This window comes from Molothrus ater, chromosome 3 (assembly GCF_012460135.2).
Source record: "Molothrus ater isolate BHLD 08-10-18 breed brown headed cowbird chromosome 3, BPBGC_Mater_1.1, whole genome shotgun sequence".
In the NCBI taxonomy this organism is placed as follows: Eukaryota; Metazoa; Chordata; class Aves; order Passeriformes; family Icteridae; genus Molothrus; species Molothrus ater.
The window spans coordinates 24,298,905-24,587,262 of record NC_050480.2 but is presented as its reverse complement, the minus strand read 5'-3'; the positions used below and the strand labels follow the sequence as shown (position 1 = coordinate 24,587,262).

Below are 288,358 nucleotides of genomic sequence, written 5' to 3'. Positions count from 1 at the left end.
GGAGACACTGTTCATCACCTTGGACAGACAGCTGCTGCCCTTCTCACTCCCCAGGGGACCAACAGGGTTGGCAGCCTCCCAATTCTGTTCCTAAACTCCCCTATCCAGAGCAGCTCCAGCCTCCCATGGCACAAACCAACGAGCAGCAGTACCATTTCCTTGGTGTCCGAGGTGGATTTTCTGGGAAGTGCAGGTGCTGAAGAGCTGAGTGGTCAATTAGAAATGGGAACAACTAATAATGGTCCATTCCCAAGACAGAAAGTTCAGAAAAGGACTTTGCAAGGGCAATAGGAGGAGAGTGTAAAAAAAATTGAAACTATGGACTGTAAAAGCACAGAGCTACTGCTGGAAGACTGATATTTGATAGCAAGTAAAAAGCTGCCCAAGCCATGTGACTCCTTTAACAGTGTAAGAAGGAACCTTCTCAGATTGTCCCATCAAATCAGTAACTTGCATTGGTGAACACTTTTAGGATAAAATGCAGGGTTTCACTTATTTGGATCCCATGCTTTGATCCAGACCCTGTACAAACAATCTCTGCAGACAGAAAAGATCTTATGTTTTCAACTCTAAGTATATGTTCTGTACATGCTCGAAACACCCTCCAATCCAAGCTCTGTTCCTACCCTTTCTCCTGTACAAGAAGCAAAGACACAAAAAGATAGATACAGAAATATATTTAGAAAAGAATGTGGTTTTCTTTTCAACTATTTCAGTTCTTTAAAATGCTTATTACAAGACTAGCTCTGATGCCTAAGGGGTTGGTCTGCTCTATCTTCTCAGTAGATGAACAATGAAGTATTTGCAGTGTCCTTAACCCCTGCCAGAACAGCACAGACCATTCTGTATGTCTGTCCATGCTACAAGTGTCAGAGGGCTGGGGAAACTTGGTGATAAATTAGCATTTTCAACCCGCTGAACAGACCTCTCCTTTCCTCCAGTGATTCAAATTGATGATAGCTGCCAAATAAGCCACAGATCAGAAAAGCCTTAAGAAATTAGTGTGTTCATGCCACACTCACTAATAGACCCCCTTTATTTTATCTCACTCATGAATTCTGAATCAAGATGTTCTACAGTGCATGGAGATATCCACATGACTTGGTCTGAAATAATAGTTCTGTTTGAACACAAACACTTATGCCAAGCAAATCTCCATGCTGCTCATAGCAGAATAAGGGTTCCCCCTTCCAAACTTTTCTTGGCAATCACATGTGATAAAAATTAGGGAAGCTCTTGATCTGGAAAATTTCTCTAGCAGTCAAGTTATTCTTGATGTATTTAGAAATATAAAATTCTTAAATTAAAAAAAAAAGAAGAATGTTCTACTTTCTCATTTTAGTACTGTACTAGTTACAAGTTATGTTTGGAATTTTATCAAATTGTTCCTTTCTATATAAATATAGAAGTTTTAAAAACATATTTCAAAGGCTTATATATGCTCCATTATATCTCTTCATATTCTTGTGTAGGTGACTAAATTGACCACAGAACTAGTAACTTCCAAATCTTAACAAAAAAAAGTTATTCTTAACTTTATTTTTTTCCAGAAAATGAAACCAAAATTCATCTATCATCCCCAAACTTATTGCTGTTTTAATCTTCTAGGGAATCACAGCCTGCATAAAAACAGGTAACAGCTTTTCCAGACCAACTTGATCAATCTTGCCTAGATAATTTTTTATTTAATTAGTTTCAGCTGTGTTTGGAACACAGATTTCATTGCACTAAGAGGCTTTTTGTTCCTGTTTTGCACAATTTTCACAGGGGAGTTTCCCAGCAATCATTTAATTCTCTCACCTATTATAAAAGTTTTGTCATAAGATACCTTTCTTACCACTGAGTCAGATCTCTGCTGATTACTGCATTTTCAAACCAGCACATAACTTTTTATTCTCCAACTGTAAAACACCCTGCTTCTACACGCAGGCAAGACCTATTAACTCATTTACAATGGATGGGAATGCTTTTTTCCAAAAATGCTATGAATAGTAACACCTTTACATTATTAGCATACAGTATTAAGCTTTTCCAAGCTGTAAAACTGAGAGCCACCCTCCTCCTGTATAATCTCGTTAGTCTTCAGATTCCAAACACAACCTTTGATTCATCCTTTGTCACTGTAAGAAATGACAGCCAGAGCCACTCTGCCCTTTCCAACAAATTTCAGGAAATTCTTGACAGAGTCTGATTTCCTAACAAGAACTTTAAATCAGGCAAGAACAAATCATTGGCCACTGGGAGAAAGCCAGAAATGGTTCTGCATATTCTGCAGATTAGGAGAGAGAGGAGGGTATTTGGTATCTGCTGGAGGGTACTCCCTGGAATTCTTTCTTATCTCAGTTGTTTAGTTTGTTTTCCCTTAGTGGATAATTAACTGATTCGGGGCCATGGTGAAAGAGAAGGAGAGAGCCAAAGGGCTTTCCTCCAAATAAGACACCTGACCAGACAGAGGTCCCAAACATGGTGCCAGCAAGGGAGAACCCACCATGAAATCCTTCTGGCCAGGCTTCCCACAGATGTCCCTGTGCAAACCAAGCCTTGGTGGCACATATGGTGCATTTGACAGATCACAGTGTCTGTCCCTGTTGAACTGTTCAGCACATGTCCAGCGCTCCTTCTTCAGCATGTTTGCCTTTCCTCTAGTGTTTCTACCAATGGACTCTACTTAAGAAACAAAACTGAAAGCTTTAGAGGCTCTGCTTCCACATTGGAAAGGAACCACTAGATGAACTTGGGAATGGAGTTATATGCAAGCAAAGAACTCTGCAAAGCCCATTCATCAGGATAGAGAGGGAAACAACGAGATTTCATCGCTGTTAACCAGTTGCTACACAATGAATTAGCAAGAATACTTTTTCCAAACTTTTTTCCAAGACAGAAACTTGCATCATTCCCTACTCTACTATATCACTTCTGTACTATATCTCTCTTGTTACAAGAATTAAAGTGAGGAATAAGCACCATGGCTCATAATAGCCAAGGGCGGGGGAAAAAAAAGAAAAAAGGCAGGGGGGTTATCTCAAACATTTCCAACAGCAGAGGTATAAAGGTAGAGGGATCTGTTTCCATTTTCATTTTTCTTCTGTTTAGATTTGAAGCTTTGTGATATTAGGACCACAAAATCAAAACTGAAACACAGCTATTAAAGGAACCCTTAAAGTAGTTCTGCTCTCAAAGAACTGATACAAGACAAACTGTTGCAAGTAATTTATTACCAAAAAAGTACAACTTTTATATACTGATCTGCAATCAGTGGAAGGTTTATAACAGCTCCTGGTGCACAAGGATAGCATTGCAAGGGAGTTCAAGTCTGATGAAGAAGGTGGTGAATGTTTTTCATTTTTTTCCTTTTAAAAAGTTCTCAGCATAACCCAAATAATGTGCAAGTACTACATGACTCAGACTGCTATGATAAGTAGGCTTGTTTTTAAACTGTCATGAGTTTATAGCATAAGAATGTGTTTTTTGTAAATATTTCCAGTCGAAGAGGTAAAAAGCTAGGTTTGTTCCCATTCTAACCATACCCAGAGATTTAGATCACACACAACACAGAACTCAAACCCTGAAATTTATTCTTCTCCATCACTTCAAAATGCAGTGATTTGTCAGACATTTCACAAAAGACTTCTTTCCATTTTTCTTCCAGCATGGTAATGGATGCCTTCAGGCATTAAAAGATTTCATGCTACTGAAGATTAACTAAAGGAATTAACAACTTCATTCTAAGATCCTCATAAAACAAGTTTAAGGACCCTAAATATAAAGGCTCCTAATTTTCAAGTGTTAAGTACCTTTACAAATCCTATCAAACAGTCCTATTTGGTTTAAATACACAGCAGTAAGTTAATTTTTTTTCTTTTTACATAAAAAAGTAAATCTAACATACATTTATGTATTTCTACATCTTCCACTAAACTCAATGTTAAGCCTACTGGTAATCATGGTATTTCTACACACTTCACATCCACCTCTTTCCACTGTTAAGTGGAAGATGCAGATAATGTTGCAGGTTCCCCCTAAGTACCAGTGTTTGACCATTTGTGTACTTGGGTAGCTCTCTAGGAAAAAATTCAGGTGTGGCAAATATGCCCTTATGAACACAAAGTCCTCAAGTAAATACAGGTTTTTCTCTTGCTTACCTCTAAGGGCATGCCCAATACAATCCAGGTGCTGTTCATATTAAAAACCAAATTAATGCCCACTTAACCATACAGAGAACAGAAAACAAAATTATTAAATAATTCCATCTTGCATTTAAAGAATGCTATTTTATAATTGCCCCAAAACTATTCTTCAAAACTTCTCAGAAGGATCAAACAAACTGAGAAAGAAATGCCCATCCCAGTTCCACATAAAGATCTAAAAACTCAAAATCATCATGGTTGGCAGACACCTACAACACCATCCAGTCCAGCTGCCTGCCTGTCAATACCACAGTAACCACCAAACCACATCACCCAGATCCAGATGCCTCTTGAACACTCAAGGGGTGGCGACTCCACCACTTCCCTGGGCAACCTATTCCAATGCTTGACCACCCTAACAGTGAAATTTAATTTTTTGTATATCTAATCTGAATCTGCTATCTCAGCTTAAGGCCATTTCCTTTTTTCCTCTCACTCCAGGCATGGCAGAAGAGATGGGCCCCTGACTCATTACAGCCTACTTTCAGGTAGGGAGGTGAAGTCACCCTTGAGCCTACTCTTCTCTAAACAAACCCAGCTCCCTCAGCTGTTCCTCCTAAGACACAAGAATATTCCTTCTGTTCTCATTTGAACATTTCTTTCTACAGAATCAAAAACAGTCTAGAATTGGAAAAGGAGGGGTGGGAAGCTATTCTATAAGCACTGGTCACCTTCAGGTTTCCTGACTTCTCAGATTTGTAGTTTGTGCTACTTCCCAGTTGAAGCTGCTGAAGAATGCATGTAGGATTTCTTTATCACATCAAGTTTTTGTCTCCCAATAGAAAAATATTTTTTCAGTATTTCTCTCACCAACATTCTCTAAATACAGCACTTCTTTCAGCAATCAAGCACTTAGTTTCATTGAAAGTCTCCCCTCATAGGACGACTTTTTGGTCAAGTCATAATTTCAACATGCACAGTGGCAAAAAATGAGACTGAAAAGCACAGTTGGACTGAAAACTACAATTTCTCATTAAAGAAATTTTCAGATGCTCATTGTGTGCCTTAGAGTCTGAACTGTGTTTTGTTTTCAGCAGGTAGAGCAAGCAATGGGACTTACTAATAGGTTTATATGAAACAAAAAAAATGTATCTAACAAAATTCTAATTACTTCATCAGGAACAGCTGAACTTGAGGTTGATGTGAAGTTAGTAAATTTACATTAATAAGAGGTCATTTTTCTTCATGGTATATATTTAATTAAAATTTTAACTGATTTTAAAACTCAAAGCAGATCCTGCAATCCCAGCATTGTTCACATACACAAAACAGAAACCTCATTATTCCTTGCATGCAGGTATGATAAAGCTCATGGAAAATATCTTTTCAAGTGAAAATAATGATTTTGAGCATGTCTCTGATCTTATTCCACATTGCTACTTTAGTAGAAGCTTCATTGAATCCCACTCTAGATGACATGAGGCCTTGTGAGCAAGACCAGTAAAACTTCCTGCTGCTGATTTTCCTACTCACACCACCTTCAATAGACACAGAGTCTGTCAATAATTTGTGCAAACATGGTCTTACACTGAATATACTGCAGTAAACATTAACATTAATGGGCCAAGTGAGTGCCAACAAGCAAGCCTGCTGCAAATCTTGCACAGCCCAAACTCAGTTTTCATTTGTAGACACAAATGAGTATTGCAATATCTGAGTAACTTGGAAGGTTCATTTTATCAAGATCTCCACAGTATTTGTTGCATCTTGATATAAAACCCAGTCTAGACCCTGATACAGCATTAAAAACAAATTAATTTCACACTGAAGTTAATAATTAGAGAAGCAGACATGCTGTAAAACACTTAAAAAGTAGAATTTATGCTGATTTACAGGTATGAATCTTTTATTTGTGCCAGGACTTTAAAATACATTGGCTGCATTCTGAAGGTGTTTCATTATGATTGGTCTTACATTTTTAAACTATTTGCATGCTTTGCAGAAGCTGTTTCACAGCTCTTACCCTTCATCTGGTTCTTCTAACCCTCTTCCTCCCCCTTTAATTGAATACACTGAAATTCATGTATGTAAATCACTGAATTATATGTTAAAAATTATTACTACATTTAGACTTAACTGCTCTATCCGCCCTATTCACTAGCAGCCTCTTCCAAAATTTTCTGTCAAGCTTGGGCAACATACCAAATGCTCTCCTTTTAATTATGCTTGCTCTTGCAAACTTGATGGGCAGATTTTCCACATGCTATCTCTTACAGCCCTCAGGCACACGTTAGTTTAGTCACTGACTACTGTCTCACTGATCTTCTCTAGAATTCATGCCCTAATTCTTGTCTTCAAGGGTTTCCATTAACGCAGCACAGGAAGGAGGGGCCTGGCTTTCACAAACAGAACAAAAAGTCCCTTTTCCTAAGTACATATAGTTCTGGGGTTTTTATTCAATGACAGCACTTGGTGAGCTCTTACAGCCTTATCAGCACTGCTGGTCTGGACACAGCAAATTCACAGATGTGCTGCTGCTCTTCCTGAGACACAGAGCAGCTGAAAGCAGTGCATTTATGTTAGGTAATTGCTGAAATATATTAAACACGTGTTTCACTACAAGCCCAAATTTTCCCAAATGCAGTGCCTCTGCATCTGGGCTGTCAAGTACCACTACCATATTTCAGTAGGCCAGGCAGACATTCACCATGTCTGCCTGGACCACCTGACTCACCAGGCACAGGAGCATTGTGCCATTCCACAAGCCAGCAGCCATTCCCAAGAGGCTCGCTTCCCTGGCAGCCCATAAGGCACATGCAGTTCTAGCAGGAAAAATCTCCCTGAGGTTGTTTGCCACATCCCTTTATGCCAGAACAGAGGCACAAATTCCCACTCTGAAAGATATGGACAGGCATCCTGTGAGACTGTGGCTGTCTCCATGCCACCCCTTCTTCCTCTTTCATTTGGACAAGTTGCAAAGGATGCAGGAGACTGAGTGGAATGCTGCCATTAGAATGAATTTTGCTTGGAAAGTTGTTAGCGTTTCTGGAGCTTTGAACTTGAGGAAAATCACCTTCAAAGCTACCTCTTTGGCTGAAAACCTGCAGCACTGGCACTGAAACCAGCTGACATAGTGTGCAGTGACTACTGCTAAAATCCAACATCCAAGTAAGGAAACTGAAGGGCTCTATTCTTCCATAGCTGTGCCATGGAATTACTGATCCACACGTGACATCTGTTAACAGAAATTTAATAAAAAATTTCACATATGCCAGTGAGAGAATACATCCCTAAATTTCAAACAAACTATGCCAGAGAGGAAACACCCATTTTTACTTGTACAAAAAGACAGTTGACTGAAAATTGGTTGGATGACCATGGTGCTCTGTGGTACCTCTGAGATAATTTATGATTCTTAACTCTTTTCTAGCTTCTTCATTAACTCATTTGTGAGTCTTCACTGAAAAATTGAAATTAAGAACACAAAAAACACCATTAGATTACATATCTCACAAGCAAAAACCTTCCCTTCATTCACTGTGAATACAGAAGACTTAAATGTTTAATCAAAAAGGTATGACTTCTACACAAAGTATGCCCAAAACCTGCTGATTCTATCTTCAAAGAAATCAATGCTTAAAGGAGAGTAAGCTAAACACACATAAAACCTAAACCAAATTTATTCTGGATGAAAAGATGAGGAAACAGGAATAGTACTTGTGACACAAATCATCTTTTTTGTCTCTGCAGACTTGAACAAATTTCTAAATGTGTTTGGCCAGGAGGAATGAAAATATGTTTTAGACCCTGCCTTCATGCAGTGTATATTTAAAGACTACCAAAAAAAAAAAAATCAAAAAAACCCCATATCATAGGAAAGGGGAATGAAGTCAGAGAATGGGAATGCAGATGTCTTGTTACTGCACATAACAGTTACATCCACAGAGGAATTTTGGGCCAAGCTCTCAATATATGCAACATGGAGTTTTTCCTTCTGCAGAACATTTAAGCTAACAGGAGATTTCACACAAGTATAATCTGGATGTACTTCAGAAAGCTGGGCTGCCCAAAGTCCGTAAATTCCTGTGCTCTTGCATGGTGACTGGCCTGTTATTTCAGGGGATACACCTCCAACCTTAGGGCAGCCTAGTTTCTTGCTGCTACATGCTACTGGAGGGGTGGAGGAAGAAAACATATTTGTTCTCTTCTAGGGAGAAGTACAAATTCCTCAGAAAACCTTGTGACCTCTACCACATCAGTGTCTGAAGCACAAGAAAGGGTGATCTTCACAACTGAAGAAATCATGAAGAAGCATTCATTAACAGCATTCTGTACATTTGTTTATGCACTGGTCTGTCCTCAGCTAATGTAAAAGACACATTAAAAGACAAATTTCATTTGAAATGAATGCATGTAAGTAGGAGTTGGTACATAAGAGTGAGACAGCAGCATTATTTCTCCAAGTGAAACATGATGACCAAGGGTTTATGATTAGTCAAACCATAAAGACTTTTCAGTGTAAAACATTAATTTGAGAGGCTTAATATAGTAAAAACAAAGAATTCTGGAGAAGACAAACAATACATGGAGACAAATGCTTGTTCACCGCATACTAAAAATCACTGTTCAAGCCTCCTGCTCATCAGATTTGACTTTGTGCCTGTAAACAAGACATAACTTTGGCTGAAGAAATAGCTATGGGTGGTGTCCACCCTCTTTCCCTAGCCTGAAAGCTGAGGAATACATAAATTAACACGAAGCTTCCTTTCCCTGAAGGTTTTGTTTAATTTTAGAAGTGTCAGGAAAATGTTAACATTACATTTTGTTGCATATTTTCCAGCAGCATGTGGCATATGCCGAGAAGGGAAATAACAGCGTTTGTCATTATAACTTCACAGCCAAGGAGGAAGAAAGAAAAAATAAAAAGGAAACTAATGAAACCTATAATTCATAGATCTGCTAAATACTGTTCTCTGCTACCCAAATTACATCTAATAGCTTAAGATGAATACAAGGTTCTTTCTCTACTTCTCCAAACTGCTGATTTATTACAAACCAGGATAAAAGTTTTCATCCAGAGAGTCTGCATGTGAAAAATTTAACTTATCAAATTGGGGAAGAAAACCTTCGGCAATTGATTTGTAATCTTCAAACAAATTCTCATTTACACAACTTTTAAGATTAAAAATCTAAGTGATAAAATCAGTAACTGAACCAGGACTTGGGAATAAGAGACGTACACCAGGACATTTAAATATTTATGGATTCAAAATCTCATGAAGTGGGAAAACTGTTTCCTATCCAGCTCAAGTGCCACTCATGACTCTCCTGCATAACAGAAATAAATGTAAGGAGACCTTTGCATGTGCATTGACTGTAAATGAAGAATCCAGCAACACTTTGTGTTTTTCTCCCTTTGCCTAGGACATTAAGAAATACCTGTATTATTTAATTTCCCTTTGGTTTCATCAGAACAGACACTGGAGTTAATCTGAGCATTCATTTTTGACAAGATGCCACTTTTTGTTTCTTCCCACAGCTACCTTAAGCCAGTCTCCTCCTTGCAAAAATCCTATATGTAAGTTGCTAAAATATTTGCTTCCTCTTATGGTCTGCATCCAATATAGAGAAATATTACAGACAAAACTAACATGGTGCTTGTAACATAAATTAATGCAAAGCTTTAGTTTCAACACTTTCTAAAGTAAAACAGAGATAAAATTGTAAATTTTTCTGACTCCTAGCAAAGCTGGTCACTCCAATGAAGAGTTCTTTATGTTTAAATGGATAAGAAAAATAATATTACAGGCCAAGAAAGGGCTTATTAACTGTCCTTCTGTTTTCCATCAAGGTTAGTAGTAAGTCTGACTTAGTTAAAGAGTCTGCATTGTCTATAATTTCTCCTGGATGACTGCATTAAAGTCATTGGGGTTTTGCCAGAGACAGAGCACCAGTTTTCCACAAATACTGATGTTTCCACAAAAACACGATGCCCTGAAAGAAGATAAGTAAAACTCAAATCTAAATCAGCTTGTTCTGCTTTTGTTAAACCAAGTTATCTGTAAAAAGCATCACTTCCATATTCCCCCAGCTCTAGAAAGATACAGCACAGCAGTACAGGGAACTGAACCCAACACACAGCTGGCATGGCAAGAAACATTCCAAGTCAGAAAGATCTTTCCTGCCCATATCATTACAGGCTTATTTTTCTACAAACACACTAAGGTATTCAATAAACACAGAGGCGTTACTACCTTAGTGTATCAAAACACAGTATCAGACTATTCTCTGTACAATGGTCTCACATTTTTTCTTCATTCTTGTTTCCTTTCTCAAGCCACCTGCCTACCCATGTCCAGAACATTAGAGCAGGTAGGTATTGACAACTAGTACAGAAGTGCCAGAGATTCCAACTGGTACTAAACAAATTTCAGATGTAGATACTGTTGGCTGCTCAGGACACCCCCAACTTCTGTAAACGTTGAGATTTCAGTGCTTTTGTGTTTGAGAGGCACCTTAGTTGCAAGCACCTTGTGTGTGGATGTGACTTGCACCAGGTATGTCACTGCCCTTTGACTGGGCATAGCCCAAGGGAGCAGCATTTGCAGCCAGCTGGTGCTGAGAATGTCACCAGATACATTCAGCCCTGTGTCTCTCAAGGGGATCTGCCTGGCAGGTCTCTGACCCACCAGCACAACATCAGTGTGTTACACTTTGCTGTTGAAACAGAAAATACAAGAAAACCAGTTTTGTAGGCACAAAGCCAGTATATGGAAGTTCTTGCCAACCCTTAGGCATTCAGCACAGAACCATTAAATTGCAGCATTTATAAAATCCAAATTAATAGCTTAGGGAAATAAAGAAAACACTGTTATTAGCAAGGCCAACATCCTACTGCCTTTATTTCTTCTCAGTAAAGCAGTTGCTCAGATGCTCTGCCGAGCTTTCCACAGAATACCTCCAATGGATGCAGAAACCAGAAACATGACCTTTCTCAGGCTTTCCAGCAGAATTTTCCATGAATTTGAGTTTAGACATCACTAGGCTCATTACTGAAAAGATACTAGCCAGAAAGACAGCACAGCATTGGCATTACCATGAAACAGAAGTGCAAAAATAAGTTTTGCTTGGAGTCATATGAGGGAAGGGGAAGGGGGTGGGGGGAGGACCAAAAGACTGAAAACCAGGACATCCCGTAATTGTAACTGGAGGACTGGGGAAAGAAAACAATTCTAATCCCATCATGATCACTCTCTCATAGAAGCCAGAGAAGTTGCTTTCTGTAAAAATAAACAGAAATGAACACTTCAGTATTTACCATAAATGCCAGCATATTGAAGAAACAACTTTAATTTTGTAAAGACTGAAAGGATAAGTAATAAGTTGGCAGGGTTGCTTTGACATTTGTGAACTCTCATATAAATTACCTACTACAAGCCTAAATCACTGCCAGCTCTGGCTTATGTTAACCTATTTTAATACCTTACAAACTCCTCTGCCAGGGGATAACTGACCTTTGAAAGATTATCTTCTAGTGTGTACAAGATAGTGTCAAATAAATGGTTATCAGTTCTCAGGGAATTTCTCTTCTAATCTTTTGGATGGATCATTACCTCAAAGCATGATTTATTGGCTATTTAAGAGCTTTTTACATTGATGAAATCACAACATAAAACTAAATATTGCAGAGCAGTAAGTCTTGCAATTAAAACCGCTGCCCAAAGAATAGATGAGCAACTAATAGATTTACCAAAGCTTTATTATGGATTACTGAGAATAATTAATCCATGTAATGGCAGGTTCCACTTCTCAGTTGGATTCTGCTATTTGCTAAGATGACTCATGCACTCACACACAATCTATATGGATTTAAATATACATTGCACCCCCACTGATTTAGACTAGATTTAAACAGTATGATAGAATTTGAGAATCTTTTTGAATTTTCAAACTGTATCAGTATACCTGAACTGGATGACACAGAAAACAAAACCCAAGTAAGCACACAAAGTGCATGGCTTAAAACCAGCATGCACCTGGTAGCATAGCACATGATTTAACATATCCAGTAGCTGTACTGACAGTATAGAGAGGACTCACTGCTGTTTTATTTTCTCTACTAGAGTAAGGGAAAAACTGTAACCCACTGTAAACAAGACAATGACTGAATCTCAGGACATTGCTGTTGAGGGGAGAAAGGAGTAACAATAATGGCAGTCAAATGTGAAGATCTAATTTCATCTAAATTCATATTTGGGGCTAAGCCCCATATATGCTCCCCTGCAAATGCAGGAATTACACGGCAATCGCTGTGTCCCTTTTGATTTCTAACTGAAGGGAGAGGAGTGAAATACAGAACAGAACAAATCCACGGCTTCTCTGAAGGTCAGCTGAATCTGCCAGGTCTAATAACAGAAGACAGTCTCTCCTCTTATTTCTGAGAAACCCTTGGCTCTGTAGATGTGTGCAGCCACAAGATTTGTTGGGCCTTTGGATCTGCATATCTTTCCACAGTAGCACTTCTCCTCAGTCCTTTTCTGAATTACAGAGTTAAACACCAAGACTGGCATGGGGGTGGCATAATGCTCTTTTGTTTGTCAGGGAAAATATTCCTTCAGGTTTATGGAGGGGTTTTGTTGTTTCCAATTGAAGGGAAGGGTAAAATTGGTCCCACCCCAGAATCAGATGGCCACCGCCTAAAATTTCAATGCAAAAGGAATACAGGTTTGAATTCTAATGAGGGTTGAAAGTAGCACAGTAATAAAAAGGTTCTATATACTATTATTTACTCTGATACAACTCCAGAATGGAGGGAAAGAAGAAATAGAAAAGTCAGCCACACACTATTACCTAATATTACAAATTGACTATCCCAATTTACAATTTCACTGTTAAAACAAACTTTTGATTTCCCACATCCCACAAGGATAACAGTGCAGGCATTGCCTCATATTTCTACAGAGTCCTAATAAAATGATTTTCAGATTGCCTGAATTTAGATATGAGACATGGAGCTTTATTAAGATTTTAAAACAAATAGTCTAAAAACATCACTGAAAAGTACAGGTCTAAACAAATTCCAGAGCAATTCACTTTAAATACACACTTCCTGCTTTCATACTACACAACTGAGATAACAGAGTGCTCCATTTTCTCATTTAGAAGCTGAGTCTTTGCCATAAAGATGCTTTCCTGTTGGTAACCAGGATCTTCCAGAAGATGCAAGTAGTTGTCCAAGAACAACTTTAAAACCTATGTTTCTAGAATAATAAGTATTAATTTTGTTATTCTTATTCCCACTGCAACATTTACATACAATTGCAGGCTGCAACATAACAAAACTGAAGGATTTTTGAACTGTAATATTAAAGCAAATACTGTTTTTGATTCTTGCTCTGTTCTTACCAAGAAGAATTTAATATGCTAAATACCTGACTCCAGAGAAACAAAGATCTCTTTGCTTTTTGTCCCCTCCCCATGAGCAAGAAGGGAATATTATGTCTTTATTTTGAAGGGATGCTAAACACTAAATCTGTGAAATATTTGTGGGAGTTACAGCAGAGAGCTAGAACAGCCAACAAACAGAAAATCTCTGCAGATAAGGACCACAGAAAAAACCTCGACCGACAGCTTTAGCTGAAAGTTAACACGTGTAGGTTGATCCTCTCCATGTGGTCATCATGTGCCCTATTTGAAAAATTAAACACTCCTATACTTCATCTCTCATTGAGGGTGAAAAAGAAATCATTTCTGTACACAGAGCTAGAGTCCAATCAGATCCTTCCATCAGTGATAAATACAGTTTTCCTGATGCTGACAAAACAGGCTAAGTAATTTCTTTGATTCCATCAAACCTGAGTGGAACATAGATGTTTTTTAAAACCTTTCGATTTCTTCATTCTGTAATATATAAATAACACTGATTCATATAATATATTGCATCACAACTTCATGCTGTTCCACTAAGCATTAATCCTGGAAGATGAAAGTCTCAGCTGGACTGGATACTACACCACCCACTCAAAAAAGGTGCAGCAGTGTCTCCCCAGTTTTCCAGCCTTTCCCTCCAGCCACAAAGAGAAGCTGCACACCTTTCCATGTGTTGGAACACCTTCCCACAGCAGAAGAGCTCCCTCCTCAGCAGCACCCCAGTGTCTCAAGGGTCATTTCTGCTCCAGAGGCAGGAGACAGCCCCTCTCACAGAATGACCTTTCCCTTTAGCTCAGCAGCCCAACACTTCCCGCACACACCCAGGCACTCCGCGCTGTGCACCTCAAAGCCTGGCTGCTCTTACCAGCTCCACCAACCCAACTAGTGAGGCATAACCTCATAACCTCTGTCCACAAACCTTGTCTTTCCTCCTCATGGCATTAAACACTTTCTGCAAAAAACTGTTTAGTTTTTCCAAAACATTTTTTTTGTTAAATTAATTAAATTAGCATTTTTTTCCAAAACATGGCATAGACCTATAACTAGCCACTGTGGGGAAAATTAACTCTACCCCAGCCAAAACCAGCAACCAAATACACAACAAAACAAAATCCCAGAAGGCCATAATTTACTTCTTCTGCAAAGATAAAACACATGTAGAGTTTTGTGAAGCTATTTGTCCAATTTCAACATATTAACCATATTTACAGTTACCAGACCAGTTCTCTGTTTTAGTAGATATAAAGCTCTCTCCTTTTTCCAAACACTGCAGCAAGTTTTCCTAGTAGGCTATTAAAAGTCTTATTTTGAAGAAATGTTGGCTGTACAGGTTAGGAAATAATTTCTTTAGGCAAGTTCCAAAGTACAGCAGAACTGAGATGCTTGGCAAGCCTGTCTGCCAGTCGACTTTGTCCCACTTTGAAAACAGAAGCAACTCTTTAGAAAGCACGTTCTTAAAGATGCTAATCCTTTAAAAAAAAAATTCCTAAATTATATGTACTATAAAAGCAAGCAGATCCTGAAGAAGTCTATCTGAATTGTTTACATAGTTATTTAATAGGTTGCTTCTAAAATGTACACAACATACAAATAGTTGTCACAGAGCTGTAACACATGAAAAAACATCTTTTATACTGTTTTCTTGCACATGTAAGTGAGCAATGCTTACTTTGTATTCAGGAAACGTAGACAAGAATGACATAATCAACTAAGAAATAAAGTATTTGGCAAACAAAGATCAAACTCTTTACCTAAAAAACGGCAAGCTTATTTGCTATTAAACAGTCCACCAAACACACAAATTAATTCATTAGAAGTATTAAGGGAGGAACTGATGGCATCTCCTGTCATACTAACAGTACATAACCCCTGAACGCTGAGTGTTCCACACAGAACTCATGTTCCACATTCAGTTACACACCCAGAACTTTCACCATGGTATGGTAAGCAACCCCTAAATCACCTGGAACAGTCCCTGATTACTATATCAGCCACATTAACTTCAATATATCCACACATTTTATCCATTTACAAAGTGCTGCACAGCATCTCAAAGTTAACAAGATCATTTAATCTGTTTGTAATGTACTCTCAAAGACTAGAGTCAGAAATCCAGTTTCTGACCAGAGTCAGAAATTCCTTTAAAATAAAATATGATCATTCAGTGCTGAAAAAACAGAGATGAGAACATATTACAAATTAAGATGACTATTTTTATCTTTAAATTTTTATCTCAAATTCAGGCTGAGCTCTACAGAGTTACTGAAGTGACACCAAAAATTGATGCACCATAAAGCTAGTCTTGTTGTAGTGTGACTCTTCCTGATATAAAAGGACTGAAAGACCAGAGCAAGAGTGGAAGACATTCTCACAGTTAAAAGTGCAGGAGCAGAAGCCACCCAAAGTAGCTGCCTTCTCCAGAACTGCTCAAAGGAGGATGGTACATGTAGCTGGAAGGACAAATCTGTCAAAGTGAGACCTCACTTCCGTGGCTAGATGGGCTCCCCATTTTGTTTGGTTTTTGTTGCCTTTTGGTTTTTTTGAAAAGCCTTGTCTCATTAAAAAAAAATAAAAATTATGCAACACAATCAAGTGACCTGTGACAGCTGTCTTAGAGTGACTTCTCACAAACTTAATATCCAAAGAGACAAGGGAGATGGAAGGTCTGATTTCATTCCAAGACCAAAAAATCTCCTGACATTTATTTGGCTTAGACCTTTGGAAGGGCCGTGGAGAGCTTCTCTTCCCTCCCTCTTCTGGGGGAGGGGGATGTTACTACACCAGAGATACAATCCTGGCTGCTTTACACGAAGAACACATTGCTCCCTTGCATGAGAACACAACAAACCTATGTCTTTAACTGTAGGGATCAGAAAGTAATGCATGACTCAAAGTGTCCCAAATCTTCACACCACAGCTTTAAAATGTGACCAAGATGAAAGAGACCCAGTGATATCCTTTCACAGTATATGCACAGATGGCAGTGAGTCCCAGTCTCTCAATGTGCCCTTAAGGGTAAAATATTACATTTACTAATATTTTCAAAGGACTTCCTTCTGCAATATTAACCAACTTTTTTGTTTGTTTGTTCTGCTTTTTTCTTTAAACGGGCTTATGCAAACTCTGTTTAACCAATAATGAAGACAGGAAACTAGTTCCAAGTCTTATTACTCTGTTCAAGTTGCAATGGGAATCCAGCTAGATGAAAAAGTTCACTGCCACACATTCCTACTCCTCAACACACAAGCTGTGTCCCCTAACACCTCCATGCTGTTGAGGGGAAAAGTAAGTGTGCATTAGACTGACCCTGACCACCAGATCATCTTCTGAGGATTTGACTGAAATGAAGACCCTCTAACTCCAAAACACCAGTTCCCATGATGCTGATGTTCCTGAAATTCCCCCATAAATGTGAGATTTGCATATACTTAATTTATTCCAGAATACTAAGCTAGTCACATCCATACAGCATCAAAGCACAGAAACCATTCATCTTGGCAAACTACTCTGGTACCTGCAGTATTTCTACTTTGGCTAGGAAAAAAAAACCATAAGTCAAAATTCCCATTGTAGTTCACTTGTATGACAAAATGCAGAACAGTATTGGAGTGTAACCCAAATGAATAAATCTGAACTTTAGCTTACCTATAGTATTATTTTGTTCTACTGGGGAAAAAAGAAAGGGGAAAGTCTGAAGGTTCCTTCATTTACTCTGAAGCCAAACTCTGAAGTAGGTGCATAAAGCTTCTTCAAGAGACCACTAACTTCATTGATATCAATATACTTGTTTCCACTCAACAAACTGCAAGTTTGGATGGCAAGAGAAGAATGTTTTTTTATCACTTTCTGAAGGGCTGCAATGGCTGACCTAGCTTCTATTTATTATAGCTTTGTGTTTGCGTGATGCCATTTCCACCAGTACTAGCTGGTTGCAGTGCAGCAGTTAAACTGCATCTTGTGCCAAACCTAAGAATAGCATTATATTCTCCCTAAGAGAATACACACAAAAAATCTCTTACACATTTTTTGTATAGAGTAGTACTTCAGAGAGAGATAACTATCTGGTGTTTTCTGAAGAGGCCTCTGTGCACAGCCCTTTTTTTCATAGCAGGAACAATTTTCATTTCTTCAATAGTCTCCCTGGAACGCTGATGAATCAACAGTGAAGGTGGGAGATGTGGGAAGAGCCTCTCTAGTCAACCAGACTGAACATCCAATCAAACATGTGTTTTGTATACAGAGTAATATTATTAACTAAGTAATTACAAACAGAAATTAACTATTGCATCTGAACCTTTGAACACAGAGTTGATAACTTCTAACAAGGGTATGTTCACTTGTATGTCAGCCTAGGTATGGACTCTGGTATCAGGCTGCATGGTGTTTAAAAGGTATAGTACAAAACCATTAGGAAAATCAGCAATTTTTCCTAAAAAAGAATGGGAGTGTGATGTAGTTTTAAGAACTGTACGCAAGAAGTCATTTACAAGCTCCCCACTCATGGTTCTACTTTGAACTCTTAACATCTTTAAGGGATTTGCTAGTATTTTTACAAAGAAGAACACTTGTATCAAACAGCCTTCCTCTGTCTCAAAGCAGTTATTTAGAGAGTTAACAGAAAAGATTTAGGTGTACTTGCACAGTTTTTTAGTACATTTTCTTATGCAGCAAAGAAGTATTCTCCACACGAAACTCACGAGTCTGAAACAATACCCAATTATCATAATCTACTAAGACCTGTACTTCAAAACATTTTAGAAGTGGTTTGGATTGCTACTTAGCCAGCAGTCTCCAACCAGCCCAAGTAGTCAGGAGTTGCAAAACCACTGACAAAAAAATTAAGTTACAGAGTGCAATGCTGCCATCTGCTGGAAGTTTCCTGTCTAATTAAGCTCTAATGGAGTTTCAGGCTTCTGAGCACTCAGAGCAGTTACTCAGACATGTTAAATCCGAGAAATTTGAGGATGACTAACCAATATTTTTGGATTTGTGCCTACAGATACAAGGTCAACTGTATTCAAGTACAGAATCTGTATTTCCCTCGAATGGGATGGCCACCCAGCTCTTGCTAATAATCGCTGCTTCCATTTGTTGCCCGCAGAGCTGCACCACAGCCTTGCAGAAGGTTCTCCATCAACAGCAGACCCCAAAAGTAATGTTTCATGCCTAGTGACAAATCTGGAACAGATCTGGACATCCAACAAATATGAACATCCAAGCTTGCAGCTTCCCCTGGCTATGCACAAGGCAAAGTTACACATCAGGCTGGACACCTTCCCCTCCAGCAGATTGGGCTGGTGTTCCAGGACTGTACTCAGAGGTGGCTGACTTTTTAGGAAACTCCAAGTCCCTATTTTTTCCTTGGTTTTTTATTTCTCCTTATCTAGTCATGGAATAAAAATTTGTCCTTTCCAAGTGATGGATACAGCCTTGCTACAACTGCACAAATTCATCTCATTTGCCAAGAGACAAGACTTTTCAGCTGTGGGGCACACCAAAGTTTTTCATATAGCAAAAGTCACTAAAGAGAAAGAAAAAAAAAACATCCTCAGAAGAACTGGTGAAAAAGTACTGCAATGTCATTTTCACTGTGACCTGTATTAACCATGGTAACTAAATTTAGGTAGGTGTACAGAGCTCTCCCATGGCCCAGGCTGTCATGCACAACCATTACCCATGAAGCAGCCTGACATTCATGCCCTGTGCTCTGCTGTTTGATTAGCACTTCTCAGATAAGTGAGACAAAGTGTTGCACCAGGATAAACTCTTTTAAGTGCATGCCAGATATTTTTGTTTCCATTTCACCAGTATAAATCTGAAATAACTCTGCTTAGCTGAGTGGACATGGACCTCAATTTCTCTCAGTGTAAACAAATCAAGTGTGTGAGCCACTGCGCAGAGTTCAGTCACCCGTGGCTTTAACAGATACAGATGCTTAACAGTACAAGCCTGATTTGCCCTCACACTGAAGCAAGAGCAGAATTATAACATATCACTACTCAATGACAATAGTAGCTGATAATCACTTTGAACAGATGGTAAGCAATGTAATGGGGAACACTGTAGAGAAGAAACAGGTCTCTTCTGTGTACAGGAAGACAAACTCATAAAATGATGAACACTACACACCTTTCCTCTTTGTTACCATCTCTAATTTCTTCAAAACATCCACTGGAAAAATTCAAGCCTTGATCATACCATCTAATTTGGGGCAGCTCCACAGTAATTATAATGGATTCATACTGCATCACTTACATTGATAACAGGAGATTCCAGAAGCATTTTACTGGACTTAATTCCGAGCATCAACTTTTAAGTGCTCCACTGATGTCTGTCAGTTTGATTATGGTACAAATCACACACCAAGGAATACCTTGAACCACATACTTCAAGACGGTTTTAGTTCTAGCAGTAGCACTAAGAAGATGCAAAAAAAGCCTTTACTCAGATGTAAACATTCATCCTTAGCTTCATTTTCTTACAAGATGAAGAAAGTGAAATTTTAAGAAAAAAATGTCAGTAAAAAAGGTGAGACGTAGTAAGCTGGCATTTTACACTTTAGTTGATAACTTGTGAATGTTTACATTGTTTAACATAGACACAAGATGAGAAGAGCTTATCAGTAAAACAAGACACAAACAGCACGCGTGGGAAACAGTCACAGGGACACTGAGCTACAGCAAAGACTCATTTAGTCAGAGTAGCTCATAAATACCCACTCAGTAAAGAATGAGCAAGAAGAATTTTTGCCACATCAATGCTCATGTTTACAATTCCAAGCCAAGGAACAGTAAAGTCAGTAGATTTGATTACACAAGAGGGAGAAATAGCGCTTTTTTTTTTTTTTGTGCACAGAAAAACGGGCAACACGAGCTCAAAGCTGCAGCTACCAATACTACAGGACAAAGGTTTACAGGTCTGAAGTCACCTCGAGGTTTCCTACAAACCACCAGCACAGTCAGACTGGTAACCTGAACTGACCACCAGCTAGGACTTCAGAGACCATTGGTGTGGTCCATGAACATCAAGAAAACATCTGCAGAACCAAATGATCGCATGAGATCCAAGCACAGGATGAGCAGCACACACTGAATAAGAACATGAAAAGGGAGAGCCAAGTTCTCCTATGATTTCAATGGATGCAATTCTACTAACAGTGGTATTTTATTTTTTTAAACCTCCCACAGAAGCCAAGCCAGATGGCCAAATGCTGCTACTACTAATGCTGCTAATATCCCTGCAGGATTATTTATTGAGTGAGACAGCTAAGACCAGCATTTTCATAGTTAGTAATCACTACCAGTTTTTTCCCCACTTTGTCTGTATCAGTTATAATTTTCTTTCAGGATATGACTTGTTAGTCTCCAATGCCTATTGTTCACATCTTCTCTGAGATTATTAGTTAGCCAATGCAAGGACAATTGAATTTAGCTGTGTTATTATTTCAACTGTATCCAAGCCACAATTGTTATTGGAAACTTCTGGTCTAAGTTACTTTCTGAACTGACCCTTAAAACCCAATTTCTGATATTCTCCAGCAGTCATTTAATAGAGTAAGTTACAGGAATTTTCATCCCATTATCCCATGGATGAGCTTCCTGAGAGAACAAACAACTTAATTAGTAGAAATATTCCATATAAAAGTTAGATACAGTCCAATGTGTGTTTCAAACCTGCATTCACTGGAGACATCAAGGAACTGTAGTTTTCCAATTATAACACTACACAAGGGAGCAATCGTGAAGCAACAACAGCTCACCATGGGTCACATCTCACAAGTGCTGCTGGCTGTTTTCTCTAGCTCCTGTCTCTACAGGTCACATACCAGTAATATCCCATCCCAGTTCTGAAAAGCCTGGTATACAACAAAGCAAGGCAACCTATGCTCTAAAAGCAATTAAAAGATGTCCAAGCAAGGAATTTACTGTGCTAATGGTTCATTCTGCTATTTGCTTTCATTTTCATCTCACTCGTGACAGGAACCTGCTACTCCTCATTCCAAATGAAGCAAATAGAAGCAAATCACTCTGCCGCAGTGCCAGCCAAACACATCTGTTAAGACCACTTTGGCTACTCTTGGGGCTTTTTTACCAGAAGGTAAAAGTGTTATCAAATGGCACATAGGAATTTTGCTTGGTGGCTCTCTATGTTTAGAGTAAGAACCAAGCACTGCTTTATATCAGCAGCCAAAGCTATTTAAATAATAACTGAAATGCAAAGGGAAAGCTCAGAAAAACAATTTAACACAAAGTTTTCTTCTTCCAGAGCATGATGCCTCTACCAATGACAAAGAAAGAAAAAAGAAAAAAAGGGCAGGAAAAAGCTTTTAAAAGTCAAGTCACGGACATTTATTAGATGAAGGAGCGAAGGAGCATTGTGCCCATTACACCCTCCCACCCAGCAGGCACAGAACAGAAAGTCCTCTCCAAAACGAGGACTGCCAAACGCAGCAGCCTCACACGATTTACTGGGCAGTGTACACAAATGCATACAAAGGAGATCATTATGCCCCTCTCAATTCAGGTGCCATCCAGGAAGATCATTTCCACAGTTTCAACAGTGACCGTTCCAAACTGCTGGTGTTCTTCCCAGCAATTGTATTTTGCGGTTGTAGTTCCATTTCCTTTACCATGTATGCATAAGCAAGCCTCTTTTTGGTCTGAATTATTTACCCTATAATTTGTGCTTCTGTTTTCAACTAGTATTTACTGCTGAATCATGCCAAAAATCACACATACTGAATATTGCAGTGGGTCATACTTTAAAGCCCCATAAATTTCCTGGTTTCCGCGCAGCCAGACATAAGCTTCCCATTACTTTGGGCCAAACTTTATCCTCCTATGGAACATGAAGCAAATTCACAGAACTCAGTGAAAATGCACCCACTCGTACTAAACATTAATACATTTAAAAACCAGTCACTTTAGTCTTGATTCATTGACAGATTGGCTTCTACTTTTGGAAATATTCACATGACAAAGGTTATTCCTGCAAGAGCACTTCAAATACAATACACTTGCAATAAGAGGTCTGTTTGCTAGATATCCTTTACAACACCCAGATGCTTAGAATCAGGCAAACACCAGCATCAGGCAGGCATCCCCCTCAACAGCTTAAAAAATTGGTCCAAGTGTTACAAGAATTCTGTCAAAGGGCTACAGTTATTAGGAACCTACAGACAATTACCCTATTTTTCTATTAAAGAAATTTGCCTTCAAACACTAAGATACACAATAGCCCTCTAGGTACACACAATGAAGCAAAAGTCTCCAATCCCAGAAAAAAAAAATAAAGGATTTTCAAAGATACTATATATTAAGAAAATCGAGAAATATAGCATAACCAAGCATTTCCTTTATCGTAATAAAAAGCAGTATTTTTTTTTGTTTGGTTACACTGAAAGTGTAGGACAGCTCAGTCAGAATGACTGACACAATCAGATAAATCTATCTGTCACAGAAGTATTTTAAACATCTGGAGGCTACTTTAGGCCTTGCAAACAGTTCAATATTAGCAGTCAAACTTTCAAAACCATTAGAACATTAAATACACATGATACATATGCAAGCTCCTACAAATCTCAACAGGTCTCAATGTAAGCATTTTTTACTGGCGCTGATCTCAACAGGACACAGTCACCAACCTTAACTGATCTGCAAGTCTCAGGGAGGAACAAGCACTACTGAGGTGTCAGGGCAACAAAGGGCTTTGGGCACTTAGCTGGCTCAAGCTGCAACCACCCAGAGCCACCTGAGCTGCACCAGGAAGCACAGCACTTCCTGCCACTGACCAGGGATTGACAGGAGCACAGTCACAGCTGTGCTGAGACAAAGCAACAGGGGTGGACCTCCTGCCACAGTGGAAACCCCTTAGAGCACTTGACCAAAGTGGGAGATGAGCTGAACCCCTCAGGAGGCTGTTGGGAGTATGGTGAGATGCAGGTGGGGAGGGAAGCATCTGAAGGGATGTTCTCACCTTCCCTAAACCAGTGCCAACTTCAAGGAAACCCTTTAGCTTTGCCTTCAAGGTTGAATCCCTCCTGAGAGGAGGAAGATGGGGCAAAAGTAAGATCAAGAGAGATAGAGGGGCAGAGTGGCCTAGAGCATGAAAGAGGTTAACTTCCCACACCTAGACCCAGGCACTTAATAGAGACACACCCTCAAAAGCGCCCCAAAATCCAGCATAATTTTCCTACAAAATTCCCCTAAGCCCTGATCCTTTTCCTAAAAAATCACCCTAAAGCCCTGAAGCAGATATATTTTCACTTCAAGTGACACAACAATGTTAAAAAAAAAAAGTGAGGCAGCTCACTGACAAAGCTACATAAACTTGCACTGTTAACAGCTTTTCAATATTAAATGGCTTTTAAGTGTGCTGGCACAAGTGTGAGGTGTCTTTCCTTAAGGACAGATGTATATCCTTCTTTACACAGCATATAAATGGTGCCTAAAATTAAGATGTATAGTTAATCGATTCTCATCCCCATTTCAGTGAGTAGGATAAATGGAAAATAAATGCAAGCAGTGAAGTTAACTGACACTGAGACCTTGCAACTGGTTTTCAATGCTTGTGTTTATTGACTGACAGCTTCTCTTCACAAAGTTGGTAAACCATCTAAGTTACACCATGCAGCCACATGACTTCCAGCACAATTGCCTCTTAAGAGTTTTCCACCATATTTTCAAAAGATAGATTTTAAAATTATTACTTTATCTTCTTCCACAATCTTCCTACATATTTTGTAAATATAGTTAAATTTCCCAAAGTATTTCTTCACACTGCCATAAATCTGCTACCCCATGTATGAAGATCTCTGAACTAAAGCAGTCTGTACATACTCTTAATGCCTACTTCAAGGGAGCATCCCTTCCCCAAAATTCATAATTACAGACTCTCTGACTACCCCCTTCCATTTCAGCCACTTCCCCAGCTTGTTCTTCCTCTGGGTTTGGTTTAGTTTGTTTTGCTGTATTTTGAGACTTCTCCAAGGTTTCAAATATTTAGGCTGCACCAAAACTATTTGAAGAAACCAATAGTCTTTTTCCACCTTAAAAGCAGAGCCTAACACAGCAAACCCAGCACAAGCAAGAAAATTAAATGGGCACAAAATCCAGGACTGATTGTCCATTTCCTTCCTTTCCAAACCAGAAAGCTGAGCTCTCTAACCCTCCCAACACCAGCTTCAAACCCTAGAGAGACCACGGGGTCTCTTATATTGCCACACTAAAGTAACCACTCAAAACACACAGAGAAGAAAAACCTGCCTCTTGAGCTCTCTGTTTGCTCAAGCAAAACGGACAGGCCTGTTTGCTTTCTACAGCAACTCCATCTTAGCTTGGCTTGACTAGCTAACACTTACTCACTTGTTTTCCACTGCCCTAGGCAGCACACTCATACAGCTAGAGCCAGACAGGATGATTTTTTAAAATTCTTTTTAAGAACTTCCTTACCTATGTTCTCTATCTGACTCCTCCATTTTCTCCTTCTTTGTGCCCATACCCTTTCCCTTTTAGTTCCCTCCTTGTAGCATCCCCTTCACCAGTTCCAGAGAACAATGCATAAAGCCCTTCTCTTTGTGAGCTTGCTTTTCTACTTCTCTTACAAGTTCTTCTCATTCTCCACCTTCTATCAGCCTGCATCAGTCCCACAGTCCCCCTTATCTCTCAGCCCTTCTCTTCCTCTAGGAGGTTTCCACATGAATTTTTATGTTCCTTTTCTTACCACCCTTACCTTATCTTTTCTCCAGAAAAGCAGAGTATTTCTATTTGGTTTAAGAGTTCTTCCACACAGTTTGCAAGCACCTACACTTCATTCCTCTCCTCCCAGCTAAGCCAAATACACCGCCACAGCCTCCTCTCCACAGTGGGAAGCAGCCACCTGGACTTCAGGCAGCCCTGCATGAAAACTTCTAATGCCAGCTATTCCACAAAAAAAAAAAAATAGTTTAAGAGAATCTAAGTCAGGCCTGCCTGCTACACTGGAACTTTGACACAGGACTGGATTCATAGAGACTTAAAAAAACATGATACCATTCACCTCTGTTACTTGAAACACAACAGATCATTAGACTTTAATTTCAGAAAGCTCCTCAAGATGGTACATACAAAGGACAAAGGTGGTGGTGGAACTCAAAACAAAACCAAAATGCATTTATACCTCTAGAGGACTTTGTTTTCTAAGAAACCTTTGAAATTCTGGCCTATTGTTCTCCACAGTGCACAAGAGAGCATTCAGCAAGTGGTTTCTATTTTTAGGACGTCTGGGAATGTTTTGCGTTCGTCTTTTTCGCTCTGTGGGACCACAGTGCCATCTATTGGGAAAAGCTATAAAGAGCAGACATTGGCTGTTTATTATTTGCAAAGACTCCAAGTATTTATTACTTTGATTTCATAACAATTAGGTAGGCCAAGTCCTTACCATAGGCTTTTACAGGTATTTGCTAGGATATGCAAACCTCAATATTATGGAAAATTCCAGACTTTTATATTTAAAGTAACTTAAGCAAAGACTTCAGAACCTCACAATCACAACTGAACTAACATGCCAGAGACAAGAGTTGCCACTTTTAGAAATAAACATCAGGAAGGTCTACCCTGCATAAGCCTTTCTTTCTTAATCCTACATCTGGCATTGCAGTGAGGCTCCCTGTTTGAGCGAGATCACATAGGGATAAACACAAACCCTGCTCCCTAACCTGCTCATTATTAATCCTCCAAAATACATGTTTGAAAATTCTCTTTTTATCAATAAGCAGCACACATCAAGCTTTCCTACACCTATAAACAGCCAGTGGAAACTCAGACCAGCCAGAATAAGCCTGAAGAGCACTTATAGTCCATACTCAACATTAAACAAAGAGCAAGACAAATTTTAAGAAGAGGGACCTTTTTAAAAAGGATTCCAGAATTATTCCAGAGGAGTTTGGGAGATCCAGGCCTGCAGGCATGCCATCCACACCAGGCAATTAAATAGAGAAACACAGGCTAAAAAAGGCAGGCCCCTAGATAAGCCAGACAGCACAGAAGACTCACCATGGGGAAGTCTTTCTTCCTGAACACACTTCCAGGAGCATCCAGAGCCCACGACAGTCCCTTGCTAGGTAACAGCACGCTAAAACCAGAACTGCCCTGGCTACCACCTCAAAGGGCAATGATGAACAGTGGCTCAAGGAGAAACATAAGTCCTGGCACCTGGCTTTTAAAAGGAAAATGAGGCACAGGTGAATCTCGTTACTGTTTGGGGAAGAGGTGGGATTTTCTCTCCCTAGATCACAGTGCAGCTGGCACTTTGCATCCCTCACACACAGGTGTTTTCCAAATATATCATGTGGCTACACTTAAGATTTAGAAAATAAGCTAGTGCCAACACACAGAGACTTTGGGAACTCTCTCAAAGAGAGAAAGTGGTGAGAAAGTGTCTTCATGTCCACGTGTACTGATATACGTAACTATATACATGTTTTTATACATAAGCTGCTGCCAAGTAGTATTAGAGCATTACCCAACAAATCAGGACCAAAATGCCTAATAAAAAAACAAGTTAGTATAATAAAAAACTACCTTCTCCTCATAAGCCTGTAAGATACCTAATTTTGAGGAAAAAGCTGCAAATGCAAGCAACAGGTCTAGGCCCTCCTCATTTCACCTCACGAGAGCTGCCGTGGCCCTGCCGGAGCCCAGCTCAGCATCACACAACAAGAAGCTCCTCACACACTGTGGAGAAAACCTGCCCAGGTCTGACCTCGTCCCCTCTCAGGGACACACAGCTCACCTGCTCCCACAGCAGCCCCTGGGGAAGGGACTGAGGTGGAATCACTGAGCTCAGCCCAGCACGGCACCATTCCAGCCAGGCCAGCCCCACTGCAGCACTGCCATGGGCAGCAGCACCGGGGCCCAGCAACCTCACAGCCCTGCCTCCATGGAAGGCCTCGTGCTTTAGCAGCCATTCACTTCATGTCGTAAACAGCCATCAGATAAACAACATTCTCACTTTCCTGGGGTTTCCAGTCAATCCATATAAATTTTCCTGATTTAGCATGATTTTCAGTGCAAAATGCTCATCTTGGAACATGCTGCCCTTCAGGTGTCAGGCACAGGTGTCTAGCCATCAGGAGGGGCAGAAACTCAAGAGTCACCTCACGAAGCCATTGTTTCTTTTTTACTTTTTTTCCAGAATCAAGCTAAAAATCAGTAAAAGCCGAGGTAAAGACTATGGGGATGAAGGAGATCTTGTGGAGAAGGTCAGCACTTTATGGTCCCAGTGCATGTCCTGGCTGCTCCCTGGCACCACCATGGAGGCAGGTCGCAAAACAGCTGTGAAGGCAACAAACCTCATCTGCTTCACACACCCTGAATGTGGCAAAAATTGTATAATCACTCGCCCAGCAGGCCAGAGCAAGACCCCAAATGTCAAACTAGCAGTTCCTCCTTGGCAGGAGGGTGCAGGAGCTGCTGTCTGTTCCTGGAGACCCACCATGGAAGAGAGAAAGGAAGTAGTGCTGTCCCCACTCAGTTTCTTAAGAGGTCTCTGTCCAAGGAATGGGGTCCCTTTCACTTTCTAAAGATTTGTGGCTTGGGTTCTTTTTCCCCAGTTACACAAAAACAGCACTTTCATTTTTTAGTATTCCTAACACTTGCCCAAATACTCCTCTGTACAGACCTCAGCACTGAGACATGGATATCCTAGCATGAAGAGGAAAGCATGAAACTCACTGCAAGCAAAAGATTAATTTTATTCATCCTTTGATACATTACAGATGTCTCTTATTCACTTACACTTCCTTATACCACTATGGCACCAGCTTCAGGGATTACCACCTCAACATTGAAAGCTGTAAAGTTAATGCAAAATTCAGAGGGGACAAAGTGGTAGCTAAAAGACAGAAAGGATAATTAAGAGCCTTAAAGCAGCACTTATAGGAGTTAATGCCTGCAGTACAGATAAAGGGCTGATATGGGCAATAGACACATCTCTGGCTGCATTATCTCGAGGGCCTCTTTGAAGTTTTTGGTATAAATTGCACTGTGAAAGCAGCAGACCAGATCTTAACATAGAGGGGAGTTCACAAGATCGGAGCCTAAACATCCAGGAGGCGTCCTGCCTAAACATCCAGGAAGTGCCCTGCAGCCTTCTCCATTACAGAGCTGCCCTTTTCCCACGGCCCTGCTGCCTTTCTTGAGTGGTGAAATCAGAAATTATTTGAAATACTTTCCTTCCTGCTACAGTGCGTGCATTTGTTAAGCACTATCCAGGCAATGAGCAGTTACAAAGACTGTCACCACCAAAGGACGCAAAGCAGAGATATGTTACCACCATTGAGTTGCAGCAACGACGCCACTCGAGCATTTCTTGCACTCTGTATGAAACAACATGGTGTAAAATAAACGTTATTTCCTGCAATTTCTCACTCACAAGCAGCTCTGAGGAGGAGCACGTTTGTTTCTGTGCAGGGACAGGGGGCCATGAATCCTGTCCCCTCCAGCGGGGACAAGTTACCGTAGGCACACACACAGGTGGCACTGAGGCACCGGCGCTCCCGGTGCGCCCCGCAGAGCCACTTCACAGGGCGCGCTGTGCCCACTCCAGCGGGCCCACGCTGCCGCCAGGGCCGCATAATATTTCCCCGCACTTTTGTCCTTCTCCGTCCGGAGCGCCGCCAAGTCCCAAAAAAAACCCGTTTTCCTACCCAAAAAGCTGCGTGCTCCAGGTGAGGCTCGAACTCACAACCTCGGCATTGCTCGGCTTTGTACTGCTGTATAAGTACCGCGCGCTAACCGATTGCGCCACTGGAGCCCTGACACAGTCTCGCCCCGAACTGTTTATCAAGGGCTCGTCCAGCCCCTGCGGGGGAAGCGCGGCGCACTCCCGCCTGCACCCCGCGCTGAGCGGCGGCCCGAGGCCGCCCCGGCTCCGTGCCTGGGCCGCGCTACCCCGTTAGCGGCGCGGGGAAGGCATGACGGCGCTGGAGGACGCCTTACCGCTCGGGGAGGGCGGCGCCCGCGAGCAAGGCAAAGAGGCGAGCGGCGGCGGGGCCCGGACAAAGCCGTCCCGGCCCGGCCTGCACGCTGAGCGGGAGGGCAGCGGCCGTGGCGGTGCCGGCAGAGCCCGGCCCCCTCCGCCCCCGGGCGGGTGGCCGTGGCCGGTGACGGGCGGCACCGGCGCGGCCTGAGCGCCCTCCGGCAGCCACGGGCCGGAGCCGTCCGCAGTTCAGTGCTCTGGGGACGAGACAGACGGAGCCCGGCCCCGAGTCGTGCGGGATCGAGCCTCCTGACGGCCTTCGGTAGAGGCTTGGGCCGCTGGGGCAGCGAAGTTCAGCCTCAGGTTCACGGGCAGCCGTGGGGCTCGGATGCACCCTCGGTCGTTCTCAGGACCAGGCCGCAGGGAAAAGTGACCAGTTACTGGCAGGGAACTAAATGTTGATATCTGTAGCATCGCCGCTGTGTGTGATACGGGGGGTGCCTGGCACTCTCAAAACAAATGTTTGTTCAACACTGTGCATTGCACAGTGCATGTGCATTGTTAAAGTGTACCTCCAGCATGGATTATTCTGCAGTCAGATCTGTCCTACCTTACGTAGCAAAAAGATGGTAAACACAATCATCAGCAGCAGATATTTAAACCCAAAGTGTGACTCCACTACCTCTCTTCCTCCATGATCCCCATGGTCAACGAGCCAACACTTTTTGAATGGGGAGGAGGTGCTTCTCACTTGCCAAGAAAGTTTTTCCCCTATTGGTGTTATTACTGCGGGCATCACCTAAAATACATTTCTGTGATATACACCATTGACAGGTGAAGCAGCATGCAATTGCTGTATGTGATCCTTGATGAAGGTGTCTGGCTTAGAGAAGAGAACTAGCAGTTCATTTCTGGAGAGAAATTTTTCATCATTTAGGTATACCTACGGCATACCAGAAAACAGCAGTAGCCTTCGTTACCCTTAACACCATTATGGTAACAAAATAGTCTATGCCACACAAAGATTGCTGTGGGGAAAAAAAAGGTAGTACGGAGAATGTAGTTTAAAAAGTATATAGCCCAGTGTTAATATTTAACTTGTATTTTTTTGTTAACATATCTTGCTGCACACAAGCTTGTAAATTTCAGTCTTTAATGGGTTTGGTGATTGAGGAAGGTAGAAAAAGAGAGTAAGTGTTGTCCAAAATGCAACTTTTTCCAGTAACCCTTTTTTCCTGTACCCTCAATGCAATAAATGAATTATTTTCATGTAGCAGTTTTGTGCTTCAGTACTCTTGCACTCCTCTGGCAGGAAAAGGTTACACATGAAGTCCTTACCTTTGCATAAAAGGAAGGGAGAACAGAAACCCCAGGTGCTGGAACAGGCTTTGGTGGATGTGAAGAGCATTGTGAAGCAGACTACCAAGTAAAATCTAGGCCCCAATCAGTTTCTGAGGTGTATGAGATGGATGTATTTACTTGGATGCCACAGAGACTGTAACACTAGTTCTTTGCTGTGCCTCTCCAATACCCTCCACAGAAATAGAATTTTATAACCCTCCATGCCATGCAGTTATCTGCATTTCCTAGTCCCACTATTATATGCATGAAGTGGCAATTAATTTCATTTTTCAAAACCTACTGATTTTCAGAAGGCTGCATAAAAAGCTACCGTGTGATAATAGCCTCAGCCTTATATTAATGGTCAATTTTTAAGTTAACTTTTTTTCCTCCCTGAGTAGGTTTAACTGTCAGGTTTTCATACCTCATACCAGCCACAAAATGGATTTATGAGCCTGCAACTGAGAAAGTTTTCTCTGCAGGTAATAGTACCTTGTATTCTGCCTGGTGGGAAAAAGTGGAGACTAGGGATTAGAGCAGTGGTTGTGGACAAGAGCCCTGCAGTTAAAACTGGTACTTTAATACCATGATGAACAAGGATTGGCTCAATAAATTCCAGGATCTGTGTTTTTTCCTGCTGTGACACTGGAGATTCTCTTGGCTTTCATGCCCAACAAATGGAGTCCCGCTCTGCAATACAAGTTACTAATGATGGGGCAGAGCTTTACAAAACCACGGTCATTAACTAGTGTCTGCACTTCTCCAGTCCTTCCAGCCTGGGTCATAGTCCCTTAAGTGAAAGTGCATTTTAAATAAAAGCTCTCTTTCCTTCACAGCTAAGAACTGAACTGCCAGCAGCCTGCAGAACAGAAAGTACCAAAATGTACCTGTCTGTAAGTTCAAAACCAGGCCTTATGTGTTTGATGTGTGGTGGTGTCTCACCACAGCCAGAAATTGTTAGAAATTTCATATGCTACAAAAGTGATGTGGTGGTGGTGTTTTGCAGTAGAATGAAATAATAACTACTTTGGGTTTATTTCAGAGGAAATTACGGCTAGTCCCATTGTGATTGTATCAATACCGTGGAATTGTAATCCACGTGCGGATCTTTTTATCCCAAAATGAACGGATTTTTTCCTGTTCTATAAATTACATAATGAGTTTAAACTAAACTGCAAAGAAATGATAGAGACAAAGGTAAAACAGAGTCACTCTTACAAAGACTTGATAAAAACACAGTATTAGTTCAAAGTCACACTCTGTTGCTTTCTTCTGGTGGAAAATTACAACAGTGCAAGTTAAAGAACTCCCAGTTTTGTACTGCTCATCATGCCGAATTTTTGGGCCTATAGCTGCGCTGCTCATAGTGCAAGCCATGGAGAATGCACCACTCACTTTTAGCCAGATCATTTTATCACCTTATACCCATACACATTCACATTCACTAAGCACAGTGTAGATAAAAGTGGAAGGCTGAGATACATCAAGAGCAAAGTGCTAAGATATTGTAATGTCTTGGGATTTTTTTGTTTACCCACTCATCCCTTGTGTTTGGAGTCTGTTTATAGATTTATTTATTTAAAATATTGGGGGTGGCAGGGAACAGAGCGAGCAGTTCTATAGCAACTGTGTACATCTTGAACAGCAGCTTGTGATGGAATATAGACTAATAAAGATATGGAAAGTCTGGTTCTCCTCAGTTTGTTTTTTGCCTGATAATTTGATGCACTTTCCCAAAGGGCATCACAGAATCAGGGTCAGCTCTCCACAAGCCCTGCTATAACATTGGCAGAGTGGATCAAATTAAGATGAGCATTTATGGACAGCTACTCTTGGTCTTACAAATGCAGGAGACATCTGTATTTTGGCTACTTGGCAAAAGAAGATCCCAGTATTTTCAAATAAATACACATACCACAAACATTCAGCCTTAGAATGTTGAAGGGAGGTTTCTGTATTAGATTTGAAAGGAGTGAATGGCCCAGCCTCACCCATTTTTTCTGACTGTGTAACAAGGCCATTTTTGTAGAGGTAACGTTCACACTCCAGTTGATGCAATAAAGAGAATTAAGAAACCTCCTGTAGACAAAACCCAGTCTCCAGTAAAAATATGTATTTTAAAAGCACTAGTCAATTATTAGCCAAGCTGCTGGAGCATTAGTGCTCCCTATGAAGTAACCTTTGGCTGATGGACCTGTCCCTTTTGACACTGAAGCCTGAAGACACCTCTCCTAGCAGCCAATCCCCTGAGCACTGAGGCTGGAATCACCGGCAGACTGCTCACGGAAAAAGCACTCTGCAAGTTCTGATATCTCAGGCAAAAGTTTCATAGGTGGTGGACCATGGAGCTTCTTGTGAATGTAAGAAAATGGATAGAAGAAAACAAAACTGCCTTTTTGCCACCTGTTTGCAATAAGCTTATGTAAGTAAATGAAGATTTTTTTTTTTACCAAGTTTCTATATATACAAATATTCCTAGCTGTAAGAGGAAGCTGTAACAATGCATACATGGTAAAGATTAATAAGGAACCATAATTCCTCTCAGTCTTGCAGAGTGCTGTTCCAAAGAACAGAAAGTGAGTGAAATCTGATTTGGAATAACTCAGAAGAATCTGCAAAGATCAACTTGAATACAAGATACTTGTCTCAACTCAAAGTCACTTGTAGGCAGGGAGACTGAGTTATGAGAATTTGTGTCAGGCTCTGTTGACAACAAACTCTGAGAAATCAGAGGAGATGGCATCACATCCAAAACCAAATTACAACCTGAAGTAGCTAAAGCTGCTGAGAATCATTCCAACATCACAGAGGAGCCAAAGCTGCAGGAGCAATCAAAATCAGAAGGCTATATCGCTGAAAAACGAGGAAAAAGGAAGGGCAGCAGTACCAAAGGATCAGATTTCCAGGGCATTTCCAGATCTGTCAAGGCAGGAGGCTAGGGAGCCTGAAGGGGTGGTTTACAGCCATTTATTTACAGTATTCTGAACGAGACAGCCACTATAAGGATAAAAAGTGTGGGCATTATGCAGTTGTGTGTACACCATGCATATGCTCTGTGTCAAAGCTTGTGAACAAATTCCAATGTAAATTATCCGATGTGTCTCAAAATATTAACAAGGATTTCTTTGTCAGTGAAGCTGAGGAAAAAATATTTTGTCTAAAACTCTGTATGCAGAAAGCTTTCATTAGAAAGTATTCTCTCTAAGGAGTGACATAGACCCAGGTTTTATAAAGAAATGAAAAAGCATTTTCTTTCTATAACTTTAATTAAAAGAAAACTTTCTTTACAATTTTAGTCATTAAAAAAAAATGCCTCATGCCCTTCCCTTAAGCGCTATCTCTAATGAAAAGCTGAATGGGCAGTAATGTATCAGTGACATTAATTTCCATCCACAAGGGCAAGGGTTACTTTTCAAAGCAATGGTTACAAGACAAAGAAAAGGTAAAGAGTACATAATTACTGGCATGTCTGTATTGAAACTACAGCTGTGTGTAGAACTGAAACATTCTGAAACTTGTAGTGATTCAAGTGTTCCCATTTCTTGCATTTTCAAAATGGATTTTAGGAAGCATTTTATGAAGTATATTCATTTCTGAAGCTTACCAATGATAAGGGGAAAATTTTAGTATTTTATGTATATGGAATATTCACGTGTTTCTTTCCTTATTAGTACAATGAATCTTCTTTGTGTTTACTACACTGTTCTGTATTGCTTACTAGTAGTTCTGTAAATCAAGAATGTGGCATCTATCATAGACCTCTGCCCATAAACATTTTAAGAGATTACAGTGAAACAAGTAACATTTATTGTGATAAAAATTGCATAGTTTAAAACAAAATCCATTTTTCCAACATGGCTTTAGCCTTTGTAGAAGGAGAGTAAAACCATCTACTGCATGGATTCTGAGTCTACCACCACCTGCATCTGGTGCTACCTAAACGCTTTCAGGATTTTTCCAAAAGGCTTTAGGTGATTTTTCAAGAAGCAGCTAATAGATTTTCAACATTTTTTCAAAGGCTTGATCCTTCATGTGCTGAGTAGAGATGTATAAGGCAATCTTCTCACTGTCCTACTGCCTCATGGAAGGCAATCGCCTCAAAATTTAAGTAACTTACTTTGTTTCAAGGGAGACTTAGCAGTTAAAACTAGGTCTCACAGCAAATCAGTAGGGCTTTTGGTATCTAAAGTTATTACAGTTTTCAGGCTTTTATGACATTGTGTTCCATACATTTGAGAGGAGCACAATTTTTAAATACCTATTTGGGATTGCAACACAAAACCTCAATTCCTGAGCTGCCTATTTAGACTTTTACCAAAGTAAAGAAAATGATACATCTAATTAAATTGCAGCTCTGACATTGTATTTTAATGACACTATCTTGTAAGTTTAAATGCTTTTTAACCTCAACAACGAGCAATCAGTGCAAAATCAAACCCCTTGCCACAGCTGATTTTCACAGGTACTTCTAAAGCTCTTCTTCTGAGTTCAGAATATGATACTTACCAAAAGGACTACAAAGTATGGTCATGGACCATCTGATTCTTTGTAGTCTTATTGTGTTTTTAAAGGGTTACCTGCTGGTATAATTTTCTTTATGGGATGAGAGGAGAAATGTAAGAGTATGGAAAACTTTATACTCCATTAATTAGGTCCTCATTCTAACAATAGTACAGTCAAGTAATTTTCACATCCCTGAAACCTTTACAATACTCTTAACTGTATTTTGGCAGTCTTAACTGAAACTTTTATTTGTTATGATATTTCATAACAATAAATAATTGTTAAATATAACAATAACAATATTTAACAATATTGTTGAATATAACAATATTTAAAGCAACTATATTAACCAGATAACTTTATTTAGCAAGGTGGGCAGACTTCCCTATTGGAGTTCCTGCTCATATTTCATAGCTGGAATCTTTTGATGGTGTCAGTATTAACATTTGTTAATGATTGAATGATTAACCCATAGCCTGTGTATTACATAAAGCCTAGGTAAATCTATGGGATAATTAATCGTAAATCTACCAAATTATGAAGTCAAGCAGTAATTAGCAGTATTTTCACTTTTACTTAGTGAACTAATAACAAAACTGAGTGCTTATAAAAAAAAAACAACTAATCCATCTTAACAGCAGACTACAAGGTACTCATAGATTGCCTTTCTCTTATTTTATTCTTCAGGGTTAATTTTCATTTATTTCTTTAATTACTATCTGTATTGCTGCTGTTTGGGTCATTCTGCCCTTCTTTAGTAGAAGTGTTCATAAATGCAGAAGCATTGCAGTGTGCTGTCGAAAAGGAAATTTAAATCTGCATGGTACAAACAATTTGGATTTCAGTTTCTTATTTTATGATACAGATATGAAGCCCAGTGCTGTAAAATATACAGCTTCCTATGGAGAGAACAGCCAATTCTAATTCTTTAGTTTTCTTTGACCAACTAATTTGTCACTGTTACTTGTTAACTGCTTTACTAGTTCCCACTGTGTTGGTCATTATCATTTAAACATTCTTCACAGAAAAAGTGCTAACGGTAGCAGATTGAATATGTATGTGCCACCACTCAGAACAGCCTCTCTCAATTAAGCCTTACAAGGTGCTGACACAGGGAGGCGTTGTTGTTGTTCCCTGTGTTTCAGGGGATCATGGCCCTGCTGGTTCCATGTTACTGCCCAGAACCTCCTCATTGTGAAGCAGAGGTTAATACACCTCAGTTCACTTGTCCAACAGCAGAAAACCAAATTTTAATTCACAGCTAACAGGCCTGATTTTGAGGGGTTTGTTAAATAAAGGAAAACCTACTACCTTACCTTTATATTAGTGTGAATGGACTTATAGGTAATTGGGGTGGTAGCCATTCCTTGTGATACCTGAGAGGAACTCACTGGGGCTCTTAAGAGGGGCAGAGTTAAGAAATGGCCTGGAATCTCCTTTTCTGAAATAGCCACAACCACAATGAAGCCATTGTAATGTTATTCCCGCTTAGCAAAACCAGTATAAGCAGAACAGAAATTAGCTGGCAATTCTTACCATCAGTATCGCTGGTAATTCTAGCAGTGTGGGGGGAAAAGTATGTTTTTACCTTTTTTAACTTTTAAGAGTTTTACCTTTACATAATCAGCTCAGGTTGAAAAGCCTCTTTTCTAGTTCCTGTCTCTTAGGTAACATTCTTTATCTTTTCAATTCAAAGCTCTTTTCACAGCTGGCAGCTATTGTTGTCCCCTTTTCATAGCTGGAGGCATTGAAACACCAGGAGGGAGGTAGTTGGCCTCAGGTCACCCAACAGGACAGTGCCAGAGCAGAGAGGTGCATCCAAGGTCTATGAGTTCTTGTACTGGCTGTTGCTTTCCACTCAACATTGTTTCATTGACTCACTGTCCTAAAAAGAATTAAAAATAATAAATGAAATAAAGAACATCATGAACAGAAGAAGCTTCAAAATGTCACTTTCTCTTCTAGGCATCGCTATCAATTAAATGTGATGTTTGTTGGAGGGCCAAATGAAAGGAAGGATTATCATATTGAAGAAGGAGAAGAGGTAACCTATAGGTTGTTTATATTAGTCTGATTTATCTATAATGATTAAATGTAGCCACTTTTGAAGCTACAGATTAGCAATGTGAGGCTCAGTGACGTATTTATTAGATCTACTCATAGGCTTAAACAGAATCATTCACCAGAACCAAACATCATCTGTGCATTTTGTTTGAAACAAGCACAGGAAACTAGAGAAAGTGTTTTGACACATTTCAACATTTTGGAACAGAACTTTAGGAAGGTAATGATATTTTTTAAAACAATATTTTATTGCAGAAGATTGGTCTGGATTTCAAAAGTAACTTTGGTATTCAAAAATCAAAAATATTTTAATTCACTAGAAATTACTTTTTTTGTGGACTTTGTGAGAATCATCAGCTTTTCAGCTTTCATTTGAGTTTGGAAAGAACAGAGTCTTTAAATATTTTTCACATCATTCCCCTGTGCTCAAAGTCATTCCATGGTGGCTCAAAGTCATTCCAACTTTGAGTTGTGAGTAGCCATTGTGCCAAATGCAGCATGGAGGAAGAAAGAGTAGAAAACTAACAAAATTGTAACAATTTACACCTTCTTTGTTTACTGCCTTTTTCTTGGAATTGCTTGCTCTGTCTGGGGACTTCACCACTGGCTCTGAAAGAATCCTTAGGGCAAGTGATTACTAGAGGCCTAGAAGTAAGGGTATCAGGATAGAGACAATTTCCCTTGCTTCCCAGCAGAATAATTTAACTTCATGTCATTCCAATGACATTTGGAAACCTAATTTTAGGTATCTTTGGAAAGTCAAGCCTAAGCATCTACAGTTTAAGGCAGAAGTGGGTAAAGTTTCTATAAATCCTTTTGAAGGGAAAGAAAAATTCATTTCTTTATCATTGAATCACTTCTCCCCAAACCCACCCCAGCATTTCACAAGAGCCTTCATTGATTTCCTGTTCTAACTGTGCTGTGCAGGTGTGTGTAGTCCTTACAGACACAGAGCTCTGGAAGAGCAGCTTTCCCTGAGTGACTCCCACCTGTGCTGGATTGTCACTACCATCTCCTAGCCCACCTGTGGCTGTGGGCACAGGCACATCCATCACGAGCCAGGTTACCAACACAGTCCACTGTGTCCCTTCTCATGGGCTGTGCAGGGAGAGCTCTGGCAGCACCTGGGACCAGGCCATCATGCTGCTTGGGATTCCTTAAAACGAAAGTTAGGCTGATTCAGTGTAACTTTTTTTTTTTTCCACGTTGCAAGATGTTCCTGTATTTGTAAATAACATGACCTACCCTTTTATAAACTCTTTATATGACTTCTCAACAATATAAAAAGTTAGCCATATCTATAAAGCCATAATTTTTAATTTACTGTTGTATATTGATGTTGTTGTTAACTCAAGTGGAAACAAGGATTTTTAGGTATCAGTACATGCTCATTTACATAGTAAGCTTCCCACAGTTATTCAGAAACCAAAAATGGAAACATAACAACCCTGTAACATCGGAAACTTGGCAATACACGATCGGAAGCATCAAGAATTATCAGTTATGTACCAGTTTAACATATGGGCCAATTTTGTTCAGTTTTATAAAAGTACATTATAGTTATTCATTGCATTTTACCATAGCTTTTTATCAGACACATTTACATCTTTCCATGATCTAACTTAGAACCATGTTTCTCATTAGAGAAGAATTGTGAGGTAGAGAGTATCCTAGCAAAAGGGCATATTCCTAAATTAGACTTGAGATTAAAAAAAAAAAACATTCAAAGCCATGTTCAGCTCATTATTTTGTCAGAAAAAGGGTAATTTATAGTTCTGGGTGATAATTTGAAGGCAGACTATATAGACATACTGTCAGCAGGCCAAATCACGAATGTGAAAATCCTTCAGGCAAATTTAGGTGATGTTGTTCTGCTGTTAGTATTCCCATAGCAAAGAAGGGTTGGTTTGGAGAGAAAGTTAAATTTAGGATTGTTTATATCTGTCCACTCACTATCTCGTGCCTGTTATCACACAGTTTATAGAGTGTCCTGTGGCAGAACTTGTGCTTGAAAGCCTGCAGTTCACAGCAGCAAAGGGTTGGCACTCAGAGATAAGGGCTGAGAGCATCTCCAGCTCCTGAGCTGCTCTCTGCTGGTGCCATTAACGTGCAGGTGTATCAGGAAGATTAGGTCTGACTGGCTAATTAGGAGGAAAAAAACCCAGAGGCTTGATTTGAAGTCTCTTCAAAGCCTTTTAGAATTGTCTCCTGAACCCATTTAGGCTAAAATGACAGCTAGTCTAGCACAATTTCTTTCCTCCTCTCAACAAGCAGGCATTTCCTAAATAACCCTTATATTTTGTTCCTTCTTAGTTTTCTCTGTAGCTCTTCACTGCCTTCTTAAACTTCTGTGCACTACTTCATTGCCACCATTCTGCACAAAAAGTCTCATACCTGAGACTGTGTTACATGGGACAGGTTTTTTAAAGAAAAATATGAAGCTGTAACTTAGAAGGGTTAAACCATTCACAGTCTTCAGCTGGAATTTACCAGGAAGAAATATTCATTCTTATTTTTAAAGTTCCCTTTTGCTCCCTTCTCCATCAGAAGAGAGGTAGAGTCAGCAAATATCTACTCAGACATTCTGTGCCTCTAAATCAGACTCATTCAAAATTAAGTGCTATGGGAAATGCATCTTCTATTGGAACATGGCAAAAAAGTGCTGTGAGGATGGACCTATATATCTAATACTGACAGAACTTTCTAGGAAGTGTTTGTGCCACATAACAAGTTCTGAGGGTTTCAAAAGAATCATTATTCTGATGTGCCTCCTTTTTCAAGAGAATTTTGTGTTCCATGGACTAGTGACTACAATTCTTGTGTACTCAACTTGATGAAACTGAAAGTTTCTGTGACAGCCCCTGACGTGATCACAGAATCACTAAGGTAGGAAAACACTGCCAAGATCATTGAGTCCAACCTTTGACTGAAACCACCTTGTCATCTAGACCACGGCACTGAGTATCATGTCCAGTTGTTTCTGAACACCTCTGAACACCTCCAGGAATGATGACTCCACCACCTCCCTGGGCAGCCATTTCAATGCCTGACAACCCTATCCATTGAGAAATTCTTTCTGCTGTCCAGCTCAAGCCTCCCCTGGCACAGCTTGAGGCTATGTCCTCTTGTGCTCAACCCCTCAGAGCTATGGGGTAGCAGGTACTAGGAACACTCCTCAACATATCTTTGTCTTGGATTTTTCATCATACCATAGAATTTGTGACAAGAAGAGTTTCAGTATTAACTGAATACTGAAGCCTATGGGCTTCATGGTGTATTTACTGCATTTTTACTTACTTGTAAAGCCTGAGGGTAGAAAAAACAAAAACAAACAGACCTTCTTCGAAAGAAATAAGTGAAAACTCAAGGGGACCATATATTTTGGAGAAAGTTAATGACAGAGAAACCCCACGATCATAACAAATCCTAGCTCTAGTACAAGAATTCAGAATTTATTTACTGCATTGTGTGGGCTGCTTTGGGGAAAAGTGAGATATTCTAGCAGCTCAGTCTAGGATTGCAAAAGTAGTTAGGCTGCTATCTCTTTACCCACTTCAGTCCACCACTTACACACAGCGAATCTCAACTGACTTCGATTTTGCTGACTTTGATTTCTTAACAATTTACATTCTGATGTGAGTCTATGTAAAACAGTGCAGTTCCATGCAGAGAAATTCAAATCAGCTTTTCATCTACCACCTGCAACACATTTGCATTGACACAAACCCCACTTGGATTTACAAGTCCCACTTCTCACTGTGCTGTATTTTACCCTAAGTTTCTGCTCTCAGCATCGTAGGTTGTTTCCTATGGATAGAGCCACCTAATTATTGGCACAGCCCCACAGACCAAAGCCCTCATACTGCAGTCCTAAAGAGAACTCTCAGAGAAGGAGTTCCCCCTCCTTTATCACCTCAGGTGAATCTCTTCAGCTTCCTCTAGCACAATCTCATGATCAGATTGAGATACAACTTCATGCTTTGAAACATGATACACGTTTGAGGTCACATCTGCCACATCTCACCTGAGTTTTGATTTCTCTTTCTCTCCCTCTCCCACAGACACCACAAGTAAGATTTGGCTCCAGTTTCTGACAGATTATCTGCCTAAATGCAGCCTAACCCCTTCTAGTGTATGCTGCTCTCCAGTCAGCATGCTTTTGAGAAACTCTCCCCTCTCAGATCAATTTGCCCTTGGCATTTTATAAGGACAGTGGATGTCTGAAAACAAGGGGAAAGTGGGGCTAGGTGAGCATTCCCATAGGTTGTTTTGTGGTGCTTATATCCCAAATAAATCTGAGAACCTGAATCACAACAAAGCAAGAGAAACATTTTTGCTTCTTTACATTTAAAAAACCCCACATTTCTCTGGCAAAGACTCTTAGAATATTTTAATAAGAAACAAAGCTCCTATTAAAATGTAATAAGAATGATGATCCTTTTCCATCAGAAGGAGATTGTGTCTTCAGAAATAGTCTTGCTGTGTAAGATTGTTGGTATGAGTTTTGGCTAGTATTCAGGTCTCACAGATGACACGTAAATGAGCAGAGGGAAATCAAAAACCAAACCACACCAAAAGCCCTCAACACAGTTTTCTCTACCTTCCTCATCTGTTTGTCTTGCAGACTTCTGATGGCCGAAACCCCTTGTGATGAGAAAGGGAGAAAATTTTTTTTCTGTACTCAAATAGATCAGTCACCACTGAAGGAAGTCTGGAGAACACCCAGGCTCTACTCCCACATCAGAATTTGATTTGCTCTGCAAATTAATTTAATGCTTCGCCATATGACAAGCAATACAATCCAGGATATACCAAGCCAGAGTCTAATCCCAAAAGTGTCTGAGCAATCCTAAATTCCATTTTTAGATGTAGTCAGAACTGAAAGTATCCTGCTAATCAGATCTCTTTAGATGTCTGTAAGTAAGCTGTCAGCTATCAAAGCCCTCATGGAGCTCTGGGTTCCTGAGTCTAGACAGAGTTTGATATCAAAGGTGGATTCAAATTAAATTACATACTCTGCTGTACATGAAATAAAATAGACTTGTGGGTTTTTTTAGTTAGTCAATACAAACCAATTACAAATCCTGCATTGTTCCACTACTAGATGCTTCTTTTTTTACTCTGCTAGGATACACATACCTGGATGAAGGAGCAATTCTCACCACACTAATATAGTGAGGATGTTAGTGCTTCTTTTAAGGTAGTATCCACTTGTTCTACTACCCTGTTGAAATTTCTGTCAAGACAAGCAGCTTCAGCAATGCTTCCACTGATGGCAACAGTGAATTCCTACCTCTGTCTCCCCTTCTTGCCTCCAGAAATGCCAGCATAATTTATTCTATGAGTATTCATAATTGAATGGAATATCCCTGTACAGACTTGAGAGTGATTCAGCACAGGCCACTCTACCTTCCCCTGCTATCAGGTTTGAAGCATGATCAAAAAGGGTGAAGCAGACTAAGGAAGGAAGATGTATTTTTCCTACAGCAAAGAAAATTTAAGGGAAATTAATTTAGTTTTAAAAACCCTCTCAGTCTTTAAGGTGTTTTCATTTGAGTTTCATAGGTATATCTGCAGTTTTAATGATCATATTGAGTAATGTTATGAAATAATGTTATGCTTGAGGCAAAAAAGCACTCCTAGGTGCTTCATAACTTCTAGAGGTTACATGAGCATTAATAAAGGAGATGTTTTTAGTGTAATCATAATGAGAAGATACCACATAGCAGAAAACTAAACAAAATGCTGAAGTCTGGAAAAGAAGAAAGGAAGAAGATACAATAATAAATAAATAAGCACCAAAGGATAAAAAGAATGGTGAACAACCTTTGTTTCTTCCTTGAGCCACATTTTTCACCCAGAAAGAGACAAAATTCATGCCCAATTGTGAGCTATTATGCAGTCGCAATATACAAATCTAGGCTTTTCTACAAGAAGAGATATATTCATTTCAGGTAACAAGAGGCCTTGTCATTAATAACATGTTTATAGAGCAGAAATATTTCCTCAATTTTTAGTACTGCTGGGGAGAATGGATGCTAGATCATTCCAGTAAGAACAATACAGCTGGGAAAGCTAATATTTTCAAGTGGAATGAACTCTATTGGCTTACTATCCTATGGGAGAATAGGTGTATATATTTGTGTACATGCATACAAATACACCTGAATCTTCTAATTTTTTTATTTTTTTTTCCAAGAGAGACTTAGGAAAAAATTAGATTTTCCTAAAAGGCAAAAGTCAGTCAGTATTTAGAAAAAAGAAGTTTCCAAGAAAAAGACAGTGTTGCCAATCTGGCCTCTGAAATGGGTGTGGACTGTAACTCACTGAGATATTAAATAACTGACAGTTTCCTTGATAAAAAGTTCAGGTTATATTATAAGCAAAGCAGTATATTCACTAATTGCTGCCACTTGTCTTAATCACAGTTACATCAGATGATTTATGGATGACTGAAGCACTCAGGCAATTTAAAAGAAAAAAGTTTTGAAGAACAGACCATAATTTTCAGTGAAAGGTACTATTTAAATTCAGTCAAAAAAACACTTTCATTGACAATGTGTAGCCCACGTCATTCCTCCTCTCCCACTGCCAAACAGTTCTTTTAATTCATAACTTACTGTTTATAATCTTTCCTTATGACTGTGATGTTTCACCTCTGAACTGGATAGCTGATATCCACTCTCAAGTTTTTCATTTCCAGTAAGGTTTCTCAGCTGCATGATTCATGTCAGAACCAGGATAAACTCTACCTCTTTTGTCCTTTCCCTCATCTACATGTCCTGTGCATGTGTTCAGTAATAGCTGCCCCAGTAGCTGCAGGGGAAATAACACTCCAAAGCTCAAGATTTCCAAAATGATATTTTAGGTTTCAGCATTGTCAGTGCCATAGGACCCACAGCTGGTGGGACAATCCATCTAGATCATACAGTCTTAGATGAATCTCCTATGAAGTGAAGGAGAGCCATTTCCCCACTGAGATCACTCTCTGTTGTGCAGGGAGCAGCGGGCCCTGCCCAGTGGAAGGAGGGGTGCTGTAGCATTGGGTGCTGCCATTCAGAAATGCCTAGGAAAGCCAGAGCAAAGGAACACAGGGGAATGGACTGCAGTGAGGATCAGTAGCCTGGCACTGTGGCCTTCTAGACAAGAGTTATAATTTATCTGTAGTGATGTCCCTGGCACAAGGTGAACTTTTCACTCATGTAAAAGCTCTCAGCGTGAGCTTTTTTCCAATGTATCTTCAGTTCTCCCTATTGTTTTGTTCCCTTGACAGCATACTTATTCTTTCTCATGTTCACAGAGGTGTTTCTTCAATTCCAGGGGGCATGTATGAATATTTCAAAACTCTTTCAGAAATAATACTGGTTAAAAAATTGATTAAGCTTTTCTAATGTTGGAAAGCATTCAGTTCAGGGGGTTTTCATTCTCCAGTGGTTTCTTCTTTCCCCTATTTATTTTTCATTTTGATGAAATTGTAGTGACTTACTATAAATAAGGGATTTTTTCAATTATAGTTCTAACTTTGAATCATGTTTCAGACTCCTTCAGCTGCACTTGCACTCTGGTTTCTAGATGTGGCAAAGAGAACATGGAAAGCGTGGCAGAAGTGACTTCTGGAAATACTATTGCTCCGCACTATATAAAAACAAGGAGGAATGTGCCCATTATTTCAGGTCAAAGATACAGATCTGCTTACAGATGATAACCCAGTTCTGTCATGAAACATGAGGACATGAGCACCTCAGAGCCCCCACAAAGCAGAGCTGGTTTTGGTCTGAAAACAGCCATGGAAAGGTCACCAAAGACAGAATTTTGGGTTCAGTGGTTCTGTCCTTGTACACACTTAGAATGTAACCCTTTTACACATACACAGTGAGAAGAGCAGCAGTTGTTGCTGGATTTGAAGGTATCCACAAAACTAAAGCAGAACAGCTTCCAAATGGGCAATTCTTCCCAAATGAGAAAGCGCCATTAAAGAATTGAAAAAGTACACCAAAAAACCTGTGTGTGCATATTTGGAGCTTATTTGGAGAACTGACATATACTTTGATTGATTAAAGACCCTGCTACATCTGAAATTAAGCTTTCTATATATTGTGTAATTAATGGATGTTTGAACTGTAATGTTGAGCCCTCCAAAAAGTAATTCCAAGGGTAAAACCAGGACAGTGGAATTCCAGCAGGTCCAGAGGATAGCTCTATATGCAGTTACAGACCTCTTGGATAGATTGGTAATTCTTAGTAAGATAATAGGTATAATACATATTCTGTAACTTTTTTTAAATCAACAGATTTTAGAAGCCATTTTTTGTTAGAAAAAATCTGCAAATACTTGCAAGTGCAAATTGAATGTATTTATACATGTATTCTTTGTAGAGAGAATATAAAGTACAGAATGTTTTGGACTAGCTGCCTTAATCTATATTCTTATTTCTTCAGCTTTTTTACCAGGTTCAAGGAGATATGTGTTTGAAGATAATAGAAAATGGAAAACACAAAGATGTTGTCATCCGAGAAGGGGAGGTAAAACAGGATTGTTTTTCTGTTATAGTTGTACATAAGTATGTTAAATGAATGTTTTATATGTTATTTAGAAACCAATTTATTCCTGCTGTGCAAGAGATGGCATCAGCATTTATTAAAAAAAAAACACAAAAGCTTGAATGGAGTATAGAAAAGTTTATGTAAATAATAGGAAACAACAGTAAACTGTGTTCAACATTTGACTGTTTCAATAACAGATAAAAATCCCTCTGAACATCTGGGGTACCTGTGACTGTGGTCACAAGGGTTTTCAGGATGAAGAAGAGACGAGAATGTTGACTCCATGATCAGAAGGCTTGATTTATTATTTTATGATATATGTTACATTAAGACTATACTAAAAGAAATAGAAAGGAAAAGGCTTCTTCAGAAGCTAGCTAAGCTAAGAATAGAAAAGAATGAATAGCAAAGATCTGTGTCTCAGACAGAGCAAGAGCCAGCTCTGCCATAAGGGGTCAGGAAATCCCAACATCCACAGGAGACCAATCACGGGTCTACCTGTTGCATTCCACCGCAGCAGATAACCATTGTTTACTTTGGTTGCTGAAACTGCAGCTTCTCACAAGGAAAAATCCTAAGAAAGGATTTTTCATGAAAGATGTCAGCGACAGGTACCTATTCAGATAGTCAAGAACATACTGAGAGAAGTTCTTATTCCCCTGCATTGCATGGGATCTGCCATGTGAATTCAGCAGGATCAGTCTTTTATTTACAACTTGCCAGGTACACACTGCTCACCCACCTACAGACACCATTAAGCAAACTGCCTAAACTGAGGAATTGAAATGATTCATGCATTTTCAGCCTTCTTTAGTCCTCACAGCTCGCCTTTCCAACCATCACAGTCGGACAGCTTTAAAAGAGCAGTTTACAAATAAAATGTATCCAGTTTTTCCTTATAGTAGTACACTTGCTAAAGCTTAGATTGCAGTACTTTTACCGAGAGCATGAATAGACACTGGCTGTTACTACCACTTAGATGTACTACAACTGCCACTCATGGTTATTGACACAAGCTTGGACTGCAGTCAAATCTTGGAAAGGATTATTAGGTCTAGTGGAGACAGCCTTTAAAATGGAAGGCATGTTAAACCCAATAGCTTAATGCCATTGAAAGCATTGCAACTTTTTCAGTGACGAAACAGAGCCACGTTTTCCAACTACGAGGTTCTGGTATTACACTTCAGGTGCACACCCAGCTGAGATCTCAGCATGTAAGAGAAGTGCTAATGAAAAGGAGCACACAATACTTGGTGGAAAGACTGACACTAGTACTGCTGAGGCACCCTCATTAGCTCTGTTTTGCAGACAGAGAAATTCCAATGACTGCCCAGCCTTAGCAAAAACATCTGTACTGCTGAAGAATACAGGCTTACCAACTAGCTGCTAGGACAGGGTTTATTCTGAAGCTTCAGAAATAGACTTCTCTTATCCACATGTTGCCTATTCGCTTTGTCACTTGCATGACTAAATAGCCCCTCATATTTGTTATTTATTTTTGGAGAGAGTAGCACTCCTCATCATGCAATCAAAGGTGCTCACTGTGTTGGGAGGATACATGTGGCTGATTAGCTTAGACATTTTATTGAGCAGAGAAAAAATCTGCTTTTTTTATTTCCATTTCAATTACTCAGAAATTGCAGTAAGATTATAAATTTCAGATGAGCAATTGATTAGATTTTCATTTCAATTGTGTCTAGCAATGATGATCAAACCAGGAGGAGGGAACTTGCCTGCCATCAAGGCAGTGCTGATTGCAGTCGCTGTGTCATCATTCACAGAGAAAGCAAGAAACAGTGTTTGCAGGGCTGTGGGTACCACGGGGTGCAGCTGCAAAGGAGCAACACAGGATCAACAAAAAGTAGGAGAGAAGAAGGGAAAGGAGCAGAAGACTTTGCAGGTTGAGGGGCAGAAGAAGGACAATGCAAAAAACAAAGACTTCCCGACATTGATGCTTTCTGATTTCTTTTAACAGATGTTCCTGCTACCTGCCAGGATACCTCATTCTCCTCAGAGATACAAAAACACTGTGGGTCTTGTGATTGAGAGGGAAAGATTAAAAACAGAAATGGATGGGCTAAGGTGAAGTATAAACTATTGAATAATCTGTTAGAATTCCTAGTATAAACTAATTTCTCACATCAATACAATGATGTGTTATAATTTCCTGATAATTTATCTGATTCATCCTGGCAATTTTGTACTAATCCTATCCACACATATATTTATCTATACATGCATAAACAGAGATCTCATTTAGCATTTGCTTCAGTTAAACAAGGACCATATTGAAATTTCTGAAATACATGTTGTGGTTACAGAAATCTACTTATGTACTACTTACTGCTATTGCCTTAAGTTTTAAAAAAAGATCTTAGAGCTCTCTAACAACCCAAATAAAAAGATTTTTTATCAGTTCTGGCAAGCAGAATATGAATTCCTTCATAAGCACTGAAAGTAAAAAGATGAAGAGCAGCTTTCTTATCAAGTGTGTGGGAAGCTAAAAACAAAAGTCAATTTTCTCAGCACTAGTCCCTCTACATTGTACAAACCTCTGCCTAGGTTTTATTGCCTTTTGAGAAAAACATCTTCATGTAAGTGAGTGGTTTGCTTTGTATTCTAGAGGGAGCAGGACTAAGCTTTGTCTTGTGTCCATACAGAATTCACAAGTCTAAGAGGGAAAGTCACAACAGTATAACATTAGAAAAATCTAGAAAAGCTGTCTTGGTATGAACCAAGGAGAATTTGTAACTGTCCATATAATCATTACAGATTTAAAACTGCAGTGATATCTGTAAAGTGCTGTTCCCATCCTTTCACCTACAATTTTGATTGTTGCATAAGTAGAGTCACAGCAGGAAGATTGCAAGTATGCAGAGCTAGAAAGATATACTTTTTCATTCAAAGAAAAAAGCCTACAGAAAGAAACTAAGAAAGGGACCATTCAAGAAAAAAGCCCACAATTAAATTCCAAGCTAAAAACAAGTCCAGTTCATTTAAAGTATTGTTTACCTATGCACTTGTCTCTTTTCCTTTCATTGCAGACCTGTAGATTGTCTGGACTTACATTATTTAAAGGATACTTTGAGCTAGAAAAAAAATTACCAGTGGTTTATATAAAAAAGTTTATTATTAAAATAAAAAGAACTAAATAGTAAAAAAAGAACTTAAATAGTAAAGTAAATTTTACTTAAAGTAAAACAACCTACCATGTGAAGTCTGTGAATGGTATGAGAGAGACATGCTGAATGCCTTTTTAGGGACCCAGGCTGATCTAAAGATTTGCACTCCAATATAGGCATGCTCGTGTGGAGAAGCTGAACTAAAAGCTACTTTATGGCTTGCAGGTGGAAATTAACACATCCTCAATTCAAAGTATCTAATCAGATGCCTGAAAATAAACCAGAGGTTTTTAGTGCCCTTGTGTTCACACTGATGTGATGAATAAAGACACTTGAAGTTTTGGAAGTGAGCAATCTTGTCATGCTTTTGAACCCTATATTCCCTCTGTGTGCTCCTGGGAGAGATGGGGAATTTACAACCAGAACCCCTAATGTTCTCCTACTTTGTTCAATACCAGCCACCTGCAGCAAAGAAGAAATCATAATGCACTTTGAAGTATGCTGACTCAAAGTCTAATAGAACTGTGTTACTGTTCCATTATTTATCATGTCTACAAACCATAGTCATAAATCAGAGCCCCCAGCACACTGATTACTGCACAAGTGAAGAATAAGTAGCCTGCCCCAGTGTTCCAGCCTAAGTAATGATTATGTGTCTTGTGCTGTGAGAAAAATGATCTTGCTGATCTTAATTCCATGGCAAATAAGTACAAAACCAAATAAGTTTGATGTTATTCATATTGCCAGATACTTTATTTGTACCAAACAAGATACATTTAGCATCTCCTTTCTCTGTAGATTGTCTGTGTTCAGAATTTGTGCTGGCAGCACAGCTTTTTTTCTAAATTGGAGGTCTAGATACTGTTATTCACTTCAGTGAATCCTCTTTTTGCAAACATGAGGAGCCAGGGAGCTCTTAGAAAATTTCTGGACAGTATTAATACCTAGGACAGATATGAACATACAGATATGCACAGGATAATTACATAAGTTTTGTTTTCTTCTTCAGACACACATTGCAATAACTTCAACCTAAAAGACACATGGGATCTTTTTAAAAACATTGACAATATGAATGACAGGAATGGAGCATCATTCCTTGCCAGTCTTTGCAGTCTTAAAAATCTGAGTGTAAATTTTGTATTTGCCAGTACTTACATTGATTCCATACAGCAACCTTGACTTGTTGACCTTAGCAAAATTTATTTATTTGTTAAGACAAGAAATTTATGCAAGTGAAGCACTAAATTCCTCTTCAGAGGGGCACTCAAACACTTCCAAAATCTGTGTGGCTGAAAACCATCTATTTTTCACTAACAACTCCATAAACCACCTTGTTTTCTCATCACCCCATGCATGGGCATTAAGTAAGCTGACTCTATCAAATATAGGTATTTATGTCATAGCTGCATGAAAGCAGTTACTGGAAATGGTATTTAGTTCAGGTTTTTTTGCAGTAACTACATCCAAGGTGAAAATTATTGGTCCCAAGAGATTATGGCTGCAATCATTTCCAGGATGAAATCAGAAAGGTTGCTGAAGGAATTTGGTGAGTTGTGATTGATCAACAGAACTACAAGGCACTCCACAGGAGTTTGAGCACCCCACCACCAAGTCACCTAACCAGGGAAACAGAAAGCTTTCCCAAATAACCATTCCTCAGAATGAAGCACACCAGGCTTGACAATAAGATGCTCTTGCACAACATCGAGTAGCTATTTTCTTCAAAAGACCGAAACTGCCTGATCAGTTATTTAATAAAAGGATTTACTAATGTGTTTACTTTATCAGATACTATGTTGGAGAATCAACTGATGTCCTCTTTGAAAAATGGTTTCACTGTGAAGATCTCGGCACTCAACTTATACCAATAATTAAAGAGTAAGCTTTTTCCTTTGTGATTTTTTTTAATAATTATATTGTAGATCTTTGTCAGTCTGTGGCTTATGTCATTAATTTGCTATTTATGCTACATTTTACATAGACTTGTTAATAGTTAATTGCTGCTCTCTAAATTTTTAATCATGTCTTGTTTGCCCCAAATTCATCAAATCAGATTTAAAAAAAAAGGAGAAATCAGGTATTTCACACATCCATCTGGAGCACACTTTTTTGAACCAGTAAATATAGTACCACACTGCTTCTAAGTGCAAAAAGAACTGAGTGAAAAATTAACACTGACTAACGCTAGGTTATCAAGGTGAATCACTGAACTGCTTTAAGGCTTCTTTCACTCATGCTTTAATCTAAATACTTTAACTGATATTATTTATGCATGATCAGGACTGTGGCAAGTTTGGTAGAGAGTTACTTTCTAAGAAACATGTGAATGTCATTAACTAATCAGTTTGTTAAATGGTTACTAAAGGTGAACAAGGGAAGTGTTTAGTGACATTAATCTTACAGGAGTTTCAGACAAATCCTCTGTCAGTAAAAGAGATATAATCTTGCATAGATGTGATAGTAGCTGAGGATTTGGCATATCCATTATCAGCACAAAATTTACTGGCCAGTATTACTGTCTAGTCTTTGTTAACCTACAGAACAACTTTTTTACTTCTGTTTAAATGTTCATTATTCCAGGTTTTTCAATTCAAGGCAATATAAAACTGGAAAACCAAACCCAGGTAATACAAATTAATTTCAGAATTAGATCAGTTGCTGATTGAAGAACAATGATTCTCACCACATAAAATAAGTATCTATTTTTCTTTCTGGTTGTGTAAATTAAATTTATTTTTGGGAAGTAATTCCTTTCATTACCCTGACCAGAAGGAAATTCCATATAAATAATTACCAACAGCATCTTGCTTGGTCATGTGATGCCATCATAACCACTTATCAGGTAACTATACTAATTGGAAATGCTAGTATCTCTATCCTTAACTGCCTTTCAAGTCTTATACTAACAAAATTTCACTTCTGACAGCCCATAAACTGATTTTTGCAAGTAGAATTAATATACTTTATACCTATTTGTACCCTTTACCTACAACTGGGATCTACTCCTGGGAAACCTAGAGAAAACCAGATGATTTTAGTTCTCCTAGGATCTGGTCTGTTTAACATTTTATTTCCGTGCTGTCTTGCCACATTTTTTTATTTTGTCTCTGTTGTGGATAGTGATTGCAAATTCCATTCTGGAACAGATACTCCAGTTGTAACTCCCCTTAAATCTGTCGGAAAGAGACATAGGACAGAAAAAGTGACTTCTAGAAAGCAAAGTTGTTAGTTTTGGCTTTAGGAGTCAGATCTCTCAAACATGATGGTGCCTTTCTGCATGGCAACAAAAGCCTCAATTGCAAAGATATTACAAGACCACCTTCAGTGGGAAATTTGTTTTGCTGAAATCTCACAATCCTGCTGGCCCACAGCTTTAAATGAGCACCCAGCCATGTGCATGATCCATTGCTATTGATTAACATAAACTATGCCCAAAATACCACCTTATGTCTTAATTGTGTACAAAAGACCACGCTATACAACCATTTGTGCACCTGCAGGAACAGGCTCTATAGACTCTTTGGAAGTGCTTTAGTTAGGTGCAGCCTGGTCAGTTCTGCTGCAAGAACTGCCTGGAAAGTCTCCATGGCATTACCAGGTTCTTAATTGACACATGGAAAATCATCTTAAGAACAGCAGAAGCTGCCTGTGTAATCTTCAGGAGAGCCTGAGATTCCTTTCTGGAGAGTTCCTACACCAGTTAGCCAAATGCTAACCAGCTCAGTGATTCCCACTGCTCAGCTAGGTTTGTTCTTTGAAATCTCTCTGCTGTCTCATCTTTGCCAGCAACTGAGGGACATCCTGCACCAACCAGGAAACGTATGTATGGCTCAGGTGCACTGCACCCAGCTATGCTACTCTTGACCTCATGGCCAACTTCAATGTCATCTTCCAGTCACACTTAAAACTTGAATTCCATAGCTCTTGTCACAAGAGAAATTTTAGTTTCCCCTCTCCGAAAGGTTTTTGGAACCAGCTGTCCTTAATCTCCACATCAATTCCTAAACATCTTAAGATGATTGTTATGAATTACTCTGAGAGACAAAACTTTTAGTGAAATGTTATTTCCACATCTGTTCCATTGATAGTCACCATTAAAAAGTCAGTCTGCCATCTCAATCAACAACAGAACAGCTCATACTGAAATCCTAAAATTGGGTTAAGCTGTTTTTTGTCTTAATATCAATGTTCTTAAAAATAGTTAACTAAAACACTGTTGCCAACATGAGGTTAAGAGAAGAGTCTTCTGTATGGGATAGCAACCTTAAAGCCCTTGCAGTCAGAAGGTGGTAAAGCAGTCAGGAACCCTGCCTGAAAACTTTGCTGAACCAGCTTTAGGCATTGGTTCTTTGACTGACTGGGGAATGTGATTCTCAGGGAAAGGCTCCATGTTTCTTATAAATAAAATGGGGCTTTCTCCAAGATCTTACTTTTATTTCTACACGCTGTCAAAATCTGTTTTAGTCTGAGCATGTCACCAGTGTTTGGGTGTTGGTGGTTTTGTTTGTTTGGAGTTTTCTTTGCATGGGATGTGTGAGAGCTAGGTAGTGCAGGTACTGCCTCACTGTGTGTTCATACAGTGTTTAGCAGAGGAAGTATAATTTCAAATGAAGCCTCTAGATGCTGCTGTAATAAAAAAAATACCATATCATGCATAATATCCTTGTTCAATACAGTGATTTGCAATAAGCATCCCTCACCAGGCTAAGAGTTTAAATGTCAGTAACAAATTAAAAATATCAGAAACAAATAACATTAAAGATTTATGTTTTTGATATTTTTGCAGAAGATTAAGGTTAAAGAACAAACCTGACAATCAATCAGAAGCTAAAATATATCCTGACACCTTTTTTTTAAACAAGTAATTCTAAGAAACTGTTATTGATAAATTTAGTACAGAAGCTCTTTCCTTGTAATTTACCTGGCAAGTTTTCTCCCTGGAGAACAGCTCCCTTTTTCCAATTTTCAGGTTTTGTGGACAATAAATAACCCAACATCTCAGTGATATCTTATGCATGAGGAAAACACCCCCACATTTTTAGGTACAAAAGTTTTTGTTTATAGCACCTGTAACTCTCAGTGAGACTGACAGTGTTTAAAAAAAACCAAAAAACCAAACAGTTTGACTGAGATAGAAGTAAGCTGGTAATACTTTCACTCTGAAGGCTAACCAGCTGATAGAAAAATAATGCTTTGGATTTATTCCCTCAGCAGCTCTCTTTCTTTTTTTTTCATTTTTTTAAGAAGTAGAGTTCAGCAACCAGCATGATACTTGCTACCACCAGTTGCCATGATGTTTCACTCAATACATATCTCAACATCATTTGAGCTGGCTTATGCAGAGGATGGAGTCTTAGCCTTTTTTTTTTCAGTTTCTCTTCTGAAAATCCAGAATCACCTCAATTTAAAAGTGCCAGCTGAAGAACTCTCAGGTTCCTCTCCACATAAGCCTGAACTAGTGCCTCATCTTCTTAGAGAGAAATGGAATAAAATTGAGGAAAATATCTTCAAAGAAATCCTGGATTGCAGCTCACTCATAGAGGAAAGCTGTAAATGGAATCAATCAAGCTCCAATAGCTTTTAAAAAACCAAACCCCCCCCAAAAAAATAACCCAATCCTAAGTCCAGACCTTTTCTTGATTTATTTATGATTTCTGGCTTAGCCAAAAGCAGGGAAAGTCCCTCAGAAAGCAGGGCAATCAGAGTATATGAAGACACAGAAGAAGAGGGACTCAAATGCCATCATGAAAAATATAATCAGAAATATATATTGCATGCAATCCCTACTTGAGGCATCCTCCCTGGAACAGTTTTGTATTTTATTACTAGACTCTTTTGTTTCCATGTGCAGAAATGAAGTCTGAGAATATTCTCCCCTTTTTTTATCAAAAAGGGTGAATATTTCTAGGACATAGGCTGTACAGGGAAATCTCAAGATGGGCTGGTTTGGGTTACTTGTCATATTTTTTGACATGAGGAATCATAGTTTATCAAAACAAGTCTTGCTACATTCAGTTGAATCAGCCTGAAAAGCAAGATTATCCCAATGTAACAATTTCATCCCACTTTTCTAGTCAAGAGGACAAGAGATGGTTCAGAGAGAGAAAACTCAGTTCTAATAAAGAGTGATGGCTAAATATTCTTTGCAGCAGTAATAACCAGAAGCTCCAAAGCTTTTCCTGCCATGTCTAAAATAATCCAGACTTCTTTTAGGAGTAATTTGATGGGGAAAAAACTGTAATAAAATTTTTTTCTACTGTTAGGTGTCTTTGAAAATGAACCTCATGAACATTAATGGTAGACTGTCAGGAATTTTTTTATCCAAACTACTCTACTTCTAATTATCAATGAAATTTTACTTCCCAAACAAGCTTTATTGTGAGTGAACATTCAGATATGTAATGTAAAAACCAGTCCTGTAGTGACTTCACGAGAAAAAGTTTCATTGATTTGATCTAGGGTGATTTTCAGTCTGGATTATGAATCTACTTAGTATAGTTAGAATACAGTGCAGTTTTATGTTTGTGATTCAGAGCAAACAAAACCTAAGCAACTGAATGAGCATGGAAAAATAGGTATTTTCTTCAATCAGTGGAGCAGGGGTTACCATAGAGCCTAGGGCATGCTCTGTAAATGTTCTGTGGTCTCAGCTAAAGAAGGTATAAGGGTAAGTTCAGCACTATAAAAATCAGCTTCTGTGTGGTCATCCTCTGTAGCTAATCCAATGAACCTCCACAGACAATATTTGCTGCTCAGTCTTGTTTCACTGATATATAAAAACAAGCAGATCTTTTTTCTTCTATTTTTCTTCTTCTTTTCAGTTAACTAGCTAGTGGGCAATGTTAATTCAATTAAAACTACTACAGAAAACTAAAAACATGCAGGAAGAAATTCTGTCTGTATTTGCACTGGAGCAAATACAGGGCCATGCTTTTGAACTTCAAAGAACTGCATAAATATTTGTGCCTTTCTGTTTTAAGTACATTGAAATAATTCTAAAGATACTGTCTCTGTGGTTTTTTTCCCAAATAAGAATGCTAATTTTGAACATAAAATTTATTTGCTATGTATCTGTTTACAAAATTGCCTATTTGATTCTCTTTACTCTCATCTTGAAGGACTTCCAACACACCTAAATGGATCAGTCCTTCTCTTCTATAACATGGTACTTCTTTCTGCTCTGAGTACTTGTATTAAAAAAAAAAAAAAACAGTATATGAGCATTTATATATTAAGGAATATCCTATTAAGGACTAACCAATACAGAGACTAAATCGTTTTAAACTGTCTAGACCCATCAAAATTGTTCAGTTCCCCACAACACCATCTCTGTAACTTTTATCAACAACATGAATCTTCTCCTTTTCTCTGTCATCCTCATTGCTCTCTTCTGGCAAAGATGACCATATAAACACACTATTCATCTTTAGCCTGTCATATGCAATCCTTTAAGTTACTTCCAAGTCATGCTTATATCTCTCTTGAAGATGCACCTAAACTGCAAATGATATGTAGGTGGAAGAAGGGGATAGAGCCATATAATAAACCCCTTCAATTCTTATAAGCATGTTACCTCTCACATTGCATCTATTTCTTCTCCTCTCATATTTAAATGAGGACACCAGTCCCTAATGAGTACAGAGCTCATAATGAAAATGAGCTACTCAGACAGACCAACCTAAGTCAGCAATATTTAATGCAGAAATGAAATAGGATCACAACATCTGGAGTAGGGCTGCTATAATTTTCCATATGAAAACTTCTACTGAGTTTTTTAGTTCCAAACTACAGTGTATCATCCAAGACTCAGGACTGCAGGCTGCACATTCTCTGGAATCAAAAGGTTCATTAGGCTCTCAGAGCCCAGAACAGCTAATGACAACACAAAAAAAAACCCCTCAAGAAAGCCCTCAGGAATAAATCTGCTTCTCCCACAATATTCTCAAGTGAGCCTCCTCATAGAGGGGCAGAACATAAACTGCAGGCTCTGGGAACTCTCCTGATGCTTCACCACGTGATCCAAGCCACTACTGATCTATACATACCTACAGTGCATAATGTGCACAATAAACCTATCAGGGCAATAGGAAGAAATGCACCAAAAGAATTGTTTTCCTTTCTGTTCAGACTTTTGTGAAACAAATAAGAAATATTTAAGAGCTATAAAGCTCAGCAGTTTCACAGCAGGTATGTCCTCTCTAATAAAGTAGCTTCTTTCTTCCTTACATTCTTAAATGCTCCCCAGACAGCAACATCTGAAACAGAAGACTCACTAATGGAGTTTGTCTGACATTTTCACTAGCGTTTCTAAGGCTATTTAGTGGTAATAGCTCACACATGCTGTAAAAATCCTTGTCTCACCAAGAGAGTGAGGTCTCAACTCTTGTTATAATGAAGTATCCTATTCCCATTCTATGCAAACTGAAGTTACATACAAAGAGGATTAATGAAATGCCCCAAGTTATAAAAGGCAGATTCAGAAACAGAATTGAGATTCTTTATGTTAGGATTGGATAAGTGGACAGCATTTCTCAATACAATTTATCATTCTTAATTACAATAACCTAGCTAGATCTTGAAAAACCTTTAAAAAATTGTGGCCTAAATAGTGACTTTTTTTTTTGGTTTAATTTATTCCTTTCCTTCTGGCTGATGACATCTCCTTTTGATAAAGCTATATTTCTTTATTTCAAAAATATTTTTCAAAGCTTTCTCAAACTTCTTAGTTTCAATTAGGGAAAAAAAAGGTTGTTCAGTTTCCAGCATAGATTTAATGACACAAAGAAAAATCTGCCTAGAAATAATTACATGGACTAGTCATAAATTAGCAGTCATGACAATTCTCAGGACATGCTACAGAAAAAGAATACAGTTACACAGGGAAATGTCTGGCTGCACCAAGTGAGTGCTGTATTTTCAACTAAATGCTTCTGCATCTATATTCCACAACAGGGAAATGAACCAACAACCCTCAGAGTAATCAGTCACACTCACTGCTTTCACTCTGGATTTTTATATGGACTGGGCTAAAACCCAGATGTCCCTCATTTCACTGGTTTTATTAGCAGAGGCATTAAAATTCTACTTGTCTCATTGACATTTCTGTTACTTGGAGAATAAAACAGACTTTTTCATAGAAATTAGGTAGGCACATATGGGAAAAATATCCGAGAGAATGTATTATTACTGGCATTGGCAATTAAATGTGAAATGCTGCAAAACTCTATCACTGGAATTATTCATTATGATATAGTATTGAAGACATGGAAATGATGATTAGAAAGTGTGCAGAAATAAATTAATACATAATTTTAAAATAATTCACAAGTAGTCTGGACCATTTGACACTCAGTTAAAGGATGAAAAAACAAAGAGGATTCAATCACTCCACTTTGAATGATGTCTTGTGATGCTATAGGGGGAGACACCATTTGTAATGGACTGTGTCATATCCTTGTGTGGAGATTGGGCACAGCATGTAGGGACAGACTGAGGCAGCACAGCACCTCAGGATGGTGGGATAATTAGTAAGAATATATGGGGATTTAAAGATTTGAGCCTTGTTCCATCTAGAATGCTCTGTCTACAAGTGAAGGGTGACACATACAGTTAAGATACAGTTTTTCATAAAGCCAGCATGCAATCTGTTGACCTTATTTTGACATATTTCAAGTGCTTTATTGCTCTTTTCCTTTGAACAAATCTTGAAGAAATGAGAGCTATGGGAAGAGCTTGGCTCAAGAGAATGAGACTGTTTGATTTCTTGACAGGAAAGCTTAGGAGCATCACCAGGGAGGGAAAGGGGGGCCTTCCATGTTACATGTGAGTTAAGCAAATCAGCCACATACACCTGGTAGGTCAGTGTCAGCCTTCTTTACCTGTTCTCTTTACTGCATCAGAAACTCAGTACTCCCAGCAAGCTCAAACTCTTCTTTAGACAATCTCTGCTGAGGCTGTAACTACTTGTACGTTCAGCTTGCTCTTTTCTCACAAGCTGTTCTCTCCTTCTTTGCCCAGTTTAATAGTTTCAGTACAGTTCAATATTGTGTAACTGAAGTCAACTTCCTCTAAAACCTGTAATTTCCTTTTTAAAATATTTACAAACTCATTCCATAAACATGACATTTTTTCAGCTTTACATGATATCATCACATTGTAATTAAAATCTGAAAAAAGCTATAATCCCATAAAGAACTGATATAAATTTTTAATAGTAATGATCTGCAGAAATGGACTTTAATATTGAACCTTTAAATGGATGTCTGAAAATGTAAGAAAATATTAGATTTGATGTTCCAGATAGTGTTGTATTACTTGGAAAAACCTACACCAGACTATTAGCTGTCTAGCTTAGAAGTGCCATTTTCTTGCATTTTGCTGGCATATTTTTACTTTTCCATCATTAAACATGTTGTCTCCTTGTCTCACAGTATTGCTAGAACAGAACTCCAGGAACACAGGCTTGCACTTCCTCAGATACTGAGTTGAAAGCAAATGTACAGGCTAAACAGAAATATATGCAACAATATCTAAATATAAACCATTAGCCTGATTAGAAATACTCAGTTCCTTTAGTAGCACCAGGCTTCAACTCCAATATGTGTGGAACTGCAAGAGGTTGGATCCTCTTCATTGTAGCTTGTTAGCTCAAGTTCACAAGCATTAGGACACCTACAGCTTTTGGCATCATGCAAGGGATCAGCATCAGGGTTAAATAAGGACTCAGCCAAGCAGTCTATTGATAATGTCACACATCTGTCACGTACCTCATCACCACAGCCTTCTCTCATTTGTTCTGCAGTAACAGATAATCAAGTCAGCATACCAGGTCACACTAAAAGCTTAATTCCATGCAGGCACAGCTTTCAAAGGCCATTATGCTGTCACTGAGCAAGTGCCATTAACATCAAAGATAGTATTAAGCCAATACCCCATCACAGGCTAGGGCCTGCTGATAAGACAAGTGTCAAAAAAAAAAAGCTCTGAACTGAGGAACTTAAAGTCTAAATAAAGAAAAGCCCACCTTCACTTGAAAGCAAAATAAACTGCTAGCTGGTGGCTGTTTATCACAAGCAAGAAAGGGCAGTGCAGCATAGTAAGTGCAGGATGTATTGCACTTACACTGGCCCTGGGTAGGCACAGGCCACTCTCTGCTGTTGTCCCCTGAGTGTTGTCCCAGCTGATCAGGGCAACTGGAGTCAGAGATCAGCAGAAAAAGGAAAATAGCAAAATTATGTTTATGGAGAATAACAGACAGAAGTTAAACTACAAACCTAGACTTCTTTTTGTTAGATTTGTGCTCCTTCTTGGTCAAAATATAAACAAGTACTTTGGCTTTTTCTTACCCCAAGTTCCTTGCAACTCATGGGGAACATTCATAATTCTCCTTGCACAAAACACCACAATGCCCATCCTTGAGCAATGAAAAATAGCTTTTTTGCATTCATTCTCCAGCATATAAAATTTGAATTTACTTGTCAGCTTGATGCTGGAATTCTTAAACTGTGGAGAAGAAATATTCCCCAAGTTGAGCAGAATACTCACAACATCTCTGTATTTGTCTCTTATCCTACCAGCTTCCATATGCTTTTTGGGTTTTTTTTAAAGCAAATAAACAACCAACCAACCACCAAAACCCCACGTACCTCTCACAACTAGGACATGCATTTTAGTAGAAAGCTCTACTAATGGGTAACTTTCTGGTATTCCAAAACTACAATGAACTTTTCTGAATTCAAATGGTGAGTTTTAATCTGAAAACAAAATAAAACAAAAACAACTGGTAAAGATTTCAGTTATTAATAGAACAAAATATTTTAATGTCTTTTGGAGCACCAGGTGCATCGAGTACCTTCTCATAAAATTTCTGATAAATTTTCTTTTCTTTTCCTCCTCTGCTGTGTGTGAATGTATATCATAATATTTTAGACCTTTGTTTTACATCAGTCCCTAGTCAAAAAAGCAATTTTTCACTTCAATCTCATTTGCACATATCCATAATTTAAGGACAAAGTGTGTATTTGTTCCTAATTACCTCCAAAGGATGTTTGATGAACCTGTGAAAATTAAGGAAAAAACCCCAAGCAGTCATATTACAGTGAGAAAAATGAAGCACCAAAACTAAATCACCAAATACCTTTACACTGCATTTTAGTGTTATCAGACAATATATAGAACATTCAAGAATAGATCATGTTAATGCTTACAAGTTCAGAAAAAATAAATCTAATGTAAAGACTTTCTTTTTTCCTTTGTTGCTTCTTAGTTTCTCTGGACAAGTTTGCTTTTCAGTAAAAGTTGTTTTAAATTTTTGAGTTAAATAATGTAAGGAAGCTTTTTTCTAAAAAAAAACAACTTGAAGAAAAAAGTTTTCAAACAAAAAATGTCTTCTTTTGCTACAGATTTCTTCAGATTACTTTCAGAATTTCCTGAAAGAGGCATTGCCAAGAGAAATTTTTCCTAAAAATATAATTATTTTAATATCACAAAATCACAGCATAGGTGAAGTTAAGGCACTGCAGTGGGTTAGCAAGTGTAACCTCCCAAAATAATGGAGAAGAAATTTGAATAGCAAAGTTTTGTTTCTACAACGAAAGGATTAGTAGCCCACCCAGATTATCTGGAGATGGTTGTACCCAGTGCTTACTGGGATCCCGTGAGCAGCAAGAGCATCTTCAGTACACTGCTATCCCCTGCATACACTGACCCTCCCACATATTGTTCAAAAACTCTGTACAAAATGGTCTTTAATGAAAAACTCTAATGGTAGGTTCAAAACACTGCAGAGCAGTGAAATTCAGCATTAGAACAGAACCAAAAGAATACTGCATAATGAATACACTAATACTTAAAAAAATAGCTGTTCTATTACTAGCACCGAGACTAAGATTTGGCTGCAGGTTTATTACCACAATACATTTGGGAGCAAACCATCCAGGGAGTTTTCCCAGCATCTGGTTGGCATTACTGCTTGAAATTACTCAATGGGTGTTCTCCCATGATATCTCAGAACAAACTACACAGAATCACCAGGGCAATTGCTCTGTCTCTGCACTTCCCTGTGAGCTGGTAAATAAGTAAAGCTCATTTCATATACCAGCAACATGCATCATGAATTGTGCCAGCTATACTGCAATTAGTCCTCCAGTTATTTCAAATCAAATTATTTAGGAAGGAGAATTACTGGAAATTAAATCAAGCGACCAAAACCAAAGCCATGACATGCTCCAAGAACACCACCAAAAAATACATTGTATTAAATTTTAGGTTGTACTAATCTGTTTGATTCACTGTGGAGGGGACACATAGGGGACAGAGGAGAAGAAGAGGAAAAGGAACATGAAAAGCCAGTACTAACTATGTGAGACATGTAGAATAAGCTTATTCTATAGGCCCAAGTCCTCTTTTAGAGGGATATGATATGAGCAAAGGCTCAGGGATGACACATTATATTTTACCAGTGCAAAAGGTGGTCTGAAAGAGAATGAGGACTATGCCAGGAAGAACTAGGTAGGATATTGCATACTGTTTGAATACACAGTTCTGACAACATCTTTGAAGTCACTCCATCAAGACTCACAAATAACATACGCATCTGGCAATCTCAAAAAGTCCTGATAATGACCATAACACTGCTTACCATTAAAATTTTTGGCAGGATAGTGTCTGTAAATTGATCCCTCAATTAAAACATTTGCAAAGAGCAAGGGAAGCAAGGGCTGTCATTGATAGCCCTCTGCCTTGCTTACAGATGAACTCCTGAAAGAAACACCTTTCCCACTGAATTCCACTTCTGTTATGGAGCCATTTTCCTTCTCAAGCTGGTTAAATGATCATCGTGGGGAAATAAAACAGAAAAAATCCTTGAGTATGTTTGGAGATAACTTTGAAACAGAGGTAAGGGGGTATAATTTCTCTATAAAAAAAGAGATATTTTTAAAGGTACAGATTATTGGTGCCTACTGTTCAGAATGAATGAATCCAGGCTTGGGATCAATATACAGTCAGCAGACAAAGTTAGGCACCCCAGCAAAGTTATGCACCCCTGTCTTTGGTCCATTGATTTGACTAGCTTAGGGCAGGGGCTTTCTTTTTTCTTTTCAGTACTTCCATGTCCAGAATCAACCTGAACTTTATTTCTGTTCATTTCCTTTGGGATTAAAACAGTTCATTCATTCCCCAGTCCCTCTCCCCATATTTCCCAAATCAGAAGCACCAGTGTGATGTAAATCAAGCTTCTTTATGTGTTTGAGCAGCATTCGTGGTCCAAGTCTAGTCTGGGTGTGTAAACACACTTTTTTTTTTCCTCCCCCTCCATCTATGTAGAAAAAAGGAAAACTGGACAGCAACCAGAGAGCCTGGGCTGCCCTAAAACATTCCACTTCACAGTTTAGTCAAACACAGTCTAGTTTGGGTGTAAATGAAGCTGTCAACATTTGATATCTGTGCTGTACGCGTGATGTTTACAAAACATATTCCCCCAGAATTACTTGGAGTCACACTCCAAAGAATCCAATACAGCTGACAGCAAAGTGACAGAGTGTGGGAATGTCAGAAAGAGCACAGAGGGGACAGAAAATGAGAAAGATTAAGTCCTGTCTGAAGCATTTTTAATGTTAATGGAAGAATCTTTTCTACTTCACCAGGCTCTTGACAGGGCCCAGAGTTCATGAGGAGGAAGTGCCTGTTCCAGGAACAGAAGCAGGAAGCATATAGATGCAAAACTGAGAGTGGGAGGAGGCAGGAGGAGTAGATAAGCAAGGATGCAGAGGAGCATAAGGAGTGGCAGGTGTGACCAGCTCCCTTTTTATCAGTAGGAATCAATATGAGAAAACCAAACATAGTGTGAATTTTAATGTCTGCAAAAATAATGTCATCTTCTATGAATATTCTCCTGTAAAAATAGAATGTTTTAAATGCTGTTGGAAGATGAATATGGGCACTTTGGTCATTTGGATGAAACCATTACTTTTTTTTTTAGGCTATAGCTTATGGACCAGGAACAACTGAGAAAAGTAAAAAGAATTCAGATATCTGGATATGGCAGCTGGTATGTGGCAATTCACACTTGTTAACTGATGAGTTCATGTTTAAGTTCAGACTGAACAGTAGTAAAGCCTTCTAGCAACAGAAACTGGAATGATTCCCTTCCTTCTCACAGAAAAGGTCACCAATAGGCACCACCTCTCAGCTTTAAACTGTAATGAAAAATAACTGTAAAGTGCTGCCACAATAAAAATAGCCTCTTTTTCCTCATCATGCATGTTGATGACAGAGATACTGGCATCCATCCTTGATGGGAATTTTAATGCACCCTACCTAGGCTATATCCTGTAAATATATCAGATCAAGCAATAAGGCAACATCACCTCTTAGTTCTGCCTTGAAACATTTGCCCTCATCCTGAAGTCAAACTGGAATCAAGTAGAATAAGCTAATAAAAAAGTCTGAAAAGTTGTTTATATTTACTCAGAATTGCAGGTGATCCAGATACCCATCATTCAACTTGCTTCTAGAATGCATTTGCAACCCAAAGAAAAAGAAAAGCTAATTTTTGCTTACACAAGTCAGGCTAGCTTGGGAGGCAGATATTTCTATTAGTTCCTCTTCTGTTGAAATTCACAGGAACTATCAAATACTAATTAAAGAAATCATAATCTTGAAGGACATTTGTTTACACTGCAGCTTACATCAGGCTGTGGAATCGAGACCTTGTGGCTGGCAAGAACCTCTCTCCCCTGCTTGACAAGATAATAACCAGTGCATTCCAATATGGAGAGACTCAGCAATTTCAGTCAGCCCCCTGCTGGTTTGTGAATTGCTCCTCAACACTTAAAGAGCTATGAGGAATCAGAAAAGTAGGAGAGAAGCTTAAACTACTCCAGAAGATTCTCTCTGTAATTTCTGGAGCTGTACTGACTTGTAGACTGCTAGGTTAGATTGGTGGCACTGTACCCCAAGAATCAGGCAATGGGTTGCTGCTTTATGATAAGAAACACTGAACAAAGAAACATATTTTTATTGACGATAATAGTGTTAGACAGACAAGATCAACTGAATACTTAGCTAGACCTCATGAAACAGAACAGGTTTGAGGTGTTCTTTCAGTAGGAAAGATTTCCGTACATGCTGCATTTTCTTTCTGCTGGGGACAAAACATGGAAAATTAAAATCCTTCTTTCCTTTCAGGAGGGCACATCGACTGTTGCCATGGATGGTAAAACCCTGACTCTCTCTGCTGGTGACAGCCTGCTTGTCCGTGCCCAGTCTGTGTGAGTAGAGATGAGCAGGGGTTCAGAGCGTGATCCCCCAGCTTCCAGCCACATAAATTCTGTGTATTCAATGCACACCATGTCGGGCATCACTGGTGCAGAAACACAGCATCTGTGAATGCAGGATTTGCAACAGCCTCTGCTATTTCTCGGGGCAAAAGTGTTTTCAGGAGGAAAAGCCAGACATTCATTCTAGTTCACCTCTTATGATTAAAGCTGGAGAAAATTAAAAAAAATAAGAAAAAATAAATAAAAATAACAGAAAAGAAAAAGAAGGAGAGGAAAGAAAAGGGGAAAAAAGAAAGGGAAAAAAAAAGAAGGGGAAAAAAAAAGAAGGGGAAAAAAAAAGAAGGGGAAAAAAAAAGAAGGGAAAAAAAAAGAAGGGAAAAAAAAAGAAGGGAAAAAAAAAGAAGGGAAAAAAAAAGAAGGGAAAAAAAAGGGAAAAAAAAAGAAGGGAAAAAAAAGAAGGGAAAAAAAAAGAAGGGAAAAAAAAAGAAGGGAAAAAAAAAGAAGGGAAAAAAAAAGAAGGGAAAAAAAAAGAAGGGAAAAAAAAGAAGGGAAAAAAAAAGAAGGGAAAAAAAAAGAAGGGAAAAAAAAAGAAGGGAAAAAAAAAGAAGGGAAAAAAAAAGAAGGGAAAAAAAAAGAAGGGAAAAAAGAAGGGAAAAAAAAAGAAGGGAAAAAAAAGAAGGGAAAAAAAAAGAAGGGAAAAAAAAAGAAGGGAAAAAAAAAGAAGGGAAAAAAAAAGAAGGGAAAAAAAAAGAAGGGAAAAAAAAAGAAGGGAAAAAAAAAGAAGGGAAAAAAAAAGAAGGGAAAAAAAAAGAAGGGAAAAAAAAAGAAGGGAAAAAAAAAGAAGGGAAAAAAAAAGAAGGGAAAAAAAAAGAAGGGAAAAAAAAAGAAGGGAAAAAAAAAGAAGGGAAAAAAAAGAAGGGAAAAAAAAGAAGGGAAAAAAAAGAAGGGAAAAAAAAAGAAGGGAAAAAAAAAGAAGGGAAAAAAAAGAAGGGAAAAAAAAGAAGGGAAAAAACAAGAAGGGAAAAAAACAAGAAGGGAAAAAAACAAGAAGGGAAAAAAAAGAAGGGGAAAAAAAAGAAGGGGGAAAAAAAAGAAGGGAAAAAAAAGAAGGGGGAAAAAAAAGAAGGGAAAAAAAAGAAGGGAAAAAAAGAAGGGAAAAAAAAAAGAAGGGAAAAAAAAAGAAGGGAAAAAAAAAAAAAGAAGGGAAAAAAAAAAGAAGGGAAAAAAAAAAGAAGGGAAAAAAAAGTGAAAACAAAAAAGGAAAAAAGACCATGTATAAAGATATATGAGATATATGGCCTGAAACTACCCACTGGCACTCACAACTCACAGCAGATGCTAGAAGCATCAGACCAAGCTTAATCTTCAGTGCAGGAAGATTTGGGGTTCAGGCTAAGAACACAGCTCTCCTCCTGAAGTAGGATGCATACAGCTGTTTCAGAACCTTGACACACGTGATATGCATAAAGGAAAATAGCTTCCAGAATGGAAAGGAAGAGATAGAGCATGGCTAAAGCTCACAAAGTGCCCGCTCCTCCTTTTCAATATCATCCATGTTTCATTTGTTGGTTTGAGAGTGTGATTTCCCTCTGTACACATTGCATCATCTCTCTTTCAATTCTTCCAGGTACTGCTGGAAAAGAGCAGAAGACTGTGTTGCTCTTTGCATTGCTCAGGATCCAAAACGCAAGCAGCCTTATAAATAACTGTGTCACTTGGCTTTGAGGATAACCAAGCTTTAACCTACCTATCTTAATTATATTCTACTCAGAAGGCCTGGAAATTTGAATACTCTGACACAATGATTAAGTGGAGTCAAGTGCTGTGCCCAATTAAAACTTTTCCCCCAAGTAGTTAAAGTTTTAGCAAAATTTATAACCAGTATGTTTTTAAGATCTAGTGTTTTGTTTGATTTTATCTGAAAGGAAATGACAACATACCCTAGCAGAAGGATTACTTACCTAATAATACATGATACTATCTAGATTACTACTAGAGTCTTTTGAGATGCAAGTCTCTGCCACAAGATGTAGAAAAGGAGATGGGACAGGCACTGTTACAGGTCTTAGGTAACAGGCTGGATGCTGTGTGCATGCTACCCTGAACATAGCACTGCAGTGGGACTAAACAGAAGCGCCTGGGTCGTGGCTGTGCTCCTGTGCAGCACAAAAGATGTGGAATTCCCAAAATTAATAAATTCTCAAGTCAAATTCACCTTTAGAGGTATGTTAAGGGATAAGAGAGCAGAAAAATTATTATAATCAGTTTCTATTAACGGCTGCTTCTTTTTGAACAGTGAAGTTTTTTGCAGAAACAATAAATGTCAAATTATATTTTGCTGCTTTTATTCCAAGAACTCTGCAAAAGAGTTTTTCTCTTGGTTTTATTTAATTGTTCTTCACATTGTCATGAGAAAACAGGTTGCTTAGATACCTGCAGGTATTATCAATTAAATAATTGAGAAGGCAAAAGTTACTGATTCCTGATCTTTTATTTTACTTCTAATTATGTTCAGAAAAAGATTTGTTTCATCTATCACCTATAAACCTCATTAAACTGAGATGTCATATGTGCTTTATTGAAGTGTTCATTCTTCTCATGAGAGACACACAGATGCCTTGGCTTTAATCTATAACTTGTATCTTAACATCAGCAGCTTTTCTAGCAAAGCATACTGCAAAACTCTGTTTCATCTTCCTGATAAAAGGGGGCCTAACTTGCAAACCTGAACCCAGTCCTTAAGGGTGTAATAGGTGTGAGCTGCCGCACACAAAAAGGGAACAAGGGAGTAATTTTTTCTGGTTACCATTGGTACTGGTGTGTTTATGTGTCTGCAGAATTGACAACTTGAGTGAACATGATTGAGGGATCTAGGGTACCAAAGTGTTATATTTTTAGTCCAGCAGTTATAGGGTAATCACAGAAATATTTCCATATTTCACACTGAATAATAAGTGAGTAAAACACAGCAACATGTAGAACAAAATCTAGAATAACCAGCCGCTCTTCATCAACCCAGAGGCACTGAAAACCATGGAACTTTCAGAATAAAAGTTAAGGCATCTCCAGATTAGATACCTCCCATGATATCTACTCAAACTATACTTGTGATGCCTTTTACAACAACTTGTGCTTGAACACCTAAATTCTATCCAAGTCACAGACTAGGTGCCAGACCAGGAGCACTAAACCAGAGCTCCATCATCCTGTTTTGCCACAGCTCACAGTCAGAAATCAGGACTTAGTAATTAGTTTCTATTGAGGAGCTTCTGTCTTCTAAGAACTAGGTAAGAAGTGTTAAGGCCAATAAGTAAGTATGGAAAAGAATCAGGATCAAAACAGCAGGAGAGGATTTATGAAAACAGTGAAACACCAAGTACCAAGAGAAAAGAATTTTGTTTTCTAGATATATTCTCTTTTGAGAATTATTTCTGTTGCTTTGGTGTTGAATTTCCTTCCCCTCCCACTCTCTCTCTTTCAATTCAATAGTTACTTAGGGCCAGAGCACAAATGAGAGCACAGAGAGTACTTGCCATTTACTCCTTCCCAGGTGCTTAACCACTGTGATTCAGAAACCTGCAACTTCCCTTTTCCCAGGTTTTCAAATAGTTCTGGAGGGCTTCTGGGCAGGCAGTGAATCTTTTTCAAGTGTTTTGCTCTTCCTTCATTATGTATCTGTTCTGAACTGCCCCAACAATGGTACATTTGTATTTAGATGCACCCATTCTACTCTGCTCAGGAGGAAGTTGGCCAATGTGGTGGTTTGACAGGAAATGTGTTTTTTGGGATGCTGTGTTTTTGGCCAATGGATATTCAGACTTTAATATTGGCATTTAACCTGGCCATTGGGACATAGACACGCCTCTGAGAACACGGAGTTAAAAGCAGAGCTCTCCCCTGGGAGGGTTCTCTTGGGTTTCCGGCGGGAAAGAGTTCGGGTCTCTCCCCCGGCCCAGCTGCTGGCTGGGCAGGGGGAGGGGAAAAGCCATGTGGCTGGGAGAGGTAGGCCTGAGCCCGGGGGTGGAAGGGTGGAAGAGAGAGAGAGAGAGAGACTGGGAGCCATCGGGCAGCCCCCCTGAGAGACACAGAGAGAGAGAGAGAGAGAGCCGCTGCCTGGGACTGTAACCTTGAAGCTTGATAAACATGGGCCTGCGCCGGCAGCACGGCTGGGACGGAGAAGAGGGGGGGGTTCAGCCGGCCGCTTGTAGGAGCTTTTAACCCCTTTTTGGAGAATGAGAACTTTACAGAACATTGACCTTTCCTAGAAGATAGAGTGGAAGATGAAGAAAGAAATGGGCCAGTGTGAGAGAGGTCTGGGCGAGTGAGAGATAGTAGAAGAATAGAGAAGAATCCTAGTGAGAAGAGATGATGGAGTAGCTTTTGCTGGACTCTTTTTGTATAGCCATGGACAGAACCATGTTCCTTGTGATACAGAGACTGCATTCTAGGGGGAGGCAATGGCCTCAGAACCAAGAGGGTTCAGTGTTGATGCCCCTCGGCCCCAGGGGGTGAAAATATGGGGGGGACAGGTGTCCCAAAGGAGAGATTGTGGGGACAGGTGTCCCAAAGGAGAGATGGACAGACCCATGTTCCTTGTGATACAGAGACTGCTCAGTGTTGATGCCCCTTGGCCCCAGGGGGTGAAAAAATATGGGGGGGACAGGTGTCCCAAAGGAGAGACTGTGCCTTTTTTGGATCGGGACAGAGCATCCTTAAAAGACAACCCTAGAAGCAGTTCTGGTCCGTGTTCAGTGGTGAGAGCACTGGACATAGAAAGGAAGAAGTCACGACGGCAGATGTACTCCGGGCAGTGCCACGAGTGACACAGAAACACACGAGGCTTCAGCTGTGTTTCCAGGGGAAGCCCATGGTACAAGAAGGACTCCTCTCCTCTTGATGAACTGAGGATTCATTGTCTAAAGGTGGTGCTGGACCGAGAGTTGGTGATTTGAGGAACAAATGTATTGGGTTGGAAATTTGGTGGGGGGAGGAGGAAATGCACTTGTGAAGTTTTCATTTTCCCTGTGTGTGTGTTCCTTTTTATCTGTAGTTGTAGAGTAGTTAATAAAGTTCTGGTTCTTTTTCCCTAAGTAGGAGCCTGCTTTGCTTATTCCTGGTCACATCTCACAGCAGAAACCAGGGAGAAGGTATCTTCATGGGGGCACTGGCATTGTGCCAGTGTCAAACCATGACAGCCACATATAAATGTTCTGGTTCCTGGAGCCCTCTTAGCTGTTCTTTCTGTGTATGTGCAGTCAGCTCAGCAGATACTTCAGCACCAAAGGTGTTGGGACCAGGGCCTGGAGACTCCAGTGCTGATCTTGCCTCAGAGAAGGATTTCAGGCTAAGGTCAGTGGCAAAGGCTTAGTTAGGCATGTTGTTTGCAGAGTACCCTAATGCACTGCTCTTGACATGGTGTTTGTTCATGCTTGTCCATGAAACACACCTGGCAAAACTATGTCCTACAGAATCACTGAGATTCAAGAAGGCCTCCAAGATCATCAGATCCAACCTTTGATGGAACACCAGGTTGTCAACTGGCACTTAGTGCCACATCCAGTCATTTCTTAAACACCCCTAAGGATGGTGACTCCACCACCTTGCTCGACAGTCCATTCCAATGTTTAACAAAGCTTTCTGTGAACAAAGTGTTCCTTATGTCCAACCGGATTCTCCCCTAGAACACCTTGAGGCCATTTCCCCTCATACTGGTTGCCTGGGAGAAGAGGCCCACCCTCACTTCACCAGCCCCTCCTCTCAGGCAATGGTGGAGCACAATAAGGTCTCTCTGGTGTGGTGTTGTGAGGTCCCCAGGATGAGGTGAGAGATGAGAATTTGACTCCATGTTCCCAGAAGGCTGATTTATTATTTTATGATGGCATATTAAAAGAAATTATATACTAAAACTATACTGAAGAAAGAGAAAGGATCCATCAGAAGGCTAGAAAAGAACAAATAATAAAATCCTTGACTGACTCAGAGTCTGACATATCTGGCTGTGATTGGCCATTGTTTATCCAAACATGTGAATTGTTTTTAATTAATCTCCAGAACACATTCCAGAGGAGCAAAACATGGAGAAGCTGAGGCTTCTCATCTTCCCAGGAGAAGAAATCCTGGCGAAGGGATTTTTCAGAAAATATCATGTGACACCCTGGTCTTTTCTCCAGGCTAAACATCCTCAGGCACTCCTCATGTGCCTTAGACATGACACACTTCATATGATTTACACACACATGACAGCCTTTCTTTGCAGCTCTTTTTATACCTGGTACACCTGCACCCTAATTTGGATGCTCACTTTCTATCTGAATCAGACAGATATTGGGACACCTGATACTTAGCAAACTTGGTACATTTTGACAGGATTTTGCTAGCCTTATTAACACAGTATTGCACAGACAGACCATCTGCTGTCTGATGCTTCGGCAAGACTCAAAAGCAAAACCTTTATACAAATAAATATTCTAAGCAGTATTACAATAAAACCTACACAGATACAAAGCTATACCTGCACTATTCTTGGTAAATTATTACTTTTAAACACATGCAGCATTGTCCAGAATCACAAGCTTGAGGTGATTTGAATGCTTAGAAATACACACAAAGAAGTTTGAGTCCACCTACAAGCATCCACAGTTATTCCAAGGCAGGATCTCACCTATCCTAGAGGTCAGCAGTTTTCCCTTTCACTTCATATGGGAAAAAGATACAGCCTTATCCTGCCAGCTATTGATTAAAGCAGCAAGGCTTTCCCTGGGCTTTTTCAGTGCCGTTAGAATGTTTAATCCCAAGGAGATCACAGGTAAACCTTTAAAGAGAAAGCTAAACCACTTGTTTTTAGCTATAGATGTATTTTGATTTCTAGTTATAGCATTTAAGTCATATAAAGAGTGATATAAGCATTATTATAGTACTTCATAATGAGCAAGGAACTTACAGTCAGTCTTCCATGCAAATTAGCAATATAGATCAAAATATTTGAAGTAATTAATGTTTCCTATTACTCCTAGGCTAGGCAGGCTTGATCTCATGGGGTACTTATGTTCTTATTTTGAGCTATGCTAAATTATATGAATGATGGAAATAAATTGGTATGTCTCACTGCATTCCTTCTAACTATGGTCTCATATTCCAACACTTAAAAATAGTTGATTAGCAAGGTTTCATGATTAATGATATGTGATTACCATCATCACCCATTCATAATAAATAGCATTGCTTGAAGTAACTTAAAAATTAAATCATCCTGGTACAGCAAATAAAGCTTCAGCCTTTGCCAGCCCTCTCTATAATCTTGAAAAAAAATCTACAAAAAACAAGTTATGAAAAACATGTGTGTTTATGGTTATGAGAGAACTAGAAAAGAGTTACCCACACAGATCATGTAGTAAACATATCGAAGATCAACAGAAGAGCACAAGATTGTCCAATTAAAAGACACAAAACCAAAAAAAACCCACAGAAAAATTAAGACAAGATTTAATGCTAGCTACATTTGAGCTTGCAATACATAAACTGACACTTTGTAAAAGTCAATAGAGGAACCCTTCTACCTCCCTGCTTTCTCTACTTTTAGATGTTGCTTGTTTATTTGAAGCAGCAAACCCTACCACAGGCATAAAACTGACTAGGCGGATCAGGAAACTGATAAAATCAGGAGTGTTGTAGTAAAGTTTTTCCTCAGACCCAGTAAGTATTTACTGACACCTGTAAATCAATCTCATCTTACTACATGAAGGTAACAAATGTTTTCATTCTGTTGTTAAAAACATTAATTGTACTGATTTCAGCTCTCCAGTCACATCTAATAGAACAGATGTAGAGAAAGCAATCCTCCCACCATCATTGCATATAAGTAAAGGAAAAAAATACTTAAGCTATTTAAAAAATTCCTACATAACCAGCTTGTGTTCCTATTGGAGATGTTTTAAGGCTTTGGAGTGTTTTTATTTAGTTTCTTTTCAGTTAATAACCCAGATGCACCTGAATGAACACTTCAGACTTATGAAGGTCATCACCTCCTGGTGTGTTTCTTTTTCAATACACAAGTATTGTAGAGCTACTCTTCAGTATCAAAGGATGCAGAATAACACCTGATTGGACCCACAGTAAAGCTGTTGACTTTTGAAGTAATAATGAAGGAGAAAAATTTAATATCCACCCAATATCAGCTCAAAGTACCTGATCTACAGGTCTTATTAGCACTGTCTGGTAGAGAAAGATCTTATTCTGGCTCCAGTCAATAATATTTTCAGTCATTGTCCAAAAATTGTGGAAGCGAATAAAAACTCTTCCTTTTAATGTCACTGTAATTTTGATGGAAGCTTGACATCTAGAGTGATGCTTACACACAGTCAGATAGTTTGTATTCCAAAAATAAGCCCTTAAATTGTGATATCATTAGGGAAATCATCTCCCCTTTTTAGGTCTTCAAATGATGAAACAATTCTTTCCAAATCATTGTTGCTCTAAGTTAAATATATCTCCAAGATCTTTGGCCTGGTAATTCAGTAAGAATTGCATGAGGACCACATACTCAAAGATTTGAATGCTGCTTTGTATTTTTAGAGTTGTTAAATAGGTACATGTACATGGCTAAATATAGTGCTAAATAAAAAATTCTGTCCATGGTTTTGGAGATAAATTACACTGAAATTGAAGCAAAACTATTTGGGTTCTAAAAACACTTCATTATACAATCTCATAAGCTCCAGAGAAAGATGTCATGACTATGACAAAGTAAACTACACATAACCACTTTTGAAGATTCAGTGAGGAATTTGAGTACATCTTTGGTACATCAGAGAAATAGGACTTCTGAAGTGCTATACAACTAGAGCAAAAATATCACTTTAGCATGTTTTAATGTTTTTCTTCTTGAAGAAAAACCCCTAGCATGCTTAGAATGCAAAACCAAAGCACACAGATGATGGAGTTTGTAAAGGTTCAACTTTACAAACTGTCAGCACAAACAAACTTTTCTAGACAATGAGTTGCCCATGTTCAAACCATACACTTTACCATTGGAAAATAAATTTGACAACCCAATTGTGTAAAGCAACTAAACATATGCCAATTTGTAGAACTGAAGCTTGAAAGTTTCAGTGTGCAATTCCCAAATACCCCAGGGGTTTGACATGGAAATGCAGTCATTGCACCTCACCTAGCTTTTTGCTAACTGTCTCTTCCTCCAAGGAAACCCCAGGGCAGCATCTGGATTCCATGCAGAAAGGAAACGGGCACCTTCAAATAGGTCCACATTAACTGCTGGGCTGAGCAGAGAACTGCACTGACAAGGCAGCTGTCCACAGCTGAACCACAAGGAAATTCCTGGGGGGTTATTTTTATGTCACTCTGACACACAATCTGCTCTTAGGGTACTCAAAAAGCCACCTTCACTGAGAAGCCACAGGGCTCTTTTTCCAAGAGCCAAGCAAAGCTCATCCTCTTCATGCAGATCACTGCTGGAGATCTATAACCTTGTTGACCCAAAAGCACATTTCCACAAGCAGCAGAAGCCCCAGGAACAGCTCCCACCTCTGCACAGGAGGAGGAAAAAGTCAAACCGAAATCTTTGCTGTCCTGCAGAACACCCCAGTCACAGGGTCTGCTGTTAGAGCCATTTCCATCCCCACTTGATACAGCTCAATTGAGCCATGCAGGAAGCACCGCAGCATTGCTGGTGAGCCAGAAGATAATTCCTACTCCCCAAATGCAGTTACAGATGATATTACTCTATATAACAGAAAAACTGACAGAAAGAACATATGACAAAGCCATTGTTCCAGCAGCAGTTATTTGCCTGAACACATTTGTGACCTGAGCTGCCTACAGCATCTTGGCATACATTACAGAAAGAATGCGCACACCACGTTTTGCCTAGAGAAAAAATCATCACCAAATTGTTGAAACACAAATAGATCAGCTTTATTTATGACAACCTGAGAAAAATGTTAACAGCTCCTAATTGTTTCCTGATACTGGTGACTAACAAGCCACATGATTCAGACCTCGTGTGCTTTACTATTGAGTGGCAAATCAACATTCAGTGGGCAGATCCACTCATCAGACAAGAGCTCATTGTTCTCTCCAAAAGGAAAATGGCAAATACTGAATTAAACCAAGTAAAATCTTCACAAAAAAGGATAACACTTTGTTTAATTATTTATCTACCAAAACATACTAGTTCAGCTTATTTTTAAACTAAGACAGAAAAATGTATTTGAGCACTGGAATGAGATTGCCATATGCCATCAGAATTTGAGTTTAAAATGAAAATGAACCAACTCTGGCTTCTGTTTCCAATATGGATGACAATGTTCAGCTGTCTAAAGCCATTTCTTCCATTTTTTGGATATAAAAGAGGCAATTTACACCCAGTTCTTCACTGAAAGCAATTTGTCACGACTTCCATCTTTGCCATTATAGATGCAGCTGCCCTGATTTATGCCAGTGTGTTAACAGAATCAGGCAGCTACACTACAATAATGCAAATGTTGCCTTGCTGTGTACTGCATTGCCCTAAATGCCATTGCATAGCTGCATAATTTACATACTGCATATACGCACACATTATACACAAACACACACACACACACATATATATATATATCTGTCTTCTGAGTATTTTTATGTCCTAATTAGTTGTATCTTGCCCATACTGGTGAGGTTTGTGCCAAGCATGCTGCGTGTGCTTGGAGGTTTGTAACACGACTAGCCCATTGCTGGCAGTCAGAGAGAGCGATACTAAAGGTCATTTTTGTTTATGTCAGACACAGGATGTTTCAGGAGCTTTTATGAAGCAGCTACATCTGTGCTCTCTGTGGGTTGGATCCACTCCATACATACTGCTGGAGGACAGAAAAAGCAGATCAGACAAGAGGGAAGCGCTATCCTGGGCTTCACTGGGAGCCATTCTCACTAAATGCTCCACATAACCCAGGCTCTTCACAGCATCCCAGGCAGTGTGGCTGTGCAGCTCACAGATGTTCTTCATGGAAAGACAAAGGCTGCTCTTTATTATCAGTTTTAATCTAATAGAAAGGGTTCATGGCTTTTATTTCCTCTATAGCAAAATTAACTCTACTTGCAAAGCTTCCTCCCCCTCAGAGGGAAATAAGATGTAGGCTCAGAAGCCCAAATCCGCAATGATATTTAAGTGCCTGAGGAACTGTGCCAGAGTGTCTGGCAGGAGAAGCTAAACAGGCTCAATTTTAAAAGAGAACATAGTGAATGGAGAGACAGACTGAAAGCTCAGGAGAATGAAGTGCTCCTTTAATCTACTATGGGGGGAGCTGTTCTGTGGCAAAGCCAACTTCTTTTCAGTTCTTGCTCAGCTGTGTGCTTTAACCCACCATGAGTGCCATGTCCACCCGTGTTTGAGACTGGCTTTTGCTGCAGCTGGCATCAAACTAGTCACAGATGCTGCTTCCAGGGCATCAACACCAGTGTGGTGGGAACAGAACAGAGATAAATACAGCTTGTATTGAACATGTGAACAGTTGTCTACAAGTTCCTTGTCCTGCAGGACTGATAAAAATACTTTCTGTGAAAGATACAATATTCACCTTGCTTAAAAACAAGGCAAAAAAGCAGTAGAAACATTAGAAAACATTTTTTAAAACTTGTGTTACTAATGATACTCTACAGCCTGTGCATTTTGTCATTAAAATGTTATTTTTCCATTTTTATATCTTAACATTTTACAGTGAACCCATTTTATTAATTTCCTTATATGTCTATACTGGGACAAATTTTAGTCTCAGCAGTACTTGGGTAAATATGTAGCTGATGGAATTACCCTGATCTCACAGCACTGCAACAGAAGACACTTTGGCTCTGTGTGCACAGGAATGCTGGCTAAAGAGTGACACAATGGTGGGACTCCATCAGCACATGAAGGTTGCTTAACACACAGTACATCCCAATATGACACTGCTAGCCTGCAGGTCATAGCCCCACTCTAATCACGTGTCTTATTCGAGATCATAGAACAAAATTTTGTGGGTTTAAATGCCCTTATTACAGCCAAGTTAGTCTCTACAGAAATGTTAAAACCCCAGAAATTTTTGGCCACATTTTAATTTAAAGGTACAGTTTTCCAATGTTGATGTTCAACATAAAGATACATGGAAAAGACAGCAGTGGAAAACAATGAGAACATCCCCCCAAAAAGAGTCAGTGAACAAACTTCTTTTTTTTTTTATAAAAGTATAAAATAATGGAATGAAAAATTGGCTTGTTAATCATCAAAAAGCAAAAAAAACACAAACCACAAAAGTTACTGGTTCATATTTTCTATTATTTCACCCTGTTCTCACAAAGATCACACCTGCTTAAGGAAGACTCTACAGCAGAGAAAAGGAAAGCATTTGAATGTCAGGAATATCACCTATATTTGTAATCCTAAAAGCCTTATATACAGAAGTCTTTGTATTAAAAATAAAAAATAATCTGAAAATCTTTAGGGACTAGGAGCTGAAAAGAGATTTCTTCAATTCACTGTATTGCTTTCTCAAATAACAGAAAAACACTATTAGAAACTTACATTGATTTATCTGATTTGAAGTGAGGTTAGGAAACATATGCTAGAACAAACAAGTAGCAGTCCTTGTGCCTGTGCTTTGAAGACACACAAACCCCTTTCACTCCAGTCTCTGATGTGTTTACAGAAACAAAAGACATAATTTATCTGCCATAAGGTGTTCACTGAAGAGGTTCATGCTGTGAGGATTTCCATGGCAACTACTTAAAGAGACATAAGTGCTCATTTTTGAAACTGAAAGCCCAGGGACATGATTAGCTACAGTAATAATAACACATAAACCACCTAAACAGAGATCTTCTGTTCAGGGCCAAGTAACTTCTCTTTTCCTGTGTGAGAATCGCTTTCCTAAATTAACCAAAAACAAAAACACCAAACTAAAACAAGCCAAAAGAAACTACTTATGCTTTCTCTTAAAATTTTTACAAGAAACAATAATGCACTTACATATGCACACAAAGCTGAAATAATTACTTCCTTAAATTATGTAATGTACAATACATTAGGTAGTCCATAAAAAGCACATATGTGGATTATACAGTGCCACCCCAAAGAGACACAAAATCAGATTTTGCAGAGCTTTTCCAATTCTATTGAGATTCGTTTGCAAAGAAATTTCAGAGATGACAAGCACTCGATGGTCACTAAAAGATTTAAAAGAACTCACCAGTACAATAAAGCTACAACAACAAATTGAAGCTTTGGTGCAATAGAGCAGAAAAAAGGAGAACCTAAATTAATAAGCATTGCTCCAAAAAGAAGAAGCAAAAACAAGCAACACCTACCTTTAGCAGAGAACTGGAGCAACCTGTATACCTGCTTCCCTGCCCTCCAGGTGCAGTCTTGATTTTACCAGACACAAATCAGGGACAGGAATTAAGCACCTGCATCCAATCCCAACCTGCAGAGCCATTAGAGATCACAACCAGAAAGCACAAATGCAATCCAAGGTTAATTTATAATGGGATGGGGCTAATAGGAACAAGTCCTAAAACCACTTGGTCCCAAGTCTTTTCAGCAGTGATTTTTATGGTGATTGCTTGATCCAGCTGAATGTATACATCTCACAGAGATGATGGTAGATACTTTTATTCACAGGTCATAATTTAAAAGAAGCTCTCCTTCTTCAGTACGGTGAAGTTGACATAAAGCACTAAAGACAGCTTGAAAACTACACTTTATGTGATCATCTGAAGGAGAGGATTTTATATCAACTCAAGTAAAACTCCACAGAACACCTAGTTTTTATATTCTCTTTAATTCTCATCTATTTCAGATCTCCATTAAAACTGCATAACATTAATTTATCAGGAAAGCTTAATAGTCTCCTGTTGGAAGTTTTGTCCATTAAGTTGATATTAATGTCACTTTGTGCAAGGCCTGAACAGATGTCCTTTTTTTCCTATAAGGGCTATTATTCGAAGCTATGCTCACAGAGCCAGTTTCTTACAATAAAAATGCCTGGAAATAAATGTTCCCTGAGATACAGCATCTCATCTTTTTATCTTCTGACTGGCGAAACAATGACAAAACTGTATTGTTCATTTTGGAGGACATTTAAGGACTCATTCATGAAAGACACAATAGTGGTGGAGAGATGTATCAAGGAAGAGCAGTGAGTCAGACTCTCAGCAGCTACATCAGCTGGAAGAAGCCACTTAGAACCAGGCTCCACATGAACTCCCCTTACAATTCTACTCTGCCTATTTTTAGCGCTGAAAAATACTTTAACTCTTACTCTCTTGGGCTAAAGGCGCATTGCAAGATTTAAAGGGACTTGAATTAAACTGCCTTGGGATTACAGCAATAGGCAGCAAAGCCTTTGGTAGGGGTGCCCTCCAAATAGGATGAAGAAAAGGATGAGCTGAGCTAGAGGAGAACAAAAGCAGAATTATTGCACAAATTGCTATACCCACTGATCAGCCAGTGTCCTGCAAGCAGGGACTGGGCATGAAAACAACTCCATGGCCAGAGTTGAGTGGGGAGTGGATATTTATTCTCACTGTCCCCTTCATCTGTCACTGCTGTTATAAATAAGGAGCTTGACTAGGCCAATATTCAAGCAGCAATCAATTTATTAATTAATATGGTAAAGTATGAGCAATACAGCGCTGGGTACAGTGGGGGAAGTTTTCCCTCCAACTGCACAATGATAGTTGGGGCTTACAGGTATTGATAGGGGTGCTCATCAGCTTTCTCAGCAGTTTCTATTCCCAATTTTTACTCATCAGCAGTTTCTATTCCCAATTTTTACATCACAATTCTATACACTATTGTGATTTAGTTTTTCTCAGGGTGCACATCCCGAAAGGAGTATCCCAGGTGGTGGTGGTCTGGTTTCCGAAAGAAGGAAGGAGTATTTCATCTGGTGAAGTCCAGTTTCCAGATGTGGGTCCACCTTTTGATTGAAAGGACTATAAATCTCATAACAGTGATGTCCAGCTTCCCTTAGTCCTTGAGCTGATGTTCATCTTCCTTTCTCAAGCTGCATGTTTCCTTTTTATAGATTCTAAAGCTATAGTTTCAAAAGATCCTTACTACAAGCAACATTCTAAAATTATACTTCAAAAGGTTATTATTGCAAAACTCTTTAAGGCTTACAAGCAGAAAGTTCCTGTCAAAAAGCAACATCCTTAAAACTTTAATTCAAATGCTCCTAAATCAACTTAAGGCTTATAAAGGTTAATTGCAAACAAAGGATAGGTTCAAAGGTCTTCTTCCCTGCTTTATTTTTCTCAGTTATTGTTAGAATTTGTCTTTATAACTGTCCCATGGTCAGTTTCTACACATCTCACAATCACAAATGCACACGTTGCCTGTGTGTACCTGACATGAAACACAGCTTTGTATTTCACACTGCCTCTCAGCCTGGACAGTGCAGAATGGCACATTCTCCTTGTCTTTGCTCCAGCTGAGTTCAATGGCTGCTTTTCCTGAGCAGGGGTGAAAATACTGAGTTCCTTAAAATGCTCTGTGTAGGGATTTTTACCACATTCACTGCCACGTGGCACATGGATAAGACATAACAGGGTCCCTTGTGGCTTGGAGAGACAGTGCTACTGCTGCATCCTCAGAGGAGTTTTTCTTTAGGATTCCCTGTTCTCTGGGTAAAATCTAACCCTCACTCTTCTTAGGCTTATGCTGGTGCTGGAGACCAGGAGGGAAAAGCTGCACAGAAGGCAAATCCCACTATAGTTGAGTCATCAATGAAGCAAATTCTCTGTAATGTAAGGCTCCCATGATCAGGAAGGCACTGAAAAAACTTGGATTGTGACAATCTGTTTCCCTGAGGCCTGTAGGCTAAACAGCAAGCTAGAGAAAGGGAGCTGCACAAAAAGCAGGGAAAGGCATCTGACAAAAGCGTCGTTAGCCTTCCATTTCCTTCACCCACTGCATATGTTTGTTTCTCCTCCTAGCAGCACTTCTGCAGGTCTGTATGCTCAGTACTTTTCCTAAGTCTCCAGCAGTGAGAAACAAAGACTGCACAGTCCTTTGAGTTAAAGAGTTATTGCGTTAAAACTGGGCTTTTCTAATCACGATGATGTGAAAATTCAGGTGCCTGACTGAGAAAAAGACATCAAGAGTAGAAGAGGGATGACTAAGAAAAAGAGTCCTGCCACTTAGTTGCATTTGTACAAAAATATTACCTCTTGATGTGTAAACATCAAATTAGCAATATTCTCAGGGCAAGCAGTAATATAGCAATCAAGCAGCTCCTTCCAGCTATATGACAACAACTCTGTGCTTTACTGTCCTACTACATTTTCCTCAATATTTGTCACACTGCACATTGAGTATACTCTCCCTGTGCTGGAGACTCTATTAAATCCCAGTTATTCTATCCCTTTGTACCAACATCAGAACTTTGAAACTTATCAGGATTTCTGTTTCCATTTTGTAGAGAGAACCCTTTGCCAGAGCTGGGAGCAGCAACATGGGAAGTCAGCAAGCCAAAATGATACTTCAAGGCCCATGTTTATACACTGATGGCTCTCCCATATTCCTCTGGAATCTGCAATTGAAATTCTGCATTATCCAAACCAAGTTCAAAATAATCCTGGTATTTCATAGCATTAAAAAAAATCACTTTTAGATAAAACAAATTTGTTTTTCTACCCGTACTTCTACTTTAATCAGATCAGTTTCTGCAATATTGCTGTCCTGTCGTAACTTGGCACATTACTCTTCATAAACTGAGTACATTATCAGCAGTTTAGACATTGTCTGGGGATCTTAATTCCCACTGCAAAGAGGAAACTACTCACACTTCAGAACTGTGAGCATGGCACAAGTTCATTCAGTAAGTTGTCTTGGATTACTCTGTGATTCCAGATGTGTCTCTGCTGCTGAACAGGCAGTGCTGGAAGTGACAATGAGAGCAGTTTTCAGTCATCCCATAGCTCTGTCCTGAGGTGTTCCAGCTATTGCACTTCAAAATTAGGGCTAGGGAGTACTTCAAGGGAAGATCTTCCTAAGGACCAGTTCTTGCAGGAAACATGAAGTTTTGTCTCCCTCCAGCCTTTGCAATCCTCTGGCTTTACCCACCATGGATTACATACTCCACCACTCCTGGCATTCTCCTCACACCACATTTGAGACCATAAAACATGTGGTACAAGCTCCTCAAGTGCAGTGTCCTCTCAGGAAAACACCTTCTTTTTGGAACTTGCCATTTAGACAATCTTGTTTTCAATTCAAAACAAGCTTGCAATATTATCCACAGCTCATTTCCTACTTCCCCCAGAACCACAGATCTATACATTTATCCACTTTCTGTGGTGTATAAATTTACCTCACTGTGTAAATATGCATAGCAGTGTTTGAATGCATATTTACAAAGACAATATTGCTTCAGGGAACATGAGGGATGTGTTATTCCCTGTTCTCTGAGTTCAGTAAGTGAAATCTCCTCGACGGATGTCAACAGTCAGTCACAATTTTCATCTGTAAAAATAGGAGCAGGATCTGACAGCCATACAAATTACATCTGTTCCACTGCAACCATCTGTAATTCAATCTGCAAAATATTAATCAAGTTTATCTGACAGGATTTTTCCTCCATCATCAGCTCATGATGCTTATTGCTTCTTGGTCTGTTACCATTATACACCAGCTCTTTACTCTCCTTAATATTTATTCCTTTACTTTAGGAGAGATTGAGTTAGATTTGTTGGACAATGCTTTTAAAGATCAATACCACATTACCTCCTTTTAGTTATTCTATGCATATCATCTGTTTGCTATATGGCTCTCCATGGTCTGGCCTTTCTTTGCACTGCTAACCTAGCATGATATGTTTAGGTTTCACAGTACATTTCAGTGCTATAACTCCTTATACACTCAGAAATTAGCAGGTCAAGCACCATCTTGCATTTTATGAAAATTTCTTAGTTTCATTTTATTATCCTGAGTTCTCAGGCCTTGCTCTGAAGTCGGGATACATTTCATTGTTTCCCAACAATGACAAGGGCAAGAGTACTTTTCTGCCCTCACCTCCCTCCTTTAAGAAAAGCTAAACACACACACTCCCAAAGCAGGTCAAATTCCAGTATCCTCAAAGTCAGGCTTAGAGTTCACTACTTTCTTAGTCTGTAGAAAGCTCTAAACACTAGAGTGAAATTCAGTGGGGACAACTGGACAACAAGGAACACAGGCACAAACAAATCCACTGCATAAAAAACATGGGCAAATGTTCTGCTTGAGAACACTTGGAAGTTATCGTAGATCACAAGATGAAAATGGATCCCCAGCACATTAGAAAGGAAAGAACAGACTGTACAGAGAGGCACAAACAAAATTCTGAAGGAATTCCTCTCAGTCCATGGGAAACTCACAAGGCTGCAGGTAAATACAGCTCCCAGCTGTATGTACCACATCTGAGGAGGGAGGGAGGCAATACACAATTCCAGCTCCTCACCCCTGCCAAACAACCGCCCAGCCAGTACAGATTTTTATAATAAAATGAAACATCTGAATACTTTTTTCACAAAGATAGAAGAGATTCTGCTTCAGAATCTGTGAGTCTTCATATATAGCAAAGCACCTCTCAAAGATCCCCACTATGTCTTATGCTTCTTTTTTTTAAACTTAAAATTTCAGTTTTAGATTGTATAAATTTGTCAGTCAGTTTTTGGAGAAAAAAATTAATTAAACACGGGCTAAATGTTAAACATGAACGTTGATCTTAAATACTGTCAAAATCTGAAGGTTTGTGATAAATAAAGCAGTCTCTCTGTATCAGGTGCTTATTCTTTTTGTCATTCTTCAAGTGAGACTTCAAATTAGAAAGGTTTGACCTTCTCATCCCCTGATACAGTTACCAAGGAAGTCATAACAGACAAGAAGAGAGCTGTTTCTACTCAGCATTTCCAAGCAAAAACCAAGAATCATAAATTAAAATTACTTCAAAGTATCCAAAGCACTATCAGTGTTCATTCTGAATTCTAATAAAATCTCTGTAAATGTTTTGTACTTCTGGTACTACAGCTCAAAAGGACATAAATTACTGTTTTGTTCCCAGAGGGACATTTAGCCTTCTTTTTAAATGAATTCTAAAACCTTGTAAAATCTACAAAGCTCTCCACATTTTTACACTGCTTTGCAAATATTAAGGGTGCCTAGATTCTAAAATATTTTTAGGCATGTCAATTTAACATACAGCAAAATGTAAATTGTCTAACTTTGGCCTGACTATTTGGCCCAGCTTTTGTTAATTAAATCTAAAGTAATGTCAGGTAAAGTTAGGGAAATTTAACTAATTTCAATAGCAGTCAGTTGTATCAGAATACTACATTTACTAAATTTACTAAACAAAGGACGCATTTACAAGATTTTGTTTTATCTGATACAGTGGCTAAAATCTCAAATGGAACCCATTGCCTTCTGCAAAAATTTGAGTTTGACCTTTAACAGAAAATATTGCTACTTTCAGATACTAAAAATCCTAATGACAAAACTTATTTTAAAATTCTATTTTGAAAAAATTAAAATTGAATTCCAATTTTACTCATCTACTCTAAAGTTTAATCCATCCCAATTACAAAATTTACAGAGTTATCACAAGAGCTAGAGACATCTAGAAAGCAAGAAATATGCTGGAATTTATTCCTCCCTTCCTCCTTGTCTGGCTGCCGAGTATTACATGACTGAAGAGAAGCTGGCAATCCTAACTATCAGAAATAAGGTGACAAACTGAGTTCTAGGGTTCATTATTTAGCTAAGCTGTTGCTCCATCCCTTTCCTCATGCTTGTAACAGCATTTATTCCCTCACATTGAGCAGCAAAGATGAAGAAATGAGGCAATTTTCCCTTTTTCCACTCATCTGCATGGCCTCTTGCTGAACTGCCTGCTGCTCAGTGCACAAAGCATGTGAAGCCCATTTTGACAAGACATGAGCTGCTGCCCTGGCTTTTTTGATGGAAAGAAGAGAAGAAACTTTAAAATTGCACTGGGTAGGGATGATTGCAGAAGACACTCTTTCTGGCTGCTGCCAGCTTTGCAGGAATTGGCTCAGCAAAAGAAAGACAAGTGCCTGAAATGTTTCATCATTGAGCCCTCCTGCCTTTTCCTTATCAGCAATTAGCATGAGTAGCAGAATGTGTGCACTTCCTCAATGGAACTAATTACTGTGCAGAGCTCCAGAAGTTTTCAAACCAAAGCTTTAAAGACATTTAAATGACATACACCTTCTGCAGGGCTTCTAGAGGGACATTTTTTTTTCCTCTCTCCTTCAAAAAAAAAAGAAAATGAACTATTTTTTTCTTACCACAGAGATTAAAGACAGCTTAACAGTGACTAGGCATGCTTCAAGGCTGGACCAAAATTTTCCTGTACTGTCATCATGAACCATCAGAGAACCAAGAGATATCTAGCACTATTGTCCTGATCTTAAAGCAATTTTTCTGCCATTAATGAGCTAGGCTATCCAAGCCAGTTTTACTCCCATCTTCCACAAATTAGCTTTTGTATTCAGGCAGGAAAACACTGCAGTCACTGGAAGGAAGAAAATAAAAAATTTTTAATGAGGAAAGAAATTGAGAACACCTCTAAATTTAGGTAAAACTCTCTCATTTCTGCCATCCACACCCTGCCTCTTCCCAATTAAATACAATAACTCTGTGTTCTCTGGGCAGACCTGCTACTTCAAGACACACACCCACTCTTCAGTCTGAGGCAGAAGAGATCACTGAGGTCATGGGGAGGCACAGATTGCCTTTCAGGGGGCTGTTGGAGACAATGAAGTGCACCCAACAGTCCCGTCTACATGCTTGTCACTTATTTGTGAGAGAAAACCAGAAACAATTTCAGTGGAAACAGTTCATGATATTCAAGGTTGGGCAGAAGGAAAACAAAAGCACAGACCAAAAATAGTGTGTGAAGGAGGGAATTAAAAAAGGTAAAAGCAATGAAGAGGGAAAAATAATGCACTGCAGACAATTACATCTACATAAAAAGAGGCTTTGCTGTTGGTTCCTACAGGGCCAAAAGGCTTAACATTGAAGAGAGCAATTATTCCTGGTAAATATGGGAAAATGTCATGCTGCCACAGCTATGAATAGATGTTCCTTCTCCAGGAACTGGAAAAGTGCAGTGAGATGCTGAAGAGAGATGCAAGTTCCCAAGCCCCAGACAGCAGCGTGGGAGGCCCCAGTGCCATCCCAGCAGGTGAGTGTCAGTGCTGTTCTGGAAACCATCTTCAGCTTGTACCCAAATTAACAGCACCATGGAGAACACATTTCCTCTACAGGCTTCTAGGGAAGTTTCAGAGACAGATGACAACATGATACCAAACTGAAGCCAAATGTATCTAATTTAAAAAAAAGATAGACTGTCTTAAAATAGTAGAAGACTAAAGAATCTCCTTAAAGCCATAGAAAAAGTTGTTCAATAACATGTGCCAGAGAAACGCTAATAAATTCAGAATTTCACCTGTGACTCAGGATCACAGATTTGGTTGCTGGAGAACTTTGGTTTTGATAGTATGTTTTGTGTTCAGTGAGGAATGGCAAAGCAAGAGAGTTTGTGACTCAGCCTTGAGGGCACTGGGATGTATTTTTTCCCTAGAGTATGAAAGAGAGCCTCAGATACACGGTCTATCAATATTGTCATTGGACACAACTCATTGATTTCATCTTGCTGGTGGCCTCTATCACAATAAAAAAAATAAAACCATTTTTGAAAAAGGCCAGAAAAATCTAGGTACTTTGTCCCAGTTGAGGTCTTTGGGGAAAGTATCTAAGTATCATTGAAAATAAGATCATACTAATATGGTTGAGAATTTTCCTGTATTTGTAAGTGGGTGCAGTTTTCAGGGTAAGCCATTATTGAACTCTCATGGCAGGTTGGTGGGTCTGGGTCTTCTGGTTTCAGAGTGGAATTAATTTATAAATATAATTTGAGACACAGGCCAGTTGCAAAAATTACTCATCTGCCTCCTCATGGATGACCAGGCAAATTATTGTTTTATTTTACTCTATGAAATTAAATTGGTTGACTGAAAACTGAGTGACTCATACTTTCTACAGAAAATGTTATCATATTGTTTGCTGCTAATATTTTTCCCTCCAACTCCCCTTCAAAAGGTTTAACATGGCTGGATTTGGTGGATCCTTTGCCTTTTAGTTCAGTTCATGGAAAAAGGTACAGGGATCAGATCCCCTGTTCAATCACCCAGCACATTCTGTTGGTATTTCCCAGGGAACATCCACAACTGCACGAATTCTTAGCCTTTCTGTACCTCTGTGCAATGCCAAACTGAGCCCAAACTCTGGAAATGGCTCCTTGCCTCCATTCATTCTCTGGAAGGGGCTCATTCCATTAATCACACAGACAGATGGGCTCACATTTTGTACTATTATCCTACCTGACACTGCTTTCTTTGGCTTTCAAAGCAAGACATTCATTATTGCTAACGTTCAGGGCATGGCAGGTATGCTGGACTTGTGTAGCATCCAAGTGTCTCCTTGAAAAATAGCACGGTCCTGAGAGAATCTCTATCTGCTCTACAAGTGCCTTCCCTGAGATCTCTACAGCCTTTTTCTTCCTGCTTATGTCTGGAAAGAAATTAAATTACGGTTGTGAGTATCTGACCACATCATTTCTGAAAATGCTTCTGCCTGAAAGAGCTGTGTGTTTGCAGCACTTATTAGCATGTGCTGCATAATTGTGTGCATAGCCTCGACCCTGTGTCTCAATCAGCCCAGGTTTTGCTGCCTCAGAAGGTGACATTTAACTTCCACTGGAGAATCTGGGGGCTCCAAAGGTGGAATATGCAGGTACAATTTAGGGCAGGTCTGACAGAAGTATGATTAATATGAACTCTGGGACAGGATATTTCTCTGCTTCCAAGTGTTTGTAGAGACCCAGCCTATGTACTGTTGGTCCCAAATGGCTGTTTTAAGGTTGTTTAAAGAACTCTCAGATCATAATGTCACCTGGTGGGGAGGGGGATGCACGAGCACACTCTTTCAAAAAAAATAAAAGAGATGAAAAAAAGAAATTACTTCAGTGTTAGGAAAGCGGGGTATTCAGCCCTGGGAGGGATGAACTCTGTAATCCACTTGCTAACTCTCATGTTTCTGAGGACTCAAGCAGTAAATAACATGAGCATATGGAGGGATGGCTCTTGGTGGAGCCTCTAGGAGTGGCACACCCTGTATGAGCTTAGCTCAGAAGTGAGGAGCTGCAAACCATCACAGACTGTTAGCTTTTAGCTGAAATTAATGTTTCTTAAGTCAAAGTTGCTTCTTAGCCAGCTCTCTCACTCTTAAATATCAATACTTTTACCACCACACTCCTTCCACTCCCAGAATCATAGACTACAAATTGTCTCAGTTTAGGGAGCATGTTTGTAGGTGTTCTGGACTCCAAGCACACAGAGGCTGTTCCTTCAGCAAGACCTACTACCAAGGAGCTTTATCTTGCCATACAACATGCTGCAGGGGATTTCCTATGCTGCTCTTTAAAGACACACTGTCCTTCCTGAATGGGCAAAGAGCTCCCTCCTAAGTGAGCAAAACCAGCGGAGAGGAAATAAGATTACTCCACACATAAGATTGCCAAATTTGCAAAAGACTGGCTGCAAAAACAGAGATATCAGAAAAACCCAGGGACTGACCTTGAGAATAGGATTTTTTAAATCAACCTTCAGATTCACCTATGATACATGAGTTTTACAGTATCCCATAAAAGATGTTCTTCCTTTCAATGAGAAGTTTATAGGAAGAGAGCATATCTTTTATTAGAGCAATACAGATAAATTCTGCATACTCTTGAGAGTCTCAGCTCAAGGTAGTGCTTTCCTGTCCTCAGACAGTGTCCATCTCTCAGTTCCTTGTGTCCTCACTCTCTTTGCTCAGTGGTGCAGACAAACTCCCAGGTGTGCCAGGCACAGCTCCTGCCTGGTGTCCATGCTGTAAGCCTGTGGCCCAGAACCATTCTGTTGGGAGCCACAGTGGGGGCTGTGGTGGCATCCCATTGCTCCTGATGGCACATCAGAGCAGAGCCCACCATAACAGAGAACACAGAGGCAAGCTTTCCTGTCAGAGGAAACCCCAGCTAGCTGATCACAGGAGGGCAGCAGCCTGTGACATCCTTCACAACGCTGATACCACACAAATGACAGAGAGAGGAGGATCCTCAGCACCATCTGTTTTGACCGACTGTTCCACTCTTGTGTGCTGAATTACAAAAGCAGACAGAGCCCAAGGGAACTAATTAGTTCCCTCCAGAAGAGAGCTGGAGAGTGAATTAACATATCCACAAGCATGCACAATCAGAGAACCAGCAACCAGGTCAGGAAGCTGTTTTATAAGACCGCAGAGATAGACCCTTCATCATCTCTTTTTGCAATGATATCCACCAGTCCTGTAAGGAAACAGAAACTTACAGCTGTTAGCAACACCAAGGTAACACCATTTGCTCAAAAGAATAGATTATACACTACAGTCTTTTTCTTTCTTATCAACCCCTCCTACTTGAATAAAAAAGATATAAAAATATAGTCAGATCTCTGATTGCTATGAATGGGATACAAAGGCACAACCAACAAGCAATAGGACATGGAGATATGACCTCAAGTTGTGCCAGGGAACTTTTAGGTTGGATATTATGAGAAATTTCTTCTCTGAAAGTATTGACAACACTAGAACTGGCTGCCCAGGAAAGTTGTTGAGTCAGCATCTGTGGGAGTATTTAAAAGCTAGGGAAATGTAGAAGTTAGAGACATCCTTTAGTGGTGAAGTTGGCAGCGTTGGGTTAATTTTTGGACTCAGTCTTTTCAAACCTAAATGATTTCATGCTTCTAAGCAGTGAAGGATGAGCAAAGCATTAAAGGTGTGGGATTTCTTAGGAAAAAAATGTTACAAGTAGGAAAAACAGTTTTACATAGCTCCTTGCATGAGAAGAGCATTTAAACTCTTCTGTTGACTGATTTTGTAAATTGGAGGCAAAATACCCAGTAAAAATTGTAAGCCCAAGCATGATGGGAGATGAAGAACGAGGAATCATCAAGCAAGTTCCATGAGTCCTCATTGTGTTGTAACTGGAAATCTGGTGACCTAGCCTGTGAATAAAAAATTATTAATCCCATATGGAATTCACATTATTTCATTTAATCTGGCAAGATACCTGTGTATAATCAAAACAGTCAGGGCCCTTTAGCATTTTTGTTACCTGTCCAATGTACAGATCCAAGAAGAGAGGTCCAAGAACACCTTCCCTACAAACTTTGTCTGTCCTGGATCTTCAGATAATCATGTTTATAACAGCAATGAAACTGTCTCTGTCTTACAACTACTGTTATAAGCAAAAAAAAGAGTTGTATATTAACATTTCTATTACATAAGAGCACTGTATTGACCCAGATTAACTTTTTCTGCATTTTCCCTACTGATTAAAGAGTTTGAAAACTTTATACCCATGTTGTTGTTGTTTTAACTACTATACCAAAGTTTCATTTACAACACACAGAGAAAGCTAATTTATAGAGAGTTAGCACTACAAATTTGTTTCTTATTTGTTGATAAGAACACTCCTTCTCTAGAAAAACACTGTATGTCTCCCCCAAGTCTCATTTTGTTTGGTTTACTGTCTGATCAACATGAAAGACATTTATCACACCCATTTTTTAAATACTTTTTAAAATACTTTTTTAAATACATTTTTTTAAATACTTAGCTTTTTAGAAAGAGAAGCCTTTAATTCACAAGCTGTAAAAGCTGGTTGTATACTGAACATAAAGACTTTTGGGAGATAAATTACAATAGTGAATACCCCTCAGTATAAACACATACACCTCCCCAAATAATAAGAACTGTAAATTATATTGAAGTCTGAACTGAATTAGTCAAACATAATTCTCTCATATATGACAGCCAGAGACAGTCTTGTCATTCTTAGAAAAGAGAGAGAATTTCTACTCCTTCTTAGGCCAAAGAGGCAACTGGCTTCTGAATATGATGTGTTTCCAAGACTAAGGGATTTATTTTTATTTTTTCCCCTACCAGGCACTGAAACTCTTTTTTAGATGTAGCCCTACTTCTTGATGAAATCCAATCTCACAAACACAAAATAAGCCTACTGAGAGGGAAGTTAACTAAACAATTAGATACCTGGAAGCCTCTGTTTGATAGATATCTCAAATTATTTTATAATCCTGAACTATTTAATGAAATATGGGGAGAAACAAAGGAGTCATTTTGTCTCCACAGAATGGGAGGCATTCTTGTGAACTATTTACACCAATTTTGAGCAAAATTTGTGGGAGTTAAATTCTCCCTTCAGCTCCCAGAAAAGCTCAGGATCTTGCAGTAAACCATAAATGAGCAAGAGGATAAAATCCTTACACTGTATTTCAGTGCTTTTAGAACAGTTAAATATAGGCATATTGGCTAGATAGAATAAGAAATGCATGTTACCTCTGCCAGTGGAATCAAGACTGTCAGTTTGGCAGCTTCCAAGGGTATAATTTTGTACATGAACTTTTATCAAGAAAGTTTCCTATCCTAGATCAACAGTGGAAACAGTACACAGAAATACATGTAGTCTCCAGCATCTCTGTACTTTCTTATCTGTGTGACTCATCTCTCAAAATAGAAGATATTTTATGCCTCTGAGATCCTTGGGCTTTCTACTCTGAATTTTCAGCTTGGATGTCAAATACAATTAGTGTCAAACATATGATGGCTGTTTCTGAGACCATGAAGGTCCAGTCAACTGATCCCTAACTTTTAGCCAATTTTTTTCACTGGAATTGTTTGGCCTTTTACATCTTTCCTGAGCAGATAAAGCTATTGGCAATTTGTGTAACAGAGGGGTGGTCAGGACCCTCAATGAGGTAGCACAATTTATAGGGTACCTGTGTAGAAATAGATGTGAAGGCATGACCATAGCAAGCAACAATTTCCAGATCTAGGGCCCTAATTTTCCTCTCTATCTTTGCACCAGTCATAGCTCCTCCCTCTGGAGCTGAGAATTTATTTATTCCTGTAAGGTACTACATGTAATGCACATTAGTATATGAAAATGACAAATCTTATAGAAAAAAATGGTTGCAAGAAAATGCATTGATTTTCTACCCATTTCCTTCTTGTCATGGTTCAACACCAGTCAGCAATTAAGCACCACTCAGTTTCTTGCTCACTTTCTCCTAGTGGAATGGGGAAGAGAATTGGAAAGGTGAGGAAACTACAGGTTGAGATAATTTAATAGGTGAAAGAGATAAAGACAGTTTAATAGGTAAAGCAAAAGCCCATGTGCAAGCAAAGCAAAATGAGGAATTAATTCACCCCTTCCCCCTGGGCAGGCAGCTGTTCAGCCATCTCCAGGAAAGCAGGGCTCCATCACCACAGTAGCTACTTGGGAAGACAAAATGCCACCACTCTGAACACCCTCCTTTCCTTCTTCTTGCCCCAGCTTTATGTGCTGAGCTGATGTCTCATGGAATATCCCTTGGATCAGCTGGGATCAGCTGTCCTGGCTGTGTCCCCTCCCAGCTCCTTGTGCCCTCCCAACCTCCTTGTTGATGGGGTGAGGAGCAGAAAAGGCCTTGGCTTTGTGAGTAATGGAAACATCCCTGTGTTATCAACACTGTCTTTGGCACAAACCCAAAACACAGCTCCATACTGGCCACTGTGAACAAAACTAATTCTCTCCCAGTCAAAACCAGCAGAAATACATTTAAATTATCATAAATATCCACCCATTATTAAGTGTCTTCAGCTCCTCAGACAAATCAGAGTGGGAAGGTTGGTTTTCAAGTGGTCAAATTCTTAGGATTTTTTCACACACAGTTACTCTCAAACTAAAATTTCATTAAAAAACCCTACAAGTATTGAACTGTTTATTTTTCATTTCTGTTAATTAAAGCATGATCTCATTTTTTACTCTGCCTCTTTCATAGTCTTAATAAACTCATGCCCTGTGGTGCCAGTGACTTTAACAAATCAACTTCTCAACTATCCATCAATCTTTACACAGAGCATTAATGTTTTATTGTTCTTGTTCTGTTTGTAATGATTTTTCACTTCCTCTGCTGATTTTTTTTATCAAAAGTAATTTACAGCACTCTTCATCAAGATGAGCCTTTGCCAATTCTACATACATCATATGTGTGTTCTCTGCCACTTGGCCAATTCAGAAATTTGACTTATATGCTTTGCTGGTTTTAAATCAAGCCATATTACTTATAAATTTAAAAGGTCCTGTAGGAATTTTGTTAACCATTTATATGTAATGAAAAGTATTATTTAAGTCCCTTAAAATTCTGGAGGGTTCTCTGTAAAAGGTTTTTGTAGGTAATTTTTTTTAGGTACAACTGCATGAAAACATCTTTTAGAATATCTTATAATGCTATGATCTGAAGTATTTAAATTAAAAAATTCAAACAGGTTTCTTAGTGCATCCATATGATTTGTCACTATAAAACAGTTACTTTGGAAATTACTAAGCTGATTAGGAATAACTTAAAAGCTATTCAGAATCAATATGGATCAACGCAAACACTTACCTCTCTTTTCATTTATTACCTGTTCTACAAGAAGCAAGAAGAGGTCTCTGGAACCTCACTTAACAGGTGATCAGCTCTGCCAAACATTGACCAAATAACTGGCATAGACATCACTTTCAATTCCTTGCTGTGCAATAGAGGTGAGGCTGTTTCCTTTCTAACACATTAGTTTGTGTCTAATAAGATCCTTGGATAGTTTTTGCTATAGGTATTGTATATTAAGAATTATAGTAAAATTAAAAGAATAATACTTATTAGATCTTTCCAGCAGTAATTTATGACTATTTGCTAAATGCTCAGAGAATAATTTATGTCCTTTTTTTTTACATTACAGCAACCAAAATGTCAGCTGGTTACACCCATCTGTGAATCTGAATGTGCTTTATAACATTTTTAATGCTTAAACATGCAATCAGTATTTGTTAACTTTTCTAAACTTAATATTTAAATTTGAATATAGTTGAAACATTGTGTATCTTGGAAGTTTTTTAGAGCCTGAAAGCAAGAAATGATCTCGTCCTTTGGCAGAGACATTGTAAAAATGCTTTTTTCTGTCCATCTCCCTGCTGTTTGAGAAAGAGGCTGATGAGATCACAGTTAGTGTTTCTTCCTTCAGACCCTCTTGCCAAAAAGCTTCGGTCTACAGAAGAGGGTTTCTTCTGGCAGTGTGTAATCCTTGAATTTTGAACAAGCTTGACATTTATACTATATAATTAGGAGTAGCAGCTATGTTGCTATGCTGCTTTTCCCATATGCTCCAAAAACCCAGCATCAGAGACGGCAAGTTCGTGACACCACGATATATTCAATAATCTAACCCACCTTCACTGAAATACAATATTCCCTTCTCCTTTGTGTTAGACAGTTCCCCATTTTCATTGCAGGGAGCACTGCCAGGTGGAGCAGCAGTGGAGCTGGAGTGCAGAGGTGTGTGGCAGAGGAGTGGTGCAGGGTGAGTTATCAGCTCACAAGGTGCAGCACGAGGACACAGAGTGGGCACACCAGACCAAAAACTGTGCTTGAAAAAGAAAAAAATGAAGCAATTTATCAAAGAAGAAACAAACAAGCAAACAAAAGCTAGCCTGCACTGTAGCTGTGCACTCTTTCTCTGAACCTCAGGCCTCTTAAAGTGTTTCATTCAACAGAAATGGAAAGCAAAGCTGCAGCTTTGACCTACAGAGAGCAAAGACGTGCAGATCCATATGCTGCCTCAAGCAGCAGCTGAAACCATACCAGTATCAATCAGAAATGAGAAGTAAAGGAAATAAAGACCCCATATCATTAAAAATCACCCTAAAAACATTTGAAAGAACTTGCATGAAACCACACAACTTATCCACTATCTTATCCTGTTGTATATCAGAATGTATTTCTTTTATTTCAAAACTCTGCACAGATTTGCCACAAGGATAGTTATACATTAATACAAATATTCAAATCTCCAGTATTGCATCCAAACATGCTAAACCTTACACTGTGAAGACAATATTAGATATCTATTAAAAGTTTTGTGGGGCATAAATTCTGGGGGAAGAGATAGGAATGCAACTTAGCTTGTTCAAAAAGAGTCTCAATTATTCTTTAAAAAGGAATAAATTTAGTCCATGGTCAGTTCTGTTAAAAAACCTGCTGCTCTCAAAGTGTTACACCAAGGTTACAATTCAGATAACCTCAGCTTTCACATACTCCCTGAATGCAAAATACATCATTCAGGCATAACCTTGATGTGCAGAAAATGCATTTCTCATGAGCCCTTCTGCCTGCATACAACCCACTAAGTAAAAATATGATCCAAAGAAATAATTTTTTACCAGAAAAATAGAGAGTTTCGGGTATATTTGTAAAATTTGGATTATTTCACTCACTTTTACCATTACAATAGTATTTTTTTTTATAGCATTGAAGAAGCTCAGCTCCTTTAGAGTAGCACTAACTGGAATTTGGTTTGTAGGACCTAAAACTTTTTCACATATTCAGGACTTGAAGTGAAAAAGAAAAAATAAGTAATTTAAAAGCTGAGATAGAAGGATTTTATTAACATCAGCTGCCCTTTTTTCATGGCATACAAGGAAAGAGAGTAGGACTATGTTAAAGGCAAAATAATTAATCTAGCTTCCTTTAATATTCTCAAAGCACCAACAGGGTCTTCAATGATATTAAATGTTAGGGGAAATAAATGTTTTAGAGCCTGCCTGTGCATAGATAAATTGCTTTATTCACACCTCTGAGTATTGATGCAATCACAGCACTATTGTAGACTAATTACAAGATGAGAAGGAAATTGAATTATACCAGTGCAATTTCATTCAAATAACGTTTCACCAGGAATACGTGAGATGGAGAAGATTTAAAGATCATACCCAGGAAGACCTTTTGTGCCAGGAGAAAAACTGTGTGCAGACCAAACCTTCGGTACATGGGACTAATAAAGTCTCATTAGTGCTTATTTCCCTTTTTTTTCTTTCTTTTAGAATAATTAATGGAAATAAATGCACATAAATGAAGATTTTGGTCCTAAAAGTCACGCTGAGCTTTGAGAAAGCCATCTTCAGGTCTCACTGCTGTATGAAGATGCTATTAAAGGAAGATAATTATTTTCATTAAATCATATTATTTCATATGCTGTCAGTATCAGGACAGTTACAAGACTGTGCCTGCCTCCCATTTCCCAGTGTTTGGCAGCTCCAGTACTGAAGCACATCCTCTGAGTCTGCTGATATCCCCAGGGACAAGGTAGCACAGCTAAATACACAAATAAATAATTAAGGACACTGAAATGGTGGCACTGAGCTTTCTGAGACTGATGTAGGGGTAACTAAAAAGTGACTGGTATCTGGTAAGTGATGGGAATGCAGACTCAGGGACACCCTAGAGTTTGCTGCAATATACAGGGTCAGGAATCTCACACACAGATCCAGATCCTTCAGATCCTCCAGATCCTCAGGAAGCCTTCGTGCAGAGAAGGAAAGAAATGTAGGGCTCCATAGGATGCAAACCCCTGTGGCCAAGTGCTGGCAAAGGTCTTGAGCCCTAGGGACCACTCTGTTTTCTGAGAATTACAGATACCTGCCCATGCCTCCCTTTTGTTTCTCCCTCCCCATATTCAAGGGAATATGACACTTTGTCTAATGGCTATTGTGGGATACTCTGATAGAAAGGAGCACTTAAAAAGAAAACACTTGTCAAATGTTTTACACTGATTAGTGCTCAAAGTCTCACAGGGCAGAAGAAAAAAGGGTTTGAGAAGTCTGCATCAGTCAACATCTAATCTATAAAGGGGAGCTGGAAAAATTGATGGAATTATGGGTGGAATGAATAGCAGGACAGAGAAAGTAGACTACAACAAGCCATCAGTGAGCCAGCAGTTAGAAAAGCACATTACACTACTCTCACCGCAATGGTCTGGGGAGGGACTGACCACAGAAGTGCTGGAATGATTAGAAGGGGTACAGTCCCTTCACCAACAAGGTAATGAGAAAGAAAACACACAATTATTTCTCTCTGAGCACCTGTAGGAAACAAAGTAAACAGAGCAGCAGGGAAAAAATAAAAAAGCTGCAGGATTGCCTGTGAAAGCTGTGATGATCTCAGACTGTGCCTAGCCTCAGAGAGCACCTGCTGTGTGAATTGCTTGGGCTTTTATTAAAACTTCAATTAATGTAAACAGTTGTAATAATGGAACAAAAACTGAAAAATGGTTCTATACAGCCAATACACAGTCCAATAATCCTGTTTCCTTTCTCAAGCAAAAGCCTAATAAAAACAACAGTCTGCTTGGAAAGGGGGCGCTGAGGGTGATGCAAAATGAACCAGGACGTGCAGGTGGTCAGACTCTGCATTTGGAGCACACAGGCTCCAAACCCACGTACAGTCTTAAATCACACATGTGGCCAAAAAGCCACTTCTCACTCTGAGGCAATTTGCTGCTGAAATGCAGCTGAACACAGCTGTGTGTCCTGTGCTCTCATGGTATCTCCCTGCCACGACTACTCAGTGCATTTTGGCCCCAGGTACAGATGTCCCAAACTGCAGCAAAGGACCAACCTCTTCTGGCAGGTCCTAAGCAGAAGAGGCAAGCAATGCCTCTCCACATTCATTCACATTCCTGAATTTCTCTCCTCTGGAGATATTCAGCTGAGAAAGTTCTTCCTGCAAGAAGCTCTTCCTTTGTGGTCTCCAGCAAATAAAGCTCTGAAACAGGATGTCAGAGCAGGCATAAATGTCAGAGAGGAAACCAAGTCACAGGCTAAAGAACTTGGGATGAAAAACCCTCCAATGTCTAAAGCCCCAAGGAAAACAGAAGCTTCTCTCTGCCATCTCCACAAGATACATGCAAACAAATCATTTGAGACCTAACCTAACTTTACTGACCAGCACAGGAGGACAAAACCCAGCTAACCAACTAGAAACACCAGACATCTGCCATATTGTGTTGTCCAGCAGAAGAAGATGATCAAAAGAAAAATATGTGACAATTTCAAGCAATCCATAACATGTTGAGGGGTTTTTGTTAGGTTTTTCCCAAAAAATACAAATATTAGCTGTTGGTTGCAAAGCCTAGTTATCCAAAAAAAAAGCTTTATCTTTCCAATTCATCAACTAAACAAATTAATTCAAGGCAGGGAGGTAATTAAAATGCAAAATTAAAGCAGAGACAATATTCTTTGTGTTCATAGCCCCCAATGTGGTTTGGAGTTAAGTTCACATGGGTTTATGCTGGCATGATCAAAGGGAAAAGAATTGTAATTAAAAGTGTGTATCAAATCATAAAGCTCACACAACTGGGAAGAGCACTACTCAATTTGTATGTTGCCCCAAATAAAATATTCAATATAAAACATGATCAGAAATCAGCCATGCCATAAAAGTACAAGACATAAGTATTATTTTTACATCTCACTGTGTCTTCTGCCCCAATTCATTAGGTCCTTTAATTAAGAAAAAGAAAACAAATAAAAGCAAACAAACAAACAAAAAATCCCAATTTCAGTATCTTTCATAACCACATAAATGAAATCAGAGGTTAAATTAATTTTTTTGATTTAGCAGCCAAGCAGGCTCATGAAGCTGTCTCCCCAGTACCCCCACTGGCAATCCTGCAGGCAGTTTTTGGAGAAAATTGGGATGAATTTTGTATTGCTTGGCAGTGGCAGCCTTTCCAGAGCCCAGGAAGGCAGGACAGCTTTCTTAGGGCCGTGCTGCAGACCAGGAGTGCTGCTTCTGCCTTCAGCATAGGAAAGGAAAGATTGTCTCTCTGTCTTCCCCCACACCCAGGCACATGCTGAGATGAAGAAAACAAAGCCTAATAAAGAGCCCAAACCCACTGGATTATCATGCGCTTTCTATGATATTTATATTTTTACTATGTAATCCCTGTATGAATTACAAGTTTGCAACACATACATTAAAATTTAAACCTTAAGAGAAGCCACTTGGGTCAGTGTCACCCCATCTCTCTCTCCCTGCCAAACACATTTCAATTAAGAAGAATTTTACATTCAAGAACTTTCACTGGGATTTATGTGCACAAAATTAATCTTATTGATGGTGCCACATGGGCCATTTTGTAACTTCCTGTGTTGATTAGGGTCACTCTTTTACATAATTAGCTGGTTTTTACATGGCTTAACACTTGCTCTTCCCAACACTCCAGGGTAATATATTTCTTCACCACTCCTTCTAAGTCAGCATTATTGGAAGAAGAAAAAAAGAATATTAAGAATATCTTAGGGCAACAGTGCTACTAAATACTCTGAGTGCTATCCCATAGATGCATTTCAATATTCCATAAACACACATATGCATGCTTCTGCCATTAAGGATTTAATTTTGTGTCTAAACTTTTCTCAAGATTAACCATTCCCACAATGGTTGAGCAGTAAATATAAATATCAGCTGAGCCCAATTCTGAAGTTTCTGTTGCATTTTTACATCCAGGATCTTGGCTTGCCAATCACACATTAAGCTGGATTGTAAATGTGCCTAATCTAGCCTGATGTTATCCAAAGAGAGCTGTGAGTAAATTGGAAAAGGGTTTTTTTACATATTTAAGAAACCTTATGTAAGCTGTAACTTTCCTGCATGCATGGAATTTATAAAGTGCTATGGTAATTATTGCTGTACCTAAAATATAATGAGACAAAAGCAGTTCAAAGTCAGAACTGGTGCAGGTGAAACCATCCTCTTAAACTTCATAAACCTTTACAGGATGATCCAAAGCTGGATGATAAGCAAACAACTGCAACAGTTCTGAAATTTGCTGTGAAAGGCAAATGCTGCTCTATATTTTGGACATGGATTATGCTAAGAAACCATCCAGTCTAATCCTTCTGTTGCTGTTATGTCAAATGTACTGCTGCTAGCTCAAACTTAGTGCAATTGCCTTTTGCTGAATCTCAAAAATGCCTCAAGAATGAAATCCGTGCAGGAACACTGAGCTCCAACCAGCTTAAGGGCACAGCATGGGATTGCACCCATGGCATTGCACAACAAAGAGCACAGAGTACTCCCCATGGTGAAGAAGCCCAGGAACCTCTGACCCTTGCCTTTCACAGCTGTTAAGCAACAAAGCTAACAGGTTTGGAGGTTCCAAACCTAGAGAACCACAGAAAAGTTTTGTAAAGGTGAAATCATCATTTTCTTACTCCCTTCTTCAAAACAGAGGTCTTAATTCACATTACACTACAAAAATTAACACATTAATTTTTTTTTTCTATTTCCAAGTCACCTGTTTCTTCTGGTTTTCAACAGCTGTGATATATAATCATAAAAAACAGAGTTCTTTACATCACAGATGAAATTAAGAGAAACACAATGAGAAGTACTTTGAAAATGAAGAATGTTTTTTCTTATTTTGTCTGTAACTGAAGAAAAAAGGGATATTCCAGGAGACAACATACTTGAAATTAATGCACAAGAACATATTATTTCATACGGGACAGACATGCCTGTAAAACTCATTTCTCCTAGATAGCTTCAGCTTTTAGACACAGATAGACTTCCTCTGGAACTTAATTTCATGTCCCAGTCCATAGTTACATTGAACTACTTGGAGATAACATATCCATGCAAAAGGTGTCTGCTACCATGAGAAACAAAGAATAAAGTGAGCAGTTTAGAAAGGTTCCCAGGGAAGCAAATATTTAAATGGGGAAATAAAAATAGGTTTAATCAGCAAAAATTTAAAATATAAGTTGCAACACTAAACATTTTGTCTCAGGGAACAGCATGCTACACCTGGTGAGGGAGTGCAAGGAATCTTTCTCTCTTACCCGGCTTCTTAGCTGCAGAGTTCCTCCCTCTGATGCAACCATTGGTGCCACTTGTAGAAAGAACTGAACAGAAACCTGTGGGCTTTAGTGTATTCCAAAGCAAGCCATATGCTTAAATGCTTTGCCAAATGGCTCTCCTGGACTCTCAAAAGACTACCCTGTACTTGCTGACAGCAAATACTGAGCTACAGATGTAGTACCTCAAATAAAGGGAACCACTTGATGTTGGGCCATTTCTCACTGGATGAGGCTGAATGAAAATCAGAACAAGATTTATTGTTTTATTGCACCTGTAGTTTTGTTGGAGACCTAAAAACAGTACAGCTAGGTTTCACATTCCATGGCAATGCTTTATTGAACTAATCCATCATTACTCACTTATCTTAACAGTTTGAAGAGGTGTTTCACGCTCACTGTGACTCATAATTTGCATATAAACATATCACATCTTGAAATTTCACTGCACTTCCTCTACAGCTCACTTCACAGACTCTTGGCTAGAAAACAGCTGAATTTACCAATTGATTGGGACTGACAGCAACGACAATGATGATGAATCCAGGAAGAACTCCAGAATGGCAGCAACAATTGAATAAACAAGTGGGTGTTACGGAGTTTTGGGAATTCTTGGCCTTGTGCTTGGCAGTGGGATTGCTTTGTGCATCTCTTGTGCTTTCATAGGAACAGCTAGAGACCAAGCACCATATACCTCTTCAGCAGAATTGCTGCTGATTTCTTACTGTTGATTAGTCTGTCATTTCATGTGCAGTTCAACCAGGAAAGAGAACTTTGGATTTTCAAAGACATTCTCTGTAGTTTTGATCTGTTCCCATTGCCTCTGAACAGAACTGGGAGTTTCACTTTTCCTGCTGTCAACACATTGCATTGGTTATTTATAGTGGTTCATCTGCACCAGCAGTTGAATTAAATATCAATGCTCTGAACCTCCATGTCACTGCCATGAAAGCTTTTCATTATGATGAATCTTGTCAAAATCACATGCCTAGACAGTAAGATGATATATGGCATAAAACTTTGTTCTGGTGTTCTTTTCTGCTTTTAAAGTGTTTTCTTTGGTATTTTCTGCATCACCTTCAAACTGAAGCTGCTTGCTGAAAGGAACACAATCCAAAGAAATATAAAGTGCTAATAGGAATTGCTCTTTGTTCATTGTTACACACATTTCCTGCTTCATTCCTCTTCTTATTTCATTCTGATTGGCACCTGGGGAAGCATTACAAAAACTTGGTATTGTTGTCCTTTCTTCCATGCTTCAATTGCCTTTACATACCTAAATAATGTGTCTGAACATTATGCATTACTTCTAAAGGGTTCATAAACAGAAACACACACAAAAAAAAAAAGGAAAATAAAGCTATACCCATTTAGAGAGCCCCTTGTAAAAGATGAAAATGTGGGTCCAGCAAGAAATTATTGCAGTCTCTCAAAGTATTAATAATATGGCAGTAGAACTACTTCAGAATTGTGCTTGCATCCTAGATGCAAAAATTATTCCTGAGTTTTAATTTACTAAATTCAAAAGGTGCTTTGGGGTTTTGAATACAAAATGTGTCATTTGTGTACAATAAGGCATCATGGCCCAGCTGTCCAGAAAAAAAGGAGAATGAGGGAATCCTTGCTTAGCATTTATAGTTCTTTCCCAGCAGATAAAACTTTGGGCAAGTCAATTGATGTCAGAAGGTTGAATTGGCTCCAGTTAATTTGATATGTGTTCAGCTAATGCTTTGTTTGATTTTCTGTGACATGAAGGTCTCAGATGAAAACTGAGTTGTCCAGACTTGGAGTCTAGTCAGCACAAACAACACTGTGGTCACTAAAGAGAGCCAGCAGCACATCCAGAGGGTGGTACATAGCAGGGAGAAGTAGACCTGTCTCCTTAGACTGCTTCTCTCCACCTAATGATTGCAGAGGAGATCTAGCATGACTCAATTCCTGACACAGAGACCTCAGCTAAATTGCTGATGGTAGGTAGGGTGAACAGGAGTGGAAATGTCATTGCCTCTGAAGTCCCAATCTCAGAGGGAGTCAGGTTTCATTTAACAGGAGTGGGAAAATCTTTTTAGAAGAGTGAAGCACTAGAAAAAAATAAAAATCTGGCCAGGGCACCACTGTAAGTACAGGAAGTCCATCCAATTGTTTCTGTCCCAAACATTATTCAATCTTTCTCTGACAAATCCAGATGCAGAAAACTAAATCTGTCTCTCAGAAAGCCAACAGAAGTGTTGCAATTATCATCAATTAATTCAGAATTTAATTTAGGAATGATGATGAGATGACAACCAAGGTATAATAAATAAGTTTTGAGCAGCACTTTCAATAAAGAAGCAGTGTTGAGCAGGGCTTTAAGCAACCTGGTGTAGTGGAAGGTGTCCCTGCCCATGGCAGGGGGTTGGAACTGGATGGTCTTTGAGATCCCTTCCAACCAAACCATTCTGTGGTGCTATGCTTGACAAACAAAATGAAAGGGTGGTTGAAGCAGAGAACATGCATTAAAAGAGCCACTGAGGTATGAAGCAGAAGACAGAATGATAAAGCAAGAGCATATGTGAACAGATGAGCACTGGCAGAAAAAAGAGGAGGAGTGGTTTGAAGTCAAGGGATCACTCCAGACTGACACTCAAATTCTAAGATCAGAAACTGCCTTCTTATTTTGCCTTGGTAACCAGAAAAAAGAATTCAGGTTTCCACAACTTGATTATCACAATCTAGAATCATGTCAAGCTTCTTAATCCAAATATGTCACACTTTATATCCAGTGTAGAATGAAAAGTGCACAAACTGCTTGTTGAATAACAGATTGTGAGAAGTCAGGTCCTGATTCCATTGCTTCCATTATTACCTAATCTCTAGAAAACAGCTAAATAGCAAGACCAGTTTCTCTAAGGAAGCATTTATCACATTGTGTGTTCTCATCTTTGAATCATGCAGAAAAGATGTGGGAGTACATTTTTATTGGTATCACTAGCAGATCCAGCTCGGGTTTCACAGGATTTTCCTAGAGCAGCATTTCAGTTCCATTGGCATTGATTAACCTGGTATTAACTCAGTATTTACCTGTCACTAAATGAGAATTCTCACATGCTTCATTTAAAGATCACATCATCTCAAGTTTTTGTATGGCTGAACTCTTCTTGCCTTCTTAAACATTAGAAATCATGTGTTATCTCTTGCTTTAGTGACAGTCAACATTGCAAATTCAAATGAAGCAATGTCAAATTATATCAGTTATGAATTTGGCCAAGGTTAAGAGTAATTTAAAATTTCCAAGCTGTCATAGAGCAGGCAATAATTGTGTAGCTGAAAGCACTACCACAAAAACCACCAGTAATAGGGGAAAAATAATTAACTTCACCTGCTTATTCTGGATCTAAATAAATGCACTTAATGGCTGTGAATGGTAAGAAGAGCCTCAAATTTCAATGTGTTCTTCTTCAAACAGTCATGGAAAATAATTTAACTCTGCTTTTTTATTTCTTTTTTCTTTTTTAAATAAGGATTTCTGCCTTAAGGGGATGCCATAAAATTAGTACCTTGATAGGCTTCAAAAAGTGGTAGCAGATCACCAGTAATTGTTATCAGCCTTATGGTGGATATATTCAGAATTATCATACAGCTTCAATTTCAATTTAAGAATTCCAGACTGAAAGGTTATGCCATATTGATACAAAAGGCTAATCTGGTCTTCTTTCAACTGAATAAAATCTGTGTTAGGCTGGTATCCTGACATTAGAATCAGGCCCAATGCTTTAAAGGGAGAAGCTTTTTAAATATCATTACTAAAGCCCATTAGGGTTTTATGGTGAATTTCATTCCCTGCACTTGTTCTGAGCCACACCTGAGCTCCTTAAGCCCTTCATTTTTATGTGGAATGAGCCCCTTCCTTTCTGTATAAAGCAGTAGCACTGTAATGTGAAATTCCCTCTTGTGGTATTTTTTGTAGCCAGACACTGAACAGAGAGAATCGAGCACTGTTTTCATTTGCTGTTATTTTCTATGCTACACAGCTTCATAAAGTTAACCCAAGCAAAACTGATGACATGGAATCCTCTGACATTTCAGGTGTTTTAAACTGTTAAGAGGGACCACTATTTGCAGCAAAGGCAAACCTCCAGGGAGAAACAGTCTCAGCATCTGAGATGATAGATTTAGAGCCAACTAGCACTTTCCAGCTCCTGAGCCTGACTGCATGTGAGCCAGTGGCATCTGGACTCCTTGTCATCCTGAAATTCAGATGTATATTTGAGTTGCAGGAAGGGGAACACCAGGCAATGTGACAGTGCTAAGCTCAACTTATTGAGGGAACTGAGCAAGGGATGAGCTTGGGCAGAAAAAGCCCTTCACTCATGCACACACAAACCAAGACTAACCCCCATTACCACCTAGGCAGGCTGGCTCAGTCTTGCCTGGAGGCAGCCCAACACCCCACTGCATCCAGACCCAGGGGCAGGCTCTGCTCAGTGGCTCAGAACCAAGTTTCACTCTGTGCCCTCCTCCTTCTCATCCATTCCTCATCCAGTGGTGGATGTCTGCATAGCCATGCTTCCCTGGATCTCACCTGAGGGTTTCATAGCCACTATTGGGCACAGGCTGTGTGTTCAGTCAGTACCCAGAAATATCCCTGCCCATCTTCCCAGCAGTTTCAAATAATGCACTTGTATAACATGTTGGTCCATGACCTGTGCCAAGGCTCAATACACTCTGTTCCTGTTTGCACTTTCTTGTCACCTATTACTCACTATACCCAACTGTGAAACTGAGCTCAGTCATGAAGGCACAGTGACAACCAACTTTGCCTCCCTTTCCTCTTGATCTTCCCTTAACAGGCCCTCCTCTGCATTGCAGAATCATCCATAGAAGCAAACCAGAAAATCAGAACAAAGATGTTCCTGCAACACGCTCCAGACACCAGTCAATTTGTCTAGCCCAGATACACCTCAAACTTCCAGACTCAGAATGCCTGTGCAAACAATCAAAAAGCAGATCATCTACCTGTTCCTAAAGCAAGTTCCTGTGCGAACCCCACCAGACAACGTCCCAAGAAAGTTTTCAAATTTGTCCCTCTTGGAGTAGGGATTTGACCAGATGTCCTCCAGAGGTCCTTTCCATTTTATAAGGTTCTTTCCAACTGTTTTGCTATGATCCTCTGATATGATCTCTCTTCTACACAAGCTGTTTGCTGCTGACGTTGCTGCTTATATTCTTTCAGTAGTGAAACCCTGAAGCAGGCCTGAGGCAATTTGCATGTACCAGGACAGAGAAATCCACAGCTGGAACAGTCATCAGGAGAGTTTTCAACATCTCTTCAAAGTACAGGGTAGAAACAAGCTTTTGGAAAATATGTTTTCAGGGCACCTATTCATTGTAATAATTGAAAGTGTCACTGATAATGAATTACTGTTCTTGCTACTGGCCTAACAACCCTTTTTTTCTATGGGGTTGCATTCAGCAACTATAACATGTTGATTCAATGCTGCAACATACTGAAAATAAAAGCAGTGTTGATGCAATGCAAAAACAATCTATTCATCATCCTGACACCCAACAAATAACTTTTCTTCTTTAATCTGGAAATTGTGGCTGTTCCATGTTTTGCTAAATCATGGTATTGCTATTCTACAGAGGGTCCTTATTGTTCAGCTTTAGGTTTTGGAGTTTTTTATTTTCAACTGGTACATATTTCCAGCTTTCTCCTTCCATGTGCTATTGTAACATCTCCTTTACAGGGGAACATGAGCCACATGAGCTACTTAAAGCATGTAGCTCACACATTTGTTATTAGCTACAGTTCTCATGAACTGTACCAGACAGTAAAAAAATTGTTCTCCTCAAGGACTAGCCAGGATAAAACAGCACGACTGAAAGAGACCATCAAGTCAGGGCTGGAAATCCTGCTGGGATAAGAAACCAGTATCTAATGATTTCAACAGACTGCCTTTCATCTGCTGCTGGTACTCCTCATCAATACCAGTGAGATGTTACACTGATTGAAGCACTTAACAATTTTCCCTTCATGCAAATCATTTATGTGCAGATTCTCTCTTAACTACTAACTTGCTGCTTTTTGAGATATTAAAAAAATTACTTCTAGGATAAATCAGACCAGAGATTCCCTGCTAAGTATTTGTCATCTCATTTCACTCAGCATTCACTGTTTATGCTTATTGCAGCTGTGCATCTTCCACTGGATCTAATTCACACACCTTACTCAGCAAACCCCAAACATTCAGCTTGGTGAGCTAAACCACAGCACTTTTCCATCTCTCATTGCTAACTTTCCTTCACCTATGGAAGAAAGGACCAAGGAAAATGTCCAGCATACTCATCTGAAGCTAAAGTTTATGTTCACAACTCCAATTCAGAGTCACATCCTCTTTACCAGCATGAAATGTAATTTCCAGTCCATTGGAATTAGAATGACCATAGGCTAGTTACCACTAGAAAAATAAATATTTGCCAAGAGTTGCCAATGCAACAGTGTGAGAACATTAACATCACCAAAGATATTCAATTAGCTTCTAATTAGAAATATGATTTAATGTTTTACCACCCTTTTTTGTTTCCTTTTTAAAACATCCATATGTTTGACATTTTGTTAATAAGAATATGAACAAAAATGAACAGAAATTAATTCTGGATCCATGGCTTAGATACATAAGGAGATACAATTTTTTGTTTTAAGTGTAAGGCATTTTTAAAGCTTCATTTGTCAAGTAAAAATCAGTAATGTACGTTCATAATATAACCTGCCACACAGCTTCATTTTTAGTAACTAATGCTAAATATCTGACTAAAGAAACCAGTAGAAAAGAAAGGACTTTTGCCAGAAAAACTACATTAAAATTTTTAAAAAGTGAAAAATTACTTCAGAACAAAATATTTCACTTCAGAAACATTGCCAAACAGGAGACTAAGAGAAGTATCCTTCTAATATTTCTTATTATTAATCTTCCTCACAGATTTATCTTTTAGGTTGCACATTGTGTCACTGTTGCCGCATAATCTTTTGCATCATGGAGAAGCCAGGTATATCATGGAATTCTCTGGTCAGAACACATCAAGAGCAATTCAGTGGAGCTTGAAATCTCTGTCTTATCTTCTAAGAAAAGACAACCATGATTCCCATTATGCACTGTGGCAGAACTTTTTAATTAAATGTCTTATTATCAGTTCAAATACTGGCCTATTCAACCATTTCTATTTTTGAAGGAAAATAATAAATCCAAGTGAGATACTTGTGAAAACGATTTCTGTCAAAACCCAATATTTTTTCTACAAAATAGCAATATTGACTTCGAAAAACCCCCACACTCAGACTATTTGGAGCAAATGGAAGTAAACGCAAAGAGCTACATTGGTTAGGGAAATGATTTGCATATTTATCTTTGCCTTTGAGGTCCTCAACTATTCTATTTCTCTTGTCAAGGCTGGATTTCATGGCAGCAGCACAATGGCAGAGAAAAGCTGGGCTACAGCTTCCTCTGACACGGTGCAGGCAGAGTGAGTGACACAGTCACCTTTAAAGTAAATATTGCTGAGGAGCCTTTGAAATACAGAACCAAGATAAAGCAGGGAACTTTATTAAATGGAAGTTACCTTCTTTTAGTCTCACACTTCTGCATGCAATTTCATTGATTTCTGTGGGATTAGCTGCATACATCTGGTTTGTAAGAACCTCTGGCAGATAACCTATGAGTTGAAAAAAAACCAAATTAGCTTTCTGAACTGCAGTTTTGCATTCAAAACAAGTTATGTCTCTGCTTGCCATCTGCCATAATTATTATTGTTTCTTCTGAATGTTCATTGCATTTGAAACATCTCTAAACAACATTGTTCTTACTAGTTATAAAATGATCCTTATAATGGGTTTACCAAATCGTTGATTCAAAGCTTTTTCATAAGTTAGCCACAGAAAACACATGTTCCATAAATAATGCATTTTGCAGAGGAGTAGGGAGAAAAAGTAACTAGAAAAGAGTAGGGAGAAAAAGTAACTAGAAAAAAATAGCTTTTCTTGCTTCTTTTACGTGACTTCCTCACCTCATTTCTCTTAACTGTATTGTCCATAGTTGATTCAAAACTATGACATTCCTATGCAAGAAGAAAATATCTGCTCAGTCTCAATTCTCATATCTTGAGTACTACAGTGAGTAATTTTTGATGCCCAAGTTCCCAGAGTCCTGAGATTATATTAAAAATTAACAAACTTTTTGAGATAAATGGAGAGAGTGGAGAGGCTTGAGAATAAGCCTCACACATTTCCTCATGTTTCAGAGAGCTGAATGCTTTTTGAAAAAGAATTAATGATTTTTACTGACCCTGGAGGGCTTTTTAGAAGTGTAAGTCCATTCTGACAATTTTTTTATTACAGGAGTTTGATTAGCAGTTCTTCACAAAAGAGCAGTCAGCTATTTAGGGTGGGTCTCTAATGCAGTTCAGAGCCCAGCTCTCATGGCATTACATCCTGGAAAGGCACTTTTTCCATTCCAGACAAAGGAATGAAATCCTCTGCATTACAGAACATTCTGCTGAAGCAACAGCCTCTCCTTGACTGCTTTGTAATGGGCTTTGGAGGGTGATTTGTCTTGGGCCAGGACGCAGGGCAGGCATAAAGTGCTGCCCACTTCCATTAGCAGCCCACGGGGTCTGTGAGAGCAGCCTTGGGCAGGAACAGCCAGGACAGAACTCTCCCAGTGATGGAAAGTGCATCAGCTCTTTAAAGGCTTTAGGAAGCAGGAGGCCAGGAAGGGCTCCCTGAGTACTGAAAACCCCACTGTAAATCCTGTGTGTGTGCTGCAGCACACCAGGAGTCATCCCTCCCCAGCTCAGGGGTTGCTGCAGCGCTGGTTCCCCTGGGCTGTGTTAGAGCCAGCAGCTGCAGCACCCACAGCAGCCATCCTGGGAGACCCAGCTGAGCCATGCTCCTCCACAGCAGCTCCCCTGGGCTGCTCAGGGCTCCCTGCCCTCACAGCTACTCCCAGCTGGAAGCCAGGGCGCGCTGAGAATCCGCATTTCTGTCGCCTTCCCCTTCCATTTGGGTGACCTGGCACACCCAGCGTGTTCCAGTGGATGTGGCAGCCTGCACCCAGGTTGTCAGCTCTGAGTGCTCCCAGGCTCCTCAGTACATGAGGAGTTCAGCAAGGCTCAGCTCTTACCAAACCCTGCATTTCTTCCAGCAACAGATGCTTTCAATTTTTCCATGATCAATACCCTTAGATTGCACGTCTGAAGCTAAGGTTGATTATTTCAGGATACAGGAACTGATTTGCATAAATGTCTGCAGATACAAAAACAAGGCATGATTTGGGTTGGAAGGGTCCTTAAAGATCATCTAATTCCAGCCCTGCCTTCCCTGGGCAGGACACCTTTCACTGGCCCGGGTTGCTCAAGCCCCAAGGCTCCATCCAGGAGCAGGGCAGCATATACTTCTGAAAATCAACAGCATTTACCAATAAGGCAGCTGTAACTATAACTCACAATAAAGTAAACTTCAAGTGGAAGAGGGCTTTATTCTATTTTTTTATATATGACTTTGAATAATTTAAAATTTTAGAGATATCACAGGATAATTCAGGTTGAAAAGCACCTCAGACAAAAATATAAAGACCTGCTCAGGGATTTGAATTTTTGTTTGCAACTGCAGTGAATATTAAAAAAAAGGTTTCTTTTCCTAGTCTGTGTCTAAAAATTTTGTTTACTTGAAATAAGGTAAGAGACACATATAGAAGCTTACAAAAAGTAATGCACCATGTGGGAGAGAAGCCTGTGTGTGCAAGCCAGCACTTTGCTAGGACAAGCCATGCCTTTCTTGGCAAATTACCTCCGTTGAACAAAAGTTCTCTTTAAATAAGGCTCCTGGAATTTAGCAAAGAGATAATGCTATGCTATCCAATTACAACTGGTCTCCCTCACATTGTCTACAAACATGGCAAACACAAGGCATTAATTTTCCAAGGGGGAAATTGTCCAACTGTGGCAGAACCATTCCTTGCCTTCACTGTCACTACATGAAATAATTGATTTGGACAGATACAAACACGTGGTGTTGGGGGAGAAGATCCCCAACACCAAAGAGAGAAAGTCTTTGCCTCAGACCAGCAGCAGTTACTCAGGCATCCACCTTAGTGGTGGGAGACTGTTCCCAGTGGTTAAATTGGAAACATTTCTTGGTAATTACATTAATAATAAACATTATTAGCTTGGCTTCAAATTTTTTACCTCCAAAGTAATTAATGAATATTTGTTTTCAGGGATTTAAACTGTTTCTTAAAAGTGCTAAACAATTTTACTGTAGGAAATAATAGAGGAAACAAGGAGTTTGTTAGTCTATTCACATAATTGTTACTTAATAAAAAGTCTGCAAAAAATATGTGGATTGCTGTTATATGCATTTAATACTAGCATGGGTCTTTAAAGAAGGCTTTAAAAAGCAATTTTTGCAAAAAACTTTGCCTCAAGGACCTTGTAGTTTTAATCAACCAACTTAATTGTATTCCTTTTATATCTAAATATGGGGAGGGGATTAGATATTCAAGTATAAGAGTCTAAACATATGAAATAAGGTGCTTCCATCCACTTTGAGATGCATAGTATTTTCACAGACTGTTTATGACCAGATAAGATCACTGGATTAAAAATTTAGAAATGCAGAAAATTTAATGGGATTATTTAATTTAATACTTTTCTCTATTAGTTTTTGTCTGCTTTTATGTTTTGAGGCAAAATAGCAATCAGAGATTATAAGATTCTACATATTGTGTGTGACAAGTATGCTTCCAAGGAACTTCTTGAGATCAAGCTTGTAATCTCCTGAAAAAATAAAATTTGTGCCATAAAAATATCTAAACAGAACCATAGTGTTACTTGCATTAAAAACATTTTTTAGTTTGAATTGTAAAACAAGATTTTTGCCATTTTCCTTTCTTTTCTCCCTGTAACTGGGTTTGGTTTTGGAAGCTGATTCTTTCATATCTGTGACACAGAAGTCTTCTGAAATCAAGAAATAATTTGGATTGTTTGCACACAACAGGGAAAATGGCTGAATACCTCTAGGAGAGCTTAGCCTAATCCCTACTCTTTCCTTCCAATTTTCCCTTGCAAGATGAAGGCATTGGAGAAGGAGATGCCAAGCAGCTTGACAATCACCATGTGTTGCACCCTTGAAGTTACACAGTCCCTGTAGCTCTAAAACAAGGATAGTATCTTGCTGAAGGTGATCTCCAGAGTGCCTGCTAATTATTTAATTTCTGTACTACCTCAGGTATTGACAATGAAAGAGTTTTTTAATTTTTTTTTCTGATGTGGGCTGTACATAGCTATTAACATCTTTCTTTCTTCTCAGACTTTTGTTGTATTATTTTCTAAAAATAATTAAATAAACTCCAAATTTAATTTTAAAATAGCAATCCAAATCACTTGCAGCAAATTCAATGGCAGTGACAAATGTAGCACACACTGTTTAGCATAATTATCCAACTTTTTATACCCACCCTAATGTCTTTTTTTGTTACTGAGATGTCATTGAAAAATGTCCATTTAAACATTAAATTTAATGAATTATAAAGTAAATATACATAAACCTAAGACACAAAGGCAAACAGCCTCATGTCTGCTATGGTCTGGAAAGGAGGGATGAGAAAAATCAAAACTCAGAAAGGAGTCACCTACTTACAGGTAATAATTCTGAAGGCAGGGCATTTTATAACGGAGATTCCATTTCTTTTTTTAAAATCATTTAAAAATGTACTTTGCTTTAATTCAATAACCTACTTCAAGGTAACTTGCTAGAATAGGAGTCTAATAAAATACAGCTCTAATAAAGCAAATAAATCCAGAGCAAAAGTTAAACCCAGGAGAAAAACTGCCATCGCTACAATAAACTAGAAATACAGATCACAACTCAGATGGGAAAGTTTCTTAATGAATCCTTGGTCTGATCATCAGCTGATGAATAGGAAACAACATTGAAATAAAAAAAAAGATGTATTGATTTACAGCTACTGTAAGAGAGTCAGCTGTGGATCTGACAGGATAGACACGTCTGATGGTGGAAAATTGAGTCAGAGCTCAGTGGTGACAAATCTGCAGAGACAGCAAAGCATTAATTAGCAAAACCCAGATTGTCCTGAACTTAGGCTTGGATCATTTAAAACTGGACCAGGACATTATCTACTGAAACATGGTAGCCATTTAGTCCTGCCTCTTTTTTTAATTTTGTTTATAGATATATTCTTTTGAGGAGATGTATTCCTAGTAGAATATCACGAGTATGGCTACATTACTGTGGATTCTAGAGAAGCCCCATTCCCAAGTAATAGCCCAGAGTGAGTCAAAAAATCAGAGAATATATTGAGTTGGAAGGGCTCCACAGGATCATGAAATCCAGCTCCTGGCCCTGCACAGCACCATCCCCAAGAGTCACACCAGGGGAATCCTTTCCATCTACTTGTCATTGAAAAGTGCCTTATGGATATGAGGAAATACATGCTCCTGTTCCCGACTGAAATCTCTTGGAGTTTGGCCTTGATCAAGGGTTAGGAGCTGTGTAGGCTGAAGACAGATTTGGGGAGACTTTTATCCATGAGTAAATGACCCTTGAACTCCAAAGACAAGCTGACCAAAGCAGGTGACTGTGTGGGAGTGTTCTTGCATGTCTTTCTCTCTCAGGTGATTATCTCCAGCAACTCTCTTCTGTTTTTCACATCCAGACCAGAAACAACCCTTAATGCCTGTGGCACGCTATTTTAAGGGTTCTATTGAACTAATAGAAAAAAGATCACATGAGAAAAACTGACCAAAGCAGGTGACTGTGTGGGAGTGTTCTTGCATGTCTTTCTCTCTCAGGTGATTATCTCCAGCAACTCTCTTCTGTTTTTCACATCCAGACCAGAAACAACCCTTAATGCCTGTGGCACGCTATTTTAAGGGTTCTATTGAACTAATAGAAAAAAGATCACATGAGAAAAATGTGTCCTGGCATAAGGACAATTTCTAGTTCCCCTGCTGCCAGCTGAAGCCCTGCAAAGTTCAAGCAAAACAGTCACTGCATCACGGTGGCTTCTGCTGCGGGAACAACTCAACTGTTGATGCAGCAGATACTGAATCATGACTTTTAGTCCAAAATATTTAGGAGAATGGGCACTACAGTCAAATTACTTTCATATGCTGGCTTTTAAATTGTGGTGGTTTAGCAGAAGTATTCAGACAGTAAATATGCTCTCTGAAACAAACTACTTAGGTCATCCCAGGATACAGTTGTGTCTGATAAAGGAGAAGGATCTTAAAGCATGCACTGAAGATCTCTAGATAAGGCTGCACTAGTCTGAAATGTCCTGATAAGCTTGCTGGCAGGGAAGTTGCTATAAGGCACAATTCCACTGAGTTACAGAATAGCTGATGGCAAAGCCTCTAAACAGAAAAATGAGCAATACATATATTTAAAGATGTTTGGTTGTCTATTTCTATTTTCTGTTATCTCACTGATCCGTAAGGTCATTACCCACAAAAATAACAGATACAGACTAAAAAATGTATAAATAACGTCCAGACCCAAAGAGGGATATGATTAACAAAATCTAATCCAGTTGCTCCTGATAGCACAATATACAATAGATCTCTATGGAAAAAAAATACCAGTTAAAATTTTCCATAAAGGATGCTCTTCAACATAACCACAACCAAATATTAGTCTACTTCTCATTTGGTCCTAATTTCCCTGTTCAGAATCATTTTATAAACCCTGTCTGTTAAACTAAGTAGTTCTCCTAAAACTGGCTGTTTCATTTTTATAAGATCAACAAGATTTCCCGGGAGCCGTTTTCAGGAGTTAGTTATAGGGTGAGGAAATGGGAACATGCAGGTGTGTGGCCTTCAGACTCTGAAAAAAGGTATTCACTTATGAACAAAAAGAAACGGTTGAAGATTTGAGATCCCTGGCTTTGCAAAGAAAATAAATAAAACAAATCACCACCCAAAAATGCAGATAATCCACTTGTTCAGTCAGACATTCCATTTTCTTTCATGAGATGCCAACAAATGATGAACATCTGGTAAGATGGGAACTCACTGAGCTCATCCTACTCATAGCCTTCACAAGTGGTGTTCCACTAGCACACAGACAGGTGACTGGCTCAGGGAATGGGACCAGTTGCTGCTTTTCCCCCAGAATGAAATGACAGGAAAACAGCTACCTCTTGAGAGAATTATACTGTACCTCTCTGGATACCTGTTCCAAAGCCATCCCAGTTGTTCTGGTAGGAACTTGGCGTGCTGGTGTTCAGACTTCACTGGCATCAGACCAGCAGCTCTCCTCTTCATTTGTGTCTTAAAATGTGAACAGTTAATTCTTCAACATCGAGACTGTGACAAACACAGCCCCTTTTAGACTGTGAGCTCTGTGGTGTTAACTCCAGCTGGCCTCAGGCTGCAGCTCATGCTGGCTCCTCAGGTGCCCCTTTCTCATCCCCTGTGACATGACTGCCCAAGCTGCTTCACCCATCCATTAGATTACATTTTTTTAAAGCAACTCCTGGAGGGAATAGGGCTCAAAGCATGTTTGTAGTAAACTTATCAGCCTTCAAGTATTATAAAACTACTGTTGAAGAAGAAAGGACTTAAGCCAAATCAAAGTGCTTTTAAAACCATGTTGTTTAAGAAAAAGAGAATAGGTATCTCTGCTTGAAAATACTCCATTCAACAATCCTATCCAAAATTACAATTTTGATGAAAAGGCAGAATGGCAAGCCTCTTGAACCATGTTTAAATGATAACTCCAAATCCTCTGTGAGACACTGAAATCCTGCATGGACAGTAAAGCACTAGTGGGAAGAAGCTCTTTTCCATGTTAAAAGCTTTGACAGTTGGCTCCGCAAGGAGAATTAAAACACCTGAACTAAACTTTCCAGAAATTACACAAAGAAATGGAGAAACACTGAAGCAGAGCTTTCTGAGAGACAGCACCACCAAATTCTCTGTGTTGTGTGGTTCAGGTGAGCAAACCAATACCAGTAGTGATAGAACCACATGCTTCATTCTTAGCTTGGTGACATTTCCCATGCTGCATACCAGAGAGCAACAAGTCCACCTGAACTTTGATAAGACTGGAATGGGAACCATGCCTTAGTGATAGAGAAGACTGCAAGCCTTTTGATTTGTTGGGGGGCAGGAGGGGAGGGGAGAGGAATGTTGAATAATTTCACAGTCCTTATTAATCAATTTACTGTTGCTCTCTTCACCACAGTCCCCCTTAAGGGAAAATAAGCAGTTCCTGTCCCTTTTCAAGAGCCTGACAAAGTACACATTTGTGTGTGCTTTTGTAATCAATTTAAAAATTCAGATCAGACGCAACATCTGGTTTGTGGCAAGATTTCCCTTTCCAAAAGAAAAACTGAATTAGTCTGTTATGAATCATTCAACAATATTGATATTACAATCTGAGCAGAAATAAATGTCATAAAACTACCCAAGAGTAAACACTAATGACAGTAGAGGACCTAACTTCAAATTTTTTTTATCATTATTTTCATGAATGTTTGGCATTCTCAATTTTCTGCCATATCTCTTGAACAAATGCTGAGGCACTCCTTTCTTCCTAGCTCAGTTTATTTTCCATTTGGCATTTCACTCTTGGAATACAACAAATGGCTAGAAAGGGAAAACTCCCTCTGCCTGAAGAGTTGCCCAACACTTCAGAGTCTTAGCATAATTCAAAGAAAAATTGTTCTGGGTAGAGAAGGTAATCCCACCAGAAGATCCCCACAAAACCAGAGTTTACCTACATCATGTGTGTTCCCTACATCATAGGGCTCACAACTCTCTCACACACACAGGGTGATGAGCAGTTTTCAACCCCAGTGTGCTGTGGGCTGACTCACCACAATGCAGCTGTTATCACTTATTATAGGAACCATTTATTCTGAGAATTCATTTGATGTGTGGCTTTGGTGAAAATTTGCAGTCTGTGCTGCACTAGAGACCCTGTGTCTGGGATGCAAGTCAGCAAATGAGAGGTCAAGTTCAAAAGCTTCATCCTGTTACAGCTATTAAGCTTTAAAAATTGAAGCTATTGATCTGAATTATTTCAGTTTAGAGACAGGTCTCATAGAAATGTTATAGGAGCAAGGAGCTTTTAAATTTACCAGAGCACAGCTGGCCAGGGATATCTATTCCCAGAGACTTGTTTCAACTGAGAAAGAGAAATGCTCCAAATGAGTTTTTTTCCTTGTCTTACTCTTAACAAGAAAACTTGATTCTCTGGGTATAGGTCTACCAGCTGTGACTTTCATTTCTGGGATTAAAACAATACTAGCTTGCATGCCTAAGCCTTTTTTTTTCACAAAATAATGGCAGCAAAAAATCAGTAGATGCTCAAGTAGATGCTCAAAGTTTTAAAAAATCTTGGTAACATCCCCTGCTTTTGCCTCTCACTTCCCAAAAAAACCTTTCACTTGCTGCACAAATCATAAGGTTTTTAAAGAAAAATCTAACAGTAGGTTTTGATCTCCTCTGATTTTAAAACTACTCAGAAGCCAGAAGAATTCATGGGAGCCAGAGATCTTTCCCTTATCACAGGAACTGCTGCAGCAAGGGCAGAGCTGTGACTGGTGATGGAGCAATGACTGACGGGTGAGTAATGTTATGTTCCTCCAGCAGCAGCTCTCAATCTTGTTATATGGGGGAATGTGAGGTGATTAGAACAAGAGCAGAAGTTACTGTCAGAGGGATCTCCCACTATAGGTGCAAACCAAGTGTATTGCAAAGAGCAGAATTAATTTCCTTAGCAATGGCACTGGCAGCTGGGCTGCTCCCAAAACACACCATGGGCACAGGCTGCACCAAGCAATGCTAGCAGGAAAAGCTGAAGCACACTCAACTTTTCATAAATGCACTCACTCTGATCCAGGCATGCAGGAAAGACTCATCTCTGACTGTATTCAAAGCCTGATAGAGCTAGAGAATATCTGCCAAGATCTATTTAGCTGGAAGCCAGGGGTTTGGTGGAGCAGGCAGTATCAGCTTTCAGCAGCGTGCAGGACCCTGCATTTATATTTGCAGGACTATACAAATATGTGTTTGTATTGAGAAAAAAACAGTTGTTGTCTGGGGTTTTTTGTTTTTAACCTGCTTGCCAATAAATAAACTTATTTGTGTGCATTTCATTTCTTGAATTTATTTTAAGTGCAAGCAAGTGATTAGGTGAAGCACAAATTAAAAGGCGGAGTGGGCTCCCAAGAATGTCACTTGAAGCTTGATTTACTGAAAGTTAGCAGGATGGAAGCTCTGATGTGCTTTTCTTCCTCTTGACATTGAAAATATGCCAGCACTTCCACTCCTAAGTGCCATAATGATCTGGCCTTAAATTTACTTTTAAAATTCTTTTTATCATGCACACTAGATGGTGCTCAAGTTAAAAAATGAATGGCAACTTCGATAGACTTTTCATGAGATTAGCAAAATACATTAACATACTTATATCCAGAAATCAGGGAAAACTGACTACTCACCTGAGCCTCTTGCTGACTGCTGATCATTTTACTAAAACTGGCTTTTTGCTGACTCCGTTCACAATCACTCCTGATTTTTAGTTGCATATTTATGAAATTTTGCTGTGATTTATAGCATCCTGCATTAGTGAGAGTGGAATGAATTACCTGAATATGTGTACACAGCTCCAAACACCATGGAAATGCACTTCACCAGCCATCAGAAATTCGGTCTCTGTGTTCATGACAATACTGAGTTTGTGGAAACATTTGAAAACAGAATTATTTCTTTCTCAGTGATCATATTGGATTAACCTACTAGTCCGTGGAAAAGTTATCATACTTCTTGACATTTCAAGCAAACTGTACCAAGTATACCAAGTGTACCAAATCACTGACCTTTATCCCAACCACAGTCTGAGTTTTGAGAAAATCAGGCTCTTTTCAAGTAGTGCAGAGAGAAAGGACTCAGCAATTCAGAGTCTGACACTATTCAATAGGTGTCCAGACCTGACAGACCCTCCTGAACTGGCAATGATGGAACAAAAGTGGTCACAGACACAGGTGAGAACACAAAACTGGTGAGGAGCAGACACTGACAGCAATGCTGAACTTGCCACAGGCATGCAGACAATGAATTAATCAGCAATATACAGGTGCTTGAATCAGGCTGATGACATTGCATTGATTAATTGGAGATATTTTCTACTTTTCCCATGCCTTAATAGCTCTTCATGGAATGTTATTTATTTCTGCATGGTTGATGATTCCTTGGGCAAACCCAGAAGCTGACTTTGGCTGCAGACAGATGGCCACTTGCAGATCTGGCTGTGCAGCTGCAGCTGCTTCTGACCTAAGCTATTTTTCCTCCATGGCCATCAGAGGTTTTCCCTACTCCCCTCTCTCATTGGCAGTGGATTTATTTGAATCCTCATTCTCTCATTTCAGAACCACAGAGTTAAGCCTAATTTTCAATCTAACTTTGTAGCAAACAGCAGTCCATCTATTCTCCCTGCTGAGAGAGGGCAGAAACTTTCAGCAGTGAATTAGTAGCAAGCAGCTGTTTCATGCTGACATCTTCAGCCAGCATGGCAGCTTGCAAAGTGAACACCAAGCCCAGGAACACCAGCTGGGATAAAAGGCTTAGCCCAGACCAGATACCAGGTCCACTTTTAGAAAAATCATGACAAATTATTCCAGAATTGCAAATCAGTTGTCTAGGAGAAAAGGACATAGGAAGCAAAACTAATTGAATTTTACAGCACTTCTCAAATCCCCCTAAATATTTGATCACAAAACCCAAAAGTGATCTTGATTCCTTTTATCCAACACCTGCTGCTCTGTCACAGATCAACATTACAAAACAAATGACTCCAATCTGCTGGAAATAACAAAAGGTAAGAGAGTATCAAGTGCTGTTTGCACACAGAGGACTGTGCAATAAAGAAGTTCATAAAATCATGAGCAAAGTTCACCTTTATCCTTTACAAATAACATTTCAACTTCCCTGTGTGTATATAATGAAAAAAGCAATGTTTCATCACATACAACCACCCTGTATTTACAGTGTATTAGCCCATCTTTTTTTGCCATGAAATGAAAAGCATTTAACAAATTGTGAACAGGAATCACCATGGATTTAAATGTGGGGAGACCATTAGGAACTAGAAACCCTCACCCAGCCCTTGATTCAGAGAAAAAGAATACATATTTTTCTTCCTCACATCAGAAAACAACACACATCCTCTGTACAAAGCAGTGACATCCACTGCTGCATCTGTCCAAATACGGATCCTGTATACACTACCAGCTCCTGAATAGTCTTTTTTTTTCACCCCAGACATTGCCATGAGGCTATAAATCTAAAAAGCATTTTTAAATAATTACAGGAGGATATTAGCCCTAACCTGAAGAGCTTACAGCTTAGCCTACAATCCTTCTTCAGGATTCTTTATTGCTGTCCCGGGGATTTGCACAGATGCAGTAGTTTGACCAGAAGGCCATTTCTAGAAGTCCAGTGATTTCACAGAGATTAATTCTACAGTTCCTATGGTGAGTGTGGAGTTACACCAGAGCATCCCCAGGCATAATAAACTCATCTGCTCAGGAAACCATTTCTGTGACTATGCAACTCTGAGATACTATCACCACATCTGAAAACACAGAGAACTGAATGGATAAGGAGGAGTTGTTTTCTTATAATCACTCTGATTCTCTTTCAGACACAACAGAGAATTAATTGCAAAGTAAAGCCCCTTCTCTCATTGAGGATTTTAGCAATAAGAAAACAGAGGGTTGGAGTACACTGCTGCAGACAGTGCTTTCCTGGGTTATTTAGTCTGAGTGTCTGCCTTTGGTTATGTGCACCAGTGAGTTTAGGCACTGGATTTTGAACAGTACACGTAGGTTGGCCCAGATGGGCAGAAGGCTGAAATCAAATCAGCAAAATGAAAAGAGCTAGTGAATCAGATTTTCTCAAATTAACTGCTATTTAAAAATAATAAGCAACTGCAATTGATTCTCGTTAGTGCATCAAGGGAAGATGGAGAAAATCCAGAGCTAGGCAGTCACTTCATTTATATTCTTCTATTGAAATCTTGCACATTTAATCCATATGAGCAGTAAACAGAAGAAAGCTACTCAGCATTTAAGCAGTCAGTGTAATTACAGGCTGCCAAGGAATGTGCAATAGGTGCAGTTGAGCCAAACCCTAGAGCAAAACTCCTCTAAAAAAAAGCCAGACATCTTGAGATTGCAAGTCTAAAGCAAGCCCCCATTTTTGGAAGGGGAAAATACAAAACCACTAGATCCAAATAGCCAAGAAACTCAGCAGGTTTAAAATATTTATCCAGATTTGAGTTCTGACAATTTGGCCAGTACACTGTCTAGGCTTATGGAGCTATAAACCCACATCAGATGTTTGCTGCCCTCACCCCAGTAGGTATAAATATTTTATTTTGAAGATTATGTAATTTAAAATAAGGTCTGATTATCAGTAAATGAAAGACCAACAGAAAGAAAGGTGAAAAGGGAAGCATAATGGAAAAAAATGGCCTTAAATTGAAAAATGAAGGGATGAGGGGCCAAAAATTTCTAGATGTTTATAGCATCTTGGTTATAATCTTCCTTGGCATCATTCTGAAACATGAGTTAAAATCCATAGAGATTAGGGTTCAACAAAGCAAAGAAAACATAATATGGCAGGCTTAGGGCACCTGAGCATCGATGAAGCAACTTAGAAGGGGAGTGGATCCAAACATACCATTGGGATCCAAATATACCATTAAATAAGAGGGCTGGCAGTGTATTCCAGTTATGCAGCAGTGGAATGGGAGCATCTCCAGAGGGCTCAGCCACTCCAAACCATTTGTTATACTCCAAAGAGCAGCAGTGCCACGGAGCTTTCTTTAGCCACAGAGTAAGACACTCTCCTCCAGTGTGTGCCAGCAGCACCAGCCTGCCAGGCTGTCCCCACACTTAGAACTCCAGAGCAAGAATCAGAGTGGTCTGTAGTGTCCAGGACAGTCTGTGTGCAAAGGGACAGCCAGCAGTGATCCAACCTTTCCTTCTCCCAGGCATTCAGCAGCAACTGAGCCAAACCCACACACCTGGGAAGGGGAGCATCATCAGGCTTTCCTTTCTTCTGAACAGGTACAAGAAACAGGAAAGCAAGCAGAGACCATAAAAAAAGGAGAAAATACTTAACCATGCCTGAACTGTGCACGTACAAATGGCAGGATGGAGCCTGGGCTGCTTGGAAAAGCCAATCAATCAATACTGGACTTACTGTCACTAATACAGAAAATAAACAATGTGGCAGGATTATCCAACAGCTGGGATTGAGTCAGGCTCCTGCAAGCAGGCTGGGCAACATAACTACCTTACTATAGAACAAATGCATATCCTAAGGATCAAAGGCATTCAGTGTAACTTAGATTCACTGCCTGATAAAAAGATTAAAATTCCAATGCAAATCAAGACTGAAGGAAAGCAAAGAAATATAGAGCCCTTCATCAACATTATAGTCTTTTAATTTTCATTGTATCTGCCCAAGTAACTTATCTTATTGAAAAGTTAAAGTATGAGAAGTTCATTTTGCCAGAGTGATGACTGGGCAGAGCAGACAGCAAAATGGAGGAGTTTGATGAATACAAGAAAAGCAAGTGCAGTGTCCAGAGAACAGTAACAGAAAGGACACTTGGAAAGGATGATCCTTCTGTCATGAACAGTTGTACCCATGAACAAAAGAAAATCACATTCAGTGTCCTAGTCTGCCATATCCTGCTAGTTTAATGTTGCATACACTTACTTATTTCTTAGCTTCCCAGAAATGCCTGTGATTTTTTTTTTTTGCTTTTATTATACAAAATGGATTTTTATGTGCCTAAGCAAAATAAACTAGTAAAACAGCCACTTTTAACCCAAAGGTGATATGAACTGCCTCCCTCACACTAATAAAACTATTGATCCAGATTATTGAGGTGGAAAAACTCCAAAGTAATAATATAGCTAGCCAGCAGGGGAAAAAATCTCTAAAAATAAATCAGAGAGTTGCCATGTTCCTCCAGACTCGCTGGGACTTAGTTTTGGTGAGGAAATTCTGCAGTCATGAACTGACAACCTGGTAAGGAAGAGAAGCAGCATCAAAATCTGGCTCTAAACCTTTTCTTCCAATTATATTACCCAAAGCAGTACAGATCAAGATTTATTTCCTGAAGGTGATTCTCTTCCTTCAAAAAATTCCATTAAGCCATTTAAAAGCAAATGTTCTTTCAACATCAGTGCCAATTTTAATGCTTAAGGAGCATCCCAGCTATACAAAGTGGACTTTGATTTGAGTGTATCTTAAATATTATTGGCCACAGACAGTTCTTTGGCCTGGTTTCATCATAATATAAATGAGCAATAATGAGTTTTAATTTCCATAAAGCTCCCTCTTCTTAGCTTATAAGGAGCACACTTTAGTGTGTATACAAATAATGTATATTTGAAGAAACTTTGGTCTTGCCACAGTGGTAACAAGTGGCTGTAATACAACAGGGCCCTAAAGCTCACACAGGATTTTTATACTACTTTGGTAACACTCACACATCAACTACTTACCTTATTTTGTAAAGCAACCATGATGCATCTGAAACAATGGAAAAGTGTCACCATGTCAGACCAGCCTCACAGAAAAGCTTCCTGTATTTACAGTGGTTTACGAAAGTTTTGCATATAACACGAACCAAAACAAAACTCTTAGCAAAATGTCCTCTCCAATAATTTCTGCTTTCAAATAGACAGCAGAGCCATGGACTTCTTGGTTGTTTTTTTTTGGGTTTTGTTTGTTTGGTTGATTTTTATTGCAGGGGTGTTTATTAAGATATACTTTTTTCCTTTTTTCTGACTGCTCATGCAAAGGAAAGAAAAAAACCTTTTATGTCCTTTCATTGCTGAGGCTTTGTATGTGTGATCAATACCTTCACAGTGAACCAAAGAACTGGGAGACTAAAGTTATCCCTTAGGTACCTATTTCAACTAGACATGGGAAAGGCTGTACAGCCATACTTTGAAAGCAATGAGTCCCTTGGACCTCCTCCTATTTCACTGAGATTCCTTGTGAGCCTGTCCAAGCCTGCTTGAAGAGATTCCCAGTTCCTCAGCTCTGCCAGCAAAGGACTGCTTCCAGAGGTGACCTCCTCCATGATACCAATGCTTCACACCCAGAAGGACTAGTAAATACAACTCATCTTGCCTATTAAATCCAAACACCACAGAAGATTTGAGCTCTTCTACTTGGATCTACTCAGGTGTCCTTGGTGAAGGAGGTGGAGGGAAGGGAAGGAGAAAAAGATAATCCATTCTAAACCAAACATTTGAAACAATATTTAGCCTATGGACTAAGCATCCTGCAATCCCCAGGACAGACTGGGGAATCAGGGGATGGAAAGAGTTGGCTTGAACAAACCTGTGAAGCAGCAGTCCTTACCTCTGTCAGAAGACCTTTTTATGATTCTCCTCTGGAAAAAAAAAGTCCAATTAATTTGCAGAAATTAGCTTAGATGTCATTAAAGAAGAGGATTCAGATAATGTTCCATATTTACATAGAAGCCACCAGTTCCAGGTGCTACCAACTGAAGTACAAAGTTTTTTGACACTAATACCAACCTGAGAAGTTTAGATGGGCCAGTTCACTGGAGACTGCAATGCACTGTAGCTTCTGGTATTGCTTTTGTGGGCTATGAGTCCTCCTGCCTAGATTTCAGTTCAATCCTAAGCAGCCTTCTGGTGTTCCAGTGTAAGGACCAATACCTCATGGCTCACTTTCCCCAACTTCTGAGTCTTCTCTCCTCATCCCCTTGTTACCTATTCATCTTTTAAACTCTCATGTAGTTCACCAATTTTCAGTCTTTTGACTATTCAATAGTCTACTATGAAACAGGATGACAGTATCAATGTAGAAATTTAGTTTCCTGCAAAAAGGGTCAAGAGTCACAGAGTTTGTACACAAAGACACTTTAATGCAAATCAAATAGTACTGTTTCATTCTAAGGTGCTCCACATTCTCAAACATCCAACACTGAGCTTCCCAGTTTTACCATTCCATTGAGAAATTCACTTTTAGTCTAAAGAGCAGAAATTTTAAAAGACAATTCTTTAATTTTTACTTTTTTTATTTAATCAATACAGTATTTCAATACCAACTGTTAAATCTTTATGAGCAACAGGAGCATATTCTGCAAATTTGCTGATCACTATATAGTACAACCTCAAAACTCTTATCCAAAACCCATGTATTCCAAAATTAGGTTTCCTCCCTCAACATGCAACATTTGAATAAAAAAGTCCTGACTTACTCCAAAAAAATCCACTATGCAGTTATATAAACTCAGATCTTTTGACAACCCCTCTGGCTTATGAAGACACAGGTTTATATAAAGAAGCTTCAAAAGAAAATGAAAAATGAATATTATTCTGCTGAAATTTCCAAAGGATTCTAACAATTCCATTACCATAGCAGTACATATACATAAAGACACTGTGTCCAGTAATATAGTATTTCTGAAGGACTATAATTGTTCTCTGCAAAAGGCTGTGGCGTGTTATACTGTGACTATATCAGAAACTAGTGTGCAGCCATTCCATTTTATTTAAGCCTTCATAATTAGGAAAGTATCTCTGTTGAAATTATATTTATTAAAAAAAATAAATCTTTAGCTTACTAAAAAAAGTGCACATTATGTAAGTGCAGGCTCCATTTCACCATTTCTACTCCTGTTTGTTCTACATTTCAGTTCCAATTCCCAGTTTTTCATAATATCCTGCAAGGCTTGGACTGCAGAAACAAAGGCTATATTTGCCTTTAATCAAAACACTGGTTTTAAAGATGTTTTCGTCTGACCAACACATTTCAGGCAATCTCAAGTATTTCAAAACATTCTTTACCATCTTACAGAATCAAAAACTCCACCACTAAGCTGGGGCCTTTAAAAAATAATCTGAAAACAGTATACACAATATTTCAAGAAAGCAGAGCAGCTATGGAGTTGAAAATGGCAATATACACATTTTAAACATTAAAACAATCCTCCTACTTTCTGCATGAGGCCTCTGGACACAAAGATATTGTGCATTTCACATGTTTTTTTAGTCCCATATTTGTAAGTGGAGAGGCAAATTTTCAGAAGGATTTCTTGTTTAGCTAACAGAAAAATAAATCTCATTGTAAATGCAGCGCTGTTGCTGCCTTGATTCTCTCATATCATGGAAAGTACCAAACTTCTTGTCCTTGCTTACAAGGTTCATGTTTATACTCAGTGTCATTGTTGATGACTGATATATGTTGGCTGGTTTTAAAATAAGTAACTTGGGAAGATTGATAAAGAAGTACAGAGCTCTGATTTGTTGTGGATATACTGTTTCAGTTTACAGAGGAATGTGTCATCTTTGCTCACAGCCAGTGAAAAATATTTTAACTCAACAGAAAGCATGGAATTGCATGATATTGTGATGAGGAGTTTCACAATTCCTACAAAAATTTAAATCATTATGCCCAAACCCAGCAGGAGGAACACAACTTGAGCACATCTTCCATCCACACTCTCAGTTGAAATTCTCAGATAAATCCTGCATCCATCTCTGGAGAACATCTTGAGGGACAGATGAAGAGAGAGCAGGTAAAAGCTAAGGTGCAATGCCTGGTGTGCAGTTTCTCTGTGCCCTGTGGGCAGTGTAGGAGAGAGGATGTCTCCCTGCAGCTGCATGCAGGACAGCTGAAGGACAGAGCAGAAGCTGTTCCAGGTATCTGTCTCCTCCATGCCTTGCCCATCCCAAGGCTGAGCTGTTGCAACCTGGGAAGTGGCTCTGCTGGGCAGAGGTGGAACATTGTATCCAGTGTATCCAGAGGAAGCACCTCAGCTTGGAGCTGCAAGGGATTCTTCCTTTCCTTGGCTATTTGATGCAAAAGATAATGGTATCAGGCAGCTGGCTGCTGACAGGGAGCTGCGTTACCAGTCTCTCTCTCTTCTCAGAGGGAAAGAAGAAAAAATGACTTCACATCTGACTATTACAGATACTAATACTTTTCGTCAAAAGCAGGAACACACAGAGATTCTACAAAATACTGTCTAGACACTGGAGCACACTGGCTAAAAGAAATCATTTGAGTACAGGCTTAATAAGGCAGGGTAAAAAAATCTACCACCTTACAGCTAACAACACTTTGAAAATGAGTCTGCTGTGTGTGATTTCAGTGATGTCTGAGGGAGACAAAGCTCGTTATGTTCATGTTTTTCATACTTTTCAGTCAAACAGATTGCTGAATAATCATGTTCTCTTTATTCTAATGGGTGAGGAAGCTATTATACAGAAGGTGTTTCCATATGTTGCGGTTAATAAAGGCAATTCTTACTAATAAGAGTAGGTTGTCTTCACTCAGCTATCTGATAAAAAGCCCTCCTGTTTAGAGGAAAATGCAGATCCGGTGCCTAGAAGACTTCTAGAGCTGCACATTTCAATGGCTACTGGAAAGTACTGTAGGGTAGATGAATTCCAGGTCTTCTCCAACTGAGTCTGAATCAATGACATTCACTAAAATGTTCAGGGCACTAGGAGCAAGTACTCCATGTCTTCAACCTCTCCTTGTATCCATCCTTTTCTTGCTGGTGAAGGACAGTGGACAAGACCTGGATCCATCTTTATGTAAAATCATCAGAAAGTCCCTTCAAGAGGTCAGAGTGCTTTTTTCTTTGAAGAAGCATCTGGGTCACTGTCTTAGGAGCTCAGAAAATCCTACATGGAGAGTATGGCTAGTTTTAGGCTGAGATCACAGATGCTCTTTCAGACTGAAACAATAAAATGCATGAGGGAAAATAATTTTGGAGGGATCACCCGGAAGTATGAGATGTCACTTACATCCTTGTCTTTCTAACCACAAAGCTGGGTGCATGCCCACAACTGGATGAAAACCTCACATCTGTACTATGCTGTTGGAGCTATCTAGTAAATGAAGAGGAAAAAAAAGTCTTGAAGCTCGTTCCAGTTTGCTATGACGTGTTCAGTGTCTGACCACATCTTTAAAGCCATGTGGAATCCAATCCTATTGAAGGACAACTTGCCTCAGACGATTGATATATCCCAACTAGGTTCACACAGCAGTGCTCCACACTGGATTTCTCTGGATTTCAAAGTAGGGCAGAGATTGTTCACCTGTAAGTACCTGAGTAGAAATAAAAGACCTGCCTCTGTTGCCATTCCCACCTTCAGGGAGACGGACAGTTTCCTACAAGAAGTTACAAAAGGCACATCATCTCTCCATGGTAAGTATCCACCTGTAGCCTTACATTTATGAATTCAAAGCATTCTGCAAGACCTCTTTATGCAGACATATAAAAATGTAGAAATTATTTTGTGGAGAGACATTACTAATAGGAAATAAACTGTTTCTTCATGTCTTCTGGGAATGGTGTTCTGCTGGTTTTCACTATTCAGAATAGGCTTCAAGAAATGCAAAAAATACCCAAAGAAATAGGCAGATGTTTTCAAATACAGAGACAATGGGACCAGTTCCTACACATGCACCTAGTCTGGCTGGATATTTACTGTCACACATAATACTTTCCAGGATTTTAAACACAGCTAATATGGCCAACATTTTCAAAATTGGACACTAATGATGGACATTTCCTAATTCAGTCTAAGTTTCAGAACTGCTGAACTATAGTTCTTGTGGACATTCAGTACAGAAAATCAGATCCAAGGTGACTCAAGCCAATACTGAAAAATATGAACAATCCAAGTTTGCAGTTCTGTTTGAAAATGCAACACCTCAAGGCTAAATCCCATTTTAAAGACACTGTAATGGTTTTGAAAGCTGCATATTTTTTGTTGAGCCACAAGAAGGCATAGACAAATGTGATGGGTGGACTCTGCATCCATTTAGTGGGACCAGTGCAAACAGCCCCTCCCTGACCAGCCAACACTGTTGTCTGGGAATGGAGGGAATCTGGGATAGGCCTGTACAGTGAACCAGAAGTAGCCCTGGCAGAGATGAGGGAAAACAAGGGCTGCTGTTGGATCCTGCCCAGAACACGGAACCCAGCCACAATATGTCCACACAAGGTTTCTGTCACAGAGATGTGGGAAGTCCTGTTATGTCTGCATTCACAATTAGACATGATTTTGATATTATTATGGTGCTGATGCTGTTATATCTTCAGTGTATGATGGGTCCTGGCTCTGTTGGGGCCTGCCTATTGTTCATGAGAGACTTTGTCTTTGCAATGATCGGAGAACAAGGTGTTCTGGAAGCTCTTTTCAGCTGTGACCTGGTGAACTTCTTACGGATTTTTCTGTAAGGAGGAAACGAGGAAAGGAGGGAAGGAAGAGAGAGACAATAGAAGAGATAAATCTCAGTCTTTAACAGAAGACTGCACAAGAGCCAATAACAAACATAACAAATACTCTTACCAGAGCAGGAAGGCTAGTTCATGGAAAAGAGACTTGCAGTCAACAAGAGTCAGCCCTGTCCAGCAACTGATGATTCAGAGTTGTCTGATAATGGTTCATCGAAAAGTGAATTGGTGTTAGATAATACTTGAATAATAATATTTAATTACATGAAATCTTGGGCCAGAATGCCCAGGTAGTGAATCCTCACATGTGATACCGGTAGTGGAATGAAGGGCCACAGAAGAGAGGACCATGTTAGCACCCAATGAACGTGCTACCTCTGTAAAAGTGGGAGCAATTGTTGTTATTTACACTGCACCACTTCCACAGATAACACATGATCCAGAGCTCCAGGCATTTTTACTAGGGCCATTCAGGTGCAGTAAATTAATTTTCACTTTTGACTTTCAGCTGATAAATGAAACATATTAACTCCAGGTGGCCATGTTGTTTGTATTGTAATCCTAAATATCCAAGGATAGTTAATTTTGAAGCATAAATACTTGCTATGTTTCAACTGCTCTGTCTCTTTACTAGTATAAGTCAATAACCAGAATACTGCGGGTATCCAGGGGATGGTATCAGAAAAGGTACACACAGAGTTTGCCAAGAACCATCTTCATTGGCAGAGACCTGAACATTAGATGCTGCTGGAAAATGACCTATTTTCTGAATTTAATGAAGAATCCCAGCCTTTGTTTCAGTAGTTTTACAAATTATAGGGATTTTGAGCTTATGGAAATGAATTAAAGCAAACTGAGGCCTCTAACACTTAATGAGACCAGGCTTTCTAATTCAGACTTTTTGACTTGAAAATGTGACCTACAAACTACAGGGTGATGAGGTGCCTACCTGCATCAAGGTTCTGAGATGGTAACTCAAGGAGTGGTTTTTCCCTTTCATCTAAGTGGGCTGTTAGCTCTGAAACTGAAAAATGGTGGCACATGACATTGAAAATACATGATCAGCTGTAAATAAATGCTATTGAATTCTAAAATAGCAATTGGTATATTAAATTTCAAACATTAGTTTGTTACTAGTGAGTTACAGGTTGAGTGGTGCCCAGGGATGTAAGCTTCCATGTTAACTGGGACACAGAAGAGAACATAAGGGGGAAAAAAAAAACCAAACATGCAAAAAGCAGAAGAATATACTCTGCTATTAGAAGTTAAAGGGAGCCTGAAAAATACATCTGTTTTGGTTAATATATCTTAAAGGTTCAGAGATGTATTCCATTTTGAAAGAAGGATGTCTTCATGTCCTGGAATACCACATTAGGCTTTAGCACCATTCAGCAATACGCAAAACAGAAGAAAAGAAAAGGGATCACCATAAATTTCAGTTTCAGCTTTTCACACAATCCCACTGAGGAAAAAAAAAACTTATTGCTTGAGTATTTGTTTTATATGGTCATCTTAAATTAGGCAAAAAAAGATACTTAATCGATTGCAAAGATATTGCATACCTTCCAGAATGGTAAAAGCATAGAAATATAATCTTAGACTGGCAGAAATGTGTCTATCTAAATTAATGAGATAGCCAGGCTTAATGAATTCATGTGAATAGACAATAGCTATTACCAACACTAATCACTAAGGGGGACCATCTCCACAAAACCTTACAGAAGTATTTGTTTGCAAAACTTTATTTACGGAAGGAATGTGGTCATTAATCATTTGAGAAGTGCAAGGTTCAAATAATATCAGATTATTGCTTACCCTTCTGAATTTTTAATAAGGCAACTTTATAAACTGCCTAGAGGTTCCTGCTTATGAAAGTAATTTGCAGCTGACACTACATGTAAGGACAGTAAAGGATTTGAGATTACAATTTGTCATTATTTTGTATGGACAGTAAAGTGAAAGATACAGGTATTCCCATTAACCACTGGTTCAAAACCAACACAAAGAAAGGCAGAACAAGAAGGTCATCACATTATTATATCAAGCAAGCCACAAACAGAGGAAACAAGAAACTAGCTCCATATACTCTGTCAGAAAAAACTAATCTGCCAGGCACTCTTAAAAGGCAATCCAGCACTTCTGCTTAAACAGGATTGCGAAAATGCTTCCAGAAATTAGCTTTCTGGGATACAGCCTTTCAGAAATAAAACTGGAAGAATGGAAATTTCCACTGACTGCATTACATGTTATATTTAAACAATCATTTCTTAAAAGCCAAAACTGTTCTTTTTACTGAAAAAATTATAGAAGGTAGAATCTTTACACTGAAGAATTTAGCATCTAAATACAGTCTAGCCTTTTGAGACACATTCATCAGGTTTCACAATTCTTCAGAGTCTTTTTAACACTTAAACATGCAGGTTGCAATAATAGCTGACAAAAGACAGGATATTCAAAGATAAAATTGTTGTCCCTCTTTCACTCATAGCACTTTGCCCTCCCCCAAAGATACACTGAACTAAGGGCAGAGTCAATTTTAATGCTCAATTTCCTGTCCCTCTTTCAGTTAATACCAGCCATATGTTTTAATTACATCAAGCTTTTATCTGGCAATGGCAATAAATGGCTTTAATATCTGCATCATTGGTAACATCCTTTGCAGTTGTTAGGACAGATTAATTGCCATTTCCCCTGTTTTTTTTTCTTTGACTTTTGTACTACTTCTTGAAGCATAATGCATTACAGGCTTGAAATGCTAATTCAAAAGTATTTTAAAGCCTTTGCTTTGAATTTCTAGTCTTCTTGAGACCAAACGTGTGAGAATGAGCTAAATATTTAATAGGGAATCAGTATGTAAAGCCCACTGTGCTCATTTTGAGGTAAAATGTGATGCACAGGTGTAATGTAGGAATAATACACATTTTTTATGTCTGCATGACACTTCAATTAGTAACTGCAGATAAAAGTACAAAAGACCCTTGGCACATAGGGAAATGTACATAAGTCTATGTATGGTCTAGATGTATGTAAAGGTCTAGATGAAAACCTAATGATTCTGTTCAAGTTTCATACACAGACTAAAAGCTCATGGGTAGAAATAATAGTTAGGCTGTACAGGGCATTTATGCCATGCTTAAATTTAATCGAGTGAGTCCTTATAATTAACCAACCCTTTCTCAGGATCCAAGTGTGTTCCATGTAACTCACCATCTGCTGAAGTGAAGCACAATCCTATATAATCTATTCTGTCCAGATTTCTCAGGAATAGGATAACTGGGAGCAAAATTTCACATTTGCAAAAGCTGACTCAAAGTTCCCTTCTCTAATTCTGCCACACACTACAACAGCATCAATTTTTAAACTTGAGTCGAATAAAGAGAGGCCTCCAACTGGCATTAGTCAAGTCTGTGTTTTCAAGCCTTTTCTAGTAGGACTGGAAGGCATTGCCTGCTTTAAGTTTGTTGATACAGACTGTTACTGTGTGCTATATATAAACTGTTGTGCATCCATGTTGCCTCCTCTGCATTGGATTCAAGAGTTGTGATGACTACACTGACTTTGGTCTTATCAACTGTACCAACAGCACTTAAGAAGCAATATTAAATAAATACAAGTTATGCAAGAAGTTATACAGTGAAAGAAATTCATTGCATGCAAATGCCTGCTGATATTTCAGTAGATGACAAACCTTGTTTTGAAAGAAACCTTTTCCTAGGAAGAGGAATTGCCCTCAACATACATGCACTTGTGAGATGTCCTTAACTCTTCTTAAATACCAAGGTCCAGAATTGCTTTTGGTGCTCTGTTTCCACTAAAAATACTCTAATGATCTAATACAAACCTGGCTACAGAGTCTGAAGCTCAAGGACACAGTTTTGTTTTCCTCACTCTCCCTAAATTAGTTTGATATTTTTGACTGAGTCTTTTTTAGACTGATATGTAAGGACTGGTGCTGTGGAAATGTATTGTTATCCAATTGCTGGTAGCACAAGGAACACCCCCAGGTCAGCAGCAGGCATAAGAAAACTGATTTCCTGCACAATCATAGTTGAAATTCCATATAATCTCTCCACTGGGGTGAAGTACTCTGCTACAACTTTCCAAGTGTAAACAGCAACATAAATGTGCTAGATGCATAAATACTGCCAACACTGGCAGAATTTTGTGTTCTGGCACAAATTATGTGTGAAACTTGCAATCAGTCTAACCACAGAGCCATTCAGAAAGAAAACAAGGCTAAAAAAATAAGAAAAAAACCCCTGTATTCTAGAGAAATGTTTGTGAAGTTGCTGCTGCTCCAAGGCAATATAAATTTTGTGCAATGTAAATTTTCATTTTCAAAGTGCAAATTCATGGCCACTTAGAAAAAACAACTATTTAAAAGAGCAACCATAATTTCTTCGTGGTAATTAGATTAAATAATCATTTATTTCTCTAAGGGCTTCTTTTATCCAGAGGTATATTTTAACTATTCAGTGAATTAAATTACAGGAAGGGGTACTATCCTAGAAACCTGATAGGCTTTTTATTCATTTCAAGAGGTTTTAAACATAGTGAAATGCCAAAATGTGTGCAGTGCTGCCTGCTGAAAGAGAATTTAACTGGGATGAAGCTGTAGGCACAGATCCTTAGAAACCTGATATGTTACTGACTGAAGGACTCACAGCACTTCCTACATTTCTACCTGTGTGCAAATGAGAAGTATTTTATTTAACTCTTTGGCTTGCTGCTTTAGATTTTCTTTTCTCCCTCAACACTTTCAGGATGAAGCTTTCCCATATTGCCTTAAAATTTTAATTGAACCTCAACATGACAGAAATGAGTTAAAAATAGTTTTGGAAGGCAGAAGTGGGTTGACACTGATACACCTTTTAAAAATAAGGGCCTTAGGAAATGTTAATTTATAAAAACAAAAGGAAAGGCTTTAATAAGCATGGGACTACTGGAAAGCTGTTGCCATGAGCCACATAGCTGCATTATAAAACCCATACAGATGGCAGATAGAGTGATATAACCTTTATGAGATTAAAGAGGTGCTGCTGTAGACATGACAACATTATTTAAATCTTTTAAGAGCTTATCTTATTTTTCTCCTCCTAGCAAGGAAATGTTTTCCTTTGCTAGTGTTTATCTTCCAATATTTTATCAATATTTATGGAACAAGACTGTTCTCTATGAACAACAACTCTTAGACACATCAGTTACAAATTACAGCATCGGATCTTCCTAAGCAGCTTAAGAGAATGTATTTTTTCAAGTACTGCATAACCTTGAGGGCTTCTCTGATGTTTTGTGTTTCAAAGCAACAGCTTATACCTACTATGTATATATAGAAGGCCATTAATAATGGGGTTAAAGCATTTTCTTTATTGGGAGGAGAAATCTCAGGTTAAGGGTTTAAAGCACAGACTTCTTTGACGGTGCTGACCTACTGCATGGCACAAGCCACCTCTATCTCTTTCTATCTGCTGCTGATTTCAATCAAAATCACCTTGGAGCAGAAACCATCTCTTTATGTGCATTTCCAGAGTGCCTAGAACAACAGGTTGATCTACTATTGAAATATCTACTGTGGAAATTATTTCTATACAGTTTAATTGCAAAGAACTGTCATGGCTTTTGGAATAATCAACAAGTTCAATAGATTTTTCCATATTTTCTTTTCCCCTGAAAATATTTAATTAATATTCTAAAGTGGTTAGTAGAGAAAGAATTAAAGAAACATAAAGTCTTACTCTCAGCACCACTATTCATTTTTCAGTTGAATGCTGGAACTGAAAAACCTTCTAGCCCCTAAGAAACATTTTGAAGAGATGCAATCATACACTGGTCGTCGCATGATGAATAAATCTCCATCCCAACAATCAGCAGTGAGATTGTCCTCACAGTTCAGCAGTGAGCTTGGTATTTAGCACCAAGAGGCTAAGGTTACTTACTGCTGAGACAACAAAGGTGGCACATCAGTTTGGGCGCAAGGCTGGCTTCTCACAAAAGCCAGCAGCACAGAGGCCCTACCAGGGGTAGAAAGAGTTAGAAAACTCCATGATCTAGTTGGTAGGGATGATGGACACCACAGAGTGAACATGGACTTGCCCTGAGTTTTGAGCTTACAAAGCTCAGCAGGGACAGCACCTCACACACAGCAGTGATGATGGCAGAGCCATGCACAGAGCTGTGCTCCTCAAACAGTCCTTCTCTCAAGGAAGGGAGAAAAGCCTCTCTTTGAATTCATGGCATTTCACCAGCATCCAACTTTGTAGAGTGGAATAGAACTACTAAGTCCTAGCAAAGGAAGCTTGATGGAATGGGTAAAAAAGTAAATTATTCATACTCCTTCAAACAAAGCAATGGCTCAGGCTACAACAGAGTTGTAACCTGAGCTACAGGACAGCTGCTCTGCACTTTATCTGAAATTCATTAGCCTCCCCTTAGCTACCTTACCCTGCAGAGCCTGCAAGGCAGGAAGTCTGCTTTATCTAGTAAAGAGTTGCTTAATCTCTCCTCCCTGGGAGGGAACACACAAGTTCACTGCAGATGTGTCAATACACTCTGGGAATCCAGGGAGCCAGAAATCCTTCCACAGCTCACAGGCACAAACACCAGCAGATTTCAAGGCAAATCCTTTATTTTTCCTAACTATATCAGCAGGGTGAAGATGAATTCCTACTCTACCAAGAAGAATTTTCAAAACCATCTATTCATTCTGCAGCAGGATGGCCATTCTGTATATTGATTAAACATCATCTGCTCTGAGATGAAAAATTTACCCACCTGGCAGCATATAATTTTTCCTGAGACAAGCAAGAACCTAAATTGAAGGTGCACCAGAGCAAGCTGGCTAACAGCTTGCTCACAATGTTGTTCTCAACTACTCCCCAAACATCTTGCATATTAATTCACAATTCCAGCATTATCCCAGACTCTAAGATGACAAAAAGGTACAGTACATACAACTTCTGTTTCTGGCCTTGAGCTACAAATATTAAGTGCCATTTCCCCAGCAACATTAAATACTGCATGGAAAACTTTTAAAAATATTGTGTCAACTAAATATGCTTATTTAAGTTGAAGATAACAGAAAACTCCCTATTATATTTTTCATAGGAAAAAAAAATTGATATTATACTTGTACAATATTATTAGTATTTTTCTGTCTTTCTTTTCTTACCTTGCTTATTTAATGAAGTTTTTGGCCTGAACACTGTGATTTGCAATATTACAGCTTATAATATTACCTGAGGCTCAAAAAGATTGACAATATGCTTCCATTTTATCAATTATGCATACACTTCTCCTGGAATAACATATGTACCAATAGGGTATAGTTGGAGGAGGTTCTTGGCATCCTGGATACTTGCTATTAAGCAAGGGCTGAAAAATAAAAATTATTCAGTCTTACCAGAAACAGTTGGAGAGCCAAATTTCCCTCACAAGCCCATCCCCTGGGGCATTTCTTCACACCATCAACCTCTTGCATAATCAGCATTTCTCTACACACAGAAGCTCCAGTGCAGAATATGGATTAGAAATCTGTAATGTGACTTCGACAGAAGAAAGCTTTGCCACAGAATGATTTGATGCTGATCTCTAAGGTCATTTTCATGTCAAAGGTTGAAGATTTTTTAAATTTTTTAAAAATATTTATGTGACCAAAGGTCTATTCAAGTTCATTTTCTGCCACTCATCCTGCTCTCCATATTTGTGGCCAGCACTTTTCACATCAGTATTTCATAGTTCTTGTTGGACTGGCTAATTAAAAACTGGACATCATCCTAAAGAGTAGGTGTACACCAATATCAGTCAAGCTCACAGATAAAATGGTGGAGCTAGAGAAAGGCTGAATAAATTACTTGTCTGGTGTCTCACAAGAGGCAACCTCAGAATTTTAAAGTTTGGATCTGTATTTTCTTTACAAGAAAAACACTTGAATAGTATTTTGTCAAGTAAATGTTTTAGCCTCTACTCATAGCACAAGTTACAAAAACAGACAGTCGAATCTCCTTAGATGTTTGACAAGAGCTGTTTTTTCTCTGTGATTGACTTTCACAGTCACAGTCAATATGCTCTCCATGGTATTTTATATTTAAAATGCCTATGTAGTTACTTATGCAAGCTTTTTTCACAAAAAAGAGACCAACTAACACTTGTTTTTCCACAGCCTTACCTATATTTATGCCAGAGGGTCATGAGTTTAAAAAAAACCCAAATTGTCAGGGAAGGTACTGAGAATGAATGATTAAATACATACAATGAAATATGGACTAATTCAGAATTAAATCCTCTATCTGTAATTTGAAATGAAAACTCTGATAGAAGACAACTTAGAAATTAAATTTAGTGGGCAGTTCTGTGTGAATTTTAAGACTGTGAGGATCACTGACACTGTATTTTTGAACATACTCACCACAGTACAATTTTATAATCTTTTTTGCTATTTAACTTTAGCAACAATGTGTTCACCGCAGGACTTACATGGTTTCCCTGCCTACATGTACATTATTGCTGTGTATTTCTCTGCCTTTAGATGAAATAATTCTTAACTCTGTGTCCAGCTTCTATGAGTTATTGCTCACATAGCACAGGAATCATAAAAAGTGAAAAATATATCTGAACAGTGATATTGAACAGTATTTGAGGATTACAATCATCAATATCTAAGATCTAATGTGAGAAACTAACAGGGTTTATGCATAGGAATGGTGAGAGTGGACTAATTTTAGCCCTAAGCTGATGTTACTCTAGCCTCACTATAGGTAACAATTGTATAATTAATGTTATCTCTATCTTTACTTTGATATTAAGCATGTTGGTCTAACAAGTTTGCATTTTTATTTTGCTTTGTTTCCCAGAGCTTTGCCAGAGAAATTGGCTTCCCATACAAAGATGCTTATTTATAGAAAAATTTCTTCTTGTTCAAAACCAAATTGGTTTTAACTCCCACAATAGAAGGCAGCCAAATATTACAAGATGACACATTCCCACTGAGTATGTGGATTTAGGAAAAAGCTAAGCAGCAAGCTAACAAAAAGCTAAGCCCTAAGACTTTCAGTTAAAACGTTCGATAAGGAGGATTGGATTCAGCTACATCAAATCCTCTGTGCAAACACAAAAAACAGCTTCTGAAAAAAAAAACCTTTTGAAACCTTGCCAACCATACTGCAGGAAACTCTAAATTTGTCAAAAACCATAAGAAAACAGGTTAAAAGAACAGGTTAAAGATGCATGGCATCCCAATCTAACCTCAGACATACAGGGTGTATTGGAGGCTACGTGATGCACTCTAGCTGATGGACTGAGCTCAGGATTGGATTTAAGGGCTTTGCTGAATTAGGTCTGGAAGGTCCAGCAAAGAAAACAAGGTTTTTGGAAAAGTCAAGTGCTTATATAGGAGCTTCCTTAATGTATTTATCGTCCCTGTATTTCATATAAGTTATTGAGGTTTTCTTTCCCTCCTAAGTTTCCAAAAAGAACAAAAGTTTACAAAAAGGCTTATTTTGGAAATTGTATTTCCCTTCCCAAATATAAAATTTTCTGGCTATTTCTGCACCTACTGTATGAATGTGAGAGAACATTTGTCAACAGCAGTGGAGAAGACTGCAAGTGGCTGAGTGACCCTTCTAAACATGCCTTTGTTTTTTAGCTGAGCCATGTGAATTAGCCACATTCAAGCTCTGACCTAAGATGCAATTACAAAGCAAACTTTGGTATCTAAGCCCCCCTGGAGAGGCAGCATATTTGAATTTCTGCTCACAACAGGGCAGGATCATTTCACAAGAGCCAAAGGTGTGACTTTTCAGGCAGCAGTAACTAGGTCATTTACAGCCATCTGTTCCCAGCCTCAGCCTCCCTGTGGTCATCACCAAAGCTCTGTGCTAATTAATTTTCACCTGCTAATCAGTGCAGACAGCCCTGAAACCAACAAATCATCCAGGTTCAGTCAACAGCTTCTGGATTCCTGTGGGTGGCATTTCCATGAGACTTCATTACCAATAAAAGTAAAGAGTTTCCTCTGAAAGAAGATCCCCTCCAAGGCTTCTGACCTGCTCCATGTGGAGCAGTGCTCTGGAAGAACGAGAAGGCTTCATCTGATTCTTCAGAACAGGTGTTACCTGTACTTTGCCTCCAAATCTTCAAGCAAGCACTTAAGCACCTTCTCAATTTTGTGTCTGAGGAGTTAGGTATATAAATGCTTGGAGATACAGACTTAAAAGACCTGACTGACATGTCATGGGAGGTCTGTGAGGAAGCAGGGAACTGGATCATGGTTTTCCAAGTCCTAGGCAAGCACTCCAAACACTGCAACATCCTTCCACAGCCATGTGGCTTCAAACAGGGTAAGCAGCTTACTGCAGTGCCACTGAAACTCCATTTAAACAGTGAGAAGATTAATCCACAGCTCCAAACCAGAATTGGATTGTATTCCATGTGCTCTGAAGACTGATAAAGCAAACCCCACAACAGTCTGTGTTTTTCAAACCTCCCAGCTCTGTCCAATGGCACAACTTACACTGAGCTCTGAGGCATTTTTGTAAACATGTTTTCCTTGTATATAGCCATGATTCCCTAAGTTAAAAAAATATTCACATTCTTCAAATGAGTTGTTTTAGTTCCATGGAATGAACCTGCTTTTAAAAACAAACATTTGCATTATCACAATAGTGCTACTTTGATTTAGTAGGTACTATAAAGGGTCCAACAGGAACAAATTACTGAAAGAAAAAAATGCCTTTAGACCCGTGAAACCTGCTCAATGAGAAATGAATGGTAAGAGATTATGATCTAGTTTCTATACTGCTGCTTGTGATTCCATACCACAGTACCTCAGCTGGGACTCAGAAAAGTATGAATTTATAAGATGTGAACAGTGCACAGCATTCATGAATAGACCACGTGAAATAAGATCAAAATAACATCTCATAGAAACTATTATGCTCTCTCATGAGCATATAACAGCTTTGAATGGAAGTGAACCAAGTAGGATGGCTCCTAAACTGTAGCAAGGACAATTCTTCCCCAAATTCTTCATACACAGTATTGTCACAGAGACTGGAGAGAGCTGTCAGTTCACCTGGACTCAGACATGGTCAATCAATAAGATATTTGCAATCCTATCAGCAGGGATTAAAAAGAATTCTAAGGGATATATTCTGTAATCCCTGCTTTTCAAGATGCATGACAACTATATAATACAACAGAAGTAAAGAAGATGGAAAATTACATCCTTAGAGGCTGATTTGGCTTTTTGTTAGAGAGCTGGTCCATCACATTGTCAGGCTTGCAGCTGATGCTCCAAGAGTGCAGCCAGGCATCTTCTTGCAGCTGGTTCAGGACTGGGGTCTAAAGGCCATGGTGCCATGCAGGTAAGAAATGAAAATACACAATGCCCAGGATCCAAGTGTGGTGTAGTTCAAAACCAGGATCAAATCAAAGTGCCTCATCTTTACAAAAAGCAAAGGCCAAAAATACCTTTTTTTCTTTTGGCACACAATTTTTTTTTTTTGCACAGTTGGGGCCAACTGGAAAAGAAAGAGTAAACATACCCATGGACATTTGTGTGATAGGAATTGTACGTGTGAAGAGGAAGAAGGAGCAGAACAGTTAGCACTGGAACTCTGGCTCAGATGTAGAGCTGCAGCTCTGCAGTGTGTATCAGACCCCAGGCACCAAAGCCTTACTCCTCCAGTTTTCCCTTTTCTCCTGGCAACGTGCTGCAACTCAAGCACTGTGCATGGCCTTGCCTAAGCCTGGATTAAAACACGTGTGGGAGAGACAGGGGGCAGGGGCAGGTCACCCACAGCTCTTAACTCGGGCTTTGGTTCCAGCAGGCTTTCAGTTTGTGTTTCCAGGTACAGGCTGGGTTTTCCATGGATAAAACTGCACTGCAGAGAGGGCCAGCAGCACGTGCAGGAGCACGAAGGGTGATGAGCACCAGCATGGCTCTCCCCCACTTCTGCATGAGAAGCAGACCACTGACAGCACAGCAAGACTCAACATTCTGCAGAAGCTGGTTGTCAGCCTCACATTCTCTTCTTTCTCAACATGCAACTTTGGATTTTAAGCTTTTTTTTGTGTGTGCTATGAGACATGCATAAATAAAAAATGAGTGGTACCAGGTAATTATCACAGCAGTTGTGATATCCTTACATAGCACCTCAACAAATCAAGGGAAGATTTTGCCTTTTGGAGACAAAACATGAAGTGAGGGATAAGAAAATTGCCTATATAATGCTGCCACAGGGATGCCTCTCAAACCATTTTATCAGCAAAAAAAGGAAGCCATGTCTGCTGGTACCAGCTAAAGATCACGTTGTAATTTTAGCAGTTGCAGTTAACTCATTCCCAATGGAGTTGCACTTACCGTGAGAAGGTTTCTAACTGCTTCAGCACTGAAAGGAAACAAGCATTGAGTCATTCAACTGCAGAGCTATATGCAAATATGCTTTTTGGCCCATGAAGGGAAAGCACATAGAATCCGCTGCTATAGCGCAGGCAGCCAAACATTTCCACACATTTCTTATAATGCAAATGCTGAAAAAAAAATTAATTCATTTACCAGCCAGTGTTTTAGCTGTCCCTACACAAGTGTGATCATTGGCATGCACATGCACTCTGCTAGGGACAGAGTGTGTGTATAGGAAATAGAGGCACACTGCATACCTAGAATTGGTGAGAAAAGTTTTTGTCAACAGATATATTCCCCTTGTCATTGAATGGTTCAACAGTAATATTATTCATTTGACTCAAAGGTTATGTTTATATCATATATAACTCAATATATATTAAGCCAATATATTACATCTTACTAAGGTTCTAAAGACCATGATGATCAACTTTTTCAATTATTAATTCCCAGAACAGTAATTCTGTATAAAGAATTTAATTCCTCACAAATAGTAATTTTCTCTGTTGACCTCTGTTGGGCCTACAATAGAACCCACATCACCCAAAAATCTTCCTTATAGCAAAGATGATTTAGTACAAAGAAATGAAAAAAATGCTTTATAATTAGGAGAATACTGGCTTATCCTAAAGCATGCACGTAGTGCTAGGAGAATCCCAGCAACTAATATCTAAGGATATTAAAAAAAACTAAGGGCACTCTTCTGTGAGTAGTGATAAACACGAGGCTCTTTAAAGAGTGATTTTTTCAATGAATTGTGTAAACAGATTTGCACTTCAGAATAAAATCTTGAGCAAGTTATTTTACAGTAGAGAATGAGAATTTCTTTTTCATTTGAAAAGGATACAAATAAAGAAAAATACAAAAATATTAAATCCAGTGAAGGTCAATAAAATTACGATGTAATGTCAAAAGGTAAGTGTTCTCAAACTGCCATGTGGCTTTTTGTCTAGATTAATCCCTGCTGTGAGCCCATGCCTATGAGGGGCAGGGAAATCCAATGGGAGCTGGTCTCACACAGGCATCAGGGAGGGTTTGGAATGAAGAGTGCAGGTTGTCACCAGAGATGAAACAGCAGAACTGGGCACCTCTGCATTCAGTGGCAAAATTCACTGAGCATGCTGACAGTATTCAGAAGGACATCCACATACAGACATGACAAAACTCATGAGGGTGATCCCTTCAAGGCTCTAACATGTAAGTGTTCTCAAACTGCCATGTGGCTTTTTGTCTAGATTAATCCCTGCTGTGAGCCCATGCCTATGAGGGGCAGGGAAATCCAATGGGAGCTGGTCTCACACAGGCATCAGGGAGGGTTTGGAATGAAGAGTGCAGGTTGTCACCAGAGATGAAACAGCAGAACTGGGCACCTCTGCATTCAGTGGCAAAATTCACTGAGCATGCTGACAGTATTCAGAAGGACATCCACATACAGACATGACAAAACTCATGAGGGTGATCCCTTCAAGGCTCTAACATGCAGACAGATGGAAAACCCTGTCTGTCCCCCAGAGTGGCTGTGGGCTGCAAGGACTGGGGCTCAGCACTGTGTTAGTGTGCAGCCAGCTCTGCAGGGGCAATCGGGCTGGGAAGGAGGGAAACACAAATGGGAATTCTGCTGCCATTTTTCCCCAGATGTGCAGAAACTGATAAACAGTGGGGGAGGAAATGGCTTCCAAATAGCTACAGCTTAAAAACAAAGCTGAAATGTATGAGGATGTGCATTACAACTGATATAAAATACATTCCTGTTCTACTCAGAAGGGCAGATTAGCACCCAAAAATATGTTCAACTTCAGATGTAAACTCCAGTCCTTGTGTTTCCATGATACACAAGCTCACAGTAATTTTTAAGAATACCTGCAGGCATTGTTGAACTGTGGCCTGAGTGTAGAGAGAAAGGCACTGCCCTAAAATTCCAGGGTAACTCCAAGGGTTACCATGGAAAGCTTAGGTGATATATATAATTCCCATGGTTATTTTCACTGCTCTTAATATTTCACATCCATTGCTAGAAATATCTCGAATATGTGAGCAATCAGATACAGAAGAGTTAACTTTACAGAAATAATACTGCTGCTTAAATTCAGAAAGTAAAGGGTGATTATTAAAAAGTTAATATTACTAAAATGTCTTCTAAAATGGAGTGATAAATAAATATTTAATAAATATTTAATAAAGATAGATATTTATAGATAAATAGATATAAATAGATAATATATATTTACCTTATATAGGATATTTATAGATAATGATATAATAATAATAATATTTATAGATAACAATAGATATTTACCTTATCTATTGATAAATAATAAAATTGAGAATTCTCATGTGCATCTTGGGTTTGATTAGCATGAAATAGACTGGTACCTCCTCTTTCAGTCCAGGAGCAATATTATTTCTCTTTTTTTTTCCTCCACAAATATCAACAGTCTATTATTGGCTTTTTAAGCTAAATTTCTGTGAAAATTTACCCTCTAGACTCCTTACTTGATATTTTATAGAAATGTGCATCTTAAGCATTAATTCACTAGACAAAAAAAAATTTTTGGACAGAGAAATGAAAATTATTGTGGACTGTTGCAAACGGTACTGAAAAATAATTCCTTTCTTTCAGGCTGCAATTACACTGAAAAATATTTTTCCTTTTGCTATAATTAGCATGTGTCTCTCTCATATGTATTTTTAATGAACAAATTCACATGATAAAACAGACTGGATCCTGATGGAGCACAAAAAAGTTCCCTAAAGAACCAGTTGTGACCTTAGATAGGGTGATTATTTCTGACCTGAGTGTTCAGAACATGTTCAGAACCTAATAGCTGCTCCCTAGCAGCTCATTCTTATTTGTTGCTTTTTTGGGGTTTTTTTTTCATTCTGTGTCAGGGCTGGGTAAATTTTGTGCTGCTTTTTCAAACTTCTCCTCCCTAGTCATCTCTTCCCATTGTAATTATATTGCATCCAACTTGGCTTTTCAACTTTGTCCTGGCAGTGCTGAGCTGTGTTCTCCTATCACAGGACAGGCTGCCTGGCAGGGACTGCTGTCTGTCTCCAGCTGCCCTCAAAGAACAGAGTATTTCATTGTTCTCTTGGACATGGGGCATTCCTAGCAGCAGAACCAGGCAGGGCTTTCCACTTGGAGTTCTAAAGGCTGGAGACTTTCAGAGCCCAGAGGAGAGCAAGCTAGCCCAGCTCTAAATAATCTCAGAGTAAAGGTGAAAGGAATCAAAGGAAAAAATTAGAAAGGAGACACATGTGAGGGAAGGAGTCAATGGAGATGGTATGAGGACAGGAAAGTACCAAAAAAAAAAAAAAAAAAGAGAAAATGGAAAAAACGTCTCTGAGAGACAAGGAACAGATCTCATGATGTGAAATAGAGTTTCAAAGACAAAAAGCATTCCCTGCTGTGCTGCTCCTGCACCTGCCAGAGTGATGCAACAGCACATGTTCAGGCACCTCCTTGTTTGAGGAGCATCAGTGAGGTCCAGCTTCCCTGTGTTCCCCATACCAGGAGGTTTCAAGTGTTACTTGAAACTGTTCATTATTTGGAGAAGAGGAGCAGACACAGACCCCTGAGCACTAAACCCTTGTTTGTGCCCCACCCTGGCTGCAGAGCCAGAACCAGCTCTGCTTTCTCCCTGGTCTGGGCACGGGGTCTGCAGCCCTGGGAGTGGGGAGGGGGATTTCCTAGGATGAGAACAAGCAGAGCTATCACAAATGAGTGATTTGCAAAGCCAGGACTCATCCCACTACACTTCAACCACCTGCATTTTAAACATCTAGTCCAGGTAAGTTGTCTGGGCTGCTTTCCAGATCAGTGGAGAGATCACTGCCCATATAAGATTTCTCATCCTTTGACAGGCATTTCTCTATAAGACTGGGAAAAAATTAAATTGGAAATTCTAAAACTTCAAAAGTTAATCAATCTCAGTTTCAGGATCCAATTGCTAGGGATTAGTCTGATATTACTAAAGTCTTTGTATCAAACAACTCAAAATGCCATCAATCTGGGCTGGAATCAGAAGCCTAAGAGCTCATCAGCTCAGCAACCTCTTACCATTCTCTCTGAATTGTTGCATTCCTCATAAAAAAATCCCAAAAGTGCCATAATGAATTATGTTGAAATAACCACCAGATCATCATGTGCTAGTATCTAGTATGTTAACTTTCCTAGCTGAATCTGCCATTAATGGGATTAAATGTGCACATTTTCCATGTTTATCTCTATATTTACATATGTTCTTTCTCTTCTCTCTTTTTATTATTTACATTTTTCTTCAACTACCAGATTTTCTAGGCTTGTGAAATAATCACAGAAGTGAGGAAAGTCTGATGTTACTTGCTGTAATTAAGCAAGATATTAAAGGTTTTTAAATAACAGGCCCTTTAAAAAAAAAACAACAAACCAGACTGTAACTTCTTGTCTTAGTCTGAATTAAATCAAGGAAGGGCCAGACAGGGGAAGACAAGAACAGAATAGAGGAAGCTCCAGAAAAATAGTGACTCTTCCATGATATCAAGCACTTTTGGGGAAAGCAAAAGCTTGTTAAATTTTACCAAATAATCTGTAAATGAAAGGTTGAAGGAGATTATCATCTCAGTTGCTTTTAAAGGAAATCAACTTCTAGCCTGGAAAAGATGCTATCAGCTGTATATTCCTTCACTGTACACTATTTTTCAAGTTCTGAAAATTTCAGAAGATAACCTACATTGTAGATGCATTTATATTTTGCTGGATGGTCAGAGGTGCCCTAAACCTCATTGTATATGAACTAAAATAAGTGAAATTTAAAAGTTCTAATCTTTGCCACAGAGAAGTAGCACTAAGTGTTATTAATGAAATGCTGATAATATTAGTAGATAGAAGATGTAAAGTTTGGCATGTGCCAAGCATGGCTTTCTGCTGTAATGCAACTTCAGATAATAATGTCAAAAACTGTTATTGAAATAGTGGATCAGTAACACGTATGCAGTGAAGCCTCATTCCCTGCTAAGATTTCATTCTTTCTTACCTGGTCTCTTCTGTAGCTATGAAGAAACCATCATCTGAAGCATCAAGCCAATTTTGCCTCTGTCTCTTGATCACTGGAATGGTGCTGGTCTTAATGGCACTTGCACTGGCTTGCAAGGCCTTCCCATTAGTCATGTGGATGTGGGGAGCAGCATGCTGAAATCATAATAAAAGGGAAAGGTGTTTGTCTGAGAATAAGCATAATTCCATTAACAAATTCTGCTGCAAAGGGCAGCCTACACACGTCTGAAAACCTGGCTCATCTTCCTCAATCAGCACCTGGGGGCAAGATAACAACCAACCTGTGCTCATTGACATGTTTCATGCATAGGTTTGAAAGTTGTTTAAAAACTGAATTAACTATTGCTAATGCCATTGTATACAAAAAAGATATTGAAGCATGAGTCAATGCTATGAACTAAGCAATTCAGAAACAGAAAGCCATTGATTTCAGGAGAGAATTAACATTTTCTGAGCAAAAAAACTAAAATCCCAAGCAATGAGATACAAGACCTATTTTTTCATCCAACTATGGCATTAAACTAATTTCAAAAAATGCATATTTCTCACTTTGCAGGTCCTTACTCTGCCTGTTTTTGTTTTTAAATAGAAGTCACTGAATAAGTGGTTTGGTCCTGCTGTTAACCTGAATGGAAGCAGCAAAACAAAGGTTTATATCACCATGTTGATGCCATGGTTCTTAGGTTTACTCACTGGTGTTTATCTAGTTAGAGCTACCTGCAATATATCTGCATTCATTTCACAGCTGATAACATCAAACTGAAAATGATGCATTGATTTTCCACTCAACCTTTACCCGGAGTAATTGTGCAATGAGAGAAAGTACTCAGATCTAACAAGAGAAGCTGCCTTCTTACACATGAGGAGAGTGGAAATGTTTTCTGTAATCATCTGTGGCTAATGTTTTGGAAGAATACACCATGACAAAAAAAATTAATCTTGCAAATCCTAATCTTGTTTCCCACATAATCAATTAGCAGCAGGACTAACAACAATTGGACAGAACCAGTTACGATGGAAGACATTATACAAAGAAGAAAATTTGCTTACTTTATCTCACATGAATTCAACATCATGTTTTCTTAGGTAGAAGTACTATTTTCTTGGTAAAATAACACCAGTGTTCCACATTACTGATAGAATTTTGGTAACATTCCTCAAATGCACCCAATGCTGCACATTCGTGGGAGTAGCCCCTAATTAGGGGAGCAGCACCACAGTTATGAGTAAAGAAGGGACTGGTAGCACCCACAAAACCAGCAGAACAGAGCACAGAACTGATCTCTTAAATCATGTCATAAAAACATAAAATAGCCAGAAAATATAAACAAGGGCATCATTTTTTCTGAACAATTCTTACACTCATATTCAAAGCATTATATTCACATAATGACAAAACCCTGATCCGCGCCATTTGCTCTCTCCAGTAGGACAAATGTTGTGGTGTGAAGCAATATCCTGTTTCACCTTTCCCAGTCCCTCAGGTGTGCCAACCTCTCCCTTCCCCTCCCCCTTGCCCCCTTGCCAAGTGCTGTCCATCAATCTTAACATTCCAGCAAGGGCATCGTCTGGTTGGTGACGTTCAAAAGATGCTTCTCAGCCCTGGGGTCATTGGCCAGTCCAGGTGTCATTGTCCCCTAAGACTGCCCCCCTCCCACCTGGTTGGTGGCACGCCTGTCCCCTCCTTTCCCCCTTTCCCTGGGCTTGAAAAGACACGGGACCATGAGGTCGGGATTCTGTTGGAGCTGTTACCAAGATTCGGAGATCTGTGACCATGGAATAAAACTCTGGATTAACCCTCCAGCAGAATCCGTCTCCTTTTCCTCTTCACCTCACCTAAAGCCTTCCCATTAGAGCTAAAAACTGAATTCCTGCTTGCCTGGACTTGTTCCAAGTGCCAGCTGCAGCATCCAGCCAGCCAGGGGTGTCTCTGAGGTGAAAACACCACAGTTGCCGCCTCTGGTCAAGCAGCAAGGGCCAGAAGAGCCCAGGCACGTTCCACCCGCTAATATTGGGATCACATTCCAATAGACAAATTTTATGCATTGGACAGAAAATTTCCATCTATCCATTATGCTGCTGTGAGTAACTGAGCCATCTCCTCTGTGATTCCTCAGATCTCATGTAACAAAACCAAACAAGAAGAGGAGAAACAAGACATCATATTTGAGTGAGTCACATATAAATCTTTCTTAGACCTAAACTATTTTCCTTTGTCTTAAACCAAAGAAGATTTAGGATGAATTTAATTGTTGCACGTAGGATCATTAATCTATCTTTGTAGCCCTTTAAAAATACTTACTTTTTTCCATTTTTTCAATCAGTGTCTAGACTGCAGTTTGGCTTTCACATATTTTTTCATATTGGCTCTGATGGGGAAAAGTACCTAAAAGACATGCTACTAGAAGTAATTCAGCTGTTATTTAGAGTAAATTCAGGATAAAGTACATAGGTGCTATGAAATTAGAAATTCATTAAGGTTTTTAACTACTGATCTCTTCTTGTACACAGTGGGTGGTGCTCAAAAAGAGAGTAAGGAGTCATGCATGGAAAACATTGCCACACATCAGATTTCCCATTCAATACTTCTATCTGGCAATTTCCTGTGCCATGCACTACAGAGGAGCATTCAAGGGCTCCAATGGTATATTTTTGTTGTGCTTCCCTACTAAATAATGGGTTTAAGGTATCTCATGTAATGATTCAGATCTTTTCCCAGGCTCCTTTCCAATACACCATTGAATGTTTCCTTAAGATAACAAATGCAGGCAAAAAATGTTCAAAAAAGTTACAAAAAGTGTCTTTCCTGTGGCATAAACTCTGAAAAACAGTAAAGCCTGATGGAAAAAGTACTTGTCTTTTCACAACACTTTTTCCCCTGGCAGAGCCAGATATTGCAACTAATTCTGAACTTCTGTTTTTTTCTACTTTTATTAGCCCCTAACCCTCACTCCAGGCAAGAGATAACATTATAGAAAACGACACAAGGCTTACAATATCATCTGCTTTCTGTTGCATCAAATTGGTTAGAATTTTCTCTTTTATTTCCTTTCTACTCCAGCCCTTTTAAGCTATTTGAAGAAATTAATTACATTTCACAGAAGGACAGAGAAAATAAGACCATTGTTCTCCAGTCTGTGCTAGGGACCACATTAATTTCAAGTTAATAAAAACAATTGAAGCTCTTGACCAGGAAATCAGTTCATTAGTTCCTCTCAAAAAATATATTCATCAATGCATATGAAAATGAACATTCAATGCCACTGTCACACTAATATCAATACCAAGAGCAGAATGAACTTTCATACAAAGTACTCATTAAATGCTTTTCTTTTATGATGATGATGAACTCAAATTTTCCCTCCTAGAACACAGTTATGCCAGAAAGGTTATGAAAGCCTCAAGAATACTCCCTGTGCTACCACAGAAGTCTTTCTCATTTAAAACTCTTCTTGCAAAAGCTTCAGTAATTTCCTCACAACACCACCGTGTGCAATCAGCTGCTCTGCTTTGATTTTGACTGTGTACATCACCAATGAGCTGTGCTCTGAGTTTGCAACACAGCCACTGGTGTTAAGGGTCTGCATGCCAGGGCCACATCACAGCAGCACCTGAGCATCAGGAGTTTGCATTGTGGACAAATCTTCCTCTGTGATGAGTGACTCCTTTCTCCCAAATTCTTCACTTCAGTCTGAGCACATTCACTGAGATCTCTTGCTCCTCTGTGACAAAACTGTTCCACACTCAAAAGACATCAGGAGAAAAAACTTTGAGAGCACTCAGAAGAAAAACTTCTCAATACAAAGGGAGTTCTGATTCAGGCAAACTTACATCCCTTAAAGAACACAAATATTCAAGTCATCATGGGCTAATCTCTGGGAAGAGTCTCACCTGTCAAACAGGTGGTGTCCAAGCTGCCGAGTGAATGCACCCTCAGAGACCAAAGGCAATCCTTCCAAGGTCATCAACAAGGAGGACTTTACATAAAGACTGGTTGTTGTGCAGCTCCCCCTGCCCCTTGCTGATCCATTTCTCTGCTGCTTGCAAGTGCTGCTCATCAAAACTCACCTGGCAAGGGCATGAATTTCCCATCTGCACACAGTGGACAACTGAGACACCTCCAATTTCCAAGAAACACAGGTGATCCCTTCACAAAGAAGCTACATGTCTTTGTCCCTGTCACATCTTCTGGGAGCAGCAGCACTGAGTTACAACTGTAAATCAGGTCTTTCAATACAAGATGCACCTGGCATAAGGCTTTGCTGTGGCAGGGAAACCAAGGAAACGACTGCATAGGATCACTATACCCGTGATATCTGCTCTAGTGGCAGCTATGAGTCCAATGAAGTCTGGATACCATCCCAAAATCACCTTAAATAAAAGTGGCAACTTATTATAGCATTTTTATTATCAAGGGTACATCTCCTGTCCTCACTGGCTCCCAGAGAAGTACAAGGACACTGAGATGCATAATGGTAAGACAAGAGAGGAATCCTATACAAATTCAGAAATGGGACCCAGATCCTAAATTCTAGCCAAGGCTCCTGCCTATAAGTTGCTCAGTTTTTTATATTGCTATATAAGTGGTCAAACATTTATTCATTGAGAGCCACTAAAAATTCTGAAAAGACACTCAGATCTGAAAAAATTCAGCTTACAGTAATAAGCACTTACAGTAATTCAAAGTGTAAAAATTAACAGTGAACATTTGTACTATGGCTGAAGGAATGTATAACTGGACTAACATAAATTTCTAAGTGGATTTCAATTTATGATTTCTTATGTTTTCCTCCATTGTTTCTAGAAGGAAAACATTCCTTTTGCCTTAAATTAACATTTTTAGGGTTTTTTTGTTGTTTCTTTAAACAAAACAAAAAAAATCAATTCAAAGCAGAGCAAAAGAAGCTCCATACAAGGAGAAAGAAATCACTAGAATAAATCAGCTATGCTCAGATGACTGACAATTACCCGTATTAATTGGTTCCATATATTTTGCATTGGCCTAATTATACAATACATCATTTAAAACAAGTTTAGAATTACCTTAAGTTTAATCAGGTATTGATTCTCTTTTGCCACACCTGAGGTATTCCTATTTCCAAAGGGATTAGCATTATACCTTTAATAAGCATCAAGGGTTGGGGCTGGTTTACTTATTCATAGAAGTGTGAGATCAATGCAAAAATTAATACCCAAAATCTCTACACAGCATGAAGTTGCAAATGTTGATAATAGTATGCAGGCAGACAACCACTTTGGGTATAGAATTTCATTAAAAAACCCAAAGGCTATTAAAAGTGAAAGATGTTCAAGCAACAGATCATATACAAGAAAATAAGCAAGTACTCAACACAAGTATAACTTCGGAACCTCTGGATTTGCCACCAAACCTTTCACAAACACCTACAATAGTTGTAATGCTGAAAATTTTGTGTTTTCTGTGAAAATGCTGAAAATGTAATGCTACAATCACTTTTCTGTGCAAGGGAAACAAACCCACCAAAAAACCCCAAAAGAAACAACCCTCCTAAAAGATGACAGCTGACTTGCCAAAGCCTCTGGGCCAGAATACTGCAATGTTTATAGTCCCTGCTTGTCATACATGGCACACAAAAGCTATATAACCTCTGAATACACCATGTCTTAGATGGTATAATTTTGAAGTAAACAGTTATTTATGGAAATCAGTAAATTAGTAATGGAAAATTAGGCTAGGCAACTATGCCCAGAATAAAAGGAAATTTATTTTATAGTTAAAAGAGAGCATGCTCTCCCTCTCCCCTCATCACACAGATGCTTAAAATAGTTTCTGGGTTTTTACTTTTATGAACAAGAATCTGAAACAAAAAATATGCAGCTATCATTGCCTTTAAATACAGGAGAAAAATACTTGTAATGTCCTCAGAAAAACTGGACTTTGTTTTTTGAGCAGAACACACTTTATACCTCGCTGGCTTTGACTTCAGCAAAAATCTGAATCTTCAGAGACAAGATCAGATTTAATGCCTTACATTATTTCAACACCTGTATATGCAACTTTAAAGAGGTGCAACAACTTCACCTTGGTAAGACAAAAGTTCTTTTACATCAGAGCAGCCAAGGCAGTAGCACAAATTTGCTGTGGTACCTCTCACATTCTGATGACTACAGGTCATGCTTTAACTTTTCATGTTACAATATAACTGTAATGATTCAGAAAAAGGGGACTTCATTTCAGAGTAAATATTTATTACAGTAGCATTTTACATTGGCTCTCAGCAGCATTGCTTTACTACATCTGTATCAAATGTATCATCTCATCCTGTTTTTAATGCAAGGAATACCATATTTCCTGGTTTTCCTGACAGTTTCTACTTACTCACTGGGGAGTAAGAAATTTTCTTGTACACATTCAGTTATGCTTTAGATGCAGAGTAGAGCAGACATTGCTGTAACAATTTCTCTTTAAGAAGAATACTTACTTTTATTTCTACCTTTATTTATTTAAGTGCAATGAAAAATTACTGCGCACTGACTGCAGAATATTCACTTGAGGTCTGAGCCATCAGAGCTGTCAGCAGAGAGGTCTGGAAAGGTTCAAAACACAGGATCCTCTCAAGAACTCAAGTTATTTAAAAACCTTTTCCTTCTCTCTTTAAAAGTTAGGACATGTTTTGGTGTGAGAAAAAAAATATATAGGAAAAATCCTCACTCTTTTGGCTCAGTTTTTAGAACTGTTCTGGTATATCAATGGAAAAGAGAGACTGAGTATCTTCAGAGTACAATTAATAGGACAAAAAAGGGTAAAGGTAAAGCAGAGTGAAGGGTTCACCAGCTTCAACACAATTGTCCTGCTTTTTTTCCCCAAACCAATGCAGTATGGAAAAAACATTGAAAAGTTTTTCAATCCCTTCCAAAATTTCATAGCAGAGGAATACACTTGAATAACTAAATATTTTCTTTTGAAATGGGTGTACTTAACACAAATTCATGACCAAGAAGGATAACATCACATCCAGTAGGAAACAGAAACATCACTTTTCCAGACATCTCTACTATTTTGAAATCTGTGGTCTGTAGTCCTTACCTATTTATAATTCAATTGCACTGGATTATTAATGTCCATTGATGATAAAGGCAATGAACTATATTAACCATTTATCCCCTGCAGAATGAAGAAATCCATGGGAGAATTTACCTGTCCCAAAAATGCCATACATAAAAAAGATATAAACTTGAAGGGACACCCTAAAAACTGTAGGAATGGAAATAAACAAGCTGATGTCATGATTTGCTGGGGCTTATTCTAAAATTTCAATGCCTGACTATTTTCCAAAAGCAGAAAGCCCTCTCCTCAAACACCCACAGGACAGGCATCAATCATAAGAGATTGAGAAAAGTTTTCTCTATGTGAATTGTTGTTCAGCCCTTACCTAACTTTATTATGAGTTTGAAAAATAAAGAGACCAACATTTCTCACCCTATAAAAATGCAAGATAGTCACTAAGTGCAGGATATTTTTTTACATAAAGCTTTCTAATCTCATTTTTGAAAGTGTATCTATCCTCTTAAACATTTCCCATTTCTGGAATCCAAATTATCAAACTCAAGGTAAAGTCAGAAACCGGCCTCTAAGGAATGTTAAGCAAAAAATTACTCAGCTATTGTTCTGAAATTTAAATGTGCTTTGCCCATAGATACAATGCAAGAAATTTTATCGACATTAATTTGATATAATCAAAAATCAATTAAACATAGAGCATAGAATTGTAGTTGAATTTTTCAGCTATTCAAACTGACAGCACTGTTACTTCTTAAGCTCTTTAATCTCTGATTTTTTCCCCAAGATTTCTCATGAAATAAAGACAGACTCGTTTTATGTCTACAGTGATATTGGAATATAAATTAAAAAAAAAAAAAGCCAATGGGTTAGGATACTACTATATCTACTTCATTTTAAAGGAAAAAACCATAGCTATAGGCAGATCAATACCTATAATCTCCTCTATACTTACCATGATTGTTCTTGTTGTATGGCTGGATGATTCTGGAAAATAAAAGAACCAGACCACATTAGAATGTATTCTTTATCCATGAAAGCCCTATGTTCTGATGCTCACCCTGAAGGCTATGGTACTACTGCTCAGCTACAACAATGAACACATCAAAAATGCAGAGACTGGAAAGAATTCTCATGAAGTGAGCATGAGACTCATCATTGGTCCTGAATATATATGGCATGCTATAATACGCTGTTAACTGCACTCGTTCTCTTTGCTTAATTATCCTCTTCTGCAAGAAAATATAAAAATGGAACTAATTCATAATTCATGTTTGAAGCAGTGAGGGCTTTTTCATTTTGCTTCCAACATATGGCATCATGAAGGGTTAGCTCTGCAGACAAATATACAGATAGTATCAACATAATCCATTACTATTCCCATTTCAAAAAGGTTTATAAAGCTAATCAACCCTTTTTCTTAGAATTTTGAGGTGGATGCTTAGTTTGAAACTGACAAAGCTTTTTGAGAAATGCAACATGCACAAAGTTAACAATTGTTTCCCATATGATAAATCAGGAGTCAATCAACTGAGCTCATGGTTACATTTATATAAATTGCAGAGCAATCACTACTAGGCCAATAATTAACATAGATTTCACCTTGCTGTTTAACTCAGATTACTTTTGCTTTTTACTTTCCCCAAGAGTAGAAATAAATCACATTCTCTTTGGCTTTAAAATGTTACAGTTCACATAATAGCGACCTTGTTCTTTTTCAAAGCAGTGCAACTTCAGTAACAAAACATAAACAGTTAAAAAACCTGCAAGAAAACTCACTGCTGGTCTATAAGATGAAAGATGATACTACCAGCAGTCTCACAGACTTGCTCAAAAATTTGGATAGGACACTTTGTTGCCTATAGAGAGTTCTTAAGGAAGGGACATTCATCAAAACCACATGTTTTTATAAAAGGTACACAAGTCTGAATGGATTGAAAAAGCAGAGTCTCAGTTCTGCAAGCAAGATAAATTCTAAATAATTACACTTATTCATTCTTGGTTCCAAATTGCAACTTACAGAGTTTCTGACTAGTTTCACTTACACAAAGAATTCTTGAGGGATTTTATTATTGTTAAAAATTGTATTAAAGAGATTAAAAGGACATGAGAACAGCTGCATATCTCTCTCTCAAAAAAATGTAATTACACTCTTAAAGTGGCATTTCCCTTTCATTTTGAGCAGTCAGCTTAGTCTGAAGGTATAGTTCAATCACTGATAGAAAAAAGGTAAACCATTTTAAACATCTCAAACTATTTTTAAACTCCAACATTCAAAAGAAATTCCAGTATATAGTTTACATTTACATTTGTACAAGTCTTCATCCCTAGTCAGTTTTAAATAAGAAATATTTATATCACTAAGGTCACATTGATACTACTGTAATGTGAATACCTACCTAAAGCCAGCAATATCTCAGTTGTGAGCTCCTCTACCAGACCTCTTTCCCCCTCTTTTTTCATGCAAAAGTTATCATTTATAAATACACATTTAGGTCACTAGTCCTCAAGGCAATTTTTAAACTGGTAGTATAAGAACTAAATATTGTAATAATCTACTGCTTCCTGATACTTGAACCTATTTGGCACTATTACAGAGCAAGAGAAGATCAAAGTAGAGTGAAGAACTCTGTAATCTGTTAAATTTTTATCTTCACAGTAATTTTTGATATTAAAACTTTTTTTTTTGGCATCACATTAAAATAACATTTCAGGACCTGAATATTCCTGGGAAAACACAGAGACTGCGTTAATGGAACAATAAATGAGACTAAAATTCATTCAATTTATAAACATAAATATTCAGAAAAAAAAAACCCACCCAACCACCTTATCTCCAACATCCAACCACCTTATCTCCAAGAGCACAATATTTTCTGAAGAATTCCGAACGTAGGCAGAATTATTCACAAAATTAAACACAAAGAATGGGGCTTCTTGTCTCTTGAAATAGAGAAGAGATGCATTACTGAGTGCTTTCAGTTACTCCCAAAATGATCAAAGCCCACAAACAAAAATCCACATTTTTTATACAGAGATACTTGAAACCTTCCCTCTTACTCAGAGGTGCTGTGCTTTTGGCATAGCTCTATATGCCAAGTCTATAAAAACTGTGCTTTGCCATGATTGTCCCAAAATACACAGACACGCTCTCACTCAGTTGTCTGTGAAACTGAGAAGATCTCCCTAAAATGAGCTGAGAAACAACTGAATTTTCCTGGAAATTGTTAAACAGTGCATTTCTGAAAAGAACCTGACAGACGCTGTTAATGCAGTGCCAGCAGCTGTTAACTCCAGGATATTACAATATTGATAATCTAATAATAAAACCCAGCCAAGGAGTCAAAAGAGATGTTATATTTGTAAATATCCCTGTTATATCATGCAATAGACTCATTTGCTTTTTTTGCATGTATTTTTCTTGCTGTAGATACTGAAATATCATCTAACTTGCCAAACATCAGAGACCTGACTATATCCATAAACACAAAGATAGGAAAAGAACTGTTTAATAAGTAGATATAGTCAAAAGATTCTAGGATCTAGCATAGAGTACTAATTAAGGTGCCATTGTTACACAATTTAAACTCTTATATACTCTGATACACAAATACTCAGACTTTGGAACTGAACAGACACCAATTTCTTCCAGAAAATAATTACACCCTGACTTGGCAGGTTCTGAAAAATACTTATGCATGGACAGACCAGCCAATTTTGTGGAAAACTTTTAACTAAGGCAACTAAGGAAGAAAGCCCTTGCTTAAAAAGGCAGTCACACAGCATTAGAAAGCTTTACAAAGGGTCTGCACACCAATGTAAACTCCAGCGCAGCTCAAGGGGATCAGATATTATTTAAAAATCACAACATTCTCGGTGTTGAACAGAACAGAAAACAGAACTTTGGATTTTCATTTTTATCTGCCAAGTTCTACAATGCTTTAGGGAAGTGATATAATCTGGCTGGAATCTTAGTGAAACGGGCACCCGTGGACACTTGGTTTATAAGTGAGTTCTTACAGCAGAGGACTTTGTGCAAGACAGTGATGTGTACTTGCACCCCTGCAGTAGGAGGGGAACTCCAGGATGGAGACTGATTCTCCCCTTAAGGGCTGTGAGTGCCAGGGAAGTGGATTGCTCCATTTTAAGCAGAAGTGAGCAGACATCATCACCACTAACAAGGGTTTGTAGTGCTGTCACGTGGGGGAGTTTTAGTAAATGCAGCTTCAGTGCTGATAAGATGCTTATAAGTTTATTACTGTGGAGAAATTGATGTACCAACAACAGAAACGGCCTAAGATGCCCCTGTGCCCTTTCTACAACATATTTATTTGAACTCAAATAGAAATGAGTAAGCTGTAGAAGACATCTCCTCACATTAGAATGTGCTTTACCAACCATATTGATCATCAAGCATTTCTCTCTGTTTTCAGACAGTAGGACACCATAAAACTTCCCACTGTAAAACCATTTAAGGCTAAATCAGAAACAGTGCATTGCTTAGGGATGGTGTCAGCCACATAATTATTTCAAGTTTACATATTATTTCCCAACAACATGTTATTTTTTGTTACATATCAAAACTCTTTTCCAGATGTTCATGTGTTATTTGTATATGTGATATTCTTTATTTCTGCTGATAGAAAACAGAGTTCCCTGGCATTTTCCTTTTTGGGAAATGGGATCATTGACAGTAATAATGGGTGAAACATGTCCTACTTCTAAAACTTTCAGAATAAATATGCTTGAAGCTAGTGTGATTTTGACAGGTGGAAAATAAAGGCAGACTGGCAATATCAGAACGGTTCAATCCTAGCAACATCTCAGCGTAAGACTTTAAAGGTTAATTTCACCCAGGATGGACCACCTTATGAAAAAATCTGAGAAAGGAAGACTGCTTCATTATTTCTCCTCCATTTGGGTTATGAATGTTTTGAGTAACCAAACATAATTGTTTTTTTCCTCCCAGTTTGCAGCAACTGAACAACAAGTGACATTTTTAATTCAAAAGTATTACTAAAAATATATAAATATATATGTATATCTGACAGTAAGAATGATTTTTGAGGAAGACTGTTATTCTCTCAAGACAAAAGTTTTAAACACTGAAGAAAGAATATACCGATGGGAAAAAAAAAAAAAAAACAAAACAAAACAGAAAACCAAACAAATAAACAAAAAAACCCCCAAAAACAGCAACAAAAAAACCCCAAAAAATAAAATAAAACCCACAACCAACCAACCAACCAAAAAGCTCCACAAAAAACCACACTAAACCTCACAGACCAGACACAGGATCTTTCCAGTTCCACTGCCTAAGCACTTTGTAAAGATGCCTTCCCTATTGCATTATGTACTAAAATTGTTAGGAACTATTGCTCTGCAATCACAGCTTACAAAAAATAATCAACCTACTTGCCAGTAATCATACACAGAAGCACTGTGAGCATGAACTCCAGATCTTGAATCCAGAACCCATAATTCAGGAGGTAATATGCGGCTAATCCTGTTATCAAACAAACAGGATTCTCTTTCTGCAACTGTAATTCTTTAAAATAATACTAGGGGAAAGTAGTGATTCTAGGAATTAAGCTCTGGCTATTTGCATTGTGGTTTAAATGTTAACTTAATTACAGTGTTGTTTCCTGTTTGAAAAGCTGATTGATTCTACCAATTAGGAAAGCCAAGGTTGCTGCAGTTTCACAATACCTGTATATTAAAACAAGAAACACTGACTCAACAGCAGAAATGGGGCACTTTACCATGAAGTGCCCTTCCCTCCACCTGGGATCCCACTTGCCTTGCTCTTCCTGATCCCTGCTGCCCTGAGTGGTACCAGAAACATGTATGCACTGGTGAGTTCAGGGATGCAACACATCAATTTTTCATAAACATTCATTTCCTTGGCACAACAAAAGCAAAGTAATCTATGGCACACTCAAAGTAGTGCTTTAAAGCATGAATGTGACTCTAGATTTTTGCTTTTCTTGTGAATCAACTGTAGGCAAAGAAGCCTTACAAAACCAAAGATCAATTTTTGAAAGAAAGGAATAAGTGCCAAAGGAATCAATAATAGTGTTCTATTCAATTTCTAATGTACTTGCACCCTGGGAAATAATTTACATTTCTCAAGATACAGTAAACCTGAGCATTTCAGTTGAATGGATATTGTATTTTGACTTTGGCATAACAAAAGTAATCGCTGTCTGTATTTTTAAAAATACACAACTTGCTTAGGAACAGTTCTTTCTCAGAGGAAATCCAAGGAAACTTAGGTTTGCTAAATGCTTTTGCTCCTCCCAAGCACTCCTGTGGGCCAATTACACTCCTTACCTTTTCTCACTGAAAAATACCCTGCAGTTTAAGCAGTCATCAGACAGAGAATGGAAGACTGTCCTTTTATTTGTACTCAAAGGAGCTCAAATACTTGGAAGATAACTGTAATGTAAATTCAATGTACATGTGAGATAATGTACCTCGTGAGACAAGAAATAATTTTGTCAATTTTAAGAAATTCTTGAGGGAAAAGATATTTCTCTTCTATATTTTCAGACAAAAGTATTTTCCTCCTACTTGGTTATTGTTCATGTTAAGTCACAATATCATTTGCATCACTGAGTTTGGAGAAATGAAGACCGACGAGGGAAGTGGGGAATCATCAACTCACTCTTGAATAGCACAGAAATTTAAATAGGGAAAAAAATTTACTTGATACTTGCTAACATGAAATGCAGAAGCTTAGTTCTACAAATGATTGACAATGTCAGCAGTAACATCCTGGGGTAATTAAGGCCTGTGTCACTTTCCAGGCACATTATTTGGGCTCTGGAAGTTGTCAGTAGTTCATCATGATTTGTACCTCTGCAAAAACAAGTGAATTTACTAACCACAGAAATGTAAGCTTTAGAGCATTTTAGTTTCCTAATAAATATTTTAAATTATTGCTTCCAACTGCACAGTGAAAATGGAGAGAAATTGGCTACTCTTGTGCAAGTTGCAAAATTTAAATGTAAAAAGGTTGTTAGGTCAATCTCTTGAGGGTCAGAGATGGTTTAAATGACTCTGTATAGAAAGGCAGGACTAAGCTCTTAAGTATTTCCTATAATGATATAAGCATAAAAGCAATATATTTCGGGAAGTAACTAAGAGCCATGAACACCTTTTCATATTCCTTTGCTTTCCTCAGTAAATGACAGTAACACAGCATCATTTTTTCCTGAGAGATCTATCTTCCATGTTCACATTTCCATCAATACCAGTGTACACATTTGACTGAGAAATCTGCAGCTGAATATTTTAAAGCATTTTCTGGCTATACCAAAGACCAAAGCTAGAACACGCATGTCCTAAGCAAACTTCAGAGGGAAAACTGACTGTGGAGCAATATATAGCTTTTGTCTCTCACTTTTGGGAAGAGTGAGTACACACAATCCAGCATTAATCATACCTTGTCCTTTAGGATGGAAGAAATGGCAAATTTTCACATGGCAGCTTGTTTGCCACAACTCATTTCTACTCTTTCAGTAAGAGATCACTGGTATGTTAAAGGAGGTTTATAACAATTTTGGTAGGTTTACAGTTTATTAATGTGTAAGAGAAAGTCTATGGTTTTCTTTTTTAAAGTAACAGAGCACCAGGTGTTTTTTGATGTGCAATCCATGCTGCTCCTCTGCCACCATAGCAGAACATCTGTCTCTACCAAAACACAGTATTGTGATAACAATCAGACACTTTTGAGAAAAAACAACTCACTCACTGCTGAAAAATTCCACCCTAAAGTGAAACCTCCTTCCCTTTAATGTACTTTCACATAATGTTATGTGAACTTAATTATAATAATATTATAATTGTTTTCTCTGTTTCAAGAAAATTTGGGACAGGAAAGGTTTTAGTCTCCCTGTATGTCTGTCAGGCTGCTAATGTTTTCATCTGTTTGTCATAAATTCCCCATGGAAAACTAGGAGTGGAACCTGTCTACCTTGCTCATCTCCTGAATAGCCAATAGTATCAGTCATAAGCATAGAGAGAAGGATTGACCAAAACAGTATCTAAGAGAGAAGGAACACCTTTTTGAGGTTTTTCTCCATTTGCCAATTTCTCATGTCACCTTCTCATCCTGCCAGGCCAGAAATGTGTGGGTTCCTAGGAAAAGAGACCCCCAAAATTGTTGCCTCATTCCTAGATACTTCATGTATCTGCTGTGCACTTCAGTAATATTCCAGAACAGAAATTGGACTGTTGAAAGCATCCTCCTGAAGGCAGCAGGACATGTCAGACTGAAATACAGCACTAAAGGTATGGCAGGGAAGAAAGGAGGATCAGGGCTGTTAATTCAAGTCTCTTCAGCAATGAAATGCTGGCTCTTTTATTTTTGTCCACAATATGAAAATGCTATCAACAGGCACAGACAGATTTCGGTACCTCATCAGTACGCTGATGCCTTGGACATCCTGTGGATATTCTGGTTCTCATGCATGAAAGGTAAGGAAATGCACGCCAGTTGACAGAAATTATTCTTGTGTAAAATACCTCTACCTGATGTTTCCAAATACTATAAGCAAAATTATCATTACTCACTCTGCCAAAACAATAGGCTGACGTAAAATTTGAGTATTTGGATGCACTGTTCCTCACAGTTAAGCAGCTTGTGGGAGAAAGTAATTGCTTGGAATAATTTCAGACACTGTAATTTAAAGATCAGATTCAAAATATCTAAAGCACTTTACAGTCACACCTAAATCTTCCCATCATCAACTCCAGTAACAAAATTGGATACATGTAACCTTCTGCAACATCGTGATTTTCTGAAGATGGAATTTTCCCACTTGAAAGAGGCTATCTTCATGGCAGAGAACCACTTAAATATCTTATGCTGACTTTAATTTCAGCAGCAATTGAAATGCTACATCTCAGAGTAGTTAAAAGCTCCAGTATGTATATTACACAAAAGCTTCTCAAAGTACTGTGAGTTTTCCAGAACAGTACTTTGCCAGTTCACTGGCACTTTTTATTACATCTCACAGAATGCAAGATTTGCTGTTGTTTGAAAATAAAAAGAAAAACACTTTTCTAAGACCATTCAGCAAAACTCTTCCTCCCAATCAGGGACACAAAAACCTACGAGATCCTCTCTCTAGCTACAATACAGAGTGCTTAAGCAAAGCAATCACACTCATGTCCATGACTGACAATAACAAGACATCAGGGCACAACCTCCCCATTAAGAAAAGATAAATGAGGGAGCTCATTTATCAATTGCACCAAAACCTTTCTGGAGGTGCATCCATGGAAAACTGAAAGGGAATGTTGTGCTGCATTGGCTAAAAGCAGAACTCAAGACAGTGTAAGACTTGTATAAGAAATGCTAATCATATTCTTGTTTATTATTCTTAAAAGCATTTAACTAAATATTAATGATGTTTCTCATAATCTTCCCCCACTTCCCCAAAGAGGCATAAAAATGTGCCATTTCCATAATGTACTGCTATATTCAAAGCAAATAATTATTAATTTGCTTAAAAAGAAATTCTGCCAAAAATAAGGCACTCATCTAGGCAGTAAGATTGACTTAAATTATGCTAATCTATATATATATTTGCACAAGCCTAAGCAACATTTATTTGAATGCTGTGAAATATTGTACATCTTAAGTAAATATATTTATGTAGCTTTCTCAAAACAAATATCTAATACTGTTGGAGAAAAGGTACACTTGAAAATGCACACATTTACATGTAAATAATATTAAGATTATGAAAACAGCAAATGAGATTTAAAATAAATTCCCCACACTCCTTTTTGTTTGCTCATTTCACCAAAGCATGCACTGAAAGGCAGAATCTGTCATCATCTCCATATCGGCCTTCTGGATACTGTTAATTGATACAACACAATCAAACCTGCAGCAATCAATAGTATTTTGGAATCCAAAAAGCTTTTTAGTCTATTTATAGTAACACAAAAACTCTGGAGGCTGGCAAAAGCTTTCACTGCACAAATAGCACACTGTGGTCAGGGAAATTACAGAAACCACCACTTCCCAAGCTGATCTGGTGTTGAAGAGAAGCTGGATAAAACACAAGCAAAAAGAAAAATATATTTTATATTTACCAATAACCTGAAGAGGAGGTAAATGATGAATACTGAAGGCAATCACTTTTAAGTCAGAAGAAATGGATCTGTGCTGTTGAGTATCATTACTACTGGTTCGTTATTTTTTCATTGCATTTTATTTACATGTCTCCACATTTTAATCAAAGAGAGTGGCAAGAATAATAACAAAAATAGCCATTTTTTGTGATAAGATAGTAAATTATGCACTAAAAAATATAGATTTCACTTATTTAGGATATATGCTTTCCAGTATGTTGTTTTCACAAGAAACAGATAAGCAGAAATATTGTATTTGTAGGGTGCCCCATGGCAGGAAGCAATGATGCATCTAATTCCATGTTCTTAGAAAGCTAATTTATTATTTTAAGATACTATATTATATTAAAGAATACTATACTAAACTATACTAAAGAATAAGAAATACTTACAGAAGGCTAACAAGACAATAATGATTCTTTCCAGAGCCCCGACACAGCTTGGCAATGATTGGCCAATGAGTGAAAACACTCACACCAGAATCCAATGAAACAATCACCTGTGGCAAACAATCTCCAAACACATTCCAAAGCAGCAAAACACAGGAGAAGCAAATTAGATAATATTGTTTTGCTTTTTCTCTGAGATTTCTCAGCTTCACAGGAGCAAAATCCTGGGCAAAGCGATTTTTCCTGAAAATATGACTACCACACAGAAATATCTCCTAAAGCAGTGACTTGCAGTTCTCAATACTACTTTTTCAAATTAGATGTTATTTTGTGCAAATTGCTTTAACACAGTTGACTGTTTGAGACACACTAATTGGTGTAGCTAATAACTGGTTTTACACACTCTTTACTTTGAGGAGAACATCTATACTAAGTAGAAGAAAAATTTTACAGATTTCCAAGCATGCCTCCTTACAGAGACATAAGGAGGGGTTTAATCATAATAATTACCTTGAACTTACTGCTACAGCCTTCTCTGCTGGAGAAATGTGCAGGTTGCAGCAAGATGGGGGTCAGTGTCTGCTCACAGATGAGAAGTGATAGGACAAGAGGAAACAGCTTCAAGTGATGCCAGGGAAGGTTTTGGTTGGATATTGGGGAAAACTACTTCACTGAAAGCATTGCCGAGCAGTGGAACAGGCTGCCCAGGGAAGCAGTTCAGTCACCACCATCCCTGGAGGGATTTAACACTTGGGGCATGCTGGGTTTAAGGCTTAGCAGTGCTGAGTTGAGGGTTGGACTTCATCTTTGAGGTCTTTTCAACTGAAAACTCTCAGTGATCATCTTTACATCCAAGGCAAACTGATTCATCATTCAGAGCTCTCATGGAGAGCCCAGTCTAAGGGCCAGCATTGGTGGAGGGGGAGGCCTTTGTCCACATTTTCATGCAGCAACTACTAAACCATCCATGCAGAACTCCACCTTCAAAGATGCAGTGGAAAGTCAGCATTTTTGGCTCTGCCTACTAATGCAGAGATCATCTTTTCTTCCAGCTGCAATATTTTTTCCTATGGTGTCACCTTGGTCCCCTGAAGAGACTGTGTTGCCATGAATGCTGCTTGTCTGTGGTGTAATAGCTGCATGCTGAGCAGAAGAGCAAGCAATCCTCTCTTCTGTGTATTCTCAGTAACCACCTCTTGTCAAAGGATGTCATGATTCCTATCATGGTGTTATTAAATGTACAGTAGGTGTTTCCACTGCAGTACACAAGCAGCGTTTGCAGTGACAGAAAAACATGATTACAGGGAAGATGATGGATAATGAATCAAGTTTTTCTCCCTTTATTTGGAATACTATTTCTATGAGCTTGTCTGAAAGGCAATTCCTCTCCTTTCTACCTCAACCTATTCTGTGAAGCATGAAAGCAGACAGTCACCTCTTTTGTGAACATTTTTGTGAACAATTTCTCCTTTTGTGAACATTTCTCCTGAACAGTCTATTTGAGAGCCCAACGTCTGACAGATATCTCTACCCTCAATAACCTTATTCAATTACAGAACAAATAAGCTAATGGTTTACAGAAGTTATATCTCACAAAGAGATATCAGGAATGCATGCATACATTTTCTTTTAGTGTAAACATTATATTCTTCTGGATTCTCCTCTTATTTGGACAAGGTAAAACTGTTTGCAGTTAAGAGTTGAAAAATCTTTCTGTTTGGTAAAGAAAAAAAAACATCAGAAATTTACAGTCACTTTTCAGGATGAAAAATAAAGATTATTTGAGAAAAGTTAAGTCTTACCCGAAAATTTCCATCCCTTTTTTTTGGTTGCTTTTTTTTGGGGTTTTTTTTTCACACATCTTCATTCCTGCTCTTCGTTTGCACCGAGGTGTAATGAAGTGGCTGGATACATCAGGCCTAAAAGTCACCTCTGGCACTGCAGAGTGCACAGAAAAAGCCTCTCCTGCACCTCTGTGACACACCTTTTGCTTCCTACTCTGCAGGGACAGTGGCTTTCTAAGGTGCAAGGCAAAAAGCCAAAATAAAACATGCTACATCTCTGCCTTCACCAAATTTGTTTTATTCTTTTCTTGTCCTTTTTTGGTAAATCAAGATCAGTAAGAAAAATGGTAAATGGATTTTTTGTAAGAGATGGTATTAATATACCTTTATCCAATGAATAGCGACCACTATTCATTGCACTGATGCTATAAACAAGACATCCATATCTTACATTTTTTAAGTCTGTACCCTCTCATTTAATATTACCTTAGGTTCACAGAAAGTTTTTCAATTCAGAGAGATAAAGAATATTTCATTTATATTCCTTCACATACCATCAAGCCCATTATGATGGCTGTAGTTTCTTTTCCCCAAAATACTTAATGAAGAGTGGTTGGAGGGTGCAAGCAGTCGTTTTGCACTTGGACTTTGAAGGCTTGGTGTTGACCTGATTACACTGGGTTTCACAGCAGGATGTATCTCTGTTTGAGACAAAAGAGAGAGAGAGAAATGACATCTACTTGATTTTAAGATAAATAAAACAATCTATTCCACATATGAAATTTACTTTTGTTTTTCAGTGAAAAGAAAATTCCTTCTGCACTTGTGTGTTTACAAGACCTTGAACAACACGAGTCCTCCTACCCACAGGTCCTCCAAGTAAGAAAGATCTATTTCACTTTAGGTTACCCAAGCTCAATTCCACAGTGCAGATATGTAAGGATTTGAGGTTAAGAGCTAATAAATACAAAACAGTCTGAAATGGGTGCGTTTATATTTTCATACCCTTTTGAGATTTATATTGAAGCTACACACCCACAGGTTTCTGCAAGCAAATAAAAGCATTTTACTGTAGTGAAACTACCTCAATTCCTCAAGCTATTCAGTATTTTCTGTCACAGTAACAGGCTTTAGAGGATCTTCCCACACACAAGTCACAAGGTGCAGGAGTCAGGGGGCCAGACACTGTAGGGCTCTGCAGCTAAAACTGCCCCAAAACTGCAGCGGGAACACTTCCATACTTCCCCTTACTGGGGAGCTTCAAACATCCCAGAGTATCTGCTTCATGGAGCAAGATTATTTTGGAGAAAAAGGAATAAAGAGGGTATGAGGCAGCAAAGCACATCTGGCCAGCACATTTCAGGGTGGCACCTGCTGTGTTTGCCAGGAGCTGACACAGCTGCAGGGAAATTTCTGTATATTCTGCCAGATAAAAGTGGCAAAAGGAAGCCTCGGATGAGTCTGCTGGTCCCTCACCAGGAATTTGCTGAACCAATTAATTAATTCCCATCACACATTTGGGTTCAAAATGCCACCAGCCTGTCCAGCCTTGGGTAGAGCCAGGCTTGTGTGGGAAGTCAGCTGCCCGGGGGCAGGTCCTGTCCCTGTGTCACAGTGCAGGGCACCAGCTGCCAGCACTGTGCAGGGCATGAGGATCTGCAGCCCAATTACAGCAGCCCTCTGATGGCCCCAGGCAGCAGAAGAGGCTGAAAAGGTGAGGGCAGAGGACGTGGGAGTCAGATCAGCAGTCAGCTGCCCAAGGCAGGTGAGATCCGAACACAAAAACTGAGTACTTTCCCATTTGCAGCCCAGGTTTACGCTTCCTGAAAAGTGCTTCTTTCTGCTTATAAAGTGCTTTTTTTCTGTTTATAAAATGGAACACAGAAACTGGGAAGATGCAAAATCTACAGTGAGGCCAAGTATCCAAGGAGGAGCCTCTCCAGCCTCTGCCATGCATGGCCGTCATTCAGGAGAAAGAGAAACCACTGCATAAAGTCAAAGCCCACTGCAATAGCATGTTTCTCCTCCTTCAGAAATGCCCAAAGTCTGATACCCAAGTGCTCACCTGCCCTGCCTGGAGCTCTTGGTCTCATGGCCTTGGCCAGGCTGTACTGGAACAGCGTGCCAGGAGACAACCCCAACAATTTTCACACTGGAAAAGATTTTGCTTAATTGTTCACCACTGCTTTGGTTGGGGCTTCAATCACACTCTCCAAGGATGAACACACTCCCACGAGAAGCCTCAAGAGGGCCAGGTAAGAAACAGTAGGGCAGAGAAATACACAGAGAACAGCAAAGAAGGGAAGGCACAGGTAACCAGTCACTTCAGGGCAGAGCTGTAGATTTGATGGCACCAAATTCCCCACCACTTAATTAGATAAGAGCTTCTTACAGCCATTCACTGCAGAATTCATCTGCTTTTCACACAGAAAAGATTTCATGGCATGTCCTGTTTTTCTTGCTGTGGGGAACAAGCATCTCATACTTTGCTTTTTTTACTAAAATGGGAACAGAGGCATGCTTAATGTTATGAACACCACTGATTGCTAAGGCAAAACTCTAAACCGAAATAGATCCCTTGCGCTGTTTGCTGAAGGTAATTGGAATTTGCATTCTAAAATGTTCATTTAGCAATCTTTTCCAGTTTTCTGAAGGAAATGGTAGATTCCAGGGCTAACACTTTGGCAAATAAAATCTTATTTTATTTGCCAAAGAGCTCCAGCAGCAACCACAGTAATCCCAGCAGTTGCATCAACATATGAGAACTCCACCTCCTTTCATCTGCAACCTATAGGAGAGACAATTTCATATTTTCAGTGTGAGCAAACAGTTGAGGAAGGAAGCATTTCCTTCCTTCAACTTCTCTTCAGTTCAGAAGTCACTAATCCTCCATTAGCTTACCATGAAGGCTGTCTTTTCTCTGTCTGCAGTAGAGGAAGGTAGCAAGACCAAGCTCTACATTTAAGTTCTAGAAAGAAACTCAGTTAAACAGCCAGGATCACTTCCCAATGGACTGAGTCCTTCCTATGCAGACCTTTACATCTTAGTTCACTCCTCCTCTACATACAGACTTGCTTCAAATATTTTCATGCTTTATAACCAGCACTTTATAACCAGCTGCCTCATCATACCCAAGCAGAGTAATGAGGCATTTCAGGGGTTTTGCATATTATCCCTTCATATAATTGTATTATGGAATAATAGTAATCAAAATCTTTTAATTTCTGCTGCTCTTATGCTTGTTCTATTGCATAGCACTTCACTGAAAATCTTTTAGCCAGCTGCACCTTTTTCTATCTCAGAGAACTGACTATAGCATTCAAATTATCTCATGACCAGTAGCAAATAGCCAGTCAGCCACATTCTGAAATAAAAATAAATAGGAGTAAGAGATAATGTTTCAAAGACATAGTCGGAACCCATAGTAGGTTCCCGTTTTATAGGACCATATTTCAGCCTAAAGCAAGTAAATAACAATAACAACATTAAAAATTTCTCCCCTTTCCACTATATAAGTAGGGTAAAAAAATAAAAAAACCCAAAGTAAACAAAGAGAAGCTGAAGTCTTCTACCAAATCACCTCAACAAACATCCTGGATTCCAGAGGGGCTTAGGCAGCTGCACCTTTCCCTCACCTCATCTCCTCAACATGCATCCCAGCTGGAGTGTTAGCCTGGTTTCCTCATAACTAAGAGATAATATAGGACATTTAATTAGCCAGGGGTTCACTACAGCAGCTTTGTTTTAGGAAGCACAGTGATGACTGATGAGATTGAGGGGATTAGCCCCAGCTCTTGAGAGGACAAGGCCTAATTTTAGTGTTTGTCCTACCTCATCTGTGGAACCTGCAGCCAAGATGCAGAACCAGGGTAAAGGGAAGTGATGACCCAGGATGTGCAGGGCACTGAAATCCTCCCTACCTTAGCAGCAAGGTTGAAAGCAGTAGTGCCCTGACACATTGTTAATTGTATGCCAATAAATTTCTGTGAGAATGGCACAGCATGAATCTTAAAAAGAAAACAAGTGCCTCCTATATAAGTTATGACATGATATATAATAATAATTTTTATGAGAAAAAGAATGCAAGATTTACTTATTTACTGAAACTGCAAAAATCCCAAATAAACTAAAAAAATCACAAACAAACTAAACTAAAAAAATTTAACCAAGCTACATAGCAAACAAAAAACCATTTTCTAGCCATCCCTATAAAGCTAATTCAGATGAATGTAACCTACTGCACTGGGTTCATTTCATATTCCCATAACACACATTATTTTCCTCAGCCGTACTAAGACACTGTTACTTCCCATACAGTCAAATTCTAAGCAGACTCTACAGATATCTGGCATATTTTAGCACTGTTAATCTTCTACCAGACCTTCATGTAAGTTCACAAAATGCTGCCTGACACTATTCATCCATTTACTCACATTAAACATACAGACAGACTCCCAGAGGGGTCGAGACAACTCCTCAAAGGCAATATAACACAATACTAAAAACATGTGATGCCTCCTAAGTTTCCCCACATTACCATTTCCTCTTTAGATGCACAGACAGGTCAGCTGGAAGAACCATCCCCTGTCCAGCTTCCCCCCTCACAACCACAACTCCACCAAGTCAACCAAAGTAGTCCCTTCAACACACATAATATACACAGCTGGAATGTCTGTAGGGAATTATCCCTGGCTTTTTTCTTAAACTCCAGGGCAGAAGGAATCAAAATTCAGTGAGAATGGCATTAATTCCTCATTAACCACATTCTTGAAGTTAGTATTTTAACAAAACTGATGTCCTGGAAGAACAGTTGTAACTACATTAATAGCTGATTTCTATTTCAGTAAGGCAAGAGACTGTTTACTTTGATCTAGTACAAAAAAAAACTTCCTGGTGATTGAAATAATGAACAAAACATCTAGACTAAGCTCTACACTCAGCTGTAGAGTTCGCTTCTGGAGAACAGGATTGATACACAGCAGAATTACTCGCTGCATCTCTGATCAACTGATTGATTTCTATCCTCATTTCAGGATTAACAGGCTCTGGGTTACCACAATTCTTATATGACTGTGCAAATATTTAACAGGCACTGATAGCTCATTGCAAGGAATCACTATTACCAGAATTTTTCCTCTCCCCATGTACTTTTGGGTTCACATCCTCTTGGTTGTGAGCTCAGTACACATTTCACTGCACCTTTTGGACTTAGGCCATCAAATTACAAGGTATGCATCTTAGCGTGGCTGAGCTCCCCTGCTCTTCAGTAAAAAGTAGTATTGCAAATGGATACAAAGGCCACAGCAGAGCAGCCCTGAGCATACTGAGAATTTCCCCTTTGAACAGTTCTTCTTTTTATTTAGAGAGTCAGACTGTTTTTCACATTCTAAATTACATCAGGTTTCACTCTGACATTTTAAACTAGTATCAGGAAGACTTCTGCCTGTATCCTGCAAGTTCAACCATGCAGTTTTGCAACTCACAGTGGACCACCATTATTATTAATTTATTAACTTCCGAATTTTTTTTACGTTACTAAAAGCATAAATCTCTCTTTCTGTGCATCCCAGGTTATGAAGCTTCAGTACACACTGAAAGTTTGTTTGGTTTGTTATTCTCTGGAGGCAGATACGCACCTAAATACCCAATGATACATGACAGTGGTTTCCTGGTGCTTTTTATCTTCAGAGGATTCCCAGCAAGTTCACAATGTCGATCTGCATCTGAGAATTTTAAAGAATAAAACTGAGTTTAAATATTTTACTATTAGAAACAGATTTAGGACATACCAACCAGTCTCTGACTTGCATTTTTAACACAAATTTCTTTTTTTCTTTTAGCCCACCTTTTAGATTCTCCTTTTTATCATCAATACTTCTAATTGTGAATATTTAAGGGCAGGACACGTCCTCTTTCATGCAAGTGGTGTTATGATTTTTTTTTTTAAGTTAATGTACGTTTTAACATCAGTTAGATTGTAGTTTTTGCTTACAAAGTCTTTCCGGAGATAGACAGGCAAATGGAACATGGATGAAAACATGATTACTAAAAAATGCTGTTTTGGCTATTAATAATGATTTTCATTGAATTCTTTTTTGTTTTCTACACACTTCTCTGTCTCTAAATGGGACAATACAGAGTCAAGGATTTAAAGCTGGGACTACTGATTTTCGCCATACTTCACTGTAAACTTTGCATCAAAATGCTCTGTTGTAACCAAGTATTACAGAGCTCAAAGGTCTCAAAGACTGTAACTTTCTGCTAAGTACATGAAAACCAGCAGTGCAGCATCTGCCTTAAATTTCCTGCGGCTACTGTGAATACACAAGCAGTGATTCCATCCACATGTCCCAAACAAGCGTTAACATAAAGAAGTTCATGCTTAGACAATGAAGTCAGTCAACTTAAGGCAAAAATTCACAAGGCACCAGGTTTCAGTAAATAATTTCAAGACAACTGAAAATAGACCATCTTTTTTTTTTTCTTTTTTTAAGTATTCAGAATGATTGGGTTTCCCGTCTTCCAAGAGCACATAAAAACCCCCATAGAGAGCTTCCAGTATCCCTAGAATACAGGTATTCTGGTCTGGACAAAACTGCATTCATACAGTGATTATATAGGTCAGGAGGTCTCTCAAATGGAAGAACTTCCCACAAATACCTACCTACAAGTTTTACAAGAGGGACACATTATAAATAGATTATAATTGCAACTCCTCCCTGTGTTTCACCAAACTCTTCCTGTTTGCTTCATTCCAGCACATGAGACACAGTAAACAGTAACAGGAAGAGTATAAGACACCATGTAAAGAATTTACAATCCTTTTTATCAATTCTAATCTAGATCTGTGCAAAAATCACGAAGATGGTGAATGCACAGCAATGACTGGAATAACTATTTCAGATGTTCAAGAAGATGTTTTCAGTGCAGCAAACAAAGCACAACTTACTTTCATAGATTAAGGAACCTACCAAAAATTGTGGAAATACCAATGGGTTTCAAAGGTTCCAGAGTCCTAATGCTGAATACATTAAGTACTTTGTTACTTTTTCTTAATCCCAAAACATACTGTGCTCAGGAAAAAAAAATCAAAAGGCCTGGTGCCTGGAATATTTTTAATATTGTAAAACACCTGAAATTATTTAAGTGGAGGAGCAGAATGATGTGTCTCCACTGACTCCCTCAGTAAAATAAGCAGAGGCTATATGGTATTTTATAGCTACTTTGAGAAGAGCAAAGCATCACCTAAGAAGTAATTAGCAAGAAAATTTTCCATCTATGTGCCTTCACTATAAAAAACCATATTGAATCATGTTGTAGTATTTATATGCTGACTGGGAATACATACTGCAAGGAGAGCACAATTTTCATGCTTGAGATAAAGCATGTTCATCAAAGGTGAGTATTCCAAAGCACACCTATCTATTGAGACAGTAAAGTAAGCTTAACAGCAGCAAACTTTGATCCACAATAAAGTGCTCCCATAAAAAGTATAATGAAGTTTATGATCTTTACGCAGAACACAGAGAAGAACATAGAAGTTGTATTGTGCATCATTCTCAAGTGTAAAACCAGAGAATAAAATCTGGGTAGGAAGTTATCAAAACTCCCAAAATTTAAAGCAAGTCCTAAAATCAAATGTGATCTTTTATATGAGCAATAAAAAACTTAGTAAGACCAGTGAAATAGTGGAAGCTATGAGGGAAAAAAAAAACATAACAAGAAAGAATCTGATATTTTTTAGTATATTTTTCACACATAGCAAAAGCAGAAAGTGTGCTGGTGTCTGTAGCAATAGATTATGAAGGTGTGAGGAAAATACACAAGAAAATAAAGGCACAGCAGAAAAGCCAAATGCATTTTTTGTATCCCTGTTCATTGCAGAAGCATTTAAAGATGCTCACTTCCAAAATACTTTTACAAGGAAAGTATGAGAACTGCATCACATTGAAGTGTCCATAGGAAATATTTCCAAACAAACTGGTTAATCAGTAGAACCAAGTTACCAGGACCAGGTGGAATTCATCCAAACTGCTGAGCAGACATGCTGCTGGTGTTTAACAAATGCTTAAATGTTCTTGGTTGAAGAGAACAAAACCAGGACAAGTGTGATAACATTCTCCAGTAAGTAGGTCTGCAAAGTGGCAGAAGGTTGCATTATTAATAGAGGCACATGGTTAAATTTGGAAACGTCAAGGGAGCCAACAAAGACCTTGGAAGAGAAAGCAAGTTGAGCATGTTCTCATGACCGGGTGGTGTCCTTGCAGCAGGAAGGACGGACAATGGCGTGCTGGGCCTCATGAGCACACGCACCCAGCAGGGCTGGGAGAGGTCATCTCTCCCCTCAGTCCATGGCAAACACAGCCAGAGCCTGTAACCAGCTCTGGGGTCCCACCAGGGAAGAGATACAGGCACAAGGAGCAGGGCCAGCTGATGGATTGGGTGTTTCAGTGCAGCACATCCAGGGCCTGGGGGAACTGATCTGGGCAGCCTTGAGAGGGAAGGACAAGGGGACACATGGCTGGCACCTGCAGCCTCCCAGCACAGAGCCAGACCTTTCTCAGAGGAACACAGGGACAGGACACAGGGACAGGACAACGCTGCTCCTATCTGTGGCAGCAGCCAGGCTGGGAGACAGGAGATTGTTGGGTACAAGGATAAGATTATTTACTCTGAGGTTGATCAAACACTGGAGCAGGTGCACAGAGAAGTCATGCAGTCTCCATCTGTGGAGATACAAAAAGCTCATCTGGCCTAAAGGCCCATGACCACGTGAACCTTCTGCAAGAGGTGGGATCAGAGACCTCCAGGGTCCCTTCCTACTTACATGTCCTATAAACCAGTAAGTGCCAGTCTCATAAGCCTGCCAGGATCCTCTGAGGAGACCATGATCTGCCCACATGCAGCTGATCTGGCATCCAATTTAGCACTTCAGAGAGTTTTTACCAAACTGTGTCACCAAAGACCTCTGCTGTCCAGCTGTAACAGGGTAAAAGGGGCTTTTTCAGGAATTAAAACCTTATTAAAATTATTTGTCTATGTAATCCCCAAATGATCTGTGCTGTTCAACATATAAAAGGGCAACAAAAGAGGTGATTAGAGAGTTAAAATTTCCTGATAAGAAATTTCTAAGCATAATCAAAGCTAAAACTGATAGCAAAGGACAGGAGCAGCATCAAGCAATGCACATAAATGAATTCTGAAGGGGTAGAATCATCATAATATATAGATATAATGATAGCTCCTACACCATCACAAGGCAGAAAAGTATTCATGAAGTCAGAATCAACAGCTTTCTAAAAATATCTAGACAATACTAAAAAGAAATCAAAATCAGAATGTTAGAAAACGTGATGATAGGAAAACAGAAAACATGGCTTTCTAAAATTATGGGAAATCTGTATCTTGAAGTGCACATAATATGGGGCACCATAACCCTAAAGAGGATACAGCACAACCAGAAAAATTCTAGGAAATAACATTACAAACCAGAGTGTGAAACATATTTTTATGAAGCTTTAAAGCTGCCAAGTATGATGACTGATGTGGGCATTACAAAGGTGAATGAAATCAGTAATGCCAAGAAGACGATAACAAATGAGGCTGTGCTTCTAGATATGAAAGTATTTTCTAATTATTTCCTTTTCAAAAAATCTAGATTGGTAGGTCTCTTAAGCTTAGAGAGACTCTCATTAGCAAGTTATTTCTCTTTGACATTCCATCATATGTCTGTGAAAATGCAGATCTAATGAATGTACTGTATTCCCTGAATTGCATTCTTACAAACTTTGGAAAAAAATATTATGCTCTATCAATTATTTTGCTGGCTATTAAAATCTGGCACAAATTGTATTCAAAGATAACAACAGAGATATTTTCATCCTAGATACAGCTAAAAGCTCTTCCATAGCTATCAAAAGCAAGGATGCAAAACATAGTTTGTGAACTAATACCCATAAATGTAACTCAATTCAGATGAGTGGGTAGTTTTCTATCAGTAAAATACAAACTTTATGCTTACAAAGACAAATCAGAAACATTTTGCATATTCTACTGTTTTCACTTGTCTTTGTTGTACCAAACTAGATCACTAACAAGCACTATGTACCACATTTGTTAATAAATCTGAGGATTTAAACGCATAACAAATTTTCATCATGATCACTACACCCATTTCCAGATAACTATACATATATTATACAGATAATATATTACCATGCACTGAAAACACTTTGACAATCATGTCTACACAGACAACACATAGTTATCCAGATCTAAATTACTATAATTAATACATATAGTTATAATGATAAAGCTATATCCAAGTAATGAAAAAAAGTCCCTCTAAAGTCTCCCTGTGCTGAAGCAATAATGTTTACAGACACATGGCTCCCTGCCAGGCATTTATCAACCTGCCTGTGAGCTGCAAACAGATCCAGTCTCCTCAGTGATTGCTGAGAAGAATGCTCACTTTGCTTTTTCTCTAATTAAGAGACCTTCCCCAGACAGGATGGTCTTGCTTAACTTTCTAAAAAAACCCATGCAATATATTCAAACTAAAAAAGGAGGTAGTGCATGAGATTTAGACCACAACAACTTCATCTTACCAAAGCAGTTCGCCAATTCTAATTAGTCCTGGAAAAACCATCAGACAAGTTTATTGTCACCAACCACAGTGAGTCTATTAAGTTCAGACAGAACAAAGTTTGAGCTTTCCACGATGGGCCGTGCTCCTAGCAGGAGGTGCTGTGCCTTCTCAACCTCCTGGTGGCCATCCCGAGATTGAACTGGGATGTAAACGCATCCTCTCCACTACCTCCTGCTGCCATCTGAGCAGGGGTCATGCTACAGGCTTCATTAATGAGGAAAATCTAATTCTCTGCACTAACTGAAGGAATAAAGAACACGGAACAGGACCTTGTTTTCTGCCAGTGGATATAATGGGCTGAGGGAGAGGTTGTGTGTGGATGTTCAAAAAGAGAAAATATTCTGTCGAAACCTGGTTTTCAGCTAAAAGATGCTTGGGCCTTAGGTTATCATTCCCAGAAGCTTGCATCCTCCTCCAAGACATGAGAAGTACCTGCAGATGCATTCAGGTACACAGGTGGAATGCAAAAACCAATTTATTTTATGACTGAGCCGTGACACGCTTGTTCAGACAGCCTTTCTCAGATCTGGGAATCAGTTTCATTTACAACCTGGCACTTCAACAAATTGCACAAGACTAAGCGGGCATAAAACCTGGTATGCAGCTGGGATAAGTGCCCCACAAATCCTGTGCCTTCAGATTTTATGGTTTCTGAGTGTTGTTATGGTGCCTAATGCAATATAGTTGGGAAATGCTGTTACATTTTCAAGAACTGGTTTGGCACACACAGAGTCAGGTGAGTCTGACAAAGCATCTAAGCAGCCATTAGAGTCAAGTTTCAACAAAGCAACATGGAAAACAAATTCCAAATCAGTTCTTGGGCCTTGTAACCATCTCATGCCACATCACATCATGGGTGACCTGGTACCCTGGCCAGGTTATTAGTTAAACACAACTGTAATATTTCTAACACCAACACAGATACCCATTCAATACTGTAATTATTCAGCGGATGCAGCATAGGAAATCATTACTGCTAATTAAGGATCTTGTTTAAAAATTTAAAAACCCAAAAATTCAAGATAACCTTAGAAAAGGATTCAGAACATCCAGAGAAAAAGATAGACTATTTAGTTATAACAAAAATCTATAGAGTGCTCTGAGAACAGGTCACCAGATGACAGTACAGGAATAAAACTACAAAATATTCTTTTTTGCCTTTACTAGAGCAAGAATATGACAATGACAATGCAGGCAAGATCACTGTAATGATTCCACACAAAGAGATTGCCAGAAACAGAACAAGGATTGTGGATATGTGTGTGCACATGAAGAAACGTGACTTAAATTAGTTGAGGTAGAATTTGGTTTCCACTGTTAGAAAATTATTTTAATGCTGTGTTCAAAAACCATCAACAATTGTGACTTTTTTTCTTCAACATATATTAGGTCTAATCAGGAAGCATCAGAATTCAAAGAGACAAAAATCACAAGGTCCAAAATTTGCTTAAGCAAAAAGAATCATGAAAAACAGACACTACAGGGGAAAAAAGTCTTTCTACTCTTGCTGTTAATGTCATGTAGAACTCTTTCACTCAGAGCAAAGAGAAAACACTCCCAGCACTTCTAGTTGAAGAAAGAATGACTATTTCCCGCTGAAAAGCTCAGCTTTTCACTCCTCTCTTTAAAGGTTGAACACATGTTCTAGTTGGATGAAAATTTTTCTTCTGTTTTTCTTCTCCTTAAACAAAAGTTTCATCTTCTCAATATTTTTTACTGCAGTGAGTGAGAAAAATCACAGATATGGATATAAAGATATGACATTCAAGTGAACTTCTGAATTTTCCTCCATGATTCAGCAAAAACATAAATTTAAAAGTTCAATACCTTTCTCTCAGAAAGTAGCCTTTATTTTGGATTGAGGATTAAAAATATAATCTTAATCCATCTTTAGACATACTTCTTCCATGAAGAACAACTCATTTTATTCTCACAGTTGACACACGGTTTCCTGAAATCTGAAAGTTGCTCCTGACTTGCATAGATTTAAAAGAGGAAAGCAAATGGCCAAAATAACTAAAAAATTAGACAAGGACAATGAACAGAAATATTCAGCAAATTTTGGAGTACTGCAGAAGTAGGTGAAACGTTTGCATATGCATAATGGCTGGTCTTGAAGTACATAAACAGAAAATAATTACTCAAAATCAGATTTTAAGCCTCTGTGGAGTAAATTTCTTATAAACAGTGCAGACATCATCTGCATCCCAGATAAGTATGCTGGGAAAACATTCAGTGTTAATCTAATGAACATGCTTATAAACCCTACATCTAAGGATCTTAAAAGTTCTCTTCAATTCTAATACAATTGACAGTACAATGAACCAGCATGCCTCATCCTGGAATATCAAGCATCTGCTCCAAGAACTTTATCTATGGAAGACTGGGAATCATAGCCAGACAGTGTGAACTGTAAAACAACGTGCCTGGTGCAGATACAAAAGCTGTTGAAATATTCAGTGACTTTTCAGCAGAATTTACACGTGTATGCAGGTGAAGAGACTTACTGTTGCTATCTACAAAAACTAATAGCTTTTGTCATACTACTAGAAATTCATCAGGTCTTTATATTTTGGCTACAAAAAGAACAAGTGTAATACAGAATTTTATTTAGAATTAAAATTTAAAACTGGAACAGAAAAAAACAAAATGATGCAACTACGATGAATAAACATGGCTATCACCACCATCTGATTGTCACAGTGACAAAGGACTGTATTGCACACCACATTTAAATTATTATGAAATGCCAGTTCCTGATTCTTTGACCAATCCCATTGAAAAAAATATCTATAGGTTCTGCTCAGCAAATGATTAAAAAAACAACAACAGAAAAGCATGCTTCTTTCATAATGCCTAGTAGGAAGAATGTATGTTGTGGCACTGATTTTCCCTTCCTGCCCCCCATTTTTGTTAATGTCAGTTTTTGAAAGTGAATGAGGTAATAGTTTTTAATTAATTTGAAATGTTCCCACAGTTTAAGATCTGTTCAAGGCAACCAATGTGTCGGTATATGCTGGACAAATGAAAAAAATAAAAATGAAAATCAAAAGCGTATAGACAAGAAATGTTTATTGAAAAAGAAAATAAAATTAAAAGACAAAAATGGGTGGGAAGCACAGCACACAGAACTAAGAATTAAAAAAACATCTTACATTCTGCCTTAATGGCAGCACAGTTAATAGGGACAAAGGGACGTCGCGCTGCCTGCCGCAGCCGGAGGGTGTTTTTGCAGACCTGCCGGGCCAGTTTTGTCCAACAGGTGGTGTGCAGAAAGAAAGCCTGCCGCGTTTTCACCGCCGACTTGGGGCTGCCCGTGTTCCGCACCGGGGTGCCCTGCGTGGCCTGCCGCGACAGGTGCGTTCGGACATGCGGCTCCTGCGGGACAGAACACGGACAGCGTCACACACAGCTCAGTCACGGCACCCAAACAGCCCCAGAAGTCAATACAGCCTCAGAAAGGGATTCAGGACATCCACAGGAAAAGAGAGACTATTCAGGACATCCACAAATAATTTTAGAAAAGGATTCAGAACATTGAGAGAAAAAGAGAGACTATTTAGTTATAACATTAAAATCTACAGAGTACACTGAGAACAGGTCACCAGATGATAGTACAGGAATAAAACTACACAATATTCTTTTTCTTTTTTGCTTTTACTAGAGCAAGAATATCTCAATGCAGGCAAGATCACTGTGATGATTCCACAGAAAGAGAGAAATGGAATATGGATTGTGGATATGTGTGTGTACATGAAGAAATGTGACTTAAATTGGTTGAGGTATAATTAGGTTTCCACTGTTAGAACATTATTTTAATGCTATGTCCAAAAACCATTAACAATTGTGACTCTTTTTGTTCAACCTATGTTAGGTCAAATCAGGAAGCATCAGAATTCAAAGAGACAAAATCACGAGGTCCAAAATTTGCTTAAGCAAAAAGAACGTAGTATCTGTGAAAGACAGACACTTCTTTTTCCCCCTGTAGTGTCTGAGAAAGACACTACAGGGGGAAAAAAGAAAAGTCTTTCTACTCTTGCCGTTAATCTGATGTAGAACTCACAGGAATACATGAATAACATGTCTAAACACTTTACACCAAGCAGGCCTGTGCAGAAAGTCACCGAGCAGACAGCTCTATTGAGAATGGATATATAATGCCATCCTAAATGAGATGTTGTATAGTAGATTTAACATTTCAGAGCTAACAAACCATTTGACAGACAAAATGACATTTGTACACCAAAAATGCAGGAAGCACGTGCTTGTTTATACAGGAAGTAATCCAATAAAGATATGGCAAGGCCTAAGCACTGTACAGTTCGACTTAACACAGAAAAAGGATTAACAAATTGAGTTTTGTAGTACCAAAGTTGAATACATAAATGAAAACCATTCCATTAAATAATCAAATCACAGCAGTCTTGTGAAAGCACCATGTTTTGTTTTAGAAAAGCTTGTCTACACAATCCTACCTCTGTAGGTTGGCTGGAAGACAGCTTATCTTCATCTGTCTGTGTGGGCATTTTCAGGCCACCATATTTCTTCCAATAAATCCAGCAAGATGCACACAACCTACACTGCATATTAGGAGGGCCCCAAGAATACCATTGGTGAGACTGCGGAGCTAAGGAGGAGAAAGCAGCACAGTGAACTGGTGCAAGCTACATTCACTACAATCAATCCAAATGCTGTAATAGATTATTATATACAGCCATAACACATGGCAATAGCAGAGCATTGTATGGATAAAAATTTAATATATTTCACAGTGAAAGTAAGAACTTGAATTGTTTGTTGCTTCATTTTTTTACAAAAGTGCCAGAGAGGTGAACTCTAAATGGAAATTCTGGAAATGCTTCTAAAATGAATTTTAAACCAGAGACTTTGTATTGCTGAGATTTTCTCCCAGAGAACTACCAGAAAAAAAACCAACAAACCCACTATTTCCAATCTCACCCTGGAAGTCAGGCTAATTAAGTTGGATTTTATATCTGCTCTCATATAACCTATGTTGAGGGCTGCTATTTCAAGAAGTCCAACAAAAATTATCACACAAAATACTAGAAAGAAACAACAGTCCTCCCCATGCGTTCCCCAAAAACACTCCAAAACCATTCAAAGAAAAAAAAAAAAACCTCAAAAAGCCTCTGCAGCCCTGAAGAAAAACCAAAACTAAATTTGAATCTAGCTTTGTGAAGGTAAAGGAATAATAAATCAATGCCACCATATTATACTACTTAATCTTTCTGTGCTTTATGAATTGTTTAAAAATAAATCATAAAGAAATTTGAATACTTTAATTAATATACTGAAGGCAGCTCTAACTTTAAAGATATTTCTGCCATAAGAGCAATTGCAAATTATCCTCTGTCATATCCTAACAAAATTACATACCTTTTTTTTCCTAACAGCACATATTAAGATTCACCCAAATTCTTGAGTCATTAAAAAATATATTTACTTACTATAGCAGCTTTCACAAGCCCGACCTATTACTGTGGCTTGTGCCTGGTAAGAAGCTCCCATTGCTCCATTGACTGCAGCAGGTTTCCCATTGTTGCTGGATATTTGATTGGGATTTGGTTTATTGCTTTAAATAAATTTTTAAAGGTTGCAAAAAAAAAAAAAAAAAAAAAAAAGTGGTTTTATTAACTGGTTAGTCAACAGGAAGACAAACAATCTAATTCTGGAATTCTGATGTGTGCTGACAATATCTATAAAATCTTCTCTAAACAACAAGAGTAATTTTTGTACTCCTCTATTATTTTCAGCATTGTCAGACACTTGCTATGTTAGGAGCTACTCTGAGACTCCAATTTGCAGCTTTTACTGTGCTCAGATTGTCTAAGCTACTTGGAAAGCTCATAAAAGACCAACTCTCAGGGGTCAAAGCATTAACACAAGTCTGACATAGCATGGAATTTAAGAAGTGGTTCTAGTCAGCAGATAAGGTTTACGAGTTGAGGTTGGACTTTGATTGAAGTATAACAAGAGGACCAACAGTGCCTGTAATACAACAACATTTTTGATCCCAGGAAAGGGTCAAACAGCCTCCTGTCTGAAAAAGAAGTACACACAGTAATACAAATGTCTTATAACCACAGCAAAACTCACCCATCTATCTGCTTGTTCTGTCTCAGTTCTCTTCTAAATTACTTCCTCTCTGAAAAGGCTAACTGGTTTTTGGATATTTCTGTTTGGCTTTTTAGTAATATTGTACTGTATCATTCTCATAATTATTCTAACTTCTAATACTTTAGTGAAGTAGGACTTTACAGGCCAATTAATTCAGAGGGCATCAATATAACTCCTCACTAGATTAAGTGCAATATTTCCAGAGTTTCAACTTTGTGAGTGTTAATTACCCTCAATACAATGCAAGGCTGGATACATTGATTGCTAAGATAATTATTTGTCATTTTAGGCAGCATAAAATACATTAAAGAAAAGTTAAAATGACAATTGAAGAAACCTTTGCTGTATCAAGTCTCAATTTACAATGCCAATAACTGTCTCCTGCCTTTTCCTTTTTCACTGTATCATCAAGAGACAATTTTACAATTTCCACATATTCTTAATCCTGGACTCAAGGTACAGGAGAAGAGCTGGAAAGACAATTAAGTCTTCCACATTATGATCTGTTGCTTAGTTACCTTTCAGAAAGGCCATGAATTGAAAGGGACTCTCTGGAATTAAGGACAGAACCTTGCAATTGTAGGAAATACCTAATGATCCAGTTCAAAAAGGTACTCAGCTCTGAGAATCAATTCTACTCAGATTTCAAATGCAATAAATGAGTCTTGAAGCAGAGCATTTAGCAATCCCATGACCACCACAGATACCAAAGCCTTGAGAAGTCCCTAGAAGACTAGAGATTTTGTCTTGAAATGGAGGCAAAAGAAAGGCAGTAAGATAAAAATGCAAAAATCCCCCCTTTAGAAACACATTTTGTCATCCAATACAGCTGGTCCCTACTGTGAACTTATTGAAAATCTGTAATTGTCCACATGGACCAGGGAAATTAAATTGAAAAGGCATAATGTAAAGTCTGAGCACCTTATGGTTTTCCTAAAGCAGCCACTCATCTGAGAAGGTTAGGGAACACTCATACTAGAGTTTTTAGCTTTTTTTAAACAGTGTGACTTATTAGAGATGTGAGCTTCAAAACTCACAAAATTTGTTCTGAGATAAGATTAAAATAAATTTAACAGTCTGCTGCTTTCATTGTAACATCTGTTTAAGAGAGAAAAGCCAGTATGAAATATGAAAATGAAACTCTATTGTATGCAATTTATACAAGCCATCAAAAATCTTTGTGAAGTACTTCCTTTGTTATTACATTCTTCTGTTATACAAACACTCACAACAATGGGAAGTTCATATATAAGTAAACTGAATATACCCACAGAAAGCTTAGAAAAAAGTGAGTTGGAATCCTTTCTCTTGTCATAATATTGAGGAAATTATGAATATGTAAGAGGGATTTTATCTTTTTTCTACAAATCAGATGTTAACAGAAGCAGATATAGCATCCAGTTTAAATGTAAAAGAAATACAGATCAAAAACCCCTCAGAAGAAAACAAGATTGCTTTAGTAGCATGTGGTCAAAGATAGAAGATCTGGGGCTGTGTGCTACCTTTAATTTAGAACCAGAACATCTCTTGTCTCTAGATGAAGAACAGATTTTATCAGCCAGATAAAACTGTAATGGGAAATTATTTTATTTTATGTAACTACATTAACAACTGCTTCTACTTTGAAATATTACATTTACACAAATATAAAGTGTTGTACTACAGGGATTTGGAAGAGATTGTTTTGAAAAAAACTGCTTTTTGCATTAGTAGGCTCTTCTTGCATGTGAACAGACCACAGGTAGCACTTGATCAGCCTTTGTAAAACTTCTTATTCCAGACAAAAGATTGCAGGTCAAAAAGAAAGAGCAGTAAAGTAACAAAGTTTCACTTAAAACAAGAGTTTCTGGCATTTTCGGATTATATCTCTGAATATAATAAATCCTGTAAAAGTAACCATTACAGAGATGAGTAGGAAAATACCATGCATGTAACTGCATGTTACTGTTTCAATTTTACCTGCATATTATTCAAAAAATGAATTTGTTGTTATACTCACTAGGTGGGGATGTATACTTGTTTCAATTTACTTTCTGCTTCAGCTGCTTTCAGACGTTTCTAGTTGAAAAATTAACACATTAAAATATTTTATTACATTAAGGTATGACATTTCATAAAACTGCACACACAATACATCTTTAAATTATTTCTATTTTGTGATTTCAGCAGAGCTTCCAAAACAAGCGTAGAAATGTACACAATGAAAATCACGACAAACAAGCTTTTGATTTTTAGTATTAGTTTGAAATCATAACCTGCTGTCCTTCCCAGTAAAACTCACAGGCCTCACATATGACAACAAAACTAAAAATGACACTGACAGCCTACATAAATCACATCTATATAAACATGTATCACACTGTGACTACCCCTCATTGCAGAATTAAGTAGAAATTAAATTAATGAAATTGTGCTCCTCGCCAGTCATGTAACAAAACTTGTCTGCTCTGTCCAGACTGAGGCTGAGCTTTTATACCACAGTACTAGTAACAATAAAGTCCACTGAGTCTTAGAAAGAACTAAACACTTACTAGCATTAAATGCCATCAAAACTGTGGCTCAGGAAAATCACAGTAACAGGACAGCTATGCTATTGTCAAGATAGTAAATTCACAGACTAAATCATTACTTTCTTCATACCTGCAACAAACTCAAACCATTTTGCATTTCAACAATGTTGAGAAGTTTTAGTAATTGCCATATATTATACAAGTAACTAGGACAACAGTTTTTTCAACAGTGGCCCAAGAAATATAGAGTTCAGGTGCCCAAAGGTTTTCCAAAACATTTGTATGTAAAAGATGAAGAAAAAACATTATTTCCCTGCATTTCCTGTACTCAAGACATTACTTCTGTTCACTTGAGAGGAAAAAAAGGAAAAGCAAGAGAGAAAAGAATTTGAATCATGGTCAATTTCATTACAGAGGATAAAAAAAAAGGAGGAGACACGTTTATACCCAGCAATAATAAATCAGTACACTACCTGTCTTTATAAGGTGATTAAAATTCAGTCCTTCATTTCACCTGCAATCACCACTTCTCCTCTCTGCTGTACTCTTATTTTTTTGATATCCAACTTTTGCAGGGTTTATAACCCAGGAAAATATTTCCCACCTTGAGAAAACCATCATGAGATGACTCTGCTCTGAGAGTCCCTTGCCTGAGCCATGAGGTGAGTTACAGGGCAATTCAGCTTTACTGGCCCAGCAGTCTGACTAAACCTCCTGCTGTAAACTGCTGTTCTTCTCCATTTCATTAAGTTGCCTCTGTGTTGTCCATTTATAAAACTCTCACTTATAAAATTGCATCTTTAGGAGTAATGTGTAACAAATAGACTTCTAATCAGTCCATGCCACCATTAATTAATTCCTGTGCAATGAGAGCTCTCTTCCATTTATCTCCAAAACAGTTGGTTTATTTTTCCTTACAGCTTTTTGCTGTTCACAGATGCCCAGTTTGGAGCTACAGAGGTGAATCCCATTGACACTGCTGCTACAGTAGCAATCTTTCCCCAGTGCCAGACTTGGCAACACTGCTCTACCCTCAGGAGGCCCACAGAAAAATGCAAACAGGTCTGCTCTGCCTGTTTGGGTCAGTTTTTACAAGAGCAAGGAAAAAGAACAGCAGCAGCACCATGCTCCAAGTCTCATAAACTGGTAGTTTTTAATCTGAGAACATTTCACAGCCCCAGCAGAGGAGCTCCCGGTGGTGAACTTAACAGCAGGACACAGGTTTTCCACAACTGTCTCTCATTCCTTTTCTTACTATATCCAACAATGTAGAACTTGTTTGCAGCCTGACAGAAGCATGTGAAACTGCCAGGCAACAGGTTACCACACTCAGAGCTTCCTAACAAACTGGTCCATTCTACAAAAATGAATAAATCTCACTGCACACCTACCACGAGCAAAAGAGAAAATACAATAAAGGGCAAAAAAGGATGAAAGTAGCCCTGAAGCACTGTCAGAATGTAAAGGCATGTGTAGGAAGCTGTATTAAGCCCTGATGGCAGTGCCAATGAGAAATGACTACATAGACATGGATTAAATTTTAGCATACTTTTAGTACTGGCATGGGGGTTGTAAGGAATGCAATTTAACAATTGCTTTTCTCTTTTATTTACTAAAGGGAATGATATACTGTCTTCTAAAAAATAAATGATGCAATGATATTTTAGTATAAGCTATATTTTTATACATTAAAATTATGGCTACCATTGGTCTCTAAAAGCAACAGAACATGTCACAGCTTGAATTCTCACTGACATACCAACTTCTAAGTACAGAGAGAGAGGAAAGGATGCAGAAAGAAGACTACCAATAGTGCAGTTTCTGAGATTAAACCTCTGTTGAAATCTAGAGACAGAACTGGTAAAAGCTGGAGGCTGAAACTGAAAATATTTAGACAAGAAACAAAGCACCAGTTTGTAACAAATCCCTGGAGCAATGTAATGAGTTACTGGAGCAATGTAACAAAGAGAGCTGATGCTTTACCTGGAGAAAAAATTTACATCTTAAACAGTATATCAATCAGGTCTTACAGACTGCATTGCAGGGGAGGTCAGACTATACTAACGCAGTTTTTCATGGGGTCTAATGCTAGCATTGAAAATGAATGTTTGTGGGTTTAAAGAACTTTTGTTAAAAATATCAACTTACAAATATCCCAAGAACTGACCACTTTCCTAAATTAGTACCGTTTTCAACAGTGGAAATAAATAAATAAATGAGAGGCAAATGTATTATACTGTTGCAGAAGAACAATTTAGGCACCATTTAATGTGTTCACTCTTTCCCTCTTACGGAGTCTCAATAAAGTCTTTTCCTGTGGAATCGGACTTTCAAGGAGAACACCACAAATAAGTTTTCATTCAGTAGAATCAATCAATCAAACCTGGCCTTCCTCAAACAGTGTATATAACACAGTGGACATGAGAAGTGCCCCATCACCAGGAATGATTACCCAAGGCCTGAATTAGTTTTGCTAGACAAATTCAGAGAACTTAACATATCTTCCCTTCAGTTTGACTTGAAGGGAAGATGTTCTCAAAGCAAGGTGGTAGCAGTACCTCCACTGCCATTAAATCACCACATTTATAACCTAGCAAGAATAACATTTAGTAAAAATTATGATAAATAAACCTTTTTTATGCCTGACACAACACATCCAATTCACACAAAGAAATAAAGATTATTAAAAGAAATTTTTTATATTAAATCACACTGATCTAGAACTCAGAGATTGTATTTTAAGATTCAAGATACACAGCAAATCTCTGCTGACAGCACCTCTTTAGGATAAAAACCAACAGTGGAAAAAAAAAGGGGGTTGAAGTGAAAGGAATGGTGACAAACCTAGAAAAACATGCCTTTATAGGGAACATATTATATTCTTTTTGTATTATCCATAGAACTAAAATGTCCTAGTGATACTCCAAGACTTTACCATGCAGTAAAAAACCTTTCCCTTACTTTCCATGCCCTAACAAGATGATGTAGAAACAATTTCAAATAAGCCAGAACAATCTGAACTAACCATCCCTCTGACACATTTAATTTGAAACAAGTCCAAAAATCCGTCTAATAGTACAGCTGTAGTTATTACAGTATAAAAATTATTTTCAATACACTGTCCATAACATCACCATCAATCATGTGGCAAATAAAGGAGGTACTAGCTTAAACATTAAATCAGCAATTAAAATGGAGCCTTTTCAAGTATTTTATGGTCTAAACTAAGGGGTAAATATATTAAAAGTACAGTATATAAAAAGCATCAACACTGACATTTTGCCTAAACCTGCTAAAAACATCTCAGTATTGGTACCCAACATAATCTTGATGTGTTTTTGCTCCAGAGCAACCCAAACAGTTGAACATTCAATCAGAAGGATGAACAAAACCACTGTGTGCAAAATGGTCTCAATTTTGAAATGCTGGTAATGCCAAAGTAATGCTTCATCCAGAAGTACCAATTAAGGGTTCATAACACCAGCAGCCACTGTAACACAACGTATTTTGTGCTTCCTTCAGTCCCATGGCAGAGCTTCACAGTCTAAAGCATTTGCTCTGCAGCCCATTTCCATCTGATCCCCTACTGAAGGGGGAACCAGGAATCCTATTGCTTCAAACCAGCATAGAATACAAATAGGCTAAAAAGCTCTTCACAGCTATGGGATGTACAGCAGAGGATTCAACAATGCAGCCTGTAACACCACTGGTCTATACCCCAAAATATTACCTTAGGCCTCCCATCACATATCTTTTCAAGAACACAAACAGATTTTTATGGTTTAACAAGATCACTTTTTTAAAAGAATGTCTCAGACTGGTTCATTCTGAAATAGTCATTGAATTACCTGCTGCACATATCTGTCAGTGGTTTTCCACATGTAGTAATACTCAATGATGCTAGTCAGCGACTTCCAAGGGAGCTGAAAAACATTTGTTACAAGTGAAAATGGTTTCAAGAAATTGCAATGTCCACTTCTTATTAAACACATGTTAAAATCAAGTATAGTTGAGGCAAATACTAAAACCTGAATGTGTTAAATAACTGCATTAGAATCCATATGCAAAAAACCTACATATTGCAATTAATAATAACAACCATTAACAAGTAGGCAGAATTATGGTATGATCCATCCAAATCTAAATGTAATTTATTCTTTTTAAGCCATGTAGTTAAACAAAATTATCAAAATAGAATGCAGGTTTCCATCAGAAAACACAGAGGTACTATCTCTTTTGTGAAGTGTGTCCGTTGGAGAATAACATTAGGACTAAAAGAAATCATCTTGACAAGACTGTGCTTGAGTCTCATGATAATTTTACTCTTAAAAAATACAAAGGATACCATACATAGCTCAGATTTTTCATGTCCCATAACAACTCAGCTGCTCATACATTACCACTAGTTTTGCATAAACTCCCACATGCTCTCAACTATTATCAAGAAACAAAAGGATGCGAGGGACAAATGTTACCCCAAGCAACACGAGTGATACTGAGAATAAATATTTCACAAAAATCTCTGTACAAACAAGGTGCCTTTGATAATGACAATTATTTTGGGTGCCCACATTCATCAGTAAAATAAAAATGTGTTAACCTAAGTGTAGGGGAGAAAATTAGGCAATCATTTTTAATTATCACCAAATAATCTATTTAACTCCACAAGGTCTTTCTATAATTTAAATTAGTATGTCTCATCGAAAATTTATGCAATTTTTCTTCATAACTTGGAAATGTAATTTGTGTGTTATATTTTCTAGATCCACACATTAATGCAAATATTATCTGCTTTCTAGAAATGAGGACAAAGTTTAGGATGTTCCAGAAAATACAGGTGTGGGAACTGATCTTTCCAACCATACTGACCCCACTAGGCAGCTTTCTGCATGTTTTAAGCCATAAGAAGAGTTTCCAGCACCTTTGGTTAAATTCCTAAAACAGCAGAGGAACATCACCTCAAACTCCTCTCCCTGCATGCAGGAGCTGACTACAAAAGGAATTTTTCAAGCTGCTCGATTCAGGTTCAGAGTCAGAAATGTTCCACAGTGTGTGAATCCCTGAACATTTACATTTGATCCAAAAGCAACAGGGTATGAAATGCTTATGCTGATGTCTCAATAGTAACATAACTCAGGTTCCTAAAATCCTTTTGCTTTCTCAGGTAAATTATGCCTTGAGAGAAATCTTCCCTCAAAAAGGCCAGTGACAAGATGTTTTTGATGTAAGGTGACAGATAAAATGATTCTCAGTCTTCAGGTCCACATTCCCCCTGGCATCCAGGTGAAATGCTGTCACCCCAACTACCTGCCATTGACAATTGGTACATTTTAGCACATCCATATTTATTTTCCTTTCTGAGTATTTATTAGCATGTTCATGCTACAAATGCTTTTCATTTCTCTAGAAAATACTTTAATCTGTTTTAACTATGGCTGTGACACCAGTATGTTTATTTATTCACTAGGTATTTACAATTAAAGGAAGGTAATTAAGATGCTTGGACCAAATAACTGTAATCCTTTTATACTTTGATTCAAAACTTGGAAAAGCTGTTTGGCAGACTGAGTATGGATAACCTGTATTTCATTTACCTATGCACTTAATGCTCTGAACTGCCAGTGAAGCTGTGAACCACAGATTAATACATTGTCATTACCAAATTCTGTTCTTGAAAGAACTAAATATGCTCATCTGCATAACATTTTTGAAGGAGAAAATCAGCAAAAACTATCAGGTCTACAAAAACAGAGAGGGGAGTTTTAAATTTCTTTAGTTTCTCTAGGCTAAAAATAGACCAATCAAATTAGATCAGCAAGAAAAAATTAAGATTATAAAGCATCCTAAAATGAACATGGTAATTTTAAGGCATGTTTTCACAATTTCCTAAAGCTGGAAAGCAGTTGCTCCTGCTTTCTATAAACAGTCCATATTCTTGATTACTAAGGTCTTTCTTGCCATATCTGAGATGTAATAGTTACAAATTTTAGAAAACTGTTGATTATGAAAAACTAAGAATTAACAAGTATATCATCTTTGTCTTACTGTTAGGAAAATAGTTACATTTGGAGAATAAGAAATATTCATTCTTTTTCCATTCTACTACTCTGGGATGTGAAATAATTGAAGCACAAATTGAATTAGCTTGTAAGGTTTAGCTTGATTAGGATTCACACAGAGTCTTAAAGATAGAAGAACCTCTCCTATAAGAGTGAATGAGTCAACAGTTGATGAAAATTATTATTCAACAGCTAGATTGGTAACTTGATTACAATTGAGCATCTCCTAGACATGAAAAAAATGTAAAGACCTTTACACCATTTAACTTATAACAATCTTGTTTACTAACATTTGGTGTTTGTAGCTTAATACTTGAGCAGCACATGGAACATCAAACAGTGGCAGTTCCCAGTAACTGCTGGAAAAGTAAATTAATCTGCCCTTTACAGAACTGTCATGTAAGGCTGCAATTGCAGCAGCTGTGCCTTGCAAATCTGGGCTGACACAGAAAAGGCAACTCCTGTGGGATGTAATGACTCAGGCAGGTACTACATCACCCTTCTGCTTCAGCAGACTGCTACCAGCCCCTTTCTGCCATGCAACATGACTTTCTTGCCTGTCCTGTGGCAACACTGCACAACTGCTGAGGTTGGAGTTTAATCTCAGGCACTGCAGATGTAATTTTATCATTAGATCCTACCTGGAGATTCAAACAAGTTCACACGTACACTATCAGCCCATTATCTTCTTTGCCCTTGCTCTTACAACACATCTAAGAGTACTTAGCAGAAGTAAACTTATCAATGGCTGGCCACTGAAGAGAGAGAGGATAACAGATGAAAGTACTATGGTGGAAAATCACTGCTTACATGCTACATAGTTATACCTACCTCACCTTGCAGAAACTTTTCCCATATCTGTGATCTAAATCTCGAAGGACTATTTTCGATGATTACTTAAAAAGCAAATGTGTGTTTTCAAATCCCTGCACTTTTAGATTGCTACATGGGAAGTGAGAACACAAATTTTACACTAGAGAAATTAAGAAATCCCAAGACTACACAATGGCTAACATAATTGAAAGATTTCAAATGACACAGAATTAAATAAAGACTCTGCACTGTTCTTAGTGCCATATAAACTGAGATATAAAATAGATGTTCTTCTAAGGATGTTTTTAAAATTACACTTTTCCAAAAATTAAAAAAAAAACTGACTAAGAATAGATAATATCCCTGTTCTAACTAAAATAAGCTGTAATTAATTAGTGCCCCATATCCATTTGTGCTGCACTCTGACTCATGGTTAAGGTGCTCTCAGTAGACTATGCAATCTTATCACCAGATCTGGGTGTGTCTTCTGCTTTGGGAGGTGACCAGGGCAAAAGAGCTGCATTTTGGGAAGGAAGATTTAGTGAAAGAGGGAGGATATTGGGAAAAAATTTTATCAGGGTATCCAAGACAAAATTTTAACATTGTAAACAGCTTCTATGAAAGTCATTCAAATATCTAGCATTTGAATATTACAAATGCAGAAGCAATTCTTGCTACACGATACTACACTGCACCACTTTAATGCAGTAGTAGGTAACACAAAAATTATACAGAAAATAAAAATAATACATAAATACCAGAGACAAGCCTTCTGCATGCTTGCTCACAAACTGTGTTAGGACACAACTTGTAAACAGCCAATAAAACATGTTATATGCTTAGGGCATTTTCAAAAGCCAAGTATTATATATTAGGAACCATTTAATTAGAAGACATAGTCCTGAACTCTTGTACACTTACAAATGAGACCCATTTGTCTGTATAAGAAATAATGAGGAATGCAGTTTACCTTAAGATTTCTGTTCTAAAATATCTATAAATATTGTTTTTCAGTAATATATTCTTGAACTTAAAAGAGCTGTTTCAGCCATGATGCAATGTTCAACCTTATGTCATTAATGTAATGAACATTTTCTCCCTTAGGAATCTCAAAACTAAGCATGCAGATGTAATACACCAATTAAAATGTCAGCTCCTTAGAAAAACAATAGCCTTCACTTCCCACCTTCATTCAATTACCTGTTCCATTTCAAACTGTGAAAATGAAGGAAAGACAGCTCATTGCCAAGCCTCCTCCCACTGTCCTGTAAGGACTTCTGTCTTGTAAGGACTTCTACATTTACCATACAGTACTTTTTTTTCCCCCCCTCACAAAGACTATTAATAAACTTCTGCAAAGAAAACTTTAAAATCTGAGTTCTCAGAGTCACGCAGAATGAGATGAATGTGAAAATGTTTCAATCGACTTCAGTCTCAAAAAATGGAATTCCCTTGGTTCAAATCTTAACTTTTTCATGAAGCCCGACATGAACATGGTACAACAGAGGAAATATTTTCCCTTGAAAGAAAAAGGCTCTCCATAAAATGTGAAAAAAATTGCAGCAAATTACTAGCAATTCTAGCAATCAGTGTTAGAATCCATTTGATTTCATTACTCTGCATTAGAATTAGCAAATTAAAGGTTTACTGCCCTATAGTCTGATACTTCAGTACAAAAAATGATTGTAGTTAGAACATATTGGGAAACATTTCTTTTACTTTTCAGAACTGCCAAAACATCTAATATGTCAAAACAACTCCCTGTAGTACATTTTAAAACCTATCTGAATTCAAATTTCTCTCTGCTAATCATAGTAGGAAACCCCAGCTTTCCAAAAACACCCAGGGGAGTCAGCCATGTAGCTGCTAATGAATTTCACTGGAAATTGTGGAAACACAAATTTCCAGTGAAATTCTACAAAGCTCCTGGACCTTTTTCAGATGCTTGCAAGATCCTTGTAAAACTCCTTATTGGAGTTTCTTAGCATGAGACGTCCTACCTGATATTAAACCACGAAAAAGATTATCTTCTGTCACCATCTTTCCAAACAACAGCAGTGAACAAGAAAGCATATTGACTTTCAGCCAGATAAAATGTATAGATATGCTAATCACATGTGTCAGCTACACAGATTTCTCCCCTAGCTAAACCTTCCAAACCTACAGAAAGCAACTATGCTCAACCATGACAAAACACAGCTCCAGGATAGGGCACTGCTTTCATACTTACAAAGTCTTGTCGAATGTCATTGAAGTCCTTGCCATACTTTTCCAAAGCCTCTTCAAATAAGCTAGCTTCTGATGCTGACCACTCCTCCATTTCATCTCTACACAAGACAGGGCCTCCCAGTGGCACCAGAACACCAATGGCACTGCTCAGGTCATAGTTGTGTTTATGCAGTGTGTCCATTGCATGAAACTGGCAGGGACAAGGAGAGAATAAACACATGTTTAAATTGACACTAGTCCATCTCAGTTAATGCAAATTCAATATATTATTCTCTATAAACCAAGCAAGGAGCCTCAATTAATGCTAAAATTAGAATCTATCTTGCTATCGTATTTTTCCACTGTGGAATGTAAGGAAAATAAATGGTTTATTACTTAATCTGGGAAAGGAAATACCTTGATAAAATGTTTACCAAAAATGACATTAGTTTATTAGTTCCTGAAAATTACTAGCAAACATTTCTAAAGAATCTCTTATTGGCAGAAACTGGTTCTGAGAAACCCAATAAAGACAGTGGCATATATTGACTGTGGGTCCATTTTCAATTAACAGAAGCTCTAAATAATAACTAAACAGCTGCTCAGACATCTATGAGCCCAATATTCTCATTGCTGGAGAAGGAAGACATTTATTGTTTTCATTATCATCATACTGAAAGAGCAGCAATATTTTTGTCCCTTGCTCAACACTGTTATCACAGACCGGTAAACAGGGTTTCTTTGGTTGATTCCCTTTCTGTTATAAAAGGGAAAAACAGAAAACAAACAAATTAGAACAATCTTCCCACTGTAGGTAACACTGAATGCTCCCATTGCTAACGAATGATGGGGAATATAAAAAGTAAACAAATCCAACAGTTGGGAAAATGAGCAGCATGCAAGAAGCATTTCTGACTCAGGGTCCCAAAAGACCCCAGCAGCACAATCCAACTGGCTGTGCTGAAGGAGATATCAGAGCTATAAGTGTGATAATGTCTGTGACTCTCTATCAGTCCCCTCCCCATGTGTCCCACCACACTGCTGAGCTCCTCGTGTGGCATGCAAACTCTCACAAGGCCACACACCCAGCTATGAGAAAACCTTGCAAGGAAGGAGCATTCCTGCATTATGTGTCAGTAGAGCAATTCCAGCTGAGCTTCTGCATATAAATGCACTGCAAATAATGGATTTTTCTTCTTTTTTGCCACCTTCTATCAATGACTACTGTCTTTCTCCAGTGCTTACTATAAGTTTTTGAGTGCTATCAAGCACGAGATTCTGGAACTGTTTTGTCTGCAAGAAGCAATGTCACTATTATCCTGCAATGCATCATTTTACTTATGGTTCAATCAAATTCACCAGCCTAGAGAAAAGCCATTGTTAAAATCAAGTATTCTAATAATAAAGTATGTAACATAATGCCTAAAATCCATCAGCTTCATATTAGAGAATGTACATTGAAATCAATGATTTATTGTTTACTATTCAGGCAAATGAGTAAACCAGGTCTAAAGATTGAACTCTTACAATAGATGTGCTACTGAGGTTGAAATCTGTTTAAATTGCAACCCTCATAGAACAGCAGTACACACAGGATGTCTTCCAAGCAGCTGCTGAATCCAGATCTATTCACTCATACCAACTTTCATAAAAACGACAACAGAAGTGAATACATTGGAATCTTGCTCTTGCTTTACATTCATTTTTCATCTATAATAAACACCTGACTCCATAACACTTTTTTGATATTACTAAAGAAAAGATTTATACTGAACTCTGTGGATAAGTACTGCCTTCACTGAGCTGTCCTGTGACAGAAGACCACTGACAAGTTCTTTGATAACAACTCTGCCTTCTACAGGGTTGTCAGCGCTGACCTGCATCAAAGTTCCACACTGCAATGCAAATTGTGGTAGCAAAAGCATGAGAAGTCTGAAGGCATTAGTAGAGGCTGAGAGAAAGTCCTGGGATATCTTCTTTCTATCTGCTTCCCCTGAAGAAGCAGGAGGCTGGGAGACCTGGTATTGCCTCTCCCAAGCAGGAGCCTGAAGGACAGAGAAAGAGCCACCCTTCCCAAAGAACTCTTGCCCAGAGCATGCTGCTCAGCACAGACACAGGGGCACATCAGAGGAAAAGTGTCAGCCATGCAGCTAAATGGCAACTTCAAGTCCAAATATAAGCAGGTAGAGGAAGAAACTTTCCACAAAAAGCTAAGGAAGGGCTGCATGGAGCTGGAAGAAAGGGCATGAGAGGGAAGGAATCCCGCAAGCAGCCACACAACACAGCTCCCAAACCATCTGCCATTCCAGAGTGAGCTGCCTCCAACAAAGCACTCAAACTGGAAACAGAGAGTGGATTCTCCAATTCAATCATACTTTAAGTGTGTTTACCTTAGGAGCCACATATATGGAAGACTAATAAAAATCATTAAAGAGATACCATCCAAGATGCAAAGGAAAAGACTGCTCATACTTTTCATTTTGAAGAGACATCCAATATCAGATTTAGGTCCCTACAGTAAGGTCACTTAAGCTCTTCTGAACAAACCCAGCACAAGGAGCAAGCGATGCCATGGACCTGCTTTGCTTTAAATGGCTTTCATGGAGAGTATATGCACTATAAAGTATTTAGGAATCTGAAACAGAAGGTCTTCAAGTCTCTCTCTCTTCTTAGATATCAATTTTCCATTATGAAATAAAACTCTGCCTTTGAGAAGGCCAGAAATGCAAGTTTTAGTTGGTTGTCTCACAATTCTTGACCACTGTAAGAGAAGCCCCTTATCATCTAAGAAGGTAAACACACACATTGTTTCACATCTTCTGTAGGGTTTTCTAAAAGCAGGGAGTTTCCTATCTTGTCTCATTACCTTCCCTATGTTTTCAAAATAAAAGAGCCTGAAAGCAGCCTCTCAGTTGTTATTCATCTGCAAGAAATGTGTACATCAGCCCTGGATTTATCTACGTTCATCATCTAGGTTTTTGTTTTTTGGGGTTTTTTTTTGTTTGTTTGTTTTGTTTTTCTTTTAATATCAGTCTGTTTACAGTTATCTCTGATTAAAACTAAATAGGATTAAAACTTAATTAGGAACACTGGAAAGCCACAGGTGTGGTAAACAGAAATCCCATTAATATCACCTCAGGTGCAAGGGTTATCTGCCTTGCATTAAGAAGATAGATGATATAATTTTCTTAGTGTTACACACCTATACACAAAGTATAAATGAGATACACCACAAGTTCTGCAAATGTCTCTACCTTTAACTGCTGCTGAAAATATGCTCCCAATTAACATGAAAATGTCTGAAAAAGTAACTATTATAATGACAAATATGTCTTTTCTTAATTTAGAAGGAAGTACATTGCCAAAAAGCTAAAAAAGTAGGGTTTTAAAAAGCTGAGGGGGTAGGAAAATGAGAAGAGACAGACACAATAATTAAGCCTAGGGTGGCTCCTTTGATGCCTCATTATAAGATATGCCTTTCATTAAGTGTAATGGAACTTAATGGATCATTTGCAATGGAGAAACATTAACATGGCACTCAAACAAAGTACCCCTTTATTAGCAGCATTGCACATGTACTTTCAAATGAGAAATTGCCATAAGGATAAATCCACTCTATTAAATACTGAATACAGGATGCAAATAAAGAAGGGATATGCAATATGTGAAATTTATTAGAAATTCTTAATCCAACGAAATATTAATATAATGAAAAATGTTAAGAACTATTTTGATGAACAAAATTAAATATTTAATATGAATAGAACTGTGCTGATAAAAGTCATATTAGTAACTGTGAAACAGAAAATTCATTTTGAGTATTACTGAAAACATTACATTTTGCCCCTGCCTTTACAATGCTATCATAGCCCAGACTAAATCAGTTTTCTGTTCAATAGCCTTCAAATATACTGCAAAAGTGTACTTAAATAAGAAATTAAATATTTTTCTCGTCATAATAAAAAATTATCTTATCTGAAATACAAGAATTGTCCCACTGAATGAGACCAATCACCCATTTAACTAAGCATTGTGTCTCTTACAGTAGCACCAAGGAATATTAGCTAAAATATTCAGCTAAGTCTAATCATACTCTGAAGTCAATTCCCATTTCACTGACCAGCATCTACAAAGCTTCAGAATGAGGACATTTAGAAGGTACACCTTCCCCTATTCTCCTCAGTACTAATTTATGGCCTATATGGCTACGTAATTTTTCTAACCTTTTTTTTACCTGCTGGTACTGCCCATTCCCACAAAATTTTGTGCAACTGAATTCTAGGGGCTCTCTATTCACTTTATAAGGCAGTGCCTTAACTGTTTTGAACTAATCTGTTAGTTTTATTGAGTTTCCTCTAATTCTAATACTCCAGTATCTGGTAAATAGCAGGTCTTCTTTAGCCTAAACTATGTGATGGTATTTGGGTACAAAAAGCCTAAAATAATAAAACAACAGTTGACTTTTCTCGAAATCTAAGTCAAACTTGATTCACTGAAACAGTAATATTTTTGGTCTCACATAGTGTTCCTGACATACTTTATTTACTGCAGCACACTTTCTCATCTCAGCTAGTATGATTATACAGAAACAAACCTGCAATCAATATATTTTTCACTTTCTCTAAAAGATGCAGGGGCTTACATTAACAGTGAACAGCATACTAAGGAAACATAGTAAAATATGCTAATTGAAATGCTCTTAAAAATATGCTTACCAAGTCAGATTGCTGATCCTTTAGAAAATAAGATGACATATACATCTAGTAAGTACAAAGCATTATCCAATTGTCAGTCAGCTTTATTACCACATACTTGAAATGACACTGCCCTGAATGAATCCCTATACAATGAGTATTATCCATTCTGCTGTGGGTGATCCACAATTAAAGCCATGTGTTGTACAGTGTGATTACAAGGACAGCACTGAGAAGCTTAAAGAAAACACACAGGATTTTCTAACACACACACACACACACACCCACCTTGCTTGCAGGAATATAAAGACAACAGGTGGAAAATGGGGACTTGGGAGTACCAGATAGTGTTGAATTCATGGCTATAGAAGTTGTAGGATGTTTAAGAAGCCACCTACCAGTGTGATGTCTCGGGAAGCAGCAGCTGCACTCATGTGTAAACTGGGTTGCCTGACGGAACTACTGCAGTCCAAGGCTCGAGCAAAGGTGCCAACCGCACTGCAACAGAGCAGCAGGAGCAGCAGTAAACACACAGAAAGATGTAATCCCAAGTATCAGACTGTGCCATTTCTATAAAAGTGTCCTTTTACACATGGAAGTCACGTATTGATACTGTTTTTAGATCTTTGCTAACAAAGAACAACTTGATAACGACAAATCACTAAATACTGCAGCAAAAACTCAGACCTTCTGCCCCCAAAAGTACCGATGTACATGTAAGAACAGCAGCTCAGAAACAAAAGATACTCAGAGAATTCTCATGTACCAACCGCTTAATGTACAGAATTTTCTATTAGTCATGAAGTCAAAGGTTGTCCACAGTTTGAGGTTTACAATCAGGAATATTATTTCTAAAATTCCAGGGCTATAATAGTGCTTAAAAATTACAATTCAAATTAAAAGGGGGGTTCACCATGTCCCCAGGAGGAAATTAAAAACATTTTATTCCCTTCAGTAGTACATCTTCTACCTTTCATGGCAGTGAGCCAAAAAAAGCATGTTAGCTTTGTCTAAGGTACCCTCAAAATTCCTGCTGTTGCCACAGATTTCAAGCAATAACAAAATAAATGGATCTCTCAACCTACTTAATTAAAGCATTCCATTATTGAAATGGAAATATTTTTTCCAAAACTTTACTTTCTTTTCTACTTTTGTTGATGAATTGCACATGGCATCTATTAGACTGTTCCAAACTGTAAACATTTCTTGGAGAGGGGTAAATATTTCTTGCAAGTACATCTATGTATCATGCAAAGTAAAGGAAAAGGTGCATAGAGAATTTGACTGGGCCCAGGCTATCATACAAGAAATGAACAAAGATGCAGTGATACAAAATATTATCAATAAACAGATCAGAAGTTTCTCCAGTACCTGGATTTGTATAATGACTCTTGAGGTGCATTCAGAAAAAACCTATTTATTGCAGTTATGACATAACCCCTTTTAAATGCAAAGACCCAGTTACAGATGTAATGCAGTGCAATCCTCTGGCATAGGAACTCAAGCTTTACTCAGCAATTACACCCCACACAACTTGCAAGTGCAGAATTATACCAATGGTGAATGTCACTGACAAATAAATACACTTTGCTGTATCCTATAAATCTGATATTCAACAGTAAAACAATGTGCACCAAGACTTTAACTCACTGAAGTTACAAATGATCACGGAGAAACAGATAATAAAGTACGTTATCACAATTTTATCTTGAATCTCAAAAAATTTATTACTGAATGCATGTTTCAGTACTTGCTGCCACAGTCTTACAAGTTAAGATTTAACAGCAGTGATTCAGACCCCCTGATATTAACTGCTTTTCTAAAGGCACTGGAATAAATAAGTGATATTCAAATGTTTTTCCACAACCTTTGCTCCCTCTTTGTGGAGATGGCAAATATGAGATGAGAAAACACACACACGTTCTATTTTCTTTTTTTTTTCCTCAAAGCTTGGCAGTACATAAAACAGTATTTGTGCATAAATCCCTCCCAAGAATAAGGCTCTATTATGAACACATTTCCTGATAGTCTGTCAACCCTTTCAAAATGCTGGCATTGATAAGGTCTGTAGCTAAGCAGTCTTTCCTGTGATCCTTCTGTCCCTACTGCTCAAACCAGTGAATGTGGCATGACTGCACTTCCCTTCTGCTGCTACCTGCTAGCTTATCTTCCTTTTGCATAATAAAAAATATTTTCTTTTGACCATATTTCTAAAATAAAGTCTGAGTATGCTATGAACACTTCAAAGAATGTTCTCACAGTAGTTCTCTGGAAGATCAAACTTTTGAGCCTGACTTCAGAGCCCAAGAGTATTTTGTTGCTCAGAATGTAAAGTCAAAATTAAGAGATAATATAAATAATAATATAAAAATACAATAATACTAATAATTCTACTACTAATAATCATTATTATTTTGACTAAGTGATAGAGAGGTAAGAACTGATGCACCAGTGGACATTGCTTCCAATGCTGCACTAAGTAGGAGAAGATTGCAACTGTGAGAAGAATGCTGTGTGGGATGTTGGAGTATGTGAGTTCAAAACAACTTAATAGTAAATAAAACACACAAAGACAAAATAAAATAATGAAAACAATAGAATAAAAGATAATAAATACAGCATCAAACATAAGGGAACAAATAGTATAATAACAATATGACAAAAACAAATAAATAATACATAATAAAATGCAGGCAGTGTACCATTTAGGGTGTCAACAGTGACAGGACAGGGGATGTGAATGGTACAGGACATAAACTGGGGGGGTCTGGAGGTGTGTGCATGTCTGTATCAAACTAACTTCTAGTTCTCCTTTCCATAGAAACTTGTGAAAAACGCTGAATTCCCATCTAAGTGTAGAAATTCTGGAGCAACTGGCTGCATATACATTCTTAAATAGTAACTAGGTTCAAAATTAAATAGTGTTTTATATAATCTAGCTATGCAATTCACATCCAAATTCAATATTAATTTTAGAACTCACTAAAATACCTTATTGTTTATGTTTTTCAATTAAAAATACAGATATGAATTATATATTGATGCAAAGGTCAAAATGTACATTGGTCACTTTTCCTTGCATGCTTTTTTCTAATTCCACTATTCAATTGTTTTAGAAAAGGAACAAAATAAATAACTAAACAGTGTCATTTCCAGAAGACACAGTATTGTCTTCATCTACCTAAAATAAAACTCAGTATTAAGCCAACACAAGCTAAATAGAGAATGTACATTGGACATGTACATTGTCATTCACACCCTACCCACTCCCTTTTCTTAACAAACTTCCAATATTAATGTCTTGTTAAGCTTGTATAATTCAAAGAATAATTGTAAGTAGCTAATTGAAATTATATTTAATTCAATAATAACAATAATAAACTGACAACACAAAAAACTGTGCTCAGCAAGTTACTTATGAATTACTCAATGTGTAATTAAAATTCTTGAACTTCAAACAGAACCCAACACTCCCCACATTTTCCAAAATAAGCTAAAGCCAGAAGTCACACAGACAGTGAATTACACAGGTGGCAGAGAGATGGACAAGACAAACAATTGGTATTATCAGCAGGGAGATCACTCCCTGCACAGCCTGCATCAGCAAGCAGCTGTAAGAGCTTTAAGGGTTACACCAAATGATCCAGTGTTACTTTAATTTGGTTTTCCTTGGTTTAATTATCTTAAAGAGCAGAACCAAGAAGATTTATAACAGATTGCAGATGACAACCATACAAACAAAACAAATGGTTATAGTTCAGTTCCAGGATCTAAGATTATGGAATAAATCCACAAATTCAGCAAAACTTGAGAGATTGCTACAGTTGCCGTGCCTGTGTGCCCTGCATTTTAGGCAAAATTTCAGATTAGATTTTGAACACAGAAAATACATTGCTCCAAATTACTTATAGCTCAAGTCTAAGACTTTAAAGGAAATAACTGTTCGAATTTTTGTGTAAGATTAAATAGTAGTAATCAAAGAAATTAAGAAGCAGCAAACATAAGAGACTGTCCTAACAAGCTTCCAAAGATTTGGTGGCTCATCAGTAACTAGTTCTGAAAAGAGCTATTATTTACCAAAGAAAATCTGGAGCCACTGCAATTCTATATCAGGATAAAAAAACCTCTGCTTCTCCCAATAGCAACAGCAGTCCAGCATCAAATCAGATCCAGAAAGTTCTGGGTGCAGGCAAGGAACTCTCAATTTCCTTCTGCCTTGTACTCTTGAAAATCCAGCCAAGACATACCTCCTTCTCAATCTGAGGATGCTTATTTCAAAACTGTTCACTTTTTTTAACACTGTTGTCTGTTTCACGAGCAGTGAGTATACTCTGGACAAAGCTGTTGCAAGTGAGCCGCATCTGTGCATAGATGAATTTGCAAATCCACAATTCTTCACAGATACTTGCAAACTAATGAATGAGACCTATGCATCACCTCTGAGCTAATATTTTTGAGGAAAACAATTAAGTGATCTTTGGTGGTTTTCTACATATTAAGAAAGAAAACCTTTTGTATTCCTTGTCTTTACTCCAATGTTCCTCTTCAAACTAAATTGGAAACAGTCCTAAAAAAATGACATCTCAGACTGGTCTGAACTTAAAAACCAGCCAATTAATATCTGAGTGCTCTTTAAGGGAATATCGTGATACTTAAAATATTGGAAACAAGAAAAAAAAAAACCATCTTCAGTGAAGACACATGCAAGCAACAAAACAGTAATTTAAAACTGAAAACACACATGAGATTTTTACTACTCAGTCTGCAAAGTCTAACCTGCAGAATATATTCAAAGTAAAATGATGCTATTAAAAAAGATGTTTTCTTTGCATTTCTAAGCAACTGCCTATACAGTGCTGTGCTTCATTATTATCACTTCAGGTATTTACAGCACAAAAGGAGATGGCATGATAAACATGAAAACTCACCTGCCACTATTCTTTTGCTGAGAGACTCTCAAAGTTAGAGTAAGCGTGGCATGATATATAGATGCATGATACAACCATACATTTCATTGCTATATGAATAGAAATGAAACATATGTGAAATCTTTCTTATTCAACAGAAAAAGAATCCAAAAGATATAAGTAGTTTAATTCACAGGATGTCATTTAAGGCATCATCTCTATGCCATCCTGCAATTCCACAGTCACACATGAGGAGATGTACAGCCCCCTAAAAGCAGGTCTATGAAAAGTCTGCTATGGAAATTTACTCTTTATACTGAAATAGATCAAAGGTCATAAAAAAAATACAAAAATAAATTCAGCTCTAAGTCTGAATTAGTTCTTTTCAAATGAAGTTGGGTCAAGAAGTACAGTAATACAAAATACACAAAGGAATAAACATATACTAGCCAGGCATGATAGACAGGCAGAAACATTGAATTTTTGATACACCTGGTAGACTTGATGTGAACATATTTTTCCTTTTTACTGCCAAACCTTCTGCCTACCATTAGATGCTGTAATTCACCTTGCTAGCAAACATCCAGTTTTGTGAGCACAGCATTGGCATCAAGATTTTTCACCATTTTCGCTGCATAATTTTATGTTGCAATTCTGCCATTAAATTTAATTACCTCTTTAATGAACTTCAATTCCTTTTACTTCTCAGCACCTCCAGAGAATCCAGAAGCATTGTAATACTGAAGACTGCAAACCAATATCTTTTATGTATTTATTTTCATTTATGGGCTTTGAGAATCTGGTCTACTGCCACTGACTACAATGAATTATTTCACAAGAACAGAGCACTACTTTTTGATCACACCGGTAAATGTTTTTACACATGGTTCTCAGTTAATGAATGCATTATTTTCCTCTGTATAATGAAAGACACCTTGCCAGTTGAAGCTGCATTGTGTTCCCTTCCCCACTGTAAGTTAAATATAACAATTATAGAGCATTTCCAAATACTCCAAAATACTGTGAGCACTTATAACACAGTAGCCAACAGAAAATAATTATACTCAATGTCCTAGAGCAAATGGAAAAGTGGGAACAAACACAGGAAGGATAAAGCTTTAATTTAACATGACTAACAACTAATTTTCCATTCTTATATGGTTTTACATCAAAAAATAAGCAGGCATTCAAATGAAGAGAAATATGTCAGATAGAGATATGTAATGCCATTTTAATGGCATAGAAATCAAAGTACAAAATTTTAAGGTAGAGATGCAAGGCTATTTTAATTAGATTTCAAAAACTCTGGTTTAGTTGGGAATAAGCTGAGACCACAAATGTCTGTTAAATAGCTTCATTTAGAAATATATTCCTTCCAGAAGACTATGCTAGTAATGTAGTTAGATGAAGCAGAATAAAAGAACTACATTCTTAATGGTTTCACTGAATCATAAAGCACATAAATGGAACCAGAATGTACCACAAATGTATCATGCAATGAACTGCAGACCAAATTAGCAGATAGCAAGAAGATTTTTAAAAATAAAAAAAAAATTCTTGAGCTGTCAGCATCTGTCTAGACCAGAGCCCACACCTCCTATTGCATTTGAGACTGGGCAAGATATTTTTTTACTTTAAAAAACCAAAAGAAGACAGGACTCTTATGTTATAAAGGAAATAGAAGCATTCTATTGTCTAACACTGTGTCTTATGTTATATAGACAATAGGAATGCTTCTATTTCCTAACACTGCAGCTTGGGACAGAATTAGAAAAAGAACATAAGATCTGGTAATGAAATGAAGTATGTCTTGTATATTAGAAATTATAAGAGATTGATGACTGGAGGAAACAGAGTGTATCTAAATCAGCACAGATTAGGAATGCTGTACCCAGCATTTTTATCTACCTCATTTTAGCCAACAACAAAAAAAGTATCTCAATTCATCCCAGCTGGGTTCCTTTTAGAAGTAGTTCCACACACTCACAGATATTTAGTCCACAGGACTTGATTAGAGTCATGACTAAAACAAAAAATCTGCTCAAAATGTGCAGTGGGGACACTAGGCCCTCAGCACCAAACGTTTCAATTCTACAAATCCTTTTTTACTATACTGAACTATTTGCTAATGTGGGCAGATTGAAATGGCTTCTCAAACTCCTGTCCTTTGAAGCTGGCAGACACAGAACATGGCCAGTGTATAGGACAGAAGGCAAACTGGTTGGTGCAGTTGTATCTTATTTGAATGCAGTACAAAATGCTATTGGACTTTTCATTGTCACAGCACCAATATTACCCAAAAGACAACTCAAATCCAGAATACATTAGTCTGAGGCCTCGGGCTTCTCCTAACAGATGCTTTTGCCAGTTCAAGCAAGAGTCTTTACCCAAATTATGCTTCAGCAGCAGCAATAAGGTACTTTCAAGATTTGTGTGCCAGGCAAAACTACTTGGGGAGGCCAAGTTTATGGATATTTCCACTTTTTTCCAAATCTCCACCATTTTTTGGGCACTGTTACCTCTAATTTCAGTACAGGATAGGCATATTCTTCCTTTCTACCCAAAGGAAGTTGTTTCACTGCTAATAATAATACAGTCATATTATCATTAGCAGTGAAATACATTCAATACAATTATTGAATAGTAGGGCTTAGTGAGAAGCCCAGACTGACCAGGCATATAAACCTAGAGAAAAAGGCCTCTCATTCCTGAGGCAGTAAACAACCCTGTAAGACCAGGAAAGATACATGTACAAGGTAAAAATAGAAATATACTTGTAAATGGGCAACACAAATAAAAAGAGTATTTAAACACCTTCTGAAAATATAACAAAGCTGCCTGTGAGATTGAAAAAGCTAAAGCATTTAAGGACAAAAGCAACTCTTCTTTCAACCAGATCAGACTGGGAAAAAAATATGAAGAAATACTCAATTCCTTTGAATCAGCATCTAAAAGGTATCACTTGAAAATGCTTTTAAAACGTCAAGCACAATAGCATTCACATACTTAACAAATACCACACTTGGGAAGGCACTTAAGAAAAAATGATTCTTGTCATATTGTCAAATTTGCAGAATTAAACATAACCAGAGAAAGACTGTTCCACCTGGAAATCCAGCAGGCACGGCCAATGCTCACAGTGAACCACAGTTAGGCTGCAGCAGAGTTGCCTGTAAGCACTGTTCACCACATCATAATACCAGTTCTCCACTGCTTCTCAAGCAGCTTTTAATGGTCCTGTATAATGGCCCAGTATGAATCCTGTACCCACACAACACCCTGAATTGAAAGCTGCCACCAAATCATCACAGAACTATTTCTCCAGAAATTCATAAAAATCTGTCTCAGAACCTACTTAGAGCATCCTGTGAAAACAAGTATATAGGAGCCTGGAAACCATTTCTGTCAGTTGAAAAGCAACTTCTAAAGATAAATGGAGCTCTGTGCAAGAACATCCACAAAGCTACACCTGAGTAATACCTGATGACAGATCAGGTACTACTCTTGTGGTATCCAAGTACCCCAAGACGTTGGATAGTAATAATTAATCAGCCATGATCCACTATAACAGAAACCATCTTTACAGAAATGTATTGACTTTAAAATGAATGCAGTCTTGGTCACGGCACAACATTGCAAAGGATGTCTTAAGCAACAGGAGGAGAGAAGGATATTCTTCTTTATTTATTTAATTATTCTCTGTTACTTCCCAGCAGGCTGCTTACTGCTACATTCCTCTGGGAACATTTTTGGCTCCACAGCATACTGCTTCTGCTCCCCAGAGTGGCTGAGAAACAGCAAATAGTGGAATTTTAAAGCAATGAATGAACTCTTCCAAAATTCCCAGTCTTTATACAGATGTTTCTTTAGGGCACACCATAATAAACTGGCCATACATCTCGAGGTATTATATTGCTGGTGAAAAAGTAGTTTGGATTCTTGGTTACTACGGAACATCTACCAGAACCTGTAACTTTTTCAACACCTGTTAACACTAAACCCCTCTGTCTTGCTTGAAAATTCAACAAGGGCAGGTAAAAAAAAAATTTTAGTACTTTATAGAAAGGATACAACATTCCAAGTGGAAGAGTAAGGAAAAAAAATCAAGTGAATCAGCACATGAACTGTAAATGAGTAAATCAGCATCCCATACCACTATACATATAAGCTGAAAAATATAGAACAACTTTTTTTTCTGTTTTTCTTCCTGATTTTTTTTTTCAAAAGGGAGAGAGAAAAAAATCCCAAAAACTAGAACCCATGTAAAAGGATTAGTTGCCTAAAAAGATTTGAGATTACACTCAGCAAGCAGGTCACATAAAATACAGGAGATGAATTTTTTCAGGATAAAATCCATATGTGAACTGTGTTCTCTGCTATCATTTGAACAGGACCTTTGTAACTATGAATCAGAGGAAAGGCAAAACCTGCTTTATCCTATGAATGTAGAATTTCCCTTCAGTAAGAAACCTACAAATTTTGGAAGATTTTTTTTAGATAGATTTTTAGATACATAATTTTTAAAGGTACTTATTAATTCAAAGCACTTAGATGTTGTCTTCATAAATCTGCATAATCATGTTAATTTATAAAATTGAGCTCACTTGATTTTTTTCACTAATGAAATACATGACTTCAAAACTTTATTTCAATATTCATCCAAAATAATTATTCAGCTTACATGAATATGTGGCAAGTTCTGCACCCATTTCATTTGTTAACATTTTCTTTATTTCTACTCTTAACCTCTATTTTACACCATGAAATTCCAAGTACTCTAAAACACAAGACTCTATTATTATTAGTAGTGAAACAATTTATTCTGAGGGGAAAGCAAACTGATATCTACATTCAAAGTATCAAATTCTACTATAACCTGAAATACAGGGAGTGTATCATTATTCCAAAACTCATTCTCTTTTTCTGCCTCCTGTATTGGTAGCTTCAACAAATTACAAAGGGTCATGGTCTGATTTTCTCTTATAGCTAACTGTGGGAAAGAGAAGGGCTCACAAAATGGCAAACAGGATGAGTAACACAATATAGGGGAATGAATAGTCAGTAGAAAAAGGAAAAGGATTTTTGATGAGAGGATTTTAATCTTACCGTGCTACAACTAAAAACTGGTCAATCTGACGGTCAGTAAGGGGGCTATCTGGATCCCATACTTTTACTTCCAGCTTTGCCTGTTCTCTGTCATCTAATTCTCCTGTCAAAAGGTAGATGGGACAAAACACTTATTACTCACAATGTTTTTCTTTGTGTAGTTCTTGCACCATGTTTAAAAGAGACATTGTACATTTTTAAACATATACACATATGCACACATGATTAACAATTATCAGCAGTTATCCAGTTAAATTCCATAATGCAGCATCACCAAAATAAATACCTTCCCTTGACATCAGCATTTCAATTTAAGGAGACATCTTAAGAGGTGAAATAGCAATGAACCTTAATAAAATGTTATTATAAAGTTGAAACCATACCCTAGGTAACCAGCCAGTGGCTTCTTTAAATTGCTTGTCTAGTATATCAAAGTTACTGTTGCACTTAAGCCATACTAAATTTAATTTTACACTTAATCAACTTTAGCAATTAAATTCTATCCAATTTGTATTCTATGCCCTGAAAAATAAATCATTATGCAAAAATGCTGTCTACTGTATTTAAGCATTTTTTAACCTCTTCAGCCACTACATTATCTGTATTGCTAAAAACAAGGAAGTTACTATATACTGCATCATCATTTCCCAACTTCATTTATGTGAACAAAACAATTTGTGTACATGCACATGGCTGAAACAGTGGGGGTGGTTTCCAAAATGTATTTGGCCCTATATACATTGTTACGAGAATACGATTTGTAGTGCATGGAAGAACAGTCAAGTGTGAATTTGGTACAAGGATTCACATTCTTAAGACTTGATCTTGTCTTGCCTACTACACCAATAACTTCTCCTGCAAAATAAGAAACATTTCAGAGGCTGATGGAGGAAGCACCACCTGTGCTACCAGTACAAGGAGATTTTCTCGTGGGATGTAGCCAACACATTTGTGGCCACCAGAGATGACAACAGTCAAGTCAGAACCACTGTCTTTCCCTGCTGTTTTAGAATAGGAGGGTGTTCTTCCCTCAGCCAACATGCAAAAACCACTAATGTTTAGCTGGTTGCCAGTACTTCTCTGTGACTTTTACAATCTACTGCAAGAATGAAAACTTGTTGTCAGATCCAGCCATTCCACTCCCTTTGAAAATCTAGGCTGTGTAGATCTCTCTCTGATCACATAGAAGATTACTTTAGTCTGTGCTGTTTCTTATGACTTATGACAGTCTTCTTATGACAGTCACATTCTCAGAAAAACAGCCAGTCTAAACATGCACAGTATCATCAAGACATGAAACAACCTGTACACTTAAGAGACTGGAAGCAGACTGCAAACCAAGTACTGGCTCTTCTCAAATCACATAATATATGACGACTTCTAGCACATTGATTCTACAAAGAAATTAAAATGTGGTATATATTTATCCCTAGCAAACACACAAGTTAGAACTGCACCATGCTGTCTGGCTAATGTTTCAGGAACAAATTTCACAGTCACATTCTCAGAAAAACACAGTAAATTACTTTCTTCCAATACACAGGCAATAAAGCACTGGCTGCCTAATGGGACTTCAGCTTCTGTTCAAGCTAATTCACATCCAATACTGAAGACAAACTGTTAATTTCTGGCATCTAGGAAAGGATTTTAGATCTATAAACTTATTCTATCGATGGCACACCTGTCAATACATTCATTTCTTCCATCTGTGACAGACACATTGTGGGTGATGTTCTAAATATTCTCTAAGCACTTCATTTCAATCTGTTAATATTTAGTTTTTAAATACCTTTAATGTTAGTTAACCATTTCAGGACATCATAGTCTGGAGAGTAATCATTATTCAGGTAGATTATACTTCTCACCAAGAGAAAACATCATACAAACTCAGCACCAGTATTCAAATAAAACCTGTCTTCTGAATCAAGTTTGCAAAAAGAATAAAAAAAATTGCAATACTACAGTTCTTACTTCAATTAAAGGAAATTAAACAATTGCTACTATAAAGTGTTATAACTCTTGATAAAGGTTAATCTCAAATATTGCCAAGGAGCATTTTGTAATGGCAGTAGGCATAAATAGGATACAAGCAATGGAATATCTATATCAAAATAATCTAAACACACATAATAATCGCAATATTAAATATCACTGCAACAATGGTAGACAGAGGTTTCCAGAAAATAGGTGGAGTCTGCCAAGCTGCACTTTAAATAGCTACATAATTCTTGATTTTCCACTTACGTGGCAGGATATAATCACTTAAACAGGGAAAGTAACTTAAACAGACCAAACCATGGAGGCAGTCAAGCAGTGCTATAAAAACCTTAGAAAAGTTAATTTCAGGAATAAGTATTTTGTTGACTTCCTTTGCCTGTGCTGAAAGCATCAGTACAGGAGGATAACATAAGACAAACAGGTCTTTGAAAACAATGATTATCAACCCTCTCTGTTTTACTTGAGCTGTCAATTCTTCGCTGATCATGCCAGTACCACATCCCGTAGGATTTTTAACTTGGCAAACCACTTTAAGATGCAATTTCTCTGTTAGCACATCAACATTTATCTTATACATTGTTGAATTTGACACCAAAGTATAAGACATTCAAACTGAACAGATGATAAAGTTGTCATAGCATTAACTGGTTATATTGCAAAACCCAGCTAACAAAGGAATGGGGGAGTTTTACTTTCACCATTTTCACAGCATCTGAGAAGTTCAGTTTAAAGGTGTCACCTTCCCTTACCACCCAGCAGCATATCAATTACAGCTTCTGAGAAGTACTGAGAAAGCAATTTTTTTTAATAACTGATATAACATACCAGTGTATCTAATTTATTCTAGTCACTGCTTATAACTTTATTACAGCCTAACCCTGATGACTAATTTTATTGGAAAACATTGGTAGATGGTCAGAAATACATCTGGTTTACTCTTCATCAATCATTCAATTCCTTATTTCTCAAGAGTGTCTTCTAGTAAAAAGTAAGATTTTTCTTCAAAAAAAAGTCTAAAAGTTTTGTATTTCAATTAGTCATTTTAGACAAATGAAAGCATGATGTGCCCCTCTAAAAAAAGGAAGAAAAAATTTACAAAACAGAAGTAAACCAAATGCAATTAAAATGAGGTACAAGAAATTAAAGGTCTACCTAGTCTTTTAGATTTCACTTCCTGCAGATAAATACACCAAAGATAACTAGTACACCAGATTCAGCATGATTCTATATTCTTCTTGTATCCAACTAAAAGAACATAACTTTCAATATAAACAGCTCCTTAGAGTGAAATTCTTTGAATTTAAACATAATACTGCAACATAATATATTAGTAAGAAACTGAAATATGATTCCATAAGTTAGGTTTTATTTTTAAAATGGTTGCCAATGAAACAATACAAATTTAATTTTCAATGAAAAAAAATTGATGAGGTATCTGGTTTTAAAGACACCTCTGATGTATAAAGTTTTATTTTTGTATTTTGAATGATTTGCACTATTTTTCAAAAAACCTTTTTATTCTCCTTCTCAGAAAGTAATTTAGCTGTGAATTCAATTCAAACATGCATACTAAACACCTGCAGTGCTCAGCTTGCTGAATGAATCCAGCTTTCAGGTTATGCAAAACAGAGGTGCCAATTGCTGAATCCTTAATTCCACAGGACAGAAAATCTGTGGCTGTGGGGTTTTGGTCATAGTAAGGCAGTAGATCTCTCCATTGACAGAACTGGACACCAAGAGTTCCAACCACAGAGTTCCTCCCAGTAAGCAAATTCATTTATTCATCCAACCTCCTGAAATCAGCCAGTTTTGATGTGTGTGTCAATTCCTCAGACTCACCAGACACCTAAGCAGATAAATGTGGAGGCATTTGTAAAGGCTCGTTTTCTTAATGCTCAGCACATACATAAGAATTCAATCCAGTGTCTTCACCTCTGTGGTTTAGTTTTGTACTTGTGGAACAGGAATATCTCAGTTAACATTGCAAGGATGAGGAAGAGAGGCACTTGCTAGTTCTTATCCTCCCCTAGATGAGTTTAGCATCCAACACAATGAAATTTCTTTCACTGAAATATGGATTTAGCAGATCAAGCATTTAGCAGGTTGTTGCCAGAACTCTTTGGGAGTACACTACCTGCAGGTAATCCTAAATGGTTTTTTGAACATAGTTTCATGGGCTGTTTGTGTACCATTGTTTTAACAATAGGCAACAAAGCAGTGAAAATGAAGTTTCAGTTCATGAATCACATTCTCATGCTGCTATTTAGACAGTCTGCAAACATTTTCTCTAACTTGCAGAGGAGAAAAATAGAATCACATTGAATTTTCTTGTACTGTATATGAACAAAGTTCCAGACATTAAATCTGTCAGTCTAATGCAAAATCTGAGCTTTCTCCTTGGATGAAAAGTACATTAGTTCCTCACTAAAACAGTCAGCATATTCATCCTGCATAAAATTCTTATTACTCATTTTTATTTAATTTTTTATCATTTGAAATTCTCACCAGTACAGATAAAAAAAATCAGAAGAAAAGTTCCAAAATTTACACTTAACTCTTCAAAAAATATAACAATTATGTGCAAATAACTTCTCTGATCAAAATAACACGACAAAGCTTAGATGAAAAGTGTAGGCAAAAGAAAAATTATTTGTTTACCTTTCAATTTCAAACCAATCTCCCCTCTGCCTTAGCTTGCCTGACAGAGGTATATTCAGATTTCCATTATTCAGGTAAAGAATTATATGTTTATGCAAATTTCATGGTAAAAATTCATGAATGTAAGATACATATAAGACTAGAAAATAAAATCAGGCTATGTAGAGAGACTGTAAGTGAAAAATATCATGTGATAAAGGCATGTTACTCGTCTATAAGCATTTAAACTGCTATTGGGCATTTTTAAAGCCAATAAAACATGCAAAGTCCAGTCACCACTTATCCTCTAGAGCTTGAATGTATAAAAACATTTAATCATTCTGCACTTGAAAAATCCCTTTTAAAATAGAACTGCCTCCTATGACCTTAAAGCTCTCTCAGTGTTCAGCCTTGCAGTACTTATAATTTAATCACTGATGATCAAAAGACAAGCACTCACAAAACAGTCAGAGCTTAAATTCATCATGTTCTAAATTCCTAGAAATTAACAGAAAGAATTGCACTTGAGCTCAGAATAAGCTGAACTGCAAACACACATTAATGACCAACTTGTACATAATGCAGCATCAAGGATGGTTGGCTTATGGAAATGCCCAGTGCTGGAAGGAAGGAACAAATGAGGCTGCATCTTTCTCAAAACCCTACAGAGCAGCTTTCAGTTTTGCTGAAATTCCTGAAATAACAGATGAGGCAATAGAGTTTTCAGGAAAGCATGGTGAAAATGATTCTGAGTGCAAATAAAAGAATAGTAGAATACTACATATGAATATTAACAGTATTTAAAATACTTGCTTTAAGAAAGGGATACTATAATGCAGAGACATTTATTCTCAAAATAAAACAAAAAACCAAACAAAAACCCCAAAACAAACCAAACAAAAAATCCCACCAAAAAAAAAAAAAAAACAACATACCAAAACCCTGACTAAATTAAAATTAAATCTGTGGTCCTACAGTTTTGAGTTGTGTTTTGTCTTTTCTTGTTTTTTTTTTTAAGCCCTTATGTTCAAAATATACAAATTCCTTGTTACTTAAGCATTCTAAAGAGAAAAAAATGTGTGTGAATAAATGTAAACAAAACAATTCAGACAAGAACTTTTTGTTTAGGATGAAATATATATTGACTTATAAAGTGTAAAAAACCACATTTCATCTGCATCTGCTATTTGTTTTTTCATCTTCTACAGAATAAACTTAGCAGAAAAATCAGACTTGCAGTAAAACAGCAAAGAAACAAATATCTGAACTTACAGTGAGTCCTTTTAGGTGAAGTTACTGAGGTAGAAAATGCCAGCAAAGTCAATTAAACACTAAGACGCTGCTGCTTGAAAAGTGATTGGAGTGCCCACGGGGATAATAAACACATACACAGCACACAATAAATAACTGTACCCTTCATAAGGCTGACTACCTGACAGAACTCATTTAGTATTTGAACAATCACAGCCAAGGCTCTACAGCTATTATTAGCAATAAAATCTTTCTGACAGCTATCATGGCCAACCTGCCACACCAACAGGCAGCACAGACCATTCATGCTGCACTGCAAGCACAGGGCCACTTGAACCATTTCCTTCAAGCTGTAGAGAAATAGGAGCTTCATAACAAACAGAACACTAATAACAGAAGCCTAAGTGTCCTCAAGGAGCTAAAGACAGCTGGGTATCATGGCTCTTTTTTTACAAAGACCAAAAACTCGACTGACCTCAAGCATAAATCAAAGTTGAGAAAGGCAGACCTGCTTTTACAATTCAGAGCGAAAAATGAACAAGAAACAAAACAATACCAGAAAAAACACACTCCATCTATCCCAAACAGGACAACCCAAAGAACTCATCTCTGTAAAATCTAATTGATAAACAGCACAATTTCCAACTTTTCTATCTTATCATCTGCTATCCTATGACTGCTAACATAGGAGTAGTGAATGATCTGAGAACTGAAGCTCAGAAATTTCCATCACCACAATAATTTTGATCAAAATTATACATGCACTTAATACCTCAAGAAATTGGACCAGAAGGCAACAAGTATTTTTAAATAACATCACTGAAAACACTTCATAAAACACCATAGTTTAAAATGCAAAGTTTCAAATACCTAATTGAGCTTTTGTAGTACATGTGGCTGCAGCCCTAAACTACAGATTTTCCTTGCAAATGCATGATTAGGCTGAAGCAAATTCCTTCCTGAAAACAGGAATCAAGAGGCCATTTACATGTGTTTTGTTTAATTTCTAATAAAACTGATAAAATTAAATCAATGTGCTTTAATTTGCCAGTACACAAATCAATAACTCAGCTCCCTAGAAGTGAGATTGGCAAAAGTGATGTAAAGGATATTATAATCCTATTAAAATTTGACATGAACAACATTGTAAAGTGTTACTGTTTGTGGTAATCAAGCATTTGACAGTTAATTATGCAAAATTTACTGTACAAGCTTTATTAAAAAAAAATCTTCAAATCTGACAAGGGATTACCATGTTTCAATTGGCTAACCCTGAACAGCTCCTACTTTTAGAAGGCACTATAGAAAAAAAATTCATGTTAACTCAAAATCAAAAGTGCAACCAACAGAAAGCCCATTTGAGAACAAAATATATTTGAGCATATATAACGAGGAATTTTTATTATTTGTTGAGATTCATCTCATCTAAATATCTGATCAATTTTAAATATACATTTTCAGCTGAGATGAATAAGTCTCAGCAACATTTTTTTCTATTCTGACCATAAAGGTGAGTCTTACAGGGTTAGCACCATCACACCTGTTATGTTTGGCATTCTACTGCAGCTTCCACAAATAGGAACTCCTAAATCTATTTGTTATATCTTTTGTTCCATGCATTCCTTCTGAAAAAAGCATTGAAATAGAAAGCCATCATCTTATAGCTGAACCAAGATTCTAACCAATATTTTGAAGTTATCATTTATTTTGCTGCTGATTTACCAGATTCAGACAAATATAAAAATTCAATGCATTTCACACTGAACTTGGTGGAATCAATTTCTACAAGGTTCCTAGGCATCTGGAAGCAAACCTGAGTTAGGCATAACCATCTCCTTTTGTACTTGCCCCTAAAGGTATTTTTTTTTTATTTCAGACTTGGAGCTTTGCTTTCTGCTCTGTGGATAAAGTCATCTTGAATTGACAAGAACCCTGGTTAGAGACACTGACTGTGAACTCCCAATTTTCTGTATGTAGAACAAGGCAGGTATGCGAGTAGACGCACTAGTTCCTCAACCCCATCCAGAAATAACTTTATGGTTGACAGCTTTTTCCACAAAAACCTTTCCCTCACATACTGTTGATGGAAGAGCCTAAAGGTGCTGCTGTCGTCGCCTTCTGTGGGTGCACAAGAAAAGCAACTCTTCCTTTGATCACACCTAAGCAGCTGGGTTTACTCTAATTCCACTTACTCCTGCTTGTAACAGCACTTTGTTTCACTCACAAAGGAAACACTAACATAGCCTCAAAATTATGAGGCCTCATGACTTTTTAAAGCCAGTTAAAAACAAAAGGTTAGACAGATGATATTTGTGAAACACTGAACTCAGGAAAAAAAAGGCAATATTTTCTGAATTTTATTTTTAAGAACTACTTACTGTATTAATATGTCCAGTTACTATCCAGCAACTGTCAAAAAAAGTGATCACTTAGCACAAATTACAGACCATATTTTCTGGAAATCAATAGGACACAATGACACAATATTTGTTTATCCTGTCAGATATTCCTCACAAACACACATTAGTCTGTCCTCAGAGTATCTGGCTGTCCAATTTTTAACTGAAAGATTTGAATACAGAACCCTCTAAAACTATTTCATATCAACAGTTTTTTTTTAAAAAAGGACTGATTATTATCCTCTCACAACAGCATTGAAGCATTGCAACTACATCAACACTAACAGAAATAAGCCAGCACAAGACTTTTGACAAGAAAATCAGATGCACCATTCAAATGACTGCTGCAGGTCTCTGGCTGTATGAGTGACTTTCAAATTCAGCAGTGGTTCAGATAATAAATGGAAGAATTATGTACCAAGTAACAGAACAGATCCCTCCCCGTGAGATTACAGTTGAGTTTCGCTAATCTAAGGTATATTTTTTATCAATTAAATAAAAGAAAAAAAAATAGGTTATATGGGAAGCATTTATAGAATCAGAAAACACAATACACCAAGTCTAAGCAATTCTGAACTTTCATAATATTAAAAATCCAAACAGATTGTAAATGAGTTTCTCATCTGCCTCTTAAACATAATTACTTGTAATCATGTTTAAACCTAAAATCCTGAAATTCCAATATTCTTAAACATTAAAAGGCTTGGACTGAGTTTAATAGTTTCCATTTGGTATGTTTGGTCTATTAAAAACAACATACTCTTACAATGGAGTTTTGGTGAAAAGAACAAAAACAGTGAAACTTTAGAAACCACCCTTAAAGGAATTAACTTATTCTTTTTGAAACAGAAGCATTTTAGAAACTTTTAAGTTTCTCTATATGTCATCCAAAATTTGCAGCTTAAATTTGCCCAACTGCTCCCCTTCTTCCTATCAAGAACACAATTAATTGAACTGCATTAATTCTAAAATGCCTTGGCTTCAAAGATGAAATCAGCTGCACAGCAAATGCTATTTCTAGGCACTCATTGGGTATTTTCAGGTGTGCAAGAGGGACTCCAGCATTTAGTTTACAATTTTATTTACCAAAAAAAAAACAAATGCTTTGAACAGAACATCTTTGCTACAGGGTGTTTCTCCCTCCATTTCAGAGGCTCTAATTCCTCTTCTGCATGTCTTAGCAGGGGGTACTCCTCTTCCTTGCCCGCTCCACATTCTTTGTATTGCTTTCAACGGCCAGAGAGAACCCAATTGTGTCAGATCCCCGCTCCATAAAGAATTCCCTAAAGTCTCCGTTCTAACCCAGATGCAAGAGATAAGCAGCACCGGGCTGGGAACAGCACGGCAGCTGGGAGGGGACCATTGGCATGAGAGTCTAAGATCACCCCTCCAGGCTATGAAAACAGGAACTTGCAAACAGCCCGGAATCGGGCACTCAATTAGGACCAGCAGCCAGTTCCCCAGATGAACCTTTAAACCATATCATACTTGTCAGTGCCTTGTCGCTTGGCTCCTGCCGCATACCTCTGCACAGAAACTGAAAACTCATTTCCCAAATCAAGGCTAACCCTTCCTGCATCCATCATCCCATGTCCCTCTCTGACATGGCTCCATTCTGCCCAGGCAAGCCAGGCTCTGCCTGACTCGCTGCGCACTCAGAGCGGGCACCATGAGCCCCAAGGAGCTGCTGCACCCAGGCAATGAAGGCAGTAAACATCCCCAGCAGACGCTTCCCTGTTGGAACCCTAGCTGCTGAAATTTTTAACTTTCTGCACTAACAGACACTGACCCCCAAGAAAACACTACATTTAACCTGAAGCCATAAAGAAAGTTTCCAAAACTGCATGATAAAACTGAGATTATGAGTGTGTAGTTTGAATAGAAGTGTGCAATATCACAGTAAAAAACTTAAAGATTTAAGATATAGTAATATATATAAAACAAAATAGAAGTTTTAAAGCAGAAGCTAATCCTCCTCTTTATCCTTTTCACCTTTTTCATAAGCTTAAGTAGTATTGTATATTTAAATAAAAAAATCCACAAGTCAAAAATAGTTAAGTTAAAAATAAAAAAAATTAAGTATATCTTCTTAATTAAACAATTTATCCTTTAAAAACCTTATAAAAAGAGAACTACAACTCAATTTTATAATTATTAATAAAATACTATAGAACTCACAATTATAAGACTATAATAGAAATAAAAACTAATAAACATCTAGGTCCAAACAAAAAATACAATCTCATACATTTAATCCGAACCATAACCAAAAAAAAAAAAAAGAAAAAACTGAAAACACATGCACCAAACAAAAAATCCACAGTTAGTGGTGGATTGGCATACAACAATTACTAAAAAAATTACCCAAACTCAAAATAAATTTTAAAAAAATCATAGCTAAATAATCTGTTTAGTTAGCTAAACCTCACACCATTATAAAAAAAAAAACCCTTTTAAAAATAAACACTTCCCCTGCTCAGATAACCATGCATGTGGCTGGCTGGGGATGCTGCCCAGGGGAACACGAGACCCCAGTGCTGGCTGACATCCCCTCCCCGCCTGCCAGCACCACAGGACTTTACCACAGAGCTGCTTCTCTCAGCCCCTTCATTCCCAAATAAATTTCCTATACTTATGGAGAACAATTATACACTATGAACAGCAACGAGCTACTTGAGTTTGGACAAGAATCTTCTCCAGATTTCTCCAGGATTTTAGGAATACAACAGCTACCAATCGAGATGCAAGTTGTGTTATACCTAGGGTGTGAAGGAGGGAATGTGAGCTAAAGAAAAAATGTGGGCAACTAAGCACAGTCAAAGCTCACAGCCATACTAGCCAAATCAATCAAAATTGCAACCAAGACACAATGGTCAACAGGCTTTTTGTAAGTACTGAAAGCTTTTTATAAGTACTGAAGTACTAAAAAAGGATCATAGAGGTTCATGAGGAAGCTCAAGGTGACAGCCTACTGGATTTCTAATAGGCTTTAAACAAATTTTAAGAAAACTAGCAAACCCCAAGTGACAAGATTTCCTGCAGGGATAAACAGCTGATGGTCTGATTCACATGGTCCTTCCTCACTGCTGGGCTGTTTTTTTGAAAATCCTGATTTCAACACCTAAACATCGTACATTGCCTAGCACCACACTGTTCTACCACATCCTGGTAAACAAAATCAAATGCAACATCAGAAAATTTATTTTGATAAATCACTTTTTAAAAAAAAATCATAGGAAACATTCCAAATTGTGATATTTTCTCAAAAATACAATTGTTTGGTTGGGATGTTTTTTGCCCGAGAATTACTGCAGACAGTTTCACTAGACTTACATATCACGCCTATAATGCAGTCATGATAAAATTTTTTGTTAGATTTGTTTAGAAAATATCCTTTGCTTTTTAAGTTTTAATAGAGATTTGACAGACAGAAGACCTTTTTTTGACTTGGTTGCAGCCTTTGCACTTGATTCACAACACCATGAATGATGAAAGCAAGCATTACTTAAGAAACTACTGATTTGGCCAATCAGGTTACTGTAAACAATTGGCTTCCTTTTTTGCAACATGACTGCAATTGTGCTTGTTTAGCTAAGCTGTCATGCATTTTATTTTGTGTAAATCCATTTAAATTGTGTGACAGCTGCAGTTAGGCCTATGATGGCATGCATGAGGCAGAAAGAGCAGCACAGGCATGTGACAGGAAAAACAATGCATTAGAAGCACTCCTACAGAGCAAAAAAATTTCCCGTTTCTCCCATTCTTCAGCATTATCCTACTTCATAAACTATATCCCTAATACCATGCTAGCACTTTTTCTCTCTCATTCTCTGCTTTTTTAGCCAACTGTGTAAAACAAACTGTCACTGCATCAGTTATTGCACTGCATGAGACACTGGTTGAAATGCCAGAATTTTAAAAACATTTGGATTTTAAAGCTGTGAGACAAGATTCAATGTTATATAAAAAGTCTACCAAGAATCTAAACCAGTTTGCCTGGGTGCAATCTCGCCGTACATAAAACACGACTAAATAAAATTTGCTAGTTAAAGGTGACAACAATTTGATCATATTCAGAACAATTTATAAAAGTATGCCTTGTAACCAAGTAACAACATTAATAATGACTTGCCTATACCAACACTGTATAGGGTTTTGTTCTGCTTGTTTAGGGCTTCTAGCTTTGCTTATTGAAGTTACTAGTCACAGGCTTTACAACTTGTTGATCAAACACTGTAGGTGAGTGCACCACACAGCAGCTTCTGGCCATCACATGCAGAGAACCAGATACCTTGCTCCTGTACTGAGGAGCAGGGATGCTCCACAGAAAAAAGACACTCCTTGCCCAAATTCATGCTTTTGGTTCTCAGAGATAAACCTTTTTATTCTTGTTCTGCACAGAGGAGAAGAATGTTACCCCACACTGGAAAGAGATGGGGAAACAAGGTGCTACATCCACAGGATAAGCCACTGGAGAATGTGTTGTTCAAACAAAGAAAGGACATTCTTCAGTACTCTGCTAGCCAGAATTTCAGTCAATGCTGTAGAACAGTCTCCTCTCTATCAGCATATTTAAAGCAACAAAAAAGACTCAAAATCTCCAAACTAGAGTAGAGACAGACTGTAACACTTGGCACTGGGGGGACAAAAGACTTCACACAACCATAAAATCATTCAAATCTGACAACTTTTACTCCCAAGTTTTACTCCCAAGAATGGTGTCAACAAAAGTCAGAAGAGACTGTGGAAAGAAATCTGCTCTGGTCTTTCTCCAAAGTTACAGTCTTCACTACATGTGTGATCTAAATGATTTAGCTACATCATTACAAACACAAGTGACATGGATTTACAAGGCTTATGCATTTTCAACCAAATTTAAACTTTGTTTACATTTGTTTACTGCAATTGTGAAAGGATTTATGATTTGACATATCCTAAAGTGGAAAAACAGATAACAGCTGAATCTGGAAGACTTTATCAAGCATCTTGATTTTAATAAACCTTTCAGTCTTATGAAAGTAAATGCTCTTTTTGTTTCAAAAATTAAAGAGCAATATAAATTTATCCAATACACCTCTGGGGCAGGGAGAAGCAGGTATGCTGCATTATCCAAAGTTTGACCTAGTCACCTGGGTTTGCAGTACATTTTACTCAAGGATGCAAAAATGGCAACATCAATGCAAGGAGAAAAAAAAAATCTATTCCTACAAAAATCACACATAAATATCCAATAGGCACAAAAAAAAAATCAAAACAAACACACCATAGTCTATCCAGATAAAACATAAGTTACCACAATATGGAGAAAGTACAAGCATTTTTAATTTTTAATCTACTAGAATTCATCACTGGATTTACAACAGATTAATTTCATGTTTGTAGAATTTCTTTTTACTTTTCAGCCATGTTGTGACTGGTCTTGTGAAAGCTAATCTAAACTGTCTTTAATCATTTGAATTGGATTTATATGCCAGTAACTTTGAAAATAAAACAACGAATGGTGTGTGAATCTTGGATTTGTTTATCTTTTTGTTTGTTTTGGGGATTTTCTGTAAATAGAAAATATGCCTACCAACCACCTTCAAAATGGTATTCTTCCTTTAGATTAAAGAACAAGTTTTATGTGTGAACAAATTCAGGAATGTTTTTTATTTGATATCGTCTAATAATACTATTATTAGATGATATAAACTCTGATTTTTCTGAACTGACAAGATGTTGCCTAAATTCTCTCTTTTAACTTCAGGTGATGGCTCTACACTTCTAAAGAGTTACCCATTAGAGCATAACAATTTGGAGATAGATCACTAGCCACTTTTATCATTACAGGCTGAAAAATGTACATAAAGACAAAAAAATCTTTACAGAATCCCATAGTTTCCAAATACAACTTTTCTAATCTATTAATTTTAAACATTGTTTAGATTTGTTTTTATGAAAGAAAAGGCTTGACAGCAAATGGATTAACTTCCAGGCCATCAGCTTATATAAAGACACAGCAACAACTGAATCATCTTTTGTTTTTACTCCTAGGTCAGAGGGCTATGGAAACATTTAGAATAAAATCAGTCCAAACTACTATAATTTAGATATTTTGATCCTCCCAAAACCAAGCTCTTTTTTCCACCAGCCACTTGAAATAGGTGCAGATTAATCCAAGCCAACTGTTCAAGTGCTCCACGTACCAACAGATCCTTGGTTTGTGGGCAGCCTCGTGCTTCTCACTCTGATGGATTTATCATTTCTTACTGAAGGCAGCAAGAAGAATGCACCACTTATTGCATTTTGGGGGTTAGTAGGGGTGTGAGGAAAAGAAGACAGTAACACACAATGAAATCATACTTTCATGATGTACAAGAGAGATTATCTACTCATTTTAACTAAACCAAGGACTTAACTCAAAACATTTAGCTCCAGAAGAACTTGGTAACTTTAGTTTCAATGAATATGGATTTTAATTTTAGAAAAAATCAAATAAGTAAAATTTGAACAGGAAAAACTTTCCTTTATGTTTAATATTCACTATTTAATAATTAACCTCTGTCTTTAGAAATTTAAGTAAGAAGAATTCAGTAGAAAAATACTTCCTGCCTGGCAGACAACCCTAGCTTATCCTAAAAACCCTACAGTTCAACCAGGTACTTGGGAATCAGATCAGAACTTCCCAGTTGCCTCTCACACACATTGAGACAGCCATTTTCACATGAGCCCTCTGGCAAGCTTTCCTCCTGAGCATGTGAACATCTACAGGACTGTTTTTTCCCTATGGCAGGTACATTTTACAGCAAGAATAGCAGTGGATCATAATCTATTCATAAACCCGTTCTGAAACAAGTCTGCACATTTTATAAACAAACCTGAAGTGACTTCCTATAGTCTATTTCTGGTTATTAAATGAAAAGTCAGAATAATAATGCAGGTGATCTATTAAATAGCATTCATTGTAAAATAATCTGCCTCTTGCCAGAAATCAAATTATTCTTGTTTCATACATTTATTTAATAAGGTCTGTAGAAATTAGAAATAATAGGGGGTTTTGTTCAAGTAAAAGTATAGCAGCAAAAAAAAAGTAGATCATGATGAATAGAAAATACAACATTTAAGGTTACAAGTACATCTATTTGGGGCATTCAGAACTCCTTGGACTTACTGCAAGTGATGCTCTTCTCACATAATCCTTTCTTTTTAAAGAAGAAATACCATGACTCTTGAAAACAGTATCTAATTCTAGACACTTCCAAAGAAACATTTTTCTTTTTTAATTTAATTAGCAAACATGGTTGTAAACATAACAAGACATAGTGACTCATGCTTCTTAAATATGATCCAAATCATAAATAATTATTTTACTTGAAATTTTATTTAAAATAATAGTTCTATGTAGCAAAAGAGGCATAGGTAGTTGTGCTAGGTTATAAATAAATAAATAAAATAAAATCTAAAAAACATCAGTGAATTTAAAGCTATGCCAAGGCTATAAAGAGTTGTTTCAATTCTGCTACAAGAGACAAGATGCTTTAAAAAAGGCAATATTTTGAAATAAGAAGACACAAAGACCTGAATTCTCTATGCATTGTCTGCTTTAAAAGGGAAAGAAGAAATATCTTTTCCACTTGTTTTACTACAGTGTCAATATTTTATAGATGGGTTGGTCCTTAACATCTTTTCTCAATGCAGCCTACATTAAATAACTAACCAGAGCATATAATCAAATAAACAAATATAAAATGCTTATGCACAGACTGGAAATGACCATATTTTCAACAGCTATTCAAGTATCCTTTCTTTTTCCATAATATCTACGGTGTTCATAAATTTTCTCAGACCTACCATCTTACTCTGTCTGCCTCTATGTATTAGCTTAGTTCAGAAAGTCAGCATGAACAATAAGGCAGTATGACGACTTTTATTTTTTTCATTACTCAGAGATCAAGTATTTACCTTCCACAAGCATGTCTGGCACATCTGCTTGATATCTAGGCCCCACTCTGATTTCTCCCTTGTCTGCTAGAAGTGTTTTCAATGATGGATCATACACCAGTGAATAAAAAAAGGTATCCTAAAAAAAAAGAGACATGTTTGCAACAGCATAATAATTTTTAAAATTAGGTTTGCATATTTGTAACACCTTCCATTTGGAAATTTGCATACTTCACAGAACACAGGTTTGGTACATAAATCTTTATTCTATATAATACAGATGCTTGATGAATGCTTTTACAAGGATAATTAAGACTTTTCTCATTGTTAGGACTTACTTCAGAACAGAGCAATAGTGAAAAGATCCGTACACAAAAATATATCAATGGATTTGAAGAGAATTGATCTTAGATGCTTACTGAATTTAACAAGTTTGCACTCATAAGTATCTCAACCATACTGACTTTCCATTATAAATTAATCTCAAAATAAATAAAACACTCTTTGTAAACCCTTTTCAGGCACTAAAACAGCATTGGCAAATGTGGTATAGTCACATAAGTATAGGCCAAGTCCTGCTTTTAAACATATTTTTACTGATTATCAGTGGTTTGGTGTAGAAATTTAAAAATAAAGACATGCTAATTTCAGTTAGAAAATATTGCCTTCCTGATGTTATATTAAGACACTCCAAAGAAAAATGTTTATTTTAAAGGTATTTTGCAATCTTTCAAATTCTTGGGGAATTTTCTTCCTCTCTGGTAAAGCTAAGCATCCTCAGTATCTTCCAGAGGGTATCTTCCCTGAGGAGATACTGTCCATACGATAAAAGGAAAAAATAAGGAGGAAAAAAAAGCACCATGTGAATTCCTCCTTCAGTATCTGCTACAGGAAAACATCTCTATATTTTCAACTGTAAGATGCCATATTAATTACTTCAAATTAATAATTTTCTAAATACGAACAGATTCGTAATAAACCTATAATTTAAGTGTGTCAATTAAGTTTTTTATCAAATAATATTGTTTAAATCAGTGTTGTGAACAACATAATTTTTTTAACCTATCATCCAAGATGTGATTTTCAAAGTATTGTTTGACCATTTGTTAAAAATACAGAAAGAAAAATAAACTTATCCTAATATTTACTTGAACAGAAATCACAATTACCTCTTTCTCCAGGTATGACAGCACAGATTCTGTCTCATTCAGAAGTGCAACGCTGCATTTTCCCCTACACAAACATAAGCAAGAATAGCTACTTTGTAAAAAGTTCAAATTTCAAGTAGAGTTACTTAAAAGAGAACAATCTAGATAGATTTTAAACTTCCACACTAAAAGTATAAAAACATTAAAATATATTAAAAAAATTGCCATACTTTAATAATACTAAAATTAATGTAAAAGCAACAAAACAAATGGCTGTACTGAACCAAGCATTCAAATACATTGGAAATCCATCAAACTGGGAAATAATTTCAGTAATGGAAAGGCAAAAGAAGATAAGAGGTACAATGGCAAACAATAAATGCACACACAATTAACCAAAAGGCCTGGATTATAGAAACATCACCTCCAAGTGATTTATCTCCAGTAAGTTCAGTGTATAATTTGAAAAAAAATAATTCAAACTGGAAAGAATATAAGGCTTTACTTTAAGGCTGTAAAAACAAAGCACTTTTCTCTTTTGAATGGAAGCATTTTTAATAATGAATCATGGAATTCTATTAGTTTCTTCTATGCCCATTTCTGTGCAGGCTCTTGTTGCCCAGTAGTGGTACAGGCGTGCCCACTGTAACATAAGCAGTCAATGCAATGGGGATTGGACCCCACCACCCTCCTCCCCTTCTCATCCCATCTCCCCACAGCATTGTCTTGCCTCAAATTTCTCTGTCTCCAACTTCTCTGCAAGTAACCTGCAGAATTATTTTCAACAAATGGTATTTTAAAGAAGCACTCATGGATGTGGATGAAAAATGTTAAGTGTGCTGAATCACCCTGCTAGCAACTCGCATTTTTATGTTATAATTTACAACTGAACTACCATTTTATATATACATGTATGCGCGTGTGTATGCATTTACATATATATTTATATATATATATATATGTATATGAAGATATATTTATTACCCCTGACACACAGCACCTTGTATTTCACGCACCAAAGTTTTACTCGGTTTAGTTGGTATTTGCCAGGAGGCTCCTGTGGCCTTATACATCAGCTACAGGAAATAAGCCCAGAACACCCACCTCCCATCTACCCTCATAGAACAGAGCAGAACACAGAGAAAGAGTACTTGTTTGCAGAGACCTTCTTGATTTTAAGATAACACCAAAATGGGTGCTGTAAAAACCCCTCATTCTGTCAGGGAGAGCTGACTTTAAGCTCAACCAGAGGCTTTAGAAGCCAATTGCTAATGGCTGATCATTAAGTAAACATACAAAGCTAATGTCTTATTCATTGCCACTGCACATCCTGGGAAAGGGGAGTAAGCCACACATTACGGTCCTGAATTTCTCTTCATTGTCATACCTGTCAGGAGAACCACACCACCCAAGAAAAATGGGAAGAAGGGGAAGTCTGACCACAATACACAACAGCTGAGGAAAATCCTCCTGCAGCAGAGAAGCAGGACACCTTCCAGACACCTGATCATGTCTTTCTTTGAAGGTTTAAGCTTTTGGCCTTGATAATTCCAGAGCATTCACTTGTAAAAATTAATTGTGTTGTAGCATGAAGTCAGTTTTCCAACTTCATTTTAATATTTTATTGGGTTTTTTAGTGTAAAGGACTAACCAGGAGTTCACCTTTCCAGTCTGGTTCTATTCCATACAGCTCCAGTGTGCCCCCTCTCTCCACTACAGCCTGCCCTTATTTATCTCTAATTACCACAGAGGCATTCATTGCTCCACTGCCATCATGACTGCAAAAGTATTTTATTGACCAACCTCATCTTTGATTGCTGGTCCTCTAAAAAATTCATTTTATTTCATTAAGATCCACGATTAGTCCCTGCAGCATGTCTTCTAAGTGAGTGAGTTGCTATTTGATGCTAAACTTATTCATACAGCACTTTAACCATCTAATGGCTGGAGTCACATAGAGGTAACATTTTGAATGCATATATGACCTCTTGCATGGACTTGTGTCTCAATGTAGACAGCACTAGAACTACAGTAGACACTAAAATAAAAAAACAACAACAGAACTCACGTTTGAAAACAGAAAAATTACAGAAGTCTTTCTGCTTTTAATTCTCTATATTTCATTTACCCATTACTGTAATCTAGAAACCTGCAATACCTAACATAAGTGATTTAGAATCTTGACCAAATTCATAAAAGCATACTGTTTATATAACTCCCCCTCTCCTCTCCCATCAGAGGAAAAGCTTCTCTGTATAGTTGCAGGAGCTCTGCTGGACTGAACTGAGCATCTAGTTCATTGCAGCATGAACACTGGGCACTCCTCAATCATGGATGCTAAGGTAAGAACTTAAGTGAATATTGATTTGTAGTAATATGCACCTTAATATTCTCCACTGCACTTTTCACCCATTCTTCAATACTAATAATCAAACACCCTGGAGAAAAAGTTAATGTCATTTAAACCACATTACAAGGCAACCTGGGAGTTAGTTTTTTAAGGGATGTATCTGAGAACCCATAATTTCTCTGGATTTAAAAATATTTTCCTCCTTACAGTGTTCTGGAGCTTTATTCCTTAATGCTTTTAAATTAAGATAATTGAGAAAGATAGAGCTATATCAAATAAAAAAATCATTATAACAGCACACAGTCTGACTCTTCCAAACTAGACAAAGAAAGGGGGAGCCAGCTACCTACAAAAATAAATGAGAGTGTATGCTGCATTTAGCAGATTATAAAATCTGTTACAAACCAAAATAAAATTATACTCTCTTCTTTCAGAAATCCTACTGTCTTTACATTTTAAGCATTATTTAGATTACTGGCATACAATGTCACACATTCATTGTTTTGTTGGAGTCTCCCGCCTGAAATGCATCATTAAACGGAACTCAGGTAAAAATTACAAAGAATTGCCCAATTAAAAAAAAAAAAAAAAAGCAACCATAAACAAATAAAGAGTTGTCTACTACTTTTCCACATATGAAACCTTCCTCCTCTTATCTAACTCTGATTCCCTGATTTAAGCTGTATTCCTCCAACAAGTAGCATTCTTGACTTAACTGGCATCATCAAGGTGAATTACTAGTTCACAGCATCAGAAGGTCTCAATTTTCTCTTTCTCAAAGATGACATGTCTGATTTTGACATTTTTCTCAAATTAAAAATATTCAGAAAATTGGTTTTTACTTCCTACAGAATTAGGCAAAATTTATCTTGTAGGAGTGTTGAGGGAAAGTTTAAACAACCTCAGCAATGCACAAATAACAGTAACCAAAAAATTAAGTTAGCTTTTATGTCTTCATTAAAACTTGATTTTGATGAGATGAAGCTGTGCCTTCAGAGTCCTTTCTGCTCTTAGATTTACTTCATATCTAAACTGATCACAAATAAAGGGTTTTCCATTGAGCTGACAAGAATGCCAACAAAATTTATTATATAATTAAATCAGCCAGCAACAACAAAGTAATTTAGAGGTCTTGCAGTAAAAGGAGACAATAAAACCCACCTATAAATATATGCTCATGGTATTGCCAGCTTCTATCATATAAACCACTTAGGATTCAATTTCTTCTCCTGTCCTAGTAACCAGAGCCACATCTCATAACTTTCTTCTTTAAAGCATTAATCATGTGAAAGCTCTTTTCACATGCTACACCTTCCTTCACTCTCATTTGTTAGAAGCTTTTGTCTGCTTATAATTTTTTCTTCTTTATGTTCCAGGTGACTTTACCAGTGAGTGGACAATTTCTGATCATTTACACCCCTCAGCTAAGGGATGCCTGACAAGCTATTTTTCCACACTGACAGCCTACTTCCATACCTCAGGGAAGCCCTTCTGTTACAATACAGAAATGAGACTCACACTCTCTCCAGGAAAAAAAATAAAAAAACAAAAAAATTTTAGTTCTAAAGTGCCTTAATGATTTTGTAGGAAAGGATTTTTTCAACAGAAACCCAGAACCATAAAGTCCCAAAACTAAAACTCTAACCATTGCCAGCCAAAACCTCAAAGCACAGAGACACTGATGAGGATTATAAGGAAATGGCAAGAAATACCAGTTATTATGGTAGATAGAAGTCTTATTGAGGGGAACATAAAGAATTTGCTCCCGCTCCCCCCAGCCCTTATTTTATGGAACTACTTTTCCTGGGATGGGTGGAAGCTGTTTACTGTTCAACAAAGAAAGAAATTAAATTCTAAGAAATAAGTGACAGCTTTGTGAGACACTCATAGGTCAGACTGTCTTGGACAAGTCAATATGGAGCTCATGAAAATCAACACTCTATGTGAGATGTCAGCTACCAGACCAGCCCTGAAGGACAGATTTCACAGAGAGTAAGCTGAGTTAAGACCTGAGAGATCTTGAAAACTAAAGATAAAAACATGCCATGTTTCAGTGAGACACAATAGAGGAATGAAAACCATGTAGGAACTTCAGACAAGAATGTGACAACAATCAGTGTTTAGATGAGAGAAGGACAAGACTGACCTTACTAATCTGGTATAATGAAGGCAAAAGATGATGATAACCAGCTCAAGAGCTTAAGTAGCAAGAAAAATAGTTGTACTAGGTTTATTATACCAGACAATGTTATCAAAAGATTTCAATAAAGTCTGGTTAAACAACCTAGACCAAAACACCAAATTGCCCAGAATATAGAATGAAATGCCTTCTTGTTTGCACTGTCTAGGCAATCGTTTTTAAAGAGGTTTTTTCTTAGAGTAATCAAAAATATAGATTAAAATCTTTATGAAAATTTTAAAAAGCTGATGCAAACGCTTATATTTTAAACTATCAAAATTAACCAAAATCAACAGCAACTGCCTCATCATTTCAGCCCTAACTTATATACCAGTGGAAGCCTCTACAATTCCAGTTCTGCTATTCTTGCAGGCTATTTCTTCATGTTTTCACCAGATGAGTAAGACAGCCCATGAGATACAAACTTTTTAATATATAGATTTCTTGGAAGAGGAAGCATGCAAAAAAAAATTACGGAAAAAAATTACAAGAAATAAAATACCTGCTGCATTTTAACTAGTATGAATGATAAAAGGGGAAAAGGCACCTTCATGGGTTCAGTACCACACCAACAAAATCTCCTATTGGAATGTAGATGTAGCCTGGGTGACAATGATGCAGTGCAAGAACTCTCAGAACTCACTGCTCTGGGTTCCACCAAGTAAATGAAACTTTATATGCATTGCTAATTCAGATACAAGCTGAAGAAAGAAAAACACATGTGCAGGCACAACCCCAGAGACTTAGAAATAACAATTATCAATTGCCCTCCTGAAAACAACAGAATTATATTGGATAATTTTGTACAGATAAATACAAATTGTATCTTGATGATCTGCATCAAGAAGTGTTACTGTCTCAGTAGACATTTGGAACACAGAAGCATGAGTCACTAGCTAGACAGTCTGAGAATAAAATAACAGGAAGGAATATTAGGAAATATTATGCTGGTGAGAAACATCTGATTTGATTTTAACATATGCTGTTACTTCAATGGCAACCAGAGATTAAACTCCAGTGAAGGTACATAATGAAGAGGGATAGAAAGGAGCAGGTGCAGGAATAGAAGTCCAGAGTAATCTTTCCTATATCCAGCATAAAGGGAGAAAAGGGGAAGAAAAGATACAGCTACTGAGTAAAGCAGGAGAGAGCTACCTGAAATAACAGCACTTTTTTCCCTGAACTGTCTTAAATGAGAAAGTGTTCTGCAGATTTCCAATCAAACACCCACTTTGAGCCAAGTCTTGATCCCTTACAAGCAGCCTACACTGCAACGATGATCACCAAACCACAGAGTGGGAACTGCAGAGTCCAAAGAGCTTCTACTAATTATATGAAATTGATTCCCCAGTCACAGCAAGACAGTACTAAGAGTACTTGTGTATTTTGCTTTGAAGCACAATTTAAGGGGCACAGAATGTGCTGACAGACACATACCAATGTCTTTATAGCAAATTTCAAGTTCCCAAGACTGCAAAGGGATTAACTGGGGAGAAAGCTATTGCATAACACTAAAAACACTAACTAAAAATCATCATAGTGATTTAAACTTGTAATAGTTTACTGCAATCTGATGTTTAAAATATTCAATCAATATCTAGAATTGACAAAAAAATCTGCATTGAATTGATTTATAATTAATTGGCCCAAGTCTGTCCCTGTCCATTTACAGAGCCATCTCAAACATGAGGAAGAAAACCCAAACAAAAATTTGATAGGCGACTACTACTGGGATCTGTGCCTCTGACAAAGTAATACCAATCTTCTAAAGAATACAAGACTGAGTATCTGTGGCCAAAAGATAAATCAATAAATTTGGTATTATCTGATTAACACACACTTGATCAAATAAAATCAAAAAAGGAACGGACAGCAAACTAATCTATGCACATCGAAATGAACTAGCAAATGCCTGGCATCTAAACATGTGCATAGATCATATGGATGGATGGCTGGCCCAGAATTTTGATACTGCATGTGGCTTTTAGTCAAAAACTTCGGAGTTTTAATTTTAATTTGAGCTGGAGTGCCAATTTTGTGCACTCCAAATTGGTAAGATTTACAGACAGTCTCCTGAAGCAATCGTGTCCAACTGACATGGATTTAAAAGTTTTAATTAAAAGGTAAATATTTTCTCAACGTGGCCACAGTAAAACTACATATTTTGATATCTCAAACAAGCATAACTGTAGATGTACTTTCTGTAAACTGGAAACTGCATTGTTGCAAACTCAAGTGATTGATATTTTCTCTCTAGGGATTAATTCATGCTAAAAAGTAAAAGAATTGTTGCCTTTTAGCACAGCAGCAGTGATGCACATGAACTGAACAAAACCACAGGAAGCTGGTTTGGAACGATTTTCCATACATTGATTAAACCATTTAGGTTGGAGAACACCTTTAAGATCATAACATCCATTACAAGCTGCCCAGCTCAGAAGCAAGACACATCACTCCAAGCAACTGAAAGTAAAAGTTTTGCACCTTATGAAAGGCTCCTACTTTGTAATTATGTCACTACAGAGAAATATGTACTAATTTTCAGATATTTATGTGACAGTTTTTCACTGATAAATACACCTTTTCTTACACTGTTACTAGTACTGGCTGTTGACCACATATGGAAAAAGGATTCTGCCCTGAACTGAATTTCCATTTTAATTCAGGTAAGAATAATTTGAATTCTACTGGAAAAGGAAAAAAGAAGAAAATAGTTAGACATGCTCCAAAAATCCCTTTGCTCCAAATAAACTCATTCCAGATAGGAAGAATACCTTGCTTAACAATCTAAATCATTAGGTAAGCACATGCCTATGCAAAACAAATTCACTCCTTATCCAGTCTGATTTATGCCAGAAAATAATCAGGCTTATAAGGATCATAGTAAGCTTTTAAAAAGTAGCTAGAACTTGTATATATATTCACACACCTTGTATGTAGAAGTTTCTAGTTTGCCAGGAATTCCAAAACTAGAAATCCCAAGGTAATACCACTAAATTCTGAAGTGCTCTGCCTTGAGAAGTAACACTATAAAATGACCTGCCATATCTGTCTTGAGCTTCAGAGCATTTGCTGTGTTTTGAATGAAGGAATCTGACATTCAGAAAAAAAAGGATTTTTCTACACCTTAGTTGTATCATACAACTTTCTTTTTTGCTGTTCTTTCTTCTGCATGATCTCATCAGGACTCACTAATATTGATACTTCAAACAACTCAGTCATAACACATCTAAAGAGCACCACAAGGTTACAGTTAGTAAGCACGACATATTCATATAAACTGCATGTTCTTAAGCTACTTTTTCTTCCACATCTACAAAGTGGTACCAATCAAAGTTTCTTTAGTCTACCCAAGAGCAAGGGTACCATTAAAAACAAAAAAAACCCCACCAAAATAACAAAAAAACACCATCACCAAATAAACAATTAAAAATTAACAAAACTCCAAACTGAAAAAAAAATTCATGCTGTGTTCTGAATTCCAATAATGGTCAGAATAACGTCAAAAGCGGGAAGCCAAGATCCTTATAGACTGGTACTTTAGAAGTTTAAGTATACTTTTTTGTACATTTACATGTAAAAATATGCAGACAGTACAAATTGCTTAATAAAAATTGAAGAACTCTTCTCATGATCTGACTGTTTGGGGATGCTCTTTAATATCACATATGCACAGGCACATTCTTCCCAGTCATATTAATCAGCTTTTAATAAAACTATCTTATGCAATCACAATTTTTAAAAGGCTCATGAAAACCTTTCAGTGCTGGAACAGAAGTAAACCAAGCCATTACCATCTAATATAGTTTTGAGGGTTCTTTTCTTGGTTTTGCCTTTTGTCAGTTTTTAAAATAAAGGATATGTGTAACAATATATCAGAATCAGTGCTCAGAAAGTCTTTCTTCCATAGGTGCATACAAAACTTGAATTTGCTGTTCATGTCAAACAACAAATAGAATCCTCTACAAAACATAATAAACACTTAGTTTATCCAACTGCAGATTGAATAAACACTCCCCATTAAAGATTAGGGTGTAAATTTACTGAAGTTGTTTGAACAAACCCCATCATGACAATCTATATAATGTACAGATATCCTACATATGTAAATTAAAATGCAAGAAAAATAATATTATTTTCTTTTTTTTTTTCCCCCTGAAGGGGGTGGAGGTTTTTATTGCTGTATAAAGCAGCCCAAAAGATTCCCACCTGCTTTTATTATGACATCTGAGAATGCCTGGCTTATTTATACTTTCCAAACACTTAAAATATAATCATCATCATCTTACATAAAAACTCCCCAATCCCAAGACTGGAACACCAAATAAGCAAACAAGATATAAGCAAAGATATTGAAATGGTAAGATGAACCTTGATGTATAAATAAATTCTTCTACACCATTCCTAAGAAATATTTAACTTTAGAGCAATTACAAATTAGACACCGATGCATTTTTTACAACAATCTAAACATGTTTAATACCTATTAACACTTGAGAGTTTAAGAATGAAAAATAAATTTAAAGCTCAAAGCTCATAACCCAATGCATCTCCAACAAGATAACCATCTGCAGATTTTTATACAAGAACCCCCTTTTAACACATGCTAAGTTTTATGGTGAATTTTGCAACACTGGCAGATAATTTCAACCTTCTGACACTTTCACCATTCTTTGCCCCGTAACTTTTCATGCCTTTCCAAAATGCTGTATTTGGTAATGCTCAAACCTCTGAGAGCCCAAGTACCCAGCACTGGCTGACCTCAGCCCCTCTCTGGGATGCTCACAGGAGCCATCTGCACTGACCCTGGGTGCACTCCCTGCGTGACATTAATGAAGGAGAGTGGCACAGAGAGTCTGGCAGGCAGGACAGCTGCGACAAGGACACTGGGATTACAGAGCCTGGCAAAACTGCATCTGCAGGGATTAGGAATGAAGGAGATAATCCACTGGAGGGGTGTTACTGCCTGCACACATTTGAGCAGACAGAGGAGGCAATAATTTCACTTGTAACTTGACAAGTAGGCAGGAAGGTAACAAGCCTTGTCTTTGACCCCCAGACTGAAACGTGAGCTTGTTCCGTGCCACACACCATGACTCCAGAGCAAGCTAGGTAATTCCACCTTCTAAACACATGCCACTGCAAGAGCTCTGTCCACAATGAACCATTGCCACACTTAATTACTACACTACTCACTTCTAATTATTTTCTAAATCTGGCTCTCCAGGGGTTTTTTTATGCCAAAACTTCTGCTGCTCCCTGAAATGGCATAGTGACAACTAATTTAAAGGGGAGACAAAATGAAGTGTAAAAAAGCCCAGCATTTCTAACAAAGCAAATTACATATCAAAACAGGTACATATAATGTATATGTAACGAAATAAAAATATCAGAATGAGGGATGAAACACTATTTCACTAAAACAAAAGCAAACCGATTACAACAGAATTATTCAAAACCCAGAGCTGCAGATCAAAAAGCTCCAGAATTAGGCATGCACATCCAAGAAATCTAACCCAATAAATTACTGCAAGGTAGTTACTCTGGAGCTTCAACTATGAAGTAACAGCAACAGGTGTATAAATGCGATATCACTGTATTTGGAATTGTAAACTACAACAAAAGCAACCTTAGCGACAGTAGTAGTAATTTCCTCTACCATTCAGTTTGAAAAACATAAAAAGGGTAAACTTAAGAAGAAAAGACAGAACAAAATTGTTTTGTAAAACATAAATATATATAAGGTTATATATAAATATAAATAAGGTTTTGTAAAACCTTTTATATAAAAACTAAATAAAAACATACTAGGTAAAATTCTTTTATTCCTTCAATTTCAACAAAAACGCAGTTAGTCTCAGATACTTTTCTTGGCTGAAGATGTCAGGAAAAGGTCAAGATCTGTAGCTGTCAAAAACCTCCTCCATTCTCTTAAAATCAACTTGAATTTTCTCCTCTTCCTTCCAGAGGGGTTGAGTTTTTGTGCTCTTACTCTGGAGAGAACTGATTTCCAACCTCCTATCTCCGCTCTATACCATTGTACCATTTACTCCTGTGAATCCAATTTTTCTAAGGGCTAAAACTCTAAGTGCTTAGAGCAAAGGCCAACATCCCGGAGCTATCCTGGCTCTGATTGCACAAATATCCCCTAGCTTTCTATATGGAGGCAACTGACTTGGTAGACCAGTGACAGCAGAGAATGTCATTGAACCTGACTTCAGCAAGGCCTGCAGTGCCCCAGTGTCCTTCAAGCAGATTGGAAACATGGATTAGACAAGCAGACAATAAGCTTGGAAAAAACCACCAGACTGGAAAGGCTGTGGTGAGTGATACAAACTCCAGCAGGCACTGGTTACTGGGGGTATCCCCCAGTTGCTGACCCTGAGAAAAAAAACACACTTTCAACATGTCTGCAGCTGATATTAAATTAGATTTGTTCACTCTTAAGGTATGACAACTAAAGGGAGAAATTCTGCTGCTTTGTTCAATTAGCTAATGAAAAGATAGTTATCTAAGATGGCACCAAGCTCCTTTCAGAGAAGTAGGATAGGACACAAGGTAGTAGACAAAGTTTGTGATAAGTGAAATGCAAAACAGATGACAGGGGAAAAAAAAAGTCACCCTAACAGACATCAAACACCAAAACAGACACCCAGAGAAGCTGTGATATCTGCATCCTTGAGTATTCTGGAGTACTGATGGAAGAAAGCTAGAGGAACATCACCTCCCCAATATTTCTATCCTCTTTAGAGAGCCAGCTAATTATTAAAAGTTAAGAAAACTACTGAGAATCACAGAATATGAACACAAGTAAGCTAAAGACCTGAGTAAGGAATACCAGGAATACCTTATAGTGCATTTGCCTTGTTTCTTTTTAAAACAGAGTTTTAAAACACTGAAACATCAAGCTTGTTCCAGAATTTGTCTGCTAAAGGTCTTAGTAACACGTGACAGCACAGTCCTACAACATTCATCTGTTCTGAAAAGTAGATGCAAGTCATCACTCTGCTTTTGCCTGCTGTGTGGCATGTACGATGAATTCACGTGTTTTTCTGCCTTCTTTGTGAACTATGTACTGGAGAACCTCTATTGTATTTGCTCCCTGAATTGTGAGGTGAGAAGACATTTACAATACTTCTTCTATGTAATCTTCCCTCTGCAAGGAGAATACCTTATTTCAATATCTAAATGTCAAAGTAAGTAAAAGAACCTGCACAGGATTATTATCCTCATGCTATAGTTGGAGCAGCAGAAAATTGACAGTTAAATGACTTTCTCAAAGTCAGAAGAAGGAGCTGAATAAAGCACAAGAAATTAATACAAAAATTTCCAACTTCCAGTTTTTGTGTTGTCAGCAGGAGAGATAAGCAACCTCTCATCTCTGTGGTGTCCAGTGACAGGACCCAAAGGAATGGCCTGAATTGTGTCAAGAGAGGTTTAGGTTGGATATTAGAAAAAGGGTTTTACACAGAGGGTGGCTGGGCACTGGAACAGGCTCCCTAGGGCAGTGCTCACAGCACCAGCCTGACAGACTTCAAGAAGCGTTTGGACAATGCTCTCAGGCACATGGTGGGATTCTTGGAAATGGTGCTGTGCAGGGCCAGGAGCTGGACTCAGCGATGTTTGTGGGTCCATTTCAACACAGAATATTCCATGATTTTGTGATTTGCCAATAAGAGAGAAAATAAAGATACACATACAATGTGCTTCTCCTGTTGGACACTATGTACCTCTTTTTTTGGCAACTTCTAGACACTTATGGTCTGAAATAGCTTGGGGCAGCTAGATGTAATAAGAAAATGAAAACTCTGTAAGAATGCAATGTAAGAATGCATTTTTTTCACATTAAATAGACTCTCCCTGTCACTGTGCTATTTCTTTTCCATTTGTAGGAAAAGAACCATTTGTAGGTTCATCATCCCCTCATTCCAACACAAAAAAGTTTTCCTGCCTGCTAAATAGAAGATGATGTGAGCACCTACATCATTTACAGAAAGAAGTTGACAAATACTTTTTCAGCTTTAGCAAGCCTCTTCCTACATTAGCATTAAAGGCAATTTAAAACAATACTTGAAATGCTTCTGCAGCATTTAGCCAAACTCAGTCATGACTTCTTCGCATTTAGTGAAGCTGGAGTAATTTTAGTTTTACATGCATGCAGCCCTAAACTGCAGATCTGACCAATGAGTCACTGCCTCTGTTCCAAACCCATCTGCTGTTTTCCAGGCCAGACAAAAAGGTCAAGCTTCCTTTGGCCAGCAGAAGAACTAAAAAAATTAGCTTTCCCAAAGCAGTAACACACTGACTTTCCGCCAAAGTATCAACTGATGCTATCAATTGGCAAGCTAGAGCTCTGAGATTATTGTCCCTTCTAAGGCTCAAACATCAAGCAACAGAAGGAAATAACCAAAGGTGCTTCCAAAACAGTTCATGGGATAACCTGGCCCAACTCAGCTAAGATCAGTGACACCTTTTTGCAAGGCTGTAGCAGCCCAGTAGATGGGCTATGGGCAGGCAATCCACCCAGCAGAACACACAGATAAATGGTATTTACTACTTCTTACCTGATATGCGTTGCTGGTAGGGACTCATACTGGCGAGAAAGGAAAAGCTCTCTGTGCTTCAACTGATGTTTCTGTTTATCAGTCAAATCAACCTCAATTGTAGTTTCAGACTCTTCTTCAACTTCTTCTGCAGAGAAGCAGAGCGTAGGTCGAAATTAACTGTGTTGCATAACATCATTGCAGCCATTTCATTTGACATCCCCCCCACCCCTTAGCAACCTCCTTTAGTATTTCAAAGAAAAGATGAGTTTAACAAGACTACAGTTTATGTAACTTGACAGAATGTTAAGTATTTTGAATTATACACTTCTACTTCAACCCTTTAAAAAATCATGCTCCTTTCCTCTGTACTACGCATTGATGTCTTTCACACTGTTTAAGAACAATCCTGTCAACATTACTCATTCTTTTTTCATTTTCTTTCCTCTGTTTTTTTCTCTTGCTTGCTGACCAGTTTTGGGTTTGACTTTCTCTTGCCAATATTGCTAGTACTAAAACTTTTACAGAAGTCCTGGAGAAAAGCACACTTTCTATGAACTAAAATTCACTAAACATAATAGATTGATTTTGCAGTTTTGGACTTCAAAGAAAACTGAAAAAGTCTAATGTCTTCCACTATGTTAACCTTCTTCCATACAGACAACAAATGCAGTGAATTTGCATATTTAAATAAGATTTAAAGTTGTTTCTATTTTAAGCAAGACAGGAAGAAATAAAAGCAGACACTAGAAAGAGTCACATATAGAATTGAAGGGCAATGCTCCCAGTGCTTGCTAACATGTCACACAATGGCAGGCTCTCCAAAAGAGCTACCCTGGGATCTTGATGGCTAAAATCTGCCTTCCTAGTGGATTTCTGGGACACGTGGAATTTGAATCTGTACTTCCTCCGCCTTCCCAAAAAGGGCAAAAAGTCTCTCTGAATAATGGATGCAAAAATACAGACCCTTTAAAAACTTCTTTAAGATTTGGCAACTTTCTACCTGATAAATTATCCATCATCTGCAAAGCCAAGTGTAGTTTACAAAATGTTCCTCAGAAACTCAACAACAGAACCTTAGCATGAGATAGTATTTCATGTAACTACCTACAACAGAGGACCTCACCCTCTCTACTAATAATAACCATTTTTACAACCAACCTACAAAGACTATTTCAAATTGAAGCCTGCCTGCATCCTCATAGCAACCACAGTTTTCTCCAAATGCAACACTACCACTTTTTTTAATCATGCCTGTGTGTAGTTCATTCCACTTCTAATAGTTCTTTTCACAAAAGTCATATAACAACATACCCTGCTATAACAAACTTCGTCAAACCCAATTCCACTTTAAGTCTATGTTGCTGTAGACACCCCCATCCCTTTCCCTGTTTTGGCATGTTTTGTGGAGAAAGAGAGCAAGAAAACAAAAATGAAAACAAGAATTTCATCCATCTCATTTGACAACCCACAGCCTCACTAGGCATATGTACAGGTCCAAGTCAAACTATAACTCAATTCAGAATTATTTGGGCATCTATAATACTGTCAATAAATATATCTTAAAAGAAATCTATGCCAAGGTGAAGCATTTTTTAATTAGGCAAACAGTTAATTAAAAATAGAAACTCATGTTAAAAGGTTTTTGGTTTTGCTGGTTTTGGCTGGGATATGGTAATTTTCTACAGAGTGTCTGGTATAGGTCTGTGTTTAGATTGGTTTTGGATTTGTTGATAACAGAGGGATGTTTTTGTTAGTGTCGAGCAGAGCTTACGCAGAGCCGAGGCCATTTCTGCTCCTCACCCCATCAACAAGGAGGCTGGGGAGGCACAAGGAGGTGGGAGGGGACACAGCCAGGACAGCTGACCAAGGGGATACCACATGGCATCACAATCAGCATATAAAGCTGGGGACAGAAGAGCGAAGAGGGGACATTTGGAGTGGTGATGTTTTGCCTTCCCAAGTCACCGTTGTCCCCGGCTGTCCTGGGGATGGATGAACACCTGCCTACCCATGGGAAGCACTGAATTAATTCCTTGCTTTGCTTTGTTTGTTAATGCCAATTCTTATCCCACCTGGGGTAGTGAGCCAAGCGCTGTGTGGTGTTTTGCTGCTAGTTGGGGTTATACTACACCAATGTTTCCAACAATTAATTTCTACAACTGTTTATTACAGTAAGTACCATTACAAGCTACATTTTGATTGTCAGGTTCAAGTATTACTATTTCTTCCAGTTACCTTGGGTTTGGGGCTTTTTTCCTAAGTAATTTAGAAATCCAAACACAAGTTTGGTCAACACATCAAAAACACCTGACTGCAGATAAGGCACAAAACACAGGACAATATGGGCCATTTTAAAGTTGCTGCAGGAAGCCAGAGATAGAATGCCAGAGTTTAAAATGGCTTAAGACACCTATGCTCATCTCAGTATCTTCCTCAAGTAAGAATTTAAATTTAAAAAATTAAGCAGAAAACCCACCACCTTCAAGCAAATTTATTTCACTCATCTTATATAAGCCATGAAAATGTTGATCCAATAGCCTGAAACGGAAACCAAATATCTTAAACCCATCTCTTAAAACACTCCGAACCTCAATACGAAACAAGATAAATTCTTCTGTTGTATTTTTAGAAATAAAACAGATGTTTTACACAGGATGATCTGACAAGCTAGGTAATAAGTAGAACAAACCATGACCAGAAACAGAACAGTTCCATCCACTCAACACAATTTACCATAAGGAAAATGTTACCATTTCCTGCTTCAGCATTAAAATATAAAACCAATGTTCACAGTAGGATTTAGTAAAACAAGTAATAATTTGTCCCTGCAATTATACAAACCTTTCCAGGAAAGGAAACTGCATAGCATAAGGAAGGGAGGAAGCTAAGTTTGCGTGATGGCAACACAAAGAATTCTGCATCTGAAGAACCCTCCATAGAGCTGCTTTTGAAGCAGGTTTTTGCAATTATCAAGCCTTAATACCCATTAGAAGGAAAGTGGTAACAACTTTGCAGAACTTTTAGAGATCTCTTCACATCTTTGACTTGATTTACAGCAGATGTGAATTTAATTTCCTATCCAAGGAGAGAGTATTTCTATCAAAAGGAGTGAAACAGAAGGTACCTACAGGAAATCATAAAGTAGCACCATGCTAACCACATTTCAGCACTCTGGAAGGGAAGAAAAGCAATAGCTCAGAGTGAGCAAATATTTTTATGCAGCAATATGGTGATGACATACACAGACCTCACTGGTCCATGATTAGAGAGACAAAAAAAAAAAAAATTTAAAATTGCTCAGCTAAATATAATTTTGAATCTTAGGTATGACTCCAAAGATTAATATTTCATACAATCACATTTTGAAAATTACACACTTCCCTTTAGGCCTTGGGCAAAATTTAAGATAATGCTGTTTCGTGGCACTTCTTCCAGTTTACAAGAAATATTTCATTATTTAAAGGAAAAAAATCTTAGTGAGCAAAAGCAGGCATCTCCAGTGAGCTTTTAAAACTTGTGGTCTATTATATGTGGGCTTTCTAATCATCAGTGGTAAATAATTACTGTGATCCTGAAAATCAGAGTGATCTGGTGGTGATACTTTCAGGGACAGTACTGTAACTTTCCCATCTGATATAAATGAGACTGAACTGACTCACTTAAGCAATGGATACCAGAAAGAAACTGTAACCCTCACTCATTTTACATATGCATCGCCACTTTTAAACAGCATGAAAACTCTTTTTTCCCCTCTTCCATTTAATTTGTGGGATTTACTGTTAGAAAATTGTAGTGTTAGAGAGCCTTAGAAGAGAAAACTGTCCATGCCTGCTGTCATCTTATTGCAAGGTTTCCAGACTGTTGTCTCTTTATCACAAAAGTTTCATACCTCCTTGGTGCTTCTCACGGGCAGCTCCTCAGAGCACTGACCCTTTCTTCCTCACAAAGCAGCCACTGACTCCAGTTCCCCTCTCAACCAGCCACCCCACTCTTTTATAGACCTCTTCTTTTCATTGGTTACATCTGTGGCCTGTTAAAGTCAGGCCTGCTCCTAATCTTTGGTAATTGGCCCAGCTGCAACTCCTTAGGGGTAAGATTACTTTCTACACTATCTTTATTTTCTTATATTCTATCCCCCTACACATGCCACCTAAACTTTGTATACAGTATCTCTGTTTATAATTATGTGATGAGTCAAGCTTGCAATGAGGAAGAAGTGTTTGTTTCTGCAACTAAAATGAAAATAAACTGAGGACAATTCCTTAGAAATACAACACTCCCATTTAATAAAAATTTCTTTTTTTAAAGTCCTGAAAGACATTTAAAAGTTTAAATGCAGCTCCAAAAACTGTATAGTTAACCATCAGCTAGCAAAGCAAGGTCAATTTCTTGGACATACTACTCTCCCTTAACTAAATCATAATAATCCCCCACGTGCTCTCCTTGTGTACTGCAAGAGTAAGAGAGATTAGTTTAAACATTGAAGACTATCTTCAGGGAGAAGTAAATCTTCAATATTAAAAGAAAGGAGGAAGTTATCCCTCTATTGCCACCAAAATGCTGATAGCACTCTTTCCAGCTAGAGTTGGAATCTGGAAATTCTACCAAAAATCATGGAAACAGAGTAATTCAGGCTGGAAGAGGCCTCAGGAGGTCCCTTGAAAAAACTATACTTCAAAATAGGCTCAGCTGTGAGGTCAGTCCCTGGTACTCAGTAATTGAAAATCTCTGAAGACAAAAGACCACATAAGCTCTCCATCCCCCAGTAATGGAGAAAGGCTTCTACATGTATTTAATTAAACTGAATCACTCCCGTTTCAATTTAGTCACTGCCAGGAGTTCAACTCCATCTCCTGGTCTATAACCCCCATAGGCACTGGGAGTCCACCTCTTCTCCAAATTGAGAAAGGTCAATTCCAGATGACTCTCCTAGAAGGGCAAGTGCTCATCATGATGGTTTTTGCTGAATGCATTCCAGTTTATCAGCAACTTTCCTTTTATCAGGAACCTAAAACTGGATGCCATAGAATTCGATATAATGCAATGGGTGCTGAATAATCAGGGAGGATAATCTCTTGCCTTGATCTACTGGCTATGTGCCTGGTGATACAGCCCAGGATACTCTTGGCCAACTCCCTTCCTTGTCAGGGAGTTGTCTGCGGGCAGCCTCAGGGCCTTTCCTGCAGAGCTGCTCCCCCAAGCCCCCCTGCTCTCAGCTTATGCTCCTGCCAGGAGCTCTTCCCTCCTAGCTGCATTTGTCCCTACTGAACATCATCATGTTCTTGACAAAGCACTCCTCCTGCTCTCTAGGAATCCCTGCATACCAGCCCTCCCCTCAAGCTATCACCCTCCATGCTTGTGTCACCTGCAAAGATGATAAGAGTGCAGCACATTGCCTGCTCCAGTCACTGCTAAAGAAGGTCCCCATGGAGATTCCCATGAGACTCCACACACAGTGTGGACACTTCACCACCACCCTCTGACTCACACCATGCAATCAGGTTTTTATTCACCTAGTTGTCCCTTAATCCAGGTCAATTCCAATTGCTTGGCCTGCTACAAAGAAAGAAAAATAAAGAGAAAGAGAAAAAAGCACAAATAGGAGACTGAGGAGACACAACGGGCAAACACAAGACTCCTTAAAGCAGCAGCACCGCAGACCAATGCTGGATGAAAACAGCAGAGTACCCAAAGCTACAGTGCATTAACTTCCTACCTTAATTGCTTGAAACCATACCTCAGCTTAGCTGTATCAGCTTATGCAAGCATTCAAATCACCACCAACAACATTTGTGGAGTTACAGCCATTTCACTGTTTGTTGAAATACTTTTAAAGTTGTATTAGATCAGAATTTCATGTTCAAAGAAAGTCTCACTTTAAGAAAATTTTCCAAACTTTCTTCCTTTCCTGTATACCTTTTTCTTTGACACTCAACCTAAAAAATATGGACATTGCAGGTATCAACAACATGTTTTCAAACCTACAGATAAGAAGCTGGGAAGAGCAGCAAGTTTACCACACACATCAAAGGAAAGGTGTCTATGCATAAGTCTCTTTAAGCTTAGATGGTTGTAGCAATAACTTCAAATGCACATTTGGTAGTTAGATGCTACAGCAGTAACAATTATAAATATAGATTTTGGGGGAGAGAGAGTAAATCTAATTACTGCCAAATTTCATACAAAAGAAAAACAGTAAGTCTAACCATCTGAACAGCTTTATTCAGACTGTGAATGAAGAGCTCTCTCTTAGGTTAGCAGTTGGCCAATTTGCTCATCTGCATGAGGCTTCTTGCCACGTTTCATTGTACTAACTTAGTTGTGATATTTAATCCCCTAAAGCTGTAGTAAGACCGTTTAATCAACTTTGTGAGCTAGACTATGCATGGTTACACTTTCAATTTGAGTGAGGAAGCATTTCCCAAAGCTGAATTAATTAGCTTTACATATACCACGTCTGTTGCAATGTTCAGATGACTTAGAATGTCTAACATCAATTTGATATTTGCTGTTACTTTCAGATAGGATAAGAAATCCAAAGAACAGTTTGTATGTATTACGAGTCATGTAAATAGCATATTGCTATCTAAAGCATGAATCTGAGCAATTTTGCAGGTAGGAAAAAAAAAAGTGATCACTTGTGTTTACAGGGAACATGTCTATTTTTAATTCCTGCTGGATAGTATGGATATACATGTGGCCTCTAAGGGATTATCCAGTTTTCCTACACAATTATCCAGGTGATCTTCCCACACTACCTCATCATTATTTTTATAAATAAGGTCACAAAACAAAGAAATAACTACTGTGTAGCCATTAAGAACTAATATGCCACACCTACTGTCAAATAATAAAAATTATATCCAATAGAATGCGAAATGGTTGTTTGGATACTTCCAAGTAGCATGTTATGATAATAACAATTTCCAGGACAACAGTCAGTCACAAGCAATTGGACAACCATATCACATTTATCACAGGTCTGTGGAGAAAATATTTTATGGAAACCATCACACCTTTCATTAGCAGAAAAGTTCACCTTCCCAAACTTGATGGGTGGGGGTTATTTGATAGCTGGTTCTGGAGATTTTTGAGAGTTAGGAGCTTGTGGGTGGAAAGTAAGGAAGGATTACCTCCATAAGTACTATGAATCATGATGTGCCACATTAATAAATAGATCCTAATAAATTAAATATAACATGAATAAATGCAAAAGCAAGCATAATAGTTCTTTAACCATTTTTCAGCACTGCAAGCTAGTTTGTAACAACACTAGGGAACAGAAGGTCCTACAGAAGCATGAGATCAATAACAACACTGGCAGTAGTGAAAAAGCTGGTTTATGTATCATAAACTTCAACTAGATTTTTCCCCTTTTATCTGATTTCTGTATCACCTATTCAAATGCAAATTCTCTCAAATGAGAAAAATATCCTGTTACGGGGCTCAGGTCGTGTTTGGTCATGTGTACATCTGTGTCAACTACAGCAAGCTGCTGCAGGATGTGAGAAGCAACAGTCCTGGGTGGTGTTTCTGTGAGCAGCTCATTAGGAGCAGCAAGCAGCAGATTCAAAACTGTGCCATGGACACTGGTATTTGCAACATGATGAACATCCAATTATGGTTACATCCAGCTCATCAGCTGAATCAGAAGTCAATTAGTGGTTTTTCCAAAGTGGACATATGTTTAGAGCTGTGTGGGAAAGAAAGGAAATTTTAGTTCTACTCTCAAATCCAGGCTGGCAGACCACCATGAGCAAAAGGGTACATGGGTAATCCGACAGCACCCAAGAAACAATTTTTAAATCCATCATCCGGCTCAAGAAATACAAAGGCTATCTGCAACACTGCCATGTAACCTGCATGAATAACAACTACACCTGATTTTAATAAAAGAGAGATTTGTATATTCTGTTTTCCTGAGACAGCTGCTATTAATAATTTTTCCCATCGCTAAGATTTTCACCATTTTTTCTGTGAAAGTCCTGCTCATATTTTGTTTTAACAAGATTGCCTTTCCTTTAGCATAGGCAACAGGTCTGTTTGATCTAGTCGGTTAACAAGCTGCATGGTTGTCTCTCCTTTAGAAAATGCAATGTTAATACATAAAACATAATAAATGTAGCATGAGAAGAACAAAGCACACAAAAAATGTGCTCTTATGTTTTCTGTAAGAAGCCAAAGTCCATGTTTAAGATCTACACCGGCATTTTCTTGCACTATGTGACGATAACCACAGAGTTTCAGAGATCTAAACTGCTTTTCTAACATTCAGTTCACATCCTCAAAAGCCGATAAACAACTTTTCAAAATTTGTTGGCAGAGATGAAAAGGCACAGATTGTACAAGAACTCTCCTACCCCTACTCAGAATGGCATATGATTCTGCTTATAAAACACAAATTATTTATCTTCTACAGCATCTCCTTACAGAAGGGCTGAATTTTGATGGATTTTTTGCAGGAAGGAAAGAGGAAGTAGGGGAAAATAAAAAGAAAGGAAAGGGGAAGAAAAAGAGATATAAAATAAAAGGATTTGTATATCCTATTCTTGGGTAAACTCATTCAAGATATATTAAGGCTCTAGGTGTGGGATTAGGAAATGAGAAGAATATTATCCAAGAGAATGCCTGCTCCATGCCAACATGGTAAGAAAGCTTTGCTGTCTATAGACCTGACAAGACAACCAGGAAGAAGAGTTCATTCACTCTGATGGTCTGTGCAAGATTTAAAGGATGATTATTTCCCATGTTTTTTCCATCAGCTATGTTAGAGATTTACCTTCCAGGATACATTATTTCCTGTACAGAGATAATGAGATCATAATTTACAGGAACTATACATATGAACTGAGAAAAGTGTAAAGAGATATGAATACGTGTATTACTTTATATAATTAAAGCATGTTAATTTATTCATTCTGAAGCCAGAAGGAAAAACAAACAAACAAAAAAAACCAGTGTAGGAATAACATCACCTTGCATTAGCTATTCAAACTTTAATACAGATGCCATTCCCAAGTAAACCAACAAAGTTTTTCTTCTACTCTCAGTACTCTGCTTTGTAGACAATATGTCCAAATACCATTTTTGTTGCAGCAAGTAAAATATCAAAAATCTTTACTTATTCATCACATATATGGTAAATCTTCAGTATTTTTATTCTGGCTTTTTTTCCTCTTATTAAAAACAAAAATTAAAAATTAAAAGAAAGAGGAGAGAATTATGAAGGCAGATGAGGCTAGCCCCCATTTGAAGGCAAATGTAAATATAAAAGCTGTCCATATATCTAAACCTTTCCTCTTGTATAATACTTGGCAACTGAGTCCTTGGCCTCTTGAGGGCCTACTGAGAATAACTGCATCAGGATTTCACTCCTGACAGCAGCATCAGCCAAAGGATCTGCCTGAAAGCACTGCCACACAGCAACGGGCCACAGTACCCTGTAGGGTCTAGGTTACAGGTCACTGACTCTGCCAACACTATTTCTACTCTTCTGCTCTTTAGTTTAAGCCAAAACAAGGCTGCACTTTTAATACAGGAAACTGAAACATGACTCCCTTCATCATTGCATATCACTGTCACAATCCTACACAAAAACAAGAACAAATTAAAAATTAATTCTATCATTCAGCATATCAAAACCAGGAAGATAGCTAATTTAGTTGTGCTGGTTTTGGATAGATGTTTAACCTGTTGTACAAGTAGAAAAGGCACATGCACTCACATAACCCCTGGATATATGCATATATAGTGCTCTATGCATAGCCCAGCAACTCTGCAACCTGCACAGAGACATCCTATGTACTGTGATAAATCTTCAAACAGGTTTTGGATTCAGGCAGTAGGTGACAGTCAAAATGAACTACCTAGCTTCCTGAAGTCTTTTAGGAATTTGATAATGTAGAACAGGCTTTTACTGAAAAAAATTGCGCTTTTTACCACTTGAACTTTTTTTGCTCATGGGAGTAAAGTATTCTACATCAGTACAAAACAATCTCTCTGCAAGGATCACAGAATCATTTGTTGTATATCAAAACCAGAGGCAAAGCAGATTCACACTGCAAATCTTCACTTGATCGGAGAGGGTTACAAACAGTAGCTGAGGTAAAAACCAAAATATTGATCAAATAGACAAACTGCACTGTGAAACAGCACAGCCACTCTGGCCACACACTCCATGTGGGCATGACAAACTCAACTCAATACTTGCTAACTGTGAGTCCTGTTACTTGTGCAGGCTACCTTTAATAGAAAGAGAGTTTACAGACAAATCACATGGCTACTTTATAGATTCATCTTATCTGCTACTTCTACCTAGTCCATAATATCTCACATCATTAAAAAAAAATATATATATATACACATATATGTATAAATATATACACACAGAGAGCACAGCATGAATCAGCTTGGGTAGGAAGCACTACACTCATTCTCACACAGAGCCTTGCCCAAGCTGAAAAGCTCCACCTCGACCAGCACGTGTGCAGTTACAGGCGTACAGGCATGCATGAGTATTACCAATGGCAATTATTGCACCCTTCATTCCACTGCAGAATACAGACATTCAAGAATTACTGCTGGTAAGCCTTTAAATCATCAGACCTGATTCCCATATCACACATTTAATTGCCACTGCATGATGGGAAAGTCTTTCTATATTAATAGTGAGTTTACATCATTCAAATTTATAAATTATATAAACTGCTCATTCAATTAGACTATCAGAGAACTCTTTGAAGATGTGAAATGCATCTCTTATTGGAGCTTTACAGATAGAGATAACCTAGCAATATTTTTGTACTCTAAAATTTATGCCTCAGGTGCTTTGGTACAGTGTGGGTGCACTGGGAAGAAAGTGGAAAAAGTCACTTAAAATTAGGAGCCAAGGGAAAACAAAAAGAAGTACAACCATTTGAGATTATGGAAAGCTACTTATCTTCTAGAGACAAAAAGTTATGATAAATAATATCCATTTAAATACTACAAGTATTTTAAGGGTACCAAGAAAACAGTGGAGGATCACATGCATGCACAATAAGAAACATGAAAGAGGCAGGAAAGCAGCTGAGAGAAAATAGTTACATGTTTTCCACAAATCAAAAGAAACCCTGAACAAGTACAGTAACAACAGCATGTGTATTTAAACTTGACCATGAGGAAATAAATCCTAAGGAACACAGGGAAATATGGATATAGGACACAGAAAATGCTTTGGCAATTTTCTGTGAATACTCTCTCCTTCTAAAGACTCAAATGTGAAGAATTTATTTTGGGAGTAGAGCTCAAAAAAGTGACATCTTTTGCACCCTACTAAGTTCTTTACCAAGGAAACTTACTAAATAAATACTTCTGGTATTTAAGTAATAAAAATAAAAACTGAGCTTCATATATCTTATAAACAGTTTTAAGCATAAACATGAACTGATATTTTACAGCTTTCCACTCTTCACAGCAAATTCACAGAATTAATCCAGATTTTAGGTTTAGTTTGTTTTTACATTCAGAGAAATTGGCAGCAATGTATTCAAGCCTCTTAAATTTTGTGCTCCACAAAGAAGATTGTTGAATTTGAAAGAAAATTAACCCACACAAGCTTCCCCAAAGTTGTAAGCTTATACTTTGGAGGTTTAAAGATTAAGCTACCAGTTACTAGCTATCAAAAATTCAGTCCATGCAAAAATTCAGATGTAGTTATACAAATTGTACAGAGCAGACAATTTTTTATATGCGAAGAAGCCACGCATGATCCAAAGGCAGATCCCACATACACAGGTGGGGAAAAAAATGTGTTTATGCAAGTTTTCCATAAGAGCTAGGAACTCCTGAAATTATGAACTTAGTTGTAAATCCATTCATTCATTAGGAGATCATTAACATTCACAATCTAACAAGCCATTCTGTGCCAAAGGAGGAGCCTGACCAGACACTGAAGTTAATAACTCTACAAGATACTTGGGGCTGACAGTAAACTTGTTAATGAGACAATATAACTACTAATTCTAAATGTCAGTCACAAAAAGAACACTCAGATATTGTCAGAAGCAAAACACTCCTAATTACTGCTTCTTTATTGCTTTCCCTGTTGAGGAGAGAGAACATTCAGAAGTTCTTGAACAAAAATCAAATGAAGAAAACACACAATTTATGACACTACCCAAAGCACCCTTGAAAAGAATAATTGGGAGTCTTGAGACAAGTTTTTCCTTGATGACAAGGAAGTAGCTTTCAACAGGGTTTGCTGTATTTCAGCAAGTTCTTAATTTTCTCCCCCCTTTTCAAATAAATTACAACTGATGGCATTCTCTTGGGTAAATGAAGGGAAACTTGATGTTCCCTTGTCTCAGGAGATCAAAGAGATCATGTCTTCCTCACAAAAAACCCCAAGCTCATTTTCAGTGAAAATTATAGTTAGACTAATTTAAGTGCCTTAGCATAAAAGATTAAAGAATTTCTTATCTGTATCATCCTTAAATGGTCCTCCTAGGGTGTGTCTCTCCCACATCACAGACTTCAAGATTTCCAGAAGCAACGCAACAAAACTGAATTTGCTACTGCTTCGTTTACATGTCTCTATCACATGACTGTAAATAATATTAACATGTAAAATTCCAACAAAAGCAACATTGGAACCTATAAACCCAAATTTCCTGGCTTACTATATTTGGTTTTGTCTCAGTTCACCAACCCAAGAGCCTTCTGATGAGCTGCTCACAGACAGGGACTTCTGAAAAACATGTCTCGTTCTCAAAGAGAAGAGGGCAACTATGTGAGATCAAAACTAATTTTCTCCTAATTTTTGGGGTGGGTGGGTGTGTGTGTGGACAGAGATGACAGCGCCAGGGACACTGAGCTGCAAACAAACACTAGTTTATATTTACAGAAGCCTTGAGATTAACCAGGCAGTATCTCACTGAACCAGTTACACAAGTCTGCTCACCCACTCCTCAGGCATATCTAGCAGCCAAGCCTTCCTCCTTATATACAATTCAAGAGACTCTCCTACCTTTCATTCCCAGCTCTGTCTTTCCAGGCCTTAGCTCCTTTTTCTCCTATCCAACTGGAAAAATGGTATCTTTCATCACAGGGTGATATCAACAGATCTCTTTTCTTAACAGCAAGCAAGAGAGGTCTTCTCACCAAGTGCAATTGAAAAAATCAACTGTAACCTAACAGAAAACTTTCCAAAAGCCACAAAATTCCATAGAAGTGTTACTTACACTATTTTAAGAGACACATATCAATTGAGCTCTTAAGCTCTAAAGACTTATTTTGTTTTGATTTTCTTCCCCCAACACAACCATAAGCAAGACCAAAAAAGTATTCACCATGGAGTTGATTTTTGTTGTTTGGAACTTTTTTTTTAGAGAAACTATGAATTATTTCAACATTTAAAATTATCAAGACAGAGAAAACTGATTGTATGCTGTAGAAAAATTATTATTTGTCTCTTGGGTTCATTTCACCAAGGGTGCTTCTAACTGAACAAGGGCTGCAAAGACAACAGGTATCAAGGGAAGTAGTGAACCAAAAAAAAAGACAATTTAGATTTCAAATAAAATCTCCAGTCAAAACATATTTTTTATGTGAAGACATTATGTGACTTGAATTAGGTAACAGGAAAAGTCATCTTAAAGTAATTTTTCAGAAAAGGGATTGTATCCTTTATTGTATCCATAAAGAAATGCTGTATCCTTTATGAGAACTTGTTTAGTTTGATGTACAAGAACTACTACAATGAAAAACAACCAGAACCAAGGAAAAAAAAATCCACCAAGTTTCTGGTTGTGTTACAATCTGATTGGACAAAAATAGTCCAACTACAGTATTTTATAAAAGTTTTGAATTCTACTGAGTCAAATATGTGACTGAGATAACAGAAAACTGAAGAACACAAGGTGTTTTAGACATTTTACTCTGGAGCTCTTTCCTCAACCTCAAGGGTCTCCACACCCATAACTTTTTCCATACAACTTTCTAATTTTTTTTTTTTTTATTGTTGTAGAGGACAGGAAAAATTCTTGTGTTTTTCCTGGAGTTGAGTATTAAAAATATTGCTATGCAACAGCAACCATATGTTGAAAAACCTGATGACACACGAAAAGGAATTCACATTTCAGTTTGGTGTATACTGATGTATCTTTGGGTACATCAGTGAGTAATCTGCTAAACACTACTGCTCAAGTTAAGCTCATTTTCTTAACATCTTCAATGATACCTGCTAGCCTGCAGCTCTACTGAAATAAAATCAGATGGAATATTAACAGCTTCATTCTCTCGGATGCATCCGGAATGCTGGCAGTTAACATAGACAATATGCAAAATATTCCTCCCCTCAAATATAAATCACCTTTAAGTGAAGGTAAGAAGGCTCAGCAGCAGCTAAACTGCTCTGCAAGATCAAGCCATTTCCAGGAATGCTGGAACATTCTTGATATTATATAGAAAATAAACTACGAGTGTTTGTAAGGCACTTTGAGATCTTTTAACGGCAACTATAAAAACATATTGGCATATTAAATATTTTTCACCAACTTTTATAAGAACTTCTAATAGGAGCATTGCTTTACAGGCAAAAAACTGAAGTACAGAGAGAACACTGGATTTGTTTCTGATTGCAACACATCAAAGTCATACAAAGGCAAGAACTGAGTACAGGCTCCAACATCTGATAATAAAGTTCAGTGGGCATGGCAGTGTTCAGTCAAAGACTGGATCATGGAGGTGTTTTCCAACCCTAATGATTGTCTAACCAGGAATCCCAAGCAGGACTCTTCTCCTCCTAGATATCTATCATATACAAAAATTCTGTACCAGAAACACCATTTTACAAAGCAATGTGACATGAAACATGACTGATCAAGAGCAAAAGAATAAAAGTTTTAAAAATGTGCAACAAGTAATGCCAGTAAATGATCTCTAAAAAGAACAGCTGAGATTGAACATGATTTTTTGTCAGCTTCCATAATCTAGAAAAATTTCATTTTACTTTTCATCTCAGTCAACATCATATGAAACAAATATCTCTGAGTATTTTTTTTTAATTGAGTACTGTCTCATTCACAAAGAATATGAATTCTGTTAATGAGAAAAAATACATTCTGCATGGGCTTTATCACAGGCCCAGAAATATTCTTGGCATTTAGTCAGCATCTCAGCACACCTAAATGAAACAAACCCTCTTTAATAAATCAGAAGACGAAGGACTCCAACAACAGTAATTTTTTTTATATCCTCACCAGATGGTTGACTTGGCAAAAGCTGGCTGAGGAGTTGCAACAAGAGAATGACTTCAGACACAGTATTACATGATAACACATGATCAGATAAAGAATTTAAAGTGCAAAGATCTACAAAAAATGGCATCACGCACTCAGGTCATCCTACTCAGCTTCAAGAAAGTAGTAGTGAATAAACCTCAGAAATGGTATGGTTTGTGGAATGGTCCCTGTGCAGGGCCAGGAGTTGGACCCAATTATCTTCATGTGTCCCTTGTGATACAGGATATTCTATGATTCTTTGCAATCTATTGCAAAAGAAGGAAATAAGAACTTGAGCCCTTTGCTGTAACCCAAACCCAGTGCTGGTACAAAGCTGACACAGACTCCTCTCCACAGCTATTAAAATCTTGACTGAAAATACTTACATTAATTCTACTGAAGATAAAGAATCATCTACATTTTATAGATTGAGCTACAGCTGGCCATTTCTCAATCACACCATTGAGTTAGGAAACATCTCTATGTCACCCCTTTATGTTTGCTTCACCCATTTTAACGAGCTGAGTGTTCCTGTCCCACCTCTCCAAGCTCACTCGCTTACGCACTCGGGTGTCTGTTGCAATATCTGTCTCTTGTCCTGCCTGCCATCTTCTCCTCATCTCTCTGCCTTCTTTTACCTCAACAGTAACCCTTACTCTGCTGCTGGTCAATTCTTTCATGCCAAGAAAGGAACAGCCCCCTCACAGGGACCCTGTGCTGATGACTACAACCTAAGAGAGTTTACACCACCACCAACAACAACCTGGCGAGTGTTAACGCCCCAGAAGAACTCCCTTACTAAGCTCAGGAGGCTGCACAGGACCAAGAAGATGATCCTGGACAGTATCTTGGTTTGGATTTCCAGCTGACCTTACCATAAACTCTATTTTAGAGTAACATAAATCAACAGTGAAAAAATACAAAGTCTTCAAGTGCCCATAAAACATTCCAAATCCCTGGATTTAAGTGGCTGCAGTCAGCTTCTAGAACTATTCCCAGATTGAAGCTGATGCCATACACGATGCTGGTAGACAAATAAAAATTTCCTTAATTAAATTCCACCTGAAACACCAGGGAAAGGAAGAAGGCAATACAATTTCCTCACAGATTAGTGACATTCTTTGAAAACAAGAGAACTACTCTGTACCTGAGTATTTTAGAATGGCCTAATGAAAATTTCATTTCCCCTCCCTCAATTTGTTTCAATATCTTGAAACATTTTGGAAGACAACTTAAAACAAAAGGAAACAAACAAAAAATCCCAACCAAATTTAAAAACCCAAACAACAACAACAAACAAACAAAAAACAAACCCAACAGCAACAACAAAAAACACCCTAGGAAAACAATATACCAACTCCTCACCAGTGATAAAGGCACAGATCAACTTTATTTCATGTTTCCCAAACATTCTTTAGAATAATTCTGAAACTTTTTCAAGTTGCTGAAATTTTCTTTTTAAAGTTCCAAAATATTTTTTACAGAGCTCTTTTCTTCTTTTAGTAAATGGGACCATATCTACATCTCAAAATGTAACCTTCAGAAACTGACATCTCAAAAAACCCCCAACCAACTGCCAAAATCTTGAGAAATTATTAACTCAGACCAGTTTTCTCAGTCGTAAAGAAAAAAAAAATGCTAGCAATACAAAATATCATTGGAAAAGACCAAGCAGATCTTATACTTAAAAGAGTTCTCCAAACAGGCACAGAGGAGAAATCAGTGGCTGAACTGGAGTTTCTATTCCTTAAGAAACTTGTATCTTTTAACATTTATTTTATACCAAACCAGGTAGAAGTGTTGATATGTCAACATGTTTAGCTATATAAAACATTTCCAAAACATACAATTCATAAATATACAAATATTTTGTTTACACATACCATATTTTTCAACAGAACATTGTGTTATCCCAGAATGAAAGCCTTTAAATTGAATTGACATTTAACTACATCTGCTCTATGAGCTATAGGAAGCTCTAGGTGAGCAATCCTTCGCTATATGCTGTCCCCTGTGACTGTAACAAACATCTCCTAAGAGAACTTGGCACTACAGATTCCACAGATTGGTCAGAACAAACAGAGACATTTTGTCCAGAGAAAATGTTCATAGAGAAACAGAATTCCTGAGAGCACTGGGTTAGAAGGCTCATAACCTGGTGGACACAGGCATTCTAAAGATGTTTGTTGAACCACCTGGAAATCACATTTCTGTTTCCTCACTACAGAACCACAAGAGAATCCCAATAGAGAAAAAAAGATGGAAGACTCCATGGCACTCCTAGTGACACCAACAAACCCTTAGTATGCTATAGGAGAAAAGCAACAGACCATCAACAAATCCTTTCTATCAAAGTGCTGACAAAATGGCAATCTAAAACTCAAAAAGGAAATAGAAAAATTTTACTCACTTTTGCAGATTGAATGATACCCACAGGACTAACATACCCTTTTCTAAAAGATAAGCCAACTAAAAAAAAATTTACAAGCTTCCTGTTTTAAAAATCAAATTTTAGAAAAAAAAAGTATTTCCAGTAAAGTTTTTATCATTTTCTTACTTTCTTGTGCCCTCCACTAGAAAAGAAAAACAAAAAAAAGTGCTACAAAGTTTAGTGAAGCTCACCTAAAGTTCTGTGTTTCAACACATTTTATCTGGAAGAACTAAAAAGACTAAAGATTGTGGGGGCTGGTGATCATGATCATAAATAGGTCACAAATAACTATAGAGTGTACCCAACCATGTAACAAAACATTAAATCATTTTTTTAGTACATAAGCAAGATGGATTGTCTTCCTATAAAAACCAAGCTAGTACTTCATACTATGCACTCAAATCACCCCCACTTCTCTAAGATCAATAAAAGAATAAAACAAAAGCCAAAGGTTTGCTGTTTCTCTTTACTCACCATACCTGGATGAGCAAAATTACCAGAGCTGGACATTAAACAAATTGCAGGGTATTTTTAAAACAGCTAATTACACCAAGATATATCTGCAAAAAAAGTTGGCATTATCTAACGCCTTTCAAGAGAATCTCTTGAAAGACATTAGATAATCTCTACTTTATTTTATAAAAAAGTTGGTATTTATAACCCCTACGTAACTTATTCACAGATCATTTTGAAAACTCAAGCATCATATACAATCAAAATGGTATTTAATAGCATATGGCAAGAAATTTAAGGGATGTTGACACACTTCACATTTCAGTTATTTACAAATATGACTGGAGTATTTTGCAAATTACTGTCTTCATCTCAGATTTTTAGGTTCTGAATTATATTTTCAGAATTGCATTTTTTCTCTTCAGAATTATATTTCTCATCAAAAAATTATGGAACATTATGATATTTCACTTGTATACCAAATGGCAGATACCAAGAAAAGTTTAGGTTCATGTTGAAAAATGCAGCTTTTTTCACCTATTACCACTTGTTGTTTTTCCGAGAAAAAAAAAAAAAAGGAAACAAAATAGAAAAAAAACCCAACCCCCACTATTTTTGACTAATATTTACATTTAGCATAAATGCACATAACAGCTCTTTTACAATCTCCAGTGATTTTCAGTCCCCAATGATACATTTCATTCTTTACATTAAGCAATACATGTTTATGTCTAACTCAAAAAAGTCACATCAAATAATCACAAGTGCTCTTAAGCTTAAATTAACTTACAACTAAGAATTTTGACACAAAAAAGAAATGCAGCTGTATCTTCCAGATGAAATGATACATACTTTTTTTTTCCAGATGCACAGTCTCAATCACATGGATACAGCTTAACTTAATTCCCAGAAGCAACTAATAGGAGCAGGAGATTATCAGACAATACTAAGCAACTAACTGGATATTAATAAATGCTTAACATAAATATATATTTCACATGCCAAAAAACCTGCAATTTTAAGCAGCTGCAGAAATTGAGCAGGCTGTGTTAATAAGGAAAAATGCCCTACCCCATCTACTTACTAGCATGCTTATCTGCAAGCATTATAAGGCTGTTAGAAATATCTCTTCGCCTGTAAAAACACACCACTTTGGCTTCCACGTTCCCATTGGCAGTCTACAAAAGAAAGAGAAAATCAAGTCAGGATGCATCCCTCTTCAGCTGAGTAAAACAAATTAAATGCTCTCTGCTTGGAGTGCTCCCTCATGTCAGTAGTTCTCACATGATCAGTCAAGCTGAAATCAACAGAATTACCCCAATAAATAAAATCTTCTGGAGAGAGGCCAGTACCAATTTCAGACCAGACAAGAGGATTAACTACAATTATTGAGTCCTCAGAATTTCTATTTTGTTCAGGTGTTCAGAGGTGCAATGACAGTATCATGCTAACATAAGAATCCTTCAGAAATGTCAGAATCTTGTGAACATTTCTTTATAATCCAGCTTTAGACAGAAATGTATATTTCAAATTACTCTAGCATTTTTTCAGAATCTCATTTAATATAGCATTTATTGAAAAAATCTTTTTGAAAGACTTTTGAAAAGTTTATTTGAAAAAGTCACAACAGATCCTAAAATAAAAGATCTATTTAGTTCAGTGTTGTTTTCATGACTCATTATAGGGACCATGATCTTCTATAAAGAATTTACTAATATTTGAAGAACTGCATACTCCTCCTTTTTTTTACCTTGAGTTACTTATTTAATACGGAAAAGTATAACATTTTGATAAAGTTTCTTACAAAAAAAATATTGTCCCTGGTAGAACAATAGTCAAAGCCTTTCATTACATATTTACATAACATCTCCACATTTACTTGATATCTTTAACACACGAAAGCAAACCATTCACATTCAAGATGTCTGGACTACAACCTCCAACCTCTCTTTAAGAAAAAAAAAAAAAATCAATACATGACTCTGTTTTACCCTGCATGAGCAAGATTAAATTATAGCAGTGCAGTTTAAAGATAATAAACATTACATTCAATACATGATTGGAATCACGTCAATTACCATGAATAAAAAATTTTCTTCTCCAATAAAAGTCAAAAATTATTTGCCATGCACAAGTTCAGTGGATGTTGTGTTGGACAGCACTAACATTTAATGTGGTTGATGTCTGCTATGGCATAGTGCTGTGTTTCATTAATAAGAAGAAAACCACTTGCAGGTCACCAATTTTTTCATTTACTTTCTAACCACTGGGGAAAAAATATCTTAATCATTACTTACATCATGATGGGAATTTTAACAATTAACTTTTGATGTAACACATCAGTAAGCTTTAATACTGCTTGAGGGAAAAGTAAAAAAAAAATAACACAAAAATATTAAAAATAATAAAAAAAAATCCCATAGAAATGCCACATTATTCTTAGTAGTGTCAGAATGAAGAAAAATAATCATGCCTTCCCCAAAAATGACAGTCAATAGAGCCTCTATTTTTTAGAAAAATACACTCAGGATAGAGACAGAGAACAGTCTGCACTTTGTTCAAAAGCCCATTCTTCATTCACAGCTGCCAATAGGCAGAGCAATAGACAGCCACAGAAGTCACATATTCTGTCATTTGATCACTGCAAAGTCTCCCTGGCACCTTCCAGCTCTTCAGATGTCTATCTAAAAGCAGACACATTACATGATGGCTGTCATTCCAGATGGATTCACAGTGCCACTGTCAGCCAAAGAATTAAATTCGTTCATTTCTCCAAGAATTCATAGAATTTGTTAGAAAATTTTTGCAGCAGGGTAATCCTGTTCACCAGGAATTGGTTGTTTCCTTAGGTAACAGGGCAGAATTAGAGGACATCACATAGCAAGTTTTCAGTAACCACCAGAAACCTCTACTACAGTAAAAATCTTAAGGGATAGAAATAATTCTCAGGTTTTAACAAGCACACTTTGACTGTTGCCAAAGGTTAAGAAAGAATCTTAGATATTTGTACCTTGTTAAGTTCTTCAATTCTCCTAATGAGATATGGATTGCTGGAAGAATTTTCAAAATAAACATAATCTGCAAGGAAAAAAAGAAAAGTCACTGAAATACCAAAAGTTATGTAAAGACCTATCATTATTAGTGCAAAACTTTTCTTCTAAACCTAGAAGTTTTCAAAGGGCTGAGATTTCTTCATAAACGTTGGGACCATGATGTATTTCTACGCTGAGATTTAATATAATTTGTTCCTAAATTCTAGTTTTAAGTGCACTACACCTGCTTTAACAACCATGCTGGAAAAAAGTTAAATGGTTTGTGTTGAAGCTCACACTGTAATCCAGTAATCCACACACTTCATAAATCTTGATAGGGAAGGAGCAACTTCTCACAATAAATGAGGAAGATTTAAGACCTGAGTACTTTAGTGAGTTTCTATATTATGGAGATTAACACTTCTATAAGAGATGACACATCATATTTATTATCAGGTGCTGTGGCAGCACAGTTGTTCCAATGAGTAATCTATGTTTTATGATACTTGCTCTTGTTATCTCTATCCAGTAAAATGCAAACTATATTAAGCAGAAATTGCCATGAAATTAGCAAGGATCTTGCAGGACAATGTCTCTTTCAGCATGATTCATATAAAAATATTTTCACAGATTGAATGGAAATTTTCTCATGTCCTGAAAGCTACTCCCATGCAACATACAAAGAATTGACAAGCAGCACATTTCCTTCAATAGTTTTTTGAAAACTTGTTTTTGTCCAATGAAAAAGTACCCATCATATGTCAACCACATTTTAAATTTGATGTTGGACTTCTTCACCGTGCACCTTGCAAACTTTATTTTTAAAAACTGGATGAGAAACTATAATAACATATGAAAGTCTTCTACAACACTTTGACACAATACAATGAAAAAGAACTTCAGGAAGTTCTAATGAAAGAATATGATCTCTGGGTAGTGTTCACAATTGCTCATTAAGATTACAACGAAAAAAAAGAGAATTGGTGACCTAAGAGGTAAACCCAACCCGCTACCTGCTCAGAGAAGGATTACTTTCATAAGTAAAGGCTGATGGGACTACTATCTAAGTGTCCTAAGGAGGGAGCATCCAGATGGAAGATTTGTGGCTCTATCAGCACATCTCAAAACATTATCAGAAAGAGATGCATGGAAATGAGGGGTGACATTATCACCCCCCATTTCCAGGCATCCTTCCTCTCAGCTCAGGCTGTTAAGAGAGCAGGAGGATGGAGCGATTTTTGAGCACCCAGTACTGCACACCTAACTTGAGTGGTGCACCTGAGCCACAGCACTGGGCACACTGCCACGCTCGTTCCCTCCGAGAGCGAGCCAAAGTTATCCGTGTCATTTTCCCCAGGCTCGGGGTGGGAAGACAAACGTTTGCCGTGTTTTTCACAGCCTAAACGCCCTCTCTCCCCCCGCCCTTCGACAAGCAGTCACGTATCAGGGCGCTCCTCAGGGGTCACGGCGGCAAGCGAGGGAAGCTGACAGAAATCCCCCGGTTACACAGCCGGATTAATTATTTATCCCCGGCAGACCAAGGAAGGCGCGGAGAAACTCCGCCGTGAGCGGGAGGGCGGGCGCGGGGGCAGGGGAGCGGCGCGGAGGCGAGCGCTCCCCGGGCTGGGCTCGGGCTGCCCGCACGGCCCCGCACCGCACCGCGCCGGCAGGGCCCGCCAGGCCGCGGCGGGGCCGGCCCGGCCCGGGGGCGCAGGGCCGAGCAGCCGGCCCCTGGCTCGCCCCGCGGGGCCCCTCCGCCGCTCTCCGCGGAAGGAGGCGAGGCGCAGGGGCGGCCGTGCCCGGCCCGCGCCGCGGAGCGGGGGCTGGGAGCCGGCGGCGCCGCTCCCCCCTTCCCTTCACCGCGGAGGGCGGCGCTGCCCTTCTCCTCCTCGGCGGCGGGGGCCGGGCTCCCACCCGGCGCACGGGGCTGGCGGGGGAGGAACCTCCGTCCTCCGCCCCGCCGAGGGCCCGGCGCCCCTTCGCCGGACCGGCTGCCTCCTTTCGCCGCCCGCCCGGGCCCGGCCGCCCCGCTCGGGGCCGCGCCAGCCTGAGGGGCCGGGGCGCCGCTCTTGCCTCCGGCGCGGCGCGCACGGCCCGCGGCCCGGCGGCACCCTCGGCCCTGCCCGCGGGGGGCTCCGGGCGGGCGCCACCGCGTCCCCACATACCTCCCACTCGGTACATGTTGGCCGCCATGTCTGCGCTCTGCGCCGCCCTCCTCCTCCTCCTCCTCCTGCCGCCTCTGCCGGGCCGGGCTGGGCAAGGAGGGAGCGGCTCCCGCCGCCGCCCCCCCGCGCCGCGCTCGCCCCCACCCCGCGCCGCCACCCCTCCCCGCCCGGGCGCAGGACACAGCGCCCCACGGGGCCGCCGCCGCCGCTTCCGGAGCCGCCGGCGGCGAAGGGGTTAAACGGGCGCCCCCGGGCTCCCCCCCCGCGCACCGGGCCCGGGGCGGGTCGCGGGCAGGGCCGGCCGCAGGTGGGGGAGTGCCCGGCCCGGCCGGGCGGCGCCGGGGGAGCTGCGGGTGCGCGGCCGCGCTCCCCGCAGTGCCCGGAGCACGCCACGTTCTGCCGGCTCCCGCCGCTTTGTCCCGCTCTTCTCCGACCCTCTGCGGACCTGGGGATTTTTTGGTGTTTGCCTCTCCCCCGGAGCGGCCGAGGGATCGCTTCCCTTTGGTAACTCTGAGTAGTATCCCAGAAAAAGTTTGTTTCTTGTGCAGCACCTGTTGGTGATGGGTTTGGCGGCCCCTTTGTTCGCCTCCGGAGCGCGGTCCCACGAGAGGCTCCGGCGCCCCCAGCCCGCCCTGGGCACGGTGCCGCTCCGAGCTCTCCGCCGTCCGCAGGGCTCAGCTTGCTCGCAACAGGCAGCACAAAACATCTATGACAGTATAAAGATAAATCTAGCTGCTCGTCTCGGAGGCAGGAAGCGTTGAAAGAGATGCTTTCAAATCATCCGATGAGAGAGATGCTTCAAAAACATCAATATGATGTAACATGAAGGCATTTCCCCCGTTTATACAAAGTTCCCACCATAAGAAACAATCCATACACTTCACAAACAAATTGATCCTGCTGTGGCATGCTTCTTTGGAAAAGAAATGCTTGTTATCTTCCTGCAACGAAGGGGAGGATTTATTATTTGTTTTATGTCCTGGATATTTATGCGTGCGTGCCCCAAGTTAAAATTTCACTTCATCCTCAGCTACAGGAATATGTGTCAGGTTAGAAGGAGGATGATCTTCCCTGGTATTTCAAACTATTATATCCTGTCTTTCCTTTCTCCTCTAAGCAAATCTGGGACTATCAAGTTAAGTTTTTGTCTACTTCTAGGACACTAATTTCTCCAGTGACTACAACTTTGTGTCAAAACGGCAACTGAGAAGCCAATTTCTGAAACACATATAACAGGCATACATTACATGTGTTAACAGTAATTTATTTTTCTTTTTAACACAGTGGCACATTCAAGCATTGAAAGGAAAATGGGGAAATGTCCTCTGTTGAACATCTGTGGGAGCTGAAAACAAGTCAGCAGAAGCTCCTTGGGAAATACCAACTCTGTCCAGCTGGGTATTTCCAGAGGCACAATAACATGACCTTAGCAGAGACCTGAGGTGTTACTTTTTCTCTCCTGTTTCACTGCTTGGGTAAATTAAACAGGTTAAATTTTCGAGGCAAGAGAACAGTTAATTCAAACAGTTGGTTTGTCAGAGCCATTACAAATTAAATAAAATAAAGAGCTTCCAAGCTCTTTTCCTCATTTTAAGTCTGCACTTGGACATTAGGGGGATTCCCCTCACTAGGAAGTTTACAATGTCCCCTCATGGCACAAGGAGTGGATTTGGACAGAAACAGACCGTAGCTTCCATCAGCTGAAGGCATGGCCTGTGGAAGAGGAAGGCAGCTCCTGAAGGTGCAGAAGGTGAGAGAGCAGCCCAGGGAAGCCCATGGTCCCAGCCTGTCCTTTCAGTGGACAGCCTGGAAACCACCCTTACTTCCAGCTGCCAGACTGAGGCTGCATCACAGAGCAGACAAACAGAGGAATAATGGTGTTTCCATATCTCAGTACCGAATCACTGGGCCCTCTTGTTCACAGTGACACAGCTCACACAGTCAGCACCAGCCCAGCCCGAGGTGTTCAGTGCATCCTCAGCTCAAGGTCACTGCCTTGGGAGTGGGCACAGCCAGCTGGTGGATACAGAGTTGCAGCACTGGCTGTACATTTTACTTTGGTGTATCATGTACAAAAGCCTGGATACAGTTTATTTTCGGTGCTCTCTCAGTGTACAGAATGGGAAAAATTAAAGTTATGTAAACACCTTCATTTTTCTAGATTAAATAGAATGGAAAACTCTTGTTTCAGCTATAAGACTGTTAAGAAAAAACCCCAAAAACAGATAAGAGCCTTGTCTTAACCTGATATATGAACTGTGTTTAGCTATAGACTGAGATAACTTGTGCTGTTCCAAAGACCCCACATTTCTGTAGCAACTTAAATTAAGATAAATTAAAATAATCTGCAAGACAGATTATTCCTGTTAGAGACACAGGTTACCTGAGAGCTTCATTTTACAATTTTCTTTGCTGTGCCACCCTGAGCAGTCCATCATTCCCCCTCATGGTCCTCAAAAGAAAAGCCAAAGAAAGAATGGAGTGTTAAAAGGATCATTTTAGACTAGTTCCATGGTCCAGGCTGGTCAGCTGCCCCCATGGTGAGCTAGATCAGCAGTCCTGAAAGAGATGGACATCAGGCACTGAGAGAAGAGATGGTCGAGGACCTTTCACGGTATTCCCAACACAGTGCCTATTGACTTATCCAGGCTGCACCCTCTTTTTTGGCTTTTTCTCTTTAGTCTCATCAGATGCACCTAAATCATGTCTATTCCATATCTATAAGGTTAACTGGAGCTATACAATTTTCTTAATGCATTTAAAAGAATGTTATTATGAATTTTTTTTTCCATTAGAGATAGTGCAAAAAGTTTCACCTTTTCTTCATAAGCAATTTAAGGTTTCTTTATTACATGTGGAATTACCTGGACAAAGATAATAGGAATCTGCTATCAGAGACTTTTATTCCTGCATTTTCATTTTTCAAATTGAATTTTCTCATTTTCCACTATTGCAGAGCCAAGATGAAAGTTTTAAAAAGTTCTGACAATTTCATCATTTCATGAAGTCATGGAATAAGAGAACTTCCATTGCAGCTGTCATATGGCATCCTATTATGTGTCCATAGAATTCAATTTCAAGGTTTCCCAATTTCAGAAGCTCCTTAATTACAAAAAGCCTGAATATAAACAACACCAACCTCACCATCAAAACATGTCCAACCTATAAGCTTCTTCACAAAAGATACCAGAACTAAATACAAATCTTCATAAATTATTTGATTGCTAATGATTATACTGACAGTAAAGAGGACTAAAGTAAGATATATTGATAGAGTGGTGTACTTCAGATTGAAATACATCAGAGTCCTACAGGTAGGAACATCTCAGTGAAATTGACAAAAACATTGAAAAAGGCATTTCTTGAACCTTCATATAAAATGCTCATCTTCCTGTAGAGCTTTCACAGAGACTCACCCTGGTGCTAATACAATTGAAAGGAAAAGACCTTTCCCATCCTTGGCCCTTACCCATGGGACCCTAGAGAGTTTGTTGGTTTGTTTTATTTGCACAGGTAATTTTGAAGCACAGGAAACATTCAGCTGTTCAAGTATATGAGTTTACACCAAGGAAATCCAGCTCCCTTGCTAGTAAAACTTTCCTACTACTATTTGACACAACAAATAAACTGGCTGCATGCACATAATGCATGCAAAGAGTTAAACAAATTACAAAGGGCTTCACAAATTATCATTTCTTATCAGCTTAAACTGCTACATTGAGAGTAAATCACCACTATAGAGGACTTGGGTACTTTATGGACTTGTCCTGTAGCTCAAAAATAAAATATAGACTGTACAAAGTCACTTTGTTCTTGTGTGAACAAACATGCCAGCTAACACAGTCACACATTGATCAGACTGACTTACAGGCAGCTAACAATACAGGCACTTTTATTTTTTTCAACAACACCAATATGCACCATAGCTTGCAAAACCTCATTAATGAATTTGTAGCAGAGACAGACAGACAGCTTGGTGTCACTTAATTAGTCACAAAACAAAAATATTTTTCCACACCAACATTCATGATTATATTTATAAAAAAACTTATATAACTGCCATTTTGCAACAAACATTATATAAGGTTGTGTTGTGTTTTTTTTTGTTTACAGAAATACAAAATTCAGTGTTTGTTATCACAAGCAATAGAAGCTTTTAACTGCCTTTACAAAACAGCAACTAGGTGCAATCTGTAAGAGATGCTTTCACACCAACTTCTATAAATCAGAAAAAAACCCCAGATCTCTCACAAGAGAAAATCATCTGCTGTTGGCATCAGAAATAACGTTGGCTTTTTTATTGACTCTGAGTCAGATCTCTCAAGAGACTCCTAGTTAAATTCGTCACTATTTTCATTAAATATGATTTAAACAATAGCTCAAAGCTAATTGCTGAATTACTAGTAGTCTGCAGATTTAGATGTTGAATCCAAATCTTAAAGTCATAAGAATTCTGCTAAATCAGTGTGCAGATAAAAATGGTTCTTATGGTTGGCAACAAGTTATTAATTGAGAGGGTAGTAAAAACACATCTCAGGTAATGGCTTTTCAATAAGTATCATAGTGTTATATAGATTGGTGTTATAGGCTACCAAATGGCACTTCTTTGACAACACACATAATTTCATTTCCTATAAATCATACAATTGAATCAAGGTTTTCTCTCTTTTTTTCTTTTTTAGGGGGGGATAGGCTTGGTTGGGGTTTTTTTGTGCAAAATAAGTCAGATCCGACCTATATGTACCTGTTTTCTTGTTATGACTGAATTTCTGAATTTCCTTTAATGAAAACCAGTCCATTGCAATGGAAAAATTGCTTTAGGTTTGAGGGAGGAATGGTAAATTGGAGTTTATTATTAATCTTCTACTAGAGGCTAGATGTATTTCTTCCACTCTAGAGGCATTACTCTCAGTTTTTTTGATAATCATCTCAATAACAACGTAAATATCTTATGTTTCTAATCAGATTAAAAAAGAAAAAATAAGGTTTACCAATCTAGAGCTTTTGTTAGAGCTACCAATGTACTTTCCAGTCCCCATCTTAATGGAGAAAAAGCCTGCAGCTCTAGAATTCAGTTTAGGACCCCATTCTGTTTGCCAGTTTTAGACGACCCTTAGGTTTATGTCTAGTCTCTGTTCAAGTCCATGCAAATTTTGTGGTTGACTCCAGTGGAGCTAAAGCAATACCATTATATAGCTTTTTATCTTTGACACAAGCAAGGTTGCAAATGAGAGCAGTTGGAAGCACACTGGAGCATTGCAGACATCTGCAGCACTCTGAAGTGAAGCCATTTTGGGCTTCAGCACAACACTGGATAGACATTAAACACTCCACAGCAAATTTACTCTTTATCTCTCCCTTTCTTTCAACTGATCTATTTTTTGTGCTTAACACCTGCTAAAAAGCTGTGAAAGGTGCTTAATGACACCTATTTAAGTAGAGTACAGTACATTCATCTGAGCAGAATTAATTTAAGTCAAGGACTCAGCATCTGTTCAGTTCAGTTTTTCTGGAGCCTGAATCATCTCAGGCGAGCAACACCAAAGTGTGACTTATTGAAATGTACCCTCAGTGCCTTCCTGTGTCTCTAAAGACTGCCTAGTGTTTCCATTACAGATGCATTTGACCTGATATTTTCAGGTAGCAGTTCTACCTCTAGTTTTGAAAACCAGAACAATTTCCTTATGCAGGTCTCCAGCTCAGTGCAGTGAGAAGATGATCACTTATTGTTCTGTTGGTAAGGAGGAACTTCACTTCTGCATTAAGGCTGGGTGACTCTCAGGGACACATTTATTACTGCTGTAATGCACACACCTTCCTCTTAAATCAAGGGCATCATTCCTGCTTACACACAGTGAATTTAACTTCGTGTTCAAGTGACCTTTATTTCTAACAAGAGGTGGTATGACAGAGGAGGTCAGCTTGTCTGCATGATAAACAGGTGTCTGACTGGATGACTTACTTTCAAAAACCACTCAGGGGAATGGTGACAAAGAGCAGCAGCACTCAGCACAACAGGTCTGCTGGTATTTCAAAAAGTATTGGCGTTGCATTTAAGTCTTTTACCTAGAGACAATCAAATACCTGTCTCAAACCAGTGAAGTTCATGAAGTATTTTCTCAGGATGAGTAGAAAGAACAAGCTTGAACATATCTCTAGATGGGTAGATTAGAGTTAGTATACCAGGCAATAGGTGCTAACACAAGAAATACTGCAAGAACTAGACGATTCCTAGTTGCAAAGCTGGCATGGTTTTTATTGTTGTTTGGAATTATTTTGTTTGTTTTAAATCAACTATGTTTTGCTTGGCAAGAAGAAACAAACAGCTTGAAAACCCCGTTCCCCACAGTACACAATGGGCTGAGTGCATACTTGTGCACTCAAAATCCTCTGAGTATTCCCCCAATACATGAAGAGAACAGGAGATTTTACATACTTCCTATAGAAAGAAGCCTAACTGTTATGTCCTGCAAGTAAGTTCTTTAATAATGGCTGTTTGAGCCAAATTTGTCTGTTTGTACCAAATAGGCACAAACAAAAAAAACCCTGGTCATCTTACCTGCTTCTGAAATATCCACTTTCAGTAAAAATCCTCCTACTATTGCAATTGCATCTCTTTTTTGTCAGAAAGGCAAATGCCAACTCTACTATCTGAAGATCTGTCATTTCCATGCTCAGTCTGACAAGTTTTACCTTCTCTCTGGCACACTGAAGATTTATGACTCTAGTCCTTACACTCATTTATCAGATGAGCCTTTAACTATTTTTTAACCTCTGCAACTAAGCTCTTTTGCAGTTACAACTAGGAAGGAAAACCTGTAAAATCTGGATACCCAAGATTAACAGCCTGAAAGTACCCGAGTTTTAATATTCTATGACATTTTCTAGAACACAAAAGAATATTTTACACCCTTGAAAGCAAGTTAATCTTTCTATATGAACAAAAACCAGGGTACATCAGCTCTCTTCTCCTTATGAAACTCCTTGGGGATGCAAGGATATAACACACAGCTGAGACTAACAAACACAGATCCAAAAGTTAATGTTTTCATTCCCCTGTCTTCCTCAAAGCTTTCCAAGCAACCAGTCTGATATAGGGAATCAGTAATGGAGAGAACTGCTAGAGGAAAACACAAATTCCTGCTGTTCAAGATGAATATGACTAAAGAAGCATCTTTTATAGCATGCCCTTTGAAAAAAATTAGATTCCTGCAAGTTCTGCTTTGGGACAAAACTCAAATGTTCCTAAAAAGAGATGTGATAGCAGGAAGAAGTCATGGACTCTCATGCATACAGTATGCTTGGTTTCCTTTTCTTCTAAACAGAAGAATTACCTATACTGGAATAACCCCTTTTTATACTGTTACAGTTCCTTCCCATTTAGAGACCTGTAAAAGTTGTTAAACTAATGAAGATGTGCAGCAATAACAAAAACAAACCACTGGAACCCTCAAAAAACCAACCAACCCACCCAAAAAAAACACAACCAAAAAAACCCACCCCAAAAATTACTCAGCAAGATATCCAGGACTATTTTCACTGAAACCAGTTCCTGAATTTCACCAGAATAACCCCCAGTAGCCAAATAAATGTACAAACATATGGGTATGTGAAATCCCAGAAGACATCACAGAGAAAATAAACACAGCTCATACTGCTAAATCACAAATGCACTGGGACAGAAGCAGCCTGTTCACCCATATTTCTCAGATCTGCTTTCAGGAGTTCTGGACTTCTTCCCAAATGGATACTCATATCCCTTTGAGGCCTGGCTGTGTCAATAAATAAACCATGGTCAACACCAAAGCCCATGACTGGAGAGCGCAGTTGTAACCTATGCTGAATGCCATCTGCTTTCATGGACATCCATCAGATGATACAGAACACACAATACAGGCAAAAAGCCCTCCAACTTTTCCATGCTGGAGAGCAGTCACACAGGAAGTACTCACACTGTGTAAGCTCTCCTAATAATTATCCATAACATTAGTTCCATAGGGACTGCTCCCTTAAACCAGTTGAAAATAGTACACCATGACAGGGACAACAGGGAGGGGAAAGTTGCAATACAAATATCCCAGCCATAGTGACTGTCAAGTCTTTCTAGATATAACATTTTTAATGAATATTTTAAGAAGATTTCATGTTGTGATTGGAGTCCTCTTCAGCAGTTACCCAATATATTGGGATGAGAAAGGTTATTTACGATTGTTTGAGGACTATCTTCTTCTGAACACGAGTCACTGCATGTTTTGCTGTGATTGCTTCCTATTTAGAAAAGAAAATAATAAATGTCTGAATCCAGCATAATGATCTGTTGTGGTGGGGGAGGAGGAGGAGGAGAAGGTGTCTGGGCAGGGCCATAGTGTTGCCTTGTGTAGGATGGAATCCATGGCTTTGCACTACTTAATGTGATGTTTTACCTGAGCTCTTACCTAGCCCTTTAGCAAGCCTGATGTAATCTATAAAGCACTGAATATATTAAAATCATGTTAGCTCTATCTTTAAAATTTGAAGAGGCACACCACAAGAGGATTACCATAGTAATCATGATTTAAAAGGGACCAGTCTATTTGAAAGTCCTTTCCTCATACATCAAAATGCAAAAATCAAAGTATCAACTTGTAGTTTAAGGCCCTCTTTTTCTTTATAGAACAAACTCTGCTGCTGAGTATCATTCTTATTCACCTAGAGATTTCTCTGATGAAAGCATCACAAGGACTGAAAGCAACATTTGCTGCTGTATTAGTCCTTAACAAAAAAAGTCCTCAAAAATTTTTCTGAACCGAGTGCAAAGTTCAAGAACTTGGTTATTCAGCGATGAGCCATTCCCTACAAACATTTGGAAACACTGTTACTCTTGCACCAAAATTACTTCCCCACCAAAAAGGACAAAAGTAACTATAGCTCTTTATAATCTTTCTGGAATTGTGAATTCACTTTCTGTTGGAGTCTGCTGTTCTAAATAGCAAAAGGCAATGCTGCTTTTTCAGATACACCAATCTTGCAATTCCCCACATGTGCAAAATTTCAAGGCATTCAAGAGAATCCATAATATTCTCCATTCACAACTCTAAAATATTCTCCATTGCTATTTCCATTACCAGCCCTTGTTCCAAGGTCTACAACTCAGCAGTAAAAGTTCATGCTAGGCTGAAATTTGTCCTGTGAGGTTTAAGGAACCCAAGAGCTATTTTATTTTTTACTACAGAATCACTTCTCTCTTGTAGGAGAGAGGATTGCTTTTACATCAGGAAAATACTCAGATAATTTAATGCCTGCACTTGTATCAAGAAATTTGTCTATGAGAAATAATTATTCTTTTACTCACAACATCTGTCTCTTGAGCCAGTTGACCTAAATGGTCACAATTTCTGCAACACAGATTTCTTTCAATGGAATTTATCTCCTAAATTCATTAAGTACATCAAATACTGGCATACTAGACAGACCATCATTATTAGCACTGCAACTGTATTACTTTATTTGCCTACAGAGACCCAGAAATACTGATCCATTATTAACTCTGTCACACCTCTGTAAGTTCAGAATAACTCTGTTGGTATGGTTGAGTTCATCCAGTGGAATCACACTCTTGGGGAAGGCAAAAGCACTTGGTTACATAATTACAAAATTCAGCAATAGGGTGAATCTTTTAATACCCAGCTCCATGAAAGGAGGACTGTGCATCTCTGTTCTGCCCTGGTCTGGGATAGGAATCCATAAGCTTCAGATTGGTGACTGGTCTGCCAGGCCTCTCTGACACACTGGGAGGAGGAGTACAGGCACACTTCAACATGCTCCCTCCCACAGAGCCACTGAGAGGTGCTGGGGTAGGAATCACAGCTCCACAGGCTTGTCTTCCTTAGAGCTGTCAAGGATTGCTCCTCAGGAAATAACAGAAGTGTAAGAGACTGCAAAAATCAGCTGGGTGAGCAGACAATCCAAATACTCATTTGTCTGACTATTTTTCATGTTCTATGAAGCCACTGAAATGCCAAATTTGAGAGGTGAGGAGGTTTTAAGGAATATTTTCCAAACAATTTCTGTAAATAATGAGAGCACCAGGTCTGGCACATCCTTAATTTCTGCTGGGACTCAGGCCACAGCAACTGCACACATCTTAGAATGGGTGACCACAGCCCGTGTTGAGTGGGGAGCTCTTCACCATCCTTTTTAGAAAAAGATGCTTGGTGCTGTTATAAATGATCAAATCGGTAGCCAAATTTATAAAAAAATTTAACAAAGATTTATTAGATCGATTAAAAAAAAAAAAAATAGAATTTCAAAAGACCACCACAGCCAAGACAGCATCAGCCCCGGGTGCAGGCGCTGGGTGAACCAAGGGTCTGACTGACAAAGTGCCAGCATTTCCCCAGTGGTTCACCCCAAGTGCTTCAAGCAGCCAGCTTATATACAGTTTATTCTGCCTGAGGCAGGAACGTGTCTTTGTGTCTCTTCACAGGTAGAACTGGATCCATACATGTGCAGGAATAGACAAAGGTAGGTCCAGGGGGCCAGACGGATGTCTGAGCACCTCGGCAGAGCCTGTGTTCCTATGTAGCAGAGTGACCCCGGTTCTTTCATGCGTTAACAGACTTGATATTATCTTAACGTTGTCTGGGAACTAATTGAATCAAAATGAGACTGCTCCCAGCCAGGGTGGTCACAGACATACTTTAGATTCTACAATATTTTATACACATATGTAGCATGAATTATCTCTACGATATACTACAGTGCTGAGAAGAGAAAAGGAGAGAGGATGAATGTATGATTTAATGAGAAGGACACTCACAAATAGTTCCTAGTACAGCTCCTGGAAGACAGAAGCATAGGATTTTAGTCTAGTGTTTTTTAATTAGTTATTAGTTATATATATATATATATATATATATATTACTTTTAGTTCTATTTTGTGTTTTGGTTTCTTTTAAAGCTTTTTTCCCCTATTCTTCTATTCTAAAAAATAGTTTTTAATATATGAATTACAAAATTAATTAGGAAGAAAACACAGAAAATCAGTGATATAAATTGCTGAACTAAAGACAGATCTCCAAATGAAAGATATAACTATAGGAGGAAAGCAATCAAACAAACTGCAGTGCAAACATGAGATGTTGGTTCCCAGTCTGATGTCTGCTTTGCAGCACAAATGTTTAAACAGATGAAATTTCTAAAAAAGAGAAAGAGAGAAAGAGTCACATATAAACATGAGGAGGGAAAAATGTGTTAATGATTTAATAACAATACTCTTCAGAAAAATAAGAAAGCAACATGATCTTAAGGTCATGTTTTGAAGTATTCAGCATAATACCACAATACAACATAAATAAATAAATAAGAAGTCCAAACAGAAAGAAGTTCCTACAGCTGAATGCTGCAGTCGAAGGACAGAGACTTGCAGATAAGGGGTTGGAGTCTTCTGAAACAGGTTTCTGTGCTATTCACTATAATTTCCCACTTTTGAGAGTCAGGCCAATATCATATTCACTGACGTGCAACACAGAGTGGTGCATCTCATTAAATCATGCTAAGCTTTTCTAAAGAGACATCTACAAATTTTTCCTCGCTATGATTATAAGATTAATGATGTTTCCTGCCTTGTTTGTGCAATAGTTACTGCACAAATAACTATAAATTAAAAAAAAAAAGAAGAAACACAAAACAAACTCACATGGATCAAAGGAAATAATAATTTAGAATCTGCAAAGAGCAATCTCTTTTATTCTGGTTCCTGCAAAGGCATATCTATAAACCTGCCTGGGCAGCTTAATATGAAAAAAATGTACCAAAAATTTTTATCAGAATAAGTTTGCATGGCTCTGCAGACAATATTACCACTTTGTTTCCTAGCCATCATTTCCAGAAAAGATCTGTTTTGCCATGGCTGTTGTGATGTTTGTTTCCCCTCTCTCAAGGCTAGAGTCAGGGCTAACTAGATGGCAAAGATGTGCCAAAGGTCCTCCAGCCTCAGCAGCTCAGTTTCCCCGTGGGAAGCAGGGAAATTAGGGGCTGACTAAATTGCTAATGCCGGTGGATTAGCTTTACATCCTGCAGGTACATGGGCAGCCGAGTCAGAGGCAGTGGCCATTACAGCAGTGCAGGTGGCCCCCTTGCCGCTCAGTTTTGAGCACTGCAGAGTCCACCAGCAGCACTTCCCAACACACCATGGGATAGTTCATTTTCAGCTGCAATTTCATTAAAATTTGGCACATATTATAGAGGGATACCACAGGCAAACTGCTCCTTCTCCAAATCCCACTCCTGTCTCCCCAAAGAAAGGGCATGGAATTTACCTTCCCCTCCTGTAATTAGCAGGAAAAGAACAATTAGTCAACATATTGCAGCTTTCCACAAAACGACTTAGAATCTGTGACTTTAGTGACACTTGACTTAAAATGTGGAAGCAAGTCTGCATGTAGATAGGATCTGCAGTTCCCAGCAGAGAAACAAAAGTATGTTGAAATAGGCAAAAACACATGTTAAAAAAAAAAAAATTCATGAAATCAGTACTTGCCCAAAACGAAGCTGCAGTAACTTATACCAGAGAACAATATGGCATAAAAACTGTACACAAATGAATATTTTCACAGTGTGAAATAAATAAAAATATGCTTTCATGCAGTTGTTTTAATCTTGAGAGTCAGATAGTCAGATATTTCACTCTCTTCTGTATAAACAGTGCTCAACCTACCAGATCATTCTGGTGGATTTTGTCGCAAGGATTTGTACCTGATCCAGACCATCAGTGGTTACATCTTGAAATCATAATTGAAAAATGCCGTTTTGAGGGACACTATTTCTTCTTAAAATGAAGGCAGAGAAAGACAAACTCATTCTGGCTATGAGACATTTCTAGCTGTGTACTGGAGATAATGGTGTGCTCGCTTTAACTCCCAACTCCGGGACACAGTCTCTTGCATCATTTAGGGAAGAGTCACTTGATGCAAATGCTGAGAAGTTACTGCTCCTGGAAGCAGATACTCACTTGCACCAGTGAACTTGGGGAGCATCTGTGTAATTTGTTCAGATGTTGATGGTGATTATGTCGGCACCCGGGGAGACCTGTCTACAATTGCCTACCTGCAACCCAGTTTTGTAACCTATTTGCTGGAAGCCAGAGTCCTCTCCAATATTTTGCAGAGAAGTTACAGAAAGCAGCGAGAGATCTTTGGCTTATTTCTGCCCAGCTGCGAGGAGCAGGCTGCCATTTAATGTCCTGTGCTGTGAGCTCAGGACAGAGAGGCTTTATTGGCTCTCCTGGAACTGTAATCGAGCCATGCTCCGCTTGTTCCCGAAGCTCTGATAACAGGAAGGTTTTAACACCTCGTTGCACTGCAGAGCCAGGTCTGCCTGTGCCTGAAAAAGGGTAACAGCCTCCTACACTCCCTCTAATGCTCCAAGAGGCAGAAAAAAGCTGTTTTGTAAAGACATCTGATCTCATTTTCTCTAAGAATCAAAGGATTTACACTAAGAGCTAATTAATTTTAAGTGGATGAGTATTTGACTGCAGATGTAGTATTTTAAGAACCTGAGCATCCTCTTTGAGTTCTAAATAGTAACCCAAATATTAGCTAAGTTATCAAGCTTGATCACTTTCACAAACTGTTACAGTCAACAGGAAGAGTTTCTGGGACCTCTGAAAGAACATGTATGACAGAAAAAGCTGAATAATTCTTTTTAGAAATAAATGTCTCCATGTAAGGGGTAAAACCTTTGCTAAATAATACAAGAGACTGGACTATGTCCCAGAGTTGGAAGTTATAGTGATCACACCATTATCTTCATTGCATGGCTAGAAATACTGAATTTTGTATGCCTGAGTTTTAGGTTAGACCTAATTCTGCATCACTCATTGTAGTTTCGTACAATCAAGTGGGCAGTAGTTAACAATGCTGCATGTGTGAAGAGCAGGAGAAGGAAATATTTCCCCTATTCATAATGAAAAAAAGGAAATGGTTTTCAAAAATGCTTTATTTAACTTTATTTCCTCTGAAGTATGAAGTTTAGAGCAGCATAATAGCAAGACAGAGTTTCCTACTCTCCTCTCCTTCCCCTAGAACTTTCGATACCTAAAATGAAGAATTATAGCATTTCTCACTAAGGAATAAAAGAAATTAACCAGCATTTCCAGAAACTTCACTTTAGAATATTTTTTCCACAGATCCAGTAAAACTCTACTTGTGAGACTCTAACTCAGTGTGATTACATCTCACCTAATAAGACCTCCAGGCTCATCACCTCCTTTAAATAAGCAGTCAGAGCAATGTGTGCTGTTTTCAGTAGCTCTGCAGAAATCTCCAGCAAAGGGATTTTGGTGTCCCAGCTGCCTGAATTCCCTTCCCCAAAGGCCATGAGTGACTCACTAGGGCACCTGACCTGAGACCCAACCAACACAACTTCCAAGCTTCTGATCCTGGGAGGGCTCCTTTCAGTTCCCTAACTGCATCATGAAATGTCCCCTGTATGGCACACTGGACATCCACAGGGGCTGCTGGACAGGACAAAAAAGGCTCATGCACTGCTGGAGCAGCCTGTGGAGAATAGGGTAAAGCACAGAATCATGGATCACTTGGGTTTGAAAAGACCTCCTAGGTGATGAGCACAACCATTACCCCAGCACTGCCAAGTCCATCACTAAACTATGTCCCTAAGTGCCACATCTACTCCTCTTTTCAATACTTCCATGGATGGTGATTCACACTTCCCCAAGCAGTCTTTCCAATACTTAGCATCCCTTCTGGTGAATAAATGTATCCTAATATCCAACCTGAACCTTCCCTGGTTTTAGGGGACAATGCTGGGGACATTTTCTCTTGCCCTATAGCCAGTTACTCAGGAGAAAATGGAGGGCACCTCAAGTGGTATGTTTAGGTGAACTCATGGCCTCTGCTGAGGATGCAAGTGGAAAAAACATCTCAGACCACAAACAAACAAACAAAAAAAAGGACAACAGTAGCTCTTTATGTTAGCTAGTGCATAAAAAAAGGGGTAAGATTTTGACAAAATAATGCTTATATACATTTAGTCAGACTTATTCTTCCTATTCTGGGAGCACACTTGGGATTCACCCACACACACGGCTTCTCCAAATCCTGTTTTTTCTATCCATCTTCTCTTCAGGCTGTTTCCCTTCTCCTTGGTAGGAATTTAGAAAAGAATCTCTCTGGTGTGAAAACACATTCCCATGTTGTACTCTCCTGTGAGGATATGTTCATGCCTTTGAATTATCCATTAGCAAGTCTCCTTCTAATCACCTTCCTCAGGCGAGAAATGTCCTCTCTGAGCTTTGTATCTGCCTGCCTGAAGTTCAGACATAACAAACTGGTTTATTCTCCCAGTTAGTAACCATCTCTGCCCAAAAGGGCTTCGTTTGATTCAACGATCACAGAAAATGTAATAGTCTTCATAATTAGCCCAGGATCAGGGACAAGAAGTTTTGCTGGGAGTTTCTCAATATGGAGGTGAAGGAAAGCAAAGAAGGCAGATGTCTTTCACATTAAAACATTTCACAGTCTGACCCACAAATACATCAAGTCTCTGGGATCAAATCTAATTGTTCATCACCAAATTTCCCAAACAGTTATCATGTTTCACAAAGTAAATTAGTCTCATTATAAATGTCAACTCCAGATTGTATTCTGAGCACATGTATATATATGTGAATACCCAGTTCCCTACTAAATGTCATTCATCCATTTTTAGAAACACTTAAATTCAAAATTATTCAGATTTTTATAAGTGCCTCAGTGACAAGGGAACTTGTACTCTTATGTCAGGTGCCACTGACAATCCTGCATCTGTCATTAAATGGTTTGTTTGGTAATTGTATGTTGCAGTAAGGTTTTCTACAGAGCCCACAAACCAGACTGAAGTAGAGGAGCTTTGGTGCAGGGAAGCAAGATTAAAAACAAAAATCCAAAAAATATCTATTTGAAACCATTTTTTCCCAAGCCCTAAATGAAAGATAAATGCAAACCATAGTCCATCTGTGCATGCAGAACCTTTTAAAGCACTTGTTCTGTTCTTTATATATTGCCTTTCCAAATAACTAAGAGAGAGATGGCTAAATGTGGCAATATGTTTATTACCAAAAAGATTGGGGTTTTCCCCCCACAATTTTACATGATATATACTATACACTCCCTAGCCAGGAAGATTTTTTGTTCTGTGTTTACAAGTCTATCATCATGGCAACCTGCTCCACAACTAGAGTTGCTACATGTTGTAGTCATAAAAATAATCAAGATTCCTGACAAGACAGCCCACTAAAAGCCAATTTTGCTTGCATTGAAGTCAACAGCATTCAGTAGCTACCTCAGTAGGAACAGATTCTCATCCCAAGTTATGAAAAATGCCTGCCATCAAAATACACCACTTTGTTCACATAAAAAATACAAGTAAAGACTCTCTTCTCTAAAAGCAAGCTTAGAGCTGCACTCAGAACAGAGAGCAATGGTCTCAGCATGGAGCCAGAAGGATTTAGAATCTGTAGAAAATATTTCAAGTTCATTAAATACCCCTAGGATGCAATAGCACAGTGCAAGCCATGAAAATAAATGTTGACACAAAGAAAGCTAGTTTTACATAATTACTATTAATTGTGAAGTTCCTCCTGGGCAGCAAAGGATAACAAGTATAACACCAGGAAAAACTTAATTGCTTTGATTCAGCATCCCAGCAGTATATCCAGAACCTAAAAATTCAAACCAAACCAAAAAAACAAACCAACACTACAACCACCTGAACACAAGTACTTCAAAGAGGTCTTAATTATATTTTAGATCATTAGCCTGCTAAGTCCTCCTAAAGTTTGCTTCCACGCCTCATACTCTTTTAACATTTAGGGTGAATTCTCTTTACTAATTTCTATGCTGACCTCAATTAATTTATTTGCTCACCTGAGATTTCTTGACCAATTATGTACCATTTTTCAAATCAGATGGAACTTTCAAACACACTTTTTTGTTACCAGAATTGCCTTTAAAAATATCTTTCTCTTAATATATTACTAAATGTTTTGCTTATGGTCACACAAAGTCTCCAGTATTTTGGGTCTCCATCCTATTTCTTCAAATTTCTTGAGATATTAAGTCACAAAATTAAAAATCACCAAAAAAAAAAATAGTTTACACTCAGTGAAGTCTCCTCAAAAATTAGGCAGTTCTAGTACAACAACAAATCTGCTATTTCACAACTCCAAAGGGCTAACCAATCTCAAAGTCAAGAAGTAGGAACCCAATTTTTTTTTTACTCAAAACCTTCAAATTCTGCCTAAAATCTGAGGTTTTGTTCCTGATAAATTGCTGCTCCTGCTCTAAGATGTACTTTACAGTTGTTGGCACCAGCCCACTAGAACAAAACTCCTCAATTGGAAGCCAGCAGGTATAACTAAAATAACTAGTGAACATGTCAAACTACAGAGGAAAACATTACTGTTTCCAGGTTAGCTTTGCTTATATTGAATATTTGACGGCATAATTCTGAAGGAGGAAATAATTATATTCTATATTTAAAATAAACTGAAAACCAGAAATAGGAATAGGCATTAATCAACTCACAATGCCTCATCAAGCAATGCAATTTAAAGATGAAGTCTTGTCAGGCCAGCATTTTACCTGTTCTGCCAGACAGCTTCTTAACACAGCACACAAGGCTTTGTCCCTCTTGAAATAACTTCTAGAACATATACTCACAATATTTCAATAGAGTTAGTAAATATGTGTCTTCAAGCTGTGTTATTTGTACTCTGCTCTCTTCATCTGCAAGCTCCCTATGAGGGATGGTTAGAACATATGGAGCAGGAAGCTGACAAATTGCAAAGTCAAAAGCACCTGGGTAACTCATTAGCACTGTCAGACTTCGAGTCAGGTTTTGCTATTTAATTTTTTAAGCAGATTTTCTAGTGATTGTTCCTAAAAGAATGCAATACAGAAGGCATACATCAAAGAAGGGAGACAAAGTTTAGTGTTTGCTGCTTATAACATTAACAAATAGCAAAACACACTATAACTGTGCCAGGGAAGTGGCTGAGTCACCATCCCTGGAGCCATTTAAAATATGTGTAGATGTGGTGCTTAGGGACATGGTTTAGTGGTGGACTTGGCAGCGTGGGGTTAATGGTTGGGCTCGATGTCTTAAAGGTCTTTTCCAGGGGAAATGATTTGATGGTTCTATGAACGCAGCTGCTGGAAGGAAAAACCTTTCCAGCTATATGAAAACAGACACCAGCATGACTAAGCAGGCATCATAAAAGACCTTATGGTGCCAGAACACGCTGGTGCGCGTACTTGACAGCATGTCGGAGTTCGGGTGGGTTTCTCGGGAAAACCGGGAAACAAACGGAGAACGGCGACTAACCGCGCCCTCTCGTGGTGGCACTGTAGGACAGCCAGAGACCGCGGGATTCTCCCGCTGGCAACGGGGACATTTATTACAGTCTCTCTAGAAGTATGTTTTAGAAGATGACAAATAGGCTTAAAAATAGTAGCGCTTAATATCATTCTCATTTTTTAAAAAAACCCTCAATTTTTACTACACAATTAGACGACTATTCATTTATTTGGATACGCCTAAATGTGCCTTAGAAATCTCAGCTGATAAAGTAACTTGGCAGCAAGAACAACCCATAAAATGCATGCGTCTAGAGCGACAAAACGGAGATGGGAAAACATTGGTTTAACCTGGACGCCCTTTTAAAGACAAACCTGAGTGACAAATCTTTGGCATTGGTTTGGAAAAGACATACTTAGCTACCCTTTCTCCTGATAACTTGGAAGCATCTCATTGAAAGTGAGAGCTGTGTCTTGCCTGCTTTTAGCCCAAGATATTCCAGATGTTAATGAGCCTAGAAAATACCTCACTTTGGAGAACTGTCATATTCGGGTTAAAAAATTAATTTTAAAAACCGTCAGTAGCGGAAATTAACTCCCTGTACTTGATGCAGCCAAATGAAATTGAAGCTTTAGAGTGCAGACAGGGTCGGAGCAGCTAATAATTGCTTTAATCTTGAGAACAGGTGCAGGACACAGGAACATAGGAAGCTGCGGGAGCAGAGATCTGAGACCAGGATGGGCAGAAGCAGGGAAGAAGACTGCACTTGGCTCTTCCTGGTGTCCATGCACTGAGGAGGAAAAAGAGAAGAAAGAGTCTCGCTATCCAGATGTGTCCGGCGGAGGGCCGGGGCGGACGGGCTGTGACGAGGAGGGGAGCCCGGCGCTGCGGCCAGCGCTGCCCGCCGCCGCCCTGCCCTTGCCGGGCACCGGGACCGCCCGGCGCCCCGGCGGGCAAACAAACGAGCTGGGAAGGACAGGCGCTGGCCGTCGGCTGCCGCGAACAAGGAGCGAGCTGCATCGTGCTCACACACTTCGGTTCGAGCTTTCCTTGGGCGGGAGAAAACGCCCACAAAGTGTTACTTGCGTTTAGTGGACAACTTGGAGCCAGCGCCGCTTGGCGGGGCGGACAGCGGGGCCGGCGGGCCCCGGCGCTGCCCAAACCCCGTGCCGGGAGGGGTGCCGGAGGGCGGCGGGCAGCGGGAGTCCCGCTCCGCTCCGTGTGCGCGGGCGGGGAGGAGGCGTGTCCCCACCCCGCCGTCGCCGCACCGCCCCTCGCTCGCCCGCCCGCCGGCACCGGCGGAGCGCAGCGGAGCGGCGCCGGGCGCGGAGCTCCGCGGCCCCGCCATGCCCGCGGCCGCGGCCCCGCTCCCGCCCCGGCGGGGCCCCGCGGAGGCGCCCGCCCGCCGGCGCTGAGCCGCGCCCGCACCTGCGAGCGGCATCGCCCCGCTGCGCTCCTGCGCGGCCGCCGGGGCGCCCGCGGCCGCGTCTCTCCCGCTGTCCCTCCCCCCCTGCCTCCCTCCCCGCCCGCTGCCCGCCCCGTCGCCGAGCGGGAGCCGCCAGCGGTGCGCGCAGAGCCGGAGCCGGGGCAGCCGCTGCCGCCCGCGCTGCCCCCCGCCTCGCCGCCCTGCCCTGCCCTGCTCTGCCCGCCGTTCCCCTCCTCCGTCCCGCCCAAGCCATGAACTTTGGCCGCGGTCCCTCGGTGGTGTTGAACGTCGGGGGCACCCGGTACTCCTTCTCCCGGGAGGTGCTGAAGGATTTCCCGCTGCGCCGGGTGAGCCGCCTGCACGGCTGCCTCTCGGAGCAGGACGTTCTGGAGGTGTGCGACGACTACGACCGGGAGCGGAACGAGTACTTCTTCGACAGGCACTCGGAGGCCTTCGGCTTCATCATGCTGTACGTCCGGCACGGCCACCTGCGCTTCGTGCCGCACATGTGCGAGCTCTCCTTCTACAACGAGATGATCTACTGGGGGCTGGAGGGCTCCCACCTCGACTACTGCTGCCAGCGCCGCCTCGACGACCGCATGTCCGAGACGTGCACCTACTACGCGGCGGAGGAGCCGAATGGCCGCCCCGAGGGCAAGGGCAGGCGGCCCCCCGGAGCCGAGGGCAGGAAGTGGCTCGAGAGGATGAGGAGGACTTTTGAGGAGCCCACGTCTTCCGTGGCCGCCCAGGTCCTGGCCACCGTCTCCATCCTCTTCGTCATTGTGTCCATGGTGGTGCTGTGCGCCAGCACCCTGCCCGAGTGGCGGGCGCCGGAGAATCGCAGCGTGGAGGAGCAGAGCAGGTACACAGCAGAGTCAGTGAGGGAGCCCTCAGGGTAGGAGGATCCTTTATTTTCCCGCTGTCCGGTCCCCGTGTGTCCCGTCCAGTGTGTCCTTCCTGCCCCTTGTCTTGACGGTCCGTGGCTGTAGCCTCCACCGGCGGAGATCGTCTGCGCGCCTTGACAGCCCGGCCCTGAGCTGGGGCCCGGGGAGGGATGGCGGGGTGTCGGGGCAGTGGCGCTGCTCCGCAGCTCCGGCTCCCCCGGGCTCTGCCGGGCACCCGCGGCCCCGAGCGCAGGGGACGGGCTGGGGCCGGGGACAGGCTCGGGTCTGGGCAGGCTGGAGGAGCGGGGACATCGGGATACGGCTCCTCTTGGCAGGGAGGGTGCCTCCCTCCGTGAAGGCTCTTGGAGCTCTTATTGCCCCCTTTAAGGAGACACGGGACCACACAGAGAACTTCAGACACTCCGGAAATCAATTGATGCCTTACGATTGTGCGAAAAAAAAAAAAAAAAAGGAAAATAATCCCCCAAAAGAATGCAATTCCCTTGTCTTTTCCTTTGGGAAAAAACAAATCCTGTAAGTACTCTGCATGTATTCGTACAGGTCCTTCTGCTAGAGCAGATGCAGCGCCTGTTACGATTGTGCTCCGGTAAAATCCGGGATGTGGGAACAGCCTTACCCCCGCTCCTCCCTTTACATCTCAGATTCTCTATGTGGGGAACACAGGAGATGATCAAACTGTACATCAAGCTCTTGCAAATGCATCATTCAAGCACCCCAGTGTAAAAAACGTAACAGATGTTTACATTTCCTTTAAAACAGTTGCAGAAAACAGGGCATGGGGTATAAGGCTCAATCCTGAGCTTTACTAGTAAGAACAAACCCTTTTCCATCTTCTTGTGACCTCAGATTAGAGTTACATTGATGCAACTCTTGCACTCTTCTGTTCCCTCTCTCTCCTTCTTCTTCCCTGTTCCCTAGAGAACAAAATTGAGACCAGTCTGGTAGAATTTCTCCCATAAATAAGACTGACATATAAAGAAAAAAGTAAACATTTCTGGTATTTGCTAGCTTCTCCCTTTTTTAAAAACAGACAGGATATTCAACAAAAAGTTTTCAGCTTCTCCTCTTCTAAAAGGGCACTACTGTGAAATTGCAGCCTTGTCATTATGAAATCATCATCTTTTACCATAGAGTTAATTGGAATGTGATATATTATATCTTAGTAGCCAGATTAATTCCTTGGAAAGTATTTTCATAGTTTCCATTAGCTTAATGGAAAACTGCACCTGTATTTCTCATTGTAGTTGAGCCAAAGAATTAATTGTATGAACAAAAAGAAAGCAGATGCAGTGTGAGAAGCTGTTGATTCCTGCTTAGATTCAGATATGTCAAAAGAGGGTCCTAAAGGCTGTTCCAGTTAAAAAGCTTAGCAAGGTTATTTCAAAGAGGAGCTTCTGTGGGTGACCTCTGTACAGCAGCAAATTGCTGACATACTCCCAAGAGGCATGGGAAAATAGATGCAACACTCCAACAGCATTAACCGCATAGGTCATGTCTTTGTTCATGTCTTCATGGTGTGGGAATCAACCACAAGTTTTCTCTTGCAAAAAAGAGTTCAGCTTGGAGAGGAACATGGCATAGGATGTGTAATTTTTCTTCATAGTGCCTTTGTCTTCAAGATCCTGATTTTACTCTTCTGAACAATTGCGTCTTGTACACCAGGTGTTAGAAGTATTAGGTCCTAAGTACTTGTAGGTGCAGTATAGACAAACAGTTCCCAGGGCAGTGAAGGCTCCTTTTAGAACCAGGACGACTACCAATGATGGGGTGAGTTTCTTCTGTACTAGCTGTAGTACTCCATGTTATTGCAACAAAAAACAGAAAAGTTTCTACCAGCTGAAAAGTTTCTACCAATGTCAGAAAAGTCTGTCGCATATAAACACCAGTACAGACTGGGTCATCTAAACCATGCACTGACTGCACAGGAACCTGTCCCAGTCTGATGGCAAACACATGGAAAACAGACACAAATGTGTGCCCCTCTGTCCACAGGTGACCACCAAGGTGGAGCCACTCCTCTCTTTTGCACATGCTGCTTCATTGCTAAAAAGTCTGTTATAGTTGGAAAAGAGTGTGTTAGCTACAGCTGCTTTTAAGTGAGCTGTCCAGTTTAGTTGTCACTACTGACGTGTGCCATAGCATTGGACCTAACATGCCCAGTTGTCATCTGACTTTATTTGCCCTTATGTGTTTATGATTACCTTGTAGTTATTTCATTTAAAAATAGTTGGCTTTGCAAAATTTAAGTAGCTAAATGGTTTTATTTGAAAACCTGACCACGGAAATCCTATGGAAGTTTCTGGGATTGCATACTCTGGCAATACAATCCCTCTTAGGTGAGAAGGTTTTTAAAAATCTATCCGCTTGTTTCTGACACATTTAAAAGTTTGAAACCAAATTCTGTCATTTGTTTATTAAGCAGTGTTCCTCATCAAAATAAAGAAATTCTATCTAACATAGTAATACAAAAATTTAATTTTTTTTCCCAAGAGGAATTGTTATCTTACTGCCGTACAGAAGTGAGTTTTGACTTGCATGGCACTGTAATTACTAGTACAAAAATTGCACATTATTCAAAAAACAGTATTTTGAGAAGTTTTAGGAGTGAAAATTGAATGGGCTTAATCTAGAAATGCTTAATCTGTAGATTTGGATGGAGTCGGTTATTCAGCTCAGCATAAGCCACGGAGGTGAGGTGCGAACACCTCAGGAAACACAGCAACTCTGATATTTTCAGTCCCTCACAATAAGCCTCCCTGCCCTTGCCTCAGTGTGTTATGTCAGAAAGGTGCCACATGGACAATTTCTGTGGCTGACTCCCATGGTAACCACTCCCAGAACTGCTTTGGACAGCTGTGCTGAAAGCAGCTGACCAGCAGTGTGCCTTCAGCTTTCCTGGACATCATCTCAGCAAGTGAGGGGGTCATGAATTCTGGCATCTACAAAAAATGAGGTTTGCAGTGAGGGCTACTGGGGCTGCCAGCTGACACCAGATGTATTTGTTTTCCATGTATGAGCACCCTTTCAGCAGAAGAAGAATTAAATCCACCAAACTTTTTTTCACAAAGCACTATGTTGTTACGCCTTTTCATGGTGACCACACTCTCAAAGGATGAGCAGCCCATGGCTATTTCTGATCCTTTGGGATAACATGCTTTAGAAGGCAACAGAGAAGTCCAGGAGTAAGCTTTATTCAAGGAGAGAGGGATGGGAAATCTCACCTCAGAGTTTCACAGATAGTACAGACACTGAAATACAATTCCCTGATTGCAGAGGAATTGCCTTTCCCAGGCCTGTTCTCAGGATGAGGGATGAGTTATTAAATTTATTTCATTTTAAGATTTTTGCTCTGTTCCCTGCCTTGGCAAGTTCCACTTATCAGAGCTAAAGATTTGCATTAGATTTGCAGAGTTTAGGAGCAGACAGCAGGAATGCCTTCTGTTGCTTCTGGCAATTTCAAGTCATCTTTGCTGTCCTCTGAACTGTGCCAACAGATGCATACTGTGAGTCTCTGCTCAGGGACCTGTCCATACACTGATTGGGAGTGTAATCTTCTAGGGAGAGCTTCTCAAGCCTGTAATAGGAAATCATTTGAAGCTGCTTGACTTACTGCCAGCACAGTTCTAGCTACCTGCCTTAAAACTATTTTTCTAATGCTGAATACGAGTAGCTTGTTAGCACTAAGAAGAGATGGTTGTCCCCTTTCCACTTGATAATCATGATTAGATTTGTACTGAAATAATCACTGACTTATCAAGCCTACATGATTTCTGTGTTCTTAAGCAAAAGCAAATAAACACGGTAGTTTCTCCAAACAGCATCTCTCATCAAGAGCCTGTGGGCTTTTTTTAATCTTTGCAAAATATCAGCCTAAAAAACTGCATCTGAGTTTTAGACATACAAAAAATATTATTTCTTTATAGTAGTGGAATTTCAGAACACCTGAATGTTCATGTTTAACACCTCTTCAAAAAACAGTACTAACTCCTTTCCTGGACAAGATCTAACTTGATGTGATAGAAACAAAAATGTGATAACATTTTTGCTGGTTTTAGGTTAAAACAGTGGGCTGAAGGTAAAGAATGGAACCAAAGATCTAGGTTAAAAACACAGGCATGGATTCTTCTATTGAATTTACCAGTTCTTTGAAAAATAGAGGTGAAACAAAGAACAGATGTACATCACTGCCTGGGTGCAGCCAAGCCTTAAACTCACCAGGGCTAGATACCAGTCATGTTCAACACAGAGGGTAAAGATGCTGAGGATCTCAGGGCTCAAGATGTTTGTATCCAGGTCTGCTCTTCGAGCTGTGAAAGGGATTTGCCCCTTCCCTGAGGAGTGATGGGTCATTACAGCCTCCCACACAAAGCACTAGAGTTTAATGCATGACAACATATAATTCCTACCAAAGCAGGGGCAGAATGGGAAAAAAAAAGCCAGCAGGGTTTTTAATTCAGGGAAACTGGCTGTTCTGTGGCCTTTACTCCACAGTTAGTAGTGAGAAGGAAGTCCTTG

At 38.4% G+C, this 288,358-nt stretch overlaps 3 protein-coding genes, 1 long non-coding RNA gene and 1 other non-coding gene across 9 annotated transcripts in view; 3 read left to right on the top strand and 2 right to left on the bottom strand.

The window, feature by feature from the left end:
- Positions 1-29,254: 29,254 nt before the first annotated feature.
- Positions 29,255-29,348, bottom strand: TRNAI-UAU (transfer RNA isoleucine (anticodon UAU)). Its single transcript has 2 exons — positions 29,311-29,348; positions 29,255-29,290 (listed from the first exon to the last, which is right to left on the bottom strand). It is a non-coding gene; the product is annotated as a tRNA-Ile (tRNA).
- A 3,848-nt stretch (positions 29,349-33,196) lies between these two features.
- On the top strand, positions 33,197-67,076 carry HAAO (3-hydroxyanthranilate 3,4-dioxygenase). Its single transcript, XM_036380564.2, has 10 exons — positions 33,197-33,276; positions 37,323-37,401; positions 45,861-45,944; positions 47,941-48,047; positions 50,879-50,968; positions 51,671-51,714; positions 62,841-62,986; positions 64,071-64,139; positions 65,279-65,361; positions 66,998-67,076. Exons 1-10 carry the CDS (start codon positions 33,197-33,199, stop codon positions 67,074-67,076), a joined length of 861 nt encoding a protein of 286 aa, XP_036236457.1.
- Positions 67,077-69,258: 2,182 nt separating this feature from the next.
- Positions 69,259-70,460, top strand: LOC129046642 (uncharacterized). Its single transcript, XR_008508280.1, has 2 exons — positions 69,259-69,928; positions 70,034-70,460. It is a non-coding gene; the product is annotated as an uncharacterized LOC129046642 (long non-coding RNA).
- A 54,715-nt stretch (positions 70,461-125,175) lies between these two features.
- MTA3 (metastasis associated 1 family member 3) lies at positions 125,176-263,845 on the bottom strand. Of its 4 annotated transcripts, XM_036379973.2 has the most exons (20): positions 262,272-262,413; positions 260,990-261,057; positions 259,064-259,157; positions 239,854-239,980; positions 226,782-226,845; positions 225,634-225,751; positions 209,408-209,510; positions 199,793-199,892; positions 194,723-194,911; positions 189,469-189,543; positions 185,110-185,168; positions 182,441-182,565; positions 181,448-181,599; positions 180,128-180,350; positions 171,961-172,047; positions 166,879-167,025; positions 154,958-154,989; positions 146,944-147,098; positions 141,887-141,914; positions 129,426-129,525 (listed from the first exon to the last, which is right to left on the bottom strand). In XM_036379973.2, the coding sequence occupies exons 1-20, from the start codon at positions 262,357-262,359 to the stop codon at positions 129,514-129,516; spliced, it is 2,046 nt and encodes a 681-aa protein (XP_036235866.1). In that variant the 5' UTR covers positions 262,360-262,413; the 3' UTR covers positions 129,426-129,513. The 4 variants fall into 4 exon arrangements, with proteins under 4 accessions (XP_054370234.1, XP_036235865.1, XP_036235864.1 ...); XM_054514259.1 differs by lacking the exons at positions 141,887-141,914; positions 262,272-262,413 and adding an exon at positions 263,728-263,845 and having other exon boundaries at positions 125,176-129,525; XM_036379972.1 differs by lacking the exons at positions 141,887-141,914; positions 262,272-262,413 and adding an exon at positions 263,177-263,269 and having other exon boundaries at positions 125,176-129,525.
- Positions 263,846-283,060: 19,215 nt separating this feature from the next.
- Positions 283,061-288,358, top strand: part of KCNG3 (potassium voltage-gated channel modifier subfamily G member 3) — a 15,043-nt gene continuing 9,745 nt past the window's right edge. Inside the window, exon 1 of one of the 2 annotated variants that reach the window (XM_036380974.2) lies at positions 283,061-283,800. In XM_036380974.2, coding sequence (XP_036236867.1) covers positions 283,190-283,800 — 611 coding nt within the window. In that variant the 5' untranslated portion in view covers positions 283,061-283,189. Of the gene's footprint in view, positions 283,834-288,358 lie in introns of both variants that reach the window. The other variant, XM_036380973.2, reaches the window with a different exon arrangement.

Excerpts from the sequence above, each read along its gene's own strand:
- HAAO (XM_036380564.2), top strand. The coding sequence starts at position 33,197 with ATGGAGCTTCTTGTGAATGTAAGAAAATGGATAGAAGAAAACAAAACT. Across the intron at positions 37,402-45,860 it reads ATATTGAAGAAGGAGAAGAG|CTTTTTTACCAGGTTCAAGG; the intron begins GTAACCTATAGG and ends TTATTTCTTCAG. Across the intron at positions 64,140-65,278 it reads ATATCTGGATATGGCAGCTG|GAGGGCACATCGACTGTTGC; the intron begins GTATGTGGCAAT and ends CTTTCCTTTCAG.
- MTA3 (XM_036379971.2), bottom strand. The coding sequence starts at position 262,359 with ATGACACGGATAACTTTGGCTCGCTCTCGGAGGGAACGAGCGTGGCAG. Across the intron at positions 189,544-194,722 it reads ATGACATTCGACAAGACTTT|CTCCCTTGGAAGTCGCTGAC; the intron begins GTAAGTATGAAA and ends AATGTTTTTCAG. Across the intron at positions 180,351-181,447 it reads CTTCCAGCCAACCTACAGAG|GAGCCGCATGTCCGAACGCA; the intron begins GTAGGATTGTGT and ends TCTGTCCCGCAG.